General features: G+C 34.1%; 2 protein-coding genes and 1 long non-coding RNA gene across 3 annotated transcripts; 1 reads left to right on the top strand and 2 right to left on the bottom strand.

The window, feature by feature from the left end:
* The first annotated feature begins 29,886 nt into the window (after positions 1-29,886).
* On the top strand, positions 29,887-248,580 carry LOC111502748 (protein Wnt-4). Its single transcript, XM_023156902.2, has 6 exons — positions 29,887-30,035; positions 224,945-225,080; positions 229,616-229,736; positions 231,549-231,817; positions 240,694-240,962; positions 244,471-248,580. The coding sequence occupies exons 1-6, from the start codon at positions 29,956-29,958 to the stop codon at positions 244,670-244,672; spliced, it is 1,077 nt and encodes a 358-aa protein (XP_023012670.1). The 5' UTR covers positions 29,887-29,955; the 3' UTR covers positions 244,673-248,580.
* LOC141484982 (uncharacterized) lies at positions 72,042-73,970 on the bottom strand. Its single transcript, XR_012466925.1, has 2 exons — positions 73,589-73,970; positions 72,042-72,472 (listed from the first exon to the last, which is right to left on the bottom strand). It is a non-coding gene; the product is annotated as an uncharacterized lncRNA (long non-coding RNA).
* Positions 142,490-175,775, bottom strand: LOC111502749 (uncharacterized). The gene is made up of 2 exons (XM_074180617.1): positions 175,403-175,775; positions 142,490-145,944 (listed from the first exon to the last, which is right to left on the bottom strand). Exon 2 carries the CDS (start codon positions 143,795-143,797, stop codon positions 142,490-142,492), a length of 1,308 nt encoding a protein of 435 aa, XP_074036718.1. The 5' UTR covers positions 143,798-145,944; positions 175,403-175,775.
* Positions 248,581-252,666: the final 4,086 nt, after the last annotated feature.

Below are 252,666 nucleotides of genomic sequence, written 5' to 3'. Positions count from 1 at the left end.
GCAACTTCTTCAAAATTCTGCTTCGTTCAATTGCTTGCTTGTTATTTCATTTCCAGCAACCTCTGATGATATATCTCAACTTCAACTCATTCTGGACTATTTTTCACATGATTATAACTGACAATGAACATACTCAGCAACACATTTTCTCAGCATCATTGTATGAATCAAGATTGTTCCTGTTTAAAGTTGATTGATAATGTTCCAAAATGAATTTCTTCGGTTCGGACTTCCACTGTCTGATATTGTATAAAATGATTCGAATTCCCTGAAAAAAACTAATAAAAAGCAAGAATTGAACATGAATAACTGAAAATAATAATTATATTAAGCAGAAAAACCTGAAATGAAATAAAAGTGAAATTAAATACAAGTAAAATAGAACAATTGAACAAAAAATTAAATAAAAAAAAAGTTGAGAGATTCCAAGCCAAGTTACTTCACGACGTTCCGATAGTTAGTATCCACAATCGTCTTCGGGTGATGACTGGACTAATTCCTCCGAGAGATGACTATTCATGGGTCATTCGAGTACTTTCTCCGCTTTTCTTTTTCCGATTCACCGGTTTAGTGGGAAATGACCATTTGGCAGGAGTTGGCCATTTTTCTCTTGATTATGGGTTTCCATATGTTGCGTATCTCTACACTAGCTTGGCTGAATACATTGTTGGACATATATGCCGCTTCTTTGAATTTCCTCCTAAACCAATGTCCCTCGCTGTGTATGATCTCAGCTTAGGACCACTCGATGTTATGTTGATGGATCCAAACATGCTCTGCTATTCCTGATTTGCTAGTTTCCCCTCGCTGTCTGTGTTTCTTGTGCTCGGCAACATTCAAAGGCCTCTAAGTTTCACCAATATAGGATTTTACGCACCCACAGGGTATCCGGTAAATGCAATTCTTGGAATTGCAGTCCGCATTTGGTGGCCTGGTTTTCGTGAGGCTGCTATGGATAGTGTTTCCGGATCTGAAGTAGGTTCCCATGTCGTACTTGGATCCAATTCTTCTTATCCTTTCCGATAATCCTCTGATGTAGGAAAGTGCAAGCACTGGTTGTGACGGCTTCTCTTCCTTGCCAGGCTCTTGCTGCCTTTTAGCCAAAGTCTGTTCCACCATCGCTTTGGAGTAGCCATTCCGTTGAAGATCATTTTTGATGATGTCTAGTTCGTTTTCGGAACCTTCTTCCGTATTACAGAGCCCGAAGGCACGGTCTATTGGAGTCTTGATGATTACTCTTTCAGTCGATTGGTGGTGGTTGGATTCGTGATTCAGATACTGTCCCGTATGAGTGGGTTTTCGGTATACAGATATTTCCTACTTAGTGTCGGTCCTTTTCACCAATACATCTAAGAATGGCAATTCGTTGTAGAATTTCTTCTCCATTGTGTCGTCTCCAAATTGTCATCAACGTATCTCAACCAGTCACGAGGTTTCTTGTGGGCTTCCTCAATGACCAGACTTTCAAACCACTTCATATATATGTTGGCTATGACTGGTGAAAGTGGCGATCCCATTGGCAGTCCCTCATCTTGTGTAAAGAATTCCTCCTTCAGTTGGAAAACAGTTTGGAAACAGTTTCGTACACATTATCCTAGTAATTCCATAATTACTTTCATAGGTAAATTCGTTCTATCTTTCAGGTCCCCGTTTTCGGCTACCTTCCTCTGTTATGACTTGGAGTGCTTCTTCGACACGTTTGTGTGAAGGCTTTCCACGTCGAAACTGATCAGTTGATCTTCCTATATATGTGACTTCAATTACCCCTAGTAGTTTGACAAAATCTTTGAATTCTTCACAAAAGACGATGTTTTTCTTGTAATTGTACATTATGGGAAGTAAAGAATCTAGACAAGTTTTGAGTAACCGAATCTCTGGTGCTGATGATCGGTCTTAGGGGAATGTCCTTGTGGATTTTAGGTAGTCCATGCAAGTGAGGGGGCTTACTGTGGGGCGGGTTTAACGATGATCTCTCCTTTTCCGAAAAATAGACTTGGTGTTTTTTCAAAATCTGGTACAATTTTCTTTCAATTGATGCAGTAGGGTCCCGTACTATCTTCGTATATTGTCCTTTCTGAAGAACCTCTTCAATCTTCTGTTCGTAGAGAACAGTATCCATCACCGCAGTAGCGTTTCCTTTACCTGCAGGTATTAATCCTTTCAGGGATTTCAAATAATTTTATATAATATCAGACAATGGAAGTCCGAACTGTTGAAATTCAAGATTGTTCCTATTGTTATACTTAAAATATCTTCACCCGTCATCGGAAATGAATCATGCAGATACTACGACCGATCGTAAACCGGATAGTAGTTTTAATGGACTTAATTTCATATGACGGTTAAACACTACAAATGGATGCAAGTAATGTCAATATAAGAATATAGGTTTTCACGGCCGAAATTACTATTAGAGAGAACAACATTCCGGGCTGCTAATCCGTGGTAGAATGCAACTTGTAGCATCAACATTTACGATGACGAACATAGCATCTCGAAATCTCAGCAACGATTGACTGGAGAAGTAGGAGAAGTCCATATTCACTCATATTTGTACTTGTTGGGGGTGGTTGGGGTGCGAGTGGAATGTATATGTGGTTGCTCACTTCTGATCGCCCGCACTTGTGCCAGGTTGTTCTGATTATTCCATGATACTGGCATGTATGCTGCTGGTGGGATGTTGATCGTAGTTCTATTCTAGTCCATTTCTGGCCTTCTCAAGTGCGGGGTAATATGTCCGGTTGACCCGTATGAGTTCTATTTTTCTGTTGAAATTGTTGGGATTTCTTATAGATCGCAATGGTCTCCATATCGCATGCATTTCGAAAGGACCGATAACGCGTTAGTGGCGCGCTGGTGGTGCGTCATCGGTCCATATTTTTTTGAGATTGACGTTGGCCAGGCCACCACTATCAACGACGAGCACTATAGGTCGATGATTACCAACTTCTTTTGGCCTGAATTGGATGATCTGAACACCAACGACATGTGGTTTCAAGAGAATGGCGCTACGTGCCACATAGCTCACGCCACATTTGATATTCTGCATGAGCGATTTGAGGGCATGGTCGTCCCACGTGGAGGTGATGTGAACTGACCACCGAGATCGTTCAATTTGACCCCGTTAGACTCTTTCTTGTGAGTGAGTGAGTGAGTCGCAGGTGTATGTGAATAAGCCAAAAACCACAGATGTCCTCAAAACCCACATACAGCTGTCGGACTGAGTCATGGCCGGTAAGAAGTTCCTCCCTCAAGATGTGCAGTAGATGTGTAGAAATCTGTTATCAGTCTGTTATATTATTCGAGCCATAAACATCCATACTACGTAAAATTGCAAAAAAAAATCTATTCCTTTTTTCCTAAAACACTCTGTGTCATACAGGAAGCTCTTAATGAAAGACCCTATATATAGCAATCACACCAAAACTGTGTGTGTTGAAGTGTTCTGTTCTGAAGTACGAAAAAAAAGCTTCGTGAGTTACTTCAATTCATTTACACCATGTGGCTCATTTAATTTTCATTCACATTATCGAATTGTATCCAAATGTAATTGGCTCATGCATTTATCATTTCATGAATAATAAACTATTTTGACACAAAAGAAGGAAATTTAGCATTATTTTTGTACTTTAATCAAAAATTTCATCATGCTGCCATCTGGTTGCTACTAATCCACGCTTGAATTTCTATCTCTACAGGCCTCTACATTTGCCTCAATTGAATGTAAGTGAGTTGAGCTACCTACTGTAAGATGCCGCATAACGTTCATTATACCCTAAAACGGGAGAATCATAAAATGGGTGAAATTTAGACACAAATATGATCGACGTCCGCATTCAACACAATATTCTGGTTCCTTTGAGTTCAATGTGGCAATATTGTGAAACATTAGAACGTTCACTTCATAGTTTTCACATATTCCAGTACATGCATAATATATCATATATATGTCCTTTGACTGTTTTTCATTTTTAACAACATATTTGAAAAATCGAAATTTCATGATTTTTGAAAACCGTTACAAATGAAAAGCAAACCGAACAAAGACGAATAGAACCTTCTATTAGCGAATTATATATATATATATATATATATATATATATATATATATATATATATATATATATATATATATATATATATATATATATATATATATATATGAAATCGAGAAAGGTGAATGCAGTTAAGCTGCTGGAAAATATTCCATGAAAATCAAAAAATAAATAGATAAGTACTATTCTGATCATTCCCATATTGATTTCACTTTAAGAGCCACCAGTAGACAGCTGTCCATTGCTGCGTATTGGGCATCGTCAGTACCGGGCAGGCGGTCCTCGATTGAAAACAAACTATGAAATATGTCATCTTCATTTTCTTCAGGTTGGAAATTTTTTTCCTTACCCTTTCAACTGTCTTTCGTCAGAAGGACGAGTGGTTCATAACTGAAGGTGTTTTTTGGTGACGACATAACGATCAATGACCTCTATGCCGTCCTGGCCTTGTGTACGCCTTCCTGACTAGGGTATTTGATGAACAAACTGTTAATTTTAACAAACGTCGTGGGGCCTTCACTCAACCGAGCGACGCGACGGGGCGTTCTGTATCGGGAGAGGTCAGTATAATCTACAGCTTCCCTAACTAATGGGTTTGTTTTGCAGTCTTTCCAAAATGGAAAGATTTGACGGAGCGGTTTGTCCCCAGGCGCCTGTAACATACATGATGACAGGCTTGAACATCGTATTGTATAGTAGAATCTTATTTTTAAGATTGCGCTTTGAGTTTCTGTATCAGAGGATAGAGTTTTGCTATCCTCGACTGCACTTTGCTCTTGATATAATCAATGTGATTTGACCAGGTGAGTCAGCGATATACCTACAGTCCCCAGGTTCGAGCGATTCCGAACACTTGCTCCACTTCTCGTTTCTGTAGTCAGTGATGATTGGCCATCCTGCGAGCCGCATCCTTGTGTCCAGGGTAGAGAGTCCGATGATAAACTCGTTTGAGTCGATTTCTCTTCCGGATAAGGTTCTTTATCCTGGGAGGAAACTCACTTTAGCTTCGTAGAGGACACTCTGTCCTGGTTGTGGCTGCGCGGAAAGCGTTGTTCACAGACAATTCGAAATCCGCCACCGCCGCGTCGCGTGTCTCGGCTAGGTGAGCCTTGAAAGCTTCCCAATCCGTGGATGATCTCATGCGATAATCCTGGGGAGGGGGATCATCACCCAGCATCAGGATGACTGGATTATGATCTGAGTCAAGTTCCGACAAAGTGTACACTTCGCAAGACATGGAGACGTTGCTGAGCAGTGCGATATCAAGCACGTCAGGTCTATTATCCCCACGATAAAACGTAAGCTCATCTGGGCCCATCACTCGATACTCATGCCTGTCAGCATGCGCATGGAGTGCTCGGCCGTTCACATTGATGAGTCTGCTCCACAGATTGTGCTTGGCGTTGAAGTCACCAGCAGCAATTGTGGGGATATTTGTCGGCATCAGCAGTCCATCCAGTGATTCTGGGAGTAGACGATTCTTCGGAGGGTTGTAAACTGAGATTAGTCTATGACGACATCTTCTCAGTTGGAGTTCAACGCCCACGACTTCCGTGCCATGTAACTGATTCGACTCAATGCCGAATCGTACGTGAGGAAGATTACATTTGACAAAAATGTCAACTCCTCCTCCAACGCGTTCTCTATGGTATAAACGGTAGTTTGGAATACCAAAAGGTTCGTTGTGCAGGTAGGTTTCCTGCACAAGTGCAACATCGATGTTATGTTCTGTCAGGAAGTTCTCAAAGTCATGTTTTTTGTTTGAAATTCTATTGGCATTCCAAAATAAAACCTTAAGAAAGCTAGGCTATGTAGATTGTCAAGCCATTAACAAGCTCCAGTTAGCACGTCGGTGTTCACCGTAAAAAAAATTTCAAGTACGGGAAACTGAATGAAGAGTTTCTTCATCTGATCCAGGGCGGAGCAGATGTCATTAACCTTTGACGGACGAGGACTACAAGGAGCAGCGGTCGGTCTGGCGGAGGTGTTACCGCTCTTGGCCGTCCTGCGAACCTTGGGGAACTCAGGACAACGTCGGTAGTTCGCAGTATGCTCACCCTTGCAGCGATTGCACTTTGGAGTATCTGCTCGTGGCTTCTTGCACTCACCTGGAAGGTGTTTGTCGACGCATATGGGAATAGCTAGGCAGTTCCTTTGACTATGCCCGAACCACTGACATCGGTGACACTGCCCTACCAGTGTCTTCTGGTGTTGGGGCTCAATTTTAACTTTGACATTAAGGAGGTCTCATTCGTCATAGATATGTTTCTGATTTTTAGTTCACTTAAACCAAAATCAGTGGAAGCGGACGGTTTCCCCGCATCATCCTAGTGACGGATGATGGTTGGAAACCTTTTCCCACCAGCGATCTCCAGGTGTTCCGGGACCCCTCTGAAGACGGCTTTAATTTGCCTATCTTCAGGAAGGGTATACGTGTGATGAGGGATTTTATCCCTCACCAATAATTTGGACATACTCCTGTAGTCCTCGATCGAAGAAGGCTGAACTTTAATGCCGTCAGCCAGGTTCACTGCTTTTGTATAGTTGACCTTGTGAAAGGTAGCCAACTTCGTGAATTGAACCCCCAACTGTCCTTCTGGCGAACGACAATTGGGAAAAGGCGAGTTTTCTTGATGTTTTGGGGCATCTCAGGATGCGGAGGGTGGAAAGAGCAAGCTCCCTGTTCCGTGAGATTTCCAACCTGGTTAATATCGTCGTTTTGAGTGGTTTGATTTTTTGGGCCACCCTGTATGGTGGAGATTGATTTTTCTCCTGTATCAGAGCCATCGCTCATGTTGAAGTCGGTCAATGCATCAACATCCACAGAGGATTCAGTAGTTGAAAGATCTTCTGAGAAATTCCGAGCTTCATCACGTGGTTTTGTCACTTTTTTGACAATCTTTTTCAGCTCAGCGCCGGTATTTCTTACTCCCTGAGAGGCTGGTTTTAAAAAAGGAGAAAGAGAAGGAACGTCTTCCGGGAGTCTTCGTTTCTTGTTTGCCGGTTCGCTCGGCTTAGTCGCAGTTTTAGTTTTAATCTCTGGCGGAGCAGAGAGGTTGGAGTTGACGGGGGTATCCTTGGAGGAAACTTTCCTTGACGGACGATCAATAAGCTTCCTGACCCCTGGTAAAGGGCTAGAAATCTCCCCAATAGCTGACCCGGGAATGTGTCTTAGCAGCTCTGATGAGCTGACGGTCAAGTAAAAGGCCTATGAAGCCAATCACTTCACCCCTGTTCCTGGCCATCAGGTCGTCTAGCAGTTCCTCCATACCGCTGTCGGAAGTCTCACACCCTTTGTTGCCCCAAGGGTAGGCGATGGTAAAATGAACAGTTTCATGAAATGATAAGTGTGAACGCACCAGAAACAATCGTTTATGTGGAAATAACTTGGAAAATATCGAAGCGAAAATTAACCTGTTTATCAGTTTGACAGCTAACGTCAGATAGACAAACTGTGATTTGATTTGATATTATGTTGTCTTAATTTTGTTCAGGTTGAAGCCCAGCTACCTTACCCTTTTGACTTATTTTTGTCGAAGGACAAATGATTTCATGACTGAGTGGATGTTGACGGCATGAAGTCCTCATACATCAGTGCCGCCTTTCACGGGGTACCCCTACTTGGCTGGGGTGGGATTCAACGGGAGACATGAGGGCCTCATTCGATAGAGTGTCGGGGCCTTCTATATCGGGAGGGGTCGCATAATCTATACAAACTCCTGCACGTCGTCTTGATTTCAAACAGGTTGGAGCCTGCCTCCCTTACCTTTTGGACTGATGTTTGCCAGAAGGACAAACGGGTCATAACTGATGGTGAGTGTTGATGGTATGGCGGCATGAATGTCCTCAGACATCAATACCGCCCTTCACGGTGTACCCCTACATGGCTGGGGTGGGTTGGATGAAAAATTGTTCATCTTTCAACGGAGGACATAGGGGCCTCATTTGACAGAGTGTCGGGGCCTTCTATATCGGGAGGGGTCGTCTACAGTATAATCCATAGCTTCCCTGACTAATGGGTTTTCATGAGTTTCTGCACCATCGAAAACTCTCTGATTCATCGACTGAGTGTGATGGAAGGTCATCTTGAATTTAGACAGCTTGGAGCCTGGCTCCCTTACCCTTTGGACTGATGTTTGCCAGAAGGACAAACGGGTCATGACTGATGGTGGGTGTTGATGATATGGCAGCATGAGTGTCCTCAGACATCAGTGTTGGTGGTTTGACCAATCAACCGACAACTGCAGGAGCAGGAATTTGGGAAGCTAACCTGAAATGACATCGGAAAACGAATCCACATGTTTCTAGAAATGATATGAAATCGAGAGAGGTTATTGCAGTCAAGCTGCTGGAAAATATTCCATCCAAAAAAAAAATGAGTACTATTCCGATCATTCCCATGTTGGCAGTCCTCGATTGAAGACAAAATGTGAATAACCAAGAAAAGTACCAAACCAAGTAAATACAGTGAAATGGATTAATGGGGTATCTCAGTCAAAAAATCAAAACTTTGCTCTAATTTGCCAAGGTTTCGCTTCTGATGGGTAGCTTCTTCAGGGCACTAAAAAGAATGAAAAACAATAAATTGAACATATAAATTGATGAAAGCAAGTTGAACACGTATATGATTTTTTTCGTTTGATGAAAAAATGTTTTTGTCAACCAGTTGAATAGAGTCAAACTTTCTCAATTATATATCACTTGGTCTTGAATAGAGTTTCATGATTTCCATTCAACTAGACTTTTTTGTCACTGACAATGTCATAAGACACTTGCCTCATGGAAAAAAGTGTTTTTTGTGTAATTCAATGTTCATATAGAAATAATTGTTTCGAAATTACTTTTTATTCCGTGTTATTCAATGTGTATGTGAAAGTTTGCGTCTGAAAGTTATTTCTTTGCATGCTCTACATATTTTTGTAAAGAATTTATCATGGATTTAATTGCTTCCTTTCCCTTTCCGAAAGTTTCCTACATTTTTGTATAAAAAATTTGTAAAACATTATGTTCTATTTTTTATTTTCATATCATTGATTGATATTCAAGTTTGTTGGTTCAGTAGAAGGAAAAACTATGAGTGGATCACTTCAGGCGAGGATGGATTTAATTTCGAAGTAGAAAGCCAAAACCTTTCTTTTTTAAAAATCAACCTCTTTCAATAATTATTATTACTGAAAATTCTTTACGTTGAATTATATCTAAATTTATAAAAACGTTTTGAAAACCTAGTTTCCAATGCAGACGTTAACATTACTGAAAAAATAATATATTTGGTACACATCCGAATAACATTATGATAATAACAAAATACTAATATTAATGTGATATGATAATAATGGTTGTTCTGATTATTCGATTCCTTAGTGGAATGATGCTCACTCCACTCTCGAATTTCAAGATCATGCCGGCTTGCCGCACTAGGGCAGAACAAATGCAGAAGGATGTCATTCTTGACTCGCTGCGCTTGCTTGGGACTCAGATCATTGGTTTATAATTGCAGTATATTTTCTCCAATTCGATAGAGCTTATGAGATAGAAGTATCTAATGGAATATTCTGATCGGTGTCCACAGATCGATAGACATTGACATTGCACATGGAAAGCAGGAATTTTCAGCATTTCCAATGAACCGAATCTTAGTTTTGAACGACATTTGATGTGCTAGAGCCGTATTGTATTCATCTTACTTGTTATACAAGTAACAGCTTATTCACAGTAGAAAAATTGTTCCTATTTCTGAAGAAATACCTCAATTGTTACAATGCAGACGTTACAATGTAAGTTATGTAATTGTCAAATGAATGCCTTCGAATAAACATTTCCCTTAGATGCCTAAAATTATCATAGTTTTAAGGAATGGTATTGTGGATGGAATGTATAATAAATATTAGCTGATTGAAAGAAGTATATGTTTTGGAAGAAGTATAAGTTTTCGAGAACATTTTACTTCTCCATTCTCATAAAAATAATGTGGTAATAGTGTTTCCATTTCATACAGAAAGTTTGGAGTACTTAATAAGAAAAAAAATTCAACAGTAAATAATATGAAAGTAGTTGTTTTGAAATTAATTTTTCATTCGTGCAATTCAATGTTCATGTGAAAGTATATGTTTCGAAGAGGCTTTTCTTCCAGTTTGTACCTGAAAGTAACTTTCATGCATTATCTACATATTCAGTTTTTGAAAGTTTATTCTGAACTAAATTGGTTTCCTCCTTCCTTTGAAAGTTCCCCACATCTTATGTATAAAGTTGAAGAAATATTGGATGAAGTTTTCAATAGAAGAACAGCACTTTGCATTTAAATACCTCAATTAGGCTGAAATCTGTTCTCACTACACCAGATATAAACTTTTCTAAGCGAGGTTTGTAAATACCACAAATACGCGACGGACTATGCCTGCTCATTGTTCTGAGATTCAACTCAGTACACCTCTAACTTCACTATTTAAGAACTCTTTTATTTGGAGAACTGCGTTTATATGGAATAAACTTCCTGGGAACGTTTCTCCAAATGAATTTAAATTCCAACGGTTCAAATTCAACGTGAATCGCTACTTTCACACAGGCACCGCTCTTAGAACACCTTGAGGATTTTCCTGTAGTGCTTGTGATTTGTCCTTTTAAAAAAACAAAAACAATCTTCCCTGGAGTTAATTACTGAATGGATATTCAAATTGTCAAATCACTAGATTTTTCTAAAAGGCAGAATATTGTGAATGATAGTGATTAATATATTTCTTCAAATCTATTCATTTCCAGTTATATTTAATTAAACTCATTTTGAGGTAATCAGTCAATTTGGAAATAGTTTGCATCACATGGGTTGGTTGTGTTTGATCCATCGTAATTTGAATTAAGATGTCAAATATATTGTAACAGTTCCATATATCAGATAAGCATGAAATCTAAAATCAACGCAGGGCGCCCTCCTTCAGTAAACATCTTACGTTATTCAAACAAAGCATTTCTACATATTCAAACATTCAACAATATCAAAAGTGCCGCCAGAACACTTAAATAATTCGAATCCTTCAAAACTTCACACTCACGCATTTGAAGGGCTAAAGTATACACATTTCGGCGATATCTATATAGTGCTTTCTTGGAAAGGCTTTTCGAGAACTTCTGTTACTGAGTGTAGATAAAATGATGTTCAGCGAAGTCAATAACGATGGTAAAATGTATCGAAAGATGTATATTTCACAAACCTTTATCGATGTCTTCTTTAAAAAAATATACTGAAAGGAAGATAACATGAAATATTATATCCTATGTAGTTTGTGTCACTTTTCCAGAAGAAGTCTAAGCTTGAAGTATTCCTGAAAGTCAAACGACAATGTTGTCGTTTGACTTTCGTGTCGTGTCGTTTCAACGTGCAGTAATAAAATAACAGTATATTGCAAAATTATAAAATGAAAAGGAAAATAAGTATAATGAAGGTTATGAGTTTTTCCCAGTTAAATACATTGTTTTTCGGTAACTTCACTTTATAGCTATCAATTTTGTTGTTTAATAAATAGGAAACCTACAACAAGCTTATTACTTCGTTTGTTCACAGTTCTTCTACCATTATTTTTGTGTGCTCACGAGGTAAATTTTACTAAGGATGACTTTATCCATAAAATATCTATTTTTTCAATAGAAAACGGTTGAAAATTTGGCACTTACTGGCGAATGAATCGCAAAGAACTGATTTTTGAAAAAACTTTATAGGAAAACAGTCATCACCTAGGTATACTTAGAACAAGTCAATCTGTCCATTCTCTGACTCATAATCAATGAAATATTATTTACTCCAAAAAAGGTGTTGCATCCGCCCACAGTGGCAGCGAATCTCCATATGAAATTTTTATAGAGAAAAAGTTTTTTTTCAAGTCTCCTACGGCCATCCAAAAGAATCTGAAAGCAGTTTCATGATTGTTTTCAGATGCTCTTCTCAACGGTATTTTTAGTTCAGTGGCAGCAGATCTCTATGTGAAAATTTTATAGGGAGAAAAATGTTTTCCTCTCCTGAAAGCAGTCATCTATTTGGAAGAACATAACTTGGGAACTACATGATTACGATTTCACAGTTAGGAAGCGTTGTGGTGATCGATAATGCTCCATATAATGAACAAATCGACAAAATGCTAACGACATAGACCAAAAAAGGTAATCATGATCATCAGATTCCCTTTGAAAAAAAAACGTGCTGAATTCTGAATTATATATGCTGTCATGAACATAAGCAGAAATTCGAGCAGTATGGATTAGATCAGCTCTCTCTAGCAGAAAACCACAATGTTGAACGATTACCGCTATATAACCCGAATTTGAATTCTCTTGAGTTGGTTTGGGATGGAAAAATTTTACGTGCCAAATGAAGAAATTACTTTCAATTTCAGCGACGATTATTCAATATTGCGACGATTTTTAGAATAGTTTTCTACCGAGCAATGAAAACCTTATTGTGAACGAGCAAAGAAATTTGAGGACGATTTCATGTGTAATAAACCCATGATAGACATCGAAGTGGGTGAAATGATTATTAATTGACATGATGAGGATACCGACACTATAGGGTGACGTGTCAGATGATGAAGACAGTAATCTATCCGGAATCGAAACACTTCTTGACGAAAACTATACCTCTTTATCGTTCGCGCATCTCAGAGGCACAACTAGATTTGTTCATCTTTACGTCCTGAAGTAATTCCAGTGAGTCATCTATTTGTGAGATCGTACATTGATTTTCTTGGCATCGTTAAAATGTAAACTTTTAGTTTTAATCAGTTTAGTCATTCTGAGAAACATAAATTATATATATCCTGCCATCTTTCAAACAAACACTGGGTCTAATATTATAAATTTGACTAATGTCTTGTATTTCAACGTTTGTTTAACGATAAGCGATGAAATAATTCATGAATGTAAAAACATAGGCCCGCAGAAAATAACACGCGCGTTAGTAGAACATATGTCAGAGTAGAAACAACCCATGAAGATCGAAATGAACTGTCTGACATATTTTTGATAAACTTATAATAATATAATGATCACATAATAAGTTGCTGTTAAAAATTATCTGATATGACACCTTTTTCTTTTAGCTGTTTCACAAATATGCTACTTTAATTTGATATCTACAATAGTTTCAAACTCTTCCAAGTGCAATTCCTCAATACCTACAATGTTTTGAGCAAAATCACTTCCCAAGATCAGTTGTTGTCTTTTAGAAACCAGTTTCAAAACCACCAAAACAAACTTTCAGTTGTTTGAGTCAGTCATTGACTAGTTTTATATACGGAGGCGAGAAAGATGTAAAACGATTGGCTTTATGGCTTTGTAATATTCTACCATGAGGAACCTTTTGTTTATTTCGATTAATGAACGTTTGAGTTTTCCTAATCCCATAGATGGCGTTTTCGTAAGAAGAAATGTCCTTGTTTTCTCCAGTTAATGCAACGCTTCACTGTTTATTTACAATGCATGCGAAGTGATCACTCACTGTGTTCGACAACTATACATTCTGAGTACTTTCCCACCTTTTTGTATACAAATTTAATGTTGAGGGATGTAACTGGCCGATACTTGGTGGTAATCCATTTCAACGTATTTCAAACACCCTTCATTGTGAGATTTTAATTTGAAAGATCTCAAGGCCGCAACATCTGTTTCACTACACAGTCATCTTCAGAACTGGGTAAACTAATTTATACATAATGCTTCTTATTCATTAGGCATAGTAATTTGAATCATAATGACTTTTACTAGCTAATAGCTGATGAATTCGTGCCCTTTTGCTGAAAGATGATTTGCAAATGTTGAATTGATCCCTTCATTCAAAAACCTATTCTTACATTGTTTTACTCCTTTGAAGAATTCAATTATTTCCGTTTGGCCAATATCAAGTTTGATTGGGAGAAGAACCGATCCAATTTATGATACTCTTTTTCTTAAGGACGAAACCGAAGCACTACACAAAAATCCTTAACGCGCTCTAAGATCGATGCCTGTGTGAAAGTAGTAATTCAGCATGGATTTGAACAGCTGGAGATTGAATCCATTTGAAAAATCGTTCTCAGGAAATTTATTGCACATAAACGCAGTTCTCCAGATGAAAGAGTTCCTAAACAGTGAAGTTCGAGGTGTACAGTCCGTCGCGTATTCCTGATAGATACCGCTCTTGGTGAAATCAAATGTGCCAAGTCATTTGAACACTTTCTGTGAAAGTATCTATAGAAGAGATGTCCTAGACTATCAAGTTGCAAGTGATGATCGCGTCTCCAAACGGGCGAATGACTTTTTTCTGGATGGAATCCAGCAGCTTCAGGGTATTCTCAGGGGCCAAGTTCCATACATTAGAACAATGCTCCAAAGAAGGTCTGATCTGATCTGAAGTATCAAAAGTTGCTGAGGTGTGTACAGTTTTCTGGTTCGGAATCGTGTTCCAAGCTTTAGAGAAGCAGCCTTTGCAATTCCAGCGAAATGATTGTGCCAAGACATATTGGTGTCCATTTTAACCCCAAACAAACTTATCGAAGGAGAAAGCGAAATTATCTGTCCTGACATTATTATACCCAGTTCCGAGACATTTATGCCTGGCTTTCTATGGCATTGAATTGAACCTGGTTAGTTTCACCCCAATTCGAAATCACTCCTAGATCCTCATTAAGATATGCAACCTCCTGCTGCCGGTGAAGATATGCCTCCGTAGCCGATGTCCTGGATTCCAAATGGAATGACGAGATAAGTATGCTGTCGTATGAAATTCGGGATAGACAATTGTGCAATGGTCCATCTCAAAAGAGGACGATGCGGGGACTACGGAGAGGATGTGCAGCTCGTAGATGGAAGCATTCTACACTATCTGGATGCCGGAAAGACGTATACTTACCTAGGGGTGGAACAACGCCACTCACAAGAGGTAACAGCAGTGAAAAACTCTCTCCGCGGCAAGTGTCAGCACAAACTTTGACAGATCTGGTCATCGGAACTGTCGGGGAAGAGCAAAGTTGCTGGAACAAATATGCTTGCCGTTCCAATCTTACTCTACTCGTTCATCAAAACGTTCAGATAAAAGCCGCAGATATCACCTTACTTCTGCGAAGACACAAAGATAAGCCAATGCATCGGGTCTTCTTCAATAACATTGGAGACCTTGGCTTATCAAAGCGCCTGACGTTCGCTTTTCTCAGGTCGAGTGGGCTGAAGTCGGAAACTGAGGTTCCTGACGCAAGGTGCAGGACCTGCCGCGATGCGGCCGAGACCCTTATGCACTTGCTATCAGCATGTCCAGCATATGCGGTTTCGGCCAATATCCATCGACATAACGAGGCCCTAAGAGTGCTATATTACCAACTACGGCACTCTTATGGTATTGACGAGACACCGGTGTTGCCCTACGCTCCGCGGGATATTGAAACCGTTTTGGGGAACGAGAAGTGCCGAATTTATTGGAACTATTCGTACCCCACCTTCAGGCTCATAAAGCTAATAAGCCTGATGTAGTCCTTCTCGACCAATAGAGCAAAACGATATTTGTCGTAGAGTTTTCAGCTCCTGGCGAGACGAATATCATCAGAAAAGAGGAGGAAAAACGGATAAAATATCAAGATTTTTTCTTCGAACTCCGCAGACTCTATCCAGATCACTCTGTCAAGATGGTTGTTCTGATTATTGGAGTTATTGGTGGAATGATGTCCTCTCTACTGGAATGAATGATAAAATCATACCGGCTGGTCGCACTAAGGCAGAAATCTTAGCCGCACAGATGCAGAAGGCTGTCATTCTTGGCTCACTGCGCTTGCTCAGGGCACGTGATTCTCGGACCCAATGGTCACTTACTCCACGGTGTGGGGAGTGGTCATTGGTTGATGATGCTGGTGCACCCTCCCGAATGCATCGGGGCTTTGGGGAATAGGGCCTGACCATCGCACGGTGAAAAAAAAAATCGTCTTCATTACTTCCAAATAAATATATACAAAAAATAGATAAAAATGAGATAACTATCCTAAATATCAATGAAAATAAAGGGCAAATTTTATTTTTGTAAGGTGTTGAACACCATCAAAAATATTCTTCCACTCAACCCAAAAACAGAGATGTGTTCTAATTTAATGTTACATTTCAGTTACTCATTGCGAATGCATTCCTCATTGAAAATTATCTGTTCCAGAATTGAATCGTAGAAAGGGAAGGATAACAAAAATTAAATATTATTTCAACATGAAATTTTGTCCTTTGCTGTTTTTCCCTATTAACTATTGCTATACACCCCGCATATGATTTATGATAACTCATTTACAGATATACTTACGTACCTATGTATACTCAAAACTCGAGCATCGATAGTTCGTAAAGTAAATGAAACTTGAAAATTCAACCATATCAATAGAGTGAATCTTCCATCAAAATATGAATACGTAATGAGTTATTTTATGTGAAGTTTCATGAATGAACTATTTATTTCTGACAATGCAGAAGATGAGTCTTGAATTGATCTTTGAATTTTTTAACACTATGGCTGTAGTATATCTGTATCTATATCTGTAGTAAATAAGCTTCTCAGGGAAATTGATTCTGTGAAATACAAAAAAATGGGGCAAAAAAACTGATAACACAACAATCTATAATATAGTATATAGTCAAAGAAATAGGTTCAACGGTTCGGATTGGATGAAAGAAAAATATAGCGTCGTTTGATAAACAAAAATTGGAACCATTTAAATCAGAGTTTCACATACTTTCGAACCTGGCGTTGAGGAGATGAGACTAGGGTACTGCTGTTAGCTACAAGGTGAAAGTTCATATGACAGAAATCTTCATCGATGATAAGGCCCCATTCATACAAACTGTATGGTGTCATGGCAAAATGTGCGAAATGGGGCGTGAGAGTATCCAAAGTTCATTGCAAGAGGTCATATTCACGTAACGTAAATATTTGGTGTGGCATACTGAATAATAAAATAACTGGCGGTAATACTTTAAAATGTTGTGGGTGTTACAGTGAATAATTTATCAATTGAAGATGCGGAAAATATTTGGAACCAATAGTATGGCGTATCGCCTCATAATTGCGAGACCTAAGGCGTCTTACTCGATCAATTATTTTATGATGGGTGGATTGTCAATAATGGGCCGTTCCTATGGCCACCACGTTCCTCCGATCTGTCTCCGATGAAATAAGTCGTGCTGTAAATACCAATTTGATGTAGAGATTTATTGAATAACTGGAAGTTAACGGTAATATCTTCGAACACGTTTCAAAATAGTTTTCATATTTTGGGTGAAAAGACAATGCAATATTTTAGAATTTCCAACTTTTCTTTAATTCATATCTTCTTGTATTATTCAATGAACAATTTGTTTTGAACAAATTAATTTTCACGGATATATTTTTGTAATACTGTCAAAAAAAAACAAAAACAAGCATGAGTCACTTTTTGTGTGAAAAAAAATTGAAGAATAAAGAAAATATAATAAAAAAAATTCTTTTCGGAATATCAAAGAGAGATAGAAATCATAATTTATAAAAAACGTTCTTCAATATTCATATTTAGTACCAAAAAAAATTGTTGATCAACAAATGCGTTTTCAAGCGATAATTTTTTCAAAAAAAAACGATTTTGTTTTTTAAAATCACTGATGAAAATTCTTCAAAAATATTTCAAATATCTCATAATCAATACAATTTTTCATAACAATTTGTTAAACAAATAGAGCTAAACATTATGGAAAATCGTTTTTATGTAACTTCAAATAATGAGAATACGAATGAATTTTAATATTGAAATTTTTTTTATCATACTGGAAAGTTACAAAAACCAAGATGTGTTAGCAGTGTCACATCGTTACTGTCAATTATGATGTCGGAACTTTTTGAAAAATGGCTTCGAGATTGGGATCGTGATTTGGTGAAGAAGAAAAAATATTTCATTGCTGGTTGATAATTGCCTGGCGCATCCAAAAGTTACCGATTTAAATATAACACTTGCTTTCCTTCCGTCAAATGCAACGTCAGTAATACAACCAATGGATCAGGGAATAATACGTTCACTCAAAACTAATTTCAGAAAGAACCTTGTGCTCAAAATGAATTATTGTCTTGATGCTGATGAAAACAACTCTTTTACAAAAATAACGGTGCCAGATGCAATTTTGATGGTTAATGATGCCTGGAAAAAAATGTAACAAAACCCAACTAGCAATTTCGTATTTTATAATAGTTGCGGAAATGTTTCGGAGAAACAAATTATAAAACTGCATTTCTCCCAGAAATGTTTTCAATATGTTTATGAAACTGCTATAAATAAGAAATTGGCACCGTTTTATAAAACATTATAGTTATTATCAATATTTTGTGAGACCTTTTACAAACACTACAAAACAGTTTTATAAACATTTTGGCAGTTACTATAAAATTTGTCTGACCCTCTTAAAAAGTAGTTTTGTAAAGACTTTCCTTACTGCACTTTTGCAACATATTCAAGCGATACTTATAAAATAATCAGAAGACAATTTTATAAGAGTTTTTTAGTAGTTCCAAGTAGGCGTTATGAAATATAATACAGCCGAAAACGATAACAATAAAATAAATACGTGTTAAAAATGTTTCCTTGAAGACGCAAGAAGTAATTTTGTATTGGACACTAGGGAAATATAATAGATATGTCACCAACTGAAAACTAACAAATAGAAAGGTTGAAGCCAATTTAAAATTTCACTTCTGCACTCATAAAACATTGTTTATGTTTCGAAGATTGATATTTTTACTGCAAATGAAATTTTATTGACAAATATATAGCCTATTATTAGCAAAATTTAAGCGCACCACTCATTTATAAATGTTTTCGGTAAAATTATTAATTATACAAAAATTCACTCTGTCGACGTATTAATTTTCTAGTCGCAAACTTAACTCACTTTATTCTAAATAATATAATGTTATAATATTTATGTACTTTTCAGCTGTAAATATCACTATACAGTGTCACCGATAAAGTCCGCATCAAATGGGAAACTTTTTTATTTATCGTTTTATGTGAAATTTGATTTTGGCAGTAGATTTTGCTTAAGAAATGATGTCAAATGGCGTCTACAAAATAGGTCACGTGATTTCCTTAACCTGTCAAAATTGACATTTAAAAAAAGAAACATCGAAAAATGACATTATTCTTCAAAATATCCAAAAATATCAAAGGATAAAAACATTTTCTTTTGTAATTTTATACCCACACACCAAGTTTCAAACCCATAATAAGTATTTTATATTTTCACTATTTTTCCGCATTCCTGCCTTTCTACTTATCAAAATTTAAGCACACCTGTACTAAATCATTTATTTTAACTAAACTCGTCACCGAATTTCTTTTTTTGTAATATAATGATATTTTAAGAGCCTCTTTGATGTTAAAAACAAATTTTGAAAAATAAAAGTTGTCAAACATGATGCAAAGTTCATCTAGTTTCAACGGGGCTTTCAAAACTATACAGTACTTGAGTTTTTTAATGAGCAAATGGCCTCACAATATGAATTAGAACAAAACGGAACATTAGGAAACATCATTTCGTGATTCTTGAAGCCCATTCAATAAAAGAAAAAAACTCATAGTATTTACATTTACCTACTCCGCTAACAACACTAATTTAAAAAAACTGGGTAGGCTGTGGAAAAATATGAAACTACATAATGTGTTTTAGAAAACGTCACTGTCACTGATTAAATTAATGCCCGTTAGTTCAATGTAATGTATGAAAATTAAAATAATATGTTATCTTTACAAGAAAAAATTGAAATTGTGCTAATTTGTGGTGAAAACACATTGCATCGACAAGTGGCTGATATTTTTATCGCAAGACATCCTGGTAGACATGTACAGCAATCTACTGTAAGTAGGATTTTAAAAAAATTTAAACTGACTGGTTCAGTTGAAAATACTTTTAAAAAACATCATAATCCATCACGCAATAATGATGAGGTTCAGTTGGCTGTCTGCCTGGATGTTATCGAACAGGGAAAATCAAGTATTACCAATATTGTAGAAGAGATTTCGATGTTCGATTAGATTTCTCTTTCTGGTACCAAGGAGAAGTAGAATTAAACAGAAAATTTCCTTACAAAATCCTATGGACCGACGAAGCTACCTTCACATCGAACGGCGTAGTCAGTTCCCAGAATTGTAGGAGGTGGGCTCAGGAAAATCCTCATTTTGTGATAGAATGTCGGGACCAATATTCATTTAAAACAAATGTGTGGTGCGGTGTTTTAAATAATCAGGTAATGGGACCATTCTTTTTTAGACACAATTCAACTTCTCAGGATTATTTGCAATTTCTAAATACTGAGATCAGTGATATAGTGGACAATATGCCGGTTGAAATAAGACACATTCTGTGGTATCAATGTGACGGGGCTCCTATTCATAGTTCAAGACAAGTCAAAGAGAAACTATTAGAAATGTTCAGGGGCAAAGTTATTGGGCGAAATATGGAGCATATATGGCCGCCTAGGTCGCCAGATTTAACCCCACTAGATTTTTTCTTGTGGGGTTACTTAAAACAAATCGTTTATAAACGAAGACCTTTTCATGACGTGAATCACCTAGAAACTGTTATTAGAAACTCTATTTTAAACATAAACCCTGTGAGTATCAGCAACTCAATAAAATATGTATCAAGAAGGACAATTATCTGCATAGAACGCGATGGAAGACATACAAAAATGTAGTGTATTTAATGCCGTGAGTCTTTTTTTCGTGTTTTTTTGCTATTAGGTATAGGTACATGTTTATTTTCAGTTCCTTTTAATTAAGATTAAATTCCAATGTATTTTTTGATAGAAAAACAATGAACACTCTAAGATATTGTTTCCTAATGTTCCGTTTTGTTCTAATTCATATTGTGAGGCCATTTGCTCATTAAAAAACTCAAGTACTGTATAGTTTGGAAAGCCCCGTTGAAACTAGATGAACTTTTCATCAAGTTTGACAACTTTTATTTTTCAAAATTTGTTTTTAACATCAAAGAGGCTCTTAAAATATTATTATATTACAAAAAAAGAAATTCGGTGACGAGTTTAGTTAAAATAAATGATTTAGTACAGGTGTGCTTAAATTTTGATAAGTAGAAAAAGCAGGAATGCGGAAAAATAGTGAAAATATAAAATACTTATTATGGGTTTGAAACTTGGTGTGTGGGTATAAAATTACAAAAGAAAATGTTTTTATCTTTTGATACTTTTGGATATTTTGAAGAATAATGTCATTTTTCGATGTTTCTTTTTTTAAATGTCAATTTTGACAGGTTAAGGAAATCACGTGACCTATTTTGTAGACGCCATTTGACATCATTTCTTAAGCAAAATCTACTGCCAAAATCAAATTTCACATAAAACGATAAATAAAAAAGTTTCCCATTTGATGCGGACTTTATCGGTGACACTGTATGTGCGGTATTTCATATTTTCAACTCATCTAATTTTAGTATCCGGGATCGCTATCATCACAAATGGCGTCGTTCTATAAAATGAATTAGTATCAGTAGCAAGCATTTCAACGTATTTTAGCTACTATGTTACCCCTATAAAACTGTTTAGAAACACTTTGTTCTGGGAGTGATGGTATTGCGGCAGAGTCGGACTACTTTTAAAGCTTTAGGTTTCTAGAAAAGTGCTAGTATAAATATTACTGGAGTTTTGTTCCAACACCAAACCGTTCTAGACCCACTATTAAGATTTTCGACCGTATATTTTTTAATAGATGGATTTTCTGAAATAACTGAAACAAAACCAAACTAACCCAAACCAACCATTATCCCTTCTTTCACTAAACAAAAAATGATAAAAAAATATTCGATACAAATAGAGTATTCGAACCCACCACAAAAATTATTCATACGTGAATTAGTCAACATTCCAACATCAAAGCCATTTACACTAACGAATACCTATGGATACGAACACTGTCACGAATTAATTATAGAAAGCGGGTAGCGAACCTATACAATTGAATTTGAACGCGAACGCATACGCTGAAATCACAAAATTATCGGAAACCTAGATACTTGAATACGTGAATCACCTTGTATGGTTTAGCTACTAAAACTGAACTCCCATCCAACCTTAACAACTCATTTCTATATGAAATATTTTTTCGAAACACAACTAAGCATCCCGTTATTTTGATGTTTTTTTACACAGAATACTAAGAATACGGCCCTATTAATATTTGTTTGCCTTTCTGCTCCGCTGAGTCTCTTGTCGGTACACAACTATTGTGATTGTTTATAAGTTAATTGGCAACATTTTTGCTAATAAATGACACTTTGGTGACTCTTATAATATAAATTACTCATATTCATCACATATTACTTTTTTTATGATAAATATTCGTTGTCTAATGCTAAATACATGTTATATTAGACATAGCCTATATGAACGCGGATTAAATATTGTTGATATTTAATTTGTCGTGCGTTTAGTGGAAATGACGGGTAAGTTTCTGATGTCAGTATATATCTTTTAATTAGCTTCAATAATTGACCAGATATTTGATAATTCAGGCCTATATTTTCAGTTGATAGTTTTGTCTTTTTGAAGCTGGATGTGACTCATTTTATCTAAGTTTTAGGTATATATGTTCACCATAGTTCCGTCATTATGGGTAAATAATAACCAACCCTCATGGACAAAAATTGATGCGGATAAGCTAATACGAAACCACAATTCTATGCCCGAAGCCAGTTGGTTTACAATGATGTATAAACTGAAACAAAGTCATGATGACCTATCAAATTGCTGAAGAAGAACTATTAGAACGAATACTGCAGAATGACGATACAGAACAAGAAAAAATTATCAATTCTATGCAGCCAAAAAAGCAAGCAGGGTTATTTTCATCCAAACAAGTTGTCACAAAAAGTGTGAAAGAGCTAGAGTTATGTATCTTTTATGGGACACCGTCTATATGACAGTAGTTATTAGTTATTCGAGGAGTTACTTCTGAATACTGTCTGTGAAGCATACCTTGCTGTACCTGAATTTGTCATCATTTAAAGAGTTATAACACGAAACTGCTTCACTCAGAATAAAATATCCAGGTTTCCTAAATAGATAACTAAAAACTGAAACTTGAAAGTGCAAACCCTTTGTATTTTACAGTCTTCCAAATTGTGAATAATAAGGTTGAGTTACTGAACCCAATGCCTTGAAAATATTGAATTTACTTATGGGGGAGATATTCAATAAAAATCAAATATTTAGAAGTTGCTGAAGAACTAATTTCCACCACGACATCGATGGTGCCCCACTTTAATAACTCAACAAAAATATTTTTACTAAATACAACTGAAATTTTGAAGTATTTTCCAAAGCTGTGATTAGGAATCGATGTCAGCTGGTTGTTCTTAAATGCTGAATTTTATTCTTGGTGGCAGCAAATATATATTAGCAAAAGCAATTTGATTTTATAACAGTTATATTAGTGTTTTTGAATTGTAGTAAATATACAATACTATAAAATAGTTGAGAAATTATCATTGAAGTGACAATATGGTAATGAAAATAAAATGTGTCTGAAAGCTTTTTAATAAAATAATTTCATTAAAGTTACAGGAAACAGTTATAAAATAAGCTCGAAATATTTTTATAACTATCATAAAAATCTCACAGAAAAGGGTTATAAAACTGCTACATAACAATTCACTTTTACAGGAAAATAAGTTTTATAAGTTAGCTGTAAAAACGTTTCTCTGATAATTTCCTGACTATTTTATAATGGTTTCTTAATTTTATTTTATTAACGTTTCTATGACAAATTTATAAAACGCTTTTATTGCCTACAACTGTATTGTGTTCACCGATCATCTAATACAATCAATTAGCATTTTGGAAGTAGTTATAAAATAATAATAAAATAAAATTGTTGCAACACCATGGAATTATAAAACAACTTTGCTGGTTGGGAAAGTACCGTTCACCACTGTTTCAAACATGCAGTATTCATCGAAAACCACTACGGTTTACCTATTCAAGTAGCAGAATATGAATTTGATGAGGTAGATGACGCCCCTTTATCTTTGTGGTCACGAAACCTAAATTAAAATTCTTCAACAGCATCGGAAATGTGGGAAGAGTATGTTGACATCGATAGCGCTCTCCTCACATCCGAAGAACCCACCGATGAAAAAATTGTACAGAACATTATTGTTGGGGAACAACTTGATAGTGATGTGGAAGAGGAAGCCAAGAAAGAACCATTGCCTACTGCAGAAGAGGCATTGAAGGCTGCAGAAATATTATCACGATTTGATCATAGCAATACTGAAAATGATAATTTCACACTGGCGATATTTGGTGTACACAATTATTTTATTACAGGCATTACAATGAAATGAAAATACAAAAGCAGACGAAAATTACAGGTTTCATAATTAAAAATGAAAAATATATGTACATACAAACAGGCCGTTATCATGTGGTAACATTGCTATATTCTAAACCGTAACAGATACGAAGACAATTGAATGGGAAAAAATCAACTGTCATCGGAAACAATACACTGGTCGAAGAAAATTTATGGGGACTCTCGCCCTTCTCGAGTTATACGGTGAAAGACAAAAATGCTGTTATTCGTTTTTTTCGAATGGAAGTGATATTTCGGAGAATATTAAAAAATGGAAACAGAAAATGTTATTGAATTCGAAGTGTACTATGACGATGCAATGATGAATATTCGATAAAACGTTTCGTGTCAACATGGCCACAATCGAATACGGACCTGTCTTTTTTATTACAGATATTGATAAAGCAATGAACTCGCAATGCAATGGTATATCACATTTGATATTTTTAAAGCAATTCATTTGAAATAACCACCATCATCACTAACAATAATCAATCAGAAAAACAATTTGTTTTATCATGAACTTTTGGGAAAAATGAAACCAATACGGAAAATCAAAGCTACGTGGTAATTTTCATTGGATGCTCGAATTGACATCTTTGTTGAATGCACATAAGTTATCAGTCCAGACAATTTCTGTGGAAATTTTCTAGCATAATGCATAACACATACATCTCTAATTTTTTGTTTGAGATGGTCGATCTCTCGACTTGGTGTTGAAAAAACTTTATTTTTTATGTATCCCCAGAACAAAAATTCTAAAGGAGTAGGTTAATTAGTCCATTTTTTCCAATCCATTTTCTTGGGAACATTGCATCTAAATGTTTCCTTACTATTGCTGCATTATGGGGAAGAGCGCCATCCTGTTGAAAATATTGTATTTCATGGAGGATGTTCAATAGCAATTCATCTAAGTAGCCATCGAATTCATTGAATAGAAAATGAAGATATATTTCACTATTCACATGGTCACCGTAAAAGAAAGGGCCAAGGATATTTGTTCCCACAATTCCTAACCAAACATTTATTCCCAACCTTTCATTGCAATTGGTTTCCCTATGTGAATGTTCATTTGTATTATTCCACCTATAATGAATATTCTGGTAAACCAACTATTGTTGGTGAATTTTGATTCGTTCGTCTACAGGGTGATCCTTAAACACATGCTAATATTTGAGGAGGTAATTCTTAGACCCATTTTAAGGAAAAAACGTCCTATGGACGTATGTCCTGAACGCCTTAACTTTTGAGATACAGGGTGGCAAAGTTTTCAAAAATAATCAGTTTTTTAATAATAACTGAGATAATTTTGTAGACATCCTTGGCATATTTGGTACATATGTTCCATGCCTCAAGGCGCATTTTCTGATGTACAATTTTCTTAATTTTCTCTGCCAGTGGCGTACGTACGAGTTTTGAAATGTATATTTTTGGCGAAAAAAATACTACGCCACTGCTTTATCTTAAATTAAAAATTATTTTCAAAATCTCCATACATTTTTGAGCACATTTGATTTGCTGGATTTTCTTTGTCCGACGCATGGTTTTCGCTCAAAAAATTAAAAATCGCTTTACTTAAGGATAAATTCCTTAAAAATCTGATGCGGTATCGTGCATCGACTGATAGCAAACTAAGAGATCACATTTGTTGCAAAATAATTGAGGATCTAAAAGGTATTTGTTTGTTGTCAGATGCACTGTTCTCAATTAAAATTACGTCATAACGCAGCACCGCTTAATAATTTTTGAAAACATAAATTTAGTTATCCTGGAATAAATGACGTGTAGCAGAATATGGAAATATGGAGTTTGTCGATATGTGATTTCTTTTAAAGATTAAAAGCAGAAAAAACAGCGAACCCACCATAGCAATAAAAAACGAATTCTTTGTATGTACAAACGTCAGTAGCTAATATTGATGTTGGTTTAAAGTAAGGTGTTGGTGTTAAAAACTGTCACAGCGCGTTTTGATTGATTTTGAAGTGTTATTGAAGTTATTTTGGTAGTCCGCTGTTTTTCTGAATATCAGTATATATGGTAAATTATACGAATGCGGAAATGGCGCAAATGCATTACGTATATGACCTTGCCGATGGTAATGCAACAGAAGCCAGGCGCATTTATCAGGAAAGATATCCTAATCGTGCCTTACCAGATAGCCGAACCTTTTCAAATATTCATCGTCGACTTGGGGAAACTGGTAGTTTCAAGAAAGGGACTCCGGAAGGTAGACCTCGTGTAGTAAGAACTCCTGAAATTGAGGAAGCGGTGCTGCAAGAAATTGAGGAACATCATGAGACGAGTACGAGGAAGATCGCTAGAACTCTGGATATTTGTCATCAAATTGTTTGCCGTATTTTGGTTGATTTTTTGTTATACTCATACCATATTTCAAGAGTGCAGGCATTACTCCCTAGAGATTTTCCACAGCGTGTGAACTTCAGTCAGTGGTATCTACAAAGAATTGCACTAAATCCGCAGTTTGAGACACAAATTTTGTTCACAGACGAAGCAAATTTTTCTCGGAATGCCATTCAAAATTTCCATAACAATCATGTGTGGGCTGAAGAAAATCCCCATGCAATAACCGAAACCCATTTCCAACACCAATTTTCGGTTAATGTATGGGCAGGAATAATAGGTGATCATCTAATAGACCCATTTATTCTACCAGGATGCCTTGATGGTCGTTCTTATTTACACTTTCTCGAAGAAGACTTACCTGGATTATTGGAAGATGTGCCACTTGCGTTAAGGAATCGAATATGGTACATGCACGATGGCGCCCCTGCTCATTTCAGTGTAATTGTCCGAAACCATTTAAATACAGTTTATCCTAATCGTTGGATAGGTCGCGGAGGACCTCAGCAATGGCCAGCAAGATCCCCCGATCTCAACAGTTTAGATTTTTTTTATGGGGTCACCTTAAAACTCTTGTGTATAAAACTCCCGTTAATACTTTAGAAGATTTAAGAGAGCGAATAGTTGTCTCGTGTGAAACTATACGAAATACGCCGGGAATATTTGAACGGGTGCGTAATTCCATGCGTAGAAGGGCGGAAGCACATACTGAGTGCAGTTGGCCACTTCCAACAATTTTTATAATCAGTTTTGGTATTATTACTAATTAACAAATTTGTGCTATTCGTTTAGACTTACTGTCACAAAATAAAATAAAACTCGTTTTTGTGAAAAATTTATTTTTTTGCAGATTATGTTTTCAAATATTATTAGGGAATTGGTAATGCGTTATGGAGCAATTTTCAAATTCTCATTCATTTTAGAATTGATCTAATTTCTTAATTTGCTTTCTGTCGATTTTTATTTTTTTGAGTGAAAATCATGCGTCGGACAAAGAAATACCGGGGGATCAAATTTTCTCAAAAATAAACGAGGATTTTAAAAATGATTTTATTTTGAAAAGAAAGCATTGGCTTAGTACTTTTTCCCCAAAAATATTCAATGCGAAACCCGTAGGGATGCCACTGTTCGAAAAAATACAAATTTGTGTACATCAGAAAATGCGCCTTGAGGCATGGAACATATGTACCAAATATGCCAAAGATGTCTACAAAATTATCTCAGTTATTATTAAAAAACTGATTATTTTTGAAAACTGTGCCACCTTGTATCTCAAAAGTTAAGGCGTTTAGGACATATGTCCATAGAAAGTTTTTTTCTTTAAATGGCTCTAAGCATTATCTCCTTAAATATTAGCATGTGTTTGAGGAACACCCTGTATATTATTTTTTTACAAATATTTCCAACTTCCCTATGTCTACGTCTTAACCACTTCGCAAATCGTACTCTCCTTCCGTAATCCCCTTCATTGAGGTGAAGAACTTACCATAACCACACATTTTTTTATTTTCTTTCTGTCAAATGCACCATAGAGCTTCAAACTTCTTTCTAATCGTCTAAACATTTGGACGTTAATTCGGAACACGACGATTCGGGTATAGCTCAACACACATATTCCTTGCCAAAAGAGGATTTCTATTTGATTTTGCATAACTAAATAGCATATCAGTGCTTTCATAATTTGAATACATCTTTGATATGTTCATTAACGTCTGACAGTTCTCAACAGATATCAACAACGCTTTCATTTTTGCTGCCATAGAAACCAAGCAGAGCCTACGCGTTTGAAATAGTAAATAAATTGAGATGCTATTTGATCATACCAAAATTTACAACAGTCGAATTTTGACAAGTTTTTGGTCAAACTGATATTTTCGTTACTTCCAGTATTGATAATTATAAAAAAATTACGAATTATAATTGATTATGGAGAAATAAGCCTTGAAAGAAGGATTACGCCAATGCAAAAATTACAAATTTTCATTGTGTTAGGGTACCTACCTGTCGAATGAATTGGGTTGTCTGAATTATATTTTGAAGAAATCGAAACAATTTACAAAAGAAGTAACGACAGAATCGTAATTTAAAATTGTTGTCACTGATGATGGTAGTTATTTCAAATGAAACACTATAAAAAATATCGAATGTGATATACCTACCCTTGGATTATGAATTTATTGCTTTATCAATATCTGTAATAAAAAAGACAGTTCCATATTTGAAATAAAAGCTGATGGTGGTCATGTGGACACGAAACGTTTTATCGAATATTTATCATTACATCGTCATAGTACACTTCGAATACAATAACATTTTTTTATAATATCCGAAATAACGATTCCATTCGAAAAAAACGAAAAACAGCATTTTTGGTTCTCCCCGTATAACTTGAGAAGGGCGAGAGTTCCGTAAATTTTCTTCGACCATTGTATTGTTTCCGATGACATTTACCTTTTTTCCCATTTAATTGTCTTCGTATAAGAGACGGCATGTATATGTAGATATCGTACTTGTTACGTGCAATTTTTATTTTTATTTAATTTGTCATGTTTCTCTATTAAAATATATAAGTAATAATATAAATAAACATTTTTTTCTCAAACGCTTAATATGACGTCTACTTTTTATGACGTGTTTTTCAATTCCCTTCTATGTCATTATGAACGGATTCCACTGTAATTTATAATATTTGTAACAATTACATCATGTCAATAATTTTTTATATTCAGTGTATGAATTGAGAAATTGTGGTATTGAATGTTCGTAGAGACAGTAGTTGTTCTTGACGTTCCAGATACTCACAAAGTTTTTTGTTCGATTATATTTTTTTGTTGGAAAAGTTTTGAAGTGAAGAAAATATTCTAGCTATCTAAAAAACAATGACTGACATAATCAGCTCACCCGGATAATCTTATCACAACAGAGCAGGACCACTCGATGCAAATCCTTGCAAATTAACCCAAGCACAGATAGGTATTCAGAGAAAATGCACGTGTCGCGGCAGAATAAATAGGCGTGTCGCTCGATTCTCATCCAATAAGAGAGAGATCGGAACAGGTACCGCCCCCGCGACCGTGCAGCGTTCTCAGTTGCAGCCAGTTTCGAAGAGATTTGAGTGCGAGCAAGTAGTCCAAGTGCGTCTCTGTGAAATCCGCGGCATGAAGCGTCGCGGCGCGGGATTCCTAGCTTCCGTCGCTTTGTGGACGCTTTTGCTTCAATATACGGATGCCGATTGGTGGTGAGTACTGGTTTACCAAGTTACTATTAATTGTTTTAGCATAAATCCGCATAGCCGCACTCTATTTTTTATTGACTTCTTCTGAGTGAATAAAAACTGGAAAACTTTTTATATGGTATTGACCAACAAATTTCTTATGAAATTCTAACGAGTGAATTATATATTTATATTAAATCCATCATCACTTCTGAAAAGCACACTGTAATGCATAGTCTGTAATGAACAGTTTAAAGTCAAGCAATGGATAATAAATGATAAAATTTAATAAAGGAGGTATATAAAAAGTTTCATGAGTTGATTTTTCCAAGGAAAACTAATTTGAAATATACAAAAATACTTATTAGAACCTAAAAACCAAAATGGAATGGTAAGAAAACATAGAAAATTATTGAGGAAATAACAAAAAAAAAATTCAATCGACCTACATTTGATATGACTAACGAAAAAAAAATTCAATCGACCTACATTTGATATGACTAAAAACTTACGACATGTACATAATCGCAACTTCTCATGAGGTATTAGACTCAAGACTAGGTGCATTCTTTTACTTCTTTCCGAAGACAACTCTGGATCCGCCACTGAACATAGTTTTATCAAAAGTGTTTGATCTCACCTGCAATTTAATGAACAATGGTAGTGATTTTATCCCTATGATGAACATTTTCTAGATCTATACAACATAAATACATTAAGTATTTGATATTCATACAAACCTTTCTAATACGCCAATCTGGTATAGATTAGCAATAATTTTAATAGTTTCCGAAACTCGTTGTCATCCGAAAATCCGGATTTTCGTATGTCAACAATACGAAAATATTTTCTTGGAATATGTCAATATGCAAATTGCTTGCCTTCTATTTCTTTGTACTAAGCACACTAACACTAGTAAATTCATTACTATGTATGTTTATGGGATTATTTATTTTCTTTGAAGTCAATTGGCCAAAATAATTGTCAGTATGGGGAATGAGATCAGATGTAAGATTCTATCTAAGAGAATGCCCTCTGTTTTCATTTTTATCGTTGAAATGACTTATAGTTATTATAAAAATTTCCGTCCAGAAATAAATTGGAACATTTATATTTAACCTCTTTGAATATTTCACTTAACAGTTCAAAAAAAATCTGTTCGAAATCTGTTTTTCCGTTAATCAGCTGTCGCCCCCATACGAACGACAACTCTCAGAAGTTGAGAAACTTGTGCGAGCTAAGGACTAACGAGGTCTCACCTTTTAACGTGTAATTCCTGACACGGTTGCAGAATCATCCCAGCTTCAACCAGATGAAGTCTCTCGAGAAAAAAAAAATATATATACATATATATATATATATATATATATATATATATATATATATAATATATATATATATATATATATATATATATATATATATATATATATATATATATATACAAATATGAAAGTTATTGAGTGTCTTGATATAGAAACAGAAGTTAATATCCTCACACTTGGCTGCACCATACTGATGATGGGCCAAAAGCCCGAAACACGTGTCTATGGTTTGCCACTTTCATGAGTGCTATGTCCGATATTAACTTCTGTTTATATATATATATATATATATATATATATATATATATATATATATATATATATATATATATATATATATATGTTCGAGGCAAGAATCGAACCCACGGTCTTCCAATCGTGAGTCGGGCGCACTACCACCGCGGCCAATTCCACAACAGTGTAAATGTTAATTGAAATCTAGACATAAAGATTGTAGCATTGCATTTGTGTGCCAAAAATCACTCATTACTGAAATAATCTCCTAAGTGATAACTAGTTTCATAATATACTAATTGAAGATCATTTTTGATATAATTTGTAGAAACTTCATAACGAGTTGTGCACCAATTTAAATCAATTAAAATGTGTGCATACCTGAAATTTCGCTTAGCAAATAACTTGAGCGTAGGTAAGTCAATTCATGCACTGTAGTTTTGGAGATTTTATTATATACAAGGACAATTTTTGAGTACTATACCAACAAATCAACTCAACCTCTTTCTGTATTGGAAATATACGAAAAAAGTGAATTCTATGTTTTGCTGTATGCACTTGTGTCTCATTTATTTGCATAAATTTTGTAAATATGTTTTTACTTTGTTTTAGCAACTTAAATTGGACTTTTGAGGTATTATCGATATTCCTGAAATTCGATGATTATCAAATAAATTATATTTTTTTTATTATAGCCCAGATAATCACTCGTATGTAAGAAATTGTTACTCTTCCTATATACCATCACTTCAGCAAGTGCCTCAAATGCGTTGAAAATAAATATTTAATGTTTCCAGCTAGTTTTTTCTGTGTCGTAGGTACAACTGTCAGATAATTAAAAAAGAAATTAAAGGGTTATGTTCAGTTCCCATCATTTTGGGTATTGCGATCCTCGATCTGAAGTTAAATCAATAATTTTAGAGTATAGTTTGAGAAAAATGGGCTATAGTTTATTTTCTTGAATAGCGGAGAATAATAAAGCATTTGCTGTTTCATAGTTGTAGGTACATAATTACTTTGGAAGATTCCCACATTTTTTTTTATCAAGATGGAGTAGTAGATAGCCAAAAACTTTCTTTTCCAAAAATTAATCACTCCTAAAAATATAACCCCTTCAATTCAAATGTAAAATATAGTATTTATTTTGAACATTCAATGTTGTAATATGATTTAACTTGGCAAAACTCAAAAGAATTTTTATAATTGTATGTATATAGTGAGTTACAAAACTATGGAACACTCGCATTAATACTAATGAGTTTTTTTTCAAATGAATACTCAGAAATGTTTTTGCTTCTGAATTTCAATAAAATTGTTCAATACTTTCTATGAAAAGCATTTTTTAATGTATACAATAGGTATACCTGACAATTTACCTGATTGAATCAAGCATAAATAAATCAGCTGATTAACTAAAAAACAACAAAAACAATACCTAAATTAGGTATTTACAATTTTCACTGGAAAAGAGGATGACGTCATGATTCTATCTGATCTAATAGTGCTATCGTTAGGTGGTTTATTATCTGAAGGATATTAATTAATAACAAAGCTTTTGCGTCTTGATCAGTATTGTTATTAATAGATTATATATAGTGTGTGAATTATAATGGTTAAGTATATCAATTTTCAGTCCAGTAAAACAAATGAACAAATATGCATTTTCCATTCACGAAAATATTTTTATTGTTAATATATATATGCGACGCTCTTAATATACCTTCGTATAACGTTGATAGTCTGGTGGGAATATGTTCGAAAATGATGGGAGTTTTGAAATCATCAATATATAAAATTAAAAGTGAAAGATAAAATGAAGCTGTGAAATCATCAAAACTATTTTGGAAGAAAAAATGTGCCTGTTGATGAAAACTACACACTTGCAATTAGAAGAACAGTTCATTCACTTTATTTTGAGAAAGAAATACCGACAAAATTATGGGGCCTTGAAAGGAGACCTAAGTATGTCACCGGTGATAGGTAGTAAAAAATTAGTGAAACTTCAAAGAAAATGAGTCTCAGCTGAAAAAAAGCAAAATGAAAAAGGCTGTTAGCCAAAAATGTTCACCTATAACGCAGATATACCGGGTGATTCTCTAAGGTTGCTCACCCCTATAACTTTTTTATTATTGGATATAGAAAAACGAAATTTGGGGGGTTGTGTATTATAGTTCAATTAACATTTTTTGACATATCTACTTGCTGTGCCGTACTTCCGGTTTGACCGGAAATGATCCCAACTCTCAGTAGGGGTCATTTCCGGTCATTTCAGTACACAAAGTCGAGAGGTCACAGAATATTTACCTAAACTATCATTTTATGCATCATTTAATAATATACAGTTGTGAAAATCAAAAAATATAGCAAACTGGATGAAAGAATAATTTCAAATGTTCAATTCATTCTACAATCCTCAATCTGTACAACTGCAATTTGTTATAAAAAAAAGATTCCTACATACATACCTCTTTCTAATATTGCTACTTAATTCAAGTATCATAGGCTCGCTTGGGTAATCTGTTGAATCTTCCAAAACTTGAGAGGAAGGTTGAATGAGGTCAAGTATAGACAGAATTTATTGTACTCGAACTGATTCAACAAAAGCTTCTGAGGTAATAACATTAATCCTATGATAAAATTTAATGAAGTAAAATGTAGCATACTTTCAGCAACAGTATTAACTCCAGATAATACTTTCTGATGTGTAGAATACTTGAAGTTGAAATAAAAAACAGTGTCATCAAATTCAATATTTTCGTCCCCCTTTCATTTATAGTCACTTTTTAAATGATTTCTATGAAGTTTCGGAAGAGTAGAAGAATGATAGTTCTTTCTTTTCAATACTTTCATCCATTTTTTTCTCATAATTTAATCCTTTGGGAACCTATACTCATTATATGAAATAACTCTTCTATAAACCAATGCGCTTTCTGTTCTCTTGTGCATTTTCGCACAATAAAAATTAGCACCAGAATGCACCATATTAATATTCAAATATTTCTCTAAACACTTTCAAAACACACACAAACTAAACTCGATGAAAAAACGAATTGTTCCTACGCCAGCTGTCAGCTAAGAAAAAATTGAAACTCAATGTTGCAGATACAAGCAGAATGGATTCGATATGACATACATCTTTAATGCCGAATAAACCAATAAATTGTGATATGGGTACTCCATTTTCCTGAGAAAATAAACGATCAATTAAAATTTCCTGTAATTATTCATTCATTTTTGTTAGGAATGAAGCCAACAAACAAATAAATATACAAAAATAATATCGCTCGAATCCACAAATTAAGTATAAAAATGCCTTGATAACTGATATAGTACAAGTTATATCCAAATATGATTCAATATAGAATTTAACTAGCTGTATTTTCAAATGGTTTTCGAATGTTCATGAACCCTAAGAAAATAAATCAATTATGCATTCATGCCCCCCACCAAAAATAAGAAATTCAACGTTACTGATATTTTAGCCATATTGTCATCCAGTCGGCCAGCGCCCTCTGCAGTGTATGCGACAATGTGATCTTTCTAATATCAATGGTTTCCACACATAACTTTTTTTAAAAATAATTTTAAAATAAATGTTGAGCCTAGTTTTGTTAAAGCTGACTCCGACAACTTACCAAAAGTAGATTTTGAAATGATCGATGAATTTTATTCGAAAAATTTGCAATACTTTAGTACTTAAATGCAGAATGAAAAATTGAAACGGTAGATGGTAAATTTAGTAGGTCCCTTTTATTTATATGACATTCATTTCAGACTTTGTATTTTATCGAAGGATGGAAAGCTTAGATTTAATTTTTATTTTAGCTCGGCCAAGGTAGTAATGGTAAAATTCGATCCAAAAATAACCTGAAAAATATTTTTCGGAATTTTTCGGAATGTAAACTAATGTCACTGAATATGCAGCAAAATGAGCACCCGCCGAGACCTAGCTTTCACAAAAAAAACGTTCTTCAATTAGATAATTGTAATACCTAGTTGTTTTCACACCGAGCTGACAACAATAACAATAAAAATGGCGTCTGTTAAATTGGATCATCAGATCTGTGATTGGATATTAAAAACCAATACATTTGGCAACTCCGCTCTAGACACGATCAATTTTATTGGTCAACAGACACGCGGCCAATTCAAAATCTTGCTTTTCGAATTGTTCTTCTTTCTGGAAATATAAAGTGATCATGGGACCGATTAGGCTTGATAAGTATAATATACCCCTAACTCGATCAGTCTGTAAGCAAACCAGTATCTTTTTCCATAGCATGAAACAAGCCCAATATTGATCATTCAAGTACCAATTACACCAACATCTTTACGATAACGATCACAACCGAAGATTGACTTATTGCAGTTGGTTTTTGACTAAATACAGAGAAGATGTACACGTTTTCCATTTAAAATTATTTATTCAGATGAAACCCGATTCACCAACTTGGATATGTTCAATAGGAATAATAAAAGGTACTGGTCTCAAACAAATTTACATCTGATGCGAGAAGGAAATTTTCAAGAGCGATTTGGTTTCATTTGCTGGATGGGTATTATCGGAGGAAAATTTTTGGGGCCAATAATTTTCGACTGACAACTGACTACGGAAATATATCCTTAAAAATCGAATTAATGATGTCATTGAAGATTTGCCACTGGTTACCAAGTTTATATCTATTTTCAACAAGATGGAGCGCCACCTCACAATTCTCAAGTCGTAAGAGAACATCTGAATGACACCTTCCCAGAAAAGTGGATTTACACTTATGGACCTATTCAGTGGCCTGCGAAGTACATTCTTGGGTTGTCATATTTTTACATAAATGTATTATTTCTTTTAGATCACCAGAACTTACTTCGCTGGGTTTTTTTTCTATGGGGAACAAGTAAAAATCAGGTTTACAATTCAACATCAGCTACTCGTGAAGAATTAGAGCATGAAGTAAGGGGGATGTTTCAGAACATCACTGAGGAACAGCTAATCAATGTTGAAAAAGTTGAACTTTGCCGTGATCAAGGAAGATACCATATTGAAAATGTATATCCTTAATGTACTAATTTGCGACTTTTTTGCAATTATTTAGAAAAATAGAGAAAATAAAGTGAAAGTGTGTGTCATAAAATTATTCATAAGAAAATGACCTTTCACAAAAAGCCGACGAGCCACCCCCCTTTCCATTTGAAAAAATCAAGTTAAATGGAAAAATTCATATTTGCGACTATAAAATAATGCTTAAAATGACTGTGAAATCATAAGCCTCAAAGTCGTAGTTTTCATGTGTTACTTGATCAAGAATGAAACGATTCACACGATCCATGGCATTCTAGATCAAAAAATAAAAATTGGAATTAAAATGATTTCATTTGTCAAATATTGACAAGTGAAGTATTGTTGTATTTAGAATGCCATTCTCGATCAAAATGAGTAAAAATATATAGGATGTCCCATTTAAAAATCGAAAGTTGGGGTCGTTTCCGGTCAAACCGGAAGTACGACAAAGCAAGTAAATATGTAAAAAATGTAAATGGAACTATAATAAACAACCTTCAAATTTCACCCGGTATAAGAGACTTTCGACGTGAGAATAGTAAAATTCATTATCTGGACGAAATTTGACTCAACGAAGGATATGATATCGTTGGGAAGATATGGCAAGACGTAAAACATCAAGAATTCACGTCAAGCATTTTTAGAAAGCTGGTGGCTACCAGATTGAAATCGCCTTCAAGAGAAGGAAAGCGACTGATCATTACCCACATTGTAAATGTCGATGGTTTATATGATGTTTGAGTCAAAGAATTCTGGCGATTACTATGAAGACCTAAATGGTGATGTGTTTGAAGAATATTTGAGCAAATGTCTGCTATCATTCCACCCAACTTTCTAATTATGATGGATAATGCAAATTATCATTCTAGAAAAGTTGAACGAATACTAAGAATACATGAAGAAAAGGAGACATCATTGGGTGTATTCGTCAAAAAATATACCATTTGAAGGAAGTACGCATAAAAAAGATCTATTTTCACAAGTTCACATGATGCTCGTTTCACGAAATATGTTGTCCACAAGATGGCATAGAAACGAAATATTATTACTCTGCGTCTGCCCCCTCATCATTGCGAACCGAACCTCATTGAACTCATTGGGGCTCAAGTAAAGGGTTTCGATCCAAAAAGAAAAACATAAAAGATCTCAAAATACACTTCAAGGCTTCCTCAAGAAATGGCTTCCTCAGAAAAATGGCGAGAACATATCGAACATGCTGTGAAAGAGAGAAAATTGTAGAACCTTCTTGATTACACAATTAGGATGAGTAAATAGTAGAACATCCAGTCATAACATATGATGAAGATTCATCGGATTTATGTGATGATAACACAGCATAATTTTGGCTTCTAGATAATATTTTCTTGAAAAGGCATACCTATTCATTATTATGTAAATATTGTAAGTTAAAATGTTATCATATAAATTTTATATGAATAAATAAAATGAGTGAAACAAATTATGCTAAACGTTTTTATCCAAAAAAAGAAGATAATTGTGATGTAGATAATGTACTAAAAGCTGAAAAATAATTAAGAAGATCCTAGGTAGCAGTCATCACACCACTCTTCTCCGCAATATATGTATTGATCCGGTAAAAAAAATAATAAAATCATGTATGTATCTAATTTTTATCCACCCTAATGTCACACAGTTCTCGGTACGTTTAAACTTTTTACCTTAACTTAAGTGGTGTATCGCTTGAATTTGCATATTTTTCAAATCCTAATACTATTCTACTTGTCAATCCCAGTCATTTGATACCCTTATTGATGTAGTTGTGAAAAAATATGCAATCCGCCATTTTGTATCTGCGGCCATTTCCAGTCTATCCTTTTTTTCGGAAGGTGGAAGTTGACAATTGTCTACAATTCAATAAATAAGTTCTCTTACTTCAAAAACAGGCGGGTACCTTTTGTATTACTCTCTGTAGAACAAAGACATGCCCATCTCAACAAAATTAAATGAGAATTATGACAGTCATTCATATCTCACTTGTGAATGAGTTTTCACGACCAAGGTGTTGAAGAGACCTAAATGTGCACATATGTACAGCAATTTACAATCATCTACCTCTTTGATTTTGATGTTACACACATCTAGCATTGTGTACACACTTTATTATTATATTATATCTTTTGGAGCTTGTTTCAAAAACTCACTGTACTACTTACATTTTTTGTGTGAACTATAAAATAACCCCATCGTATCTTCTTGGTCCGCCCTTGAACCATTGTGAGTATTAGTACCATTTAAGGTAAACATTACAAAACAATGGATGAATGAAGGTTACTGAAAGATCAAAGCCCAGAACCCGTTTTGAGAATGCGTTTTTTCTAAACCAACGAAATAAAACCAAACATTCGACCCAGGACAAATATCTGACAAGACATTCCACTTAGTTCTCGACGAGACCTGATATATCGCATATTCGTTAATCGTTCAGATACACAGGAATCGAAAGAAATATGTGAATTAGGAGATCTGACCTGTTGCATGTTAGACAAACTTAATTTTGAATGAACTATATCTAAAATGATGATTCGATTGTTCTTATTAAATGAATGAATCGAAGAGTTTTTGTATAAAAGTGTATAATTATAAATTCTTATTGCAGAGCGCTTTCGACTTTTGTGCTCAATTGAAAGTAAGTGATCTAATTGGAAAAAAAGTTTTTTGTGAAAGTAAAATTTTTAAAATATTGAGGTTATGAATTTAGGAAAAATTATTGAAGATTGCTTACTTGTCAGACAACAGGAAGTATTGAAAATGAGAACATATTACATTTGTAAGATTTGATTTAGAGATTGAGGCCATGTGGTTCGGTCAAAGTATGAAATGAACGAAGGGCAACATTCTTTTCAATTAGATCACTTACTTTCAGGTGTGCACTGATGATAACGAAAGTCGAAAGCGCTTTGTAATAGGAAATTATAATTATACACTTTTATACAAAACTCTTCGATTCATTTATACATCTTGAGTTTATCTCCGATCAATTTATTTCGTTTCGTCATCTTCAAATAATTGTTTTGATTTTTTTAGGAAGCTTTTCTGTCATTGATATTGACACAGTTTTAAAAGTTGGGCATTTTATTTTTGATCAAACTACAAAAAAGTCTTTCATTTTCCAACTGGGTATGGGCTACACTTATTTTTACCGTTATTTTCAACATCTCGACACATGTTTCGACAACCAAGTGTATAAATCACCAAGTGATAAATCACTTGGTGATTTATCGAAACACGTGTCGAGGTGTTGAAAATAACGGTGTGGTGTTGTGATAAAACTCCAATAATATTCTTTACACATGAAGAAGCTATTGACTAGCGAAACACGAGTTGCGTTTTTGTGAAATGGTGTAAAAATCTCACAATATAGTTCACATTATGAATTGTCATCAGGTATCGGCAGATTCCATCACATATCGCCAACAGGTGCTACGCAGGAAGAAATTTGGTGAAAATCACCATTTACTGTCTCCTCAAAAATACCTACGTTTTACTAAGAAATTTTTTTTCATCACATGTGTTGTATACATCACGAAAAATATTAAGTACTCTTCAACAAATTCTGTAAGTTCAATATGATTTGAATAATTGACTAATAATTGACATAATCAACTGTTTTCTAGTGAAATTGTGAGGCTAGATTAACATATTCAATTTTTTTTTATTTTCCTTGTATGTTTCATCAACATATTTCTTTCCCGTGTTAGTCGGGAATATCTACTATGACATAAGGTTGAGCAAATACGGATGATCTGAGTATTTCGAGAGATAATCCATCTGTAATTATGTTTCATAAAAATGTTCAGATACGTTACTATAGTGTAGTCATTGTAGAAGATTACGATTATTTTTTTCAAACCGATAAAATGATGGGAAAATTGAAGGCTAGACTACCACTACAGCCATGACAGCCATGAAGGTTCAATTATTCTTTAATCACATGTAACTCTCTGAGACAAGTCAAATGAATATAGAAATCAAATAATACTCACGAATAGAATGAACATATACAAGATACCAAAGTGAAAAATGAATTGCCACACTTCACTGGTTTACATAATCACATGAAAATAAGACAAAGATCCTTCAATTAAAACTCCTTGAATACTAACAATTCATATATGAAATCCAGAAATTCCAAGATTATAATCGAAACTCATTCGTATAATAAGACATTTTCAATTCGAAGAAAACCTTATTTTGTTTTTCAATGAAATCGAAATCAATACGTGACGTATTTGTGATCCATCTAGCCTCGTCAACGTCGACTATTGCTGATAAATACGACTTTACTCACTTAGGTATCCTATTTGAACTTTCAAACGAATGTTCTTGTTGGAATTTCTCGTGATTCAGGTAATACAATTTATTGACTAAAGATACTAAATATATATTAAAGAAGAAAGTAATATATAATTGTAAGTAATAATAATTGGCGTTCCGGAGCGACTTCATTGAATCCAGTGACGCATTTGCGTTTTCAGCTGCAGGAAAACCCGAAAAAACCTTCTGCACCACATCATCTGAAGATCTTGATCTGTCAATGTCCTCTCTTTCATAAAACAAAATGTAAGGTGTCTCCAGAGGCTCCAATAAATTCAAGACATCGCCAGAACACTTAGTGACACGACTATCGTCAAACTTAAACCAGTCTGTTTCGTCTTTGACCAATGCATAATAATAACCAGATTCAACGCTAGAACCACAGCGAACAATGACTGCATGAAGATTATAATTGTGGTCTGCTAGATTGAAGTGTTTATCTATTTCGAACCTTCGTAAGAGTTTGGTGCTTCCGTCAGAAGTTGAGTCATGTTTGAAGATTATCAGTGTTATTATTAGATTGACTGGTGCCTCACCTATACTTGTTTTCTCATAATAGTCAGTTAGTTTGGCGCATATTTGGCAATACAGTTGATCATCACCCGTTAAAATTTCCATTTTCAGATGATTTAACAACAAGCTTTGCACTGACTGGTTATCAGTCCTATTAGGAAACGCTAGTTGAATATTTAGAAAATCACATACGTTTTTGCTATCTCTTGAACATTTACTACAAAGTAAACAAGTGAGAATTTTTCCAGCAAATATCTACAAACACAAGACGAGATAGACTTCATGGAATCATTCAATCCAGAGCGGTCAGGAGTATTGATTCTGCTATTTTTTTGCTCAGGAAGGGTATTCAACAAAAACCCCAAGAATTCGGAGCAATCCTCTTGTTGTCCTAACGAGTATCTAGTGGACTTCAAAGACTTCAGGAAATCGGTTGGTGGGAAAGATGATACATTCTTACGAAACTGCAAATGCATGAACAATTTTTTGAGTTTGGTGAATAAGTAGCAAACATTATCGTTCATCGTTAAAACATCTATCCTGAAATTCTTCGTCATGAACAATTTATTTGATTTGAGAATATTTATCTCTTATATCGATGCATTCAGTTAGAATATTTCAGAAAATAATCTTTACGAATACCACTCGACCACAAAATTTTCTCATATAAATGTCCATTTTTTTAATTCAAAGTTTGTTATTTCTGAGAAATACCAATGGAGCAAACAACAATAAATAAAACCACTCGTCCAACGGACTCGTGGTTTAGGTAATCATCCTGTTTGCTCTCGTGTTATTGCTAAATAACAAAGTTTTCAATATAAAATGGAAAATTATCGATAAAATTCGGAGGTGATATTACTATTGAATATAATGATATTACCGAAAATAACTTGAGATTGAGAGGTCATCTCACGCATTCATATTTCTCTTAAAAAGTTTTGATTGAAGCAATATTGAAAATGAAAGCAGAATAATATTCGTTACTTCTAATCTACAATCTGTGTATTTAATTCACATTTGAGTACCAGTTCCAGTCAAGCTGGTGAAATGATTTGAAACATCAATCAATCAAAGGCTTAAATATTTGCCTATATTTCATATTGAAAGCTATTAAACATTCCATTATTAACTAGTAATATTCTACCAAAGATTCTAAACGAACGAACTGTATGTAAATGTTTAGTGTATTGATTTCATACTGTTCAACAAGTGAAATAAATATTAGCATTATTATTATTATTACTCAAGATAATTACTTTTGAAACAATTGGAAACACATTATTCTCGCATATTTTGCATCCTCAAACGATACTGAACTGAATGTATGGAAAAGTAAGTTTCCTCACACCTGCAATGTAAACCATTTGCTCAAATAAATGGAATGAATATCTAAAGCTAAGGTGACGAATCAAACAATACAAAGAATTGTGAAAATATCGGAGACAAGTTCGTAGTCAGAGTTATGAATGATTGCAATATTTTTTTATTTCAAAAAATGATAATAATATCACCTTTCGGGATACGCGTTACACGACTTTTGAATTAGATTAATTACTATAAAAAATATGAGAATACATTTTTTGCAAATTAGGTATAGTCCATAATTGGGTTGTTTCAAAAGTGTTGTCCTATTTTATGAATCTACCTCAAAAGTCTACTTTAAACTGTAATATCTCAGTGAATTCTTATTCACTTCAATCTAAATAAACGCTATTTGGATCAGTGTACTTTTGCCAACGAAACACAAGTTGATTAATTTCGTCTCGGTGAAAATTGTGTGCTCGGGATTTGGTGAGGTCGACGAAGGCCGTTTTTGCCTGATCTTGATTAGCAAAGGTTCTACCGGTGAAAAAGTTATCAAAGTTCTTGAAAATATTTTAGTCGGTTAGCAACCGAGCTGTGAGGAGCTGACCATGCAAGATCGCAAAATGAAAATAAGCAACGTAAGATCACAGCAACTGACAACCTGCAAATATCTGGGGTCCTATAATATCGTAAAGTTAAACAATAGAAAAGAAGTTCGTACAAACAACAACTTTGAAGAGCAAGTTATGTAATAGTATCATAAAAGTGAAGGTTATCGAGAAAGTATATTACTTGAGCATTATTTGGGATACTTGGGTATTAGCAATGGAAATGGAAATGGAAAAAACGAAATGGACAGTCATGAAAATGATATTCATGAGAAAAATTAAAATAGAATAACACAGAAACAGATAGAATTGGCAACTTAACATTAACATTAACAAGCTATTAGCTTGTATGAGCCTGAGGGTGGGGCATGAATATTTCCAATAAATTCGGCACTTCTCGTTCCCCACAACGGATTCAATATCCCCCGTAGCGTAGGGCAACACTGGTGTCTCGTCAATACTCTAAGAGTGCCGTAGATGGTAATATAGCACTCTTAGGGCCGCGTTATGTCGATGGATATAGGCCGAGACCGCATATGCTGGACATGCTGATAGCGAGTGCATTAGGGTCTCGGGCACCTCGCGGCAGGCCCTGCATCTTGTGTCAGGAACCTATTTACCCATGACGCGACTGCGGTAGACTAAGGTGTTGAAGACACCATCCTGACAAGCCATGATGAACCCCTCAATTTCCGACTTCAGCCCACTCGACCTGAGAAAAGCGAACGTCAGGCGCTTTGATAAGCCAAGGTCTCCTGTGTTATTGAAGAAGACCACATGCATTGGCTTATCCTTGTGTCTCCACAGAAGTAAGGTGATCTCTACGGCTTGTATCTGAGCTTTTTGCCGAACGGGTTCCAACTCGGTGACAGAGTTGTGGTCACCTCGTTCAGAGTCGAAAACTATACCGACTTCATCAGCTGCTCGAGCAGCTGCCCAGAGGAGGAATGCTCCAATTCCTGCTCTCTCATGGTCACGGACCATGCAGAGAAGGGGATCCGAACTCCTGACGACTTTACAGGCTGTATCCAGTACCATTCTGTAATTTAGACACTCCACACTATTATTATTATCATATTCAATTTTCCACAAAAACCTTCCAAAAAAACCTGAAAAATTATATTTGACATATTAGTTCCAAATTTGAATAAAATTGGTACTGGAATGTTTTTTGAAATGAAAATTCAAAGAAATTTATCACTTTACGCTCCCTAAAATGAATCAATGAGATCAATATTACAATAATGATGTTTCTAGTTATTGTCAGTTCTGTTGTCCATTTTCCAAATATTTTATAACCTTAATCGTGGAGTACAAGTGATGAAGGAAATTTTTGGATTGAAAACGGATAATATATTTTCCCAAATATTTCGACAACAAAATATTAGTATATTGAAATAATCAAAATTTCGGGCATGCTATTGAAAATAACGAAGTTTAAATCTACTACTTGGATAATCAAAAGTACTCCAGACTAATCTCAACAAATCATGTCGGCCTCAATAATCCTGAAGTCATTATTATGCTGGCAAATTTTCATAATTCTTCATTTGAAGTATTTACAACTCCTACCATCCTGTCACCCTGTTTATATAACAACAATTTGTATTTGTACCGTTTATTCTGAAATCAACAATAACCCTTATAGTTTATTGTCGGAACGGATGAATATCATGTCAGAAAACTATACATTCGGCTTTGTTATTTCACTTTTAGAAAATATTGATGACAAATGTAAACGCTGATATTTTATAGTGAATATACTAAAAAATCATGGTCAAGTAACTCACGGAGTTTGATAAATTCCCTCATGCATGTTGTCATTTGTAACTGAATTCTATTTACAGGTCAGGCTCACGACGGTATGCTTTCAAAAATTGTATTGAGACTATGTCAAAATATTCACTATTCTTAGGCTAGTACTTTTAATCATTTGTTTATTGTTGTTATTGTTCTATTGTATACCACTGATAATGTAAATTATTGTATCTAAGATAACATCAAACAAAATATAAAGCAGGCTTACCATTTCTCCAAAATTCTGTGAATCATTTCCTCAGTAAGCTGCCGACCTGCTACTATAGGTTCTGCATTTTTATGAACCATATCAAATTTTTATTCGTGAAGAAATTTTATTTATGACTGGTTTGTGAAAAGAGAATTGTCCCCAGCAGTGAATTTGAAAGAATGTTCAGTCATGAAAATGTATGAATAGATAACAAATTATTGACTGTGGGATGACATAATGGATTCAACTAGTCACGGGTCATTTACACAGGGTGTTTCGAACAAAAGCATACACTCCAAAGACTGTTGAAGTTTTCAATTTTGAGCACAGTCTCATTTTTAGTCCAGGAGAAAAGTCAATTATTTGAAGGCACGTAACACTAGACTTTTGATAGCTTCCAAATATCTTAATACAGCAGAATTGAGAACTATGGACAGCAAAAATAGTTGCTTTCTCTTGCTTACTCTTTTGTGAATCACTCTTTTCAAATTGAGTAGAGGGAAATTCTCGAAGAAACTTTACTTGAAGAAATCGTCGATATATGAATGGAATTCTGTGTGCTGTAGAATCAATGAACCTAATTTTCTACACGTTATCTGTGTCCTATGAGCCATCGCTCATATTTTTAGGAGCTTTTTGTCTGTTAAAGACGAATTTCAACTTCTGGACTAGAATAAAAGCATTGTTACAGATAACAGGACAACAATTATATATTGAAAAACGTCATGGTGGTACGGAATAGTTCACGTTCAAAATTGTAAATTGGATGTTTTAGTTATGAGAAACATCAATAACGGTTTGGAAATTGATGAATATAGAAATAATACTAGCATTTTCAGATATATTCCTGAAAACTGTCACTTTTGGCCCACGAATGTAACTGTAGGAATGAGATAAAAATATTTTTCTACTTACTCCATTTTAAACTAATCATTACGTGTTTGACAGCTCCTGTATTCTAAATTGATGGAGGCCACTTCCGTTAGAAATTTAATAAATTGATGAGATGTGTGACGTTGACCCTGATAAATATAATCTCATAAATACATTCAATTGTCCAAAAGCCAAAATCAGTGAATTTTCTTTCCAAATTCTTTGTAAAATCGAAGTAAATATCATATTTTCAGTATATTTATTATTTAACAGTTTGTGGGTTGGTAATGAATCTAGTTATATCGGTGAATCAACAACTACTTGTTTTAATTATGAGCTGTCATTCAGTATCTCGTTAAAATTCAAAATGAGTCATAACGATCGATGGATTTGTGCTACTCCACCAGATTTTACCGAGCAAGTAAATAATGCGATGAATAATTTGCTGCCAGCAAAATCGACAGAAAAATATGAATATTATTTCGAAAATTACATGACTTCGAGAGAGAAGAAAAACAACTTCGTTTACCGAAAAAGTTCTCGTTTATTTTAAAGATTTAGCAAAAACTTGGGGCAGTTTATTCCATGCTGAGAAGTGCCCTGAATATCAAGAGAAATGTAGATACGAGCAAATATTCCAAATTACGTGCCTCTCTAAAACGCAAATCTGATGGTTGTAAACTAAAGATATCGATGTCGCTTACCATTGAACAAACAAATCAATTCAAAAAGGGAGCTCCAGATTGCAAGTATTTGTTTTCAAAGGTTACACAACTCCGCTCTTTCCTTCTATTTTTCGTGAACTTTTTGCAACAATTTTTGAAATACTAACACACAACATAAAGGTTAAAACTGAATTATTCAACCTCACCAGCCAATCATATTCAATTTGCCAGACGCTTCTAAAGCAAAGCCTACTTCCGATTATTCCATGAACTATAACAGTCAAACAAAAGGATTTGAAAATATTTTACAGCCCAAAAACTACCTGTTTACATTTGTATTTGACATTACTATATTATTTAAAACTCTCCAAATATATTTATTCACTCACAAGAATATCAATTATGTTTACTACTCATATCACAATATCAGACATCACATTGGTAAACGTCAGAGTAGCTCAGCGGTAACGGGTGTCAGTTCTGACTGACTGACTGAATGAGTTCATTACTCAAAGCCATAATCGCAAACAAATATATTGTATCATTCCTGTATACGGTCAGTAGAAAAAGTATAGTATGCACCTCGTGGACGTAAGGCTAATTACGTCCACTCGCGGATTATTGCACTTCGCTAACGCCTCGTGGGTAATTAGCTTTTTATCCTATTTGGTACGTAATATACTATTTCGTCACACTAACTGGCCTATAATAGCATGCTACAAGAAACAAGTGCCACAAGTTCAATTTCATAGAGCAGATAAGTCCAGTGTTGCTCAACATGCTGTAGAGAACGGCCACAAAATAAGTGAAGAATGCTTGAAATTGTTGATAACAAACATGTTAACAAGTTTTTAGATGCTTTCGAAAGTTTAGGTATTAGGTACTCAGCTGATAAATGACAATAGGAACAAAAACAAAATATTAGAAACTATTGGGAAAGAAGTTTTTGGCTTTCTACTACTCCATCTTGATACAAAAAACAAGGATGTGGGAATCTTTCACGGAAAGGAAGGAAGTAATCAATTAATCAAAGTAATCAAAAATTAATCACTCCTAAAAATATAACCCCTTCAATTCAAATTAGAAACTAATTTGATTATGCAAAGTAATGATTCGTCTAGATACTCTAGATGCATATGAAAACATTATCATAACTTGTAAGGAGTAGTTTTAGTCATTTGCTGATGATACTAACATGGTTAGCGAAACGCGCGACGAGAGACAACATTATTGTTTTGGTGAGGGAAAAGTGTTTTCTATACAATTTCAGCAAAAGAATAGTATTCACAAGCATGCACAAATGTAGTTCATTCGTTTATATTTCTTCGCCATTTTGGGCTGGAGTCATCCAAAATATGTATCAGCTCATACATATTTGAGTAAATGAAAGAATTTCACGAAAAATGTTTACTATTTCCAGAAAGGCACCGACATTGGTATTTACTTCACGAACTTCGGTAATACGCCAGAAATGTTCTTGTTAATCCAGGTAAATGCTGATTCATACCGACAAGCCAGGGAACCGAAATAATCGACACATGTAATCCGGTCAACCGTTTCAACAGATTAGTATCGCATGTCAGCTCTGTGCACCTTCAAAGTTGTGACCCACAGCAATGAATTTCAGTGTGATAGTATTTTGTTACATCTATAAAATTCTCCAATATTAAATTCTCTCATGAGTTGCTAAATTTTTAACGACCCCTCTGAGAAGCCGTTGCTTTCAGCAAAAATATGGATCGATATTTTTGTACTGAGTATCAAAAAGACACTTCTTCAAAAAACCATTCATTTTTTATTTTCCATGGGTGATGTTTCAAATTCATTTATTATTTATGATCAACACATATAAATATACAAGGTGTAACTTAAGTGATGACTTCGATTTCGGAGGAGGCGATTCTTTTTATATTCTGCTGATCATGATCAAACTTGTTACGTTTGACAGCAGTAATGAAGGTTACCTGACTGATATTTATGTCGAATGTCATTGTATAACAGTAGATTTTTCAAATAAGACTTCGACTAAGAACTTTAGGACCCAGTGGCACCTACGGCCTGCTGACTTCGACAGTTGCGGAACTAGCCAAATGTTACACCCATGTTCTATTCCTAAAGAGATGGGATGGAATCAAACGATGCAATCTTGCCAGGATCACCCTGGGCAACCCTGAGAAGCTGGCGCCGAAGAAATATCCGGCGATGGCCAGGAAAAATCTACGCTTAACAGTAGGATTTCTGACTGGCCACTGTGAACTAAGGAAACACCTCCATAATATAGTGCTGGTGGAGACACCTTTATGCAGGATGTGTGAACAGGAAGATGAGACTGTCAGGCATATCCTATGCGAGTATCCGGAGTTATCGTCAATAAGAGAGTGTGAGTTCGGCGAGTCTTGGCCTACACCTGCCGATATAAAGGAGATATCTCCCAGTGACCTGTCCACCTTCCTGGAAAGGACAGGATAGACGATGACCTAGGAGGACAACTTCTCGGGAGGATGTACAATGGGTCACATGTGGCCTAAGTGCTGTGGGCTTGTACTCACCCTCCCTACTTTACAGATACAGAGAGAGAAGACTTCGACATCAGATTGACCAATTGTGATTACAATTCTCTTGAGTCGTGAGTTTTTGTTCTATCGTGCTTAGTTTTCTAGAAAAAAATTGAAATATCCAGAAAGGGTTGAGATGGGCGTGGAGGTTTACTTCAGTTTTTTTTCAGCTCTTATGTAATTAGCATGACATTTGAGAAAAGTGAAGGCATTTTTAGATCATTGTTTCATGGCTAAGAGCCTGAAGATAATAACTTTTTTTTTTTGAAAACTAACCACGATACAATAAAAACTCACGTGCTCAGAAAGTTATAATCACAATTGTTCAATCTGATACTGATATCTAACTTGAAAAAAGCTGTTTAGTGGTACACAATGATTTTTGCCATAAATATCAATCAAGTATCTTTCTGCCACTTCACTGAAATGACAATATCAAATCTGAATACTTCTGAAGAAGACTTCATTACTGCCATCAAACTCAACAAATTTGAACATAATCGGCGAATTATTTTGTGTGCCACTTTTTCATTACAACCTCAGCACCCTGTTATTCGAAAAACGAAGCGCTTCAAAATATATATTCACTCACCTTCACCGTAGGTTCTCGTAAATGCCAGCCGGAAAACAACTACTTTCCGACTAATGCCACGCAGGAAATTGAATTATATTCGACAGACATTTATGCAGGATATCTCACCGAAGTTAGCCCCGCAAAGGTTTCTGGTTCATCCAGAAGCAGGACCATTTTGAAATTATTCGAGTAGATCACCAACAGACCGATAATGCCTCTAAACCGGTTTTGTTTTTCAGTTTCTCTTTGTGTATTTGTGTTTTATTTTTCAAATCTTTCGGATACATTCATTTCAGCAACTCACCAAAATTTGCTTTTTACAATTCCTGCTAAACAAAATTGAGTGTTGGTATCATCGTTTCTTCCATTTCTATTTGGTTTTTGTCAGTTATGATATGAATCAATTTGTTAGAGATATATGGCAACCAGAAATTGCACTAATTCGATATTCTGATATTCATGTTCAATCACAAATTAGAATATCCATTGACAACAGTTTCATAGCCTGCAACTTATTTGTATGCAGCTCAGAAGAACAAAAAATTATTACCATTCACCACAATGTATCCACGGTACATGCGTGGCGTTGCCACTTTCATCAAAAAGTCCTAGCAACTTTATTTTTTCAAATGGAACACGCCATATATTAATACATTTTTGGAATTGCTCCGGTATTTTAATACATTTTTGTTAATAATGTCCTATACGTATCTCTATCTGTTTTCGAGATAAAAAATAAATTGTGCTAAATGTGGTCCAAAACATAGCCTTAATTGAAATTAAGTACATCAGTACTCTCAATTCATGAAAAGTTGATATTTTGATGATAGTTTGGAGAAATTCGAAATATTCAAATAACACCAAGAAATCGACTCCATATCATACAGGGCGTGCTAAAATTACTATTATTTCCATTGTGGATAAAAGTAGATGAAAGTTCATTTTTTCAAACGAAACTTCCTGTATATTACTCGATAAATTGAAAGATGGTGAAAAATGCTTTAAGATGATATACATGTTCCTATACCTAAATCGTCAAGTTTTCTTAATAAAGCCGTTTTTGTGGAAGAATAGTTATTCACGCTTTACCTACAAGTGTTGAAAGTGGCATTTCATTTTGTGAGTGGGGATTATTGCAAAACGAGCATCAGCAAGTGGAGCAAACTCACGAGCAAAATAAAATCACTTTTAATAAATGTATCATACAAATTTTTTTTGTATAACGTTACTGCTGATAATAAAAAAAAATTATAGGGTCCGTGGGATTTGAACACACGATCTTTTGATTACAAGGCACATGTTACAACTACATACGCCAACTCACGTTATTTTAAGGAGGATTATTGGTTTGTCATGTAAGACTTTCTACAGTTGGACTGAATACTGAATTTAATTTTACCAATAGCACGAACTGCATGTGTGAACTTTTCTTAATGATTTTTTGGTAGGTGTTCTGATTGAAGTGTTTCTATCAAAGAGACTTTCAATAACAGTTGTACAAAAAATGATTTTTAAAGAATTTGATTTCTAGGTAGCCGTGGAAATATCAAGCTTATGACAGTTTGGTGACTTTCATAAGTAATTGATAAATGGTTATTGACGGTGTTTAAAAAAATCGCGAAAAATGAATGCAAATATTGATTATTCAAACGAAGTTCTTATGAAATTATTTATTATACACGGACGGTGTGATCGAATCATTGCCAGAATTTGTAGAAAATTCAACCAAATGTATCCTGAATTAACACCAATGAACGAGAGGAAGTTTGTAAGATTACAAAATAATTTCCTTAACTATGGCTCCATGTTAAAAGCGCCTTCAACATTACCAAAACCTGTTACTTCAAATGAGGACAATACTGTTAACGTTTTGGCATATTTTTATGCATATTCAGAAGCTTCCATTCGCAGTGCAGAAAAATATTTAGGTGTATCACATGCTTCAGTACAACGAATTTTGAAAAATCACGGACTGCATCCGTATAAATTTACCAAAGTTCAAGCTCTAAAAGCAGAAGACTTCGAACGTAGAATGCATTTTTGTGAATACCTTTTGATTCATACACGGAAAGATCGGGAATTTTTGTCAAAAATAATTTGGAGCGGCAAATCAAAATTTAGGGATGGTATTTTCAATAGAAGGAATAAACATATTTGGGCTGATCATAATCCTCATGTTACAAAAGAAATGGGTTTTCAAGAAAAATTTGACCTGAATGTTTTCTGTATTCTGAAGAACAATCAAATTAGTTTTTCATTTATGAAGACACACTGAATGCAGAGAGATATCTCCAAATATTAAGGACGACTGTAACCGATTTTCTTAAAAATTTGCCTTTAGAGGAATACGTGGTTTCAACTGGACGGAGCGCCAGCTCATTCCACTCAGGAAGTTCCCAGGAAACTTGAACTCTTTGACGATCGTTGGTTTAGGCGTTTAGGGCTGTGGGATTGGCCACCAGAATCACCCGATCTCACGCCACTTGACTTTTTTTATGAGGTGTTTTAAAAGAAAGGGTATACAGTACTCCAGTGCCTAACAAAGAAGAATTGCGACGGCGAATAGTGCAGAGTATTGAAGATCTGGATCCCCAGGAAAGTGAAAAAGCAACCACAAGTCACGTACAAAAAACATTTTGAAGTGTTTAGAATGTAATGGACAACATTTTCAGTATTTATTGTGAAAATGTGATATTTTGTTTACAATTTTGTTATTTTGAATCATCCTATTCTGTTATTGTCTATACTTTCACATGTTTTAGCCCACAAAATTTTACTTTTTACCTAGAAATGACTGATTTTTGGTACAGTTGTTCCCTGGAAACTTTGAGCCATAGTTAAGGAAATTATTTTGTAACCTTACAAACTTCCTCTCGTTCATTGATGTTACTTCAGGATACATTTGGTTGAATTTTTTACACGTTCTGACAATGATTTGATCACTTTGTTCATGTGTATAATAAATAATTTCATAAGAACTTCGTTTGAATAATCGATATTTGCATTCATTTCGGCAGATGATTCGAAACATCGTCGATAACTCTTTGTAAATTACTTATAAAAGTAACCGAACTGCTATAAGCTTGATAATTCCACTGCTACCTAAATCCAAATTCTAAAAAAAAATAATGTTTCTAGAAGAAGCGACTTTATTGAGAAAACTTGACGATTTAGGTATAGGGTCATGATATATCATCTTGAAGCATTTTTCACCATCTTTCAGTTTACCGAGTAATATATAGGGAGTTTCATTTGAAAAAATGAACTTTTGACTACTTTTATGCACAATGGAAATAATAGTAATTTTAGCACGCCCTGTATGATATGAAGTCGATTTCTTGGTGCTATTTGAATATTTCGAGTTTGACCAAACTATCATTAAAATATCAATTTTTCATGAATTGAGAGTACTGATGTACTTAATTTCAATTAAGGCTATGTTTTGGACCATATTTAGCACATTTTATTTTTTGTCTCGAAAACAGCTAGACATTATCAACAGAAAAGTATTAAAATACCAGAGCGATTCCAAAAATGTATTATTATACGGGGTGTTCCATTTAAAAAAATAAAGTTGCTAGGACTTTTTGATGGAAGTGGCAACGCCGCAATGCTGAAAATATTTTAGATCGATAAAACAGGTAAGGAAATGTGAGAGGTGAAATTTTCAGAAAAATCATGCTCTGCGTTTTCCAGAAACGTCTAACCTACCATCGACCGTGAGTCACGCTGTATTCAAACTTGAATCGTTCACCTTATCTTCATCGGTTATGCGGCTGATAAGCGCCTCGCTTGTCGTTACTCTCCATTCTCTTTCTTTATTTGATGTATACTGCCTACCAGACATATCTTTTAAAAAAAATTTGCAAATGGATTAACCCCAATGTACCTTGTATAATCCCAGCGGTACCTGGGGTTAGAATAAGTCTATGGTATTCCATGCTTGTTGTACGAGGCAACTATTATAGTGGAGGTATGCGACCCATACCAAATGGTACCTGGGCTTCAACAGGTTTCACCAAAGAAGTCTCTGATACCAGGCGACCTGAACCCCTCATGCTTGCATCTATACAGGGGGCTCCTAAGATGTGCAGTATCCCACTCCCTTCACTCGTAAGTTCTGAATATAAGTATCAACAAAAGGAGGACGACTCTACGAGTAAAAGAGAAAAGATCATGAGATTAGAAGAGACCCAGAGACATTCAGAACATGTTTTAATATCCTGAAAGGATATTGAAGCACTTAGTGTAGACACGCCTGAAGAAGCTATCATATGGCGAAACACGTGTTGAGGGTTAGTCAAAATCTCACAATAGGGTATTTATTTAATACTTTATGGATTCTTATCAAGTACTGGCCAATTCCATCACTTATCCTAAAAGCAATAAATAAACTGCAGATAGTTTGAAGCTGCCATCAACCAGGGATGTGGAGAAGCTAGTGAGCAGACAAATTACAGCTCATAACTAGCTGTGGTGCTGATACACAACACTTGACCTGAGAGATCAGTGGCTTCAAAGAAAGAGGTGAGAATTCACTACAAATTGATGGACATATGAAACGTATGCAATAAACGTAGCATCGCGAGAAAGTAATAAAATTACCATTAGCTAGAAGTAGCTGTATCAAAAATGGAGGATGATGATGAGGAAAGTTGTTGAGATACTTGGCAAAAAAATTTTGAATTCAATCGGTCTCATATCTTATGTTTGAAACCCCGAAAAGCAAACTGGGAAGCCTATAAGGCAAATTTGGAAACTTACTCGGATTGAATGTGTTTTGACATGAAGCATTCTATAGACCATAGACTCAGAGTTGGTAGCAGGTCAATTATTGGCAGATATTGTAATAATATAGTACAATGAACATTGCCTCACACTGAGCCAGTAATCAAACACGTATGTTTCCTGGTAGAAAAAATCTTAGAGTGTTGGAAGAACAAACTAGGAAGGACCTAAAAAGTTCAAGGAGATCAAGTATATTTGATTGACACAAAGAATCCTCAACTGAATTCAACAAAGCCCCCAGTAAACTTCAAGTGGGAATAATTGAGAAGGTGATGCGAGTGGTTTGAATAAACCCAAGTGTACTGTGAAATGATTTCGAAGGGACCGTAGATCTCAACTACGGGGATTAAACAAAAATATGAAAAGAGACTACAAGAGAGCTTTCAAGGGTGCACTTATCGGGTTTGAAATTACAAATCTAACACCAAACATCTCAAAAAATTCATAAATGGAAGCTGTTGACGAATAGCGTGGTGGATGTCAACCATATAAGTCGCTGGAATTAGATAATTTTCAGTCAGTCAAGTTTGACTCTAGGATATATACCGGAAACGCCAACGAAAACTATCAAAGATACTCTGAGGTCCGCTCAAGACCCCAGAGAGCCTTCAACAATACTTGGGGTATACCAGATTCCTTGTAGCTGCCGGTCAGTCTACATTGAAACCACGAAAAAAAATAGATACCCGTCTCCCTGAACACGAGGGTAATGGGCTTGTTTCATGCTATTGAAAATGATACTGGTTTGCTTATAGATTGCTCGAGTTGGGAGTATATTATACTCTTCAATCCTAGTCGGTGCCAAAATCTCTTTATATTTGCAGAAAAAAGAAAAATTCGGGAAGCAAGAGTTTAAATTGGCCGCGTGTCAGTTGACCAATAAAATTGATCGTGTCTACAGCGGTGTTGCCAAGTGCCAATTATTTTAACAAAAATACGAAGTTATGAAACATTAGAAAGAGTACATCTCATACATTCAAGAGAGATAGCTGATTGGGTGGCAATTTGGCTAATATATAATGTTGAATTTCTTATTTTTGGTGGGTGGTATGAATACATAATTGATTCATTTTATTAGGGTTCAAACCCGAATGAAGATCGTAACAATGACGTATCGAGGTGTTGAAAATAACGGTTTGGTGTTGTAAAAAACCCCAGTGATATTTATTACTACACCAAAGGTTCCAAACAGTGCATCACGAGTACTATACTTTCAGCAGCAAACTTCTAGCAGTGATATCTCTGTTAATATTATTTCTACATAAATGGGAAAAAATCGAAATATTCATGAAAATTGAGAAATAAAACTTTCTTTATTTTAATACCACTTATATTCGTAACTAACGGACATTTTCAAACGTTTTGCATTCGTTTGAAAATGTCCGTATAGGACGAAACTGCAGTAACGTTAGTTACAAAAACAAGTGGTATAAAAACATAGAAAGTTTCATTTCTCAATTTTCATGATAACCTCCTACCAAGTAGTAATGGCTACATCCATCAATTTATCTAAATATTTGTGAGAAAAAAAGCTAAATTTCAACACTCCTGATATTTTTTGTATGTATTCTAGTTTTTGAATAATTTTCAATTTTTTTTTCAGTTTGTAACGTAATTAAAAAAAAATGTTTCCCAAACTACTCTGATTCATAACTTTCGTTTTAAGGGCTATTTTCTAGCTTCTATCATATTTTCAAGTGAATCGGTTTATTTTGAACTAATTCTAAGGAGAAATCTATTATTTACTGGACTATTTTTTCCAATAGTTCCATAATACATCTTTCTCATCTCACTAAGATATGGGTCAAATGATTCGTACCACCTGGTTATATTTTTTGTCTCTGTCAAGTAAGTAAAGCATCTCTCACGAACTACAATAGACTTAAAATAATATCCCAGACTCCAGTTTTCTTAACAAGCTAGTTTCAAAACAATAGACAGACGCTTTGCCTCAACCTGCTTGTCCGTTGACCTTTCTAATTATGGAAATCCAATAAAAATTTTCTTTCCTTCTTAAAAATAAACGAAAAGGCATTGCATACAAACAATATGGAATAAATTCTGGTGAGTGGCGCACTAGTTTTTAAGTTATGGGCTAGTCGTTCATTTCATCTTTACATATGATACTTCTGCTGAACACCCACTGTTTATTGTTATATTTGACATAATTAGGGCTTGTGACGAATTTCAAACGCGTCTTTGAACTACAACAATAACTCTGAACTGCCACCATGACTTTGAATGACAGCCCAATTTGAAACATTGTTTCCTCTCAAACACAATAATAATCAATACAATTTTCATATATACGAGTATTTTCATTTGAAATTATTGAAGTATTTCTCAGTATAATGAATAATTATTGTAGAACTGTATTTATGTATCCATTGACAAATAGTATTTCAAGGCAATTTTTATAATGACGATTATTGTGTCCATTAACTACATCTCTGGAGAATAAAACGAATATTCTGCTATCGAAATCAACTTGTAACAATCAATTCACGTTATTTTTCAATTGAATTATATTGATTATTTCCTTCAAACTGTGAAATGATGAACATTATTGGAGTTTTTTTCCCAACACCAAACCGTTATTTTAACATCTCGACCGTTATTTTAACATCACCAAGTGATAATCTTCGTCTTGAAGATGATCACTTGGTGATCGAAACACGTGTCGGTGTTAAAATAACGGTGTGGCTACAGAGATAAAACTAACAGCCTTAAAGTTAACAACTATACTGTGTTGATCTAAGCAAAGGTGTGCTCCAAAACATTATCGTGCATGGTGCATGTCATCTCCCAGACAAGGCTGCTTGTACAGAGTACTAAGGAACGACCGATTTTCTTAATAATATGAGGCTGGATATAGGATTTTTTTTATGTGGGGTGTATGGACACAAATAAGCAGTTTCTTCGGCCGCATCAGTACTTGACATTTTGAAAATTTTGAATTACCGCATATGTATACATCACAGGTGTAAAAACGTAACTGACCACTCCGACACTGTAACGATGAATTCCACCAGCCGATTGCAGTTAAATCCGATTGGCCAGCGTGAGGAGGCTTGTTTATTTCACTGAATAGATGCAAATGTCTAATATGTTTCACTCTAAATGGTATTAGCTTCATTTGATTTTGTTTTACAACTTAAGGATCTGATTGGTTGTATTATAATCAATAAATTGATGAATGTAGCCGTTACTATGTGGTAGGAGATCATGATGAAAAGAGAAATGAGTTTATTGTTTAAGTTTGAAAATGTCCTTATAGAACGAAACTGCAGTAACGTTAGTTACAAATAAAAGTGGTAAAAAACATAGAAATTTTCATTTCTCTTTTCATGTATTATAATCATTTGGCCAATACCATATACCGTGAAACCTACTGTACGTGGTGATCATGTTTTTTTCACGCATCTATCTTTGTTCAGGTGTCATCATTCTTAAATCATACGTGTCTTTCAGGGTCTATGCATCATTCTCATAATTTCAATTACTGTCCTAGCAAGCTGAATCAATAATAATTCGGCTTTATTGATAATACAAAACAAAAAACAATACAAAGATATATTTGAAAATGAAAATAGTTTACAGGAGATTCTGGTACTCCTTGGCGAAGTCTAGCTCAAAACTACTCTAACTCAACCAACAAGCACCACTCCATAATGCACGCAAACATACAAAAATAAAAGCAATTAACAGTGATGGCACCACGAAATGAGAACCGTGAATAAAATAATAATTTGTGATTATCTTCTAAAGATAGTTGATAAATAATTTAATTTAATTGATCCCTTGTCTAAAAAGCAAAAGTTGACATTACTGACTATCATAGATTTAATTTTTATACTTGTGTTTGAATTTCCTGATATTGAATCTCTTCAATTGCTCAGGCAATGAATTATAGAGTTTTACAGCACCAAAAAGAAATGATCTCTGAAACTGTGCAGTGCGATGTTGTGGCATAGTTAATTTGTTTTTATGTCTAATGTTTCTTGAGTGAATATTTTCACGCAGAATTAGTTTTTGTATTAAAAGAGGAGAATCGGGAAGGTTGATCAATTTATGGACAAAACAACCCAAATGATGAATCATACGGTTTTTCATATTGACCCAGCGGGAGTTTTTAAAGGCTTCAGAAATTGAATCATACTTACGAAGTTGAAAAATTAGGCGGCAACAAGAATTTTGCACTTTTTGTATTCTTTTTTTATCTGAATCATATAAGTATGGCCCATATATGAAGTCACAGTAGTTGAAATAGCTTAGCACCAAACTATCACAGAGCATTCTTTTTATAGGTTGGCTCAAAATGAAACGATTACAATATAACAGTTTGAATGACATACAAGCTTTTTTCATTAAATTTTCAACATGACTAGTAAATCTAAGATCAGTGTCAAGCATGACCCCTAAGTTTTTAGCTATATTGACAGGAGTCAAGATAGTATGACCTAGTTCTAAACGGAAATTGTTTTTTGCAAATTTACGATTCTTCTGCGATCCAAAGTGCATCATCATTGTTTCATTAGGATTAACTTCCAAATCATGTTCACTTGATAGTCCATTGATCAAATCAAGATCAGTGTTGAAGAGATTTTGTGCCTCAGCACACTCATCGATTTTAAAGTGCATGTATAATTGTATGTCATCAGCATACGCCTGTATTTTACATTTCTTGATGGACGAGATAATGTCAGTAGTATAAATGATGAACAATAAAGGTCCCAAAATGGAACCCTGTGGTACTCCTGATAGAATATCAAGAGGTAAGGAGTGATGACCATCAACAACAACTTTTTGAGATCACCAAGTAAATAAGACCAGATGAGAAATAAGGCAGCACTATCAAAACCATAATATTTGAGTTTCATGCAAATCAGCTCATGATTGATGGTATCGAATGCTTTCGAAAAATCTAGTAGTACCAGAGTGCTAATCATTTCCTTATCAAATCCCTCAACAATGTCTTCTATCTTCATTTCAGAAGAGTTTTGTATTTGTGTAAATGTTATTGGAAATTTATATTTCATTTCATGATATAATACTATGTGAATTATGTGCAAAAATATCATCAAAACCATTTAATTACCTGCTTAAATTATTATGTATTATATCTATAATTAACTCTGTCATTTGTTCTAGTGAAATATATTAATACCTATTATATTATTATAATATATTATTATAATTTATCATTAATCCCTGATCATCTCTAGTGAAATATTTTCGTTCAATGAATATTACTCAATATTTTCTAGAACTCAGACGTTCACTTGAATTCACTTCTTTAATGAAACAAAACATCTGATAGGATTTTTCCTTTGAAGATATGATAGTTTATTTGCTACTACTTATTTTTGAAGACAGTCTACTTTATTGCACACCAAATTGGGGATAGCATTGTTTGTAATGTGGCGGTTCTTTCAAAGAATCATTTTTAATCGATTTTAGCCTTGTAGAAATGAAAAGCCAATAAAAAAGATGAAATGGGGAAAAAGCCCGAAAGGTGAACGCACCTAATAGATGGAATAGTTGAACTGAGAAACTTCCAAACCATGATAACAATACTAATTATTCATACTAAAAATACCTTCACACTTATTCCATTGATAAATGCTAACAGACCCCCATCACCCATCGCAAATAATACAACAATGGGTCAATGATCAGTAGAAGCTGAAGCATCCAGTCTCTAAGTACTTACAACTGTTATGGATTGTGTTAGTCTGAGGTATTGGCATCGAACCGCTCTCTTTGAGGTATTTAATAGGGTATAAGTAGTTGGTTTGTGTTATCTACCTGTTAATAAATCCTCATTGGCGTAGATGTCGATTTTGAATGGTCTGAAAAAGTTAACTTTTTAATATTATTTGACATAAGTGTGGATATCCAGAAACACTATTCCATAGAAAGAAACTGAAGTTTGTCTAATGCAGGTGAGAATGTGATCTGAAAAGAAATTAAGACATATCTACCTAGAGTTAAATATGGAAATGTGTGAAATACTTTTTAATAACCTAATAATTCAAAAGAAGCAGGATAATTTTGCCTTAGGTGGATTCTTCACATCTGAGTATGCTTCAATTCTCTTCAACTTAGTAGACTAGGTTAGATTTGAAAATTGATAGCCCCAAGTCTGTAGAAAATGTTTATTCTATGGCAATCCATCATAAGACAACGCAATCAAAAACTTTTGAATTTGTCACGTTTATTACACTACACTACCCTTTTTCTATACAGGGTGAATCTCCAGGAACTGCATCGATCGATTATAAGAAAACTATAATAAGAAAGAATCTGAAAATTTGGCAGTATATACTCAAGTCGATGGAGCAATTTGGCACTTAGGGGCAACTTTGTATAAGGAAACCTATTCCAAAAATTATTAGTTTTTGAAAAGTTTGCGATTTAATATTTTTTTATTGACAGAATACTCACTGTACGGTTTCTAAATTATGTCAGTTGGTCATGACGGCGCGGCGTTAGAAAACAATCAGTTGACAGGATTATGTCACTATTTGTCGTTTGTAAATTGTCAATAATAAATCATGCCGCGACGAATAAATTATACAAATGAAGATTATTCGAATTTATTTATTATTTACGGAGAACGTGATAAAGTTACTTCAAGGACATGTGATACATTTACGACCCGATTTCTAGAAAAAAGAAACCAAATAATGTCGAGAAAATCATGATAATGCATTTAAAACATCAAATGCATAAAATATAATAATTCTACTATTCATTAGGTAAATTTAATTTTTTTGTTGGGTATGCTAACAACAGAGTACGTAATAACCGAAAATTGGAAAATAAAACTATTGAATCACATGTATTTTACACATTTCTACCTACAAGTCTTCTGCTTATTGAGTGTAATAATTTGTACACTTGGCGTAAAAAATAATGTATCGACGTCAACAGCATGGTACTCGATAACTAACAGTCAAAAATGTTTATGAAGAATAATTAAATTTCATGGTGAATTTTATTAGTTCCGACTTCCATTGTCTAATATGATATGATTTGAAGTCTCTTAAATAACAAATGAAAATTGAAAAGAATAGCTGGAAATAACAATCTTATTAAGCAGAAAAACTCTGAAAGAAAATTAAAACAAAATAAATATCAAGCAAAAAAAATTGGAAATTGAACAATTGAAATGAAATAAAAATGAAAAATTAGGATCGTCTTCGGGTGATGACTGGACTCATTACTCCGAAAGATGACAATTTATAGGTCATTCGAGTGCTTTCACTTATCCCCTTTCCTTCCCTCCTCTCTCTCTGCTTCACCGATTTAGCGGAAGACGACTGTTTGGCGGGAATTGACCGTTTTCCGCTTCATTATAGGTTTCCATATGTTTCGCATCTCTACGCTAGCTTGGCTAAATGCATCGATGTACAATTTTCAATCTTTTTGCATGATTTTTATTTTATTGTAATTTTCAGGATTTTTTTTTGATATAATAATTGTTATTTTCAGTTATTCTTTTGATTTTCATTTTCATTTGTTAATTCAAAGATTTCAAATCATATCATTTGTTTGAAGGTGGTGTATTTCATCAGTTCGGACTTACATTGTCTAATATAATATAAATTGATTTGAAATCACCAAAAAAAAATTAAAAAGATTAACCGAAAATAACAATTTTATTGAACAAAAAACTGAAATTACAAAGAAATAACATACACGCAACAACCAAAAAAAAATATAAAAAATAGAAATATTAATACAAGCTGAAAATTAAAAGAAAATCAACAAAAAATGAAAAATCAAAATTAAAAGATTCCAAACCAAGTTACGTCACGACGTTTCGATTGTTTGTATCCACAGTCGTCAGTTATCACCCGAAGACTATTGTGGATACTAACAATTGAAACGTCGTGACGTAACTTGGTTTGAATTTTTTAAATTTTTTCACATATCTGCTCTTCTGCTCATTAAATGTAATAATTTTTCTCTTGAAATGAAAAACAGTAATGTCTCGTTGTTAATCACAGTGTGCGTAGTAAGTAATAACCGAAACTTCTTGGAAAAGATCATTTAATTCGAAAATAAGAACGCCCATTCTTACCCGCCTCTGTGAACTTGCCCGGTATACCAAATTGGCTTTCGGCGTAGATCTCGAAGCAGCTTTTGTCGGAACAGGAGGATGCTTTCACGGCTTGTTATAACTTTGTACAGATTTCCAAATGGGATCTTAAATATCTGCCGACGTTTTATGGAAACTCACACCATACCTGCCGACCTGGGCTATCAACACCCGAATATTTACTGTGTTAGGGGAAATCGGGGTAATATGAGTCAAATCAATACGTTTATTGTTTAGTTGTTTCTGCATTTTTTTTGTTTATATGTAAATGTATTCAATCTTATGAAATAAACATTATTATTATTATTATTAGTTTTGTTTAAATATGGTGTTTTGTAAATGGTGAAGTTTGTGGATATCTGCACCAGGCTCTTCAGGGGCGGGATAGTATTACATACATAATGTATGGGTTTTTGGCATAACGAGGTCCGGCTATTAAATAACGAGACTGCTTACGAAAAAAAGTTTTATTATAAAAATTATTCTACATTCGAATGCTCCCCTTCAATATACTCCTCTCCCCACGCCACAAACCGTTCCATACGTTTTTTCCTTTGATCGTAGCAGTGCTGAAAGTCTTCTTTGCTAAAGGACTTTAGGAGCTCTGCCGTTTTTTACTTTACCGCTCCCATCGACTCAAATCGGGTCCCTTTCAAAGCAGATTTTATCTTCGGAAACCAAAAAAAGTCACACGGTGCCATATCTGGCGGGTAGAACGCGTGTTCGAGCACTAGAGTGCGTTTATCGGTCAAATACCGCTTTACAGATAGAGCGTTATGGATAGGTGCGTTGTCTTGGTGCAAAATCCACGAGTTGTTCTTCCACAACTCGGGCCGTTTCTTACGAACTCGTTCTCGCAGTGTTGCCAAAAGTGACAAATAGTAAGTCTGGTTTGACAGTCTGACCCTCTGGAGCCCATTCAGTTATCACGATACCGTTATTGTCAAAAAAAAAAAACGATCAACAGTTTCTTGAATTTTGATTTGGACATCCTTGCTTTTTTGATTCTCGGCGCTTCAGGTATCTTCCAATGCATCGATTGCCGCTTTGTTTCAACATCGTATTTAAAAATCCACGTTTCTCGCAAGTCATAATGTTTTTTATCAGTCCGGGATCTTCTTCTATCCTTTCAAGGAAATCTGTGCAGATCTGTTGACGAAAGAGTTTTTGGTCAGAAGTCAGGTTTTTTGGCACCAACTTCGTACAGACTTTTGTCAAGTGTAATTCCCCATGTGGAATTTTTCTAACCGTTTTTTTATCGGCGTTTCTTTATCGGTAATCATCCGGATGCTCATTCGACGTTCTGCACGCACAATTTGGCTGATTTTGGTCACTGTTTCCGAAGTTGACTTGGACACTGATCATCTTCAGTGCTCTCTTATTCCCCACTGAAGCGCTTACACTACTCAAAAGCACACGCACGAGATAGAGAATTGTCTCCATAGACCTCTCGCAACAGTTCATAGCACTCAAAAGTAGTTTTTTTTTTAATTCAACGGGAAATTTGACATCGATGCGTTGCTCCTGTTTTCGGCATGAGAAAAAAACACGCCCGTTTTAGATCGCTACTGCACAAATACTATAATAGTGGCGAAAACGTGTTTTACTAAGAGAATAGAGAAGATTATCTGATACCCAACGCACTACTCGTTTTTTCCCCACCCCTCCAGGGCGCCCTCCAGGCGCGCAGCCTCGTTATTTAATAGCCGGACCTCGTACATGGCTTTCTTGAATTCTTAATATAGATTAGTGCATCTCGAATTGTTAAAATGTTAATACGAGTATTTACAGGTTCAAAATTGTTCTTTATTCTAATGGGTTACTGGGCTCCTTCACTTATTTTCTGGTTCCTTGTTGATATTGCGTGGGGCTTATCCTTCTTTCTTCTGCAGATTGGTCTGATTACAATAGCTGGGGTAAAGTTTCGGGTAGGCTTGAAGTTAATGTGGCCTTGGGTGGACTTCACGTTCAGTTTCGGGTTGTGGGGATATCTACTATTTGATCGCTAGCAGGAACTCATCAGAAATGTCGAGGAAACGATCCGGAACATTCTTCAAAGCTGTCAGGGAAACAAGAACTTCTTTTTTAACAATTCCTCTGACGGTCGCACATGAACAGCGTTTCATTTGCAGCGGGGTTGGTGCTGTTGATAGTCACGTATCGTCCTCGTGGTTTCTGAAATCCTATGTTAATTGGGAAGAGTTCAACGGTGTAACTCTTCGTTAAAAGAGTGTTTATTGATGGTTATGGATATTGCGAAGGATTCTTCTCTCGGTTTTTACTGTATGGTGGGATTGTCTCGGAGAGATCCTGTAGTAGACATGGCTTTATGGGCCAAGATCGGTCTTATAAACATTGTATATGTGGAGTAGATACTAATATCGGGTTAATCAGGGCTGTTTTGGTAAACTTTTGGAGATGGTAGATTCTGTCTTATCTTACAAGAATCAGAATCCCTTTTTAATGAGGTATATCACACTTGACTCCTACTCCTTTTAAAAAAATGACTTGACAGATCTGTAAAGAACGTAATGCGTTTGCAATATTTTTTCATGAGTTATAATTTGTCCCCCTTACACAATCAACGTCTCTTTGGATTATCAGCTGGCAGTTCGTTTTCGATTACATACCTAGTATACAAGGAACTGTTCCAGACTGGAACAACCATATCAATACCTATGATAGACTGTATATATTATCAATTTCATTTCATATATTTTCATTAGGAGCTCAAATTTCTAACTGTCGTTGCAGGTGCATAATTATCGAATCGTAATAGGTACATGACAGTGAAGACAAGACAATTTTGAAAGAGAATGTAATATAAGTGAATAGAACTGGCCGATACTTGATGGAAATCCATATTAAAACTAATTAATACAGTTTATTATATGATATACAGTTAATTCATACAGTTTATTGTATGGCATACAATAAACTGTATTAATTAGTTATAATAATGAGTTGTGGAAACTCTGTTGAAAAGTATTATAGTAACTCTTTGTAAAATATCCATTCTTTGAATATAATCTTGTCAGACTACAATTTTTCACAAATTTCATTATCCTGGCGGAATTTTGTAGGTAGCCATCTACGAACAACTTGTCTTGTTTTGAAGTCTGTCAAAAGCAAGTGATGGACTTTTTCGACTCTATAATTAATGTCTTTTTTTGATCTTTGGTACCGTTGTACTTGATATAGCCATATTATGTATAATTTCTCTGAGGGATACTTCCTTGTTCTCAGTTTTTCGATATTCAAGGAATCCTAAATGGACTGAATATCGCTTTATCATCCTTTGAAATTTGTTATGAACTCATTGAAAACGATAATTTTATTACATAGCTACCACCTACTGATGGTTTTTTTTCCCGAAAGAACCAAAATTTTGTTAACTATTTTGGATATGTTTTTCATCATTCGAAAGTCTCATAGTATTTTCTCGTCAAAACCTTCCTCCTATTTGGCATTCGACTTGAGATTCACTTTTGCGTCATTATTTTTATAGCATGTAAAGCCCTTTGGTTTGTGGATCTTTTCATTAATTTTTGTGTATGTGTTTCTGAAGAATGTGTTCGAATATGTCACAATCTGCATTTTTTGAAAGTGATTTTTGTAAAACTATTTAGCGCAAGTGAATTATTATACGTATTATTATCTATTTCATGGTTCATTTCGCAAGAAAACAATTCATTTCAGAACTCCCATGTTTCCATTGAATATCATCTATGATTTTCGTACTAGTATACTTCTTGATGCTTCATTTTTGATGTCTGAATTTTGTTGATAAACCCATTTTGTCGAACAGAAATATGTGTGTAGAATATCCTAATCAACTACAAATTTTCAAAAGTCATTTGGATATCATGAATGGCTTGGTCCCTCTTTTTTATGACTTCCCCTAGACAAAAATTCTATTTCTATTTTAGCAACATTTGAACATTAAAAATTATGATGAAATATTGGTGATGTGTTGATGAAAAGAAGCTTCGAATTTGTAATCAAAATGACTACGTAATTTATGATGATATACAGGTCCGTATTCAAAAAATATATTGATGATAGATTTCAAAGAACAAAACATCGCATTGAGTCCACCAGATAATGATAAACACGGTGGATTTAGTTGGAAACGACCTATAAATAAATGAAATTAGGGTGACTTTCACCAATTAATAAATAACTCATCATTTCAATCATTCTACGAAACTATTTTTCAAAACGTAGTGAAAATAATCTGAGTTCACGTAACTGCCTCAACCAAAGTTTGTTTTCATTCGATAATGTTTTATCAGTATCAATAACTGCCTTTGTTATCTTCTTTATTCTGAATTTTTCATCGAATTGAATTTTATCCATAGGTTTATACGTCAATTCACTTTTTTCCTCATTTCAGGTTCCTTTTATTGAACAATTTTTTGTTCCACATTTGAACTTAATATTTGGGTAACCACTGAATTATATCAATAATGAAACAATATAAATTCAACTTATCAGATACACAAATACATATTTGAATATAAATATCAAATATATTGGTACAGAAGCATGAAGAAACTTATATACAATACATTGTATATTTTTGACAAATCCTCAAGTTTGTGTTAAGATCAAATGATCACAGTTTGCTGTGCATCTCCTATAGATAAGTCTCTTTGGATCTTGATCACTCTCAATAGTTCCCCTACTTCTCCACAATTACAATAACGTCTTTAATTCATCGATCTCGTGTGCAAATAATAATCTAACCGACTCTTATTTCAGTTTCGATGACATATTCGTGAATTCCTTCATTCCTTGTAAAACGAAAGTAGTTTTGTACTCCGAAAAAATCAATGATAGCCATATAAATATATTCAGTCTTGTATATCTAATTACCAACTGGAATGAATCGATCGATTGGTTCCAAAATTGAATTTGAATATCACTTTGATCTGAAAAAAAAATGTGTTTCGAAAAGTTTTGATAAATAGACTTTTAGCCACTTTCTTTCATACACATTTTCCCAATAGAATTACCAATATTCTTTTTCACATATATAATATCCACCTGGCAACTACTTATATCTTAATAAAGTGATAGTATATTTGAAACGATATGAGCCTACGGCGCAAATCAAACAAATGGTAACGAATATAAGTTATGTAATAATAGTATCGATATTAAAATATGTTCAACTGAAACTCATTTTGTAACAAATAACATTCACATAATGAAGAAATTACAGGAATGATTGAATATAATGTTCTGCACCAATTATTCATTGAAATTGCAATAAGCATCTAGTTAGATAACACATATAGATGAATTCATTACAAATTACATTTTTTGGCAAAGTGGTAATGTGTTTATAGTAGTTATTACTAATTCTAAAGAGGTTATCTTTTTTGCCAATCTCGTCGTATTTTTTTCACTTTCAGTGTTCCCTAAAATAAAATTACTTTAAATTTTTAATAAGAACACCTTGCATATAATGATACTTTTAGAAACGCCTCAGTTTCCTGAATCCAATCGATATTATCCAAGTAGTGGTCAGAATTCTCTAGAAAAATATTTAGATTTCTTTAAATTGAAAAATGTTCAATTACACTTGACAAAGTTGATTTTTTTTAGAACTAGGCCAGGTGACATCAATGCAATTGGTTTTTTATAGAGAATAGTTATGGAATGGCATTATAACAAATAATCTCATGCAGATATCTAGTGATGAATAAGCTTCTTTTTATATCCACCAATGTATTTGCAGAGAAATGAGGAATTCGTTTCCGTAGATGTTCAGTTTCAAAGTGACAATATTTCAAAATAAATACAAAACAATGAGCGAAGTGAAAACCCGTTTGCAGATCTGCCGTTTTACGTCAGTCAAATTAGCTCAAAAAAGAGAATTATTTGGGGAGGGGGTCACTGGCAGTCTAAATTTATGTTCCCGGTGTACCAGAACCGTTGTGTCATCCGCCATCTTGAATTTAAGGGTTGATTTTTGTTTATTGAATAGCTCTTTCATTTTCAATTTTACACGAAATATGGTTATCACAAAAGTTGTTTGAAATTAATTTTGATTCTCATCAATATGAAATTCTGCCCGGCGCTGGGAAACAAAAATGGTTGATAGGTGGCAAAAGAAGTTCCAGCAAAGATAAGGGGCAGTTTGTCAAGGATCCATATTGTCTTCAATCCTCTTTTTATTGTATATCAACGACTTGTTGGAGAAAACGAAGAATCCAATATATTGCTTTGCTTTCGACACCACAGTTGTCTCGACATTCAATTTGGATTCCAGGACATCGGCTGCGTATGCACATCCTCACTGTCAGCAGGAGGTTGCATATCTCAATAAGGATCTAGAGGTGATTTCGAATTGGGGTGAAAGTAACCAGGTTCTATTCAATGCCACAAAAACCAAGGCATCGGTTTTCTCCAAGAAGATGAATGTTTCCGAACCGGATATAATAATGACAGACAATTCCGCTTTCTTCTTCGATAAGTTTGTTGACGGTACACACCTCAGCAACTTTTGATGCTATATGGAGCTCAAATCAGACCTTTTTTGGAGTATTGTTCTCATATATGAAGCTCGATTCCTACACAGTAAAAATAAAAATCTCAAAGTGAAAAACATTATCTCGATTTACAGAAATCTCGCTATCCTATATTCATGAATAAATATTTTTTTAAACTGAGAAACATATTCTCCCAAGTTGAATTTGAATAAATGCTTCTTTTAAGTAAAAAAAAGATTACACCAAGATTGTGCATACATTTCAATAGAAATAATCACATTATCTCAAGAGAAATAAGTATGCATTCTTTAGTCTGAGCAAAATTAATTTCGAAACAAAACTGTTTTGGGTTTTGAAAGAATGATATGTTTACTTGGAACATTATTTAAATGTCTCCATATGAGAAAGTATTTGTTTTCTTTTGAAGATAAGCATTTTTCATTGAAACGCTTCTATTTGTATAAATCAAATAAATTCATTTACTTCATCAAAGATGAACTTAGGCTTTTGTTTATAAACTGTCCCTCTCATTTGTATGGAACGCCGTTTTACTTTTTACTTTCACAAATATTCATACCTAAATTTATTTACCTAACAATTCATTTGTTTGAATTTAATTGATTCATGCATTTGTTGGACACATTAAAAACGATTGTTCACAAAATTTCTTCTATTTTAAATGACACTTGATTTAAAATGTTACATGAATAAAATTGTTATTTGAATAAAAAAGACTAATGAAATAACTTGAAGCTTTTATTGATTCCGAAGAAAAATATTGTTTCAGAGTATTGGAAAATGGAACGCCAATTTACTATATATTATGCTGAAAAATAATCTATATACTTATAGTTCAACTCAGCAATGAACAAACATTTTTATTCAACAGTCAATGGAATGTATTATTCGAGTAAATTCAACAAACGTTTCAATTCGGCATATAATTTTGACCTTTGAATAATATGTTAGTTATTTATATGACTGTTGAATTATAATGAAACTTTAAATTCACTTTCTGAAAGTGAGTTTGGGAATAAAAATTCAATGAATATATTTCAATGACTGTCAAAGTTTTCCCATGAAATATTGTTGGTAATAAAAATAGACTTTCGTTTGTCTGAAAATATAGTAAATTAACTTTCCATACTAAATATTTTTCTATGAATAATAAAGATTGTTATATTTCAATTTTATTGAAAGTGTTGAATATTTCCAACATTCACTTTAATGCATTCAATTTGAAATTTGGTTACAACCTTTGTGCAAAACATTCTCAAGCAAATATCATTTTATTTCATCAATCTTTTTAAAAAGCTAATTTCTGACAAAGAATTAAATTTTTTGATGATTTAAAAAGTTTGTTGTATTTGAAATATATATTTAAAAAGATTGTTGATGATTTTAATTCGGCACTGGTATCGAGCAGATTTATCAAGAACTTCAAGTGTTACATATGGCAACATGCTAGTTCATTTATAGTACGACAAAACGCCGTTCAACTGTGGCGCCAAATAAAAATTATCGACAAACAATTTAATTCATGTATCACTGAAATTCAACAAATAAAATAATTCAATTCTTTTCGAAGGAACATGAATAGAAAGTAAAACGGCGTGCCACGCCGTTTTACTTTCTAGTAGTATTTTATGAAAATGAATTGTTTTGATTGTTGCATTTAGGTGATACATGAATTAAATTGATTGTTGATAATTTTTATTCGTCGCTGCGGTCGAACGGATTATTACCATACTTTAACCAATGCCATACATGAATGCAGTTATGTAGTTCCACAAAAATACGCCCGACGTCAGCGCCGAATAAAAATTATCAACAATCAATTTAATTCATGTATCACTGAAATTCACCAAACAAAATAATCAAGCTCATTTCAAAGGAATATTAATAAAAAGTAAAACGGCGTGGCACGCCGTATCTATTGGTATTTTGGAAAAATGAATTGTTTTGATTGTTGCTTTTAGGTGATACATGAATTAAATTGATTGTTGATAATTTTTATTCGGCGCTGCGGCCGGACGGAATATTGTGTTACTATCACTAGACTATCATGTTGCCAGATTTAAAAATTCAGCTTCTGTAAGGATCCGCTCAACGCTAGCGCAGAATTAAAATTATCAACAATCGTTTTAATTCATGTAACTATAATTATCAACAAAGAATTTTATTCTTATTTCACAGAAATTGTAGTAAATTATTCGATAGTTACAAAAAAAGTATATATGACAAACATTTACTTCCAAAAATTTCAAACAATGAATCTATACTAAAACTGTTCGCAACTTTTCATTAAACAAATTAATTCATGTAACATTTTAAATCAAGTGTCATTTAAAATAGAACGAATTTTGCGAACAATCGTTTTTAATGTGTCAAACAAATGCATGAATCAATTAAATTCAAACAAATAAATTGTTAGTTGAATAAATTGAGGAATGAATATTTGTGACAATAAAAAGTAAAACGGCGTTCCATACATTTGGATGTATTTAGTTACTTGAATCCAAAGTATCTCATCTGTAATATGAACAGTTATAAGTGTTAAGGAAAGAAACTAAATAATACATTACATATTATGATTGGTTTATTTGAAGCAATTGCAAATCATAAATATTATCCTGAAAAAGCATGTGATAAAAAACAAAACGTAATAGAGAACTAAATTTTCTTTGCTAATCTTTGCTTAAATATCATATTCCAACCACACACTTTTGAGAGATCATACAGTTATACAAATAACATAAATGAATATTCAATAAGAAAACATATATAAAAAAGGGACATATTCTTGACAAATTGCAAATTAACAAATAAAATGAAATCGATGCCTATAAACAACATTACAAGAAAATGAATTAATCTATTAGTAATTTTACTTAATGAAGTTTTTAAAACTAGATGCCGTTCTGGTAAATAACACTAAAAAAATCACTATCGTCGATCAAGTTCTGCATTCTGCTTTTGTTTATCCACAATTGCCGGAACATCACTTGGATTCTGAAACGAAAGAAGAAATTAGCAAGTCATCCTTAGCCACTATTTCAAATATATAGAAAGGTAAAAATATGAAAACAGCAGCCACTTAATCAAAAAAAAAATGTTTGTCAATAAAACACTGTTTAAGTTGGTTCATTCCGTTCACGAACCCAATTTTTGTTCGCATGCGAATGACAACCCTCAAAATTTTAAACTTGTCTGAGGTCTTATTATTTAACATACGATTCCTAGTAAGTTGAAAGGTGCCTAAACATTATTTGATCAGAAATAAATAATCAATTCAAAAGACGTACCTCATATCCCTTTGAAGTAGACAGAAGTCTATACAGAAAAATTGCCTTTCAAAATAATAATTTTGGAACCGTTATAGGAATTCAAAGTATCGTGTGAGTATTACTAGAGGATCAATGAAAAATATAAAATGTTTCATTGAAAAAATATAATTCATGATCATACACTTGAAGGAATATGATTCGCTATTTAAATAACAGCATTCACTGTTTTCACGTTTTTGGTAATTCATATTTCATCTCTAGTGAGTTTGGTAATATTTCTATCTATTTCTTACATAACTAAAGGAAATCTATCAAATAATTTAAAGCTGAGTAGGGTATACTCAATTTGTTCCCAATGAATAACATAAACACATTTCTGAAGTGATTACAGAAAGCAAAGACGTTTCAGAATTCAACAATTATTCACATGTTGAAATCAGAAAGTGGCTGTCACATATATAAGCTTTTTATACCTACTAGTGCCTATTTTGGTATATTTTGTATTATAATTTATTGTCGAAACCATAAGTACCTTTATCTTTCAATAAAAAATGAATTCGGTCTAAGAGAAAATCAAATTTTATTTAGAGAAAATGCTCTTATTTCAAACAAGATAAAATGTATGTTCAAAACAAGAGATTGGCATCAACGTGGAGGATTTTTCAGAGCTCGGCAAATGTAATAATGCATGTGTGAAAAATTACGGAGCATTGGTATAATTTTCGCAAAATGAAGGCAGAATTAAGAGTTGCCGTCAAAGTTTACCACTTTCTCTTCGGTACTACGTATACAACGCGGTACTTACTGATATAGCGGAGTTTTATCCAATTATAATACTCACCCATGAAAATATCTTTCAACTGTGGAAGACCCCAGTCTTGTAAAATCTGTTCCATTATGGTAGATACAAAATAATCGAAAAGAAATTGCACTGCCTACAGACACATAAAACACTTCCTCCTCAAAATCGCAACACACCAACATCACTTTCCAACACATACTGGCGCGTACGCGATGCTTACAACGGAATTCCCCGCTCCCCTCTCACTTAACAGGGTCATAGAAAAACCAGAGCACCACAGGTTTTTTCAAACTGAAATGAATCAAATACTTCTTTGAAAGAAACCCTGTTCATTCTATACAAAATTCCTGTTATTTTCAGTTGATCATAATATAGTTTTGTATGTAGATTCACAAAACTCTTGTTATAAACGAATTGAGTTATTTGAAGGGATACACTATTGAATCCAAACAAACACTATGTGTTTGCTCTCCATATGAAACAGTTCATTTTTCCCTTCAAATAGGTGGTGGATTTTGAGATTATATTATATTTTCTTGATTCAAAATAGTTCATCTTCTCAATGATACAATCAAACGAATAATGTCGTTGAAAGGCCAAGAAATTTGATTTTTTTGTTGAAACAAGTGTGATTTTCTGATGAAACATGGCGATGTTGGCATAAAGTAATAGTTTTTCCAATAAAGATAAAAATTTCAAAGCAACCTATGATCTTCTTTTAAAGAAATACTTTTTACAGTGTAAGCATACCCTGAAGCTGCTGGATTCCATCCAGAAAAGAGCCATCCGCCTGATTGGACATCACTTGCAACTTTGTTAGTCTGGAACTTCGAAGAAAAGTTGGGGATTTATCTCTCTTCTATACATACTTTCACGGGAAATATTCAAGTGACTTGGCACATTTGATTCCAACAAGAGCGGTACATATCAGAAATACGCGATGGAGTGTGGCTGCTCATCCTGCTCATCTTTCTGAGGTTCAACTTAGTACACATCAAACTTAACTGTTTGAGAACTCTTCCATTTAGAGAACTGCGTTTATGTGGAATACTCTTTCTTTCGAAGATAATCACTTGGTGATCGAAACACATGTCGAGGTGTCAAAATAACGGTTTGGTGTTGGGAAAAAACTCAAGTAATATTCCTGAGAATGTTTTTCCAAAGGGATTTTATCTCCAGCGATTAAAATCCAATGTGAATCGCTACTTTCACACAAGCACCTCTCTTAGAGCGCCTTAAGTATTTTCCTGTAGTGCTTGTATTTAAAAAATCTGTTTAAAATCTGTTTTTCCGTTAACCAGCTGTCGCACCCTACGAACGACAACCCTCAGAAGTCGAAACTTGTGTGAGCTAAGGATCAACGAGGTCTTACCTTTTAACGTGTGATTCCTAACACGGGTTGGACGGTAGCAAGTGAAGATCGATCGTTCAGACTAGGGCTTGAACCACCGACCAACACGGCAGTCAATTCGAGTGAGTGAACAAAGCACCCACGCCGAACCGCTTGGCTACCGACTGTCCTTAAAAATGTTGGCGCATGACATGAGTTGAATTTTTGTTCAATTTTACTGAATCAATTATCTCATTAGCTCATTTCATTAATTTTGTCAAACTCTTATGGCGCCTTGAATTTCATGTTATTGAATAAACCATTAGAGCATTCCCATGTCAGACAATTGATTTGATAATTTTAGTCGATGATTCGGGATTTACAAGATTTCACTCTCAGAACCACTGATATAGGTTCTGAACAAGATAAGTAATATTTTTATATCTTTTTGCGGTATTTATACCTGCCCATTGTTTGGGTCCGTAACAACAAATGAAGATCTATTCACCATCACGAAACCTATTAGTGTTGATCATGATTCTCGGTTTCATTGTTAGTTACTTCAGGGAATTTGGTATTACTTATAACTTGCGAGAAAAGCCGTTCATTATTTACTGATTGCCACTTCTCTAAAACCTCACCTCAAAAACACGATACGATTTAAATTCATTCTCACAATATGCTTTATTTTCACAAAATCTCATGGTAAATTATTCTTGAACTCAATGATAATGACACCATTCATGAAATATATTTTTTGTGTAATGAATTCAGGACAAGTATTGGCTGGTATAGCAGTTTCCCACTCATTCTGTTATGTATTTTTTCCAATAATGATTAATTGATTTATTTTTTATTCTTTTCTTTTGATGGCCGAAACTTCAGTTGTGGGTTAATAGAAAAGGATATAAGTGAAATCCTGCTTAATGTTTAGTATTTCAAAGCTCTGTAATAGTAGTTATTAAAATAAATTATAACCTTTACTTTTCAAGATTTAATTATCTAAAAGAACAATTTATTCAGACCAGTCCCAAATCACTTTCCTACACTGTAGGTCATTGAACTGGCACCTATCAGAAAACAACTACTCCCCTGGCTAATACCACGAAGGGTGTTTGTGAAGTTTTGAAAATTAATCAGAATCTATAATGATAATCTTCATTAATTCCTTTCAGTAGCAAAAAAATCTCATTTCAAATAATCCACGTTTTACTTGGATATTTCAGTATTCTGGCATATTAACTCAGTGATAATATCAACAGGTTTTTGATAACTGGACTGAAAGTATTTGTCTGCCATCAATAATAATGAACAATTTCACAAATTACACCTAAACGATTTGATCTCCACAAATTTTATTGAAAAAATATATCACAACATGTTTCGCGAAACATTAGCTTTTTCAAGTGATTAATACATTAAAATTATCCTTACTTTCATATTCATATACTATAGGTAACCATAATTGAGACTACCATAAGAAATTACCTGAACCTCTACATCTCGTACCTACTCAATTATGATTACCTAAAGCATATTGCCTCACATCTACATCAATAATAATTCTTTCTCGGTTTTTAAGAAAACACATTCAATAATGGTGATCTATTCAAATCTAGTTGGTCATTCATTAGAATGTTTGAATTTTTAAGTTTATTAATTTCCATTGCTTCCAAATGATTCAGTTTCAAACCTTTATTTTCAATGTGCAAATTTTCGAACTCTTCATTAAAGATGTGATTTTCTTCTAGAAGATGATTTGAATATGTTGAATTTGTTTTCTTATTTACATAGCTCTCATGATGTTCCTGGATTCGATTCCTAAATGTCCTGCCAGTTTGACCAATATATACCTTAGGGCACGTTCCACACTTTAATTTTTATACTCCTGATTTCTCGAATTTGGATGTTTTATCCTTATTATTTTTAACTAGCTTTCCCAACGTATTACTTGTTCTATATGCAATTTTAATATCTCGATTCCTCAAAACTGAAGCTTCATTTTTGAGGAAGTCCTTATTATAGTGTATGAATGATACTTTCACAAAGTCACAGTCAGTGATCAACGACTCCTAGTCATGGCGGATATCGACGCAACCGAATTGTAGAGAAAGCTTTCAGATGTAAAGTAAAATATGTAGCACGAATTTTTCAGTATACAAATTTTTGTTTTATGAATCAAGTAAACATTTGTCAAACATTATTTTTGTAATGATAAATAAAAGGGATTTATTGATATTTGAGCGTGTGACTTGAAAGTAGCCCATTCTCAACTTTGATGAAACAACTCGAAGTAATAGATTAATTCATTTTAACTCGAGCTGTTTCAATATAATATCAATTATCAATGTGAATTTATATATGTATGATTTTCATTGTTGAATTGAATTTAGTTAATTCAGAAAAAAAAAATTAAATCATGTCTAGAGATTTTAACCTTATGATCTTGACTATTTTTATCGTGAAATGCTTACAAACCATACCAAAGTTATCACTATTATCTACAAACCTCCTATAAATAATAAGGTCGTATTAGAAAGTGCAAATAGGTGTGCCCAAAGTCAAATATTAATGAATGAGTTATCATGATTCACGCTGAGCACTTGCGAGTTTATAAGCACTTTACTCCAAATTGCTTTACAAAATCCTGTGTTTCGCTCGACAACGGTTATTACCTGCTACTGTATTATTAAAGTCATGAGTCACCGTGGAAATACAGGTGAGCTGAAACTGCTGAAACAAACGAAACGGTGTTAAATCACGGACACGCTGGGAAAATTCCCCAAACAAGGGTCTTTATACGATTCATCACCTTTTCCTCCGTAGACGCGCAGACGGTGGCAATTTTTTTTATAGTTTGCCATCAATAGGATAATCGACGGCCAGTTAGTTTGGCCAGAAAAACACAAATTGTTTCAATTTTCTTTCATGAATACTTTGTTTTACTGACCGTTTTTGTTATTTGGTATATATATATATATATATATATATATATATATATATATATATATATATATCCAACTATCAATAGAGCTTCCGTACATTTACAATTTTCTATCAATCGGGCGTCCGGTTTCAATGAGGCGTCCATATATGGACGCCGAATTGTTTCACCATGCCAGGCAGTTCAGAGGTTCCCTATCTTCCATCTGACAAAATTTCAGATGGGCGCCTATTTATCAATTTCATTGTCAAAATTATATGTATTGGCGTATATTCTAGTTGAGTCTTTTTTATTTTGGTGGCGCTCGGGAGGTACGCGTATACTTGTGCCGTATATTTTTCATACATGTGAGCGATTATGAGGCGTCCATATAACTGACAACAATGCAATAGTTTTTGCGAGAGGGAAGTCTCAATGATTTGTTAGAAATATCGTTGATTTGGTATGTTTGTAGGTCGGCGCCGGTTTCATACACAGGGTGACAATTTGAAAACTTACAAGGTCTATCTCTGAGCAACCAAATAAAATATAAGAAATCGCTGAAAACAACTTTCATAATACAAAGGGAGAAACAAATGATGTGATGACTAACTTGTTTTTTCTCTCACACCCTTGCCCCCAGCCACCACAACTTCATATTTTTGAAAGGCAACCACCTACTTGTGATACATTATCTGAAAGCTCTTAAGATATGCTCTTCAATGGTACTCTTCAAAGCTACATTCGATGCAGTAAGTTTTGGTTCATCAAATAAAAGAATTCATTCAGAATAAATTTTATTTTCTATTATTAATTTAGTAAATTTTCAAAAACATGATTTTTATCATCGTAGCATCAATATTAAGACTTGAATATTTTACGCCTCTTCTATTTTTTTTTATTCGTCTCGATAATAGATAGGGATAGATAGGGAAGGAGAGTGGCACCTTGTTTTAGAGGTCTTTCGAATACCTTTACTACTCTGTCAACAGAAAATTTTTGTGACGATTAGTTTTCGAGATAATTTGAAGTTTTAAAGGTATTTGCATTGAGTTCAACTCTTTTTAAAATAAATCAAATTGTTTTTAAGGTGCAAGTTACGTTCAGAACTCTCATAAAAAAAATAAATTTTTGCTTTTTATGACAACCTGCTAATACGTGTCCATTTGATGTCGAATTATTTGTTTATTACGAGGAGATTTCTCCGGGGGATGGGGTTGGTTACCACCATTACATTTTAGGTAAATTGAGTGGCACCTACTTATGAAGGTTGAATTGCCTCTTCAAGAAGTTGTTAATAAGAATCACCGGTTGAATTTCCATCAATGAAAAATGAACCTATAATATGATTGCCTAATATTCCGGCCCAGATATTCAACTTTTGGGGATGTTGGGTATGTATTTCTGCGTATTGTCTTGGGTTTTCATCCGACCAATAACGGCAATTGTAACGGTTCACGCAACCATTTGAATAAAATGAGCTTTCGTCCGAATAACAGATGTTATAAAGCAGTTCGGGATTTTGCATTAATATTTCACTCATGCCCTCACAAAACTCCTGTCTTCGGTCAAAATCATCCTCATTGAGTTCACGAACAAGTTTAATTTTGTAAGGATGGTATTTGTGGTTTTTAAGGATTCTCCATGCGATCATATGGCTTATTCCTGCCATTGCGGATAAACCTCTGGTACTTAACCTGGGATTGGCGATGACTTGACCAAACACTACAATCGCATTATCGTCATTCACTACCCTTCTCTGAACATCACTTTTTTCATTTAAAACCGAACCTGTCTCCCTGAATTTTGTGACCAAATCCAGAACGTGATTTCTGCTTAGGTGTTTACCAGGTTTTTGCTCGTTAAATAAAATTGATGTTTTATTAGCATTTTGGTCGTTGCCAAAAAATGAAGCAATAACTGAAACCCTTTCGGCAGTAGTGAAAGAAATGTTTAAACAAATAACAATACACGACCCGTTTCAACAAAACAATCGAACGTTGTTATTTAACAAAAAATTGATAAGAAGAACTGCTTAAAATTTTTTTTATTTAGGCATACAAGTTACCGAGTGGTCTGTCTAATGTATTATCAACATTAGCAATTTTAACTTCAAATTATCTCGAAAACTAATCGTTACAAAAATTTTCTTTTAACAGAGTTGTGAAGGTATTCGAAAGACCTTTAAAACAAGGTGCCACTCGACCTACTTTCCCCATCTAAATAAAGGTCGTCGGACGCACCTCTCTGAGGGGGTGCGTACTACAAAAAATCTGATTAGTCTGAAAGGTGTCCCCCTTCAATTAGAAATCGACGTGTCCGAGCTTTTTTGAAAATCTTCCTTTTTATATTCAAAAACGGCTCTGTTAGGTTTTCGTTGTTACACACTGTATATAGAAGAAAATGTAAATGGCGAAATGTATGATCACATGCTAGAAAGATCTATCGAACCTCGGATAGTTCATGAATTAGAGAATCACAGAGACATACACGGCAATTTATCTTTGAAAGAAAATGTATTACATTTTCAACAGAATGGGGAACCTTATTATTTTGTAGTTCCAGTTATTCAATGGTTAGATAATAATTATGCTGATCAATGTATTGGAAGAAGAGATTCTACTGAATGGCCTCTCACATCCCTGGACCTATCTCCTCTAGATTTTTTCCTCTGGGCCACTTACTTAAAATAGGTTGTTTTAAAGATGACGCAATCTGATTCAATAAAGCCACTGAAGGAAAGAATAATCCAAGAATGCTGAGCTATTTTCAGAGAAACATTTGCCAATGTTTCGGAATGACTTTCGGAAATGAAAATTGCGAAAGTTATAAACAATTTAGTGAAAAATAAAAAATGGGTCCAGTTTTTTGGAAATATCTCAAAAACTAATTGGAATTTTCAAAATCGAAAAAAAAAATTCGAAAAGAGGAAGAAATTTCCTATCGAAAAGTCCTGACTACCGGAACTGTAGGACCAATATTTATAATTTTCCCGGAGCTCTGAAATAGAGCTCTAAATCGGGTGTTTAGCCGCGTGTAGGCCGTGCGTGTTTAGGTTAATTTTACAAAAAAAAATTTATAGCATATAAAATATATAAATTGAGGAATGAAAAAATTCAGTCATATACTCAAAAGATAAATTAACAGTAATCTGTCGGTAAAAAATTTTTAATGCAATTATTAGATTTATTATGCTATTGTTAATTAACAATTTTTTATCACTCGATTATCATTATTGCAAGTGTGATATTTTTCAAACTAAAAGTGTGGAATTTTTTTCCTTCCATAGAGTTATGATTATAACGGTTAGGAATTGATTTACTTCCAAAATATTGAAAAATTATTATTTTTCAGTTATTTATTAACCATTTACTGCATTTTTGAATTAAAAAGTTTATTAAATAATCGAAGAACAATTTTTTTTTGATTATTATTATTAGTATATTTTTTTTTCAAATCAGAAGCTACATAAAAATATTTTTTTCATCACCTATTGTTTAAAAATTTGTTATAAACAAATGCGTTTATAACATATTTGAATTTATTTTGGATCCTAATCTTTAATAAAAATTATGATTAAAAAAAATAGCGTTTCTTGAAAAATTGTGTGCAATGCAAAAAACCGCATTTGTTAATTTACAATTTTTTTACCACTAATTGTCAATATTTCAAAAAAAAAATTTGTAAAAAATTAGAATAATTCGAATGAATAATTTTATAAAAAAAATCAAACTTCAGCTGAATATATTCTTTTATTAATGGAGAAAAAATGAGTCTAGCGATTTTTCATTGTATCTCCATCAGTTTAATGAATATAATAATTTAAATGATGAAAAAATAGATTGATTATAGAGCGCCAAAATTTATAAAATTCGATAAAAAATTAAAAAAATAAAAAAAAAATACAGGGTTGTTTTTCATTCATTAATTGCAACAAGAACAAAAATGAAATGAAAAAATTCATTTGTTTATTACAAATTGTTTATTTATAAAACAATGAAAAATTTTAAAAATTTTAATTTTTTTTTGTTCCAAATAATTGAAAACATTTAAAAACATTTAAAAAAAAATTGTCAACTAGTGGTGAAAATAAAAATATTAACAATAGCGTAATAAATCGAATAATTGCAATAAACATTTTCACCGACAGATTATTGTTAATTTAGCATTTGAGTATCTGCCTGAATTCTTTCATTCCTTGATTTATAAATTTTATATGCCAAATTTTTTTTTTGTAAAAACGGCCCAAACAGGCACGGTTCACGGCGGCCAAACATCCGATTACGATCTCATTTTCAGGGCTTCGGGAAAATTATAAATATTGGTCATACAGTTCCGGGAGTTAAGACTTTATTATAGAAAATTTCTTCCTATTTTCGAATTTGAAAATCTCAATTAGTTTTGAAATAACTGAACCCGTTTTTTATTTTTCACTAAATTGTTTATAACTTTTGCTATTTTCATTTCCGAAAGTTGTCCGTTCCCAAAAACTTTCTAGACGCTATTCCGAATCGAATGACACCTCAACCATAATTTTCGGAGACTGCTGAAGAAAGTTCGGAAAAAAGCACTTCTTGATCAGATTAGTCAAGTTCAAACATAGCTTAACAATCTTTCAACAGCTACAGATTGGGGATGAGAAAAAACAGAGACTCTGTTTTTGCCCATGAAAACACCATAATCATTGGCAGGTTTAGAATTACTGAAACTAGTTCATTGTAGTTGCATAGTAGGTATCTAACTGCAGTAAAACTTAAAGCAGTAGAAAAACAGTGATGAGTGCATCCGATGTTGTTGGGATGATGACAATTTCAACTTCGAGTACGGCATGATTGTTGATCAACAAAATACTAACCATCCAGTATATCGAAAACTGATTCAGGCATTCTACGTATCAAACTCAGATACTAACTCTGACGGTTAAGAATGCGTTAATAATAAATTGTTTTGGTAATAAATGATAAAATTAATTATGAAAAATGTTTCTGTCAATTTGTAGAGAAATGTCAATTATGATTTTCAAAATAGAAAACATTCTCCGAATAATCATTTGAACATTCGAGATATATAAAAAAACGTTCATAAACAATTAAAAATCGTATTTTTTTCTGAATATCATATTATGAAGATAAAAATTTTTTGAATTCCCATACGGTCATACACAATTTATAAACAAATTGCGCTAAAACAGTTTGTTCAACTTACCGAATGTCTTTATTTGATACAGAAACAGGATATAATGATAAATATATAGAAAAATTAAAACAATATGTTATGTTACTAAAAAAAATCATAATGAACAAAATATAATGTTTTTGAACTTTTATAATGTGATCTTGTGGAGCACATTGATAAAAAGAGATTCACGTTCATTACAAGACCAAACACGACTATGATACGATATTTCATCATGGAATCCTAGTGCCTATCTTCCGGCTCCATCATCAGATCAGCTCCAGAGTACCTACCATATTGTCATCAAAATCACATAAAACTGCCAATTTTCATAACGCTACGATCTTTAAAAGATGGTTAAATTAGTTTTCTTAGATTTGACTACATAGTTTCATACATACATACAGGTCGACCTAATAAAAGCGTATTAAAAACGAAAAACTCTAGAAAAAATTAAAAAATATTTAGGTCAGTCCTTAAAGAAATATTGAAAAATGCATGACTCGAAAAATCGTATACCATACACGGAAATGAATTTTGACAGGTCTTGATGCCTTCTAGATGGCTATCCTGTGTAGTGTGTATCAGCCAAATGGAATAAATATGACACTGAGTAAATATGACTGTGCTCAACAAAACACTCAGGCACGTCCAATTTTCAACAACCAAATTTTTCAATGCTCAATAACTCAGTTAACGGGAACAACAACTCGACCACGAACTCGGGCTTTGCAACCGTTACCACATCGCCTCTGATAATGTATACCGTAGTAGTAGACGAAACGTCAGGCATAAAAACCTGCAAACCACGCAAACGCTGAAAACAGATTTTACACTGTCATCTACGGCCGTGAATATTTACATTCTTTGGTAATTCATATTATTTATCCTATCGTCTGTCATTTTGGCGTCTTCAACTAGTTTGAATACTTTGAATTCTTGCTGTTTTCTAATGGAAATATACAATGAACTTTTTGTAATTAAAGTTGAACTTTCAATAATCACACCATGCATGTGTCGGTTTCACTTCTCCTATCATTATATTCGGCTCGCTTAAATATCATACAGTGTTAAAATGGAAATATGCCAACCAAGACAAAAATTATCGAATGATATTGAAAATTTCGTTATGGAATAAACTTTTCATGATCAGTCAATATCACTTGGTACCTATGTAAAAATGAAATACATACCGGCTACCTGAAATCCATACGCAATTTGTCGTTGGCACAACGCTTGTTGAAAAACAGATGTGAAGAAATTAAAACCCACTTGCTGCCTACATTTAATGCGGTAAATATTGGCAACGTTGTAAGGATTCCCAATAATCTATTTCATGTATGAAAATATACTTATTGGACTCCCTATTATCAATCAGATGTCTGATGATGGTGTATACTGAGGAGTTCTTATGAATGTTTGACGGACGGACGCTCTACTATCGAATCAATAGTGAACTCAATTTTTTTATGGTGGTAAAAATGTCATGCCAGCCTACAGAAATCAGTTTTCTAGTACTTACCATGAAATATATTCGGTAAATTCTTCAAATTATGATGGACGCCCTATCAGCGCATTCAATGTATGGATGCCATATTGATATCGGGATGTATATATATATATATATATATATATATATATATATATATATATATATGCACAAACAGAAATAAATTTTGGTGATTATAAAAATAATAATGGGAATTATTCTACTTTGGACCAAGGTCCCTGTTCTTCTACCATATCCACTATGTATAGGAATATTCAATACAAATGAAAGGAAACAACACTTAAATAATATTGTGCTTATTGTTTTATACTATTATTTTTTTTTATCTTCACGGCCCGAAATTTCCCAACTTTTCCAAGTCGGAAAAAACAGCAAAAAATTGTGAATTTTGTAAAATTGTCACTTCAAAATGTGTGGACTGTCCAGGATTGTTCTCTTACTTGGGAGAAATTAAACTTTTTTGAAGTTTTCAAACAACTCAGAATTCTCTTCAAGTTATGCATGCTGGGAAATCCCAACCTTGTCTTGGTTCTTTCCCTTTTCTTATTACCTCTCCTTTTCTTTTCTCTTTTTTATTTTTTTTAATTTTTATTCATTTTTTTATTATTATTATTTTCTATCTTCATGGCTCAAAATCCTCCAACTTTTCCCAACTTTTTCCCAAGTCGAAAAAGCAGCACCCCCCAATCCCCCCATTGCGACGGTCCTGGATACAGCCCCTTAAAAGGGGTACATAAAATTTGTATAACAATTTTTTTCACAGGCACTGAAAAAGTTACAATATTGAAATTAACCTGGTAAAAAACATAGAAAGTTTCATTTCTCTTTTCTTCATTATGATTTCCTACCACGTAGTAACGGCTACATCCATCAATTTATTTTGTGCTAGCGAAACATGTTTTGATTATATTTTTTTCAAGTGTATGAGAAAGCTACTGTGCTAGCGAAACATGTTGTGATTAAATTTTTCAAATAAAGTTTGTGGAGATCATATCGTGAGGTGCAGTTTTTGAAATTATTATGGATCTTCATCAAGTAACGGCCAAATCAATCAGAACAATAATTCGGTTACAAACTAACCCTAAATATTGACCTACAGTTTCATAAATATTCAAAAGACTTTCGTTATAGCGATTTTTACTGAACATTATACAAAATTTCGTGATTTCAAACATTACAAGAGTTATGCAACATGTCGGGAAGAAAATAAAAGGTACTGATGGAAATAAAATGGAAATAAATTGTTTCCTTAGTAGGCTTTTGAAACAAATTTTTAGTTTTGGTTAATGTTTAATTATTGCGTTTAATGAATCGGAGTTGTTTTGTGTACATATTTTAGCATATTTATAATTAATTGACAAATAAGTTTCATGAACAATGTTATCCACACAAGACATAGTAGAAATCGATCTTTTATGTTGTGAGAATTTGCCATATCAAGATGTTGCTTGCATTTTCAATCAACGGCATCCAGGAAAAAATATGCACTTTAGTATTTACCGTGGGAAGGATATTGAAAACATTCAAAGAAACTGGCTCTGTGGACAATCGTTTCAAGAAACCACATAATCCAATTAAGTATATTATAGAAGAACAATGGAATGTTTGTTTGAGCGTTGTTGAAAACGGAAACTAATATTAGGAGTATTAATAAAGATACAGGGGTTGTCACAGAAATTGTGAGAAAAATTTTACACAAAAATAAATTCTATCATAAGCCAGAGTTTATACACACTCTTAAAGAAAGAGATTTTGGTATTCGAGTGGAACTTTCATTTTGGTTCCAAGGTAAGGTAATGTGGAACGGAACAGTTAGTTCTCAAAATTGTCGCTGGTGGTCCAACAATAATCCAAATTTTGTAATAGAATGCCGTGACCAATATTCATTCAAGACAAATGTGTGGTGTGAGTTATTACATAAACAAATAATTAGACCATATTTTTTTAGAAAATATTTGAACATGTACAGACATGTACAGAAATTTCATTATGAATCAGTTGTCTGAAACTTTGGATACTCTGCCTCTACATGTTAGACGAAATTTTTGGTATCAGCTTGACGGGGCACCGATCCACCAAACAGTAGAAGTGAAACAGTGTCTTAGTCAGATGTTTAGGGGCGAAGTGATAAAATGAGATTGGGAAAATTACCTACTGGCCACCAAGATTACCGGACTTATCTGTATGGACTTTTTTCTATGGGGTTATCTGAAACAAAAAAAATGTATAAGCACGGACCATTGCTACCAAAGAACATTTATAGAATATTATTCGGGAGTGTTATGCTAACATAAATACCCTATTTATTGAAAATGCCACAAAGTCTGTGAATGTTAGGACTATAATTAGTATAGAATGGAAAGGACGGCATACTGAATGATGAATTCGGGTTCTTTGTGGGATTATTGAGATAAATCAATGAATGTTATGATGTTTTCAACATATATGAAGTGGAGGCTTCCTTCATTCACGCCGGTATCCAGGCCGGGGTGGTTCGGATAACCACCTAAAGTGGGACGTGTATGTGAAGAAAAACCAGAAGGTTTCTTGAAGAGGAGGCGAACTTACGACATGAAGTATTTTGTGGACAAAAAGGCAGTATTGCCTTCAGCAATGCTAGCACCCCTCCCCACGAAAGCTTCTGTCAACTGTTGAATGAGGGAACTTGGTCAAATTCGCCCGAGAGGGAAGGAACGGCCATACAAAGAGAGACAGGGTCGAGCTACAACGCATTGACAAAGACTTTCAGTTCCATTCAGAGCGTTTCTTGAATTAATATTGGTTCACACATTCAGCTTTTAAAAACCTGTGCAGAATAAAAACCTGTCGTAATTATCTGAATGTTGAAGAAATCTCCTTCGAAGCAATTTGATGTTAAATCACGGACATGTTGGAAAAATTCCTCGAACAAGGGTCTTTATATGATTCATCACCTTTTACTACGTAGACGCGCAGACGGTGGCAATATTTTTTATAGTTCGCCATCAATGTCATCGGAAAGGGAATGAGAAAATATTTTCCACAGCCCCTGAAATATACAGCCAGTTATTTTGGCCGAGGACACATAAATTGTTTCAATATTGGTTTCATTCAGTGGAAATACTAGCTCAATGATGGTGGTTAGGTAGGAGTGGAGACAAATCGAGTTCCCTTTTTTCTGCTAGAGAGAATTCGAATTCGAATATCCCGAAATAATATCCAAAGTTTCTTTATTTTTGCACTTACCTAAGCTTGTTTATTCTATTATAAATATTTGAAAAAACATTTTATGTATTTGCGACGACTTGTCGACTACACTTGTAAGTTCGTAAAATATCAACACGTCTGTGTTCCGAGTGACCTTTGCGGATATGGGAAGATCTTTTTAAAAATTCTAACAGCAGATTATGGCTATAAATAAACAACAATTTGATAAAAATGGACATTCATTGATGTATAGTTAGCATATACACCTGGATATAATCTGTTCCCGACTCTTTACATGGATTTTGTTGCAATTTAAAAATAACGTCGCTTATTGATAGTAGTAATCGAATGTTAGATACTTACCGTAGTAATTCAGTCAATGGCAGCAGGAAATTTACCATCACTATTCAGAATCACAGATTGGGAGGTATTTGAACAATTTTCATATGCATTAGGAATCGCACAAGTTTCGATTTTTGTGAGTTTCCGTTCGTAGTATAGCGACAGCTGATGAAATAAAAAAGTGATTTTTTTAACGGATCAAAATTGTACCGAAATGAATTTTGTTTCATATTTGAAGGTTCTCAAAAATTATTATCTCCAATCAGGTATTCAGTATAAGTGGATACCATCGCACTCATCTTTAATTTTCAGTAATTTATTGGGTAATTTCTGTTTTAAATTCGTAAAAAGGTAATTTTCGAATATTAAACTTGTTTCGATACGTTTCATATTTCGAGAACTTTCTCTCATCTGATATGTTAATTAACTAGCAATATTATTATATCTCTCTGCGCGTACGATCGCTGAATACAGATGTATCCAATAATATGGCAGTAGACGTATCTACAAGGTGTGTAGGGGTATTTTATTACTTCATATGTAATTAATAAGATGTTTCACGATTAATGGAGAATTAACACGCACCAGAGCCAGACTAAATAGCGCCTGTCGAGGAATGACGGTCTTTCGTCACGACTAATTTAGGTTTTTGATGAATTAAATGAGGGTTGAAATGAATATGTTTAGGCTAGAATTATTTAACTACTTCGAGAATTGTGGATTGAAACGAATTTTCATTTCCTGGTAGGTTTTCTTTTGAAATACCACGTGTTCCACAATTTGTATGAAATGAGTTCAACTTATCAGGCATGAAATTATAAAGGTTGGAAATTTCATTCTTTCAATGAAATTAGTTTGAATTTGAAACCTGAAAGTGAAATAAATAATAAATGAATAGAGTCGAAATGTTTGGATCAGATGATGGAACAGTGAAAATGATTATAATTAGGAAAATGCAAAGGTGCAATCCCAGAAAGAGGCTAGAAAGAACTTAAATTTTTTCCTTCGATCGAAATTTAAAAGAAATTGAAGCAAAATAATTTCGTTTGCATTTCAAGAAGATAATTGTGATTTCGAGCCGATGCTTGGTTTGTTAAAACAGTTTTTCAGTTCATTTCTCACACAAGTATTTGTGGCGGAAAGTCTCCATAACATAACAACCATAACAACTTCAAGTTTTTATTTTTGTTCAAGCGAATACATATTTCAATAATTTGTTATATTTTATATTGTTCAAGTATGCTTGAGTTATGTTTTCCATCAAGCTTGTGGATTCATTCTTATTATCCAGGATTATTATACACTCGTACAAGTTCTACCTCACTACTATCATACTCATACATCTTATAATTCATATTACTACCAACAGTTCATTATCAATAGATCATTTATTTATTTAAAATTGCATGGTTATGATATTTTTAAAGACAAAATACAAACACAAGCCCTTTAGGGAAATCCTTAAGGCGCCCAGAAGCGGTGTCTGTGCAAAAGTAGCGATTCTCATTGGATTTCAATTGCTGAAGATTGAATCTATTTGGAATAACGTTCTCAAGAAGTTTATTACACGTAAACACAGTTCTCCAAATGAAAGAGTTTTCAAACAGTGAAGTTCGAGGTGTTTTTGAGTTGAACCTCAAAACGATGAGCAGCCACAGTCCGTCACGTATTTCTAATATGTACCATTCTTGGTGGAATCAAATACTGATTCACTTGAACACTTTCAGTGGAAGTATCTATAAAAGAGAGACAAATCCCCACTTTATTTGATGTTCCAGACTATCAAGGTTGCAAGTGATTTTCGCGTCTCCAATCAGGCGTATGGCTCTTTTCTGGGTGGAATTTAGCAGCTTCAGGGTATGTTTAGGGGTAGAGCTCCATACATGAGAACAACACTCCAAAGAAGGTCAGATCTGAGCTTTATAAAGCATCAAAAGCTGAGGCGTGTACAGTTTTCTGTTTCGGAACAGTGTTACAAGCTTTTGAGAAGCAGCCTCTTCAATTCCAGGGGATGATTATGTCAAGACATATTGGTGTCCATTTTAATCCCCAACAAACTTATCGAAACAGAAAGCAGAATTGTCTGTCCTGACAATTATATCCAGATTGAAGACATTCGTCTTTTTGGAGAAAACCGATGCCTCAATTTTTATGGAATAGAATTAAACCTGGTTACTTTCACTTCAATTCGAAATAACTTCTAGATTCTCATTCTAGTTCCTCACTAAATTCATATGCTGCGTTTATCGACCTCCTGCTGCCGATGAAGATGTGCATTCGCAGCCGATATCCTGGAATCCATATACAATAAAAAGATGGGTTGCAGACAAAATGGATCCTTGAGAATATAGAGAAAATTTGCATGATGGCGCTCCTAGGGTCAAAATACTCCCGAGGTAAAATAGCTCCCCAATCGGATTTCCGGGTGGCGGCTGATTCAAGGGCATCATTCTGCAGAAGTTATTCGAAAACCATTATTTCTGACAGACATCAGAGTCTTCCTAACATCAGTCGAACATCAGGAAAATAGCATGGTCACTGCTATTTCCCTGTGGACTCAACTCAAATATAAATGCACCAAAATCTGCAAATAAATAGTCCTCATATTCTTGCACTCACGGAAACCAAAGTCAGTGCTTCAACATACCCCGTCAATTGTCTATATACCGGCGCTATGATTTCCACTCCCGATTCAGACGTAACTTTGGAATATCTCTTTTTATCAGAAGCGATCTCTCCTGTCAACGAGAGGAAATGCTGGAACCCCAAAACTTTGATGTTATGTGCTTAAAAATAATATCAAATATGGTCACTAAATTCATATGCTTCGTTTATCGACCACCAATATAGGGCACTATTCTCTTCACTTGCAAACATCATTGACTTTCTGCAATCAATCATCCCAGTGCCGACATTCCCATATTCGGTGACTTCAAGGTCCACAATATCGGTTAGCTCAAATAAAGTAATAATGACGAACAAGGTTTCGGAGCTGAGTCTTCGCAACAAGCAAATACAAATAAACACTATTATATTATGGAAGTTCATTAAGGTGTGTGCTCAGATAGGTATATTTTCTCAGTAATCTTTATGTAACTCATTGACGTATTTCTCGCTCTAAGACCCATATTTGGAGTAAAAAATCCATGTATTTGCGTTGCCTTTGAGTGTCTCGTCACCCAATATAGAATCAATCCATTTCTCTTTCCCTGTTCCTTCAGTACTTCATAGAATTTTAGGACTAGTTCTGATGGCAGTCTTGGATTCACTAATTTTAATAGTGCTGCTTGGCTTTCTGTGGGGACATTTCGTTGATATTTTACCACATTGAAAGATGGTATACATATGATACGCTCCCTTTGCCTTTTCTTTCATTCTGCCCGAAAGTTTCTTTTTGGTCACTTAACTCCCCTGACAATTGTAATTCTTCATTTTGATTCAGGGAACTACGTCTTGTATTCTTGTATTTTTAGTAGTTCGACGTTTTGGCTCCGATTTTGAAGCCCGTTTTGAGAAGCTATTACTACACTGAGGTTTCAACCTGCCCACTATCCAGATAGTGTGGCTCGACGCCAGGGTCTCAATCTGCCTACTGACGCACACAAAAAATACAAGGAGGAGTAATTAAATCAAATAGTTATTCAAAATATTTATTTCAAACCAGTATATTGATGAACGATGTATTTTAAATGGATGAGAAACTCATTTTATACTTCTTTGAACTATGAACTAAACCCCTTCTATCCCAAAAGTGAATCAATTTTAATCAAAGCAACCATATCATAATTGAAACCATCTAATGAAGAAGAAAAATGACTTTCAGATATAGATGGTAATCTTGATGAATGAACACTCCATTATAATTAGGAATACCAAAGTCGACAACGAATGAACTTGAGGCATCTCTTCATAATTGTAGCAACAGTTTTCAGTAAAAACAGGTTATTAATCGTGTTTACATCGTGTTTACCAGGTTTCCGATAACTGATGATCTTATCTTAATTAAAAAATTAATGTAATTCTATATTCTTCACACGACGTCTTTTATAAAGCCATTTTGTGGTGTTCAATGTGCCGCCTTTAAGCTTATTTTCGATTTGCGTTTTTTAGAAACGCCCATTAGTTAATTACTGGTAGACCTAATTTTTTGATATTGGCAGATTGAAGGCAGATAGAAACTGATTTTATGATTTTTGGATAAAAAAACTGTAGTGAAGTGATTCATTCAAACTGTCGGCATCTAGGTAAGCATGAAGATATATCCTTATTGTGTTTTGTATATGCTGAATATATCTCGAAATATATAGCCAACTTTGTGCTCTTTACCCTTTTCTGAATTATGATTGAAAGTCGATTAGAATATTTGTTTTATTATTTTCAATATGGTGGTCTGCGATAGTTTATAATATATTTCTAGAATATATCTAGGTTTTCTTTTTAATTTTTTAAGGAAAATGCAATTGCTCGAACATTTACTTTTACTTCAACCAAGTTGCTGCTATTTAAGTCAATGGGAGCCTTATACGTCACACTTGAACTTCAGAGTGTAGTGTATGAATACTCCCATTGATTTACATTTTGACAACCTTTTCAAAGTGAAATACAGTGAAAATTTGGTGTACTGTATGAAAATTGACATAAAAGATAAATATATAAACAAGTGTATCATAATTAAAAGATTGCACACTCTTAAATCAAATGTACCATTGCAACAATAATAACAATATTGATGAATGCATTATCATTAATGACCTGTTTCTATTTTCAATTAATAATGTTTATTTATTTCATGAAAAATGAGAATTGAAACTTTTATATTTTTTGCCACATTTATTTGTAACTAACTTTACTGCATTTGTTTGAAGGTGATTGACAATGTTTCATGATGAATTTCATTAGTTCGGACTTCTATTGTCTGATATTATATAAAATGATTTGAAATCCCTGAAAGAACATTGGTTTAGGGAGAAATTCAAAGAAGCCGCATACAGTTATTCCACAATGTATTTAGCCAAGCTAGCGTAGAGATACAAAACATATGGAAACCCACAATCAAGCGAAAAATGGCCAACTCCCGCCAAACGGTCATCTCCCATTAAACCAGTGAAGCGGAAAAAGGAAAGAAGAGATAAGTGAAAGTACTCAAATGACCTATAAATAGTCAGCTCAAGGAGGAATCAGTCCAGTCATCACCCGAAGAAGATTGTTTAAATCTGTTTAAAATCTGTTTTTCCGTTAATCAGCTGTCGCCCCCATACGAACGACAACTCTCAGAAGTTGAGAAACTTGTGCGAGCTAAGGACTAACGAGGTCTTACCTTTTAACGTGTGATTCATAACACGGTAGATATCAACAATCGAAACGTCCTGAAGTAACTTGTCTTGGCATCTGTTAACTTTTTCAATTTTATTTTTATCTCTTGCTCAATTTGTTTCATTTTTTTACTTGTATTTTATTTCACTATTATTTTATTTCAGGTTTTCTTTGCTTAATATAAATGTTTTTTCAGCTATTCATTTTTATATATATTTTTAAATTTTTAATTCTTCTTTTTTAGTTCTTTCGGGGATTTCAAATCATTTTATATAATATCAGACAATGTAAGTCCGAACTAACGAAATTCATAACTTTACTGCACTTTCATCATAAAAGAACATTTTCCAACTTATACATTAAACTAAAAATGATTGATTACATTAGCCCTTAAATAACACTACTGTAGGTTATAACAGAGGTACTTAACTTTATGGATTACCTGAATTTTGTTTAACTGTGACACTGTGGATACGGTAATTTGAAAACCGATGAGTAAACTGAGATCCATTTGATCATTTGACAGATTGCACCCGCAATGTTTATGCTTATGAATTTCTAAGGTATCCAAATAATTCAGTTTGCAACTTTTCCTTGCATAGTGCAAAATTTCCGTATCGTTTAGATTCGGGAACTTGCGGTTGCATTCCAAGGAATGTTTTGAAAACGTCTCATCATTTTCATCTAGTCTGGAATACCTTACATGTTCAGCATACCGCTTTGAGAAATTTTGACTACATTGTCCCACTAAACAATGTTTCTATTGAGATTATTCATGAATGTCGTAAATTGGTTCAGTTGTCGCGTAGGACCTCTGAAACAGGCGAAAATATCATGTATTATACATATATGTACCAAACATGTTATTTCTGTGACGGAAAAAAAGTTTGACATTTTATTTCTGATGACAGAAAAAAAAATATCACTTTTTATGAAATTACTTATCCATTGCGATATGCATAAAACAGACGGCGATCCTTTGCTGCTGCTGGACGAAGGGCTATGTACATTCGGTAAAATTTAAAATATTATTCAGTAACAACAAATCTCCTGTTTACTTCATTCTTTCTTTGCTTGAGTTTCACAATTAATAACGTTCCCGAATCTTCAATATCATCTAATGTTACCTAGCTGATTTCCCAAATTCGACAAGCTCCTGCTATCTCAAATATAACAACAATCGTGGCCATTAAATAAACTTCATCGGGAGCACTACTTAAAAAGTCACTAATATGTGTAATCGTAAATATAACAGCTTTCCTGGTCGTGTAACCTTTCCCATTTTGAAATAGTTTGAAATGTCTACATTATTATTGGATTGTAATATACTTTTAATCATTGAATATTCGACCACACTGTTGATGGCTTTTGTTGTTGGGCCATTCCCGAAAAATTAGCTAATAACACCGTCTCCGAGAAAGAACTGCATGTCTTTTTCATCTTCCATTCCATGAATCTTGAATAAGCGGTTTCATAAATTTTCTGCGATTTAGCTGGCAAAAATTTTTGTGACGCTACGTTCGCTGCTTCTACTAACTCCGGTGGATTCAGAGAGAACTCAGAATTATACATTTTTCGAAGTAACTACTGACCTCTAAGTTCGCAATTTTTAAATTAAATTGACAGATATTTGCTTTTCTATTGATTGGTTTCCTAGCAACGCCCTGTTTAAAAATTCAAATTTCACATCGATAATTTTCTGACTTTAACAAAATTATTACAATGTGTTAAAACAACGATAAAAATAAAATAAATACAACAAAAAAATTAATTGGCGCTCCGGGACGACTTCATTGATTCCAGTGGCGCATTTGCTTTTTCAGCTGCAGGAAAACCCGGAAAAACCTGCAGCACCACATCATCTGAAGATCTTGATCTAACAATGTCCTCTCTCATAAAACAAAATGTAGGGTGTCTCCAGAGGCTCCAATAAATTCAATGCATCGCCAGAACACTTCGTGGCACGACTATCGTCAAACTTAAACCAGTCCGTTTCTTCTTTGACCAAGGCGTAATAATCACCAAATTCAACGCCAGAACCACAGTGAACAATGACTGCATGAATATTATAACAGTGGTCTGCTAGGTTGAAATGTTCATCTATTTCGAACCTTCCAAAGAGTTTCTTGCTTCCGTTAGAGGTTGAGTCTTGTTTGAAAATCGTCAGTGTTATTATTAGATTGACTGGTGCCTCAGCTATACTTGTTTCCTTATAACAGTCAGTTAGTTTGGCGCATGTTTGACAATACAGTCGATCATCGCCTGTTAAAAATTCCATTTTCAGATGATTTAACAATAAGCTTTGCACGGACTGGTAATTAGTCGTATTAGCTAGATGAAGTTCCAGAAATTCACATAAGTTTTCAGTACTTCTTGAACATTTACCACAAAGTAAACAAGTGAGGATTTTTCCAGCAAAAGATTTACAAACACAAGACGAGATGGGTTGTACGGAATCATTCAGTCCAGAGCGGCTGGGAGTATTGATTTTGCTATTGTTTTGCTCACGAAGATTATTCAACAAGAACCCCAAGAATTCGGAACAATCCTCTTGTTGTCCTAATGAGGATCTAGTGGACTTCAAAGACTCCAGGAAATCGGTTGGAGGGAAAGATACCTTCTTACGAAACTGCAGCTGCATGAACAGTTGTTTGAGTTTGATGAATAAGCAGGAAACATTCCCGTTCTCGTTCATCATTGAAATTTCGTTCTTGAAATTCTTCGTCATGCTATTCATGTAACAAGTGTTTCCTAAATTATCCAATCCAATTTTCTTCTCTAGATTTTCAGGACAACTCTCTACTGATTCGTAAGGAAGAACACGTTTCACAGAATCTACATAAGAACCATTTCTCAAGCTGCGATCGATCCTTCCAAGTGAAAAAGGGTTTCGTAGAGGGATCGATTCGGCTCTTGCTTCAACATATTGTAATAACATGTTTTTTTCAATATTAAATTGTCGTTTTCCCTTCACAGAAAAAAATTGTGTATTATACATGGGAAAAATATTAGATTTTAGCTCTCGGTTTTTGACAACACAACCTCGAGCTAAAATCTAATACTTTTTTCCCTTGTATGATAAATAACTATTTTAACCTAGCTCGGAATTTACAGTCTCCAAGCTGTTCATAAATATGTCTGCTGAAAGTCGACTAAGGGGTGAGCCCATTGGTAAACTTGAATCCTGTTTATAAAATTCGTTGTTGAACTGTAGGTAACTCTGATTTAGGCACACATCGAAAGCTGTTGTAATTTCAACAAGTTTGCCTATATTACCTACAGTTCAACAACAAATTTTGTAAACCACGTAGTAACGGCTACATCCATCAATTCAATGTTTATTTCCTTCTTTGTTTGCTTATCGTCGCTATCCTATTCAAGCAAGATAAAGATATAACTCGTATTTGTTTTGGGTCGATATAGGTACAGTTTAATTGGTGTTATAATTAATGATGAATCAGCAACGGCTAATGGGATGGTGGGGAATTCACTCTGCGTGTAAATATTGAATTTACGTAAACTTTAGTGGCATTTGATGAGTATTTACAAGCAGTGCGCTTTGTTAGGTGCAGTAATACTAACTTTATAATTATACCATTCTAATTTTCTTCAGAAGGGTTGGGAATTCGTTCAAAATAAGGGTTACACTTTTTAAAATTCAGTATACAAATGGTTTTCATGAGATCAAGATCTCTGTGAAATAGAGTCGGAAAGAACGTCATTCGCCATTTTACCAATGGTTCTGATACTAAAAATTGTTGTTATTCAAATGGTATAAAAAACCGCATTTTTTTCCATCACTTCACTTTTCACTCATTGTGAATTCATTCCTGTATAAGAGAACTATTATATAGTGAAACACGTGGCGGCGATTTTTCTAAAACCTTTTTCAGTGAAAATCTTGCTGTGAACTTTGTTAGCAAGTTTCAATATGGATTTTCATCAAGTATTGGCCACTTCGATTCAATGCTACAAACTGTTCTTTAGTAAACCTGTGAGAAGCAAGATTAGATAAAAAAATTTATCTGAAAAAAAAATGCATATATGCAGAGGAAGATAAAACTATTCATCCATACATTCAGCGTCTACAAAACAACTTCAATTGAGTCAAAAAAATATATTTGTCTAGGTAAATTCGCAGTACTATCAATGCCATATTTGGGCATCAAAATGTAGACCTAGAAAATATCGCAGAATAATGTGGCCCTGACCTATTTAGGAAAAGTAAACTCAAAAGTATATTACAACCACTATAAACCCTCAGAGGGTGCTTTTCAACTCTTTTCTTCATATGATTTCTTCGCTGTTGGAATATTCTTACGTCAACAAAGAAACTCAAATTTTTTTCATTAATTCTCTACTCAAAGTATCACATAGTTCAATATGAAAAACTAGCAAAGCAAAATCAATAGAGAATCTGCTGATGAAGGTCAAACTGAAAAAGATACATCCTAACATGAACCACTGAAAAGTCAAATCAGCCAGTACCTTAACGTATTATTTTGACATTTGTCAAAGGAAATATGTTCGTAACTGTTTCAGATTGAGGATTATTTTCATAAAGTTCAACTACCTAAAATAGTTGTCTATAGAAATTTCATTTTTCCATTTAGTATTCAATTCGTAGGCAAACTTCATGAATACGAAAAGTAATTGATCAATTCAGAGGTTTATATTGGGCAGATATTTTTTTCAGATTGTAGAAGGTTGAAACCCAAAACACAGTAAGTAATTTCGACTCCTTCTCAAAGAATATCCGTATTTCAATTATGTGGCCATTTTACTTCGGTGACCATTAGGATTAGTTTGTATTTTATGATAAATATCTGATTCTTCTTCATATATTTTCCAGGGTCAGATTTTATTCATTTCGTTTTTGTTCGAGCATATTTTTACAATCATTATTTTATATTTATGTTTCTTTGTCATTCACATATTTACATCCACATTCCATTGCTATTTTTTCTCAATTGTAATTTGTTTGTGAAAAAAATTATCATCAGTATTTCCCCACGAAATTCAGGCAAAAAGGGACACCCCAAATTACGTAAATATTCCAACACACGTCATTACTAACTCAACCGACACCAAACAACTTCCCAAGGTTGTTTTAACAACATCCATTTCCACAATCTAATGGCCGATAGATCCACCCCTCCGTCTGTATGCAACCCTCTTCATATAATTAACTGAGGCCGTCGGTCTAACGATATCTCATTATCCTCTGGGGTAGCACACCTTCTGCCTTTTCTTTCTCCTTCATTGTCTGGCCCTGTTATCTCGATAAAAGTGTGTTGCACTCGAGCTGAGACTAGAATTTTCGAGGTTTATAAAAACAGGATAGACAATAATCTTTTGTGGCCCAGAGATGAGAGCAATTACTTTGATAAAAATTTCAATGTAATTTAACATAGAATGTTTCTATTAACTTTTGAATTATCTGAAAACGAGTTGAATTAACAACCAATGAACTGAATTGGAAAAAAATGTCAATTGAAGGTGAAGATTGCAAATAAACAAACGCAGATATTTCAATCATCCCTCCATTGTTCTTTTACTCGCATGACCAAAAGTGAGGATTTGAAAATTTTAAGCGTTGTTACATAATTTTTTTTATGGTAGCTTTTAGAAAAGTCTTCAGTATGTCCTCAAGTATGCCCATTGACTATAGGTGAATAGTCTATAGACTATTTTGTTAAAACCGAAAAATTACTGGGATATTCATATTCATTGACTTATTTTTAATGTAATTCATCTAATGTTTCATCCTGTCATAAAGAAAAATTGCTCTGTATTACTATCAGGTATAGTATAAGCAAATGATTAAGGTTATTCCTTCAACGTTGAACTTGGTTCTAAATAAGCAAATTTCTTTATCTGGATGAAATCTTTAATGTTCAAGATCTAATCTGATTCAGATAGGTGCCACTATTTCACCAAATCCACATAAGGAGCTTTTGAGAACAGTAGAAATAATTAATGTGAAGCAGACAAACTTAAATAACAAAAAATTGATGGATGTAGCCCTTACTACGTGGTAGGAAATCATCATGAAAAATGAGAATTGAAACTTTCTATGTTTTTTATCAGTTTTATTTGTAACTAACGTTACTGTAGTTTCGTCCTATAAGGACATTTTCAAACTTATACAATAAACAAAAAATAATTGATTACATCATCCCTTATATAACACCACTGTAGGTAATAATAAAGGTACTTAGATTAATTGAATACCTGAATTGAAACTCTATAACTCTATAATATTTTGGTAAAAGAACAGAGATAATTGCAGGTTTCTTCCGAAAAAACAATGTGGAATTGGCACACAAGTGGACAAGTTGGGGAAATCTGGAGATGATAAGCTGAAGTGCCCGGAGTGTAATAGTGTTTATTTGGGGCACTGTGGTCGAAATTTCTCAAAACGGTATGCTGAACATGAAAGGTCCTTCAGACTGAATGATTCGACGTTTTCAAACCATTCCTTGGGATGCAACCACAAGTTCCTGAATATAAACGACACGGAAATTTTGCACTATGCAAGGAACGGTTGCAAACTCAATTATTTGGAATCCTTGGAAATTCATAAGCATGGACATTGCGGGTGCAACCTGTTAAATGATCAAATCGATCTTGTTCACTCACAGGATTTCAAATTAGCGTATCCACATTGTCACAAGTAAACAAGATTCAGGTACTCAATTAAGCTAAGTACCTCTATAATTACCTAGAGTGGTGTTATATAAGGGCTAAAGTAATCAATCATTTTTACTTTATTGTATAAGTTTGAAAATGTCCTTATAGGACGAAACTCCAGTAACGTCAGTTACAAAAAAAGTGATAAAAACATAGAAAGTTCCTATTCTAATTTTTCATTCAATAACAAAAGTTAGCTTTCATGTATAAAGAATACGTTTGGCCTCTCATATATATCCAACAATGAGAAAAGTCGAAAGAAGGCAGCTGTAGTGCACAACCCACATATGGAGGAAGTTATATTTTGAATATTGCTGTACCTAGTATATTCATTCATGAAACTCTTGAATAAACTTGAAAACTATTTCAATGAATAATTATCTATCAGCACTGAAAATTTAATTAATCACTCAGAATTAGCTGTCATAATATGTGTGGGTTTTCTGCTTAAGTGGAATGATTCGTGAGTATCCTCTAATATAATGATTGTTTTGGGCACTAATTGAAGGTTTTTTATCGAATGAGTACCCATGTCTATGAAAGATTTCTTTTAAAGAAGATCGACTTGAATTTTGAGAATATTTGTTCGGTATGTTATATTACAAAATATCAGATTTTGGAGTATTCCAAGGAACAATATTTGATTACAATATACATATGAAACTGAATCAGTCTGGATCTCAATGATAATAATAATTCAAGCAATAACAATAATAAGGAAAATAATAATAAAATTGGGTCACGATAACCCCGGATGACGTTCGAAGAGCCCTTGTTGGTTCCAAGAACTTTGCTGCTCCAGGCCCAGATGGGCTGAACACTTATTGGTGGAAAAAACTACCAAGTACCCACCGCCATCTGGCCAGAGTTTTCAACTTATGGCTGGACGGAGAGCAGCCGATTCCGGATTGGTTTGTCGAGGGGCGGACCGTTCTCATCCCCAAAAGCGGAGATTTGTCGATTCCTAAGAATTACAGACCGATAACATGCTTGAATTCGTGTTATAAGTTGTTTACAAGCATCTTATACACACGAATACTCACCGCAGTTGACCGAGTGTTCGAACGGATATATGAGCAGAGAGGGTCGAAGAGAGGAGTCGCTGGATGTAAAGAGAACCTGCTCATCGATAGATGTGTAACGCAGGACTCGATACAATATAAGCGTAACCTCTCTATGGCATGGATCGATTACCGTAAGGCATTTGATACAATTTCGCATGAGCTCATCTTGCATTTGCTCAGATGCCTTGCGGTACCCGACAACATAGTGAGATGCATTGAATAACTGATACCACTTTGGCGAACTCGCTTCACCATAACATCTGGTCAAGCAAGAGTCCAAACAGGGTGGGTCACTTTCAGAAGGGGTGTATTTCAGGGTGATTCCCTCAGTCCCCTTCTATTCTGCATCTCACTATTGCCATTATCCGTTGCGCTCAGAAACACTCGAGGGTATAACTGTGGCACCCCCGGAAACCGGAGGCACAAGGTCACCCATCTGTTTTATATGGATGATCTTGAACTTTATGCCTCTGGAGAGAAGGATCTCCATCAGTCCTTGAGGGTGGTGGAAGAGTACACGCATGCTATCGGTATGAAATTCGGGATAGACAAATGTGCAATGGTTCATCTCAAAAGAGGACGATGCGGGGACTACGGAGAGGATGTGCAGCTCGTAGATGGAAGCATCCTACACCATCTGGATGCCGGAGAGACGTACACTTACCTCGGGGTGGAACAACGCCACTCACAAGAGGTAACCGCAGTGAAAAACTCTCTCCGCGGCAAGTATCAGCACAAACTTCGACAGATCTGGTCATCGGAGCTGTCGGGGAAGAACAAAGTTGCTGCAACAAATATGCTTGCCGTTCCAATCTTACTCTACTCGTTTGGAGTAGTGAAGTGGACTCGGGAGGAGCTGTATCAACTCGACGTAAGGACCCGAAAAATGATGCATCTCTGTAGGAGTTTGCATCTCAAATCGTCCGTCCCACGGTTGTACTTCCCCGACAACAGGGAGGTCGTGGACTTTTGAGTTTGGAGTGTCTACATGACAGAATGGTACTGGATACAGCCTGTAAAGTCGTCAGGAGTTCGGATCCCCTTCTCTGTATGGTCCGTGACCATGAGAGAGCAGGAATTGGAGCATTTCTCCTCAGGGCAGCTACTCGAGCAGCTGATGAACTCGGTATAGTTTTCGACTCTGAACGAGGTGACTACAACTCTGTCACCGAGTTGGAACCCGTTCAGCAAAAAGCTCAGATAAAACCCGCAGAGATCACCTTACTTCTGCGGAGACACAGGGATGAGCCAATGCATGGGGTCTTCTTCAATAATATTGAAGACCTTGGCTTATCAAAGCGCCTGACGTTCGCTTTTCTCAGATCGAGTGGGCTGAAGTCGGAAACTGAGGGGTTCATCATGGCTTGCCAGGATGGTGTCTTCAACACCTTAGTCTACCGCAGTCGCGTGCACTTGCTATCAGCATGTCCAGCATATGCGGTCTCGGCCTATATCCATCGACATAACGCGGCCCTAAGAGTGCTATATTACCATCTACGGCACTCTTACGGTATTGACGAGACACCGGTGTTGCCCTACGCTCCGGGGGATATTGAATCCGTTGTGGGGAACGAGAAGTGCCGAATTTAATGGAACTATTCGTTCCCCACCCTCAGGCTCATACAAGCTAATAAGCCTGATGTAGTCCTTCTCGACCACCAGACCAAAACGATATTTGTCGTGGAGTTTTCAGCTCCTGGCGAGACGAATATCGTCAGAAAAGAGGAGAAAAAACGGATAAAATATCGAGATTTTCTCTTCGAACTCCGCAGACTCTATCCAGATCACTCTGTCAAGATGGTCGTTCTGATTATTGGAGTCCTTGGTGGAATGATGTCTTCTCTACTCTCGAATCTCAAAATCATACCGGCTTGCCGCACTAAGGCAGAAATCTTAGCCGCACAGATGCAGAAGGCTGTCATTCTTAGCTCACTGCATTTGCTCAGGGCACATGATTTTCGGACCCAATGATCACTTACCCCACGGTGTGGGGAGTGGTCATTGGTTGATTTTGCTGGCGCGCCCTCCCGAATGTATCGGGGCTTCGGGGGATAGGGCCTGACCAGCGTACACTACGGTGAAAAAAAAATATTAAAATTGGGTCAGACCGTATCCCCGGGGCTTCAGGGGATACGGAGATTCGGGGGATACAAGCTAATAAACATGATGTAGTCCTACTCGACCACCAGAGCAAGACGATATTTGTCGTGGAGTTTTCAGCTCCTGGCGAGACAAATATCGTCCGAAAAGAGGAACAAGCAGATAAATTATCGGGATTTTCTCTTCGAACTCCACAGACTCTATCCAGACCGCTCTGTCAAGATTGTTGTTCTGGTTATTGGAGTCCCTGGTGGAATGATGCCCTACGCCCCAGCGCCTACTACGGCAAAAAAAACAAAATAAAATGCCTGTTTGGGGGCTTATTTTACAACATAAACAACCTTGGCTCATCAAAGCAAATTAACTTCGCTTTCCCCAGAGTGAGTTGAAGTCAGAAGCTGAAGGTTTGACCATGGCCTGCCAGGATGGAGTCTTCAATACCTTGGTCTACTGCAGTCGCGTGATGGATATAGAGATGTCTAACACCAGGCGCAGGGCCTGTCGTGATACACCTGTGATCCTAATGCACTTGCTGTCAGCATCTCCAGCACATGAGGTCTCAATCTATATCCATCGACATAACGTGGCCTTGAGAGTGCTTTATCACCATCTACGGCACTTCCACGGTACTAACGAGACACTGGTGTCGACCTACGCTCCGGAGATATTGAATAAGTCTGATGTAGTTGGGAAAGAAAGGTTTTGGCTTCCTCCTCTATCTTCATACTAAAAATGTGGGAAACTGTCGAATGAATGGGGAAAGTTAATAATTTCAAAATGAACGAAGATGTGCATATCATGCATAGAAAATACATTCATGTAAAAACTGGCAGAGGAAACCTCCCGAAATAAGTACTTCCATATGAGCATTGATTTATATGAAAAGATTTTTCTCCCATTCAGTTTGTACTCCAAACATCCGTTATGGAACTGAATCAGATATCATTCGCAGCGACGCTACACAATATAATATATGAAAAGTTACGAAACACTCAACATCACTAATCTGGATATCCTCATAAGATAAAAGACTCAATTCATTCATTAAATATTTTGTATGAACATGGAGAAGTAGAAAACGAAAACCGTTCTCTCCCAAAAACCAACCTCTGTCTAAAATTCACTCGTTGCAAATTTAAAATGATGTAGTTCTTTTCGACCATCAAGACGATATTTGTCAGAGTTTTTAGCTCGCGGTGAAACGAATATCGTCGGGAAAGGGGACAAAACATCATGATTTTCTCCTCGAACTTCACAGACTCTATCAAGACCACTCCGTTGAGATGGTTGCTTTGATTTTGATCTGTACTCTCGATTCTCAATATCATGCCGGTTTGCCGCACTAAGAAAGAATTCTCAACCGGACAGTGTCAAGAAGGTTATCTGTCATTCATTATTCATTGTGTCTGCTCAGAGCACATACTATTCGGACCCAATGATCACTTGCGTCACGGTGTGGGGTGTGGTCATTCGTTGATGATGCTGGCGCGCATTCCTGAATGTACCGGGCCTTCGAGGACAAGGATCAAACCAGTTTACCCTTCGATAAAAAATAATGCCCTCATTCACATCAAATTGTGAACACCAGATATTTTTTTCGCTAGAAGTTGTAAGAGCGATATTGGTACTTTCAATATTTCCTCTTCTGAAATTTTATTTAACGGTATCATTTCAGTTTGCATAGGATCATTGCCATGAGTTGAACGAATTTTTGAGCATTGGGCTAAAATATTTATGACCATTCATTATTTCTGATTTTGTTATGACTCATGATTATTCATCTAACAGTGAATGTTTGTTCATGTTTCAACTTATTCTCAACTTTTGAATATTTTGAAACTGCTCTTTCGTGAGTATACCAAGTTTGCGTAAAGTATGCTTTCTTGGATCCTTGGATTTTTCTTCATCAAAGTTTGTATTCAAACACAATCAAGTTCAAAAAATAATTACACCTTGGCTATCTCAAAGAATTTGTAGGTAACTGCAACAGAAATTGAGATATAGATAAACTTCTATGATATAGAATTCAATATGGTATCCATGATTATTGTTTCTATTCAAAATTTATAAAAACCGCATTTACCATGAATATTGTCTACTTTTTGAACTATAAAACTTCAATTGCTGGCTGAAAACATCTGTCTATATTGGTTTTTGACTCCGGTAAATTGTAATCAGCATAGAATATTTACTGAAAAATTTTTTCAAAGGCCAGAAATATGTCATGGTATCATTTAATATAACAAGTTGAATCAGTAGATTCTAGAGTCCACTAACACTACATATAGTATTTATAGAGAAACTTATTCAAGTAACCCTTTATGTATTTCCATCGAGTATTGGTCAATTTCATCATATACTCGTATATCAAATACTACAGTGTACACTTTTTTTTATCAATTCACATATGTTTTCTATGTTTCCTCAGATACAAATAAAAATTCAATCTGAAGCTGGCACTTTCCTTGAGATAATTCAGTAACTTCATATCACTTTCAACGTGGTATTGTAGGTATTGATATACAAATTCACAAACATCGTTTTCAATAACAAAGCGGAACACAATTCGAAAAATTGGCGTGAAGTTATCCACAGATTTCTGGCCACACATGCCGACGTAGAGGAAAATAAAAATCTGTGGTTGGGATACGAAATTATTATCACCCGTACTAATATCTGTGGCTGGAAATACCTATTCACTATAGATTGAACGTGAAATTATTATATATTTGGTGTTTAACTTTTTTATAGAATCTTGAGTAGATTGACGCCTTGATAATCGTTTTCTCATCAACAACACAGATTTAGGGAATAATAAAATTGTAAATATTAGACTTACTTTCCAATAACCCATATAGAAATGATATCAGATGATGTGCGTCCATCAAAATCACACAACTTCTATAGTTTCTTGAGAATATTAACTTGGTGATGACAGTTTTCTTGTCATCTAAACAGATTTCGAAAAAGAAATTGTTGAAACAATCAGACTCATTTTTGAGATTCCTTGTATTCATGAAAATCACACAACTCTTATAGAACCTTGGGTAGATCGATAAAGTGAAAACTGTTTTCTTGTCACCCATACAGATTTCGAGAGAAAAATTGTTGAAACAATCAGACTCACTTTTCAAAACACCTTGTAGAATTGTAACCACAAAATGTGCGTTCTTGAAAATAACACAACTGTTATAGAATCTGGGGTAGATTGATATAGTGAAAACCGTTTTCTTGTCACCCATACAGATTTCGAGAGAAAAATTGTTGCAACAATCCGACTCACTTCTTAAAACACCTTGTAGAATTGGAACCAGAAGATGTGCGTTCATGAAAATTACACAACTGTTATAGAATCTTAGGTAGATTGATAGAGTGAAAACTGTTTTCTTATCACCCATACAGATTTCGATAAAAAAAATTGTTGCATCAGACTCATATTTTGAGTCTGTAAATCTGCATGGGTGACAAGAAAACGGTTTTCATTATATCGATCTACAAAAGATTCTATAAGAATTGATTTTCATGAACGCATATGGTTCCAATTCTACAAGGTGTTTTAAAAAGTGAGTCTGATTGTTGCAACAATATTTTTCTCGAAATCTGTATGGGTGACCAGAAAACGGTTCTCACTGTGTTTATCTATCCAAGATTGTATGAGAGTTGTGTGATTTTCATGAACGCATATCTTCTGGTTCCAATTCCACAAGGAATCTCAAAAAATGAGTCTGATTGTTTCAACATTTTTGTTTTCGAAATCTGTTCGGTTGACATGAAAATTGTTATCACTACATCAATCTACCTAAGACCTCATAAGAGTTGTGCGATTTTTATGCACACACATTATCTAGTTTCGATTCCACAAGGGGTTTTAAAAAGTGAGTCTGATTGTTGCAACAATTTTTCTCTCGAAATCTGTATGGGTGACAAGGAAACGGTTTTCACTATATTGATCTACCCAAGATTCTATAACAGTTGTGTAATTTCCATGAACGCACATCTTCTGGTTCCAATTCTACAAGGTGTTTTAAAAAGTGAATCTGATTGTTGCAACAATTTTTCTCTCGAAATCTGTATGGGTGACAAGGAAACGGTTTTCACTATATAAATCTACCCAAAATTCTATAACAGTTGTGTAATTTTCATGAATGCACATCTTCTGTTTACAATTCTACAAGGTGTTTTAAAAAGTGAGTCTGATTGTTGCAACAATTTTTCTCTCGAAATCTGTATGGGTGACAAGGAAACGGTTTTCACTATATCAATCTACCCAAAATTCTATAACAGTTGTGTAATTTTCATGAACGCACATCTTCTGTTTACAATTCTACAAGGTGTTTTAAAAAGTGAGTCTGATTGTTGCAACAATTTTTCTCTCGAAATATGTATGGGTGACAAGAAAACGGTTTTCACTATATCAATCTACCGAAGATTCTATAACAGTTTTGTAATTTTCATGAACGCACATCTTCTGGTTACAATTCTACAAGGTGTTTTAAAAAGTGAGTCTCTGATTGTTCCAACAATTTTTCTCTCGAAATCTGTATGGGTGACAAGGAAACGGTTTTCACTATATCAATCTACCCAAAATTCTATAACAGTTGTGTAATTTCCATGAACGCATATCTTCTGGTTCCAATTCTACAAGGTGTTTTAAAAAGTGAGTCTGATTGTTGTAACAATTTTTCTCTCGAAATCTGTATGGGTGACAAGGAAACGGTTTTCACTATATCAATCTACCCAAAATTCTATAACAGTTGTGTAATTTCTATAAACGCACATCTTCTGGTTACAATTCTACAAGGTGTTTTAAAAAGTGAGTCTCTGATTGTTCCAACAATTTTTCTCTCGAAATCTGTATGGGTGACAAGGAAACGGTTTTCACTATGTCAATCTACCCAAAATTCTAATAACAGTTGTGTAATTTCCATGAACGCACATCTTCTGGTTCCAATTCTACAAGGTGTTTTAAAAAGTGAGTCTGATTGTTGTAACAATTTTTCTCTCAAAATCTGTATGGGTGAGAAGGAAACGGTTTTCACTATATTAATCTACCCAAAATTCTATAACAGTTGTGTGATTTTCATGAACGCACATCTTCTGGTTACAATTCTACAAGGTGTTTTAAAAAGTGAGTCTCTGATTGTTCCAACAATTTTTCTCTCGAAATCTGTATGGGTGACAAGGAAACGGTTTCCACTATATCAATCTACCCAAAATTCTATAACAGTTGTGTGATTTTCATAAACGCACATCTTCTGGTTACAATTCTACAAGGTGTTTTAAAAAGTGAGTCTCTGATTGTTCCAACAATTTTTCTCTCGAAATCTGTATGGGTGACAAGGAAACGGTTTTCACTATATAAATCTACCCAAAATTCTATAACAGTTGTGTGATTTCCATGAACGCACATCTTCTGTTTACAATTCTACAAGGTGTTTTAAAAAGTGAGTCTGATTGTTGCAACAATTTTTCTCTCGAAATCTGTATGGGTGACAAGGAAACGGTTTTCACTATATCAATCTACCCAAAATTCTATAACAGTTGTGTGATTTTCATGAACGCACATCTTCTGGTTACAATTCTACAAGGTGTTTTAAAAAGTGAGTCTGTGATTGTTCCAACAATTTTTCTCTCGAAATCTGTATGGGTGACAAGGAAACGGTTTTCACTTTATTGATCTACCCAAGATTCTATAACAGTTGTGTAATTTTCATGAACGCACATCTTCTGTTTACAATTCTACAAGGTGTTTTAAAAAGTGAGTCTGATTGTTGCAACAATTTTTCTCTCGAAATCTGTATGGGTGACAAGAAAACGGTTTTCACTTTATCAATCTACCGAAGATTCTATAACAGTTGTGTAATTTTCATGAACGCACATCTTCTGGTTACAATTCTACAAGGTGTTTTAAAAAGTGAGTCTGATTGTTGCAACAATTTTTCTCTCGAAATCTGTATGGGTGACAAGAAAATGGTTTTCACTATATTGATATACCTAAGATTCTATAGGAGTTGTGTGATTTTCATGAATTCAAGGAATCTCAAAAAATTATTCTGATTATTTCAACAATTTCTTTTCTGAAATCTGTTTAGATGACAAGAAAACTATCATCACCAAGTTAATCTACTCAAGAAACTATGGAAGTTATGTGATTTTGATAGACGCACATCATCGGATATCATTTTTATATGGGGTATTGGAAAGTAAGTCTAATATTTTCAATTTTATTTTTCCCTAAATTTGTATTGTTGATGAGAAAACAATTATCAACGCGTCAATCTACTCAAGATTCTATAAAAAAGTTTTACACCAAATAGTCCTAATAATTTCACGTTCAACCTATACTGAATGGTTATTTCCAGCCACAGATATTAGTACATGTGCTAATAATTTCGTATCCCAACCACAGATTTTTATTTTCCTCTACGTCAGTATGTGTGGCCAGAAATCTGTGGATAACTTCACGCCAATATTCGAAAAAGAACTTCATTCGAGAGTGATACCACAAGACTAATAAATGACTAAACTCGTGTTTTTCAACAGTTCAATTCATCCCACTTTGACATGAGATCGCAGAGCCGGCACTCGAATCACCCGACTTGTTCAACGGGGCTAGATGCGTTAACTGTTCGTTGTGTATCCTTTTCGATTTCAATGGAATCTCTACAATTCAGAATAATGTTTTGATTCGAATTGGAAATGTTTAAGTATACCAATTAGTTCCGATTAAGAATTGTTAGTTTTCAAGGTATAGTTTGAATTGAAGAATTGTTGTCTTAATTTCGAGAGATTATGTGAATCAGTGAAGTGTGGCAATTCGTTTTAGATTTCCGTTTCTTGTATCGTTCATTGTATTGGTGAGTTTCATTTGATTTACATATTTAATTTTGTTATCTCAGTAGAATTAGATCTAGTTACTCTCGTAATTATACTATCGAATCGAACTTGGGAATTTCTGTAGAAGCATTAATGCAAAGTTTTAATATTTACTAACAATCATATTTGACTATTTGATTCTATCGTTTCAGTTTGACTAGGACAGTGATAGTGATTGAAACTGTCAGAATAACGCATTACTAGACCCTGAGAGTCACGTATTATTCAGGAATAATGAACCTACATATTATTTCAATCGCTCTTCGGAAGAAGCGTTTCACCTTTGTAAAACAATCTTTTGGTGGCCTAGGTGGTCTAGTCGTTTAAAGTCACATTTTATCGGTTGGAAGCAAATACTCTGTATGATCTCATAGTAATATGGTCATATATATTGGCTGCTCACCAGCGGTTTTTTTTGCAACCTTTTGAACGACCATTTGATTGTGGCATATTCAATTTCAATTTTTTGTAATATAATAGCTCGATGACTCATTTCTGAGTCTCGTTAATGCCATACATTTCATCTCATCAATCCCATACTATTCTCAAGGATTTCGGTAGAAAACACTGTGGATATTATTTTGATTTTTGAGTGACAGCTAAATCAAATTATTCACTATTTCAATACATCACACTGTTGAAGACAGATTCCTCACATCATTTATGCAGCTTCGAATTTTAATTCAGTTAACTTTAATTTCAGCCATGGAATATCATAAATTCAACACCTATGGTTGGGATTGAGATAATAATATTTAATTATAAATTCTTTTAAATGATTTCCATCGTAGAAAGCGTAGAAAGCTCAATTTGCTTTCGACAGTATCAAATATTCAAGAGTTTTTGAACAAATATTCAAAATGATGCTGATAAAGGATTGAAAAAGAGTATTTTTCCCCGAAATTCTGGGCATGTTGTGGAAGAATATCTATTGATACTTTGTGTTTTGTTAATTTGAATTCATATTATTCAAATCCTTTGTACTGGACCTATTTTGAAACTGAAAGCAATTCTTTGAAATCAGTACTTTTCCTCCTATTACATTGTAAACCCTTTATTATGAATGAGATGTATTTCCATTTTCAATATTTGGTATGCAAATGGCGAAAGAAAAAAGAAAAAAGCTTTCTTTTCAATTCAGGGTTCGTAAAGGAAAGTAGCTGTGTCGGATGAACTTTTTCTATTTGTTTATGAGAGAATCATCCACTCGAAACCACATACTATTCCAAAGAGTTTTCATCGAAAACTTTTCTCTTTCTTTCTTGGGATGACTTTAATTTGAAGCAATATCATAAGAAAAAAGATTTGGTTTTTGTATGTTTATTTGTATTGAAAAACCTAAACATTATCCTTAGAACATTTATTCCGTTAAGGAGTCAATGTTAATTACTGTATTTTGGTTGTTTAACCTTCTACAATCTGAAAAATATTCGAGGGTTAATCAACAGAGAAGTATAACTAAAGGCAAACTAAATAATTCATCTCAAAAAGTTACTGCATAATATGAATCACTGAAGAGTTCGATTAATCAGTAACTCGTCATGTTCATAAATTTTGTCTACAAATTTAACGATCAATGGAAAAAATGAAAGTTCTATACTTAGCTTAGATGATTAACGTTTCAAAAAATTATCCTTTTCGTAATCAAAATCCAATAAATATTTTTTTGGATAATGCTGCAATGAAAAACAGCTATATTTCCTTTGTTACACATCAAGGGAATATATAGAATCGATAGATGATATGGATTCTTATCCAACCGAATACTTTCATGATCAAGATTGACTATATATGTACCTATTCTAAATTATTTTTTTTAATTATTCGAAATGGACCTTTCATTTAGAAGTTACAACGGGTACAAAAAACCGTAGACTAGAACTATGTTTCACGATAAAGTAACAACCCTGAATAGCAACCAACCTGAACGGATCGCTAGTTATTTATATATTTCGAAGGAGAATTGTTTTTTTTTAGCAAAATTTTATATATTTCACTTCTCTGCAGAGCTAACCAGGTTTCTCGTAACTGAGTTTTGTATTCCCTGACTGATATCTTTAGATTCTGGACTTCTTTTATCAATATTAGATTATTATCCATTATTATCATATCCTGAATTATTTCAAGAATTTTCTAGCTCAGTTCAGTCCACAAATAGCTAGAGAATTTGATAGATTTTGAATACACTGACCCGTTACTTGATGGAATTCAATAATACTATCCGTGATAATAAATATACAGGGTGTTTCCTAACTACGGAACGAAACTTCAGAGAGTTATTTGTTGGGTCGTTTTAAGTTTCTATGAACATATGTCAGTGGCGTACTTTTTTTTCCTAATATTGTTGGTTGTGATGCCCACTGAGACTCCACTGGATCTGATAAATTCTACTAGTTGAGGCTAAATAAGAACTTCAAATAACTGTAGTAAATTTCAACCAAACCGGTGTAAGGATATTTATGATATTTTATACTTAAATACCTTTTTTATTAAACTTCAACGTCCTGTATGTCAGAAACGAAGTAACTTCGGACATGTGTTCATAAGAATTTTTTTCTTGAAACGACCTAACGAATCACTCTCTGAAGTTTCGTACCGCAGTTATAAAACATCCTGTAGAATTTTGATAATGAATTTCATTTAAGATGTTTCGTTACACAGTGGCGAGGTATGTATCAGTCAAACTGATTTTGACTATTCAAAAATGTGAATCCATGACCATGTATGTCAAAAATATATATGAGTATGGATTTCAAAGATATCATATCTAAAATCTCTGTTTTTTTCTGTAATACATAAACTCGAATTGGAATAATATTACTAGAGTTTTTTTCCAACACCAAACCGTTATTTTAACACCTCAATACGTGTTTCGATCACCAAGTAATTATCTTCAAGAGGAAGATCAAACTAATCATACTTATAACGTTATCCTTATTTATACCATAGATACCTGCGTTTTAAGTGTCTCAATCTGCTATATAAAATCAATTTGACAATATGGCCTTATCTAATAGCCTTAAATGTATTTCACAATGTGTTCTCATGTAATAGTCAGTTTTAATTTAATAATTAAAATATTATATTAACAAGCTATATAGTATTCATATAGTTATTCATAATATTATTAGGTTTAATTATTTCTACACTCTCATAGGCATCTAGATGCCTGTTGTCAACTTGTCTAACTAATCCTAATGAACTAAATTCTATGGAATGGTTTTGTTGCAAAATATGAAGCTGATTTTTCTGGTCTTCCATATTTTAAGTGTGCTAGGTATTTCTTATATCTTATTCTGATAGATTTTTCCGTCTGTACATAATATTTTGCATCGAAGTCCTCACATTTAATTTCGTAAATTCCAGACTTTTCCGAATTCTCGATTTTCTTTTTTGGACTTCCTAAAAGGCTCTGTAATGTATGACTTGTTTTAAAAACCACCTTCATACCTAGTTCCTTGAAAATATTTCCAAAATTCCTCGTGTATTGTTGGTATGGAACTGATATATATTCACTTTGGTGTTTGTCGTTTTTAAAAGTCGAGATTTCGTTCAGTCTTAACCTAAATTTCTTCCTCATTTCAACACAGTATCACTGAGGATGTAATACATATTACAATATCAAATAAATTCGAAATAATGAAGTCATTTCAGAATGGGCGACAAACACTATTACTAATCCTTCTAGCTGTCAGTCGAAGGAGTCTACTCAATCTACTTAAATTCTCCTTGAATCGTACTTCTAAAATATTTCAAAACACTTCACTTCAGACTTCACTAACATGTATTTAACAACTCAGTAGAGAAATATTTAGATCAGTCACTTTTCGGCGTGCAATGAAATATAAATAATTTTCTGAAATTGAGTGTTGATAGAACTGTTTTTTTTGTTGCAGGTGAGTATCCATGGACAGCATTTTCATTACGTCAAGCAGATTGGTACGTCTATCGTTATAAATCATAAGATTCACAATCACGTTAGATTTCAATAACTCCTTGTCTTATAAAATTTTGGATTTTGAATGACATTTTCAAGTGAAAATATAGTGAACTGAAAAATTTCATAGAAATGTTATTTTATTTAGAACAAATAGATGGAAGCAGGTTGTATTTTCGAAAATGAGTTGTAACGAATTTTCATCTGAAACATCCAGTTTAGTGGATGGTTCAGAATTTTCAAAAATTTATATGTAAAACTGGCTTTCAGAGTCATATCACCCATTAATAAATCATGTTCAAAACTCAAGGATAGAACTCCTATTAACTTCCAATCTCAATTAATCTATTCCACTTCATGTTTAAATTGTAGTAGTGAATATATTGGTCAAACGTATATATTGGTCAAAAGAGAGAACCAGTTCGCATAAAAGTGATAGTGGAAAACATCCTGAGAAATGTGCTCTTAGTTATCATGTCTTCAAAGAAGGTCATAAAATGGACTATAATTCAACTAAAATCTTATCAATTGAAAGAAATACATCTAAAAGATGGTTTTTGGAAATATCATTTATATTAAAATCAAGTAATTGCCTTAATAGAAGATCAAACATTGATCATCTTTGTGATATCTATTCCTTCTTACTAGATATTGATGAAAATTCACATGATTGCCAAACCAGAGATAATGCTGGATTTTCATTAATATAATTCATAACATTTTAAATATTTCTGAACAAAGTTCCAACCTCCCTATGACAGGGTTTTACTTTCATTCAACATAACTCCCCCACTTGTTTTCCTCAAAACTAATGAGGATGTTGTCAAATAATTGATATTATATTAGACATATCTAATATAGCGTTTTCTTATTGATTTACGTATATAACAGCAAATGTCTCTGATCACACTTGCACCATAATAGTTCTCCTTTGTTCCATAGTTTTATCATAGACAAATAAACACATTTTTTCAAACTGAATAACATGACAGCTGTCATTGTCAATTTTTTGTTGTCTCTATCTTTGTTTTTCAACCGCATGGCTTTTACAGGTAATCCATAATTTTGAAACAAATAACGATTTTTAATAAATTTTAAATCACTAACCTTCTTTATATTCAGTTTGGAGTCATCCACTTTTAATGTAGTGACTTGTTTTATTGTATTGATATGTTTCAATTGTTTAAAAGTAACATTCTTTTCGATACGGCCATCCTCACTAACAGTAAGTTGAGCCCTTTCGTGATAATTTTTATATTGTACTATCATCAAACAAATTTTGTAGCTTTTCCTTAAAGATGATTATAAATTTTATCGAAATATCAGAATAACTTGTGTTATAAGAGTACACTTCCGTTCTGCTGATCACCCAAAGATATTTTCCAAGTTTTGTTCTTAACTAGTCAGCAAACACTGTCCTTTAACTATATATGTGATGAGCTGTTTTCTCGGGTTTCGCTCCGTGTTCTGTGTATTTTACCCTCATAAGGATTATTTTCACAAGGTTTCAGCAAAGTATCATTTGCTGTCTTCTGATGATGTCTTTGAGTTTTGCAAATAGACTCCAGATATCATCAGAAGATGACAAATGATACAGCATTAATTTAAATGGATGATTACCACAATCAGTTGCATTTTATTATAAAAACCATGTCAGTACTGAATATTCATCCATTTGCATTTCTATTTTCTACCCCACTATGAATATTCATAATCAAAATATTTCATATTCCGCAAATATTAAAATAACACACATAACAAAACTGAAAAAATACTATCTCATATTTACTTTCCAAATTATTTTCTCCAAATGATAAATAAATAAATAAATTCAATATTTGTTAAAAAATTACTTTTCATTGAATTCCAAATCATTTTTGTCGAGATTACTGAAACTGCACCTTGTCCATTTTAAAAATGTGTATTGGTCGTAAACTCATCAACTTCTTAGTATGCCTTCGTTGAGTAAACTATAATTATTTCATTAACTATTGCTACGAACATGTAGTTTCTAGGAAAGTCTTCATTATAAAAAGTCATAAACAAGATATTATAATTATCAACGACGGAATTAAGTTCCACGAGTTTATTGCTATTTATTACCCAATCAAAAAACTGTTCAGAGATTAATAAAAAAACGAACGGAACATAAACAGAAAATTTCCATTCAGAACATAAAAATGAAGTAAGTTCTATTCTGAATTTTTTTTGTTGTTATTGAATATTTCTTTGGTGACCCCCATTTTTATACAGGGGGTAACTCATCATTTATTTTTCAAATACCAAATTTTCGTTTATATTTTGATGTGGTGGAGTGATTTGTCAAACGATATCTTATCATTTCAGCGATAATTTTATTCAATAATTTCTATTTTATTTCTCTTACCATATATTTTACGATCAATGAAACAAGGGGTAAATTATGTTAAACGTTATCACACATTAGTATTATCACATGTTTATAATTAAATTTCGAAATCTCTTAACAATAAGCAAATACAGAAACAGTTATTCTTGGTGCCCATATCAAATAACATATTAAAGTAATTCCAAAATAATACATTTTTGGGATATCTGTTCAGAAAGATTTTTCATGGATCTTATCATTGGATCATTATCTTCTAGAAAAAAAAACTCAGAAAATAATTCAGTAGTGTATGCTCTGGAGACCTTGAAGGATCTTTTGATGTGAATAGCCGCACAGGTCGCCACGATATATGATGGCATAGTACAAAGATAATAAGATGGTAGAATAGCCTTACGAGGATATCATTTGACGAGGAGGACACCATCAATGGATGGCGCTGGGGTGTTCATGTCCCCGGCATGTCTATTCTCACTGTATGTCGTAGCTTGAATCGCGTAATTTATTGGCTTTGGTAACCGACTCTTTCTAATAACAGATGTCGCCAAACTGATTCTATAAAGACAGCATTGGATGCAGATGTTCCATTAACAGATAATCTACGTGGGCAGAGGCGTAGGTAGTTTTTGATTTTATTGATCACAGTAAACCTACATGTGAAGAAAAACTTTCTTATTTAAGCATTCGAATAAAAATTTGTATCAAAAGCAGCTATTATCGTACCAACAGCCATTTTGATGAATATTGAGATATATGCCCAACATGGACCAGTCTTGTAATTCAAATCTGACTCTTTCCACACATCGACTTGTGTGAAAAGGTGTTTTGACAGTTTTTCAATAACTTGGTGATTTGAGATGAACTAGCTTTTCAGATATAAGTAGGCGGAAAAATCTATCGACACTTACTTACAAAAACGACATTTTATTAACTGCATACAAACAAAAACAATTGAAGTACTGTTTCATGGTGAATTTTCATTTTTTTCAAAAAATATTCATTAATTCATCAATTCCTATTTTCCCCTTCAAATTAGCCCCCTCAGATTGGGGTGTTCAATCTTTGGAAGAGAAAAAATCTCCAGGGCCAAATCTGGTGAATACGATGGATGAGGTTTAATAACGGTGTTGTTTTTGGCCAAAAATTTACAAAAGAGCAATGACGGATGGGCATTATAGTCGTGCAATATCCATAAAAAGTTTTTTCACAACATCGGACGTTTTCTTCGAATTGCTTCTCACAAGCGTCACATAACATCAAGATAATATATCCCCATTGACTGTACGACCATGTGGCAAGAACTTCTGATGCACGGTTATCGAAAAAAACAGTGAGCAAAATCTTGACATTTGATCGAACTTAGTGTGACTCTACTAGGCTCTTCCATTGGGATGATTGAACTTTGGTTTCGAAGTCATAACCATTTACTCATGATTCGTCATGGGTATATGGTTAATGATTGGTGGAATCAAACGTACCAAGTCACTTGAACACTTCTCGTGAAAGTACCTATAGAAGAGAGACAAATTTCCAACCTTTCTTCGATGTTCCAGACTATCAATGTGCAAGTATTATTCGCGTATTATTCTCAAGGGAATTTGTCAGCATTTTCGATGGAAGCTTCGACTTCGCACATATCACGCCGTCATATTTTAAAAAATTCACAGGAAACATCAATAAATCGTGCACACAAACCTTCCTCTTGGCTCCGTTCATTGGTGAAAACCGAGTGAAAATCAATTGGGTAGTTTTTGAGTGAATCGCATTCAGATAGACACAGCGCGAAACTTTGTTTTATGTTTGTAGAAATTTGCCATGTAATTATAAAAAATAAAATAAAAAAGTGTGTTATGCGTTATAAACAATGAAAGAAGAAATGTGACATATAAAACTAGTAATCCTATGATTTTCATTTACAGAATTCAGACAAATCATTCCCATTTCTTTCAAAAAACTCTTTGCTACCATCAATTTTTCAAACTTGTTACTAAAATAAAAAATGTAATGTAATTAGATGTAATGTCTTACTATAATATGTTTTTGGTCATTGAGTTTTATGGTGTTTATCATGTTTCTCTGAAAGTTGATACCCTTTGATGAACCATGTATGTTCGAATTAAAAAAATTGGTATTTAATTCGATTTTGGGAGGAATTGAAAAAGTCTCATATGGAAAACGTATTAACATTTCATTATAAATCAATGTTCAAATTTATAGTTTTCTGTAGCTAGCTATGATAAACTGAATTTAGATAAACAAGTAGATACGTTTCGTGCACATATGATTTCCTCAAATAGACTTTCTCTCCGAACTTTAACATTCGTTAAATGCTAAATACTATATTTATAAAATCGGCTACGGCAGTAGATATTTTGTGTGAGGAATAAATGAGGATATAATAACCCTATATCTTTTAATAAAAGAGATCAATATCGAAACGAAAACAAACAATTGAAATGTTAACAAATTAGTTGAAATGACTGAGGGAAGATTCCGTACTTTGTATATTTTGAATTAGATACAAAATTTACCTAAATGAAGCTGCCAGTTGAAGTGCTGTTCTCATCATGTTCTGAGAATGACGTATTTGTAAATAAATCTCATGATTTCGGTAGCTGCTATCCATCATTTCACTCGTCATTCAACATTCTAGTTTGAATTGAGATTTTTCATTTTCGTTATAGGAATTGGTGGGAACAGAATCGCTTTAAAATACACAATGGCGTTTATTTTTGTCGCAAAAATAAATAGCAAGGGTTTTAATAGTAATTGGTAATATGCGAGGTAATTTCATTAGGAATGACGACATTAGGAGGTGAAAATTAAATGGAAAAAATGGTTCCATCATTAATCAACCGAATCTAACTACTTTAGGAAAAAAGATTCGAATATTCCGAATGGGGCGCCCTCCATGGGGGTAATAGGGGTACTTCTTTGATTGACAACTTGTTTATTTTGTGAAAATTCATGTTTACTGAGGATAACTATAAAAACACACTTTTGTCTATTTTCCACGATAGTTTTATATTTGTTGACTAGTTTCGATCTTTACACCATTTTCAAAACTAACTAGATTATATTCAAATCTGAATCTTTATACCTACATTGCCTATACCTCTCATAAATAATTTGATACTTACATTGTCTATACCTGGGATAACCTCAATACCTCAATTAATAGCAGTATATCGATGAACAAAAAATTCGATAAAATGTTGGTTTTAGGAACTGGGTTATAGCTTCAGGAGAGGACTATTGTTAAGATCAAGTTGTTCGTTGAGGATAATAGAATTGGGATTTTTCTTTGACTTGTTTATTTCCATAGATTCCATCAAATTCATCATTTTCCCTTTTTCGCATTTGTGAAGGATTTTTAAATCATCTTTAGCTATTTTATGTTCCGAATTTTGAAGATGTTCATACATTAATGATTTTTTATCCGAAATGACATGTTCATGCTACCTTATATTTACCACATATTATATTCACCTTATATTCACCATATTCACCGGTTTGACATCAAAAAATAATCTGTTTCCTAAATTTCCGTTGGATGTGTAGGACATTTGTAGATTGAATTTTGAAATATATTTTTTAATATTCTGGAATATTCTACCTGCATAATCGAAATTAACATATTTGTGTGTGTTTCATAACTGATTTTTGTTGATATTTCATTATAATTTTTGGAAAAGAAAGTTTTTGGCTTTCTACTACTCCATCTTGATACAAAAAAAAGGATGAGGGAATCTTCCAAAGAAGGGAAGGAAGTAATGAAAAACTTTCTTTCCCAAAAATTAATCACTCCTAAAAATGTAACCCCTTCAATTCATTATAACGTTATTAACTAAAGTAATAGGTATTTTGTTATTAACTGCTATTTGTTTGATGATTGCCATTTCACTTCGGAGGTTTTGATTAGAAATGTGTATTGTGAAAGCCCTATATATCATTGACCTGAATACAGACAATTTCACAGAAATTTCACAGATTTTTTCGTGTACTGAAATTTTGTATGTAGGTTCGTTTTATGTTGTAATAAGAGATGATTTTCGAATATTCCAACTGGGGCGCCCCCACTGGGGATAAAAGTGACGCGTTTACATATTAGTCTAATCAACAAGTTCAAAAACATGAAAAATAGAGATGGTGTTTACTTTCTCGTTAATAACTCAAAAACTGTGGATATTGTAGCAATTTTGAAAGAAGCTCATCAAATGGGAGGAAATTTCCGATAAAAAGTTTCGACTCCCGAAACTCCATCTCCATTATTTATAATCTTAATTTGACGTTGAAAATAGAACTCCGCGCGGCTGTTACGGCATGCGCTCGCTGCCGCTAAAGAGAGTTTATCATAAGAAATACTTCTTTTTATAACATAAAATGTCATTTTAAAAATTAAAAAATAATCTAGTATCTTCTTAACACTTGATTGAATCGAGTCCCGTAGAAAGAAAAGTTTTATCAACATTTTTCAAAAAGTTATTCAATTGTTAACTAACAAATGTTTTCCCAATCTCCGTTGGCATACATAATGGGATAAAAGGTACCTATAAATAATTGTCCTATAAATTTCAAACTTCGTGGAGCCCTTTTGATATATATATATATATATATATATATATATATATATATATATATATATATATATATATATATATATACTTCATACGATCCTGCGATAAAAGTTCATAAAAATTTATTAATTTGTTAATTATGATTTTTTATAATTATTGCAAAATGAAATATCTAAAAATTGTTGATAACATTTTTTTTCTCAATTTATATACAGCTATGTCTGTTTCCACATTGAACAGTGGCAGTTATTAACATAGGATATGAATTTTTTACGTAATTTGTCTATTATATTGTTTTAAACCAATAGTTGAATCAAATATTTTTGAATTTTTTTTTTTGCTATTTGTTTTCTAGAGATATTCATGATTAGAAAAAAAATGTCTCCTAATTTTGATTTTTAATTGTTTGGAATCGATTTTTTCATATTTCGATTGTTTTAATGAATAGTTAAGAAATAATTTTGCTTTTAAAAATCATAATTTACACTTTTGAATAGTTTGGCAGAAACAAATTTTGTATTCATTATTTAATTGTTTATTAGTTTAACAATTTGTTTTAAACAAGTATTGACCAACGTTATATTTTTTCTGAAGCAGAAAAAAATTATAAAAACAGCTATATATAAAAAAGTGCTATAAATTTTTTTTTCATCCATCGTAATTTTATAATCTAATTGATTATATAATTTTTTAAGGCACTTTTTTATATATAGCTGTTTCCATAATTCTTTTCTGCTTCAGAAAAATAATTCAAAGTTACTCAATATTTGTTTTTAACAAATTGTTAAACTGATAAACAATCAAATGATGAATAAAAATTTTTTTTACCCAAACTATAGTATAAATTATAATTTTTAAAAGCGAAATTATTCCCCAAATAATTATTTAAACAATCTAAATATGAAAAAATCGATTTTAAACAATTAAAAATTGAAATTGAGAAAAAAAAATTTAAATCATAAATATCTCTAGATAACAAAATAGCAAAAAATAATTTTTCAAAGATATTGAGTTTCTCTATTTGTTTAAAACAATTTAATGAACAAATTACGTGAAAAATTCATATCCTATGTTAATAACTGCCATTGTTTGATATGAGAACAGACATAGCTAAATATCAATTGAAAAAAAAAACTTTTGAACGCAAAATCAGAGTTTTACAAAAAATATTTCCGAAGTTTTTTTAGAAGAACAATGATGGTCCTTTGAACTTTTTCTCACCTGAATTTCAGAAAAAAATCGAAAATTCCGGTTTTGATCAAAATCCGATTATCTGGATTCTATGAAGGATACAACATATAAAGAGAAATTTATATCCCGTTTCCTTCTAGAATTATCTTTGGCCACACTTTTCACGGACGACATACAAATGGACGTTCTGACTGAAGGAAGCCGAAAACACCCAAAAAAATTTATTTATGATAGTAGTAGACTGCTCTGAAAGTTCTAGAATAAAAGTTTACTCCAGAACTAATATATCGGAACCTTTTCTCACAAGGGCAAAACTTGAACATATTCAGAAATGGATTAATTTTTGTATTTTCAGGATAGCACAAGTTATATGTATGAATTATCAATATAACTAAGTGATGGAATAAAAAAATATTGAGCATATACATTATCAGTTTGTTACTCTCGTAACTTCACACAAACAAATGAATTTGAGATAAATTTTAAATCATCAGAAATAAATACTTTATTTTCCTGACCGTTGTCTTTTATTTTCGATTTTTCTTTGGGATTTTCAGTCTATATCGAAATAAAATTGAATATCATATATTTTCATTCATTATTAATCAACAACGACGTAAGTTTTTGCCTTTTTGGTTTGAGCAGTTCCAGATATGCCTAAGAAAGCGTTTCTATAGTGAAATACTGCGGTTTCAAAAACATTCATGTCAAAATCCCACCATAAAATGTTCAAATAGGTAATGAGGTTTTTGCCAAAAATTCTGCACCATTCCATATTTCAGAAAGTTGCAAAATAATAAGCATTTGATAATATATTTCTTCCTTGTGTTTATCGGGTTGTAAAATGAATATTTAAATTAGTTTCATATCTAATTGTATATCGTTCTCTCGAACCATCTGATTAAGTTGATAATTATTACATAGAGGTTTTCAATATACTTTCCAATAAATATTCAAGTGGATGAATAGATTGAAACGTCCAAAACTCTGGATAGTAAAACGAAACAATTACTCTTCCTACTGTTGCGATCTTCCTAAAAGATAATATTACAGTGAGAAACATGTAGAGTCTAAGGCAAAAAAATTAAAAATGGAAAATTTTGAGACTCAGGAAGTTATGAGAACTGTGTCAAAACGTATGCTAGACTAAATGCACAAGTATAAGACGTTTTTGAGAACACATAAACGTATATCTGATATCATTTATGAGAACAGACGAGTGTCGCTAATATGCTTGTTCTGACGTAGTTCTGACATAGTGGTGGTAATAGTGTTTGTATTGAATTTATTCTAAACCAGGAGTTGAGCATAAACTATTCACTTCTAAGATTCTTAGAACCAAAAACATCAACTAATTTATTGGTTTCTGATAAAAGTTGAAACAGGTGTGTATTGAACAATATCAATTCAATCAAAAACTAAATGCGATTTGAATTGAAAGGGTTATATTTTTGTAGGAGTGATTAATTTTTGGGAAAGAAAGTTTTTGGCTTTCTACTACTCCATCTGATACAAAAAAATGGATGAGAGAATCTTCCAAAGAAAGGAAGGAAGTAATCAATTTGAAAATAAGTAACGCTATACATGGATGTGTAGATCATGCAAAGAAGTAACTTTCAGACACAAACTGAAAGGAGGACTGAAAGTTACTTCTTTGCATGATCTACACATCCATGTATAGCGTTACTTATTTTCAAATTGATTACTTCCTTCCTTTCTTTGGAAGATTCTCTCATCCATTTTTTTGTATCAGATGGAGTAGTAGAAAGCCAAAAACTTTCTATCCCAATAAATGCGATTGTTGTTAGGTCTTCAAACTACTTTTAATGAAGATGCTTGGGTTGTATAAATATTTTGAATAGAATTTCAAAGCCAATTTTCTAACAGTTCATTTTAGTAATGACGCCGCATCCAATGAAATTTTCATTAGAAAAATGTTGAACTTTCAACGGTGAGTTCTATATTCAGTGGGCTAACTAGATTCAAATTGTATGTAAATTTTCAATGTTCTGAACACATAATGGCCGTAATTGAGAGTCGCGACAAACCAGCTCGCATATAAGCTATAATTTAAAGTTAAGAAAATTTGACCGAGCTTAATAACCAGTTTCAGGTTCTTGTAATAAATTTCATCAGATTATTAAATATGTCGGTCCATTTGGCTTTGTTTAAGTGTTGCATGTCTCAAGTACGTTTGCCAAAAAAATACAGTGGGTGGATAAGAAATTGTGATACATTATTGTGATACATTATTGTGCCCGTCGCATTCATCAACTTCTTTATATCTCCAATCGATCATTGATATGTCGATCTACATAGGACATAACAATCTCGGGAGAGGCGAGTTTTCAATATACAGTGCATTCCATTTAGAATGAGCCACCCTGAATATCTTTTGGTACAATGATTTGCAGGAAAAATAAAAAAAACAAGTTAACAATAGTTTACAGGAAGACACATTTGGACATATTCACATTTGATGTTAATTCCCCTATCGCACCCCCAGAGCATGTCACCAATTTTTTTTTTAATGGATCACCCTATATTGTTTTACCATTATAAGATGCTCCATGATGATCAGATTTCAACAAAGTATAAAACATATGGTCTGAAGCTTTTGGTTCTGGAGCTACAAATTATTTGAGTTGAAAACGAGCCAGCCTGAATAAATTTTGGAACAATGATTTTCAGGAGAAATAAAAAACATCTCACCAATAGTATACAGGGGCACACATATTACAATAATGATTACTTACCAGGTGAAGATAAATTTGGTGTTTGTGGTGTATGTTCAATGATAATCATCCAGTAAGAAATGTACGATGAAAATACGTTTCGGAAACTTGATCTGTTAACAATGAAAAGGATAACCGTTCAGGAGTTGTCAACGATGAAGCTATTTGTACTGCAGTTTTAGGGCCCGTTGGACTAATGGAAAATTCGCAATCTCTTACTAAGCTATCCCGAGAATCAGGTATCAGTCGTAAACATTTTTTCAGGATCCTTCATAAGTACAAATTTCATCCATATAAGATTAGATTAGTTCATGAATTGAACGACGATGATTTCGATAGACGTATCGAGTTTTGTGAAAGTCTCACTGAACGGATCAATTTGCATCAGAATTTCTTGTATAAAATTTGTTTTTCGTATGAATGTACGTTTAGTTTGAATAGAGAGGTGAGTCGGCAAAATTGTCGATATTGGAGTGATACGAATCCCCATTCATACCGTTAAGTTCACTCCCAACGACCTCAAAAACTGAATATTTGAACGGGTATTTTAGACCACATCATAGGACCTTTTCATCGAAAATAATTTGACTAGTGATAAATATTTGGATATGTTGGAAAATCGAATAATTCCGTGCTTCAATAGGGCAACTGAGGAGGATATAAATTTATTCAAAAACCAAATAGTTTTTCAACAGTACGGTACACCTCCTCATTATGCAGTTCCAGTGCAACCATTTTTGGATGATCATTTTCCTGGTCGGTGGATTGGCAGGAGAGGTCCTACAGACTGGCCACCAAGGTCTCCGGATCTCACTTCTGTAGATTTCTTTCTATGGGGTCATTTGAAGTCTAAAGTGTATGAGATAGAATCAACAACATTAGAAGATTTAAGAGGGAATATCATGAGGCATTGCAGAGAAATAACTCCCGAGATTCTCAACCATGTGAGGGCGGCAATGGAAGCTCGTTTGTACCATTATATGGGAGTTAGTGGAAACGTTTTTGAACATTTACTATAGAAAATTTTCTTCTCCTCATTGTCCAGTCATCAGATGTTGATTCAAGAATTAATAAAAAATTTCTTTTTCTGATTTATTGCTTCCATATTTGTCTCTAGAACGAATATTTCAAAATGTGGCCTCCTGTATAATTGTCGACCTGTTTTTTTATTTTCCCTACAAATCATTGTTTTGAAAGTTATTCAGGGTGGCTCATTTTCAATTCAAATAATTTGTAGCTCCCGAACCATAAACTTCAGACCATATGTTTTATACTTTGTTGAAATCTGCTCAACATGGAGCATCTCATAATGTGAAACAATATAGGTTGATCCATTAAAAAAATCGGAGCCATGCTCTGGTGGTGCGATAGGGGAATTAGTATCAAATGTGAATATGTAGAAATGTGTCTCCCTGTATACTATTGTTGACGTGTTTTTTATTTTTCCTGAAAATCGTTGTATCAAGAGTTATTCAGGGTGGCTCGTTTTAAATGGAATACAATGTATACTCACTAAAATAAATGTGGAGAGTAGAATTAAAAACTGCCTCAGCAAAATATTTATCACTTTTGGGGTGAAATAAAAAATATAAATAGTGATTATCATATGATCCGATGGTAGACGGTTGGAATCAACTAATATAGATAAATTCCTACAGATGATTGCGCTACTCAAACGATAAACAACAATTCTGAATGTGAAATATAGGTTACTAGCGACCCGCCCCAGCTCTGCATGGGTGCAATGCTGATATTAAATATAAATTCACCACCGGAAATTTAAGGGCATGGAGAAAGAGTGAAGAATAGATTATTTTGTTTCATGGACGCCCCTTTTTCCGCTGGCGTTGCCCCAGTTGAAATATTTCAAAATCCTTTATTATTGCACATCGACAACATGAAACGAACCTACATACGGTACGAAGGAACAGTGATGAAAAGGTAATTTTCATATACAAACGCCTCAGTTGGAATATTTGAAAATCCTTCCTTAATGCGCATCCAAGAATAAGAAGCATATATATACCAAATTTCAGCTTTCTAGGACTCACCAGTATGAAGAAACAGAGATGAATGAGTGATAAATGAGTGACTTTCGCATTTATAAGTATAAATGCTTATTGTTGTGGGAACAGCTGTGTCTTGATGTTTGATTGTGAATTTGTGAGATGGATGTTTTTTACTGCGATTATTATAGATATGAGGAGCTAATGAATAGGTCAAAATTACTTTCTCTAACGGGAAGAAATCACAATGATTTGTGCCAAAAATTAATCGGTGAAAAAATATTCAACAACAAATTACACCTCAAATGAATATGCTACATTTGTTTTTGGTAAGACTCATCCAAACAGATCGATCAGGTTTGTTTGAAGGTGATTGACAATGTTTCATGATGAATTTCATTTGTTCGGACTTCCATTGTCTGATATTATATAAAATGATTTGAAATTCCTGAAAGAACTATTAAAGAAGAATTGAAAATGAATACCTGAAAATAACAATTATATTAAGCAAAAAAACCTGAAATGAAATAATAGTGAAATAAAATACAAGTAAAAATAGAACAAAAAAAAATGAGATTCCAAGCCAAGTTACCTCACGGCGTTTTGATTGTTGGTATCCACAATCGTCTTCGGATGATGACTGGCCTGATTCCTCCGAGAGATGACTATTTATGGGTCATTAGAGTACTTTAACTTTTTCCGCTTTCTTTTTCCGCTTCACTGGTTTTGTGGGAGATGACCGTTTGGCGGTAGTTGGCCATTTTTCGCTTGATGATGGGTTTCCATATGTTGCGTATCTATACGCTAGCTTGGCTGAATACGTTATTGGACAACATGTATGCGGCTTCCTTGAATTTTCTCCTAAACCAATGTTCCTCTCTGTGAATGATCTTAGCTTGGGACCACTCGATGTTATGTTGATGGGTCCAAACATGCTCTGCTATTTCTGATTTGCTGGTTTCTCCTCGCTGTGTGTGTTTCTTGTGCTCGCCAATGCGAACATTCAATGGCCTCTTAGTTTCACCTATATAGGATTTTACTGGTTGTGACGGCTTCTCTTCCCTGCGAGGCTCCCGCTGTATTTTAGCCAAAGTCTGTTCTACCATCGCTTTGGAGTAGTAATTCCGTTGAAAATCAGTTTTGATGATGTCTAGTACCTTCTCGAGACCTTCCTTCGTATTACAGAGCCCGAAAGTACGGTTAAATAGAGTCTTGATGATTCCTCTTTTAGTCGATTGACGGTGGTTGGATTCGTGGTTCAGATACTGTCCCGTGTGAGTGGGTTTTTGGTTGTTTTCCACTTAGTGTCGGTCCTCTTCATCAATACGTCTAAAAATGGCAATTCGTTGCGGACTTCCTTCTCCATTGTCTTACGCTGTTGATATGTTTCAGTAAGGCCTAGTTTTTGATTGAGATACGTTGACAACACCTTCATTATATAGAACCAAGGGAATACTGAACTAGATGCCATCCTGCAACAAATCAACAGCGTGAGACCTTCCATCACTTTCACTATGGAGAGGGAAGTCCACAACGAATTGCCATTTTCAGACATATTCGTGAAGAGCACCGACACTAAGTGGGAAACATCTGTATACCGAAAACCCACTCACACGGAACAGTATCTGAACCACGAATCCAACCACTATCAATCGACTAAAAGAAGAATCATCAGGACTCTATTAGACCGAGCTTTCGAGTTCTGTAATATGAAGAAAGGTCTCGAGAAGGAACTAGATATTATCAAAAATGATTTTGAACGGAATGGCTACTCCAAAGCGATGGTAGAAAAGACTTTGGCTAAAAGACAGCAGGAGCCTCGCAAGGAAGAGAAGCCGTCACAACCAATGCTTGCACTTCCCTACATCAGAGGACTATCGGAAAGGATTAGAAGAATTGGTTCCAAGTACAACATCAGAACCCGCGTTAGATCCGGAAACACTATCCGTAGCAGCCTCACGAAAACCAGACCACCAAACGCGGACTGCGATTCCAAAAATTGCATTTACCGGATACCCTGTGAGTGGGAAAAATTCTATTGGATGTTCGCATTGTCGAGCACAAGAAACATGCACAGCGAGGAGAAACCAGCAAATCAGGAATAGCAGAACATTTTTGGACCCATCAACATAACATCGAGTGGTCCCAAGCTGAGGTCATTCATAGAGAGGAACATTGGTTTAGGAGAAAATTCAAAGAATCCGCGTACATGTTGTCCAACAACGTAGCCAAGCTAACGTAGCGATACGCAACATATGGAAACCCATCATCAAGCGAAAAATGGCCAACTCCCGCTAAACGGTCATCTCCCACTAAACCAGTGAAGCGGAAAAAGGAAAGCAGAGAAATTGAAAGTACTCGAATGACCCATAAATAGTCATTTTTCGGAGGAATCAGTCCAGTCATCATGTCCATGTTATGACTTTTTTGGCTTAATTTGTTTTGCCGCATTATTGAAATCAGATTCATCCACTCAATTTACTATCATTACAATACAGGTCAGTATCTTTAGAGTTTACATTATATGAAGCCTGTTGTTGGCAAAAGGTGGAAAAGAAAAATTCTGTAGTTTCATCATCTAATACTTCATTTGAACAATTTTTCCGTTTATTATTCGTATAATTCCAGAAGGACCTATACTTATTTGTGTCTGAGTAATAATTTGATTTCATTCAAAAACTGGGAAGGGTATTTGCAAATTCTACTAGTACTAGTAAAGTACGTTCGTGACCTGCAGATGAAAATTCAATCATAATTAGAGCAGTTTGAGAAAAGCAGCAATATGTGAGAGAAATCAACTTCATCAACAAAAATAACTAAACCTACAAAATATCTTAGCAACTGTACATTGATTTCTGCAAGACCCAGCATTGAAAAATTTTGTTAAAATGTCCTTTCCATACTTTTCCTGATTTCTTTTTACGAAAACAATCAGAAAACGAACGGTAAAGAGAAATAATTCACATCTATCAGAAATCCGGTCTCGTTCAAATCATTTTATTATCAATTGGATCCTCATGAATGTATATGAAGGAAAAATACATCCTCTAGCGTGCAAGTCACCTCTCAATATCATGAGTGCATCTTAATCACAAATTAATTCGAAAGTGAAGATTACAGATAATTCATACCATTCTAAAATCGCTATATAGGGCAAATAAAAAAAGTATTCGTTGGTATTTTGTACATAATTATCTAGAATTGAGAAAATTTATATTCATGCTTCATTAGCTTATAGTTGCAGATAATGGTTTTCCTTTTCTTTGTGGCTCGTTAAGAACAATTTTTCAGTATTATATATTCGAAAAGTGGAACACATCATCCAAAGAGGTTCTGGAACTAACTATTAATGAATTACAAGTCTGGAACTGTTGTTCACAATAATTTGTTGAGAAATTCAAGTTCCTTTCCTCTAATACATGTCCTTCTATAAAAGTACATATAATATACTGGATTGATTTTGAACAAGTTGAATCAACTTATGACTGATTTTGTACACTATAATGTTACATGATCTGAAAGTGAATTACATTAATATAGAAAAGGTAAACTACTGATTGCGCTCACAAAAACTGCTTGCTCTAATAACAAAAACAATACAAAAATATTTTGGTTATTTTGCAAGTTTTTCCCTGGTCTCCTTTGGTTATAATCTTCAACTTGACATTTCAACTGAAAGAATTACAATAACATATAAATGGTAAACTACTGATTGCGCTTACAAAAACTGTATGCTCTAATAAGAAAGACAACACAAAAATATTTTGGTTGTTTTCTGAGTTTTGCTGTGGTCTGATTCAGTTACAATCTTCAACTTGACGTTTCAACTGAAGCTTAGTTATCTGAAAAAAATTACAATAACATAGAAATGGTAAACTACTGATTGCGCTTACAAAAACTGTATGCTCTAATAAGAAAGACAACACAAAAATATTTTGATTGTTTTCCGAGTTTTGCCGTGGTCTTCTTCAGTTACAATCTTCAACTTGATGTTTCAACTGAAACTCAGTTATCTGAAAAATAATTACAATAACATAGAAATGGTAAACTACTGATTGAGCTTACAAAAACTGTATGCTCTAATAAGAAAGACAACACAAAAATATTTTGGTTGTCTTTCGATTTTTGCTGTGGTCTTCTTCAGTTATAATCTTCAACTTGACGTTTCGACTGAAACTTAGTTATCTGAAAAAGAATTACAATAACATAGAAATGGTAAACTACTGATTGCACTTACAAAAACTGTATGCTCTAATAAAAAAAACAACACAAAATTTTTTTGGTTGTTTTCCAAGGTTTGCCGTTGACGTATCAACTGAAACTCAGTTGATATGTCAAAAAGACTACTTCGACCACGCCTCTGAAGATGACTGCCGCAGTTGTAGTAGAAACATTTGGAGATTATGACCAAAGAAGATCACGGCAAAACCCGGAAACCAACCAAAACATTGACGCCAGCTGTGAAAGCCTACATTCCTATATTAACACAAAAATAGTCCAACAAAAATATATTTTTCAACCTCCAGCACTCAGACAAACGTGTTTTACCAACAATTCAGTTGGTGTCATAATTCTGGAACCACTGAGAAGCATTTGTACTGAATACCTTTACATGCTTTCGATTTCAGCTATCAATCAAAATCATTCCATTCAACTGCACGATAGTGTAATCAAATTTCACTTTACAATTCCAGCAACATGATTGTGCCATGATGGTGTCCATTTTAACATCCAACAAACTTATTGAAGCAGAAAGTGGAATTGTCTGACCTGACATTATTATATCCGGTTCGGAAACATTTATCTTCTTGGAGAAAAGCGATGTTTGGGTTTTTGTGGCATTGAATTGAACCTGGTTACTTTAACCCCAATTCGAAATCACTTCTAGATCCTCATTAAGATATGCAATCTCCTGCTGGCGGTGTCCTAGGATCCAAATATGATGACGAGACAAGTGTGCTGTCGTCAGCAAATCAATATATTGGATTCTTGGTTATTCCCAATAAGTCGTTGATATACAATAAAAAGAGGGTCGGAGATAATATGAATCCCTGGGAAACACCAGCGTTGATGATGAAAGTATTTAAGAGATATCTATCGACGGCCACTTGCAGGGAACGTTCTTTCAGGAAGCTGGAGAGCCATACACACAAATGATCCGACAAGACATAGCATCGAAGTTTGGCCAGCAATCCCTCATGCCACACACAGTCAAAGGCCTTAGAAAACTCAAGCGCAACAGCTCTTGATTCTCCATGTTTCTCGATTGCCTTATTCCAATATTCCATATATTGTTTGTTTGGTACAATATCTACTATAAATATATACATCGTAAACACAAAGGAAACATAGAACCTACCTAACCAATGAATGCTTATATCGTAATGTTCCATTCTTCCATTTGGGTATCTTAATTTACTTTTTTATACAGTGAGAGTTTCGAAAAATAATAATGATAATATTGAGTAAATGAATTTGAAATTCATCATAAGAATTATTTTATATTAGTTAGATTGGTTAGGATAATGGGAAAGAGAAAATAAGAAAGAATAAGTAATAAGTTATAGAGTAATAGGGGAGTGTGTATCAGTTGAAAATTAAATTTAGTGTATTGTTTTCGAGAATGAAACTTTTAATGTTTCGTTTGTAGTTCGCCATTTTTTAATATGCTCAACTTTTAGAAGTAACATATTGTATAGTTTAGGCTCGAAATAGAATATAAATCTTTGTGTATGACTCTTTCTGAATTTGGGTATCTGATAGATATATCCTCAACAGATCTTGTATATTTTTCAGCAAGATTTTTTTTGTAGTCCTGTTTGTTTTTGAACATCCACTGAAGGCATTGATAGGAATATAGACCCCTCACATTCAAGATCTTGGAATCTTTATAAAGCTGATGTGTGGAGAATAACCTAGGTTTCTTCAATATAATTTTCATCAAAGTGTTCTGTGTTGTTTGAAGTCGTTTTATTGTTTTATTACCCCAAGCATTTATATAATATATCAGGACAGATTCCGCTAGATATTTATATAATATAAAAATATTTCTTTCATCCAAGATATCTCGTAATTGATAGAAGCTTTTAATTAGCATTCTGATTCTTTTCTCTACGTAATCAGAGTGGGCGTCCCATCTCAGATGCTGATCTATCTTAATACTTAGATATTTTATATTCATCAACCTTTCTATCAATGGACAAGATCAATTTTGTGTTTCACACCCTGTTTGATGTATACTCAAAGTATTTTTTTCGGCTGATCATTTTGTAGTAAAGAGAAAGTTAGAAATTTTGTTTTACTAACATTCAGACTAAGAAGATTATAATTCAACCATAGCCTTACATCGCTTAATACCTTCTGCGAATCCTTGTATACATTTTCCCATAGTCCCCTGTAATAACAATAGCCGTGTCATCTGCATATGATATGAGATGTCCTTTGAAGTTTTGTAGCGAACTTGAACTGTTTATATAAATAAGAAACAGAATTGGTCCTAGTACTGTTCCTTGGGGAACTCCTATTTTGACTTCCGTAGAACTACTGAATTGGTGATATACAATAGAAGGTCGCCTGTTGATCATTTTTTCCGAAAGCCATATTGATGATCGCTCAAGATGTTGAAGCCTTCCAAATATTTGAGGATATGGTGGTTTACAACTTTCTCCACGATTTTTGATATCACTGATCGCAAAGCGACTGGTCTATAGTTATATAGTCTATAGTTTTCCTAGTGAAAATTTTAAAAATTATTGAATATATCGTCATAAATTAAAAAATCCTTAATTGTTCTCGTATTCATTTCGTACCATTTAACTATCATTCCACATTCATCTAGGTGCTTGAAATACTTTAGGAAGGATACCTATGTCAAAGTTGATATGAAATAATTGGGAATAGTTATTGTATGAATTATTAAGTTGTTTCTGAAGTTTCGTCAGTTTTTATGAATCTACTGTAAATTGTAATATCTCGGTGAATACTTATTCAATTTAATCTAAAAAAAACGCTTTTTAAATCAGTGTACTTTTGCCAACGTACTACAAGTCGATTTATTTCGTCAGCATAAAAATTGGGTGCTCGGAATTCGATACAGTAGACGAAGGCCGTTTTTGGCTGATCCTGATTGGCGAAGGTTCCACCGATGAGGAAGTTATCGAAGTGCTTGAGAGAGATTGGCGAGAGGTATGGGGCGACGGTCAGCAACAGGCGGACCCCGAAAGGTTGAATCTCGGACCGCCAAGTATACCAAGTATAAATTATATAAGTATACCTTAATTGAATAATAAAATATGTTCAAGCTACATAAAATTTAAAGAACAAGTAACCTCCTTCTTGCAAAACTTAGATACGCAGAAATCCAGAAAGCACTTTGAGTTCATAACAAATAAGCGCAACATGCTGGTTGTGGCTTTCCTGAAAGATATTTTAAAATATTTGAATGCGCTCAACACAGAGTTACAAGAAACTGTTGAATCAAAATGTGATCTGATACAAAGAGTGTGCTTTTCGTCGCAAGCTGGAAACCTTTGAAAAAGATATTGCAAAACAAAAAATTCATAATAATATAATATCTAATTCAGTTTTGGGCAGTTTTGCTTCGAATTCCTTATCCTACCAGTCCAATGAAGGGGTGAATCATCGTATCCGTGTTTACTCAGAAGAAGATAGTAGTGACAAACGTAGTTGCAACAATAAATCGATGATACATTCTTCAGTAAAAACTCTTGGGTTCAATGGGTTAAAAAATCTTGGAAACATGAACAGTATAATTCAATGTTTATCAAACACGGGATGGTTGCTGGAATACCTAAAAAAGGATACATACATGGCAAGGTCTGCTCATGTTGCTATTTCTCCGTAGCATGGTCAGAAATTGTCGATAGGAGGTTATATTTTTGTTTATATATATATATATATATATATATATATATATATATATATATATATATATATATATATATATATATATATATATATATATATATATTTACTTTGTATTTTGTTCCTATCATTATTATTATTATTTCTAGTATGAAAGGTGTTTTAATCAAAGCTTTCGCAGAAGTTATCAAGGAATTGTGGTCAGAAGATTCATCTGATAGAATAATCAACACAGTCTACTTCAAAAATCAGATTCAAAAATTTGCCCCTCGATTCATGGGTTCTGTCCATCAAGAAGCCCACGAATTCCTTCGATATATTTTAGAAAGTTTACATGAGGACCTAAACAGAATTACTGAGAAACCTGAACCAATCTTAACTGAGATTGACGAAAAATTGACCGATAACGGAAAAGCACAAGAGTCCTGGCAGAGATATTTGAATATGAACAATTCCAAGATTGTAGACTATTTCGTTGGTCAATCGAAATCCAATATGAAGTGCATACACTGTGGACACTAATCAGTAACCTTTGATTCTTTCTGGGATTTGTCTCTTCCCATACCACAAAGAACTGGCCAATTTAGTTTGTTACATTGCTTGGATTCTTTCACAAGAGAGGAAACTCTGGATGGAGATGAAAAACCAATGTGTTCGAGGTGCATGCAAAAGATAAAATATACAAAGTCATCATCAATATATAAATTTCCTCGTATTTTATTAATTCATCTGAAAATATTCTTCCCAACGGAAAGATTCAAATGCAAATTGAATGTTTCCATTGACTTTTCTTCAGATGGAATAGATATGAGCAGTCATGAAGCAGACAATGTGGCTCCTTGTCGTTATAATTTATATGCACTTTCAAATCACAGTGGGACTACTCACAACGGACATTACACATCATATTGCAGACACCCATATAGTGGCACGTGGCATGAATACAACGATTCACACGTGTTACCAATTTCGCCAAAATCACTTGTGAGCGATGAGGCATATGTCTTCTTTTATTAACAGGAGGGAACGAAGCAGCACCTTTGATGTGATTTTTTTTTATAATCTTGGTTCTTTGAATTGATTTGTATTTCATGATTGTTCCAAATTTCATTATTTATTGTAATATTGAATTGTAAAAATTCAATAATTCTCCGACAATTCTTGAATATAAAAAGAACTCTTGAGAAAACGTTGTTCAGTTATTGAGAATCTGGCCGATCTTAGAAACGATGTAGTGGCAGAATAGACAGATGTGGCTGCCAAGTTGTTTAATCTGTCAAAGTCATCACTTTAAAGAGGGAAAATCGATTTGCAAGTATCCACCACTGTCCTGAACGTCCGCTGTTGTCGTAGAGGATCCACTTTTCATCACACGTGACGATCCCACCCAAAAATATATTGTTTTGGTTGCCTTAAAAGCAAAAAAGAACAGATCTCGAAACGGGGCAACTTCTGTCGATCGTTCTAGTCGTGGGGCACCCACTTTTAGAGCTGTTTGACCTTTCCAATACATTTTAAACTGTCAAAAACGGAATTTCGCAAACCATCATCGAATTGTGCGTTCTTTAACACTATCATTGTTGAATGCCTGTTTGATTTTTCGAGCTTTTTCGGTAGCGCTTTGGTGCATTTTGAATTTGTATAGAAAAATTGTCCGGAAATCGCCTACCGATATAATATAGTAATAATCTGAAAAAAGGCAAATAGGTCAAATTGGGAATGAAATGAACAGCATAAATGTAAAGAGTACAAAATTCTGCATCGATCAATATACACCACGACATAGTAGATTAGATATTTATTGAGATATGAGGCTACAAAAACACATGACATCAAAAAAGACAAAACTTTTGAAAAAACCTATTTTTTCGAAAATACTCAGTAATCTGCACCATTTTGGGTTACTACTCATTTTGGAACCCCCAAATACAGGAAAAATTCAATACTGAAAAATATTTTTAGCGGAATGAAAAATCCTATGTATTATTGAGAAAAAGGTATGGTCAGTCCCAAATAGCTATGTCTATAATATTTTAAAGATATATTTCCTCATTTTTGGTTATCGATCAGGTCATATTTCTAATAAAAAGTACTATCGCTTCAAATTCGATCAAAACTGACAATCTGAAACATAAAAGTAGGTATGTATATATGATTGGGCCTAATATATTTAACGATATTTCATGTGAGATTTCTATAAAACAGTTCACAAAACCGCAACATGTCTTTCACTATAAAAATCAAGTCACAATTAAATATTGTTAAAATATATCCTTGAGTTCCATCATCTCACTTACAGCATAGAATATCTAAGATACAGAATAATTGGATATAACCTAATAAGTGTGAAGATATAGAAATTGCTGGAAATTTCAAGTGAGATCTATTCGAAAAACAAGATAGCGATATGGTCAAGTGATATAACCAAACTGTTTGTTTGGAGGTTATGTAATATTAGTGAAGGGGAACCTAGGACTTTATATAAGGTTTACCGCCAAGTTAATTCCCCCAATATAATGTAACTATCCCTCACCCTCGGAGACCACGTGTCTTTTCGAATAAAATGAGTACTAATTCACAATTCCCTTTTGTCGTTTGCCCTCGCCTGCCAATTAAATTATTAACGAGATGGTCTAACCTTCCGATATTGGATAACATGCTCATAAATTATGGAGAGGTTAGGGATCAAATTAATTGGAAAATTCCAGATAATCGGTCATAATAAATAATACGCCTCTCAAAGAATAAGAGGAAAGATCACATTTTCGAAATTTTTTAGTAGTTGAAACCATCAGAAAACAATCTACTAAAATGAACTCGAAATGATATCTGAAGATCAGCATCAATTGAACTAAGTAATTTGGTTTATTCGATTTGCTTCTGGGGATTCAATCAGCCAGTAACTTATCATCTTAGAGTTTTGCCCACAAATTGAATAAAATACGGATAAAATGAAAACTTTATGTACATAGCTTTCCTTATATGTTTATCGTTTCAATAAGATAGGTACGTTTTCTTTGACAAACGTCAAAAGAATAAAATGTACAGATTAGGTACATCAGAGGTTCCCAAACGTTTTTTCTCGTCGACCCTTTACTGGTTTCGGTGGACCTCCTGCTACTTTATTTCTACCATATTCTGACAAAACTCGTCAAAAAATGTGAAAATATTATCTAATGATGGCAATGTCCGTCACAGCTCGTGGTCTATTTATTGAAATAATACGATTATTTGTAGAATTGAAATCGAATAATAATAACAAACCGCAAGAATGCAAATCAAAAATTAAAACAAATAATCATAGTTTCAAAGGGATAAATGTACTCCATGTGATGATCAATCTGCTTCTTTTTTTGTTGATTCCACAACACAACAAAGTTTTTGTTTCGGGGTTGAAATTAGATGATTTTAATGTATTTCCACGTGTTAAAACCGAAAGTGACCATAAAAATTATATATTAGCTCTTGGTTTTCAAGATATAGTATCATTATATTATATATATGTATATTGAGTTTTCAACAAATGAAATATTTCATCACCAACAGTTGGTACACATGTTTGTTTACATAACACCCCTCTCATCAGCTGTTCTTAAGTAGTAAACATAACCTATGTGAGTTTGTCAATTGTACGCACGTGGTTGCTATTGAAATTATCGTGTGAAGTTGATTTTTAAATTAATTTAAGTGCTGATCTGAAATGCCTCGAAAGTGTGTGAATTCTGTCGATAGCTTTTGCTATATATGTGGTGAAATAACATTTAAGGCTCAGAAACGTAAAATGACACCTATCGTTAAGACAGCCTATGAACATTATTTTGGTGTGAAAGTTGGGGACCAAGATAAATCATGGGCTCCTCATATATGTTGTAATTCTTGTTCCGTCATATTGCGAGAGTGGCTGAAAAATAAAAACCGGGCAATGGCTTTTGCAGTACCTATGGTTTGGCGTGAGCCTACCAATCATACAGACGACTGTTATTTCTGCTTAACTCCTCCCATTAAGCAAGGTTCATCTATGAAGAAAAGAGGAACGGTTAAATACCCTAATCTCCCATCTGCTCTTCGGCCTGTACCACACTCAGACAATTTGCAAGTCCCTTCTCCACCCCAAAACTATGAAATTTTAGAGGAAGGTGATGAAGACTGTTTAGAAGGAGCAACCCATCCTTCTACATCCTATGACCCTGATTTTGAGGTAAGCGATAGGTCTAGTGATCCGCACAGAATTAGTCAAGCAGAGTTGAGTGACCTTATAAGAGATCTTCGCTTGTCTAAGGAAAAGGCTGAGCTGTTAGGGTCAAGACTACAACAGTGAAATCTTCTAAAACATGATGTGAAAATATCTCAGTACAGACAGCGTCAAAAAGATTTGCTTCCTTTTTTTGAGAAAAAAGAAAACCTCGTAGTTTGTTCTGATGTTAATGGTTTGATGGAGACTGATTGGAGACTGTTTATAGACTCTTCAAAACTAAGCTTAAAAGCTGTACTTCTGCATAATGGAAATCAGCTACCCTCTATTCCTATAGGTCATGCAGTTCACATGAAGGAAACGTATATAAATATGAAAACACTCCTTCAATCAATCAAATATGAACAACACAAGTGGCACATCTGTGGTGATCTGAAAGTCATTGCTATACTCCTAGGAATGCAATTAGGGTTCACCAAGTACTGTTGTTTTTTGTGGGACAGTCGGGATAGAAAATCTCACTATAAAAAAATGAACTGGCCTACACGAGACCTAAACCCTAATGAGAAAAATGTAGTTTACGAGCCTCTTGTAGATCCTAAGGATGTTCTCCTTCCCCCATTACATATTAAGTTGGGACTAATGAAAAACTTTGTGAAGGCCATGGACCAGGAAGGACAAGCTTTTAAGTACTTGAGAGCAAAGTTTCCCAGGTTGAGTGATGCTAAAGTCAAGGAAGGCATCTTTATTGGGCCTCAAATCCGTGAAATCGTAAATGATCCTGCTTTTGACATGATTTTAACAGGAGATGAAAAAAGAGCCTGGGAAGCCTTTAAGGGGTTTGTACATGGGTTTTTAGGTAACAAAAGAGATGATAACTTCACAGCATTGGTTAAAGAGCTTCTTCAAGCTTACCACCAACTTGGATGCAACATGTCCTTAAAAATTCATTTTCTTCACTCTCATCTTAATTTCTTCCCACAAAACTGTGGAGCTGTGAGTGACGAACATGGAGAAAGATTCCATCAAGACATTGCCTTAATGGAACAGAGATATCAGGGCCGTTGGAATGAAGCAATGCTTGCAGACTACTGCTGGTCTGTGTGTAGGGATGCTCCAGAAGTGTTTTATAAAAGACAAGCTAAACGACAGCGATCTTACAATGAATCGGATGGACTTAATTGAAATTTGGTGGTACAAACTTCTTTTATTTGTCAAAACACTAAGAATAATGTTTTTTTTTATTAAATTTGTACTTAAAATATTCTAAAAGAAACATAACAATATTGTTTTATGTACTTTCACTTTTCACGTATAGTATAACTACTCTTTAAGATTAAGTACTGTGTATCTCAAAAACCAGAGCTAATAAAAATTTTTCATTGTTATTTTCGTTTTTATCACCCCAAAATTAGTAGAAATTGACTAATTTAGTGTAGGAAACATTCAAAAAATATTTTTTTGTTGTGTTGTGAACGACACTTACATTTTTTTGACAAATAAATCGAGGGAAACACTTTCATAAGTTTTCTCGGAACTTCACACAGCCCAGGATATTTTTTGGGTGTTTCTGTCCGCAGCCAAAATATTCAATTGCATTTTTTAAGTTTCAACTACTCATTGGTGTAACAGTAATATATTTATCAGGCAACCACTGTTACAAACTCTAATTAGTATTAGTTATGAAGTGATTATTTTTGGAACATAACTTGCAGATAAATGCAACGGTTTTTGCAGTATAACTTGTAATGCAATGATTTATTATTGTGTGGTAACCGTTTGAGTTATTTCATTTGAAATCTTAATGTTGTTTACCCTGTCATTCATTCATCTCAATCTTATCTGAGCAATCATCCTAAACTTATAATATGTATATGTGTTTCAAAAGTTTGCAAATGTTTTAGATTAACAGACAACAAGAAAGAGGAACGGTATTTTGATTATATACCATATGTCAAAAGTTTGACATATATTGGCAAATACAATAATATTCTATCAAACCCTAATAATATTGTCATAATCAAATTTGTTACTGTCGTTATATATTTGATTTTTTTTATTGAATATATAATATATAAAGGAAATAATAACTTTTACAGGTAATCATTTAACTTCGTATTTTCGTAACTAACAACAAAACATGAGAGTTCCTGTTATTAGGTAGGTACATATTATTTCCCTTGAATTATGTTAATACAAAATGTTTAGCTACATGAAATTGTATTCTTTAAAAAGTTTCATAACGATATAATTATTCTTCAATTTGATTTATCTACTTTCAGAAGAGTGCAATATCAAATCCTCATACAATCATATAGAGGTTTATTCAAGTTTTATTCGCTGTATAGGTCAATTTTGAAATACAGTAGGTTTCTGCACACACACCGATTGTGGATGGCCGATATTATACCGGTCGTCCAAATTCCAATAGTGAACCACATGTAGGAACGGGATCTGGCACACATGTGGTTCACTACATGAGTACTTGATAAGTGTTTTTCACACTTGTTTCGAGAAAATACAATGCAATAAAACTTATAAATAATAAACATACTGTCTGACAATTGCGGAAATATGAAAAAATCCAATTAGTATCAGACTTGTCTAAATCTAAAAATAAATATTTACAAATCATTCGCACATACGCATATAAATGTGCAATTATAAATTAATACAATGGTTGATACGTATGGGTGGTATAAGATTGTTTGTATGAGTTACAGTTGCGCAGAATAATGCCAAGCATTTTTCAAGCTGATGCCGTGACAGTATTGGTGTGGCCAACAAATATCAACCTGCTGTCGAACGTCACCCCTAGATCTTTGACAGCGTTTTCGCGAAGGAGTAGGGTAGTTCGGGGAGAGATGACTCGCTTTTTGATTTTTTTTTATAACTTCAATATAAATAACTACAGGGTTTAAAAAATTTTGATCATTTATTGTCCAAAAGAAAACATATTTACTATTAAGGTAAAAAACAACAAAAGAATACACTTTTAGACAAAATATTAATTTAAAAAAAACTCAAATAAGGTCATCTCACCCGTAATGTAAGGGTTAGATGACCCTTACACTATGGGTGAGATGACTCTTGATTATTAGTATATGCAAAAATCATATTTGACTTTAATTTCTTGTTTTCGAGAGCACTTTTCCACATCCATGGCACAGGTTGATATATTTGGAACAACCTCCATGAAACCATGCGGTACAGTGTACGCATTGAATCCAATCATCTTGTTTCATTGTAGTTGTATAAGGTTCACCACATCCAGCACATTCAGCGTTATCATTTTCATTGATGTCATCGCTTGAATGATCAGATAAAGAAATATTAGTATCAGAATCCTCAGAAGATGAGGCTTCCACTAGTTTTCTTGATAGTGATGATCTTTTCTTCGCATTTTCTAAATAAACTTTCCTAATAAGTTTTATACTATTTTCCTTATTTGCTCTTTTTTCTGCCTTAACTGTTTTTTTAACTTCCTTCGTAGCTTTCTCTTCTCCTTTCTTTCGTCTTTTTTCAATATGGTCTGGACTAGTTAATTCCACTGCTTAGCACGTTTCCTTACCTGGTCAGCGCTACTTGTTGAAGGTACAGGTGTAATTTGTTCAAGAAGAGTTCCAGGAGTAATGTTTTTTTCTTCAGCAGACGTGGAGGGAAGAGGTGACAATGAATGGTTTGGTAGTACTCTTTTGTCCAGTGCACTATGTTCTTCTTGACTATGACTAAATGCACATTCAGTTAAAAATGCATACTCTGGTATCGCACTAGGATTGAACGGATATAATCCACAAGCTTTGAAACCTCCTTTTCCATTTTCAACAGTTGCTGATTTTGACCATGCATCATCAAATAATTTGCCAAAGGATAGCCGATTAATTTTCTTAGTTGGATTAGTTTTCCCAAAAGTATTACAGACAGAATTGTAATGAGATTTTAAGGACTTAAAAAATGATCTTTCCAATGGCTGCAGGAACTGTGTCGTATGACTCGGAAAGTAAAGAAGTGTTATGTCATTTGCTTCAGCATATTCTAGCATTTCAACGGAATTGCAGTGACAGGAGTGGCCATCTAAAAAAAGTACAACGGGCCCTTGAGGTTTCCGTGGAACAAAATGGGTTTTTAACCAATCTAAAAATATATCAGTGTTAACGTACGCTGATTTTGCATTCATGTAAAGTTTTGATCCAGGAGGCATACCATCTTCAAACTCCTGCTTTTCATTTTTTCCCTTAAAAATCAAACATGGTGGGAGAAACGCACCTTCTGCATTACAACAAGACAATACAGTTACCGTTTCACCTTTTTCTGAAGATGTAAGCGCCGCTACATTTTTAGAACCTTTTTTGGCAATAACATATCCAGGTTTGTTATTGAGCTGCAAACCAGTCTCATCCATGTTATAAATCTGTGCTGGAGAGTTTAATATGTTTTTGTCGAGTAGAGTTTTTTCTACCAAGGCAAAATAATCTCTTACTTCTTGTTTATTCATGGCTTGGCATCTAGCTAAAGACACCCCTTCAGATTTTCTTATACTTAATTCGGAATTTCTATGAAGAAAAGAGTGTAGCCAGTCATACCCAGCTACACCTTTTTCTTTATTAAATGGGTGTTTTATTTTCATGAAATCAGCTAATCTGAAAGCCATCTCTCTAACAGTCTGCCTTGTTGGGGCAAACCCAGCTTTTTTCAATTTCAAAATGTGGAATTTAATTTTTACTTCATTTTCATACCCAAGTGAACAAGAAGGTCCTAAACCATGTTTATTAAAATCTCCTCGTCGAATTCTTCTTCGTAAAGTTGGTTGTGGGATACCAAAGTGCCTGGCAGCTTCATTAACACCCATTTCCTTATTTAAAACTGCATTTCCTTCTGCTTTTAGCTGATCCTCGGTCCACTGACCCCTATTGCACTTTAGCTGTCTGTTATACTTTGTAGGTATGTCTAAAAATAAATAAATTTGATTAGAAAATGGTATTCATATTACCCCTAATTTTTGAGTCATCATTCCCAAAATTCAGGGTTAGATGACTCATTTATTTTTACAATCATAGGAAAATTAAATATCAACGACAACGCTGTACAAATGATGCATAACCTATACGCAAAGTGGTTAGTATCTAAAACTCCATAAAAGACGTTTTATTTTAACCTAATTTTTAAGAAACTTTTTTCTCCATGCAAATTTTCATAAACAATTAAAAATAATTTTTGATCTTACTCACCTATTTATTTGTAAAACTCACAAAAAATACACAAGAAATAACTACGTGACCTATGTATAACGATTCGTTGTACTGAACTAGCCGCTGTTGCCTCATTTCTGAAATTATTAAAGTGAGTCATCTGTACCGACGAGCCATCTCACCCCGAATCTCACCCTATTTCATCCTCGAAAGAATAAAAATACTCAATAATATTGGCATTACGTGTAAAGGAGCAAACTTCACCCTTTCTAACATTTATTGCCAATTTTTTGATTTAACGCCAGTTATTTATTAGAACTAATTAAAACTGAAGATAAGAGCAGCTCTCTAAACTTGTGATAGATGAAATGATCTTCAATTCGTCTGCATAAAGTAAGTTGCCACAAGAAAGCTCGGAGGTGAGATCATTTATGAAGATGAGGAAAAGCAGGGGTCCTAGATTGGAGCCTTGTGGCACACCGGATGGTGATAAGTATGCTGATAAGTTGAGTTAGTGAGAGATTTTAACCCATTCGAGCTATTTTCTCTAGTAAGATGGAGTGACTAATTATGTCGAAAACTTTTGCAAATTCTGTGTATATAACGTCAACTTGTCTTTTTCTGTCCATTACTTCTATCAAAAACTGCTTGATACTGCAGAGATTCGAAACAGTGGATTTATTTGCTGGAAAGCCATGCTAGTTTGCAGAGATCAGGAGTTTGACTTGCGGCATTATTTGGTCATACACAGATATCTCAAAGGCCTTCGCGAAGTTACAGAGAATATATATTGGTCTACAGTTCTCAATATTCTCTGGGTTTCCTGATTTGAGAATTGGACAGACTTTTGATTGTTTCCATCGTTCACGAATATGAGATTTGCTTAGGATTGTGTATACAATATGTGTGTATTATGTATACCATGATTTGAATGAATAAAGTAAAGAGTACCTGAAATGTGTTGATATCTAAACCCTCCAATTCCACTGGGGTTCCAAAATTAACCTGACTTTTATGTCCCAGTGAACGCTATATAGTTGAGAGTCGAAATACATCGATAGACCATTTATAATATTTTCAAAAAGGTAAAAATGAGCTGGTGTTAGTTTCATCTTGTGAATTAAACTGAATAGTGTCAGCTGGTTAACGAAAAAATAGATTTTAACAAGTTTTTTTCAACATTTTATTCGAAACTAGGCATCTAAGAAACAATTTGGAATTTTTTTCCTCACATGTTTGGCATCCAGAGTTATATTCATCCTTCAGTTTTCATATTCCAATTCTCATTAGAGTTTTTCATTTTTTTGACCTACCTTCATAAAATTTTTTAAGCTCAGCCCCTCCTCCCCCGAAAAAGTTCGTAGGTGCTCAACACCCCATTGAAATGGAAATACTGTGGCATTAGCTACTGAGTTGAATTAAAATTGAGGTAAAACTATATGTTAGGTTCATGAACCAGCCATGTGTTCATATTTTGTCAAACTAACTTATTAATCTTCATTCATTCACTTCACGAAGTAAGATGTTATGTTTATCTGATAGATATAAGTCATCACTTTCAATTAATATCCATCAATTTTATATTTTTCATACATATGTTCAATGCAAAAATTAATTAATGTACGTGAAGGTACAATCCATCAAGATTTTGCTAGGTTATCCAGGTGTGAAATAATTTATTACCCACTTTCGTTGTTGAAATCCATTCGATAGTTAAACATTTTCCAATGAAATTATAGCCTGCATCCTGTGAGTTCCACTCCAGGGTTCCCAGGTGTGTCCAACGTACTGAACTACTGCGTTAAATCTGTAACATGAAAGTGATATACGTTCATTCTTCTTTCAGAACTAGACTACATCAATCTTATAACAATCGCCATCGTTGAGAGAAGAGGTTGAATAGCACATGTGATAGTTCTATAATTTACGCTTTTGGTTGATATAAACTGGACTGTTTGTTATGAGAGTAAATGGTAGTTGTGAATTTGAAATTGATTTAATTTAAAAAAGAAACTAGTATGAAGCTCTGTCATTCTCATATTAGGAAGTTTTTCTATTACATTAAATAAACTTCTGTGAACATGTTTGAACAATCCAAATGCATATGGTTCAATAATTATTTTGGCTGAGGAGAAGACTTTATTTTTATTCTTATTTTGTTTTGCTAGTGAGTAAAGAACGTATCATACCCCAAAGGAGAATTCTCAAAAGAAATACCAACATAAAAAAAATCAAGAATTACAGTCAAAACAAATCCAACGGAAATAATGTCTCTGGAGACATTTTCAAACCAGTTACTCGTTAAACCCATATGCAAAATATTTATGGTAAAATTGAAAATTTTTGAATGTACTTTAGTAATACTTTATCGTTTCCTGTATATTGCCATTTGAAATTGTGTTTTGTTGTGACTATATTCTATGGTTATGTCCAGGTAGTTAAGTTTTAAGTTGTTAAGATTTTCTTATCTATGGTTTGCAGATAATAAAAACATATGATGAAAAAGGAGAATGGTTCAGATACGTTGAAGATGGACTGTACATATCACAAAACAATGGAATAAGAATAGAACAAATAAAAAAAAATTATCGAAATAAATCAAAAACTATGTTTCAGCATTGAGAAAGAACACAACTCAAAACTCAACTGCCTGGACATAACCATAGGATATAAACACAACAAAACACAATTTCAAATGGCAATATACAGGAAACCTACACAAACAAGCTCCACCATACCCGCAAGTTCAAACCATCCACCATCACACAAAATGGCTGCCTATTCATATATAGAATGTTAAGGATACCACTCAGCAATGAAGCCCGAAACAAAGAACGGAAAGTCATATACCAAATAGCGAACGAAAACGGATACCCCCAAAAGACAATAGATAAACTAGAAAACAGAATCAAACAAAAAATACAGAACAAGGATCAAGCCACCCCAACAGACAAAACAACACAACGATGGACAGCATTTACGTACGTAGGACACCAAACCAAAAAACTAACAAACATCTTCAAGCCACTGAACATCAACATCACATACAAGCCGAACACGAAGATAACACAAAAAATACTGAATATCCCGTTTTGGTTTTTGTCTTCTTCTTTTTCATAGCTGTTTATTTTTTGTGTCATTTTCGTGTTTGACTTGTATGTGATGTTGATGTTCAATGGCTTGAAGATGTTTGTTAGTTTTTTGGTTTGATGTCCTACGTACGTAAATGCTGTCCATCGTTGTGTTGTTTTGTCTGTTGGGTTGGCTTGATTCTTGTTCTGTATTTTTTGTTTGATTCTGTTTTCTAATTTATCTATTGTCTTTTGGGTGTATCGGTTTTCGTTCGCTATTTGGTATATGATTTTCCGTTCTTTGTTCCGGGCTTCCTTGCTGAGTGGTATCCTTAACATTCTATATATGAATGCGTTATATGCAGCAATTTTTTGTGATGGTGGATGATTTGAACTTGCGGGTATGGTAGAGCTTGTTTGTGTAGGGTTTCCTGTATATTGCCATTTGAAATTGTGTTTTGTTGTGGTTATATCCGATCGTTATGTCCAGATATTTAAGTTTTGAGTTGTTCTCTTTCTCAATGCTGAAAAATAGTTTTTGATTAATTTCGTTAATTTCTTTTGTTATTTGATCTATTCTTATTCCATTGTTTTGTGATATGTACAGTCCATTGTCAACGTATCTGAACCATTGGACGATCTTGAATCTCATGTGAATTGAATTGGTCCCAAATTCGACAATTTTGTTTGTTCACGTATCAATCCATACAGAGATGGGTCACATCGCTCAAGATGATTTTTCGATGAACTTACTGTTCATGTGCAGGCCCAAGTAACAACGCAAAATTCGTCAAGTAGTGATCTGCGAAAAACCGAATTCTTGTGAGCGATGCGAAATCGACCGACTCGGATTCTCCAGCACACTCTCACAGACAGCGGTGATATTTTTGTTAGATCTTGCGGTTCGTCAACGTACGGGTTTTGGTCGATCATTTACTGAACCAGTGGACTCAAATTCATCTACCACATTGTGAATAGTCCTTTCGGTAGGATGATTATGGCGACCGTAAAATGGGCGAAGCGCTCGGTACGTTGCTCGAACAGAACACCTATTTTGATAGAACAAGTTTATTATTTACACGTGTTGTTGAAAGCTATATCTGTCCATACTGGTTTGAAAGATGAATCTTCAACAAGATGGCCGTTATCAATTGTCAAAGTTCGGAAGTCCCTGTTGAAAGACCCTGTATGGCTGATGGAAAATGCCGAATAATGTCTGGTTCCTACTCACCAATGATGAATAGTTATGCAAATATTCGAAAGTTAAAAAAAGAGCACCATCAGATAGATATAAACGTGTACACACTCTTTACATCCATGAGAATAGACAAGATATTCGTGAACTAAGAAGTTTTGATAATTAAACCTGCTCTGAGAGTTTACTTCAGAAAATTCAGGTTAATGGCAATTTACATCAATATTAAAAAAGGCAGAATACATCACGATTTATTTGATATTTAATCATGATCAATAATCAAAGATACTTTCGGAAACGGTAATCATGAAACATCATTTCTGCACCTGGCCTACTGAACCTAAATTACGTTTTGAGTGTTATGAGTTAGCCACAAGCGAAGTTCTTGGTGGTCCATAATCAAACAGTGTTCACACTCCGTGAATACACATATATCTTTTACATCTTGATTTACTGGTTCGTACGCCCCCTTTTACTTCAACGTTTCAACACTATTATTACGCTAACATAAACAAACAAACGAACTCGTGAAACATTAGGAAGATTTACCTAAGACGCCAGATACGCATTGGGGTTCCCAATTTTTTTCTAAAATAATTTTATCGCAATAAGATGTTTTGTATTATGTTTTCTAATGGAAACAATAAAGTTCATTCATATGCGTGGGAATTATTTAAAAACATTCACAAACAAAAGAAGCATGCTTACATTTCAGCAAATTATTGATCGGCTTCTAATTCATCGATATCACTTTAACAAATGAAAATTGGCCAGCATAGTCTCTTCAAAAGTACAAATTCGGGGGTTTTCGGTCGGTCCTAACAACTGAGATACTCAAAAGATTGTTTCCATTTTATTTCACATTTACCTTCTGGATGCCAATGAATCTCTTGCGATATTTAATGAGAGTTCGAATTCAACAAATGTCAATAAAAACGTTTCAGAGATCATCATTCTCGTTATAAAGAAACGTGCACCTCAACATTCAAGTTTAAAAAATTATATAACTAATCACTAGTTGAAAAATTAGTTTAAAAAAATAATGTATACAGGGTGTTTATTAATCATGCAGCAAAAATTCAAAGGACTATTTCCTGGACTATTTTAAGGATATTTTGTCCCTTGATAATTTTTGATAGGGCGCTTTGTTTCGAAGATACGGAGCGAAAAAGAATTTCGACAATAACAATTTAATACCAAAAATTACATGTCAATGTTTCCTAATCTACAAGTACTGTTGAAAATTACTACCCCCCGCTCGGATGCAAGAATCCAATCTTCATCTCACCGACTTCCTAACTCTTTCAAAAACACCAGAATCGTTTCTGATGTTGTTACACCCAGCAATTACCCGATTTCTCGAATCTTGCACATCTTCTACTAGAGTAGTATAAACTAATGACTTCAGGTGGCCCCATAGGAAATAATCCAGGGTACTATCTGCCATTCTGTAGTCGCTCCTGATGGATAGTCTGCTTGATGCCCTCGACAGATGCAGATGATCTAGTCATCTTGACAAGGTCCACGTCGTGAAGGGTAGCGTGTAATATTCTCCAAAACACTTTAGACGTTGTTCACAGTTGGTGCCTGAGGAAGCAGATGTCTGTCAACCCTAGCAAAACTGTGATAATTCCCTTCACCAGGAGGAGAAAGTTGGACGATCTAACGCCACTTTCCCTCAATGGTGAGGACGTTCCATTTGCAACAGAGGTGAAATATCTTGGCATTGTCCTTGATAAAAACTCACCTGGAACGCTCACTTGGAAAAAGTTTTATACAAAGCCAGACTGTTCCTATGCACATGTCGAAGGATTTCTGGTAAAACTTGGGGTTTAGGTCCCAGATAAATCCATTGGATTTATGTGATGATTGTCAGACCAATCACTTATGGTGCCATTGCCAAGTGGTCGAAGGCTTTACAGAAAACGGCCCAGGCGAAGCTCTCTGGGTCACAGAGAAAAGCTTGTCTGGACATCAGTGGTGCCATCAGTACCGTCAGCGGCCATGGAGATCCTTCTAGATCTACCTCCTCTCCACATTTTTCTGGAGAGGGAGGCTAGATGGACTGCATATACATTTGTGCACATTGCCAGTTGCAAAAATCAATTCAATGCAGAGTGCAACAAACTGTTGGTTGACACTGGAAGCCACATCATTCTGGAAATGACCTCTGACTTTATGCCTCAAACTGTCAACTACGAAGTGCCTATAAAGTACTGTTTCCGAGTAGAGAGGACTGGATCCTCCGTGAGAAGGAAATATTAGGAGCAGATAGTTGTTGGTTCACACATGGATCAAAAACACTTTCCGCTTCTAATGCAGGTGTTTTCAGTCGCAGACCCAGGACAGATATATCAACCTACCTAGGAACCTATGCAACTATATTTCAAGCGGAAATTTACGCTATTGTATTGTGTGCGGATCGATTGGAAGAATCCAACCTCATAAACAAGTCAATAAAAATATTCTCAGACGGTGAAGCGGCGTTGGAAGCTCTTGGCTCCTACCGAGCAATGTCTAAATTGGTAGCAAATTGCCAAAAACGACTCTCCTCGATAGGAAGACTTAACAGATTTTCTCTGGTCTGGATTCCTGGCCAAACAGGCCTGAAATGCAATGGAGCTGCTTACTCCCTTGCAAATGAGGGTGCTGCAAGCAGCTTCATCGGACCAGAACCTGTCATTGGGATCGCTTTAGGCTTTGCCACACAAAGATTGAACACCTGGATGGCAACAATATGTATGGACTTCATGCAGAATCTTTCAGGATTTGCTCACTCAAAGACGTTTATTCACCTTTTGAAGCTTGATACCAAACAGTTGTTGGACTACAGGAGGGATGAACTACGATGTCTAACAGGCCTTCTTACAGGTCACTGTCATTTGAATCATCATATGTAGAGACTCGGACTGTCCGAAGACAGTGTGTATCGCCTCTGTTTGGAAAATGATGAAACAGCAGAGCACATACTTTGTGCCTGCTCCTCTGGGAACCCTTGCGTGTTGCGGTGGAGGGGCGAATAGACCCACTCACTCTGGACCTAACCTAACCTAACCTAATCTTTGAAATCATTACAAAAAGACTATACAGGGTGTCCCTGGACTTCCTCTTTTCCTCTCGGGAATGTATAGATGGGGTCAAAATATCACCAGTACTTCATATAACTTTTTTTCCTAAAAGTCTTCGTAACCAAGTTACGGGCCCTCGAAGTTACAAAATGAAAAATGTTTTTCTTTGATAACTTTTCAAGTGAATATTCAAAATCATCCAAATTTTGGTAATTGACTAAACAAATGAATTCCGTCGATGAGCTTTCATGCAGGAGTCAGTTGTTTTGCTACAAAGTCAGGAACGGACTACCCCCGATGGTCCACACCCCAAAACTTTGAAATGACAGATATTTTTCAATATTTTTCAACAAAATAAGGTTACTTGGACAATTTTATGAATAAAAGTACTCATGTGGAAAGTCGATCGGAGCAACGAGTCTTGATAAAAATGTAGTTCTACTCGACGACATCAAACCCGCTCGTCCACCATTATTTGAAATGAATAATTATCAAAGCAGAAATAATAATGATAACGTTAATTCAACAACATTTATAACAGGAATAATACAAAGTATGCTAAAATGAAGTCGTAAACAAAAAGTACAGTACCTATATGGAAGTTTAAGTCACAATTGTGATAGCAGATATTTTTTCAAAAGAAATATCAAGTTCTGTAGATTCGTGGTGTTTTTAAACTAACAAGCTACTCTACTATGAAATATCGAATTCATTCCATATTTTGTATGTACATAATACGTGTGAAATAATCACGTTTCGTGTTGATCAGTTATCTGAATCTCATGAAACTCAACATTCGAATATTTCAAATTCTTCTTCACAGCTAAACTGTTGAGGAGTTTCACTGATAATTATAATTTTATGGGAGAAATTCTTTAACACGAATCTAAATTTAGCTGAAAAAACGCACATCGGAAAAAATAAAATTTGGATGATTTTAAATATTCACTTGAAAAGTTATCAAAGAAAAACATTTTTCATTTTGTAACTTCGAGGGCCCGTTACTTGGTAACGAAGGATTTTAGGAAAAAAAGTTATATGAAGTACTGGTGATATTTTGACCCCATCTATACATTCCCGAGAGGAAAAGAGGAAGTCCAGGGACACCTTGTATAGTCATGGAATGTTGTCTTGAAGCTACATAATTTTCATCAGTAATCATTCGAGTTGAGGGTTGTTATTACTGACAAGAATGATCTCAAGTAACTTCACTTGAACATACTGATATTAACAAAACCTTTTATGAATAATCCTCTAACATTCTCTTTTCCTTAAAACACAAAATTTTATTTTGGTTCTGTAAAACAGGTATCATATAATTCATTGAGCAAAATGTAGGTCAGTGCCTAGCATCGGAAGAAATTCATCAATTTATCTGATCTTATTTTAAACCGATACCTGAATAAATATAGCATTGGCCCAATGTCAAATTGAATTCTTCTAGGTTTCGAGGTGACGATTGATTGCGTATTATTCGTCAAGAATAATCATTGAAGAATACGATTTACGTGACAATTCACGTGTACATCTGAATATCTCCACGATATAGTTACATGACAAAAAATGCAATCTTATTATAAAGATAAATTCATTAGTATTCAATTCAACTCAGTTTTTTTTTGCTTTTCTTTTTTTTTTTCTGCTACAAAGCAACTTCTTCATGGAAAACTGTGTATACTTTGAGCATTTAAAAAAAATAATTAAGTATAAATTGAAAGGGGTATATTTTTAAGAGAGATCAGTTTTTGAATAAAAAGCTTTCCCTCCATCTTCCTAATTTCGAACTAAATTACTTTCTTCTTCCCTTTGGAACTTTCCCACAATATCTTATAAAGATGGCTAAGTAAAAGTTAATCTTTCTTTCTAAGAAATAATTTCTTTTGAATATATATATATATATATATATATATATATATATATATATATATATATATATATATACATAAAGTCGTCATCCAAAACGGTGCTGATGAGGTGATAAGACTGGTGTCTTATTCCGTCATCGAGGATGATAGTGTTCTATGTAAATAAAATTTTATATCATAACTTTTCAATGTATTATATTGTGTAGCATTCCTATGAATGATATCTGACTCAATTCCATGTCTGGAGTACAGTCAGAATAGGAAGATTTGTTTTTCGTATAATCCAATGTTAATAAGAGAGTAGTTGTTTTGGAAGGGATTTTTCTTCTAGTTTGTTTATGCATAATCTATATATTTTTGTGAAGAGTTCATTTCGAACTTTCTTCTTTCCTTTGGAAATGTTCCACATTTTCTAATAAAGATTCAGAAGTGAAAGCCAAAAAGCTTTTTTGCCAAATATTCGGGTGTTGCCAATGCACCATCAAACTATGCAATGTATTTTATATTCAGCACAATATTTTTCCATTCGTAGTGTAGTAAATACAAAAAGTAATCCCCAATATATCAGACATGGTATATTGGCTATACACGATGGCGGTTAAACCCATAATAACATATGCATCTCTGGTCTGGTGGCCAAAGATGAAGCAGGCGACCGCCATCAACAAACTAGGCAAGGTGCAAAGACTTGCATGTTTGGGAATGACGGGAGCAATGAGAACTACCCTAACAGCTGCATTGGAGTCACTCCTGAATCTACCTCCTTTACTTTGTGATAATGGGGAAGGCCAAGATGAGCCAATTCAGACTGGAAAACTCACCGAACTACAAAAGATCCGACCGAACAGAAATTTCGGAACAAGTGGAGGAGCACATATAGAATATGTGCACGGACCACATGACACCGAAGTACACCTTTAACACAAACTTCACGGCCAAAATCATATGCCGTGAAGAGTGGAAGACCATTAGTCATCCCGTAAACATGTTTGGAAAAAACCCCTGGTATACAGATGGATCGAAGACCAAACATGGAACGGGAGCTAGAATATACCAAGCGGATAGAAATCTATCCGCTATCCGCTAGGACTATACACATCCGTCTTTCAGGCGGAAGTGTATGCTATCTTGCAGTGTGCAAGGCTTATTAAATTGAGACCTCAAAGAAATGAGCGGATCAATATTTTTACAGACAGCAAGAGCGCACTAGAGGCTCTGACAAACCCGAAGGTGACATCAAAACTGGTCTTGGAATGCCATGAAGAACTGAATGAACTTGCAAACAGGAACAAATTGAGTTTTTACTGGGTGCCAGGGCATTCAGGAATCACAGGTAATGATAAAGCTGATGAATGCGCTAGACGCGGATCATCAACTTCATATATAGTACCAGAATCAAGCACACAGAGTACTGGACAAAAGTACCTGGCAACAAACACAGTGGAATCTTCATTAGGGAACCGTCCGAGAAAAGAACCGAAGAACTACTTCAATATAGTAGGGATCGGCTGAGAATAATTACAGGGTTACTAACCGGTCATTGTCCGCTTAGAGGACACCTGAATGAAATGGGCTGTACAACGGATACCTCAGCTGCAGATTATGCAACGAAGGGACAGAAATAGCTCTACACATCTTATGCGAATGTGAAGCACTGAATCACAGGAGGCAGGCAATATATGGACGTACAAAATTACGCCCAGGAGAATATGACGAACATCCAACAAGGAACCTGTACAAACTAGTACAGGGAACGAGACTGATGGAATGGGTATCATAAGAAGATGGGAAAATAAACGCAATAAGCCCAAGAGGCTGCAGTGTTTTCTGGAGACTTGGACTAAATGGACAAGTCAGACAGCACCCAAGGTACAAAAAAAATTCCTAATAGGAATTAACATTTTCCTAAAATTTTAAAATACTTATGTTAAATATATATATATATATATATATATATATATATATATATATATATATATATATATATATATATATATATATATCTATATATATATATATATACATATATATACCACTTTAGGTAAATGGAAACCGTCTAAATTAATTGTCATCTTGTATACGTCATTTGTAAGACCCAATTCTGGTCTCATATTCTTGGATATAGAGATTGATTATTAAAAGTAATAATTTGGAGTATGAGTTAGGCATGAATTTTCTCCTGCCACACAAAAATTTTCAGAGGCATATTTTTATATGTGAATGAGAGTAATATTTTTCATCGAACACTGTATTTATCACTCATATGAAATTTACGAAATGGATACAAAAAGTTTTTTCATATTTTTTTCATTTTATCAGTCTATTAATTATTGATTATATTGACGAGTATCATTGAATATTAATTAAATTCAAATTAATTATCTTAAAATCCGACCATTATAATGATTCATTGATAGAACGTGAATTATTCTTCTCGAAAACAAAAGTTTAGACCCACATTGTTGAGTGAGTATCAGGGGTTCAAACTGTATGAAGTTGGCAATAAATGCCGGTAGTAGCTATCAAATCTAGCTGGATACCATAAAATGGAGGGCTGGAACTCGTAAACATGTGAGCATTTCCGATATTGACAAATTTCCAATATCCTAAATTGAAGATTTCATCGCCATTTCAGACAATGTGTTATCATATTGCCTTACACCACATATAAATACCGATATTTCTTTAGGAAAGTGGGAGATTGGTAAATAATAGATTCAAAATATGAGTTTGATCTTTATTGGGAATCTGCTTTTGGAGTTCGAAAACAAGTGATACCTATATTGATTGGTTAACTGCTCTGTTGGAGACATAAATTAGTTAGAAAACCTCGAAATATGACAATTTACAAAAAAAATCTGTAAAAAGTCATGGTATATAAACTATTCACAACTTCCTTTTATGATATTTCGAACATTAAGTAAAATGTTGGATGTTTGGTATGTTCCGCAATGAACGCAGGAATAATTATAATTATCGCTGACAGAAAGTTTTCAAATTTCTATTTAATGTGATAATCTCTATTTGAAAACTTGAACTGGAGTTCTGGATACTTCAGTTTTATAACCCTCCCTTGTCCTTGTCCATCATTGTTTCTTCAAACCAACGCAAGAGATCAACTCACTACTTGGTTAACATTTTGGCCGATTCTCCAAAGTCCTTCCAAACTACATATTCTACAAATAGTACATGAGTTGACGAATGACCAAAAACAAAAGAAAATATCAATTTCATTGATCTAGATCATATTATTGCAGACCCTGTCTAGGTTTTATATTTTTTTGCCAATGTTTCTATTGAAACAAAACACAAAATTAATATATCTCTAGATCAGGCTCGTTCAACTGGAGATTGAGGTTATTTCACTTCCCAAAAACTATACCGGGTGATTCTCTAAGGTGGCTCACCCCTATAATTTTTTTAGTACTGGAGATAATAAAACGAAATTTGAGAGTTATGTATTATAGTTTGATTTACATTTTTTGACATATTTACTTGCTTTGCCGTACTTCCAGTTTGACCGGAAACGACCCCAACTTTCAATTTTTAAATAGGACATTCTATATATTTTTACTTACTTCGATCGAGAACTACATTTTAAATCCAACAATACTTCACTTGTCAATATTTGACAAATAAAATCATTTTTATTCCAATTTTTATTTTTTGATCTAGAATGCCATGGATCGCGTAAATCGCTTCATTCTTGATCAAGTAAGAAAACTACGACTTTGAGGCTTATGACTTCACAGTCGTTTTAAGAAGTATTTCACAGTCGCTTTTTGTGAAAGGTCATTTCCTTACGAGTAATTTGATGCCAGACACTGGCATCAAATTACCAGACACCAAATGCCAGACACTGATTTTGCAAGAACGTCGCAAATTAGTCCATCAAGGTTATAAATTTTCAAAATAGCCTCCTCCTTGATCACGGCAAAGTTCAACTTTTTCAGTTGTTGCGCGCTTCACATTGATTAGCTGTTCAGTGATGTTCTGGAATGCTACCCTTACTTTATGCTCTAGTTCTTCACGAGAAGCTGATGTTGTATTGTAAACTTGATTTTGAATTGTTTTCCGGAGAGAAAATCTAGCGGAGTAAGATCTGGTGATCTAGAATATGAAAAAGAAATATTACCTACATTTATGTAAAAATATGACAACTCAAGAATGTACCTCGATGGCCACTGAATAGGTTTATATGTGTCAGTCGGTAGCCAAGCGGTTCGGCGTGGGTGCTTTGTTCACTCACTCGAATTGACTGCCGTGTTGGTCGGTGGTTCAAGCCCTAGTCTGAACGATCGATCTTCACTTGCTACCGTCCAACCCGTGTTAGGAATCACACGTTAAAAGGTAAGACCTCGTTAATCCTTAGCTCGCACAAGTTTCGACTTCTGAGGGTTGTCGTTCGTAGGGGTGCGACAGCTGGTTAACGGAAAAACAGATTTTAAACAGATTTTAAACAGAATCCACTTTTCTGGGAAGGTGTCATTCAGATATTCTCTTACGACTCGAGAATTGTGAGGTGGCGCTCCATCTTGTTGAAAATAGATATCAATTTGTTTATCCAGTAGCAAATCTTCAATAAAATCATTAATTTGATTTCTAAACAACTGTAGATATATTTCCGCAGTCAGTTGTCTGTCGAAAATTATTGGTGCCAAAAGTTTTCCTTCGATAATACCCATCCAACAATTGAAACCAAATCGCGCTTGAAAATTTCCTTCTTGCATCAGATGTAAATTTATTTGACACCAGTACCTTTTATTATTCCTATTGAACATAACCAAGTTGTTGAATCGGGTTTCATCTGAATAAATAATTTTAAATGGAAAACGTACATCTTCTTTGTATTTAGTCAAAAACCAGTTGTGATCGTTATCGTAAAGATGTTGGTGTAGTTGGTAATTGAATTATGTTTATGAAGAATTCTCCAAACGGACGAATAACTTATATCACACTCAAAAACAATTTGTCGAATTGACGCCGTACAATTCAATTCAACAAAGGCCAACACGTCTGCTTCTTTTTATTCACTGACGATGAAGTTATTGGCATTTTCTTGTGGTTCATTTCGCATTTTTCTTTCCTGTTTTGGAAAATAATGCCGAGTGGGATGGCGACGATTAGGGAACCTCTGAGCATAAATTCGAGCTGCATCAGTCGCATTCTTTTTTGTTTCTTCGTAAATAAGCAACTTGTCAATTTTCTGGTTTCTAGTATAATTTGCCATATCTAATTATAAACTACCTAACAAATAACTTTTTAAAAGTGATAGCATATTCATTAATTTGTTTAGGTAGTCCTAGCAACAGCTTCAATTGTTTGTCACGGATAACTAGAGTAACAGGACTTAGTGCAGAAGTATACCGAATACGTATTATTTGTTATGGGTATGTTATTGGGTATGTGTTATTGGTAATAGAGAAAATGAAGTGAAAGTGTGTAGCATCAAATTATTCATAAGAAAATGATCTTTCACATATTTGCAAATGTGAAATAATTCTTAAAACGACTGTGAAGTCATAATCCTCAAAGTCGTAGTTTTCCCATGTTGCTTGATCAAGAATGAAGCGATTTACATGATCCATGGCATTCTAGAATAAAAAAATAAAAATTGAAAAAAAAAAGATTCAATTCGTCAAATATTGACAAGTGAAGTATTGTTGGATTCAGAATGTCATTCTCGATAAGTAAAAATATATAGGATGTGCTATTTAAAAATCGAAAGTTGGGGTCATTTCCGATCAAACCGGAAGTACGGCAAAGCAAGTAAATATGCCAAAAAATGTGAATTGAACTGAAATACACAACCCTCAAATTTCGTTTTTCTATCTCCAATAATAAAAAAGTTATAGGGGTGAGCCACCTTGGAGAATCACCCGGTATAGGGGAGTTTTTGAGGACTACGACATCCTCAAGTTTATCAAAGATATTTTGGATGAGTTTTCTATACTGTCTTACGAATTTCTTGAATGAAGAGAAAATATTGACACAAATGCAGCACATATAAACGTTTTGGGATATGTTGGATTTTTTGCGATGTATTATAAATTATTCGATTTGTTGATTATGATAAGTCGAAAATTTATAATAATGGAATTCGGGTAAATACTCTCGACTGGGAGAGACTTCAGTAAAGAATAGACAAGAGTATACCTTCATCCGGATTGAAGAAAACGATAAAATAAATGTTTCTCTCTCTCTCTAAATAGTGTTGTTTTTCCGTAATTGATTGTTAAAAATCGGTTTTTCTAGGCCCGTGACGTTACGGGCCTAGTCTCGCTTCTTTTTCGATTGACCATCAGGAACAATACAAATAATGAACATTGCCAAATTGTACAATTCACGGAGCGTATAAACAGTTTCTGATTCATTCGTGATTCAATGTAAAATCACACTCACTTCCGACAACTAAATCTAAGAAGAAAGTGTAAGAAATGCATTGGAAGGAAGGATTAATTATACGTGGGATTTAAATAACACAAAACGCAATTAACTTGTTATTTTTGAAATATCTCCGGCAGTAGACATTTTCATGTAGATATCACAGAAATTTTAATAATGGAAGTGTACATGAACCTGTTAACGTTTGAATTCATGAAAAAATTCTCCATATGAAATAAAAGGTACTTGAAAACCATGGTTCTGAATGGAATTCAACGAGCTATATTTTTAAATGGTTCTCGAAGGCTTATGAAACCTAATAAAATAAATCAATTATGCATTCATGCCACCTACCAAAAATAAGAAATTCAACGATATATATTAGCCATATTGCCTCTCTTGAATGTATGAGATGTACTCTTTCTAATGTTTCATAACTTCGTAGTATTGTTAAAATAATAATTGGCACTTGGCACACCGCTGTAGACACGATCAATTTTATTGGTCAACAGACACGCGGTCAATTTAAACTCTTGCTTCTCGAATTTTTTTTTTTTTCATCAAATATAAAAAGGTGTTGGGACCGATTAGGCTCGATAAGTATAATATATCCCTAACTCGATCAGTCTACAAGGAAACCAGTATCATATTCAATAGCATGAAACAAGCCCTTTTGCGATGAGTCCAATGATATTTTTATTATATTCGAATGAAGATACCTTTCAAAGAATATATCACAAGCTTATACTTCCCATTCAAAAAATCGGGGGTTGTACCTGTGATCAGACGGGGGTTGAAGGTAGGGATAACATTTTTCCGTTGTCCCCCATGATACCCTATCAAATTTTGACAGGGTATCATGTTGGAAAATTTTTAATAACAGATGATTCTCTCTTATCTGTCTCGTAGGAATATATAAATTTGGCTCAAATTGTCGAGCCGTGAAGTAATAATTGTTTGTCAAATAAATATTTTTATTCTCTTTTATGGCAGTGATAATATATACCTTTTATGTATTGAATCAGTTGATTTTTCGTATGTGCCAGTCTGAACGTGAAATCTTTGTACCCAACGCATCAATAAATGAAGCACTAGACCAGACAGACATAAAGGAGGATCTACCAGCTCACGACAAAACACATGAACCAACGAGATTATCGGAAATTCCTTGAACAAACCAAAATACATAGTGAACCTAGAAAACCAAGAGGATTGCAGCAGGGAATATGTCGGCCAAACAAATGGGCGAGTATCAGTCAGATCACAGAAACATCAACTCGCACTCCACAACAAATAACCTCTGCCCTATACAAACACAACCTTGATACAGGTCATAAATACTGAATTCTTATTTTGTTGAGATACGATTTTTGAGAGGTGAAATCACATTTGCAAAATAATGACAATTTTTATACAATGAGTGCATTTTCAGTATCATGATAATGAATTGCCTGAGACATATGACAGCTGTGAATAACTTTGGTCAATTAGAGTAGAATATTGTAGAATTATTGTTCCCAATCATGGAGAGATGAAAGATGACCAAATTGCTTCAAGATATCGGGCAGTCACAAATTGAAAATTGAAGAACTTGATGGAGACCGATATGAATTTCAAATTTTTTATCCTTGCTGATGTGAGACGAAGACTACGGAAGGCAGCTTTGATCAATAGAAGACCCACAAAAACAATCGAAGTCACCGGGGCTCACAAGGTAGCTCGATTACGAATTCCATGCACATATGGATAATGGATATTGGACTATTGATGACCGGAAACAATTCCTCTATGTTACCTGGGTTCATCTCACACCAAATCATTTCTTTGGTTTTTTGTTATTATTTTACAACTTTAACTACAAATTATTCTAGACAAAAATTCTAAATAGATAAATAACAGTTGGCATTTCCCCTCAGAACGATGTCCAGCTTCATCATTAGGGCGAAATTTTGAACCCTAGGGTATTTTCAAGTGAAAATTGTTCAAAAATGTTCATGGTTTCATCAGTGGTCCCTTTATTGAACGTGAAATTGAAAATTTTGGGTAAGAATATAAAATTTCATTGAAAACAATATAATAACATAAAAGTTGATTCAATTCAGTAGTGACTTTTATTATCTTCAACAAGTGAAAAATGTGAAAAAAGTGAATTGTGAAAAATCTTTATTTCACGTATTCGTATAATTTTCATCAAAAATCCTTCTGTAGTAGCAACTTCCTCATAATAATGCTTTTTCTAATCTATTCTGATGTTTTTTCATGTCTCTATGTATATATTTGTATTGTATTTATTCATTTCAATATGTAATTTGCTCTGATAATTTATGAAACTGTCCAATATAATGAATTGTATTCATATCTATTTCTTCGTGTTTTCATTATTGAATTCAAGAGGATATATTGTAAATTTCAACGGTGATAAATAGATTACAACTTTTCAAGACGCAAAAACCATAATAGTGTGAGCCATGGACGCAACCCCATAAAACAAATTTTTATTTATAAGAACCAGTTCAATTCACAAACTACACAATCATACACATGAAATTTATAGTCTTCTACTGCTTGTACGTGTGAGCTTCAATACCGTAATAAATTAGAGTAATTCATTTATCACAACTTTTTTGAAAAACAAAGAAACAACAACGACTTCGTATTTTATAAATGGTGTGACTGAACATTTAAATAAAACCGCATTGAAAAAAGAATGCTTTGAAAAGGTCTACCCCCCAAAAATGGAACAATATAATAATAATATTAATATTTATTTGTAGTTCCTTATTACATATGAATACAATAAATATTCAGTCTATAAAACTAATAAAAAACTACAAATGAGGCTAGATCTTAGTTGTAGCCTTGAAGAAAAGAAAACTTAACTAGAGAAAAAAAAACACAAAAAGAAGAGAAAAACAAAGAGGAAGGAGATAGGGAAGACGCAACTCTTCTGCAACTGTCCGATTGCCACTCCCCCAATTAACAGACTAATTAGTATTCCCAAGTCCGAAAAACTGCCCGTAACACTTCTCCCTTGTACCGTCGCCTGACTGGTCTGATCTTTGTTCAATATTCCTGAATTTTTCCATAACCCTTCGTATTCAAGACCTATATCTTCTTTTCATCGAAGTCATTGGTCAGTTTTTATTTTGAATAAATTTTCGGGCCACCTATTCAGATATGGCCGAACTTCCTCTCCGTGAAGCTGAAATGCAAACTCGTAGCCTGCATTTTTGCGTTCCCAGTATTATAACTCATCAACATGATACTTTTGTTTGGTCTAAATTGAACGAAACATGACCATTCTTGATGTCGTCAAAGTTCAAAAATCATAAATTAAATTCAACGGTTACTCTGTTGGAAAAATATCGATGTCGATAAACAAAGTGACCGACCCCGATCTCTATGAATAAAATTATATTTTTCGTTAACTATCGCAATGGCAGTTATATCATTATCATTCAAGGTCACCCGGTAGTCCCTGTGAAAACACGCCATATAAAGTTCAATAATTATTGATGAAAACATAATTATAAATAATTTTCATTTATCATTATATTCAATAAATATGTTCATCAATTAAATATCTATCTATTCAATAACACTTATAAGAAAACTGTTCGATTCAAAGATTATTTGAGAATAGAATTCGAATCTTGTTGGCAGTAAATAATGCTCCAAAATCTATGGACAGTATCGTTCTCGTACACCCTATAGGTTTTGAAACAACTTTTAGGATGTCAAAATACGAGTTGATATGAGATACTTACCTAATTTTGACTGAGATGATTGGTGTATACGTTCTTTAGTACTATTCTGTTTTTTTTACCGTTATTTTACACCTGAAGAAAAACCGACCGGCTACATGCAACGGAATTCCTGTACTCTCTGCAATCCAGGATTTCATGTACAGTTTCAAAATTCAAGACAGGGAATCACAGACGACTCCTTTTTCTAATTTAATAATAAGGTCCACTCTTTTACCAACTCAACATTTTTTTGAGTGAGTAACTTTTGAGTAACTTTTTTGAATGAGGTAAACTGAAGAAATATCGAAGATTCATACAACGGTTGGATCCACCGTTGTGTGAATCGGTGGATCGAACCGCAAGGTCAGACGTTCTATTTTCACTTCCTATCGTCCAGCCCGTGTTAGGAATCACACGTTAAAAGGTAAGACCTCGTTATTCCGTAGCTCGCACAAGTTTCGACTTTTGAGAGTTGTCGTTCGTAGGGGTGCGACAACAGGTCAACAGAAAAACAGATTTCAAGAGAATAGTATACAAAATACAGAATAGTATACAAAGAATGTCTTTCTCAAAAAATCATTGGGTTTTGGGCCCAACAAATAAAATCCTGTCACATTTTATCTTGTTCAATCCATGGATAGATTATTCTGCTCACCTCTAGCCATTTCATTCCCTATAAGTGAGTATATTAAGTAAATATTTAGGGTGACAAATCACGTAGTGTAACGGAGATAATCGGATTGGATCAGTTTTCAATGATTAAAAGCACAAGCACGCTCTTTTGTACAGTATATTGTAGATGTGGGGAATTGGATTATTCGTTCATACCCTGAATTGACCCCAGTAATAATGTTTTGTAGCTCAATCGGATTAGGGGTGCAAAATCGCAAATTTGCATCTAAAGATTTCGTGGACTGTTATCTATAGAACAGTAAGATGTAAATTAGTGACCATCAATTTATATTTGAAGACTATGGGAGAGCGAATTAGAGAACTATCTATAAACATCGAAGGGAAAATCGAGCAGTGAATTTATTCAATTTGGAGTGCCTCAGGGATCTATACTTGGACCACTATTATTTTACGTATACACTTGTGATCTTGTTTCTGTTCTAGGACATTATAATTCACATATGTATGCGGATGACACACAACTCTATCTATCATTCAACCCTAATGACGTTGCTACTGCTAATCGAAAATTAAATGAAGATCTAGCTCGTCTTATTTCAGCATCTGAAGCTCATAACCTAAAAATCAATTCAAACAAAACTAATCTGCTTGTTTTTGTACTAATCGTAGCTTGGTGGAAAGATATATTAATATTGTTATTGGTGATACAGTAATATGCCCCAAGAACGTGGCAGAAAATTTAGGTATCGGAATGGACGTAAAGTTAAGGTTTACAAAACATATCACAAAATGTGTTCAGAGAAGTTACATGATTTTGAATATATCATCATTTATTATCAATAAGTTTGAAAATAAAATAAACAAATGCGCTTGTGTTAAGTCATTTTGCTTATTGTGATGTTGTGTACGGTTCATCTCTGGATAAAAAAGACATTTGTAGAATTGAAAAAGTTCAAAAATCATGTCTCAGATAAATAGATGGTATTAGAAAATATTACAGAATTTCACATAAACTTAAGGAAACCAAATGGTTAACTATGAAAAATTAGCGTGTTTTGCACTCGGCTACCCTCTTCCATAAAATATTAATTGACAAATGTCCATCATATTTGTATAACGAAATAAGATTTCGTAGCGATGTACATACTTTAAATTTGAGATTTAAAGGGTTACGGCCTATCAAACCAATCTATATCGACGATCATATATAGTTTGTATAATAATATTCCATAAAGTTGGTGAAGTTTCCTTATTTGAGTGCTGTTACAAAAAATATATCATCTCTTCTCATACAGAAAGTCATTGATTTCATAGATTTTATACTTCTGAAAAATTTTTTCTATGAACATTTGAAATGTTTTCTCTTCATCTTTCCTCTCTCCTTCCTCTTTTTTTTCTCTTCTTTTTGTGTTTTTTTTCTCTAGTTAAGTTTTCTTTTCTTCAAGGTTAGAACTAAGATCAACAGTACCCTTCTGGTACATGTCGTTTCTAGCCTCATTTGTAGTTTATTTTATTAGTTTTATAGACTGAATAATTATTGTATTATGTAATAAGGAACTACAAATAAATATTAATATTATTATTATATTGTTCCATTTTTGGGGGGTAGACCTTTTCAAAGCATTCTGTTTCCAATGCGATTTTATTTAAATGTTCAGTCACATCATTTATAAAATACGGAGTCGTTGTTGTTTCTTTATTTTTTAAAAAAGTTGTGATAAATGAATTACTCTAATTTATTACGGCATTGAAGCTCACACGTACAAGCAGTAGAAGACTATAAATTTCATCTGTATGATTGTGTAGTTTGTGAATTGAACTGGTTCTTATAAATAAAAATCTGTTTTATGGTGTTGCGTCCATGGCTCACACTTTTATAATTTTTGCGTCTTGAAAAGTTGTAATCTATTTATCAAAGTTGGAATTTACAATATATCCTTTCGAATTCAATAATGAAAACACGAAGAAATAGATATGAATACATATTCATTTTATTACATTGGACAGTTTCATAAATTATCAGAGCAAATTACATATTGAAATAAATAAATACAATACAAATATGTCCATAGAGACATAAAAAAAACATCAGAAAAGATTAGAAAAAGCATGATTATGAGGAAGTTGCTACTACAGAAGGACTTTCGATGAGAATTATACGAATACGTGAAATAAACTTTTTTCACAATTCACTTTTTTCACATTTTTCACTTGTTGAAGATAATAAAAGTCACTAGTGAATTGAATCAACTTCCATGTTATTATATTGTTTTCAATGAAATTTTATATTCTCACCTTAAATTTTCAATTTCACGTTCAATAAAGGGACCACTGATGAAACATGATCATTTTTGAACAATTTTGAACAAATACCCAAGTGTTCAAAATTTCGCCCTAATGATAAAGCTGGACATACATCGTTCTGAGGGAAAATGCCAACTGTTATTTCTCTATTTAGAATTTTTGTCTAGAATAATTTGTAGTGAAAATTGTAAAATTCAAATAACAAAAAACTAAAGAGATGATTTGGTGTGAGATGAACCCAGGTAACATAGAGGAATTGTTTCCGGTCATCAATAGTCCAATATCCATTATCCATATGTGCATGGAATTCGTAATCGAGCTACCTTGTGTATCGTATCTCAACAAAATAAGAATTCAGTATTTATGACCTGTATCAAGGTTGTGTTTTTATAGGGCAGAGGTTATTTGTTGTGAAGTGCGAGTTGATGTTCCTGTAATCTGACTGATATTCGCCCATTTGTTTGGCCGACATATTCCCTGCTGCAATCCCCACATGCTATTTTTTATAAATCTTGGTTTTCTAGGTTCACTATGTCTTTTGGTTTGTTCAAGGAATTTCCGATAATTCTCGTTGGTTCATGTGTTTTGTCGTGAGCTGGTAGATCCTCCTTTATGTCTGTCTGGTCTAGTGCTATTAACACTGCCATAAAAGAGAAAAAAATATTTATTTGACAAACAATAGTTATTACTTCACGGTGTGAACATATATCTCAACAATTTGAGCCAAATTTATATATTCCTACGAGATAGATGAGAGATAATCATCTGGTATTCAGAATTTTCCTACATGATATCCTGTCAAAATTTGACGTATTTCAAAATGAAATTGGTTCCTGTTGCTTTTATTCCAAATTGTTTATTATTATTTCCTTAGTGAGTATACTATGTTCATATCTTTATACAGTGTGGAAAAGGCAAAAGGCAACGGAAAAATGTTATCCCTACCTTCAACCCCCGTCTGATCACAGGTACAACCCCCGATTTTTTGAATGGGAACTATAGACTTGTAATATATTCTTTGAAAGGTATCTTCATTCTCTATTAAAAAATGTTATCGCTTTCGGATTCATTGCAACAATCAAAATAAAATAAATTAAAATGATGTGGGGGTACCGAAATTCGATGAAATACAAAATAATAAATAACGTTAGTAAAAACCATAGCAATTTTCTGTTTAGATGGCATCCTATGAAAATCTATAAATAATTTCCGTCGCAACGTTAGTTTAAACATTAGTTAACAGATTTTTAATTAGAGTTTAAAGTTCGTTAACTTCAAGTCTGACAAATGGTTAGATTAAAGAAAATGCATAAAATAACAGTTTCACAAATGATTGGTTACGGAGATAAAACCCGAACACAACAGGAAGTAACTCGCCGATTTCATGAAAAATTTCCTAATTTACTGCCCATATCTCAAGAAACAATATGCAAAATAGAGAAGCGGTTTCGCGAGCTTGGTCATGTGGGGCTAATGAAAAAAGCAGCTTCCAATGCAATGGATGATGAACTCAATTTAGATGTGATGCTTGAGTTTGAGGAAAACCCACATACATCGAGTAGGCAGGCATCCATTACATTGAATGTTAGCCATACATCGGTGGTAAACATATTAAAAGAAAATAAAATGCATCTTTATAAAATAATACCTACTCAGGAGCTCATGGAAGACGATTTTGATAGAAGAACTAATTTTTGTGAGCAACTGATAGGACATGTTGGATAACAATGCCATCTAATTAGAAGACGTTATGTTTTCTGATGAGTGTACTTTGTCTCTTAACGGTCATGCTAATCGGCAAAATTGCCGCTACTGAGAGAAGAACACACGCAATGAACTCAAAATGTTGGTGTTTGGGCAGGGATTGTAGGAAACCTTATCATTGGTTCCTCTTTCATTGAGGGCAACTTGAATGGCGATAATTATTTGACACTAATTTATAATGATGTCATTCCAAATTTACAAAATTTATATCCTGATCTAGGAAAACCTCAATTTCCAGTGAATACGATTTGGTTTCAGCAGCATGGAGCACCACCACATTATCAAGTTAATGTTCGGCCATACCTCGATACATTTCCCAATCGGTGCATAGGGAGGCGAGGATCGATTGAATAGCCAGCGCGATCACCTGATCTTCCATTATTAGATTTCTTTTCATGGAGATATGTAGAGAGCAATGTGTACAAAACTAAACCTTCAGATTTGAATGACTTATAAGAACGAATAACGCTTGCGATTAGGTCAGTCACGCCTGATACGTTAAATAATGTTAGAAGAGAGTTTTATTTAAGACTAGTTGTTGCCCGCGGCTTCGCCCGCGTAGAATTTGGTAGTTGTAGTACTAATTAGTACTATGTTGCTGTATCGCTGCTGTTCCAATGTTATGACAGAATCAGAATCAACGAACTTAGGCGTGCGCAGCGTTATAGAACAGTGCTTTCAAAAAAAATATTCTTCAGCGCCATCTAGTGGCGAGTTACAGAAAAATTGATAGCCTCAAAACCTTCTCTATGAAGAATTACTTATACATGTCAAGTTTCATCACGATCGGTTGAGCGATGTAGAAGTTTATCACTTACCGACCAACCAACCAACCAACAAACATCCATTTTTATATATTATTATTTTATATATGTCCCTGGTGAATATATACTTCGTTAACATCCATAGTTCTTTTTCGTATTCTACCTTTCAATACGGTTTGCCTTACATTTTACTTTTTGAGTGTATTTTATGGAATTTCGGTAACTACATGATTTTAATTTATTTTGTCTCAATTGTTGCAATAAACTTGAAAGCAATAAAATTTTTGAATAGAGAATGAAAAGACCTTCCAAACGATGTATCACAAACTTTCACTTTCCATTTAAAAAATTGGGGGTTATACCTGTCATTCGAAGGGGGATGAAGGTAGGGGTGGCATTTTTACGTTGGAGAATGTCAAATTATAATTCACATTTGACGTGTTTCGTGATTTTTTAAAATATGTACAGTAACCGAAATAATAAATTTATGCCGTTTGGCTTTTACACACCGTATAATGAATATGTTGTAACAGATAACAAGAGTCTTCTTTGTAATAGCCCTATCAATCTGACTGCAAATTTGTGACCTCCAAGACAACTGGAAACAATATGATTCAGAAGATTATTCCAAGTGCCAAAAACGACCAAATTATAAATTGGAGGAATTGAAGTAGTATTTGACGTATTATGGAAGGATGACAAGAGGGTGAACAAAATATCATTAAGTACCATATCGTGTCGCATAAAATGCAAAATGGCAATCAAATCCAAAAATGAGGCATCTAATAGCCCATAAGATGAGCTATTAACTCGCAATCTCCTCTTCCCCTGTAATATAGGGCAATGAAACTGTTTACTGCACGGCAGTTCATGATGCCCGTAAAATGAACGCTTTTTATCGTGCTAATAAAAGGTCTGCGGTTCTGATACTTTCAAGAAATTATATTTTTAATTGATATGCGCTCTCATGGAATTAATTATGGCACGCAGTCGTGAACAGGTTGTGCAAATCGTTTCAGATAATAAACATTAAAAGTTAATTGAATGGTTGGTCGTAATTAATTCGCGGAAATCAAAAAGTATTATTTTGATTCGAACTCAACATAACGAGCAGTTACAGGAGATTGATCGTTTTCGTTAATGAGTACAATCATATCGAAATAAGCTCAGTGGAAGAATGACATTTTTTATAGCCGTGTGGTAACAGAAACCGATCGAAACCGCTTTCGAATTGCATTTTCATTTTATCTACACCAGGATTCTCACTGTTACGCCTACAGGTTATTTGAATAATTTATTATCGACTTCAATAACATGAAAAAAAGTTCTAAGCACCACCACAATTATTTCACTTGTTTTTCTTCCTGATCCTCACATCTGTCAGAATCGAAAATCTAGACGGGTCAAAACCGATGGATTTTTACGCATTCACCATTCTTTTTAGTCCCATCCACCATTTTCGCCAGTAGTTATTGAATAGCGATCGATACAAATCTACCTTTTTCTAAATGAACAGTGTCGTACTTGCCCACTTGCTTATTTGTAATTGTTATTGAGGAGTTAAAAAATGACCGTTACTTTAGATAAAATTATATTTCATTTTATATTGTATTTATAATGTACATCCTCCCGAGGAGTTGTTCTTCTAGGTCATCGTCCATCCTGTCCTTTCCAGGAAGGTGGAAAGGTCACTGGGAGACATCTCCTTTATATCGGCTGGTGTAGGCCAAGACTCGCCGAACACACACTCTCTTATTGACGATAACTCCGGGCACTCGCATAGGACATGCCTGACAGTCTCATCCTCCTGTTCACACATCCTGCAAAAATGTGTCCACTAGCCCTATATTATGAAGGTGTTTTCTTAATTGACAGTGGCCAGTCAGAAATCCTACTGTCAAGCATCGATTTTTCGTGGTCATCGCCGGATATTTCTTCGGCGCCAGCTTCCCAGAGTTGCCCAGGGTGATCCTGGCAAGATTGCATCCTTTGATTTCATCCCATCTCTTTAGGGATTGAGCATGGGTGTAACATTTGACTAGTTCCTCAATTGTCGAAGTCATCAGGCCTTTGGTGCCACTGAGTTCTAAAATTCTTAATCCAGCCGCTTTCTTGACTAAAGAGTCGGCAATGCGATTACCTTTACTCTTGTCGTGCCCTTTAACCCACCTCAGGATAATGTTGTTATCTACCGAGGCTTTGGCTAAATCTTGGTGGCACTCTATTACTAGCCCTGAGGTAACATGTTGTCTGATCAAGGCTAATAGGGCTTGTCTGCTGTCAGTGCAGATTGTTATATTTTTGCCAGAAATTCCTTTCCTGGTTATTTCTTTTATGGCGATTGAGATACGAGCCAGTTCTGTTTGGACCACGCTGGTATGTTTTTCCATTTCTCACTCAATCCTCAGTGATCTGGAGTACACTTCACATCCTGAGCCTTCTTTGTTTTTTGAGACGTCTGTAAATATACGTATTGCATTTGTAGTATCTAACTCTGTGTTCTGTTTTATTTGTATTTTGTTGGGTTTATCAAACACACACCTGGGTTCAATTGCATCACTGGTTGCCTGCAGCAGAGGTTGCGCAAAAAGCGCGTCTCGCCATAGGCTCAGCCTCAATTGACCCATTCTTACTTCGAGGTTTATACCAGCCGTGCGCAATCGTAACAAAGCCATTAACGCAACCTCCTTAACGTACAGATCCAGAGTAGTCAGACCGGTATTAATTCCATTGCCGCGATTGGTGTTGTTCCCATGGCTCCTGTGTTTAAATAAGCCAGTAGCTGTATTTGATATAATTTTTGGATGGCCGTTGCTTGTAGAACTTTCGGTCCCCATGCAATGGCTCCGTACGTTAACATAGGTATTATTATTGCATGTAGACCAGGTGACCACACGGAGTGAAAGACCCCATGCGCGTCCCACTGTCCTCCGACATTGCTCATGAGCCACATATGCTCCTTTTGCTCTACTCTCTAGGTGAAAGTTCCATGTTAGCTTCCTGTCGAGGATAGTACCAAGGTATTTCACCTCTTCAGATAAGATTAGTTTGTTTTTGAAGATTTCGGAAGGTTTTAAGCCCGATAAACTTCTTTTCCTGTGGAAAGGACCATCTCAGTCTTCTTGGGATTGATCAACAGTGAGTGTTCCTTACACCATGTTTCTATCAATTTGAGCTCATCCTGCGCTCTATGGCACAGTGTGTTTACAAATTTGCTGGTCTGCAAGATAACTATGTCATCTGCATATGCTATTGTGTAGAATCCATTATTGTTGAAGTGATTAATCAGAGTATCCAGAACTATCGTCTACATTGATACTTCTTGCTCTACTAGAGATCATCTTGAGCATCTCCTACTACCAGGTATACATTCCTGGAGTGTAGTTGCTGGGTAATTGTTGGAAAGGTTGTTTTATCAAACGCTCCGTCGATATCTATGACGGAGTATTGAATAATTTTCATTCGTGAATATTTAGATTTTGTTGTTTTTCTTTAATAAACTCTACAGAAAAGTTCTCGAAATCACACACTAGCATGGTTACAATTTTGAGTTGTAAAATAGTTCAAGTCGTAAAATAATTCAAGTCCACGTCGTATGGATTCACATTGTATCCAAAATCAGGGCGAAATAATAATTTTCTCCTAATATGTTCTCCTGATATGCCCATTAAAATGAGCCTAAAAAGCAATTGGATAGATCAATACATATCAAATATATAATTAACGTATATAACAGACACATTCATAAATAACAATATGTCTTGAAACAATCGAGTGAGTGAACAAAGCAGCAATGATGAAAAATATTTCAAACCTTTTTTCACTGACGTAGATAAGAGAAAAACGCATCGATTGTATGGGAGCTAATTTCAAAAAGTAGTTGTTTTATTTTGTTTGAATACTTGTTTCTTGGTTACAATTTTAAAAATCTCCGTAAGTGCATTTATAATCTCAGCCCCAAATGCGGATATTATATTCATGAAAAGATTGATTTTGTTTAAAAACTTCTTCAATTTATGGATGTACAACAAAACTTCCAGAATGCAGAGACCAAGTAAAAGCAAAATTTGCAATTTTTTTATTAATGTTCTAAACGATGATGTTCGTGATGCGTTTGCAATGGCTCTAATAATTCTCTTTTGCTCTACAAAATTATTCTAGGAAGGTGAAGAATTTCACCCAACAATAATCCCATATTCGGTTAACTAGTTTAGTGATCCAATAATTCATTTGAAAAAGGTTGGTTGGGTAACAGAATCAATTTTTTCTCAAAAAAACAATTGTTTTCTTGCCGATGTTCCGAATTGAATTGAAATATGCAGTATCAACTCTTCTAGTGTTAACACCTTTGCATTTGAGGATATGTATCATTTCGCTTTTCTTTTAGATAAATATGGTTCGACATCTAGAATAGTTGGATGATCAAAATCAAAAATGTGTCCATATATAGTGTACAAATTGAACTGTGGAAGCTGTCACAAATGACATGTTGGCCAAACCAGACGGTATCTCAAAACACGAGTTTTAGAATACAAGAGAGACTCTATGAAACTGTATATAAGAAACCCCACAGCTCTCGTTGAACATAAAAAGAATATGTACATATTTTTGGTTTTGATCATCCTACCATTCTAGATGTTCAACCATATTTATCCAAAAGACTTTTGAGCGAAATGATACATATTCTCAAATGCGATAGTGTTAACACTAGAAGAGCTGGCGATGGCCTCAATGCTGTTATTTGATAAGTAAAATACCTTAATATTTTACCCTTCTTTCTTTCTTTTTCTTTCCGCCATTAATTAAAAAACAGACACCACCTTATCAGGATCACAGCTAAAGCTATTCATTTGTTTCATGTCGTTTTGTGTTAGATGTATCTAATATGTCTGATGGTTTTTCAAATAGTAATTTTATCAACACGAAAAAACTACTTTTCGGTAAGTAATTTAATTATTTTTTGAGAAATTGAAACGATAATAATTGTATAAGTTTGTGGAAGGTATGTTTATGAAAATTCATTGTTACAGAGCCCTAAAAAAGAATTCAATTAAATTCGAAACGTCGGCAAGAAAACCATTGTCTTTTTAGAAAAAATTGATCCTTTTACCCAACCAACCTTTTTGCAGAATGATCCCATAGTTAATTATTGTTTGTATCTGCCCGTGATAATATCAAAGTGAACCAGAGTTGTCTAGAATTCTTTTCAGGTTTCTCAACAGATAACACTTCTCATTGAGTATTTTGATGAAATTATCGCAGTGCTGATGGAAATTGAGGTGGCTGTCCAGAAAAAGCCCTAAAAAGTTTATGCTCTCAACTCTTCCTATCTCAACACCGGATATTCCAATATTGATGTCTATCTTGTTTATATTTCAGCAGTAAGCTACTGCTTTCGTTTCGGATTTTATTTTGTTGCAATTCAGGCAAATCTTTTGATTCAAATAGGAGGTAAGAATCATCAGTATACAAACAAATGCAAAACAGTTGGCAACTCATTGATATAGAGAATAAAAAGTAGTGTCCCCAAAACTGGTCCTTGGGGAACACCTATGTCATTCTTTAACTGATCGGAAAAAGTTTAGTTATGACCGTCATTTGTTAGCCTGGATGCGATTTGGAAGATATTATTTGAAACAGAAGATTCCTGAATTGTACGTAGTCAAAGACAAGGCTGAGGTCACAAAAAATCCCAGCAGGATTTTCGCCGCTTTAACAGACTGTAGAAGATTCGAATAAAAAGAAATAATTGCCGTTGTAGTGGAATGATTCGATCGAAATCCGTGTTGGTTCGGAGTTAGAATATTATTTGTATTCAAAAAGTTATGTAGAAATTGCAGCATTATGTATTCGACTACTTTCGAGAGTGATGCAAAAACAGCATTAGCACGATAATTTACCAAATTATGAGAGTTTCTTATTTCAGGATTGAAGAAACTCTAGAATGTTTCAGTCGCGAAGGAAACTGTCCATGCTGAAGAGATATATAGATATATTTATAATACTCGATTCATTTCCAAAAATCCATTAATGCCAAGAAGAACTCGTTTAGCATCTCAGAAAATTAAAACGATAAGGAGTAAGAAAATAAAAATGTTGACCGGTCCACCTAAGTTCGAGAGATGTTCAAAATTCTTAAACTATTGGCAGATTTACATGGAGTATGGACAGTAGATATGAATTGATATATTGAGAAAGCCTTGTTGTTGCCTTTTAATTCAGGCATGCTGAGAACGTAACGCATGTCTTTGTGTTATTTCCATGTTTCAATTTGTTTACATTTTTGGTTATTTTCAATGGAAGATAAAAGTATCCTTGAGTTTTGTCTATGAGAAATTAGATATGAATAATAAACCATAGATTTCCATTTGTACCCTCCTAAACCAATAACACAAAAACAGATATCACACACAGGAACGCCATATAACATAAAATGCAAAAGAGCTTTTATCGATATAACATTTTACTTACAATAAAGCTTTCAATCTCTGTATGAATCATCAAAAGTTCCAGGTAAAAACAATTGTCTTCAACTTCTCATGCAGCATCTAGAATAATTCCGAAATACGATTCACTCTTTTCAAAAACTTTACTACCATATGTGTCGGAAAAACAAATCTGTCCACACCAGATACAAAGTTCGTGAAAATCATACATAACACGGCCATGTTATCAATTGGTAACTATTTCTGTTTTTGACCGATGTAGGTTTATCAGAATAGATTTTCTCATACCTCAGTCACACATAGAAAACTCTTGTACGCCTACTATTTTAGAATACGTTATATGCATTCTCATGCCTTGAACTCAAACCAAATTGTTAATATAATTACCATTTCAGAGATAAGCTATTTTAATACTCTTTGTTTGACATAAGAAAGGTGTTTGCTTTAAAACTTATCAAACAAACATCATGTTGTCGCAACAGTTGTAAATCTTTGATGGAAGTTGTTTGTCTTGAGCTTTTTACACCTAATAACCGTTGTTTTAATGATAATTTCTTGTCGTATATCATGTAATAATCATTCCATCAGCATTCTTTGCTCTTGGCACTTGCGATAAAGTTATATTGATAGGGCGGCTCATACTTCATCCAGTGGAACCTGTTTGATGAATTCTTTGCATCTACTCTAATACAGTTACTTTGTAAAATTACGATGGTGGCTTTTCTGGCTGTTCTGTCACTCATACGTTGGTACATCATATTTTACTTCTACTGATATTTCATTGATATCTATGTTTTACAAATAGTTCAAGTTAAAATTGGCCATATACAAAAACTAAAATTCAATTGATGTACAGAAATCTTTCCATCAAAACATTTAAGTAATATAATTTACGTGGCTACTGAAATTGACTTCTAGTTCTCAAAGTACCTACACCTATTCAAAACTGTGATATTCTGAATAATTAATATGTAGCCTACAGCAAGAGTAAATATTACCTTCCTGTTGATGTCATGAAAGTTTTTGCACAAAATACTAAAAATAAAAAGTCTCATTTTTTATCGATTTATATCAAAACCTAACTTGGCATACACTGTTTATACACTGTTCAAAGTTATACAGCGTGACTCACGGTCGATGGTAGGTTAGACGTTTCTGGAAAACGCAAAGCATGATTTTTCTGAAAATTCCACCTCTCACATTTCCCTACCTGTTCTATCGATCTAAAATATTTTCAGCGTTGCGGCGTTGCCACTTCCATCAAAAAGTCCTAGCAACTTTATTTTTTCAAATGGAACACCCCACCCCGTATACATTTTTTGAATCGCTCTGATATTTTAATACTTTTTTGTTGATAATGTCCTATACCTATCTCTATCTGTTTTCGAGATAAAAAATAAATTGTGCTAAATATGGTCCAAAACATAGCCTTAATTGAAATTAAGTACATCAGTACTCTCAATTCATGAAAAGTTAATATTTTGACGATAGTTTGGACAAACTCGAAATATTCAAATAACACCAAGAAATCGACTCCTTATCATACAGGGCGTGCTAAAATTACTATTATTTCCATTGTGCATAAAAGTAGTTGAAAGTTCATTTTTTCAAATGAAACTCCCTGTATATTACTCGATAAATTGAAAGATGGTGAAAAATGCTTCAAGATGATATACATATCCCTATACCTAAATCGTCAAGTTTTCTTAATAAAACCGTGTTTGTGGAAAAATTGGATGTATCACACCCGAACATCAAAATGTGGACGTACACCATCCTGCTGGAATGTTTTTTCATTTTATACTAAATTGTCATCATTTCCTAAAATTTGTGTAATCATAAGATCTACACAGTCTTGTAATAAATTTAAGTATGTGTCTCCATTGGGATTATCTCCAAAGAAGAATAGTCCAACAATATGATTGCCAAGAATGCCGGCCCAGATATCAATTTTTGTGGAGTTTGTGAATGTGTTTCCATCATCAACTGGGGATTCACATCACTCCAGTAATGACAATTATGTTCACTTCACCATTCAACATAAAAGAACTTTCGGCCTAAAAACATGTATGGTAATAGGTTTGGGTTATTGGTCAATTTCTCTTTAATCAACTCACAAAACTGAAATCGACGATAGGGATCACCTCCGTTTGATTCCTAAACTAGCCTTATTTTGAAAGGATGGAATTTGTAAGCTTTCAAAATCAGAAAAATACTAGTAGCTGATACACCAGACGCTCTAGCTACTTGACTGATAGATTGTAGATTATCCATTTGTACATTCCCTAAAACTGCAACTTCAACTCCGTCATTTCTGACAGGACGGATACTTCACGTTTTCTGTTGTGAACAGAACCAGAAGTTCGAAACTTTCCGTTAACTGTTTAACGTATTGATGGCTCACGTTGTGGTCTGGATGATTCCTATTATAAATCCTTGCAGAGGCTTTAGCTTCAGTAGAATAAACCATGTTTGAACATAGTGAACAAGGATGACTGAATAATAATTCGTGAAGAAGTAACAGTGGCCAACTATCTATTTTTGTTCTGCGACATAGGAGCTGACGCCCAGTTGTTCCGTTATTTCACTCACCATTTGTGATGGGTCAGTCTCCACCAGGGTCCTCAAATCCCCGTTCTGGATTACTTTAGGTCGACCACATCGGGTCTCATCTTCGAGGCTAAAATTTGCAGAATATAATTTCGCAAACTAACGTCGAACAGTAAGTTTTTTTAACGTTTTCTTCCAATTTGAATTTGTAGAGAAAAATTGGCCGAAAATCACTTAACGACATGAGCTGAAAAAAAGAAAATGATAAAAATTTTAAAGAAATAACCAGCATCAATGTATAGAGTACTGAATTCTCTATAGATCATTAAGTTATACCACGACGATATGGATATATTAATTAATCTCAAATTATGTTTGCCGACTTGTTTTAGGAGTACTTGTGATACACTCTTTGGAACCTTTGGTGTAAGAATGAATATTACTAAATATTTAGTTAATATTTAGTTTAATATTCCTCTTGAAGATGATCACTTGGTGATAGAAATACGTGTGGAGATGTTAAAATAACGGTTTGGTGTTGGGAAAAACCCCAATAGTATTAACCACGTATGAATATAAATATGATATGCATCTATTTGATATAGTGGGCAGCGAAAAAAGAAGTGCTGTTGGTTTATAAGGAAATTTTTTTCATGAAATTCACATACTTTTGATTTATTTTTTCAGTGCCATTTTTTACTTCATTTGTTTCATTAATCTTGAAAGAAGGATGTATTTATGTATATATTCAAGTTTACAGACTAATAGGTATTCACTTCACTTCAAAATAGGTTATCCAACGTCAAGCATAACATTGAACTGACAGTTCGTTTCGAAGTATACAGTTTCTAACGACAAAAAGATAAAAACATGAACATGACAAGTGTTAACGAGTGTACACCACCAGTATTCCGTCTTTACCTGTATTTTAAATTTAATTTTTATTATTTTTATCGGCAACCAAATTTAAGTTGTTAAGTTCATCATGAAACAATTTTAATACTCTTCGCACTAACACCACGAAAGATGGAATTCAAGATGTGATTCAGCTACAATTCTAATTGGTGTGCCTGTCTAGCGAACAGGACAGCCAGGTTCGAATCCCGGTCGGATCAAACTTTTTCAATTCATTTTCATTTATGTCTGTGTACCACAAATCTACTCTTTCTCAGAAATGTAAAAACGGCTAGTTTACATCCATCACCATTTAGGAAGCTGTACTTTTCATCTATCAATCCATTCCATGTCACCATCTGTGTCTGTCTATTTGTCTGAACACGATAAACTCAAAAATTACCAAACGGATTTTCATACGGTTTTGTTAATGGAAGGAATAATTGAAGAGGAAGGTATATGTTCATAATTTATCAATATACCGTGTAAATTGGTTGGAATATATTACCCCTGCGATGTCGCACACCTCTTCTATGCCAAGGAGATGCCGTCAGAAACACTGAATATCCCTTTGAGATATAACAAAACATTCCACTACAGATTATTTATTTTTATAGGACTATATAGAAGTATATGTTGGCATATGTCTATCTTTCAAGGATAGCTTACCATACCTAACCAATGCGATACGCGCGATGAAGAAAGATTACAATTGCATTGGTTTTTGTTTTGAATAACGAATGAATTCGGGTGTTTATATAGGTAGGTACTCACCTATTGTACCTAACAACTGCACTGGCGGATACTACATCTGCACTAAGATACTAGTCTCTCCAGAGGTGACTTGGAATATTTTTTAGTAAAAATATACATTTAATTTCATCGATAATCCAACAGAAAATATTCAAATAACGTGAGTATATCTGAAAACTGTATTGTCCACTTTACACTACGACAATTCATTATCAGAGCCCATATTTTTTATATGTTCGCATTTTACCTAAAACTTTCGAATTTGAAATATATAAGATTTTCTGTCAATATTTTAAATTTCCTGAAGTTTCTAAATATTTTAAGTTCATTAACAAACTATGAATTTTTATTTTTTTATACTTTGGTTTGATAGACAAAGTTATTAGTGTGTTATATGGAGTCGTATATTTGACAATGATGACTAATATCGGGCAGAATTTCGAGTTTATTGCTTCAAGTTTAGATCAGTAAATATTGAATAGAAATGCCGTTGACTTCAACAGAAAACATCGTAATAATCCGTTTTATATAGCGATCATACTCGTAAAAGCAAAAACGTTGATGCATAAGTTAATTTGAAATATGCCCAACAAGATCTGCCACGAAAAAGAAGCCACAGAAAATGCAGTTTTCAATGATACCGATAATAATCAAAATCCAATCTCTTCAAATTGATTTGCATCCTCAAGATACCGATATATAATTTCGTTAAATTCAGCAAATAAATACAAAAACTTCTGAGAATAATCATCTTGATTTATATTGGCAAGAATAAAATGAAAAGATGTTTCGTTTTGTCACAAAAACCAGCCCTATAAACAGAAGTTCTCAGATATGTTGAAAGAAGGTGATCAAAACTGTGGATATTGTGGATATTGGTTGAAGTCAACACCAGTAACTTTTACCAATAGCCTCATTAAATACTTCATTACTATTTTTCGAGTACTTTTACTTACCCTAGTACTTTTTCGAAGTCACTATTGTACTTCTAGCTCAGTATAATTTTTCAAAAGTATTTGTACTTAGTAATTGAGCCTGAAATGGCATATGCTTGACCGAGATTCGTTTGCTACAATATATTCTCAAAATTACTAGGCTTTATCTAACCACGAAGAACTCACTTCTGACTATGACATTTTTTTCAGATCATCGTTCAAGCAAGGTTAGAATTTAATGTAAACGGTCGCTTTCGAATTGAATGAATATTGTTGTAACAGTTTCAGATGCCATATCTCGCCATATGAAAACTCAAGAATTTCAATGTTTTGTTTACCTTGTTTCGTCTACCACACACCGACATATATTACCGGCCCCCTTTTGTGTAATGTCCACATAGATTATCGCAGAGTTAATTAGTTGCCGGTCTATTTTTACATTAAAGCATATTTCCGACAAATTTCACTCAGCTGTTAATTTATCCTGTTCTGAGTTTGTATTTTTATTTTATCTTTTTCATCAATAAGAAGTGCGTTTATTAATAACGCGTGCCCTAAACTATATTTCGAACTTTTAGATCCATTTTGCTATCAAAACACGCGGCAAATTTGTCATAATATCAACACATTTTCGAAACTTATACGCCGACCAACCTCAACGAGATTTATGTGAAAACTTCGTTAGACCAATGAACTCGTATAGTTTAGTTCGTTTAATGGGCCCAGCAATATGTAATTTGTTGAAGGTATTAAATTTAATTATCCAATAAAACGATTTGGTCATCACAGATTACGAGAATCAACGTATTTTTTAAAGTGATAACTTATTAGAGGGTAAACCGCGGGTGTTACCTAACGCGTTACTGCGCCAGTCTGTCTGGCTTCCCATTCTCTCACTCGATATCTTAGCGGAAGGCAGGCTCCTCCTCTGTCGTTGGACAGAAGCTCAGTGTTTAGTGTGCGTTAAACATATACTGCTGACAATATATTAAAAAATTAACCAGCAAGCACGTATTATTTTTTTGATTATGTGAAAAGTGGCTTAAAATGGTGATACTAATTTTGTGTATGTACTTTATTAGTATCATCCTACAAAAATAACAATTGGCTTATGTTTATTTATGTACATAGACAAAATGATCAATGAAATATTTCACTAATAAATAACATTTCCTCACATAATCATATTATTATACAGGTCCGTTTCTTTTATCATGTGGTAACATTGCTATATTCTAAACCGTAACAGATACGAAGACGATTAAATGGGAAAAAAGGTAACTGTCATCGGGAACAATAAAATGAATGAAATGAATAAAAACACTTTTGTCTAAATACCACTGGAAAATGTTATTTATACGAACGGTTTCGGGTTTGATCCCATTATCAAGTATGAAACAAGTTTATACTTGATAACCCGAAACCGGTCGTATAAATAATTACCATACCATAAAGTAAACAAGTCATCAATCACATAAACAATACAATGCTCGAAGAAAATTTTCGGGGACTCGCCCTTCTCCAGTTATACGGAGAAAACCAAAAATGCTGTTTTTCGTCTTTTTCGAATTGAATTGTTATTTCAGAGAATATGAAAAAATGGAAAAAATAGTTATTCTATTTGAAGTATACTATGACGATGTAATAATAAATATTCGATAAAACGTTTCATGTCAACATGGCCACCATCAACTTTTTTTTTTAAATACGGACCTCTTTTTATGACAGATATTTATAAATCGATAAATTCACAATTCAAGGGTATATCACATTTGCTATTTTTGTAGCGTTTCATTTGAAATAACCACCATCATCAGTGACAACAATCAAACAGAAAAAAAATTTATTTTATCATGAACTTTTGGGAAAAATAAAACCAATACCTATGTAAAATCGAAGCTACATGGTAGTCTACATTAAATGCTCGAATTAACGACATGTTTGTTGATTGTCGATCCAGACAATCTCTGTGGCAATTTTCTTTAATAATAGGTGTAATACTAATACATGTATCTCTTATTTTTTGTTTGAAATGGTCGATATCTATACTTGGTGTTGAAAAACTGTTATCCTTTATGTATCTCCAGACAAAAAAATCTAAAGGAGTGAGATCTGGGGATAGAGCTGGCCAATTAATTGCTCCATTGTTTCCAATCAATTTTTTTGGAATATTGCTTCCAAATGTTCCCTTACTATTGCTGCATTATGGGGAAAGGCGCCGTTTTGTTGAAAATATTTCATGTCGGGTATTCAGTGGCAATCCATCTGAGTAGCCTTCGAATTCATTGAATATAAAATGAAGATACATTCCACAATTCAAATGATCATCGTAAAAGAAAGGGCCAAAGATGTTTGTTCCCACAATTCCCAACCAAACATTAATTCCGAATCTTTCTTGGAAATTGGTTTCCCTATGTGAATGTCCATTCGTATTATGCCCCCTATAATGGATATTTCTGTTAAACCAACCATTGTTGGTGAATTTTGATTCGTCCGTCCATATCATTTTTTCACAAATATTTTCAACTTCCGTATTTCTACGTCTTAACCACTTCGCAAATCGTACTCTCCTTCCATAATCCCTTTCATCGAGGTGATGAACTTTGCGTATCCTGTAGCATTCATATTTTTTCTTTTTCAAAATAGTTCTGGTGGATTCTACAGCAATTTCTAGTGAAGAACAATATTGATTAGCATAATTTTTGTAACCGGCCAATCCTAAATTTAAAAAAAAGATGTTTTCACTGTGTAAATTTTTATATGGTGATACTTGCTTACCCATAACATTTATTTGATTCCTCGCCCTTCCAGTAACCACACATTTTCCTGTCAAATGCACCACAGTCCCTCAAATTTCTTTCTAATCGTCTAAACATTTGAATGTTTGGAATACGACGATTCGGTCGATTTCTATTTGATTTTGCATAACTAAATAGCATATCAGCACTTTCATCATTTGAATACATCTTTGATATGTTCATAAACGTCTGACAGTTTTCAAAAGATATCAACAACGCATTCATTTTTTCTGCCATAGAAACCAAGCAAAGCCTACGCGTTTAAGATAGTAAATGAATTGAGATGCTATTTGATCATACCAAATTATATAACAATGGAGTTTAATGCTAACAACAAACCGTTATTTTTAACACCTCGACACGTGTTTCAATCACCAAGTGATCATCTCCAAGAGGAAGAATAAACTGATCAGTCTTGATGCGGCTTGGAAAATGAGAAGCCTCTTAAAAAAATAACAGTTATTATTATGAAAAAAAAATCCAAGAACAATGAAGCTGTTCTATGACACTAATATATATATATATATATATATATATATATATATATATATACCGGGTGTCAACGAATCTATTAGACAAGTCATAACTTCTAGACTATACGAGATTTGGTACAGATAAATGGCATGTGGAGAGGAGAGTTTTCACATATTTTTCACTTTCTGGTCACTTCCGGTTTCAGCGGAAATGGCTCCGGTTCTGAATTTTTAAATGGAACACCCTGTATATTGTAACATTTTTGGATTTCTGAGACAATTCTGGATCAGAAACTGACATTTCCGGAAGTTTTTCAGCCTACTTGATTTTTTCAGAGTCACTTTTAAAATTGCATCTAGGTGGCCATGATCGGACGTAAACTAATCTATGGACCTCAGGTGATATCAGAAAATTGCAATAGCGGAGTTTTAGTGACTAGTTTGTTGAATATGAATGAGACAAGTTTACAAAATAACATTTTCGTGTCTAACTATTATTTTTCAAATGGCGACCATTTTTTGACAAGCACTTTCCGAAAAAAGGATTTTTTGACAAATCTAACGATACTAATTTATTTGCGATTGGATTACAAATAAGAACATAAATTAAATATTACTGAGGAAAATACTCGATACAAATTCATTTACTTTTGTCAAGGGTGCCATGGATAGGAATGATGCATAATATTTTGCGGTTATTTCCATCAAGTCCACTTTGGAGAACAAAACGCTCACCTAGGTTATGACAGTGACATAAGCTTTATGAGCAGAAAGTAGAAGTTTCTCTTGATTTTCGTTAATTTTAGTTTAATTTTTCGTCGAAATAATGTATACTCAAAGTGAAAAAGTGGATATGTTGTTATTGTTTGGAGAATGCCACAGAAATTCAAGGAAAGCTGCTGAGTTGTATGCTCAGAGATATCCCAATCGGCAACACCCTTCTCATCAGTATTTTCCCTATGTTGAGAGTCGTTTTAGGCAAGAGGGAAATCTAGACGCAGAACAGAGGTTTGTCATAAATGAGGAGACTGAGATTAACGTTCTTGCTATGGTAGAAGTTAACAAAACGGTTTCTTTAAGAGAAATTAGTAGAGAAATGCAGATAAGTCACGAATCAGCAAGAAAAATACTGAAAAAGCACGGATATCGAGCATTTAAATATCAGTTACATCAACATTTGTATGCTGACGACAGCAATAGAAGAGTAGTATTTTGTGATTGGTTGCTTCAAAATCATAGAGTTAACCCAAATTTTATCAACTTCATTCTATTTTCCGACGAATCACGGTTTACAAATAATGGCATGTTTAATAAGCAGAATTGTCCGTACTGGGCCCAACAAAATCAACATGCAATGAGAGAGGGCAATTTTCAAGAAAGGTTTGGCGTCAATGTCTGGGCTGGTATCGTTGGAAACAGAATAATTGGTCCAATATTGTTTCAAGGTCAGTTAACATGGGTTAGATACTTGGGTTTTCTTCAAAATGAAATCGAGGATCATCTTAATGATATGCCTTTAGAAGTTTTACGGCAAATTTACTTCCAGCAAGATGGAGCACCACCCCATAATAGCAGAGACGTACTTGATTTTTCAATAGAGCATTTTAATAATAGAGTTATTGCAACTAACGGTCCAGTACGGTGGCCTGCCCGCTCACCGGATCTGACTGTGTTAGATTTCTTCATTTGGGGATATGTAAAAGAAAGGGTCTACTATGCAACAGCCCCAGCCACTCTCGAAATCTTAGAAGAAAGGATTCAACAGGCATTTAGAAGTATATCGCCTCAAATGTTACAAAACGTGTTGAGAGAAACAATTGAACGAGCTGAAATGTGTCTTGAACAAGGAGGGATGCACTTTGAAAATTTACTATAGTGGAATTTTCAAGAACTTAGGATATTGCAAAAAATCTAATGCATCGCTGAAATTATTAGTTAAATTTGTTAAATTTGTTGATCCAATCGCAAATAAATTAGTAACGTTAGATTCGTCAAAAAATCTTTTTTTCGGAAATTGCTTATCAAAAAATGGTCGCCATTTGAAAAATAATAGTTAGACACGAAAATGTTATTTTGTAAACTTGTCTCATTCATATTCAACACACTAGTCACTAAAACTCCGCTATTGCAATTTTCTGATATCACCTGAGGTCCATAGATTAGTTTACGTCCGATCATGGCCACCTAGATGCAATTTTAAAAGTGACTCTGAAAAAATCAAGTAGGCTGAAAAACTTCCGGAAATGTCAGTTTCTGATCCAGAATTGTCTCAGAAATCCAAAAATGCTACAATATACAGGGTGTTCCATTTAAAAATTCAGAACCGGAGCCATTTCCGCTGAAACCGGAAGTGACCGGAAAGTGAAAAATATGTGAAAACATTCCTCTCCACATACCATTCAACTATACCAAATCTCATTTCAATTCTCCTAATAGTCTAGAAATTATGACTTGTCTAATAGATTCGTTGACACCCGGTATATATATATTGATATATTGCTGTAGTTTCTCTCATTTTTGGACAGACTATAGTTTAGTATCAAGCACTATTGAAGAATGTATATAGTAAATAGTGCGATTTTGTAAATGTGCGATTTTGTAAAATCTCCCAAAAAAAAGTTACGGAATACGTCGATGTAGTTTATTACTGAAGTTTAATGTATTTGCTCTCAGTTGATTCAACTTTGTAATAGATCACTCTATTCTGTATTTACGGAAGATCACTCAACACGTCGCCCGAAGGTTATAATTTATAGCAGAAATTCTCCGCTGTGGAAAAATAATCTCAACGACCCGTTATTACATCAGATTTCAATATAAGATTTGTACCGGTTGGATATGCCATTGTCCACGGTTTTGTTACACAAAACGATCGGGGGAATCGGGATTTCGAATTATTTCCCGTACAGTTTACGAGCGTCGTAAAAAGTAACGATCTCCACTGTACACCCTCCGACTATGACCACTTCTTTCAGACATTGCTGTTTGGAATTTATTCCCTGGGGCAGAGTCGGTGGGATTCAGCCCAGCTCGCAGACCTGGCGTATTTACGTGCAGGCCGTGTTGTTATGATTTTTCGTTTACTAATCATTGTAACGATAATGAAGGAATACGTTTTCATACGTTCATTGTTTATGCGTTTACTTCAAATCAACATTGAATACATGAAAACATATAGGTAGATTCTAACAATGTAAATTCGCCGGAGATAACTGTATGAAGGCTAATTTTCCCGGTTTTCTGGATCTGGTCTGTAAGTATTTATGCCTGACATTTCATGTAGAAATTTTCAAAGGCGATGTGGAAACGGTCTCAATACCCGAGCTGGTGTTCTGGTTCTTGTTCCTGTTGTATCCAACGCATAACAACTATCCCCCCCCTCCCGGGTTGAGTGCCCTGAGTTGAATTCTTCTCCACACGGTCAATGTATGCAGAACATCCCATCTCGTCAATCCACCCCCGCTACTCCGGAGCGATCCTCAACTCACTGATGGGCACCTCAGCAAGATTGACATCTGATCTTCTTTTATCGAAAGTCAGCCTCTAGGTGCTTTCACTTTCTGATATGTTGTGTTGTTTTATCATGACTTTCCTAACTGAATTTTTTCATGGGTTCCCCAAAAACTAACCGGAGACGAGTGTCTTTATTCACGAACAAGTGTTGGTTCTCAGTGAGTCTAAAAATGAAATCAATTTGAAGTCTGGCTAAGCAACTATTCCTGTACTAGGCGCTCTATTTATATCGTTCTTAATTGTATTCCTCTAAGAACAGGTTGCCAGCTTTTATTAATATTCTTTGTCTTGTGTGAATACCTTCATTGTTGAGAGCATGTTCGGCCACAGCCGACTTGTCGGTTTGTCCGAGAAGACAGTTTCGGAGAGACCGGTCCCTATGCTTCGTTTCGTGGTTCCGATGTAGACCGACCCGCAGTTACACGAAATCCGGTACCGGATTGGTATAATCTTAGTGAAACACATCATGAAACTAATATTTAAGCCAACAAGAGTTATTAGCCAAAATCTCAGATCAGCGAATGATCCTAGAGTACCTCTAGCAACGCCAGGGATATACTGGATTCCACGTAGCCGCGGGTCGATCTACATCGGAACCACGAAACGAAGTATAGGGGCCCGTCTCTCCGAACACAAGAAAAACTTTCGCCTCGGACAAATCGACAAGTTGGCTGTGGCCGAACATGCTCTCAACAAAGAAGGTATCCACATTATCATTCGAAGATACAGTAATGCTGGACAGTACCCAAAATTACTACCCAAGAATATAGAGAGAGGCAATAGAGATTCAGAAGAGAAGAGCTACCTGTTCTTAGAGGTATACGAATACGAACAGATAATACAATTAAGAACGATATAAATAGAACGCCCAGTACGAAAATAGGAGTTAATGCGTTCGATACAACAGGAACAAGAACCAGAGCTCGGGTATTGCGACTGTCACCACATTGCCTTTGAACACATATACCGCAGCGGTAGACGAAACGTCAGGCAAAAAAACCTGCCAACCACGGCCAGAAAATAGCCTTCATACAACATATAGATTTGTTTAATCTTCACAAGAATCATATTCCATCGAAAATACAATGATATTAAGAAAAATATAGCTGCGTGCAATCATGATGGAAGTTTATGATATTAGTCGTGAGCAAAATTGAAGCCACCTGTACCAAGTAGGATATCTATGGAGTGGCATACCCTATATTGGTCAAATTTGGTGTGTAGAACCTCTATGAGGTTGGTATTAATCATTCAAAAACGCAAGGCGAAATTCTGATCAATTCACTGTCAGATGGGGTCTTACATCGTCGCATGCCATATTATTATGCAACGAACTATTCAAAGATTCAGTATAATATTTGAGAATAATTTTGAAGTAGGTGAATTCTGGAAGCTTATTAATGAAAATAAAGTAATGAATTTGGAAGTACGTATCTGGTCAACTATGATCGGTTTGAAAGTGTAAATTATGGATCATTATCCAAGTATCCTAACAAAAACGGTCACATAAAACTGCGAAATTTGAGTAACAACATATGCATGGTTTGGGGTACGTTCAAAAGTGTTTTGATTCAATAACCATCAGAAATGCATTTTTTACTCTAGGTTATGAACTAAATACTGATCACATGAAATTAACAAATAGTACACTTACCTTCTGAAATCAATAAGTATCAAATACATTCAACAAAATTTTCAGGATACACCAAATTCAGACATGCGGTAGACGTCTGAAAAACTATTTAATATTTACAATTCTGAAATGTGTTTTTGCCAATGTTAAAAAAAAAGCCGGGGTATCAAATAAAAACCAAGAATGAGGTGTCTCAAAAAATGCTTGCCGCTATGAAGAATATGCCTTCTGTGGCATAGACAATTGCTGATTTGGTTATTCCTGATGAGTAAAAGAGTACTGAATTTTGACCTGTTACTTGGTGAGTGCAGATCATGACTCATTTGATTGAGAGCACTATTGAGTGAATTTTCATCGATTATAAATACAACTGTATATTGTTGGCGTAACAATGCATGGAAATATGTAGAAGGCACTGTGAGAACTGAGAAGTATATAAAACAAAGAGAAGTGGATCTAAAATCGATCCTTGTGGGACCACACATTCCATTTCGGCAAATTATTTTCAAGCAGTGTTACTATGCGGAAAGCAAAAACCAGATACTTCAGTATTGCCAGAAGTAGGGTGGGCACTACGATCAAATTCGTTAGAGTAGTCTAGCAATACTGAAAGACAGAGTTTGTTATTTTTGACAGAACAATACCAGTCATCTACAACTCAGCTTCGGTGCAGCTGAGCTTTTCTCTGAACTCTGATCGACAGGTTCGTATGTATTCAAATCATTCAAATCGTTACGCATCTGCAAGTTCAAATTTATTTAAATCCTTTGGATTTATCATTATCGATCACCATAACGCTTCATATAATTATCAAAATTCATCTCGTCATAAGTCATAATGTATTATAATGATTTCCATCTTCATCACCCGCACGTATTATAATCAGACATTACCCTTTTATGATATGTGTATTAGACCTTCCATGGTATGATCATTTCAACTTTTTTGGTGCGTATGTGTAATGTGAACGTTTCATCCATTTGAATAATTGGTCGACATTCTTCACAATAGGTCCGCATTTTCTTCAAGACTTATATTCTAAGTAGTCGAATAATATGTGTTTTCTCAATATTTTTCTGTTATTTTTCACCTTTCTCCATCGAAGTCCAAGTTTATGAATTTCTTTTCGCAAAGACTACCTGCTACGCTGATAGTCACTCACTATCTTGGATAATATTTTTATGAATTTCTCTAAGCGTAGGAACTTATTTCTCTTCGATATGGAAATCAATTATGTATCTCCGAAAGATTGCCAAATCAGCACCATCCATTATAATTTTGTAATTTTTGATACATCAAATGCAGTTGAAAATTTTTTTCTCCCAATTTTTGTCCATCTCTGATTTGACTTTTTCTTCAAACCTTCAAAGTTGAAATACAATATTGGTTGAAATTTTACTTACTATTATTATTATTTCTTACCTTCTCTAAAGTAATTCTTATTCCATCTGCCATTGCTTCCGCTTGCATAACTCTTAATACGTTGTTCACAATTTGTTTGCTTTGTCCACTGAGAGCATTGTTCTTCAGTTAACTGTTCGACAATGACATTTTGAAAAAAAAATAAGTCACAGTTCACGACACAGATTAATTTCTTCACTTAATGTTCCAACACGATATTTGCTACTCCAGTTCGTCGATGTTAATGAGCCCTGTCCCCACTCCGCCGGCTAATCTACTGCGAATCAAACATTTGAAGTCACAGCTAGATTTGCCAGGCTATACATGAAAGTCTTGTTTTTTTTTCTAAGTTTGTACTACAAACATTCGTTATGGGATTGAAACAGATCAGTCATAGAAATGCTACATAACGTAAAATATGAAAGAGTAATAGTATAAAATTTCACTTACAGTTTTGGGTCGTAAACACTTGGCTTCAACTCCTCCTGAGCATATTTTTCCCTTTTTAAGACGAAAACACGCATTTCTCTTTACTATCTCTGCTTTACGTCATCAAAAGAGGCAATTTCGCCCAAAATGACGATGGTAGTTTGTAAAGACATTTCTAAGGTTAATTGATTCAATCCCTGCCATAGAATTTTTTTTCCAATTGAAAACGTAAGAGTTTACTAGAGCTTGTTTTTTTTTAACATTTTGACTTTATACTTGCCCATCTTAGAACAAATAATGTGGGAAACTTTCCTAAAGAGGAGAAAAATTACCTTCAGAATAAACACTTTGCAAAAACTATGTGAACAATGTAAAACATGTTTATTTTTCAATCCAAACGACTTTCGACATGGATTATCTCAATAAGAATGTGTCAATGAATGCAGTTCTTTGTATGGCGTTAAAGCATTATCAAAAACCACAGTATATCGCTGGTATAGTGAATTTAATCGTAGTCGTAGTTCGGTAGCCGACGAATTTCTTGAAGGTCGTCCAAAATCGGTTGTTTCGCCGCAAAACATTGATGCGTGAACTGATAATGTAAGATCGTCATTTGACATATTGTAAGATAGAGGCATTCTTGCACATTAGTTCCACTTCATTACATTCGATTTTGCATGAACATTTACTTGTAAAAAAATTGTTCTTGTTGGATACCCCATAAATTATCAATCCCCCAAAAATAGCCTTACGGGAAGTGGGGTAAGGAAATGATTAAAAAGTTCGACCACGGTGCTTCAAAAGACGTGTATAAAATCGTTACAGGTGACAGGTGACCTCGAGGGGAGTGTTTCGAAAAACAATATAGTCATTTTTGCTATTCCCGAAATATTAATAGTACCCTTCGTACGTTTGAAGTAGAAAATGATTGGGAAAAAGTGATTTTCGTATAACTCAATGTTCATATAGAATTAGTTGTTTTGACAGGGCTTTTTCTGCCAGTTTGCATCTGAAGGAAACATGTATGCATGATCTGCACATTTTTTCAAAGCGGTTATTTTGAAGTTAATTTTTTTCTTTTTTTTTACCCGCTTTAAATTAGCTTCACCTGTATGTATGTATGTATGTATGTATGTATGTATGTATGTATGATTGTTTATATGCATGTTTGTGTGTAACTCTCAAGATCGGGATCTGTACTGACAGAATTATCGGCATTATTGGTTGATCTATTCGCGGGCAGATGGCGCTGTTCGTAACCTAATTGATATTTCTTAATCTATTCGCGGGCAGATGGCGCTGTACGTAACTATCAATTATTGCAATCAAATCAAAATCAAAATGTACTTTATTATTGAAGTTGAAATCTCATTGACAAAGTGTTACTATTCTAAGAAATATTAGATACACAACTTAAAAGATATTGTCGAAGATAAAATATTATTATCAAAGTGTTATTATTTTAAAGAATATAAGTTATACAAATTAAAAGTAATATTTGAACATTTGGTGATTTCAGCATTTTGGGATGAAAAAGTAGTCAGAAAGTGATAATATATATGCTACATATTGAAATAAATAATAATAATAATAATGAATATTCTCATGCAACACATAAATGTAAGTATGAGAATATAAAAACTATAAAGCATAAAAATATAAAAGTGAATGGATAGAAAATAACAGTAAGAATCAACCTCGCTTGAGCTATTCGCGAGCATATGGCGCTATACGTAACCTCCTTGATAGGTTGTTCAAAAGAAAATTAAAATAAAAAACATATTTTAAGAGTTATAAGTGGTAAATTTTCGTTATGTGGACACCCGGCGATTTTGAAAAAATTTTTGACTGTACTTACGTATTTTGGTGCGTAGATTACGAATCCGAAAGAAAAAAAGCGGCGCTCTCCCTTATTTAAAAAGTTATGGCCCTTCAAAGTTCAGAAAAAGGCAACTTTTCAGCCTTCTTTTTCACTAAATAAACTATTTAAAAACACAAGCATTTATTCACTAGGTCACCTTTACACCTTATTCCTCCTTCTTAACACTTTTCACTTCAATAATCAACATTTTTCTTATAAAAAACTTAATTTAAAGACGAATGTTTCTCCTGGTGACATTATTCTATTTTTAGGTTAGTTACTAGTGACATTTCAGAAAAAAGCGGTTGGTATTTGCCGTCGCCTACTATTTCAAATTCGTAATACACCACCAAAAACCAATTTACGATCTAAAGAATGAAGGTAAAAAACATTTGAATTACTTCAGGAATATGGACTGCATCAGTCGTACCAACCATATCATTAACCTTAAAAACGTAAAATACAGTGATATGTAACCAAAAAGCAGCTCCGTACATTTTTTAACATTTTTATAAGAAAAATGTTGATTATTGAAGTGAAAAGTGTTAAAGAAGGAGGAATAAGGTGTAAAGGTGACCTTGTGAATAAATGCTTGTGTTTTTAAATAGTTTATTTAGTGAAAAAGAAGGCTGAAAAGTTGCCCTTTTCTGAACTTTGAAGGGCCGTAACTTTTTAAATAAGGGGGAGCGGCGCTTTTTTCTTTCGGATTCGTAATCTACGTATCAAAATACGTAAGTAGAGTCAAAAATTTTTTCAAAATCGCCGGATGTCCACATAACGAAAATTTACCGTTTTCTACTTTTCTGACCTTAGGCCGGTTCTGCTCACATAGGAAAAATTACTTACACCGGCTGGAAGAACCATAATAAAACTGTATTGTTTACTTTAACTGCTACTACACTCAGTTTTAATTTACACATTAACGACATATTTCGTCGCTGAAAGGTTATTTACTATTGGTTCATTGGAAAACTGTGTACTTCAGGAACGATCCTTAAAATTATGTCCCTATATAGTTTCCATGGTCTCTTTGGTCTTATATTAGAAATAGTTGGTACTAAATGAAGCAATTCAGTCAGTTAGTTTCCACTAAATGAATGACAACATTTTGTAATAGTGAAAACCTGTTCTTTATGTCTGAGATCTTTACCTTTTCATATTTTTATCAAATTGTCCCTTTTCCCAATTCTCAAATCTTTAATTTCCTTTCTGAACCACATTCAATATGAATGTAATTGATTGTTTATTCATATTAATTCATTAAAATAATGAAAGTCATTATGAAACAAACATGTTTTGAATTTAGTTGACGATGTCTATATGTATGGTACAGATTTACTTTTTCAATGTGTATACAGGGTGTTATGCAACACCTGTCCAATATTTTACAGGACGATTTCTCAGTTATTTATAAGGTTAAAAGTGCATATGAACATAGGTCCACAAGACATTCATTTTTAAGATACAGGATGTTGAATATTTAGTTAAATTTTGGTTTTTCCTGAATGAATTTTAAAATAATGTCGATAGTTAGACAAACATTGGTATTTGGGCACTTTTTATTATGAAAAATTAAAATTTGGTTTTAGTTTATCACTTAATTGTAGGGGCGCAACCTATAGATCTTGGTCCCTTTGGGAGTGTCACAACTTTTTCATGCATGTATTTATCACATTTTCTAGAAAAAAAAAATCGATTCCTTTATTATTTTTACACGAAAATGGTATGAATTTATCGATGCATGCGTTTGTCAAAAAGTGAAAAAAAAATAATTTTTTTTCATTCAACCCAGAAACATTTCAAACGCTAATTCTCAATTAATAATACCTAATAAAACACTAAATATAAATCTAATTCAAAATCACAATAAATACTCGAAATGTCCACCTCCTGCCTATATGCATGCATCCAATCTTCTGCTCATTGATTCGCGCACTCTCTGGAAAATTACCAGAGTTATAAACCGATTTCATAATTGGATAGGTGTCTGGTGAATTAAAGATTTTATATGTTCCCACAGGAAAAAATCCAAACTTAAGGTGTGGTGACCTAGGATGCCATGATTGAGGCTCTCCTCGACCTATCCAACGAGGTTGCCGAAAGTTTGATCTAAAAATTCTCGCGTTTGTGTGCTAAAATGTGCCGGGGCACCGTCTTGCATAAACCACATCTTCCCATAAAATAAGCAAATCTTCTTCAAGAAAATGACTATATCTCTCTCCGTTCAATCTTCCCGGAATGAAGAACGGGCCTATAAAATAATCTCCAAGGATTCCTGCCCACACGTTGAGAGAGAAAAGTTTTTGGGAATTTGATTCCTGTATCGTATGGGGGTTTTCCTCTGATCACAAATGATTGTTGAAAAAATGGCGAATAGTGTTGCGTGAGAAATTTGCTTCGACTGTAAACAGAATATGGTTTTCAAATAAAGGATTTTGAATAAGGCGTTGGAGAAACCAACGTCCTGAGTTGATACGTAACGGACAGTCACGAGGAAGGAGTGATGTTCAACATCAGTGCTATTTTTCTGGAGCTTGTTTCCGGGTGTTCCACCAAATTAAGAACTGCTTCCTCGGATGTTGGGGCTCTTACTGTTCGATGTGCACCCGACAGATGACTAGCTTTCTCAAAAATTCCTGTTTTCCTTAACCGAGTGTGAATTCTTGAAAGGTTTTTTTTGAAATAGGAGTTGTGCGTTTCGGATAACGCTCCTGATACAAACATCTAGCCTCATATGCATTTCCGTTAGCAAGTCCGTATGTGAAATGTATTTCAGCATACTCTGCATTGGTAAAGTTTACCATTTTCAAACAAATAATCACACTAATAACAACTAAAACTATTTAACTATGCATCAAGATATTAGTTTTGATATGCCAGCACAAAAACATCGGTATACACTTACTGGTGTAGGGTTTTTCCTACAACTATTTAGTATAGAAACATTTCATTTCTTTATTGATTTTCATTTTTGAATCATAAATTCTTGTTAGGAAATTAACTTTTCTTAACTATTATCGAGCAGTCGTATAAAATACCCATCTGATTGTGATTTTTAAGTTAATTCTTTTCTTCTTATTTTCACTCAGTATGTTTGTATTTTTTCATGGCAAATTATTGAAATACTCTATTCTCTTCAACCCGACGGTTATTGCCGAAAAAAATATGGATATTTAGAACGAAGCCACTTTTATGGGTTAGACAAAGAACTAGGGCATAAGTGGTTGATCCTTTTTGACTAAATTTAAGACTTGAACTTTTGTCAATGAGAAAATTATTTCGAAATACATGGTATCTAGCCAAAGTAGTCATTCATTCTGGGATTTCGGTCGGGCTAATCCTAATTTTCTCCTCGCCACGAGGTTACACCGGTATTTTTCTGTTTGTTCATTTTGTTGGTGTTATTAATAAATTTTATCATTTGTAAACGCTGCGTCCGATTGATTAATAATTCACCTATCACCGTCCTCGAAACTAGCCTACTTGAAACTTTCATTTTCAGAGTTCGCGAATCAATGAGAAGACGATTGGATGCATCGATTAATTTAAACTAAAATATCTCGAAAACGACTGCTTGTAACGACTCTTGACAAGCATACCTTTTTAACGTAAAAGTAATAGAGGAATCAATTTTTCTTCTAAAAAATGTGATACAACGACAAAGTTGTGACTGCCTAAAAGAGACTAAGACATATGTAGGTGGCGCCCTCTACTATTAAGTGCCGAACTGAAACCAAATTTGAATTCATCACATTGAAAAGTCCGCGGAGAGCAATTCGTGTCCAAATATCGACATTCTTTTAACATTTATTCACGAAAATCCAAAATAAAAATAAATTTTCAACACCATGTATCTCAAAAATAAAGGCGGACACATGCTTATGTGAAATTTTCACTTCATCAATAACTGAGGAATCGTCCTGTGAAATTTTGAAACATATATAACCGGAAATTTATATTTAAATATAAGGAAAAAAAGATCTGATGAAATGTTACTATAGAAATTGAATAGGCCCCTTTATTGTGTCTAAAATTCGAAGTATACTAGAAGAAACAATTTCGTCCAAACTTCACACCCCGGAGTTCTAGGGAAATTTCAAATAGATCGATTGAATTCTAGAGATTCAGCGGGAAAATACAAAATTCATAAAACTTCTGGTTGCACAAGGCCAAAAGTAAATTCAACCAAGAAGCAGGAGTGCATACCCAGGAAGAAATTTTACGAGAAAGTCTTGAAAGCTTCAACTTTTGACTTCCAAACTCCATGGGATATGTATCAACGTCAATTTGTAGCACTAGCCAGAGCCCGGTTGTCAGCTTAACTGTTGAGCATTTTCCATCAAAGCTGACAATCTTTCTTTAAAAAAATGCCACTAATTAATCCTGGTAAACCTCTATTGAAAAAAATATCAACAAAATATCAACAGAAAACTCTCCTGTTGGCAAGTTTTCATTTTTCTTTACTTTCTTTGCATTCTTGTGTTTTCTTCTTTCGAAATTATCGTAGGAAATGGATTCCTTGGCAATTTCTCATTAAAACCATTTTCAATTGTATTGACAATTATCTCTAGTAATCTAACTTGCCTTTAGCAAGGAAACATTTTTACCTTCAGTTTTAGTCTTTCTCACAAGTAACCAGGAATTTGCTTTTTGCAAGCTTATTCACGAACGAACCCTATCGATGTCTCAGATTATTGCTGAATTTTACTTCCCACAGCGACCACATCTTCCAAGACTTTTTTCGGAGAACTAAATCAAATGTCTGATCAGATTTCTGATTTTCAATAATGCTGATTACTTTTCCTTTATGTACGCTGTTTGACAGCAAGATGTTTACAATAGGCTAATTTGATTGAGTGGTCATTGAATAAGAATTCATTGAGAAAATGGATTGCTAAAAAAATAAATAAATTGAAAGGGTATAATTCTGTGACAAAATAATTTTTGGAAAAAAAAGTTTTTGAACTTCTACTCCTCCATCTTCAATATGGGAATCTTCCAAAGAAAGGAAGAGAGCAATCAGTTTCAAAAAAATTAACTCTATAGAAAGATGTGAAGATCATGCAAATAATTAACTTTTAGACACAAACTGAAAGAAGAAGCCTTCCAGCGACTTCCATATTGGCTTCCAGAGACTTCCATTACGATGTATAAACACTACTAACACGCAGATCGTGAAGCGTTCTGATGAGGCATAGACATTTGAAAATTATATAGTCTGAAGTTTCTGTAAAAGTGTTTGTGTTGAGTTCAGATATACAGTATAGTCAATTATTGTCGAACCCAAGGGGACAACGTCACAATAGAGTTACTTACCCCACAAAACATTTGCTTACTGGCACTATTAAAGCGATGATGTATTCGCAGGATATAACTTTCCATAAATATAAGTGAACAAAAACCGATGCAGATTTTCAATTACATAAGAATTTACGATACGGTTCAATCAAAGTAATATTACGTTCAAATGACATACTCCACTTTCACTTATCGATGAAAAGAAATGTGAAAGGCTGTAAGGAACAATAAAGTCCTTTCCCAAAAACTAAGAGTTTTCCAGAAATTTTGAAAAACCGAAATGAATAAAAAAAATTCTTAATTAATTCAATATCGTACTCAGAACCACTTAAAATACAACATAATTTTTATTGAAATGAAGTTGTTGACTCAGAATTGTGTTTTAACAAGATAAATTATTCATTGGTTGCTGAAATTATCACGGATAATAAAACTATGGCAGCTACTTGGGATGAGCTGAATATTGTACGCATTAAACTGTGTTATCTATCTATATTCAAATATTTCAAATACTTATATTCTTCAAGAGGTGTTTCCATTATTGTGAGGTGAAGCGGTCGTTGAAATACTACCAAGAGTTGAATCCTGTGGAATACACAGATTTCCGTCCAATAAACATTTCACCAACTTCATCCAAAATATTACAACAAACGATGCATTGTTAACTAGCGGGACAATCAGCAAGAGTTCCGTTTACTACCTCCAGTTCAATCAGCTGTAGCTGTACGACTGCTCTGCAGATCATGGACTCCGAACAGTACCCATCTTACTGAATCGATGAACATCATTCAAATTATTGCTCATTTTGGATATCTCACTTGACTTCGTAAAGTTAATTGAAAATTCCCCTTAGGATCGATACTGCAGTGTTGATCCAATCCAATTATATGCACCTAAACAGAAGAGTCCCCCAAGGATCTATTCTTGGAACACTATTATTTGCTGTATGTGCTCCAAGTCTGATATTGTTCCTAGTATAATTAATAGATAACTAAATACATTCACAAAGAATGCTTCACCTCACTGCTCGGTTGAAAATTTCAAAAAGTAAAGTAGAATCCATTCAGGCTCCAGCGCCATTAGAAACTGAACACAACAATGCTGTGGAAGCTCAGTACGTTTCCCCATTAACTTCAACTTCAACCGCAGCTAATATTGCAATTACGCAAAATACGCAACCGTAGAAGAAGTACAGTGTACAATGAATGACATAATTCTCACTCGCATGATTTGCGGCACTCGCCTTCGATTCGTGTCAATAAACGTGAGAAATATGTCGTTTTTCTCACTTGTTGTACAATATACTTCATTTATTCTTTTTTGTTTTCAACATAATTGCTGTGCATGTTTTTAAAATGAATACATTGTATAAAGCAATTTATTTCAACCCAAACTATCTATATCGAACTGTCGTTCTAACAGCATAGACCCTTTGAAAATAGCTGAAGCAAGCACAGCTGCTCCTTTTGACCCACAATAGATTTCAAACTCCTCATTTCTGTTCCTTGTGGCAAACTCGTTCAAGTTTTTTCTTTTTAATTGGAGATTGGCCAGGGCTCCAAACACAAAAGAAAAACAAGTATCCCGGTACAATATAATATTCTCTAATTATGAATATGATTCGTGAACTTATTAGCGGAAGGCATTGTAATCGTTCTTTGTGAAGGAGCTCTAACCACGTCAATCAAATAATAATAGTAAACTAGAAAATGAAAGGTATTCTTGTTGAGGCTTTATTATACTTGCGGTATAGAAGGATGGAATTTCATATCGTGCACAAACGATTGGAATTATGAATTATCATTAGCAAGCAATTCTTGTAACGGTTCGTTTGGTAATAAAAATGATTTGATCACTTACAAAAAAATCAGTTGCACTTATCTTGCATTTTTACCAGTTACGGTTTGACATGCGATTCTTCGAAAAGATTAGCTAACTAAAACCAGAACGAAACATTATCTCTCAGGGTGATCGATAAAAGCTGAATCATGTTAAACCGAATATCAATAATTATTTAGACTGAAGAACGTACATTTCACTGAAAAGTTATACTTTTCAACCGACTTTCAAAATGAAGATAATAATAAATATATAGGATAAAGAAAATATGAGAATACCGGTCGTAACAAATAATAAACTTAGTGGAAATTAGACAAAAGTATATTCAATATGAATTTCTACGAAATAAATAGGTCATCAATCGAACAAGATAATAATGAATGTGCTTCATTGTTCTAAGAGTAATTCGTTGACAAAGCGTAGCCCGTAGGGTCCTAATTTTGAAATACAGTTCAATGATAAAAATGGAAAATATGACTCGATAAGTGATTCGATATTTTATCTTTCAAAAAAGAAATACAATGCCGGTTAATATACCGTAAAATATTCAAATAAAACACATTCAAATCACTAAAAGATTGTTTAAAATATTCCTGCAGACTATAATTGGGTCTATCGACAAGTAAATTTTTCAAGGCTTTTCTAAATTATATTTTATGTGTCTACTACACAAATTATCGTCTCTAAGGTGAACGATACTATAATTTATAATAGTAGATATGTTACTGGTTTGATCTTACAGAGGCCTGTAATAACTCTCTGCTGTAGTTTTTATCAGGGGACAGAAGAATTGGAGTACATGCTCCCCAAAATCAATTAATGGTAGTAGACAGTTCTCGCAATACTAATTTTAGCTTCTCTGACATGTTCATCAAATTATATACCACATCGTAAGATGCTATCGTCTAAGGTTCATCAAGCAAATATTTGGATGAAACATTAGTTTTATTGACATTCAAGGGTAGCAAATCAACATCACACCACTTTTTTCAAGTTGAATGATATTATTTGATGTAGTTATTTGATATAGAAAGTTTTCAACTTTCCACTAAATAATGTCATCCACAAAAAGGCTTGAAGCTGCCATATACATCTATATCACACGTTAAAAGGTAAGACCTCGTTAATCCTTAGCTCGCACAAGTTTCGATTTCTGAGGATTGTCGTTCGTAGGGGTACGACAGCTGATTAACAGTGGAGTACGGCGTAGATTGAGTAGGTTGTCCAAATCTCCTCCCTTACGTGGAAAGATAACTATAGAAGTTTTCAGGGAATGGAAAAACAACCTAATTTTGGCTGAAGAATTATTAATAGATTCTAAAAGTTTCTACGGCTTCCACAGGCAAATTCAGAATAATGTTATCAGAGGATTCGGTCAAATCCCGCTCGAGACGCCACTGGACTTAATAAATTGAATCACGTTCGTGCTAAATTAGCTCCTTGATATTATAAATACCATTGCCAAATTACAACAAAATTAGGTAGAGGATATTTAAGATATTTACGAATAACTTTTTTTTATTTTTGTTTCAACACCCTGTATCTTGAAAACGAAGAATTTGCGGACCCATATTTATATGAACATTTCGTCTTATAATTATCTAAAGAATCGCCTTTTAAATTTATGGTACATACTTAATGAACACCCTGTATAATTATACATTTCAAAGATGGAAATAAAATATTCCGAAAATACTAGAAATATGGAAAAAGTTTTTCAACCATTTTCAAAAATGACTTTCGAACACAAAGCACAATAATTTTTACTGATTAAATGCTACATATCCAGAAATTATGAATGAACTGAAACGAAAATTGTATGTATGAATATTACTGGAGCTTTTCCCACCACGAATTCATTATTTTAACACCTCGACACTTGTTTCGATCACCAAGTGATCATCTTCAAGAGGAAGCTTAAACTTATCTTACCTCATTTATACCATGCAGTTATACAGGTATACGATACATAGATTCAGGTATCTACCTGGTCTAGGTACCTGCGTCTTGAGTATCTTAAATTAATTTTACAATTTGCCTTACCTACTTGTCTCAAATTAATGTCACAATGTGTTATTATGTAATAGTCAAGTGAATCTATTAATTGAAATATTCTAAGCTATATAAAATTAATTTCACAATATTGCCCTATCTACTTGTCACAAATTAATTTTGCAATGTGTCCTTATGTAATAGTCAGGTACATTTAATAAATGAAATATTATTTTAACAAGCTATATAGTATACTATTAGTTACTGGTCCACCATCGTTATTCATAATGTTATTGTGTTTACTCATTTCTACACTTTCATAGGCATCTAGATGCCTGTTGTTAATTTGTCTAACTAATCTTGATGAACTGAAGTCTATGGAATGGTTTTGTTACAAAATATGATGGGCGACTGCTGATTTTTCTGATCTTCCATATCTTAGGTGTGCTAAGTGTTCCTTATATCTTATTTTAATAGAACTTTGAGTCTGTCCATAATATTTTGCATCGCAGTCCTTACCTTCAATTTCGTAAATTCCAGACTTTTCCAAATCATCGGCTTTGTCTTTCGGACTACCCAAAAGGCTCTGTAGTGTATGACTTGTTTCAAAAACCACCTTCATACCTAGTTCCTAGTCGTAAAACAAGTCATACACTACAGAGCCTTTTGGGAAGTCCCAAAGACAAAGTCGAGAATTAAGTCTGGAATTTACGAAATTAAATGTAAGGACTGCGATGCAAAATATGATGGACAGACGGAAATATGAATTAAAATAAGATATAAGGAACACTTAGTACATTTAAAATATGAAAGACCTGAAAAATCAGAAGTCGCCCATCATATTTTGCAACAAAACCATTCCATAGACTTCAGTTCTTTAAGATTAGTTAGACAAGTTAACAACAACAGGCATCTATTATGAATAAAGATATTGGATCAATACCTAATAGTATACTATATAGCTTGTTGAAATATTTTGATTATTTGACTATTACATAAGGACTAAGGACACATTGTAAAATTAATTTAAGACACTCACGACGCAGGAACCTATGTACGGTATACCTGTATGATAAGGATGGTTTTGTAAGTAAGATAATTTTACATCTCCAAAAGGAAGATTAAATTTGGTGATCAAAACACGTGTCGAGGTGCTAGAATAACGATATGGTGTAGGGGAAAACTCCAGTAATATTCATTACTACACCAAAGGTTCCAAACAGTGCATCACAAGAAAATTGCATGTATGCCTAAAAAAATGTTACTCTCTGAACGAGTATTTGAGAACATAAGCACATAACTATGCCGTTTCTCACCTTCTAATTTGTGTAATTTTAATGTGAACTGTGGGTGTTCAATTTCAATCATTTGAAAATTTTAATTGTTGAAGTTTTTTTTTAATGAATGTGGAATAAATTACATTATGTTTGTATTTTAAATTCAGTACTGACAATTCCGATAAGTATCCATATGTATCCCTTTATGTTGTTTGTATGCAGGTTAGACTATTTTTTGAAAATTTTTCACGCTTTGTGCTCAAGCATGGTCTAAGACACAAATAACCTTTATAGTCACTAGTTATGCATTAGCTCTTCTTCCTACTCAAATTTTTGAAGATGTACTTGTTGAATCATGAAACTGATTATCGAAATTAGAACCACGCCTATAGAGATATTAACTTGTGTTGTATTTTTGCTCTTGAAGAATGGATAAAAACGATATCATTTTTTTCTGAAAATGATTCTGAATCTCAAGTTTGAAAATATACTTGATAGTATGTCATACTACCTGTACAGTTTCTGCACCAATAAAGCTGTGGGAAAAATATAAACATAAAATTTGTAGTGTTCTGGTATTGTAATCTCAAATTATGTTTGCAGACTAGTTCTAGGAGGTTAACAGGATATTAGTTTTATAAGAAGGAACACAGTTCTAAGTATAAATTATTCCCAGGCCTTGAATGCAATTTTTAAATGTAAAATCAATTGAAGGTAACATTAATAAAGTGACTTCTAATGAAAGTTTTCTCATCGTATGAGTCTCACGCCCACTCAGAATTATTTCAAATTATTCAATACATCAATTACAGTTTATCTCAAAATTGTACAACATGTTGCAGCAGCTGCAAGGAAACAAAGCTTATCTTAATGAGAGGCTCAGTTTACCTAAGTTCACGGAAAAGTAATAAATTACTTGGCGTTTATCTTTCAGTTTGATTTCTTTCTTTTGTTTATATTAATGATGTAGTAATAAGATTACCGATTCCGTGAAAATTATCAGTAATTATTCCTAACAGAAGGTTGTTTATAATTGAATAATTCAGTTAATGCAGATGTTGAAGGGAAATGGTATTGATAACTGAAATGAAGAAACATGACACCTGTTTCAGTATTAAAGGTGTAATTTGTAAAAAAGTTAATTGATAATACCTGATGTAAAGAAAACGCAGGGCAGATTTTCATTCATTGGTTATTCAGAAATTTTAATATAAACATGTGTATTTGAAAACCATAAGAGCAGATAACTCAATTTAGAGTAACCAGTCATACGTGTCATACAGATAGGTCAAAAATCAAACATAGGACGGGAGCTGAAATATTCTGTACGGGAAAAAATCTCCATTTCACTGTCTGAATTGGACACCTGAACAAAATAGACAATGTTTCGTGGTGCATTTCATTAGTTCGGACTTCCATTGTCTAATATGATATAAATTGATTTGAAATCCCTGAAAGACTCTATAAAAATTAAAAAGATTAGATGAAAAATAACAATTGTTTTAGGTAAAAAACAAAAATTACAATGAAATAAAATACAACAATTAAAAAATTGAACTATTAACAATAAATGAAAAATTAAAAGTTGATAACAAGAAATGAAAATTAAAAGATTTCAAGCCAAGTTACTTCACAATGTTTCGATTGTTAGTATCCACAATCGTCTTCGGGTGATGACGACTCATTCCTCCGAGATCTACTATTTATAGGTCATTCGACTGCTTTCACCTATACCCTCTCCCCTCTCTAACGGTTTTAGCAGGTGCTGACCTTTTGGCGGGAGTTGGTCGTATTCCGCTTGATTATAGGTTTTCATATGTTGCGTATATCAAAGCTAGCTTGGGTATATGCATAGTTGGACAACGTATATGCGGCTTCTTTGAATTTTCTCCCTTACCAGTATTCCTCCTTGTGGAGGATTTCAGCTTGAGACCACTTGGTATTATGTTGATGAGTCCATACATGCTCTGCTATTTCTGATTTGCTGGTTTCTCCTCGCTGTGTGCCTTTCTTGTGCTCGGCACTGCAAACTCTCAATAGCCTCTCAGTTTCACCGATGTATGATTCTCCGCTCTCGCAGGGTATCCGGTAAATGCATTTCTTGGAATCGCAGTTCACGTTTGGTGGTCTGGTTTTCGCGAGGCTGCTACGGATGGTGTTCCCAGATCTGTAACAAAGTCTGACGTTATACTTGGACCTAATTATTCATATACTTATCGTCTTATCATGAGGCTCTTGCTGTTTTCTAGCCAAAATCTGTTCCACCATCACTTTAGAGTAACCATTCCGTTGAAGGTCATTTTTGATGATGCCTAGTTCCTTATCGAGACCTTCCTTCGTATTACAAAGCCCGACAGTATGACCTACTACAGTCTTGATGATTCCTCTCTCAGTGGATTGATGGTGGTTGGGTTCCTGGTTCAGATACTGTCCCGTGTGAGTGGCTTTTTTTTTCAGTATACAGATGTTTCCCATTTAGTGTCGGCCCCTTTTACCAATACGTCTAAGATTGGCAATTCGTTGTTGACTTCCTTCTACATTGTGAAAGTGATAAAAGGACTTACGTTGTTCATGTGCTTCAGAAACGTGGGTAGTTCTGTATTCCCATGATTCCATATTATGAAGGTGTCGTTCAAAGTACCGCAACCAGACGGCTTCTTTTTAATTTTTATAGATTCCTTCAGGGGTTTCAAATCAATTTATAACATATGCTAACTAATGAAATGCACAATTTATTCTTTTTTTTGTACGGGGCGAACACAAATGAGTTTTTATTGATGTATTAGTACACGAAGGGACTGCACATCATCGATACACTTTTGAATTCATATTTAATAATAGTTATCACCAAACATATGGAAGAGCTTCTAGTGTAGTCTACTTGAACATATCGTCACAAGCGACGCCATGACACTTCGAAGTGATTTGGTGTGAATTTAAAACTTATAAATTGGAGTGAATTTATTTTATACTAAAGGTTTTTTGTGGAAATATGATATATGTTGTAATTATAGAAAATATATTTTCCAACATTATGGAACATTATTTCAAAATCTGTCAGCATGGCGATTCAATTGAAATAGACTTCGTTACTGGGTAAGCCCAACGTGCCATACCAAGGGGAATTGAAATTTCTCATACAAGAATAGCTTTCAAACCCCAGAATTTCGGCAAACACTATATTTATTTCTACCTTTTCAGCTCCCCATTAGCACCTTTCGTATATTTTTGAATGACCATTCACTCAAAATTTGCATACGAGACTAGTTCATTGAATTCCAATCATGGGATCTGCATTTTTTGAAGATGAGTTTTTTCCAGAAAACAATTCATTCAGGCCAGTCTCAAAAACCACCTACAGTGAAGGTTCATGACCTGACACCTATCAGAAAGCAACTACTCTTCTGGGTTATACCACGACTGGTGTTGGATCATATTTGACAGGTGTCAGTACAGGAGTCTTCACAGAAGTAATTTCTGCATATGCTGTTGGCGGTACAACTGTCGGAATCAATTTTCAATTATGGAACACACTTGCAGACCGGTTTCGGGCATTTGGCCACTTGTCAGTGCAAGGTAGTGCAATATGAAGACGATCATTTCCCATAATTGAAAGTCGAATTTCTTTCAAAGTATAATTCCCCGAACTAGGCTGAAGCGAACGACAAACAACATCCGAATTTGGCCAATTTACTCGTATAAGAAAAAAAAACTTCGCATGCTTGAAGACTTCAACCACAGAGGGTTATTTATTAGCTGAATTTCATTTACAAATATGTATCATTATTACAATTTTATAATGTCATTTAAATTATATTCAATACATTAATGTCACTAAGTAAATTTAATAGTTGAGTATGGTCCGATTTATTACTTATTATAGTTTTCAAGTCATCTCCTAGATTATGCCGACGTCTCTCATTTGCGTTACTCGGTTAAAATATGTGCTATAGTCATTTCAGTATCACATATATAACATATTGGAACTTGTTCTCCTGAGAGTAGATAACTGTGCGTAAGAAATGTGTGTCCAATACGTAAGCGAGATAAGATAGTTTGTGTTCGCAGTTTCTTAGATGATATTTTCCATGGTAAGACGAATGGTTTGATACAGGAGAGTTTGGAATTGGATGTATCCCATTTTTGTTGTCAGTGTAATGTGAGGTTATTTTTCAGTGCTGGTTTGATGTCTTGGTAAATACTTTTGGTTATTTGATGTGTAGATCCATCACCGCTTGCTGCTTCTCCTGCTAATCTGTCTGCTTTCTCGTTGCCTTCTATTCCGATCTGAGATGGGCACCAGAGGAGCTGACGTGACTGCGACGTGTCAGAAAGATTCGTGTACAAATTGCGCCCTGCTTGCCCCAATACATTCCCCACCATCCACCTGATTTGCATTCAATGCGATAGGTGTTTAAACCACGATGACTAACTACGACGAGTCGATATTGAGAAGTGCGTTCCGTACAAAGGTGGTTTACCCACAGCGATACAAACTGATGGTTTTTTTTTTTGGAAAATCTTCGTTATGACCGGAGTTAGATTATGTTTAGACTGTGGTAGTATTGTAAGGGTGTTGCTTTATTTGCTTCGTTAGGATATAGTCGATTTTTTTTTATTTTGGTTCAAGTTTTGGTATTCGTAAAGAAAACGCACCTCTATGAGTAGTACGAAAGAGATCCGTTGGTAACACTACTCAAAGTGTCACGAAATGGACTTGGGAAGTGGGTGGTTTCGGGTTAGGGAGGATTCTTTCGTGAGAGTTGGTGAAAGAAGGTTGGAGAAGATTCTTCAGAGTGAACGACTGAAGTCGTTACGCAATATTTCATATCCAGAGATATCTGCAGGTTTCTAAAACCATCCTATGAATTTGTGAAATATCTGCGGAAAGCAAAGAACTACTGAAAGCATACAATTCTGCATAATGTAACCACTGCTAATGGATCCTTTCGCCGTCGTTCGCTCATAATCTGGTGACTTCATCAAGGTATTACTTTCCGTATGGTATAATTTATCCTGCAGCATTTTTTTTCTATTGTATATATAGATAGTTCAAACGTTCAGTTTCCTATATTAATGTATTAGGTACCGAGAGGAATAAACAATCTCTAAATTCATTTTTAGTTGCCCCATATTTATTCGTTGTAATTCAACTGAAGATACATGTGACTCATTTGTGTAAACGTTGCATTGTGGCAAATGAACAATTGAAACTTTTTTTTTATCCTTCACTGTACTGATTGTTCCTTGAACTTTAATTTAAATATACAGGTTTATATTTTTGGGAATTGGCTTTTCCTTTTCTGATTTCCTAGAAAGAAGCTAAGATAGAACCTGCTGTAGAAGGAAACTAGGTGGCGCCCACATTTTTGTACAGGTGAGGTGACTTGTTGTCTCAATCACCTAAACGCTAACCTGTAGTATACCCACGACCATCTCCACTTCGAGCGTAGCCGTGAGCATGCAGGGATTTTGAGCGTCCGTCCCCGAGACAAACCTTGTAAAATTTGTTTTCCTTCCTTTTGAGAAATTTCTAATTCGGACTCGATTCCGGCAGTTGTATCGCCAACAGCATATGCGGGAATTACTTCTATGAATAATCCCGCACTGAAACCTATCGGATATAATCCAACACCCGTCGTGGTATTTGCCAGGGAAGTAGTTGTTTTCTGATAGGTGTCACTTTATTATCCTGCAGTGTAGGTGAGTTGAGACTGACCTGAACGAATTGTTGTTTTAGATAATTTGATATGAAAAGAGGGAAACGTACAACGAAATTAAAAATAAACAAAACATATCATTAAAAACATTTTGCAAAATATTTGTATAAGAATGAATCTCTTCTATTTTGTTATCGTTTCAAATATTTTCAAAATGTTTGTGAATTTTCCAATTTCTGACATATAAATAATGAGCAACATTTAATTGGAAATATATCAAAATAGATTATAATATTTTTTTTCATCACATTTTAATGTAACTTTTCTCATGTCGTAAGCGTTATACCTAATTCTCCTTTTTTTATAATTCCCAACAAGTGTTGCGGTCCAAGCAAATGTAAAGATAAGTTCTGGCTGAAAATTCCTCCGCATTATGTACTTTTTCAGATACCTTTTCTTATAGGTAGGAAATTCAACAGAAATAAATAGATATTCGAGTACATTATTCAAGTACATTCGCTAGACATTTATTACTCTGGTGCTCTGTGAGGGCAGAAAACTTGACAGTCAACTTGAACAGTATCACCATTTTTCCACATCACTTCAATATTATGTTTACATTTTTTGGAGAAAAACTCTCATTTTTACTCCGCATACAATTATTGTTGTTATGTCTACGCCACTGAAATGAATGAATCTGGGGAGTATCCGTCAAGTAGATTGGCGTGGATCAGTTTGACACCTCAAAATTTTAGTGCTTTTCCACCGTTGTTTGTTGCTTCTTAGAGTAATAATAAATTCGAATTTTACGACTCATAAAATATTATTTATAAAGTTAGATTAATTAGCTTCATACCGAACTTTTGACAAAACAGATGTAACTGAAAACATGTGCTTTCTATCATCGTCGCTTCCAGTTTTATTCGTAATAATACGTGAGAAATTTCGAAACTAGTGATTTGTAATGTCGATTATCTTAGTGAACCAATTTCATTATGGAGTATTTTAGACCAGTGGCCTATTAGAATGTTTGTCTAGCAACTATTCAACGATATACCTAGTTGTTATAGTTCTCCAGTAGAAATAAAAAAGTAATATAGAAAGTATCAACTGCAGTATTCGTTATAATAAATTGTAACACGCCTCGATCTTAGTGGAAGAGGGTGTTACATTCTTGAAGCTGGAATTTGAATGCCAGAGCTCATCGAAGATGGATGCTGGGTAAAAGAATTTTCAAAGCATCTAAATAAACATTCGTTCAAGCCAGTCTCAACTCCCTACACTGTTGGTTAATGGACTGAAACCTATCAGAAAACAACTACTTCCCTGGATAATATCACGAAAGGCGTTGGATTAAATCCCACATGTCAATGCAGGATTCTTCACTGAAGTTATTCCTGCATATGCTATTGGCGATACAACTGCCGCAATAGATTTTCAATTTATGGAACACCCCTGCAGACCGGTTTCGGGCTGTTTGGCCACCCATCAGTGCAAGGTAGTGTCTGTCATCAACATAAAGTCGATGACTTCCGATAATTGAAAATCGAGTTCCTTCATAGTATCATTCCTCGAACTAGGCTGAAGAATGAAGAATTAATATACTGAAATATTTCATTGGTTCGGACATCCATTGATTTGAAATCCCTGAAAGAATCTATAAAAAATTAAAAAGATTAGTTAAAAAATAACAATTATACTAAACAAAAACTGAAATTAGGTACAATGAAATAAGATACAAGCAACAATGAAAAAAAAATAAAAAAATTAACACGAAATGAAAATTTGAAACTATTAACAAGAAATTAAAAGTGAAAGATTCCTAGCCAAGTTACTTCACGACGTTTCGATTGTTAATATCCACAATCGTCTTCGGGCGATAACTGTTATCACCGCCTGCCCGGTACTGACGATGCCCAACAGGCTGAAACAGCTGTCTATCGGTGGCTCTTAAATTGAAATCAATATTTTAATGATCAGAATGGTACTTATCTGTTTATCTTTTGATTTTCTTGGAATTAATTTCCAGCAGATTGACTGCGTTAACCTTTCTCGATTTCAAATTATTTTCAGAAACGTATTTTTATCTTTTACTCATAAGAGTATGTCTTCTACGCAAGTGGTATGATCATTATTATTCAAACATAGTTCTATTGCTTTAGTATAGTTTCAGGTATATCACCAAATTTAATACTTGTCATTCTGAATAATAAATTATTTGAGTGTAGAATACACTTTCAAATAACATTCAAAACTAAGTACATTCCAGTCTCAATTAAAATATTTATCAGGACTCAATAACAACTTAAATTTCTAGTCAATCTCGGGCACAAGTGTTGATACTTTTAAAGTTTAATGGTTTTCGCACGATGAGACCTGTTAAAACATCCGTTGTTTATAGAAAATGTTATGTCGTAACAGGTAGTTTTAAGTGCCCCTAAAATTTCTGTTAGTGAGTTTAGTTTGGTGAATGATTCATCCGTCACTTACTGAAAACAGGGTGTTCGTTTTGATGAGAAAAACAACAGAGTGTTACATCACTTATTACCGAGAAGGCGCTTTCAACTTTTTTCAAATAGGAAGGTGGGTATTGTTATTCTCGTTTGCTAAGTATTTCAATGTACTAACCAACACTATTTTATTTTTCGGAAATCGGATCAGCCGTTTTAAAGTAATTAGCAATTTTATATTCGTTTTAAGAATCTGCGAACAAACGATAAACGTCACAATTCATAAAAATTAGAGATGCGCTGAATAGGGGTTTCACCAAATAACCGAATACCGAATGCTATTCGGTTTGATATTTACCGAACAGGATATTCGTCCATATTATTCGGTTCAAATATTAATTTGAGGTTTAGAAATAAATGCAATTCATTAGTTCAGACTTCCGTTGTCTAATATGATATAAATTGATTTGAAATCCCTGAAGGAATCTGTGACAAAATTGAAAAATATTAGCTTTGGGTGATGATCCGAAGACGATTGTGTATACTAACAATCGAAACGTCGTGAAGTAACTTGGTTTGGAATCTTTCAATTTTTAATTTTCATCTCGTGTTAATAGATCAATTTTTTTTTGTGGCTTGTATTTTATTTCATTGTAATTTCAGTATTTTCTGCTTTATATAATTAATTGTTATTTTTCAGCTAATCTTTTAAATTTTGTTACAGATTGAGAAAAATGAGAAAATCACACAACTTTTTCGAAAACTTCCAAAAAATCGATCCAGTCGTTCATTTATGCAGTTGGTCCAAGTCTACTTCGAGATATTGGTATTCCAAAATTGTATACCAATATTGCCGTATTTCATCAGTGTTATAGATTTATTCGTTTTAACTGAATTACTTTCATTTCCTGTAGAAAATTTACTTCCTTTCAACTTGAAAAAAGTCTGACTTTCTTTGTATGTTACTTCTTCATTTTTAAGTGGGTTGTGTTTCTAAGAATCTTTATTTTTCCAATACAATAATAGCATGTATTCAGTTAGTATGAAAAAAAAAATTTATAAAAAATTATTTTTGGACAATGACTTTCATTATGAAAATGACACCAATTCTATGATATTAAATTTGTTGTACTAACCATAAACCTAATTGATGGAATACAAAAATATAACATGAATATCATAAATCCGTTCATGGTACCAATGAAAGCTGCGTTTCTGTTTTCATAAATCTATTCATATGAATAGTGAATTAAATTAATGAAATACAAAAACATTACATGAAAAGCATAAACAGTTTATGGTACCAATGAAATCCGCATTTCTGTTTTCACGAATATACAGCGTGACTCACGGTCGATGGTAGGTTAGACGTTTCTGGAAAACGCAAAGTATGATTTTTCTAAAAGTTTCACCTCTCACATTTCCTCACCTGTTCTATCAATCTAAAATATTTTCAGCATTGCGGCGTTGCCACTTCCATCAAAAAGTCCTGGCAACTTTATTTTTTTGAATGGAATACCCCATATATTAATACATTTTTGGAATTGCTCTGGTATTTTAATACTTTTTTGTTAATAATGTCCTATACCTATCTCTATCTGTTTTCGAGATGAAAAATAAATTATGCTAAATATGGTCCAAAACATATAGCCTTAATTGAAATTAAGTACATCAGTACTCTCAATACATGAAATGTTGATATTTTGATGATAGTTTGGACAAACTCGAAATATTCAAATAACACTAAGAAATTGACTCCATATCATACAGGGCGTGCTAAAATTACTATTATTTCCATTGTGCATAAAAGTAGTCGAAAAATCATTTTTTCAAATGAAATCCCCTGTATATTACTCGGTAAATTGAAAGATGGTGAAAAATGCTTCAAGATCATGTCCCTATACCTAAATCGTCAAGTTTTCTCAATAAAGTCGCTTCTTCTAGAAACATTTTTTTTTAGAATTTGGATTTAGGTAGCAGTGGAATTATCAAACTTATAGCAGTTCGGTTACTTTTATAAGTAATTTACAAAGAGTTGTTTCGAATCATCTTCCAAAATGAATGCAAATATCGATTATTCAAACGAATTTCTTATGAAATTATTTATTATACACGGACAGTGTGATCAAATCATTGCCAGAACTTGTAGAAAATTCATCCAAATGTATCCTGAATCAACACCAATGAACGAGAGGAAGTTTGTAAGATTACAAAATAAATTCCTTAACTATGGCTCCATGTTAAAAGCGCCTTCAACATTACCAAAACCTGTTACTTCAAATGAGGACAATACTGTTAACATTTTGGCATATTTTTATGCATATCCAGAAGCTTCCATTCGCAGTGCAGAAAAAGATTTAGGTGTATCACATGCTTCAGTACAACGAATTTTGAAAAATCACGGAATGCATCCGTTTTACCAAAGTTCAAGCTCTAGAAGCAGAAGACTTCGAACGTAGAATGCATTTTTGTGAATCCGATTTGATTCATACACAGGAAGATCGAGAATTTTTGTCAAAAATAATTTGGAGCGACGAATCAAAATTTACGAGGGATGGTATTTTCAATAGAAGGAATGAACATTTTTGGGCTGATCATAATCCTCATGTTACAAAAGAAATGGGTTTTCAAGAAAAATTTGACCTGAATGTTTTCTGTTTTCTGAAGAACAATAAAATTAGCTTTTTTATTTATGAAGACACACTTAATGCAGAGAGATATCTTCAAATATTAAGGACGACTGTAACCGATTTTCTTGAAAATTTGCCTTTAGAGGAATATAGGAATTCGTGGTTTCAACTGGACGGAGCGCCAGCTCATTCCACCCAGGAAATTTCCAGGAAACTTGACGAACTCTTCGACGATCGTTGGTTTAGGCGTTTAGGGCCGTGGGATTGGACACCGAGATCGCCCGATCTCACGCCACTTGACTTTTTCATGGGGTGTTTTAAAAGAGAAGGTATACAGTACTCCAGTGCCTACCAAAGAAGAATTGCGACGGCGAATAGTGCGGAGTATTGAAGATCCGGATCCCCAGGAAATTGAAAAAGCAACCACAAGTTGCATAGAAAAAAACATTTTAAAGTGTTTAGAATGTAATGGACAACATTTTCAGCATTTATTGTGAAAATGTGATATTTTGTTTACAGTTTTGTTATTTTGAATCTTCCTTTTTTTTTATTGTCTGTATTTTCACATGTTTCAGCCCACAAAATCTTACTTTTTACCTAGAAATGACTGATTTTTGGTACTTTGGTACTGGAAACTTTGAGCCATAGTTAAGAAAATTATTTTGTAACCTTACAAACTTCCTCTCGTTCATTGGTGTTAATTCAGGATACATTTGGTTGAATTTTTCGCACGTTCTGACAATGATTTGATCACTTTGTTCATGTGTATAATAAATAATTTCATAAGAACTTCGTTTGAATAATCGATATTTGCATTCATTTTGGAGGATGATTCGAAACACCGTTGATAACTCTTTGTAGATTACTTACAAAAGTAACCGAACTGCTATAAGCTTGATAATTCTACTGCTACCTAAATCCAAATTCTAAAAAAAAAATGTTTCTAGAAGAAGAGACTTTATTGAGAAAACTTGACGATTTAGGTATAGGGACATGTACATCATCTTGAAGCATTTTTCACCATCTTTCAATTTACCGAGTAATATACAGGGGATTTCATTTGAAAAAATGAACTTTTGACTACTTTTATGCACAATGGAAATAATAGTAATTTTAGCACGCCCTGTATGATATGGAGTCGATTTCTTGGTGTTATTTGAATATTTCGAGTGTGTCCAAACTATCATTAAAATATCAAATTTTCATGAATTGAGACTACTGATGTACTTACTTAATATCAATTAAGTCTATGTTTTGGACCATATTCAGCAGAATTTATTTTTTATCTCGACAACAGATAGAGATAGGTATAGGACATTATTGACAAAAAAGTGTTGAAGTACCAGAGCGATTCCAAAAATGTATTAATATACGGGGTGTTTCATTTAAAAAAATAAAGTTGTAGGACTTTTTTATGGAAGTGGCAACGCCGCAATGCTGAAAATATTTTAGATCGATAGAACAGGTAAGGAAATGTGAGAGGTGGAATTTTCAGAAAAATCATGCTTGGCGTTTTCCAGAAACGTCTAACCTACCATCGACCGTGAGTCACGCTGTATTTATTTGAACAGTGGATTCACTTAATGAAATACATAAATGTATAATACGTACCTTTTTGGTTGAGTGTAGGTACTTTGTCGTCTATAGGATCGTTCCTGTACTGATGAGCGGTAATACTTCGAAACCGCGGTCTGCAGGTGAACTACATAAATAATACCAACATGGTCCTGCTGCTGAAGTAACGAAATTGAATTTCGAAATATTCATTTTCTTATCCTATAAACGTATTCAATGCGAAGGATTTTTGTCGAAAGCACATATTTTTAATTCTTCGTCAATCTATACTTTTAGAATTGTTGACACAGGTGGAATCAGATTTTGTCCATCAAAACCTCAGTTCAAAAAATCACATTCATAACATCACAATTTAATCAATGATATGAATATTTCATTCATGAAGAGAGTATTTTTTAGTAGAGATTCTTTCACATTACGTATTACACCATTTATTATAAAAATCTGTTTTAAATATCTGTTTTAAAATCTGTTTTTCCGGTAATCAGCTGTCGCTCCCATACGAACGACAACTTTCAGAAGTTGAGAAACTTGTGCGAGCTTAGGACTAACGAGGTCTTACCTTTTAACGTGTGATTCCTAACACGGAATAACACTTTAATAAGAAGGTGGAAAGCCGAAAATTTTACTCTTCGAAAATCAATCTCATCTTTTCCTTTCATGAATTATTATCATCAAAAATTATTAAAGTGAATTGAACTGCTTAATTGATATTTCGTCATTTTTTTGACTGTTACATGACTATGACTACTATTCAGTTGTTATATGTCATTCACTGCATTTCTTCCGTCAAAATACTTTCAGTCATTTAGAATGTTTTTACCATCATAACAATTTTTTATGGATCTTTGCATTAGTTTTCTTGTACATATGTTTATCTCCAATTTTTTTCAAAATAAATTATTGAATTATCCTTATTTCTCATTTTTACTGAAAAATGTCTACATTGCAGTTGACTATTATCAAATGAGTGAAGCTTCGTTGCTTATTTTCTACGCACAAGTCTTTAAATACAATATTACTTCGATTATCTCAATATTCGTTCTTTTATAGCTTTGTTCGGCACTGCACTGTATACAGGAAAACAGCATCAAATTACGCAGAACTGCAGAAAAAGGGACTAATTAATGGGGTTGTGCCTGAGGCATCCAATGGCAAAGCATTTTGAAGGGTTACTTCATGCCCCATTGGTTCGAAACACGGCCATTGTTTGAATCTTTGTTAACTAACAATGAAACCATCAGGAGAATTTGCATTCACCCTAATAATTGCATACAACAACTAATCATGATGGGAAAGCTTTATTGAAATGGCGGAGTTTTTTGTATAATTAGCTGCTTGACTGGAGTTTTAATTATATTCCAGAAATGTATGGTTCTACTTCAACAATCTTAACAAACGAGTAACGTTTTCATGTACCCCGTCATTTCTTCTTTTCGTTCAGTTTGAGAAATAATGTAAAGTTAATTTAGTTCCGTCTTGAATGAAAATTTTGTAATAGAAAGGAAATAGTTTCCTAAATTAACAAGATCCAAAACTTGCCTTTGGCAAAAAAAATTGAAATGAAAGTCCTTTACGCGCGCTTGACTTGGGGAGTGAGCTGGTGAATGCCGGACGACAACGTTACGAAAAGCGTTACGGTTGGAACTTTTTATACTTGGCATAAATACCTGGTCTCTCCCTATGGGTACGTGCAGTGTTGTTTTTCTAAGAAGAGCTCAGTTGAATACAGGAACTAAACTTTCAGCAACTGGAATATAGGTATGGTCCACAATCTTTTTTGTTTTTTCGATATGTTGGATTAAATTCTGTTTATATTAATTAACATTTGGGTTCTGTTTGTTTTCTAACTGTTTTTATCACTTTTTTAATGAATTTTATTTAAATTTCTCGAGCAACATCTAAACGTGGCTTCTCCCAATCAAATCCCGTTGTTGATAAAACAAATGAAAATCTTCTTTCTCCTTAGTTACCAACCATTATTTTGAACAAGTTAAAATTTTTAAATTTAATATTGATATTTATACTCCATGTACAATCTTGACAAAAGCACCTAAATCTAGCTACGTTTCTCTACTATCAGCTCACAAATTTTGTATATCTCTACTAATTTAAAAGAATCATCCATCATTCGTATCTAAGGAAATTTAATTTTATCCCAAAGACTTTATTCTCTCTTAAATTCCTTACAATAAATAAAATACATTTTTATACCTGTTTGGTACTAATTTACAGATTCCATCTGTTTCTAAAAATTATTAATTTAATTCCTGAATTTTGTAATTGATATTTCACGTGGTTTTCGGTTACAGAATTGCCTTTTCACCATATACTAGTTGATGAAAAGTTTCCCAATTTTAGAATTATATATATATATATACAGTGTGACCCACTTTTAATGGAAACACCCCCCTAAAATTTGAAGTTGTGAACCAATTTTAATATTTTTTTTTAAATGTCAAGTACTGAAAGGTCTACCTTGGGACAAAATTTGAAATGTTTATTGAAGTTTCAGGGCATACTACGATATTTTTTCTTAGTCGAAAATCGGGATTTTTTATTAGCGATTCTTTTATTGAAAAAATCACTATGCCACTGGATTCAGAGTACCTCTAAACAGGTGTGACCAAAATTTCATGAAAAAATATTCATTATTAACAAAGTTATGACAACTCAAAAATTCGAAAACTCACACAGTTAACAGTCACAAAAAACACCCTATATCAACAGATATAGCCATGAGAATATTTTTTTTATGATTTCAAGTGCCGCCAGATGAAAAATAAATCAAATAGCGTAAATATTTTTAATGAAAATAACGGAATTACATTCAAGTTTTCACGCAAATTAACTTAAACTAAGACCTAAAATTTCAATTTAAATCTTAGTTGCCATGGAAATGATACTACAGTTTGACACTTGTGAAAGATTCAAGTGTACTATTGTCAACAATATTCACCTTACAGTTCTTCGAATTATTTTGTGTCATGGCTGCAAGATTGAGCATAAGAGAGAAAATTGAAATTATACGCCTTTTGGGAGATGACGTTAGAAGTGCTAGAGAGGTTTGTAGTGTACTTAATGAGAGACATCCACATCGTCCTCGTATTAGCTGCGATACGGTAAATAAAATAAATAAAATATTCAATGAAACTGGTGCAGTAGTATCAAAAATGATGTCAAAAAGTAATCCTGTACAAAATGATCAAATCATTTTAGATTATTTCGGAAATAATCCTAATACCAGTATAAGAAATGCCACTTTAGATTTGAATATTCCACGAGAAACTATTCGTAGATGTCTCAAGGCGAAGAATATTAAACCTTTCAAGCCAAAATTTTTACACACACTTCAAGAAGGCGACGAAGCAAGACGCCTGGAATATTGTTTATGGGCCCAAGGGGAATATTTAAACAATAGAAATTTCCTAAAAAATATTTTATATACCGACGAAGCCACTTTCACTACAAATGGAGTAGTGTCATCACAGAATTGTCGCTACTGGGCAGCGGATAATCCTAACTGGGTAATAAACTGTAAAAGCCAGTATTCCCAAAAAATCAACGTCTGGTGTGGGATATTGAACGAACGAATTATTGGTGCTTTCGTTTTTGAGGAAAACATTAATGCGCAGAGGTTTCTAGAATTTTTAAACACAGAGTTTTGGGATGCTATTCACGAGCTGCCAATCAATGAACGATCAAATTTAATTGTATTGTTAGATGGGTGTTCAGTTCATTATGCCAGAGCTGTGAGGCAATGGCTTAACGAACATTTTCCAAACCGATGGATAGGCCGTGGTAGTCCGTTTATAGAGTGGCCACCCAGATCTCCAGACCTCACAGCTTTGGACTTTTTTCTCTGGGAACTTCTCAAACAAAAGGTTTACAAAAACCGCTCAAGAGATAGAAATGAACTTTCTGCAAGAATTCGACATGTACGTGCAGATATTAGCCCTCAAGAAATAAGGAACGTAATCAGAAACATTCGTAAGCGCTACGACATATGTATCGAAATACGTGGTCGATTAGTAGAGGTTACTAGAATATGAGTTAGAATTAATTGTTGCACTGAATCGAAACATTTCAATAATTAGTTATTAGTTACGTTTATTAACTTTTTGCTTCATTGTTAGTTGAATTGTGTGAATGTAATTCCGTTATTTTCATTAAAAATATTCACGCTATTTGTTTTTTTTTTTTCATCTGGCGGCACTTTGTGTTGAAATCATAAAAAATATTCTCATGGCTATATCTGTTGATATAGGGTGTTTTTTGTGACTGTTAGCTGTGTGAGTTTTCGAATTTTTGAGTTGTCATAACTTTGTTAATAATGAATATTTTTTCATGAAATTTTGGTCACACCTATTCAGAGGCACTCTGAATCCAGTGGCGTAGTGATTTTTTCAATAAAAATATCGCTAATAAAAAATCCCGATTTTCGACTAAGAAAAAATATCGTAGTGTGCCCTGAAACTTTAATAAACATTTCAAATTTTGTCCCAAGGTAGACCTTTTAGTACTTGACATTAAAAAAAAATTATTGAAATCGATTTATAACTTCAAATTTTAGGGGGGTGTTTCCATCAACTAACGACTGAAAGTTGTATATAGAAGGTAGGGACTAACGGGACTTTCAGTCAAACGCGTGGAAAAAACAAATTTACTCTATTTCACAAATCGCCAAGCTTTCGTCTCTGAGTGGAGACTTCGTCAGGACGACGTGATCTGAGTTTTACAATTGAAAATTGAATATTAATAAAAAAAAATACAATTTGGAGCATTTATGTTTATTATCAATGCGCCAATTTTGTAGGTACATACGAGAAGATGAATAAATAAACCAAAAACGTATCTAAAATTATATATGTTACAGAGACTGGTTCCTTAAAATATAGAATAGACATGTAGAGTTATCGTCTCTTACAAACAGAAAGTAAAAAAAATTCAAATTAATGATCAGCATTTGAAACCCATAACACTAGGGAATTCAGCAACAGTATTAAATTTTTTCGTGAACATAAAATCGTTTATAATTTTGAGATCATTGGGTACCTGCTCATAAAGCCAAGTTGTATATAGAAAAATTTATAAACGATAATGAGAAATTTTGTGCTGTGAGAGAGTGAGCAATTTCTTGAATCTCAGATTTATTTTTCGAATATTAGATAAAAAATTTTTATTTTATTGCATAGATAAGTGGTTTCCATATATAGCATTACTTTTAAAAAAGTAGTGGATGCATGCAAAATACCTACTTTACTTAATAGATCTCGTGATACGTGTAAGACTTGCAATTTCGTCTTGTCCTTTTTATCTAAGATATGCAGAGAGTAATACCAGAATTCATTAGGAAAGGAGTTATATTCTTTTGAAGAGACATAAGAGAAACTCCGTGTGAATAGAGCAGAGTTTAGATACAAGTAGCAGATTGCATTTCCTGGTATTCACTTGATTCAGGCTACGCATTGCCATTAGCCTTTTCAGTAGATATGTGGAATGACCAGTAATCAAAACTTGGCGAATGAGAGTGAGGAGATGAAGTTCACGCATTTTTTCGAAGTTGAGTCATTCAGAATCTGCAAACTTGCCACTAATGTGATCCAATTTTCTAATTCCATATGCAAATCAAATACAAACATTCTGAATTCGTTGCAACCTAATAGAATCAGATTAAAATAGTACAGAACAATATACAGTATCGCAATACGATTTTCTGGATATCAATAGGGTCTCACATAATTCCAACTTAATTTCAGTGGGAAGGATATTTCGATTGGGATAAAGCTGTCTTAGTTATGTAAGGTTTGACGGAAGTGACTAATATGATGAACCATATGTTCGGTGATCCATAATCCCTAACATTCAGAGACTTCAACGACTTCGAGCAGTTTCATTTAAATGAATATTACTGGAGTTTTATCCCAACACCAAACCGTTATTTTCAACACCTCGACACGTGTTTTAATCACCAAGTGATCAACTAAATTATATACAATACTGTCCTCATTTATACCATAGATACTTCTACTAGGTACCTACATCTCAATCGTCGCAAATTAATGTAACATGTTGCCTTATCCAACAGTCAGGTGAATCTGATAATAAAATATTATTTCAACAAACTATTAGGTATTGATCCATCATCGTTCTTCATAGTAGGTATTATTATTTTTACTTTCACTTTCACTTTCATAGGCATCTAGATGCCTGTTGTTGTTAATTTGTCTAAGTAATCTTGATAAACTGAAGTCTATGGAATGGTTTTGTAACAAAATATGATGGGCGACTGCTGATTTTTCTGATCTTCCATATTTTAGGTGTGCTACGTGTTCCTTATATCTTATTTTGATAGAACTTTAAGTCTGTCCATAATATTTTGAATCGCAGTCCTTACATTCAATTTCGTCAATTCCAGACTTTTCCGAATTCTCGACTTTGTCCTTTAGCTCTCCTAGAAGGCTCTGTAGTGTATGACTTGTTTCATACCTTCATACCTAGTTCCTTGAAAATTTTTCCAAAGTTCTTCGTATATTGGTGGAATGGAACTGAGATGTATTTGTCTTGGTTTTCGTTTGTCCTGCAGGTACGTAGCAGAGGTATTATTGGTATAAATAAGGAACAATATTGTTTGTAATTTACTTTAATCTTCTTCTTGAAGATGATCGCTTGGTGATCGAAACACGTGTCGAGGTGTTAAAATAACGGATTGGTGTTGGGATTGAACTCCAGTAATATCCATTACTACACCAAAGATCCCAAACAGTGCATCACACGCCTTGACTTCGGACCAAAAATCATTGTACCTGATTTTGAAGGATTAAGTTTGAGGTTATCTGCTTCAGAGATCTTAAAGAAAGATTGAAGATCTTTTTTGACGTTACTGACGGCCCGTGTAATATGTTCGGCAAAAAAGCTGTATACATTTGCGTGTTGTCAATATATTGGTGGATTGTACGATTTCCCACACTTTGGTAAAAATCTGCTATATACACTGAGAACGGTAAGGATTAGAGAATTTAACCTTGTGGAACTCCATAAGTTACTGGCCTAGTATCAGATATAGAAATTCAAACAATAACTGACTGGATTTCAAGTTTTCGTCAATATATATATATATATATATATATATATATATATATATATATATATATATATATATATATATATATATATATATATATATATATATATATATGTATATATATATATATATATATATCTGAGTATCAACAGCATAACTATATGAGTTGGTATAATGAAGATAGTGTGGAAATTGCGAGGTATAAATTACGCCATTCCAAGTTTTCTAGAAAATTTGTCATTGAACATCCCAGGAACTATATTATTTATAGAGAAGAGTTTATCCACTATACAATATTCATTAAAAAAATCAATCCGCTGCAATTCTGTTAGCCACAGGATAATGCTCTACGATTATTTTTTATTAATCAGTATCCCAAAAATACAATTCAAAACAATTCATTGGATAATACTTTGACTCAACTATCATTATTTTCAATCCCACTTGCTTGTTGTGTACATTGTACATATCACTTAACTGAGTTTAAAATGTGGCGAAGTCGCCGTTATACAAGGTGACTTCGGGAACTGCGTCGATAGATATAGCCATCGAGACTCGTTTGGGCTCAGGTAAAAGATTGAGAGAAGAGATCAACATATAAATCATTCAGTTAGGAAAATTGTTAAACTTTTTGCTTATACCTAATATCTTTCTGAATGAGCATATTAATTATTATCTTCAGATTTTGATATAACGATATCAATTGTATATAAAAAAATAAACATAGTTATTAGTTATAAGTAGTATTTTTATTGAATACCCAAATGCACGCCACTACAGGTAATAAAACGACCTGAACGCTCATAAAATCATTTATTTACGACTCGTTTGCAATACATAAAAAGGGTGTACCCGGTAAAGTATTGTGAACTAGCCTATACCAGTTGTGGAGAATTATAAAGAAATCACAAATTTTTTTGAACACTACACGTTTCGTATGTACAATGATAACTTTTTACTATAAACAGATTATAACCATCCTTCCTGATGTGCCTGCAGTTTTCTGCGGATGATTGCATTTTACCATCATTTTGAATCCGTGTGTTCTTTTCTTTTCTTTTCTCGGTTGCACAAAATTCCGCTCTATCGTCTACACCAGACGACTGAACTGCCATTTTTATTACTCAACATATCATAACAATTTGAAACAGAAAAAGCACCAGTTTACGACCTCCTAGAAGTTGTTCCATATTTAAATTTTCACTATATGTCGAACATGTCAATCAAATCCGTTATATTAGGGTGTTAGTGTTTGAACTTATAAGAACAGACAAATATGAAAGATTCGTCAACCACAGGTTAGGTTACTTATTAAGAGAATCCATACCTCTATCAATCAGCTTCCATTGTCTATAACACATCTCACAAAAGTGAATCGTATCAAGAGAAAATGTTTTATGCTTTTTTTAGTTATGGAATGTACATTAAATGTTTCATCTTTAATTCACATGTTGCCACGATTCAACGAAGGAAAAATTGAATCGAATTTCAGTTCCAAAACAATATTAATTAGATGATACTGAATTTCAACCGAAATAAATTAAACAACATAATCATCTCAGGAAAAACTTGATTCGGTATGTCGTGAATGGTATACTTTATTAACAAATTATTTGTTTCCATGAAACAACATTACTTGTTCGACATATACATGTTCAATTGAAAGGTAATGGTTATTTTGTGAGAAGGACTAGGAAATATATATGAGGTTGTCGCCTGGGGAGAACTTTAGCTCGATCATCCACCTGGGACACAGTCTGCAGACATGTATAATGTCAATGACAATGGACATAATTTGTTTTTATTTCTACTATACTTTCATTTTGGGGGTCGGATGATATATAGAATAGGAAAAAGGGAATAATCTAGAAATGATTTCAAGTACAATAGAGGCATTTATACCTTTTAATTGGCACATAATTTGAAAAATATTGACGAAATGAAAATTCCTCTGAATAAATCCGAAGCTCAAGAAGTAGTTTAGCCAGATATGTCGTCACTAGATATATAAAATGTGGTGTCGGTCAGGATTCGCAATTAGTTTCAGATTTTTTGTGTGTGAATGGTGTAGAAGTGCAATCAATTGTATTTTATCGTCGTTTTATGATTTATATAGTATAGAGTACGATATATGTTATAAGTATTTGTATGTGCATTTATATTCATTGTTTGGATGTCTATTACATGTCTGTTACAAAAATCGAATACTGCCACTTGATAGGTCCATATTTCTGTCATGTATTATTCTATATGCTTAGCCTGTCATTAAAATTCATTATTATCGATATTATTCTATCATCTGAAAGTGGTGTATATTGATGATCCACAACATTTTGAAGATTTTTCATAGATATTTCTCACATTTTTGTCTATTTTCAAATAAATAATCTCTCCACATAAAAATTATACGTTCCTGCTTGATATCTACTGAAAATAAGTCGTATGATTCAATCTACCGGCGGGTTTATGAAATATTTTTTATTTTTTCAAGATGTTTTCTACACTATTTCTCTTTTTTTCAGGCAATTAGGATTGCCACATATTATGTCCGAAACTGTGGAGTTAACCCCAGCAGAACACAAGGAGCATTGTATGAAACTGGATTATTTCGCAGAACCGCAAAAGGAGATATGTTCAAAGTATTCAAAAATTTTACCTGTGAGTGAATTATTCTTTTATATTATTCGGACACTAAATTCAAAATATGCTTAATTTAAGGTGGAAAATTCACTTCGAATAAACCCCATCATAACGTACAAATAGATAAAGACTACAATACGCAACTGTAGAACATATATATTGGAAATAAGTAAATTTTTACATTTTTATATCACAATAAATTTAATCAAAAACAAGAATAAAAATTAATTGGCGCTCCGGGGCGACTTTATTGATTCCAGTGGCGCATTTGCTTTTTCAGCTGCAGGAAAACCCGGAAAAACCTGCAGCACCACATCATCTGAAGATCTTGATCTACCAATGTCCTCTCTCTCTCATAAAACAAAATGTAAGGGGTCTCCAGAGGCTCCAAAATATATTCAATTTAATTAGATATAATCTCTAGAACTGTATGATAAGAAGACATTATACTATTACATTACTCATCGTTGAGACTACATTGCCATTTGTTTGAATAGTAATGTGGATCTTATGATACCTACCCATTTTGATAGGTATTTCAATTCTATTTCCGATTTTTTTGAGAATCGGATCAACCGTTCCTGAGTAATTAGAAGTTTTAATTTTTTTAGGAAATCTGCAAACAAATGATGAATATAATAGTAAAAAAATGTATTCAACATTTACTGCAGTTCATTCCAACTAATATTCAAAATAATAATATTTACCATCCACTTTCTGATAATAAAGAAGTCTGTTTACGAATTCATTCATTATATTATGAAATATTCCTGGGTATTACGTTACAAGCACTTCTTTATCCATCAATGAATACTAAAATGAATGTTTATTGTACACTTTGATGGCACATTTGGAGACGTCATATCAAGTGATCTAGTGGGAAATTCTAATGGACCATGTTCACTTATCTAGTGGTTTGGATAATTGGCATACCCAAATTCATTTTCAACTGATGTTCCGTTTCAGAAAGATGAGGTAACTCCTCATTAAAATAGTCTGTTTTGGTAGTGACAAGCTGACAATTATCCAACCAGTGTAGAAGCAAAAGTGGTCCCCTAGAATGACCCACTAGTTGACCTGATATAATTGATGCCTCTAGATGTTTTTGAGGGAAAGTAATAAGCTGGAGTAACTTTTGAATACGCTTCTTCTTCAAATTTTATTATTTATTGTTTGTGTGCATATTCTTGAAACGAATATAGAACTGCTAATTACTTAGGAACGACTGATCCAAAATACAAAAGAACCTGAATTTGAACACCTGTAAAAACGAGGTACCACATAATCCTCCTGCCTATTCGAAAAAAAAATGCAGTAGGTACCTTTGTAATGTAATGATGAGTGATTGTCTTTCTTTCCAAAAAGAACTCAACATGATGCCTTTTCAAGTAAATTTCATTTGCACTTGATGTCTTGTCCCATTCAAAAGTTAAAATGGGGATTAGGTATTCACTTCTCTAAAAACTCGGAGAGAGGGAAAGACCGAAATGATGCCCGCTCATTCAAAAGTTAAGAGGAGGGGACTGACTATATACTTTCGTCCGCACTATATTCCTGGAATGGTTCATACTTACTTCCGGCTGATAATTTATTGTGACGGGTTTTCCTAGTGCGTTTTAAAAAGTTCGTTCAATAATAGTTCTGATTGGGGCAGTTTACTACACTGCCCCCTTATGCAATTGGCCATATCTACCCAACCAGACGCTCGCGCCCAAAAAATTAAGCCCTCATTTTATAATGCACTCTATAGGTTTGTTCTGGTTCTAACATCCGAAACTGTTTGTAAACTGCGCAAGATATGATGCATGCAAGCAAAAAATCTCAAGCAGTCCGAAATAGTTTCGGACACTTGGTTGAACCAAAACGCATTTTGAGGAGACCACTGTGCCACCTATTGTATATATGAAGAGATGAAGACGACAAAATACTGTTGATCATGTCCATTTTGTTATGTAGCGTATCCTTGTAGTCAGTTCAAATGTTATCTAACCTCGATCATCAATCATTTGAATCAAATAAATAAAAAACATTCTAGAAAATAGCCCAAACAAATGTCTACATGATGGCGCATGAGCAACGGGAACAGTTCTCAACAGTTCAGTCTCGAGTGCAAAAACGATTCGTGACGGTTCAAGACAGTTTAGTATCATTTCGCAGTGGATCAGAGGATCCATCCATCTGAAATTATCCTCAATAAACCAGAATGCTCTATATCAACTGCGCATGATCCTGACGTCCTAGAACTTGAATTTCGTAGAACCAGAACAAACCTTATATATGTTCACACTAACATTGTCATTTAACCTCCAACCATTTTGGATAATGAAATTTATCACAAATATCAGCATGCTTTCTTTTGCGAACCATAATATATTATCATAATATATTATCATCTGAAATGTTCACCTAATCACAAAGTTTTTAAGTACCATAATGCATATACGAGTCATGTTGGCTTCATTTACACCGAAGACGCTGTCCAGAAACTGCACAATGGAAAAATTTGAAAACATTAAGATATTAAATTCAAATTGTCCTTAGCTGCCCCAGATGTATCCTAGATGTCATTTTTCGTGTAGCTTGAATTTTTGTAGTCACTGAAATTTTCTGAAATAATCCCTGCTCTTTAGATCGAAAGATGAAGTGAAGAAAAGTGGTACTTGATTGGCAAAATGTGACTTTCAATTAACATACATCTGATGATCCACAATGTAAGAATCAAAATACATCAAGGAAGTATTATGAGGTTATGATTTGTTGAAACACGGTATATGCAAAATTTCTGATATGTTGAAAGTTAGTATCAGGTTCATATATGTTTACTGTTTTGCATTAGAATATGGCTCATTTCGACATATAATCAACCCTACACTCGAAATATTCATTGTCGCAGACGATCTCGCTTCGAAAGAATTATACAGGGTAGTTATTAGCAAAAAATCAAGTGACTATTCCTTGGACTATTTTAAGGATATTTTGTTCTTTGATGATTTTTGATAGGGCGCTTTGTTTCGAAGTTACGGGGCGAAAAAAATTTCGACAATAACAATTTTGGTAATTTTAAAATTATTAACGTAGCCGAAATAAAAGTATAGCGTACTTTACTGGAACTACCAATTAATGAAAAATCTAACAAGTCATTATATTATACTACTCCAGTAGAAGATGTGGAAGATTTGAGAAATTAGATAATTGCTGGGTGTAATGCAATCAGAAACGATCCTGGTGTTTTTTAAAGAGTTCGGGAGTCGATGAGAAGAAGATTGGATTCTTGCATCCGAGTTGGGAGTAATAATTTTCAACAGTTCTTGTTGACTAAGATACAGTACATGTAATTTTTGATAATAAATTGTTATTGTCGAAATTCTTTTTCGTTCCGTATCTTCGAAACAAAGCGCCCTATCAAAAATCATCAAAGAACACAATATCCTTAGAACAGTCCAAGGAATAGTCCCTTGCCGCATGTTCAATAGATACCCTGTATATATTATAGAAAATACTCCATTGTAACCAAGTCCCTACATAAACGAAATTAATTCACATTCAAACATCTTTTGGTCATCACTCCCAGATATTAGTAATCAGTTGTCAGATTCTCAATTTTTACATTGACAAGATTAATTGATGAATGACTTTTTCAATTGGACGTCAATACTTCATTTACTTATTACCCATCACAATAAACCTAACCACAAGATGGAAAATGCTACCCAAAATGTAAACGAGCAATGGGGAATGTTCCTCAATTTGAGTTATTACAGCAAATGCAAGTTTGAACAAAATAAAGTTGAGTTCAATTCAAGAGTTTTTCAAATTCACTTCGAAAAGTATTCAAATTGATGTTTCAAATGTTGGGTTTTAATTTTTAAAGGGATTTGTTTCTAATTCACATATTGACAACAGCGCCTATATCAAGTTGAAATAATTTGGACGTACCTAGATATTCTACTTTAAAAGAGGAAAATTATCTTTATAAATCAACAATTAAGGAAAAATATAAATTATAGTTCAATACCACCTCCACAAGCCACATAAACAACAGTTGTTTTGTTATTTATTTATATAGAGGAATATAGGTTAGGTGCAGAAAATGTCATATGTAACAGAATGTCTCAGAACTCGGAACATAAGTAAACAGAACGGCACGCCTCTGAAATATGTCATCTTTGTTTGTCTCATACAGGTAACAGATTCATTGTCCTTTATTAGCTATAACCGAAGTTGCCAAATGGTGAAATAGAAACGAATCCCTTTAAATGTTGAATCAATTATTTCATTCCTCTTTTTCAATTATTTCAATAATTTTTTAAAGAAAAAGATTGAAATGATAAGTTTAAGATGCGTTGTTTTAGAGCTCTTTTATGAAAACTACTTGATTTTCATCAGGAGGAACATTCCTCATTATGGGTGTACCGTGTTTTGATTGCCGAGTTTCGTATTTAAATGATGTTATCATTATGCTGGAATCACTGTTGATAATTTGTTCAACATCATTCCGAAATGAATTAAAAATGTAGACTTCATTTCAAAAGTGTTAATAATTTTATTTTCAGATTTTGGGAATGGGTGCTCGACTTGCTATTGAGGAATGCCAAAACCAGTTTTCGTTCAGCAGGTGGAACTGCACTACATTTCAAGAAAAAAACAACACTTTCGGGAACGTTGTCTCGTACAGTAAGTGCGTTTTTTTTTTCAGTAGGCTCATTCTCATTTCATGAAATTGGCATGTAATTTGAAGAATAATAGCTGAAAAAATTTCTCGCAGTTCCTTTGCTCCAAAACACCTTCAAAGAAGTAGTTCAGAGAGGTGTCTTCACTAGATATATGTAGGCGGTGTGAAAGTTCAGTTATCTTTTGATTATTCAATAATAATAATAGTGAGTTAACTTAACTATCTAGCTAAATACAAATATCAAATAGCATAATACAAATATAATAATACAACATGAAATATAAAATTATATCTTTCTCAAGTAAACTCTCAAGTATTCCTATTTCTTCATCTTTTAAAGATATTTCTGTGGAATCTGTTGTCATTTACTCAGTTTCTTTACCAATTCACCATGGACGGATATAGCCTTCCACTGGTCCAGTTAATAATCGACCAACACCCGTACGTCGACGAAACGCAAGATCCGCCGAAAACACTGCCGCTGTCTGTGAAAGTGTGCAGGAGAATCCGAGGCAGTCGATTTCTCGTCGCTCATAAGAGCTCAGCCTTTCGCAGACCACAATTTTGCGAATTTTGCGTCGTAACTTGGGCCTGCACCCGTTCAAAATTCAACTGACCCAGAAACTGAAGATAAATGACCATAGACAACAACGTGTGTTGGCTGAATGGGCTCTGGTGCAGTTGGTAACTGACTCTAATTTTCATCGACAAATCATCTTTAGCGGTGAAGCCCATTAATGGATAAATGGGTACGTGAACAAACAAAATTATCGAACTTGGGCCGATACCTATCCACATGATATCCAAGAACGTCCAATACATTTCGAAAACGTCACTTTTTGATGAGGATTTTGGGCTGGCGGCGTCATTGGTCCATATTTTTCAAGAACGACGTTGGCCAAGCCATCACTGTCAACGGCAACTATCACTATAGGTCGATAATATCAGCTTCTTTTGGTCTAAATTGGATGATCTGTACACGAACGACATGTGGTTTCAACAGAACGGCGCTACGTGCCACACAACTCATGCCACATTGGATATTCTGTACGAGAGATTTGAGGGCATGGTCATATCACGTGGAGGTGATGTGAACTGGCCACTGACATCGTGCGATTTGACCCGTTAAACTTTGTATTAGGGGGTTTTGGTAAATCGCAGGTGTATGCGAATGAGCCACAAACCACAGCGGTCCTCAAAGCCAACATAACCCATGCCATCGGTCAAATTCAACCTGATTTATGAGCCAGAGTTTCGGATGTGCTCCACCCAGAGAAGCCGTGTTATTTGAACGATGTTATATTCCACATACACCCTTTTTTTTAGGTGCCCTCTCAATGGACAGTAGCCCTGTAGAAAATTCAGTACTTTCCTATACAACCGTTTCATGAACATTGATAACAGAATATTGTGTTCCAGTTGGAACTTGATAGCTTCAGAAATATACAAGACGTATAATAAAATCAAAAATACTTAAGGAGTGTAATGCCATTGAAATCATTCGTGATCTAACACCAGATAGCGCTGTTTCGACCCGCCATAGTTCTTATCAGTGGTGCTAGGCTGAACTACGTATATATTGTCGGACTTAACTGTCCTTCATCACAGGAGGCCTATTCTTACTAAAACGACTTGTTATATCGTAAACAGCGCCGTCTATAATACGGATTCAAAAAAAAAATATTCTCAGAATGATCCTTAGAATCACCTCCTGAACACCTTACATATAGCTATATTACGAGTTTATCCTAAAAATAATTCATTCGAAAATGAGTCACATTTCCTCAGACTTTTAATTTTTTTTTTCTTTTCAGGGAGTAGAGAGGCAGCATATCTCTCAGCAATCTCAGCGGCCAGCGTGGCATACGCAGTGACAAGAGCTTGTTCTAAAGGCGATCTGGCTGAATATTGTTCCTGTGATAACAAAATAAATAAAAGAAAATCTCAAAAATTCAAATGGGGTGGCTGTTCAGATGACATCAAATATGGCGAAATGTTCAGCAGTCAGTTCCTGGATATACGGGAAGATCGCAGCACGGCTCTGGGGCTCATGAATCTCCACAACAATGAGGCAGGCAGGCGAGTAGGTATCTTCATATTTGCGTAGCCCTTTCAAGGAAACAATCTTTTATATTTGTTTGAAAATGGTTGACAATGTTTCCTACTATGGTAGTAATCTAGGTAGATAATGTTGATAACCCCTCATACCACCCAGAATTCATTAACATACTTTCTACTAGATAACTTATTGCGTGAAAAATGTCTGGTTGAGGTTGAGTTCGGACCCTGGACGAATTTTCTGGTATTTGTAAATTTCACCAAGTTAGGGCAAATTCGACTATAATTTCATTTAGAATGTCAATAGTTATGATTGTGAAATTATTATAAATTTGATCCGATCCGATCAATTTTACTAGTTCGGACTTTCATTGACTAATATGATATAATATGATTCGAAATATCTGAAAGAAAAAATAAAATCAAAATGATTAGCTAATAATAAGAATTATATTGAGCAATGAATACAATAAAATGAAAATGAGCAAAAAATTAAAAATAGAACAATTAAAAATGAAATCAAAACTGAAAATATATCAAACCATGTTATTTCACGACGAGAGATGACTATTTATGGTCATTCGAATGCTTTCATATACCCCCTCTTCCCTATCTTCGCTTCACCGGTTTGGTGGGAGTTAACCGTTTTTCCGCTTGATTAAGGGTTTATATATATTGTGTATCTCTACGCTAGCTTGGTTGAATGCATGGTTGGATAACATTCATGCAGTTTCTTTAAACTTCCTCCTAAACCAGTGTTTTCCCCTATGGATGATCTCAACTTGTTATAACGTTTGTTTGAAGGTGGTTGACAATGTTTCATGGTGAATTCCATTAGTTAGGACTTCAGTAATGAAGTACTTTGGATTCAAATCTATTAATTTTCAGTTCTTTTTTCAATTTTTTGATTTTCAATTCCTTGACCAATTTTTATTTCATTGTAATATCATTTCAGTTTTTTTTGCTTGATATAATTGTTATTTTTAGCTATTCAATTTAATTTTCAATTGTATACTTTCAGAAATTTCAAATCATATCATATGATTTGAACTCCACTTGATGTTATGTTGATGAATTTAAACTTGCTCTGCTAGTCCCGATTTGCTAGTTACTCCTCGCTGTAATTATAAACGCTATTGTGAACTGTATTAATGAGTTTAAATATGAATTTTCATCAAGTATTCGCCAGTTTTTTTATCCTTTCCGTCAATCCTCTGACGTAAGGAAGGGCAAGCACTGGTTGTGACGGCTTCTCTTCCTTGTGAGGCTCTTACTGTCTTCTAGCCAAAGTCTATTCCACCATCACTTTGCAGTAACCGTTGAAGGTCATTTTTGATGATGCAGAACAGACAGACAGACAGATTTCCTTTTGGAGACCTTCCTTTGTATTACAGAGATCGAAAGCACAATCCACTAGAGTCTTGATGAGTCCTCCTTTGATAGATTGATGGTGGCTGGATTCGTGATTCAGATACTGTCCCGTGTTAATGGGTTTTCGGTATATAGATGATTTCCACTTAGTGTTGGTCCTCTTCACCAATACATCTGAGAATGGCAGTTCGTTGTGGATTACCTTCTCCATTGTGAAGGTGATGGAAGGTGTTACGCTGATGATGTGCATCAGAAAGGTCTCTATTTTTGTGTTTACATAGTTCCATACTTTGTATATGTAAGCGATTACTGGTGATCCCATTACTGGTGGCAATCCCATTGACAGTTCCTCATTTTGCTTAAAGAATTTATCCTTCAGTTGGAAATAGCAGTTCCGTACACAGCATCATAGTACGTCCATGAATACTTCTATAGGTAAGTCTGCTCTATCTTCCAGGTCCTCGTCTTCGGATAGCTTCTTCTGTATGATTTGAAGTGCTTCTTCGACAGAAACGTTGGTGTAAAGGCTTCTCACGTCGAAACGATTAACTGATCTTTCTCCGTGACTTCGATTGACTCTAGTAATTTGACAGAATGCCTTGAATTCTCCACAATAAATGAAGTTTTTCCTTGTAGTGGTAGTAATATTGAAAGCAAAAATTTGTTTTGAGTAGCTGAATTTCTGGAACCAATGATCGGTCTGAGCGGAATACCCTTCTTGTGTATTTTGGGTAGTCCATACAGGTGAAGGGGCTTACTATGGTGAGGTGTTAGCAAAGATCTCTCCTTTTCCGAAAAATAGTTGATGTTTTTTCAACCACTTTTAAGCAAACAGATCTCATTGATTGGAAGCTTCAGTTGAAGGTTCAACTACGCACGTGTGAAGCTGTGGAAGTATGTTTTGAAAGTATTATTTGCATTTTGCATCAAAGGATCACAGCAAACAGTAACTAGCAATATAATAATTACGTAGGTGTACAGTTTGAGCTTCCAACTAAGACAAATAATTGGTTAATGAATCCAGTCAAGAGATGTGTAGTAGAGTCCACTAATGAAACAGAGGCAGGACCTATTGTTTACTTAATTATTTGGTGTGTTCGTTTAGAATATTGGCATAAAGACTTGGGTCATCAATATAAGATATAGGTTCAAAAGAATTCACAGAGACGTGGGGTGCATGAATAAAGCCACATGGACAGTGAACCAGAATTTATTAACCGTGACTTAAAAAATAGTTGAAGCTGATTTTCATAATGTTATCTTTGTACCATATATATCAGAGTAAAATGGAGAAACTATGAATGAATTTTGAAATCTGTAAATCTTCTATCACCTTATGAACAGAAAAAGTTATATGTGCGGATTATTTCAATGTCATGCGTATTGAACATTTCGTCCATACGAATACGTAAGGAAGGGAAAATGAAATTTGAATGAATATGTATGGAGGAATATTTATTGGGATATATTGTAAGTAGGAGCGCTTATCGAATCCGAAATTATTTTGAAAAGAGACTTCATCTTCTTTTGAAAAGTTGATTAGATACTGAAACTGTCATTCGGCAAACAGAATGACAGAATGACGAATTAATAAATGATATCGTATGACGTCGAATGGTTATTCTGTTAATAACGATGGACGGAAAACTCCAAGCATCAATGAAAAGATTGAGAAAAATCGAAACTATTCAAGAGGGCCTTTTTATACTTATGCTATGCTTTCGAAAGCTGAATCAGAAAATAATGATCTATCCTTATAATCAGCTGAAAAAACTTGAATCTTTGAAAGATCAAACCTAGAATGCTTGATCTTTTTGCATTGGGAAAAGCTATTTCAAATTATTACATTTTTTTGAATGAAGGGAATTAATGTAATTCAGTTTGAAGCGAGACTGTACCTATTCACAAAAAGACTAGTTCGATGAAAAAATCGAAAGGTCTCAATAATAGATGTAGTACAGTTTGTTAATTGCTGAAGAGTTTGTACAAAGCTCCATCGATACTTGAATCTACGACTCTGTGATTTCTTTCTTTTTTTCTGAAACAAAATACTAGGGTCCTTTTCTATTCACTATTCACTTGTTTATTTGTTCAGTATATCGACGATGGACTGCTAGCAGGAACACATGAAAATACAATAAATAATCGATTTAGTTTAAATTGAAATCAACTTTGAATTTGGAGAAAATACGTAATAGAAACAGCAGACATTCGATTGAAATTTATGTTGAATGTATTTGATAATAATACGTTATGAGATTTTGACAAAATAGTTTAAAAACATAAGTCGGGTTCAATACATCAAAAAACTAAAATGCTATTATAATTATATAGCAAAAAAAGTGTTGTGATTTTCTGTAAGAATTAGCTGAGTAATGAATAAAAATTGTAATGAGATTTTGTCAAAAAATTATTAGGTTATCACTGTCAAGTGCTTCTATGAATTGTATATTTTATATGCTCATTGAAGTTGTTTGTTATTCAATTATCTTTTTTTCGGACCAATTTCAACAGAACTGATCTCAGTAAATAAATCGTTTCAAATTCTATTCCTTATACCCAATGCCGATCCCTTTACCACGGATTGTTAGGTAAGATAGACCACCACCATCTCATGAACTGCGGTATTATCCCTCTTACAGTGTTCTCATAAAACGATGAGCATAAGTATTTTTCTAGAGTGAGTTTCTGAGTAGAATGTTCTCTATACAGTCAAATACTGGTAGTAATAGTAGTATTAGGTAAATTTAACTATGATTTTTCATATGGAATATAAAGTCACCTAAATCTCCAGGCAGAAAATTATCAACGGTTTGTGATGGAATTGACCGACATTCAATGAAAATCTGTAAGGTATTCAAGTGACACGTTATTGTGAGATTTTCACTGTGAACAGTATACAAAACTTCAACACGTGTTTCGCTATACGCTGTCTGTTCAGTACGACTCTTTAATCTTGTGAACAGGCAAAAGTTGCAGTGGGGCAAATCTGGTGAATACGGTGGTTGAGATTTAATTACGATGTTGTTATTGGCCAAAAAATTACGAACAACCAATTACGAGTGAGCAGTTGCATTATCGTGATGCAAAAGCCACAATACCGGACGTTTTATTCGTATTGCTTCTGGCAAGCGGCGCATATCTTCAATATAATACTCTTTATTGACCGTACGACTATGTGGCAAGAACTGCTGATGCTACAACGCCACGGTAATCGAAGAAAACAGTGAGCAGAACTTCCACATTTGATCGAACTTGGCGTGCTTTTTTCGGTCCTGGCTGTCCTGGACTCTTCCATTGGGACGATTGGACTTTGGTTTCAATGTCATAACCATATTGACAAAGGTATACCTTTGTCAATATGGTATACCTTTGTCAATAATAACCGTATTCTTCCCATCACGCAGTCTGGCTTTAGACAAAATTTTGGTACCACAAGTGCTCTTTCTAATATTACCGATGGTATTATACATTCATATGATAAGAATGAAGTAACTCTTTTAGTTTTACTTGATTATAAAAAAGCATTTGACACTATGAACCATGCTTTACTATATGCAAAACTTTGTTATTGCGGATTCGATGAGAAAAGTCAATCTTTTTTCAAATCTTTCATTCAGTAATAGCATGTTCTAATCAATAATAACTCATCATCAAAACTGAACGTGATACATGGAGAACCTCAGGGCTCTATACTTGCACCTCTTCTATTTATAATTTACACTTCTGATTTTTCTAAAGAATTTTCAAATGCATACCTATGCCGATGACAACAATCTGATTTTTTCCGCGAAAATTGATGAATTTTTATCCGTTGAATACTTTTTGAATAATGATATAGATGACCTATTGAAAATATCGAGAAATCACTGTTTGAACATCAACCCAAATAAATCATCAGCCATAATTTTTGATAATAAAAGGGACCGGAGTAGGGCCATAGATAATTCCTAAATTTTTATCAATAATCACAAATTGGATTATAGCGATAAAATCAAATATTTGGGGTTGACATTAGATTGCAATCTGAGATTCATTAGCCTTATTAACTCTTTGATTCCGAGAGCATATGGTTTACTAAAACATATATGCCCACACAGACACTACTTGACTGAACATCTGAAAATTCAACTATGTGATACACTTATTTTATCAATTTTCAACTACGGTGATATTGTCTATGGCCCGTGCCTTGATCAAAAACCTTCTTTGAGGATCCAAAAAGTTCAGAATGCCTGTGTCCGATTAATATTTTCGCTGAAACGAAGAGATCATGTAACAACATTTTTAAACAATCTTAGGTGGCTGAAAATGTATGCTTCGTTCATAAGTTATTGAGAAACCAATGTCCAGATTACCTCTACTCCAAAATTACTCCGCGTCACCAGTACCACTCTAGAAACCTTCGTAACATCAATATGCTAACCCTCCTGCGTCACTCTTTATCTTTTTTTGAACGTTCTTATACATGAGTGTATTAGTAGTGATACAGTAGCATAACTAAAAACTAGGACCTAATCTAGGTCAAAAGTTATATGACAAAAATATATGAAGGTAAATTAATTTTGAAAAAACAGTTATGACCCTTTCAAGCACATCTGGATCACCGTAGACACCATTCAACAATGCCTGAGTGAAGCTCATGTGACATTTTTCTTGGTGAAAATTCAGTGATTCTGGACCGACTTTCGCTGCCACACGATTCATGACCAAACTTTCCGAAAAAAAAAAGATATGCTGACATCCTCAAGAACTTCTCTAATAGTGATTCAACGATTCTTCACTTTCTCAACATTTTCATCGTTTGTTGATGTGCTGCGGCGTCTAGGGCGAATGTCGTCATTGACATCTTCTCGACCTTTCCTGAAAAGCTTGTACCAATTGTAAACATTTTTCTGACTCAGTACAATCACCGTATGCCACTGTCATCATTTCAAGTGTTTTTGAACTCTCACTTTAATTTTTCAAACAAAATTTTATGCAAATCCTTTGATATATTTTTTTCGATAGCAGAAAATCGCCAAACATGCAAAACACGTCTAACTTTTATGCCTTTCACCTACAAACTAAACATGCTAAACAGTTGAAACTCTAAACATATGTTCGAGACGAATGTACCAACATAAAAAAAATCACTAATCGAATATACGTAGTTGCGAAATTTAAACATCCATCTTATTTTTGAACCGCCCACGTAAAACAGCTTCCGCAGGAAAGTTCATACTCATAATATTGTTACAACTTCGGTTTGGGAGGTGACTCAAGGGTAGCTTTAGGAGGGAAATACCATGAGGGAAACACCAAGATACTTAGATACTAGGTTTATTGTCTGGGAGTTGTACACGGGGGTCCTTCCCCAATCAGGTCTTACTAACAACTGTCTTATTATAATACATCATCATAATCAAATATAATACATGTTGACATAATCAAAACTATCAAGTCGAGGAATCAGCTACCGCGGTCCCCTGTCACTCCGTACGCCTCGTGTTGGCCATACCACCGTACAAAAGTAAACAGAAGTAAATTCACTCCCGTCGGTGTCTTTGATGTTTCGGGTCGAGATTTTATTTTTTGCTGGCATGTGGCGGGGCAGGAGGGTGTCGGCTAAGAGCTGTTGTGAACACGAGGTTCGATCAAAAAACATGTGACCATGATCTGACTTCATCATTGCTACGAGGAGCTCCCAATAAATGTCTCATATGTTCGTGAACTGTTTAGGAGTTGATGAAAAATAAGACACGGTGGTGAAATAAACTTATATTTTATATAGTAAGATACAATTCAGAACTAAAACTTATGCTAATATATTTCAAAGGTTTTTTAGAATGATGAGCTTTTGATTTTTTTTTCAAATTTCTATTGGCAAATTTCAAAGTAAAATAAATTCTTACCCTTGTGAAAATAGAAAACAAATAATCCAAAGGAAAATCACAATCAGTGGCATATAAATTGTTGACATGATTAAGAAATTATGTCTCTAGATGAGTGATACATTGTAAAAATGAATCTGGAGGCACATATAAACTTCCAAACTGTTTGGTTACTGTATTACTATATGCTTTGAAGTGACTACATACCTACATTTGTTTCATTCAGTGTCGTACTATACGCCGTGGCAAAATTTGTACATACTTCTCATGAGTGTTTTCTTAAACATTTTCTCAAAAGATATACACAAACATAGCCCAAGCTGTTGCCTTATGGAGTTGCTAGAGTTCTATAATCATTTGTCTCTACTCTCAAAGGTTTATAGGGATTTTTTGGAACTTCCACAAAAATCTTCATTCTATTTATGTCTGCATCTGTAATACTAAATAGAATCTCACTAGTATCTTCTAGACAGTTAGTTCTTTCTGCTTCTGTGAAATACTGAAGAGTAAATGTGTTTTTGAAAGCTCTGGTAATTTGAATAGGAGTTGGGTTTCTGGCATTTCCACAAGTATTTCTAAGTTGACCCAAATAATTTTCCACACAGTTGTGATTTATATTCCTCATCATTTGTAGGAGTGTCCTTCACTATGTAGGTTTTCCCAAAGTTGCAGAAATGCCGAAATTGTTATCTGCCACCCCTCAATGAATCTCATTTTTATTTATATTATTGGGTTGGTTGTTGTAAATCAAAACTTCAATGTATAATATAGATTTCTTAGTTTTGGGTTGCCTAGTTTGCTAAGATTTCAGTGGACGTAATTGTTTTCCTACAGATACAAATCAAAACTTTATGTGGTTCAACAATTATTTTCCTTTGTGGATTTCCAGTGGAACTGAAGGCTTATACTATTCGTAAAGTTCAATTTCATCAAATTAAATTCATAATAAAAAGTCTGCATATTAATGACTTCACTATATATGGTCTATAAATATTTATTTCATGATTTTCGTTATATGTTCATTACTTCAATCTTACATAATAAATAGTAGAAAAATATACCTTTTTTCGCCAATTAGAAATCGGCAAAAATGAATGCCAACATCACTCTGCAAATTACAGCAACCCACAGCTTGACACTTGCCCATTTTGAAACCAGACACAAATTTTTCACAAATACAAAACCATCACTTACAACGATTCACTCTGTAATTAATATTCCATGCCTCAATTTGGCTCGCTTGGTAAACGCCTCAGATTCAGTAGGTTGCGCTGTAGTTCGGCCGTGCATAAAATTCGAGGTGGGGAATCTTGACCCAAATATGGCGGAGAGTGAACTTACTGGTATTTACTTCTATAATGTGGTCATAGTGACATTATGTCGCGTCGTTGCATCGATGCTAAATTAAGGGTAGAGTCCTTGACCGCCATAGGTCAGCATCTTGCCACAATATGAACACACCTGAGAATGCCATCTTGTATCGAAACACGTGTTGCGGTTTTGTGAACTGTTGAGTGAAAATAAAGTGTACTTGAAATTTGTACAAATTCATAAATTTCGAAATTTTGCTAATAAAACGACTTTAGGAATTATTCATGCATTGAAGGAAATAATAAAATCTATAAGGTTGCTTTTCAAAGTATTTTTATTTTTTCAGGGCGTTCGATCACGAATGCAACGGACCTGTAAGTGCCATGGAGTTTCTGGTTCCTGCAGTATGCAGATCTGTTGGAGAAGGCTTCCTTCCTTCAAAGCAGTAGCAGAAGGTCTCTTCCAACGCTATGAAGGTGCGTCCCACGTACGATTCAAAGAAACTAAAAAGAGAGAGAGGAGGCTAAGAGCTATGAGCAAAGACATGAAAAAGCCGAAACGAACCGATCTGGTGTATCTAGACGATTCTCCGGATTACTGCGAAAAGAATGAAGCGTAAGTCTGATTTTTCATCACATGTCATAACAGCTTTTATACTGATAAAAATCAAATATTACGTAATTAAGCTGTGCATATTTGAATTTCATCGTAATTAAATTGAAAATAATACTTTTTGGGAAATCGATTAAGGCTGCAACTGGACGAATTATTGAGAAAAAATATCAAAATGGATTGGGTCGATATTGCGATATTGTGTGAAAAATATTTCGTTGAAGAATTTCGTGGGGTTTTCCAAATTATTCACCAATATATAGGTTACTAAATTTCTAATAACATGTGAAAAATTGCTCTGCATATTCGGATTCCGTTAGAAACAAATATTTATTCATAACTTCATGATTATATATCGAGTGATTCCAGAAGTAATGTCAAAAATAATGTCAAAAAATGTATTTTTTTTAATACTGGATTGATCAAACCGCGGAAACAATTATTGCTCAATGTCTTCAAACACATGAACTCTTCTTGAATAGCACTTTTTGAGAACATTGGGTTAATTATAATGAAACTAATGTTAATAATTGGGAACTGTCACGAGGTGCCTGGCCAATGTGAAACATCAATAATAATATCTGGTGACCTCGTTTCCCTTTCAGTGGAAGAGCTTCATGAAGCAAGAGCCGAATCGATCCCTCTACGAAACCCTTCATCACTTAGAAGTATCGATTGCAGCTTGAGAAATGATTCTGATGCAGATTCTGTGAAACATGTTCTTCCTTACGAATCAATAGACAGTTGTCCTGAAAATCTTGGGAAGAAAATTGGATTAGATAATTTAGGAACACTTGTTACATGAATAACATTTTACAAGTGTTCTTCATGACGAAGAATTTCAAGAACGAGGTTTTAACGATGGGCGAATACGAGAATGTGTCCTACATATTCACCAAATTCAAATAATTGTTCATGCAATTGCAGTTTCGTAAGAATGTATCATTTTTCCCACTCACCGATTTTCTGGAGTCTTTGAAGTCCACTAGATACTCGTTAGGACAACAAGAGGATTGTTCCAAATTCTTGGACTTCTTGTTGACTACTCTTCGTGAGCAAAAAAATATCAGAATCAGTATTCTTGACCGCTCTGGATTGAATAATTCCATACAGTCTATCTTGTCTTGTGTTTGTAGATCTTTTGCTGAAAAAATCGTCACTTTTTTACTTTGTAGTAAATGTTCAAGAGGGGGCAAAATTGTTTGTGATTTTCTGGAACTTCAACTATCGTTTCCTAATATGACTGATAACCAGTCCGTGCAAAGCTTTTTGTTAAATAATCTGAAACTTTTAACGGGTGATGATCAACTATAGGTTTGTTCTGATTCTTCGAAATTCAGGTTCTAGGATGTCAGGATCATGCGCAGTTGATATAGAGCTTTCTTGTTTACTGAGGATAATTTCGGATTGATGATTCCTCTGTTCTGGTTTCGACTGCGAAATGATCCTAAAACTGTATCGAATCGTCCCGAATCGTTCTTGCTCTCGAGTCTGAAATGTTGAGAACTGTTCCCGTTGCTCATGCGTATTCATGTGGAAATTTGTTTGAGTTATTTTCTAGGATGTTTGAGGTTAGATAACATTTGAACTGACTTCAAGGATACGCTACATAATAAAATGGACATGATCAACAGTATTTTCTCGTCTTCATCTCTTCATATATACGATAGGTGGCACAGTAGTCTCCTCAAAATGCGTTCTGATTTAACCAAGTGTCCGAGACTATTTCGGACTGTTTGAGATGTTTTGCTTGTACGCATCATGTCTTGCGCAGTTTCCAAACAGTTTTGGATGTTAGAACCAGAACAAACCTTATATTGCCAAACATGCGTCAAACTAACTGACTATAAAAAAAAACAAATATAGCTGAGGCACCAGTCAATCTAATAATAACACTGATGATCTTCAAACATTACTCATTTTCTGACGGAAGCACTAAACTCTTACATAGGTTCGAAATAGATGAACACTTCAATCTAGGTTGTCGGATGTTCAAGGTGCACGATGTCCACCTTAGTGACTGCAGCAACCTCAAATGAGGCCATCAATGAGTCAGTTACACATGATGTTACATTCGGTACTTTTCCGCTTCAGGTTTGAGGCGGAAAAGTACCGAAAAAGTACCGCCTTTCTCTGAGCACTGACTTGCTCAGAGAGAGTTTGTTTTCTCGCGAGATACAGATTCCGCAGTTTGGTGCACGGCACTTTCTTGGGATATCCTACTCAGCCCACTAGGTTTGTAAACAGTATTAAAAGTTCCTTTCTATATTGAGGGTCGGATCCTTCGGCCCTCGTGGTTCCTTAAGGACCTTCATGGTCCACAAAGGGTTCCACGAGTAGTTAGATAAAAGCGATCCATCACGTCCGAACCCCACATTATCGTGATAAGGCTTTCTACGACGAAGGGACGCTCGGTATCACGAAGGTTCCGCCAGTGACACCGATAGGCTGAGAGTCATACATCCTTTCAGCACGAATAAACACTTCAGGATACAGCCAACTTTGGTAAGCCATCCTGCTGGGAAATAATTTCACCACGAGTTATTCTCATACCAACGGTACTGAAAGGAAGCAGACATTCGATAACGTAATTTGCTCACCGTTTTACAGCCTAAGCTAACACGCATGCAGAAAGCAGCAAACGGTAGTTTAATTAGAAACACAGTGAATAAAAACAGCCAACCCCACTTGCTGATTCTCAAGTGGCACAATGCTGGGAATATTATTCTTCAATAACAAAAAATATCCGTGGCTGAACAACTCAGTCATTTGAAATACTCTTCTTAGAAGACGATAAAATGTTGATGGAAAATATTGGAAAGGTTCTCTTGTATGTTATTTTTTGTACAACTATCGAACCGCTACGTATTTACTGATATAATCTCGAATTTTTAAAAAGTGCTGTTGAATGAAAAATATAAGTAAAATGAAATAAATGTTACTAATGGAAAAGAACATTCTCATCGATTATTTGACAATGAAAAATCTTCATTTGTATCTTCATTGGTCGGTCGGTAGCCAGGCAGTTCGACGTGGGTACTTTTTTCACTCACTCGAATTGACTGCCCTGTTGGTCGGTGGTTCAAGCCCAAGTCTGAACGACCAATTTCCACTTGCTATCGTCCAACCCGTGTTAGGAATCACACGTTCAAAGGTAATACCTCGGTAATTCTTAGCTCGCACAAGTTTCGACTTCTGAGGGATGTCGTTCGTAGGGGTGCGACAGCTGGTTAACGGCAAAATAGATTTTAAACAGATTTTTTAGACAGAAAGTATCCTTAAAACCGACTCCTAAATGGGATTGAATATATCGACATTTTTACATTAATTTTTGATATATCTGAAACTTCTAAAATATTATTCGTGTAAATATCAATAGAAGTTTTTCACAATTTATTAGAAGAAAACGCGTTGCCTTTTTCAATTTCGCATTGGTTGGTTCAGTGTTTCTGTGCTGTTTCAAAATCGACTATTTCAGCCAAAGGAAAACTATATGATAATCTTTTTGCAGGTTGAACATTCTGGGAACCCACGGAAGAATATGCAACCGTACCAGCCCTGGTATGGACGGCTGTCGGCTTCTGTGTTGTGGAAGAGGTTACCAAACGAGAGTACGAGAAGTAGAAGAGAAATGCAACTGCAGGTTTGTCTGGTGTTGCAATGTAGTATGTGATATATGCAGATCTCGGAAAGAGGAGCACGTCTGCAACTGAAAATGTACAAAAATGAATGACTGAAGAAAATATTACCAACCGAATTTAGGTCGTCAAGACGTTGCTTGCGTGAAATCTGTACTTATTGCATTTGAAGTATGCGGAAAAACGAGAGAAATAGTACTTAGATAGTATGTACAGAAATGCCAAAAGGAGGCTGCATAGTGGGTATAACTGTCCATTTAACTATGCTGTGTTGTAATGAATAATTCAGATGACTGCCACTTTTGTACTCAGTATGGATTATCCTACAAAAAAATTTTCGCCCTGTACCCAGGAGGAAAGCGATTGACGTTTGAGAATTAGTAATATACCTCTTGAGTAGTTTTATTTTTCATCAACAATTGGACTATTTTGATGAGAAAACGTGATGAACTTCTTGTACATGATAATATTTTTCAATTCGAATTGAAAATTTTATGAAACTCCAAATAGTCAACGTTGAATTAATTGATAGTATGAAATTTCACAAAACCAATTTGGTATTTTATTCAGATGATAAATTCATTTATCCCCCATTTGTAAACGAATAAATAATAATAAATAATGAAGAAACTTTCTATGTTTTTTACCACTTTTATTTGTAACTAACGTTACAGCAGCTTCGTCCTATACGGACATTTTCAAACTTATACAATATGTTTTTGATGAGAAACTCATACAATAAGTTTGAAATAAGAAACTTGTTCAATAAGTTTGAAAATGTCCGTACAATAAGTTTTTGGTAAGAAACTTATACAATAAGTTTGAAATAAGAAACTTGTACAATAAGTTTGAAAATATCCGTATAGGACAAAACTGCAGTAACGTTAGTTACAAATGAAAGTGGTAAAAAACATAGGAAGTTTCTTTTCATTATGATTTCCTACCACGTAGTAACGGCTACATCCATCAATTTAATAATAAATAATGTTTCTCGATGTTTTTGGGTTTTAAACATTCTGCAATCTGGACAAGATCACCCCAAAAAGTTACTGCGTAATATAAACTTCAAGAGGGACGTACACCAGGATTGAGGGCAGGTCCCCTTGTGAAAACACACCGAAATAGAATGAGATCAATAATTAGTTCCAAAGAACCATACGAAAAAACAAAAAACTCAAAGAATTCGCTACGATGTATTGATATACAAATGTAGGCTTTCACTGCTGGCATCAATGTTTTGGTTGGTTTCCGGGTTTTACCGTGGTTTTTTTTGGTTAAATCTGCAAACGTTTCAACTGCAACTGCGGCAATCATCTTCAGTGGCGTGGTCGAAGTACTCTTCTTGACATTTCAGTTGACACGTCAAGAAGAGTACTTCGACCGCGTCACTGAAGATGAGTGCCGCAGTTGCAGTTGAAACGTTTGGAAATTGTAACAAAAAAAGACCACGGCAAAATCCGGAAACAAACCAAAACGATATTTTGATAGTGTATTTATATCTACTTTGAAAGATTAGATAGAATCTGCTTTCTCAGAAGTTGAAGACGGAAATATGAACCTGATTTCCGGACTATATCTTGTGTCGGTATATTTGTACATTTTTAGACTATCAAATATGACATTTGAAGTTTTTATTCTCAGAACATATGTTTAGAGGCAACTGCAAATATTCATATAATAATTGTATGAATTATCTTTTCAAATTACGTCATTGTATTTTATCGGCGACAAGTAATTGATAGAACTTCTCTTCATAAGTGCTTGTTATGCAGTACCTTCTGTTGGTGAACTTCTCAGTTGTCCTTCATCACATTCAGCAGATTCTCTGCTAATCTAGATTTCTTTTTCAGTCTGTGCGAAGTGTAAAACCCAAAAACGTTGAGAAACGTTGACTTCAAAAAAAATATATCATATAACACATACAGTCCAAAGTTGAAAAAAAGGTCACTTTCTCAGATTCTAAATGGACCAAAGTATATGGCAAAGTTATGGAACATCTACAGAACTACAGAATAATTTAATATTCTTAATAGACATTTGCTCGAGAAATGTTTCAATTTTTGAAATTTGAGAAAGCGTTTCTCCAGTTATGGAAGAACATAATGCCACCATCGAATAAAAACCATAAATATTTCAATAAATACTAAACGGATTTTCTTTTCTTCCTTTCCCAATAAACTACAAAAAAATAAAGAAAATCACGAAAATATATGTAAGTTATCAAAGAAAATCACGAAAATATATGTAAGTTATCTATTTATTATTGCCTTATATGAAGGCTGATTCACGATGGATGGCACATAAGACGTTTCTGGTGAACCAGACAACAGATCACTTTTAAAATTCAAAAGAGAGCATATTCGGACATTCTCTAGCCAACTGAAATATTTTCAATTATGCGGTATTACGAATTCCATTAGAAAGTAGTAGCATATTTGAATTTTCAAATGGAACACCCTGTATATATTATTACTTTGAAACTACAAAAATTACCCGACAACTTTCCCGATATTTCCTTATACTTGTCTGTTGCCGTTTTCGAAATATTAATTAATTTAAAATTTTTTCTTCGGAAATTATGACCTCTAAAAATACTGATATCTTTGAGTAAAGGAATGAACTGAGTCGTGGCCTCCGAATTTGCCTCTACATAAACTGCTTTTTATATATCTACAAGAACCCAAATGGCATTTTAATATCCATTTATTGTTTACCCCTTAATCTGTACTACGTAAAATTGCAAACAAAAGTTTCTAATCATTTTTTCCTAATATTTTCTTTGTCATACAACGACCCAAACTTTACACAGATGCGATTTCTCCCACCAGCCAAGACTCAGTCACAAATAAATACTCATAAGTCCAAAACTTGATTAGTTAGATATACGTATGATATACATGGAGAGAAAGCAAATTTTAACAGCTTTCTGAATTCGTAATAATACACAGGGTGTTCCATTCGAAATAATCAACTTTTGGTTACTTTTTCAAGCACATAAAATACTGTATTAAACGGAAATTACACTGAAGTGTGGGTAGCTAAGTATCACCTAATTCTAAACCAAATTTTGGTACAATAGTATTCCTTAACTCAAAGATATCTGCATTTCAATAGGTCATGATTTCTGAAGAAAACAATTGAAATTAATTCATATTTCGAAAACAGTAACAGATACTTATAGGGAAGTATCAAGAAAAATTTTTGAGTAATTGTTGTAGATTCTTAAAATAATAATTATATTCAGGATTTTCCATTCGAAAAATCAAAGTTCCTACTACGTTCTAATAGAAGTGATAACACATTGAATTTTCAAAGTGGACCGTAAACTAGATAACATTAGTAAATAAGATACAAATCTTGAGTAGTACAGAAGATGGTCAAATAATATTTTCAATAATTTCAAGTGGCAGTTTTTTTGACGAAATGATTGCCAAGTATTCATAAAACGTTTTTATGGTTACTTACCAAAAGAATGCCAGATTTTACAATTCTCCATTGATATTGATATCTGTAAATGTAGTAATTTGTAGAAAAAAACGTGGAAATGATAGTCTGAGAAGTATCGTAAATACTATGATGTACATTTATTTATATAAATATATATACCTATGCACTTTTTTAGTAATTAATTGGATGTTCCTCATAGAACTAAATCACTGTAATACATTTCGTGTAGAATCTGTACAAAGAACTCTAATGTATTCTAGGTTTAGTGGTAAATATTTTTTAACTTGTATAACTAAATTTAATGTAAATATTAGGTTAAGATATTCAATTTAATATTATAATCAACTGTTCCATTTCACTCAGATCATAATTGCATGCCGTCTGTCTGTCATAACAATATTCCAAAGAATGTCTCATTTAAAACAGTGTATCAAGATCTGTAGATTATAGTTGTAAATAATATCACCTAATTTATTAAATGTTACGAACGAAAATACAATACAGTACTGGAATAATTATACTTTATGTACAAGTAATTTCATCTCAAATTTCTATTTTCCTTCCCTAAAAGAATTTATAAAAATGTAGTTACCTGAATATACGAATATCTGTGAAATAAGAATAATATCTAGAATTGTACAAACCTAATACTTCGGAGGTCTACCTCCAATAGTTGACGTGTATCTCAAATGTTTTTAAGTGATACAAAGGAATAGGGTTATGGGATTGTTGTCAAACCAATACAAAGAAACACAAAATTGCAATGAATTGAATATCTGTAGGGTGAGTGTAGGCCCCCAGCACTTAGGCCACATGTGACCCATTGTACATCCTCCCGAGGAGTTGTCTTCCTAGGTCATCGTCCATTCTGCCCTTTCCAAGAAGGTGGACAGGTCACTAGGAGACATTTCCTTTATATCAGCAGGTGTAGGCCAAGACTCGCCGAACACACTCTCTTATTGACGATAACTCCGGATACTTACATAAGACATGCTTGACAGTTCCTTCCTCTTGTTCACACATCCTAGCCCCATAATATGGAGGTGTTTCCTTAGTTGACAGTGGCCAGTGAGAAATCCTACTATCAAGCGTAGATTTTTCTTGGTCATCGCCAGATATTTCTTCTGCGCCTGCTTCCTAGGGTCGCCCAGGGTGATTCTGGCAAGACTGCAGCCTTTGATTCAATCGCATCTCTTTAGGGATTGAGCATGGGTATGAATATAAAGATGAAATCAAATTTGCGAAAATAAAATGTACAGTTTTCCAAGCTTTTGAGAAGCAGCCTTTGTAATTCCAGTGACATAATTGTGCCAAGACATATTGGTGTCCATTTTAACCCCCAACAAACTTATCCAAGCAGAAAGTGGAATTGTGTGTCCTAACATTATCATATCCGGTTTGAAAACACTTATATCTTTTTGGAAACAACCGATGCCTCAGTTTTCGTAATATTGAATTGAACCTGGTTACTTTCCCCTCAATTCGAAACAATCTCTGGATCCAACATACTGCTGCCGGTGAAGATGTGCATCCACGGCTGATGTGCTGGATTCCAAATGGAATGTCGAGACGAAGATTCTGTCGTCAGCCAAGCAATATATTGGTTTTGTTTTTTTTTTCAATAAAAAGAGGTTTGGAGACAATATGGATGCCTGGGAAACACCATCGTTGATGGTAAAGATATTCGAGAGATGTCCATCGACGGCCACTTGCAGGGATCAATCTTTCAGGAAGCTGAAGAGTCATACACATAAATGATCTGACAACACATAGCATCGAAGTTTGACCAGCAAACCCTCATGCCACACACGGTCATGGCTATAGAAATATCATGCGCGACAGCTCTTGACTCTCCAAGTTTCTCGATTGCGTTATTTCAAATAAGGGTGGCATACGATAGAAGGTCGCCTGTTGATCTTTGTTCCTGAAAGTCATATTGATGATCGCTCAAGATGTTGAAGCCTTTCAAATATTTGAGGATGTGGTGGTTTACGGCTTTCTCCATTTTTTTTAAATCACTGATAGCAAAGCGACCGGTCTATAGTTATTTGGAAGACTTTTCTTTCCCTTTGGGAATAGGCTGAACGCGAGCAATCTTCTAACAAAAAAACCCCTTCTTTGTAAGACAGATTAAAAAGTCTGCAAAATACTGGGGCGAGTTCATTGGCGCACTTTTTGAGTACGATGACGGGCACTTTCAAAGTGATGCTACATTAGTATAGGTATATATTGTTTCCTTATGTCTTTTGAGAACTTAATAAACATATTTTGCCCCAGTCGGGAAGTTTTTTATATGAAACAACATATTTACATGAGAAGGAACATGAAAATCGATACAATGATTGTATTACAAGAATAAATTGCCTTATTCGTAATGAACCTATGTACGAGTATATCTGTTTAATGATTTATGCACATACATTTCGAAAATAAAAAGGCTAACAATAGGCAAAATTGAAAGATTATCAAGAATTGGCTTTTCTGCTAGATGAAGCGCAATTTGGGAATAAAATTTATGAATATGTGACAAATACAGTTCAGTTCAAACATCAAATTTGAACAATACTTTTTCCGATTTAAAACTTTTAAACCTAAAAATTCAACAGAACGAATTTATTTGATACAGAAATCACCAATATGTATATTTGTGGTTGCGTTTTCTGGTAATTATGGAAAAAAATCGTGAGTGAGAGTTTTCTCACTGTTGAAGTAAAGAGAATTAGGGTTACACTAGGATATTAGCCTACCTATGATCGATTTGCAACTTTGATGCAGAGACTCCTCAAGTTTATTTTTAATGAGTACAGTAGCGTGATCGTCAAATCTGATAAAGCTGACACTAGGGCTAAATTGTATAAAAAAGGTTCGGTCATGTTGTAGGTACGCAAACGAATTTCCTAATGAGATCATAAAATATAGGATAATCGTCCAACTCAACTCGTTCATGAAAAGAGCATAGAAGATGGAAAATATCCACAAGCGAAAAGTAAATCAATAAAATGTATGTGAACTGTGGAATACATTGATACAAAAATATCATCGGGTGCATATGATACTTTATTTTTTAATAAAATAAAATAAAATAAAAAGACACTTCAATGTGAGATTTCCACTTGACAGTTGACACGTGTTTCGCTATACAATAGCATCTTCAGGCGTAACAATACGTATCGCGGTTTTGTAAACTGTCTAGTGGAAATATCACATTGAAGTATTTTTCGAAAACATCAATTTATGTGTTCAATTCCATTGAACCAATAATTTCTGAATCGATAAATTCAACATACGTATCCGAAGTTATATTTTGGAATAGTTATTTATATTGATTGAATGATTTAGATTTCGTTTTAGCGGAATTATTCGTATTTGAAAGGCTAAACGTACATGAGCGATTTTCTAAACGGCCGATTGAAATATTGGCCGATTAATTACAAAACCGCCTTGAATTTATGTCCAGGCGCACACTTGAGGAACTTTTTAGTTGAAGAATGGTTATGTGGAGGTGAAACTTGTACATATGGTCTCAGAATATCTCAAAAATAAACTGGAATCTATCGAGTTAACCTTTCTGTCGGTGTCTTGTATGGTGCTGAAGTTTGGAATAAATATCACGCACAATTCTGCCTACAACTTTTCTTTAACATATCTATCCCTATACAGTGTGTCTCACTTCTCATTGAAACACACCCGTATCTTCCGTGTATCACCCGTATTCGAGGTAGAACTCTGGACTGATGGAAATGCTCAAAATACACCTACCACTTGAATGGGGTTGGCCAAAGTGATATACACTATCCACCACTCGTGATGGAACACCCCATTTTTACGGCAAAACATATTAGGGGGCAAAATAGGCTCAAAATTCCTTTAGATTCGTGATCAGGACTACCAACTTACTACGAATACACTTTTTTCCTGAAAAAATGTAAATCCTGAAAAATCCGAATTTGTTTCACTTCTCATGGAAACACCCCCGTATCTTCCGTAATAATTGAAGTAGATTCTTTTGGTTTTGACATCAAAACATGAAAGAAATTGTTTAAGAGAAACTCCACTTTTGTTTTCACATAAATAATTTATTTTTTATTTTGTTGTCAGGAAAGTTATTCCTCCTCAATAAGAGAGAAAATTGTAATTTGTAAGAGAAACGAGAACATGTAATCAGTGAGGTTTTAGGATGGTTAATTTTAGTTCATATTCTCATTTTCCTATTATTAGAAAAAAACAAGGATATTTTGTGGCAAAAAATGTTATGTAGTTCAAAATTCTTTCGAAATACTACTTGCAAAATGACATTTTCAATTGAAAAACAAAACAATCAATTTCAAATGATTTAACTGTTGACAATTTTATATTTTCGAGCCTTCTATGAAATTTCCTTCCAATCGAACACATTTTTCTATGCGCCTTCTGTTATTTCCTTCAACTCTTCTCAGTTCTCTAGGTGTAATTTCTCTACACGCTTGTATAATTCTTGCACGGAGATCTTCCTTATTTGTTGGCATATCCTTGTAAACGCTATTTTTCAAGTTTCTCCATGAATAAAAATCCAGTGGATTTAAATCTGGGGATCGTGTTGGCCATACTACGAGAGGGCTATTGGGTCCTATCCATTTCATAGG

Source organism: Leptinotarsa decemlineata, unplaced genomic scaffold, assembly GCF_025532065.1.
Source record: "Leptinotarsa decemlineata unplaced genomic scaffold, Ldec_3_MD MMD2_tig00026299_RagTag_RagTag, whole genome shotgun sequence".
Lineage (NCBI taxonomy): Eukaryota > Metazoa > Arthropoda > Insecta > Coleoptera > Chrysomelidae > Leptinotarsa > Leptinotarsa decemlineata.
This window is presented reverse-complemented; position numbering and strand designations above follow the sequence as displayed.

Bases quoted from the DNA above. Each gene is read 5' to 3' on its own strand.
- LOC111502748 (XM_023156902.2), top strand. From the start codon at position 29,956: ATGAAGCGTCGCGGCGCGGGATTCCTAGCTTCCGTCGCTTTGTGGACG. The intron at 229,737-231,548 runs GTAAGTGCGTTT...TTTTCTTTTCAG, and splicing joins CGGGAACGTTGTCTCGTACA to GGAGTAGAGAGGCAGCATAT. The intron at 231,818-240,693 runs GTAGGTATCTTC...TTATTTTTTCAG, and splicing joins ACAATGAGGCAGGCAGGCGA to GGCGTTCGATCACGAATGCA.
- LOC111502749 (XM_074180617.1), bottom strand. From the start codon at position 143,797: ATGGGTGTTAATGAAGCTGCCAGGCACTTTGGTATCCCACAACCAACT.